A 213,709-nucleotide genomic window follows, 5' to 3' on the forward strand; every position below is an offset into this window, starting at 1 on the left:
ATCAGTGTAGCCCTTCCAAGAGAATAGAGCCTCATAGGTCCTCAGGAGAGGGGCCAAAAGTGGGACTCCAGGGTCAACACAACATGATTTTCAGATAATCTTTGTAGTCAAGATGGGGGAAGTAGCGTTCTCATTCAGGGAATAGTACCAGGCCAAGGTGGTTGCCAAGTAGAAGTATAGCATATTCCAGGGGGAGGGAGAAGACCATGGCAGGTCATACTTGAAGGAAAAATAAGATGCAGATTGAAAACATAAACCTTAGGATTTCGGTCAGAAATGTGTTCAGCACCCAGCCCAGACAACATTTTAGATAAAGGAAAAGAATGAGGGGGTAGTTGTCCCTACAAGCTGGATGGCTTCTTTTGTCTGTGACTAGATTTCAGTTAAATTCGGACTAGACTGTGCCCATAACCACTTTTTGTGGTTTTGTGCTTTAGTGGATGTATTATTTTTGTTTATTTTCTTGTAGTTTATTAGTAAAAGTTGTTTTTTGGAAATTTTCTAACCTCCCACCCCCAATTTTGTTTTGTTGTTGTTCAATCATGTCCAACTCTTTGGAACTCTGTTTGGGGCTTTCTTGGCAAACATACTGGAGTATTTCACCATCTCCTTCTCTAGCTCATTTTACAGATGAGGAAACTGAGGCAAACAGGGTTGTGACTTTCCCAAGGTCACACAGCGAGTAAGTGTTTCAGGTGGAATTTGAATTCAGGTCTTCCTGACTCCAAGCCCAGTGTTCTATCTACTGCACCATCTAGCAGTAGAGCTAAAAATAAAATGAATTTTCCCATACTATAATCAGAAGACATAAGGGAGACATGTGGATGCCTGGCACCTGGTTTTGGTAATGGAAGAAAGTGGAGAAAAGTCTGTCTCCCAGGTAAATGGCAGAGGGAGATAGGGGAGCCCCACTCCTCAATAATAATGCAGCTTCAGTAGGAGTAGCAGGTCAGCAAATATTTTGCTGTAGGAAGTAGGCGTGGCCACACCCCAGTAATTCTAGTTGCTGGTAGGATGGAAAGCTAGTGTAACATCAGCTTAGGTAAGCAGTGCAGGACCAACTACTTTCAATTACTTCTTGATGGTCGTGATTGAAAGTAAGAATGTTAGTATTTGAACTTTCACTGATTTTAATGATCTAACACTAACAGTAGAGAAGTCAGCTATCTCCTGGGGCATACATCTAGGTTGTGACTGACAACCTCCCAAGACTTAGGAAGCTTGGTGAGTATTACTCACTTCTGTTGACTCATGTTGGTATAAATGATATTGCCAGGAGGAATCTTTAAAAATGCTGCCAAGAATTATGACATCTCAAGCAAAACAAGAGCTTAGCTCAGGGGTTCTTAACCTTTTTGTGTGTTGTGGACCCTTCTGGCAGTCTAATGAAGCCTGTGAGCCCTTTCTCTGAATAATATTTTTAAATTTATAAAATACATAGAATCACAAAGGAAACCAATTATATTGAAAAGCAGTTATCTAAATATCTTCAAAGCCCAATTTCATGAATCACCTGAAATCTATCCGCGGTCTCCTTGGTGGTCGGTGAGCCCCTGATTAAGAACCGCTGCCGTAGAGGAATGAATGGTGTTTGTCATTATTGCTACTTAGTGGGTGCATAGTCTCTAGAGGAGAGAGGTAGAGCCGGGAAGTGAGTATCTGGCTACTAAGATGGTGCTTGAAAGAGGGCTTTGGATTTCTTATCTGTCGCTCAAAATGTGGGAATGATTGGCTTCTAGCCAGAGATGGAACTCTCTGCCTCTTTTCAGTTCCTTTGCTGAATCTTCGTCCATGTCATAATCCCTAAATGTGGCTTTTTTTCAAGACTTTGTTCTGGGCCCTCTTCTCTTTTCTCTCTGTATTCTCTCAGTCGGTGATCTCATTAATTCCCGTGGGTTCATGTATAATCTCTATGCAGGTGATTCCCATACATACATACGTTTGTCTCCAGCCCAAGTATCCCTTCTCCAGTTGCCTTGCACTGGGCATTTTTATCTAGATATCTCATGGACATCTCAAAGTCAATATATCCAGAGCAGAACTCATTATCTTTTCCAACCCTCCTTTATTCTCAGCATTTCTGTTACTGTCAGGAATACTATCATCCTCACAGTTACCTTGGTTTACAGTCTGTGTCACCCTCCCTACTCAAAGTCACCACATAAATCTAGTCTATCATCGGATCTTGTCCTTTTTACCTTCGCAGCATCTCAACCAACGGTCAGTCAGCAAGTATTTTTAAGGGCTTGCCATGTACAAGACACAGTACTAAGTGCTGTGTATACATGCAAGCAGAAAGAAAGATAGTCTCTGCCCTCCAGGGACTTACATTCTAATGGTGGAGGACAGCACATAAAGAGGAAGCTGAAAAGCAATGGATGGGCAGGGGGAGTGGGGATGTGGAAGAGATGAAGGTCCTCAGCATAGAGGCATCATAGAGAGAATGTTTAGAGAGTCAAGTGTGCAGCCTAGAGAGAAATGCAGACATGGTTGCCTGTACATCCTTGGTTAGCCTGGATATCCTCCTTAACATGGAGGTTCTGGGAGGAATGAGCCAATCAGAGAGAGAAACAATAGGGGTGGTGAGTACATCCTATGTGAGAAGTCTAGAGGTGAAGTAAGTTTTCCTGGTGAATAGGCCTCTATGGCATGGTAGAGAAAGTCTGAAGAGTCACTAGTAGGGCCTCTCAATGTGTCTTCTTCTTCCTACTCACACAATCACCACCCTGGTGGAGCCAAGTGTCTCATCACATCATACCTGGACTGTTGCAATAGCCTTCTAACTGATCTCCCTGCTCCAGGTTTCTTCTCATTCCATCTTGTCCTCCGCTCAGCTGCCAAAGAAACTTTGCTAAAGCACAAGTCTTATCAAGTCACCCAGAGGCCCCTTCCATGAGTTCTTGTGGTTCCTCTATTTAGCATTGAAATCTCTTCACAATCTGGCTTTTTCTTGCTACTGCCTTCTACTCAGAACATGACCTTATTTACCTATTCATTTACCTATTGTCTCCTCCATTACCAATACAAGCTCCTGGAAACAGGAACTTTTATGTTTCCACTTTTCTTCATATTCCCAGAATTTAGAGTAGTAATTGGTATGAGGCAAGTTCTCAATAAAGCTGGGTGGTTGATTGATTAGGGTATACCTAACAAAGGCTGTTTGCTTGGCTTCTTATAGATCTAATCAAAAGAGCCTTGAACTGAAAAGGAAAGAGAAAGGAAAAACCTGCCTGTGCATCTATAACAAGCTAGATTCCAGGTAGAAGAGCTATCATGAAGGAAAAAGAATGGCAGTAAAGCTGTCCCACAGTTCACAGGAGATAAATCCAAGGAAGGACCTAGAGATAAATTCCATGGCATCAGACGTCTGTGCATAAATGCACAAAGTATGGGTGACAAGAAAGTTGAATGAACTATCCTAAAATAAAGAGGCAAATTTGACAATATAGTTAACATTCTATTCCTGAGATGAGGTAGGATGGGACTCAGGACAAGAATATGGATCCGAAAGGGTCATTGAAGCACAGAGGTGGCATAGTGGAGAGAGCACTGGGCTTGGAGTCAGGAAGACCTCAGATGCTTCCTAGCCGTGGGATCCTGGGCAAGGCAGTTAACCTCTGCCAGCCTCAGTTTCCTAGACTAGAAAATGGGGATATTAATAGCACCTACCTCACAGAGTTGTTGTGAGGATAAAATGAAACAATATTTGTAAAGTGCTTAGCATAGTCCTTGGCACATAGTAGGTGTTTTATAAGTCCTTTCTCCTTCCCTTCTAACTGATCTCCCTGCTCCAGGTTTCTTCCCATTCCATCTTGTCCTCTGATTAGCTGCCAAAGAAACTTTGCTTCCTTCCTTCCCTCCTTCCCTCCTTCCCTCCTTTCTTCCTTCCTTCCTTCCTTCTTTCCTTCCTTCTTTCCTTCCTTCCTTCCTTCCTTCCTTCCTTCCTTCCTTCTTCCCTCCCTCCCTCCCTCCCCAATGAATCTGTTATTGATGTGGATATACCCTTCAAAAGCCAAACTTTTAACATATTTATGCCTTCGTAACCTGTGAAACTCTTGTCCGTATCCTCCAGTAAATCCTGCTCCAGTTCTACCTACTGTGCTTCCTTTGGATCTCTCTACACTGTGTGGATACCCAGAGAACACACATTTTATTCCCTACTTTCACTCTATGACCAATCTGCCACCTTATCAGGTCCTACCTCTTTCTGATGAAATCCTTTATACAACCTCTTCAGTGCAATTCTTCGTTAGCTGTAGATTAATGACTTCGTGGGCATCTCGAATGCCCTCTGGATGATCTGCAGCTTTGTTTCTTCAGCGAGGTGGGTGCTCCAAAATCCACAGCCATAGAGCACCATCCATAAAAGAAAGAAATTTGGGTCAGTGAGAGCACTGTGCAGTTTCCCGAATCTAAGGCAGCCCACTCTCATCCTCCTATTCGGTTCTGTGCCCTGTTTGCTATCTACCCACAGTGTCTGTTAGAGAGATATGAGATATAATGATGGACCAGTTCTGTGGCCTGTCAGTTCAGTGCATGTTGTAGTCTGAATGGTAGGCATTTTTCATGTGCTTGGTTTTTCTGGTGGAATTAGTTGTTCCACTCTTTGGAAAGATTATGAATCTCACTTAGAGATTCTGCAGAACTAATATCTTCAATATCATAGGCTTCTTTTGCCTCTGCTTGGTCTTGTCCAGATGTTCTTCCTATTTTTCTTCTAATCCTGAGGAGGAAGGGAATAAACACCTATGTAACACACCTACTACATGCCAGGCACTGTGCTAATAAGTAAGTGCTTTTACAGATATTATCTGATCTTCTTCACAGCAACCCTGGGAGGTAGGTGCTATTATAGTGCCCAATTTACAGTTGAGGGAATTGAGACAGAGATCAAATGACTTGTCTAGGGTCACATAGCTAGTAAGTATCTGAGGCCAGGTTTGAACTCAGGTCTTTCTGACAACAGGTCCAATGAGTGCTTTTTCTGTTCTATCACCAGCTGCTTCAACAACAAGCAATTTATTAAGCTGCTGCTACTACTGTGTGTCAGGCTCTATAATAAGCACTAGGGATACAAAGAAAGGTAGAAACAAAACTACCTCTTGCTTTCAAGGAACTCTCACTCTAATGGGGGAGATAATGTTCTTTTAACTACCTCCAAATGAGAGAAAGACAAGATACATGGGAGATCATCTCAGAGAGAAAACTCTAGCATTCAGGGAACTCTGGAAGGGCTTCTTGTAGAAGGTGGGCTTTCAGCTTGGACCTGAAGAAAGTCAGAGAAGCCAGAAGCTGGAGATGAGGAGGAAGGAAATTCCAGCCTGAGGATAGGCAGTGAAAGGGTATGGAGTCTGGGGATGGAGGGACTTGTTCCAGGACCAGCCAGGAGGCCAGCATCACTGCATTGTAGAGTGTGTGAGGGGAGGAAGGGGCCAGGCTATGGAGGGCTTTAAAAACAAAACAAGATTTTAGATTTGATCCTGAAAGTACTGGGGAGCTACTGGAGTTTATTGAAAGAGGGGGTGATGTGGTTAGACATGCACCTTAGGAAGATCACTTTGGTAAGCTGAGTGGAAGATGGCCTAGAGTGGGAGACTTGAGACAGGGAGATGAACCAGAAGGCTATTGCAGTAGGCCAGGTGTGGGCTCTTGAGGGACTGCACCAGGCTGGTGGCAGTGTCAGAGGAGAGAAGGGAGTATGTACTAGAGACATAGTGAAGGTAGAATCAACAGGACTTGGCCACAGATTAATGGTGAGAGGGAGTGAGGAGCTGAGAATGGCACCTCGGTTGTGGACCTGGGTGGTGGTGCCTTCAACAGTAATAGGGAAGTTCAGAAAATCTTCAAGCTTCTCACCAAAAGTTTTGTAATATTTGGCAGTACTTTGGCAGGTTCCTTCTGGCAATATAATTTGTTTCCTCCAAAAGTGGGCATATCAGCCCAACTTCTTCCAAATTCTTTCTCCTAAGTACCACCCCCCCCCGCCCTGATTTCTCTGGTTAGGGTTGTTCTAATCATGGCATAGCATTACCTGCCATTCCCATGGTGGAAGAGGTGGATAAAGAGAAACATTAATTAGAGACCAGCTACAGATGGGTTCATTGAATCAGTCCCGAAGAGTACTTACCTTCATATAAGAAGGTGATGCAATCCTTAGGATAACCTAGGGACAACATAAACGCTCGGTTGTTTCCCAGAAGTGGTAATTATGTTTGTATGAAGCCATCCATTCATGGCCAGGTCACCTTTGTGATCAACAGTATACATGAGATGGCCAAGCCAGGTTAGGCAGGCGAAGTATTTGTTGCTTTTCTCTGTATGGAGCTAGACTGTTTATCAGCCCTAATGGAGATTATACTTCGAATCATAACATCATTAGCATAAAATTCCAGCCAGCTCACTGTAACATCACATAATTCCTTGAAAAAAGAATTATTTGTTCATTATGCATGTTTTCTGAGATTACATCATAAAAATCTGAGATCTAGTAAGAGAAAACATTTTAAACAATAAAAATCAGAGGAAATTTTAGAAAAAAAACAGTGAGAGTATCTTATTAGGCTATGGAACCACAGTGCTGAGCACAATTTGACACAAAGTTTGCAGTTTGAGCACAACACTAGGGCAAAAGGCAATTCTCCTTTATGATTTTTAATAACTCTCTCCCATGGGAGAGTATCTCTCCTGAGTTTCTCCAGGGTGGTCTCCTAGGCAAGAAAGTCATCATCTCAACTAAAAAGCATTGTTCTGAGATACATTAAATGTTATGTTTATGGCTGGATATGAGTGTTGAAGTTCTTAGCTTCTATCCTTCTTACACCTGTGTGAGATATGGACTTGTATTCTGGGAAATCATGGACCTTCTCATCATAAGATGGACTAGAAGGCATGAATGGGCTGGGGAGTTGACAGTTATCTGAATGAGAAGAGGCTTCATCCCAGGGAAAGAATAAATACAAGGTGGTTGGTATGTTGAAAGCCTTGTCTTGAAAAAAGCACTTGGACATTTGCAGCCAATTCAAGCGGCATTGTTTGACTCTGAGTCTGCACTGAGCTCTGCCTGGATACACTAAATAGGGGAGAGTTCTTTCTTTTTGTTATAAAAATATACTTAGTTTTATAAAATCAACGAATAAATAAGCCTTGAAAACATTCATGACAATGGCATACGCTCAGACTCTTCTTAAGCTAGTTATCGTGGAGGCTTTGCTTTAGCTCAGTGTTGCCCATAAATAGTCTCACTGTGCCCCTGCGGCTGGGCTGGGGAGTCAGCTTCCTTTTCCAAACCCTACAGCCCAGTAGGAAGTGCTTGGCATCTTTATCCTCTGTGTGACAGTAAAAAGTGGGTAGAGACTGAGTCTAGTGGTCTCTATTCCCTTAAAGGGATGAAGAGGAGTGAGGGAGAAAATGAAAAGAATGACTCCCTTGCATCAGTTAGAATGCTGCTTCTCTTTCACCTGAACTGCAGGGATGAAGAAAGGGCAGCACTCTTTAGATTGGTCGTAGGCTATGGGGGCTAGGGTTGTACCCCTTGGTGGGGGGATAATCAGCTTCCTGGAGAAAGCAGCAGTAGAATGCAACCTCTAGAAACTTTATTCAGTGACTTGACCTCTGGGAAATTTGCCTTCCCTGCTTGGGTCATCCAACCCAAGGTGCAGGAAGCCTAGGCAGGCATTTAGAAAATTTTGTGGTTGAGAAATATTAAAGAAAAGTAGTGGCATTTCTTTGGGAAGAACAGGAAATGTAAAAGATAGAGAGATAGGAAAGTGTTCTGAGAATTGGGGGAGAATCCAGCTTTATTCTGAATTTCTAGTACTGTGAGGGCAGGAGAGTAAGAGGAGAGCTGAACTATCTTTACCCATCATGATGCCTAGCCACTGAATAGAGGGTCCAAGTAATATGATGTGATTTCTAGGGATTAGTGGCATCTTTTATGATACCATTAATTGGCATCTTTTTGTGCCTTGTACAGAAAGCTTGCCACCAATAGGATCCATTTTGGTTTTCACTGTCATGAAATTGACAATATACACGTAGAGTAAAAATACAATGGAAAAAATGGGAAATTACCCAAGGGGAGGAACCTTAGTAAGTAAAATTGGCCTCTTTGTTTTTGTTTGCATTCATAGTACATGCTTGCAAACTCATTCATTGCTACAAGAAGATATCCAAACATTTTAAGTGGAGATGATGCTATGTCAAAGTAGATTTGAGTTGATTTGAAGTAGAAATATGAATCAACTAGAACTCAGACCATTGTGAAGTGAAGAGAGGGGGAAAAGGAGACTGGAAGCAGTTTTAGAAAACAGAATCCACTAAGGCCAGATATCTAGGCAATTAGACCATTTGGAAAGAGAAAATATGGCAGAGCTGGAGGAGTAGGCATTTTTATGAGAATGTCTGGGAGTAATAGTGATATGGGATAAAGGAAGATCCTGGACTTCCAGCTGAAAACAGGAAGTAATATAAACCAGTCATAGAAATCCTAAGGGACAGTAAACTTTCAAATCTGACTTTTAAATGTTTACTTTCCTTGTAAATTCTGTATTGCAACAAGAAAAACAAGCATGAAATCATATGCTTGGCAGCTAATTTAATTTCCAGACACCATCTAGGCTATACATAGTTTACTCCTTATAGCTATCTGACAAATGGGTATCCATTCTTCTTTTTAAGGTTCATATAAAGAAGATTCTTCAAATGATGTTGGTTACCTGTAACAGTCCCTGTATAAAAAGAGACATAACTGCCTTTTATGGTCTTAAGTCATCTTTCAAATTTCTAACCTTCAAGCTAAAAAAAATAGAACTGTTACCTGGAGTGTTTGAGGAATAAATGGTGGTTAGTAGAATTTTTGAAGTTAATTCAGGGTTAACATTGAATTGACCAGAAAATCCTTTTAGTTTTGACCCTTGTTGAAAAAACCTTTGTGAAATGTATTAGTCCATTTTCCTGCCTTATTAAATATAGTATAGTGCATATAAATAGAATCTTCTAAAGTTGAGACTATTTCAGTGTCTCTGAGTCATCTTTTTGAAGATCATTTCTCATTGTACAATTCTGCAGAAACTATTAATTCATCACATTTTGGCCTAAATATATAATGATCCTGGGATATGTTTTAAAAGTTGATTTTTAAAAAAGAAAATATTTATTTTAGTATGTGTCATTGTCATTTGCCTCACTCTTCTGAAAGTGAAGCCTCAAGAGGAGGGGGGAAAAGACAAAAAATCCTGGGCTAAAAATGGAGAGTTCAGGGTGGAGCCAAGATGGTGGCTGGAAACAGGGCCTTGCCTAAAGCTCTCCCCCCAGACTGTCCAAACACCTATAAAAATGGCTCTGAACAAATTCTAGAACTGCAGAACCCATGAAATAGCCGAGGGAAGCAGGGCTCCAGCCCAGGACAGCCTGGATGGTCGCTGGGTAAGGTCTATCATACCGTGCTGGGAGCAGAGCGGAGCACAGCCCAGTGTGGGCCATGCCCAGACCAACCAGACCGGGAGCTGAACAGAACAGGCCCTAGCGCCCTGAATCAGTGAGCCGTGGCAGTTACCAGACTTCTCAACCCACAAACACCAAAGACAACAGAGAGGGTTAGTGGGGAAGAAACTTCAGGGACAGAATGAAAGGAGTTTGTGGTCACTGGAGGTGGTACAGCTCTGAGGCTGCTAACAGAGCCACACCTGCAATTGCTTCTGGCCCCAGGCCCACCTGGTGGGAGGAATTAAGTGGCAGATCAGAGCAGGAGTGCAGAGCCTGCTTAGATCTGAGTTGCAGTCCAGGTTGGCAGTTCTTGGGGGAGGAGGCGCATTGATGTGGTAGAGCTTGGTGTGTAGAAATAGCTCTGAAAACAACAGTGCAGTCCCTCAAGCTTGGGATAAAGTACTCTCTACTCTACAAGCAGTCATACCCAGACGAAAAGCTCAAGGGTCAAGCAGTTGGCTGGGAACATGAACAGGCAGCAGAAACAAACTCAGATTCAGACTCAGACTTTGGAATCTTTCTTTGGTGACAGAAGACCAAAACATACAGCCAGAAGAAGTCAACAAAGTCAAAGAGCCTATATCAAAAGCCTCCAAGAAAAACATGAACTGGTCTCAGGGCATGGAAGAGCTCAAAAAGGACTTGGAAAAGCAAGTTAGAGAAGTAGAGAAAAAATTGGGAAGAGAAATGAGAAGGATACGAGAAAACCATGAAAAACAAGTCAATGACTTGCTAAAGGAGACCCAAAATAATACTGAAGAAAATACACCTTAAAAAATAGACTAAGTCAAATGGCAAAAGAGCTCCAAAAAGCCAATGAGAAGAAGAATACCTTGAATGGCAGCATTAGCCAAATGGAAAAGGAGGCCCAAAAGACCACTGAAGAAAATACTACCTTAAAAATGAGATTGGAGCAAGTGGAAGCTAGTGACTTGATGAGAAATCAAGATATTATCAAACAGAACCAAAGGAATGAAAAAATGGAAGACAATGTGAACTATCTCATTGGAAAAACCACTGACATGGAAAATAGACCCAGGAGAGATAATTTAAAAATTATTAGACTACCTGAAAGCCATGATCAAAAAAAGAGCCCAGATATCATCTTTCAAGAAATTATCAAGGAGAACTGCCCTGATATTCTAGAACCAGAGGGTAAAATAGAAATGGAAAGAATCCACAAATCGCCTACTCAAAAAGATCCAAAAAAGAAAACTAGGAATATTGTCACCAAATTCCAGAGCTCCCAGATCAAGGAGAAAATACTGCAAGCAGCCAGAAAGAAATAATTTGAGTATTGTGGAAACACAATCAGGATAAAACAAGATCTAGCAGCTTCTACATTAAGGGACTGAAGGGCTTGGAATATGATATTCTAGAGGTCAATGGAGCTAGGATTAAAACCAAGAATTACCTACCCAGCAAAACAGAGTATCATGCTCCAAGGCAGAATATGGGCTTTCAATAAAATAGAGGACTTTCAAGATTTCTCAGTGAAAAGACCAGAGCTGAATAGAACATTTGACTTTCAAACACAAGAATCAAGAGAAGCATGAAAAGATAAACAAGAAAGAGAAATCATAAGGGACTTACTAAAGATGAACTGTTTTGTTTACATTCCTCCATGGAAAGATGATGTGTATAATTCATGAGACCTCAGTATTAGGGTAGTTGAAGGGAATATACATATATTTACATAGACAGAGGGCACAGGGTGAGTTGAATATGAAGGGATGATATCTCAAAAAATAAAATCAAATGAAGGGATGAGAGAGGAATATATTGAGAGAGGGAGAAAGGGAGAGATAGAATGGGGTAAATTATCTCGCATAAAAGTGGCAAGAAAAAGCAGTTCTGTAGGAAGGGAAGAGGGGTCAGGTGAGGGGCAATGAGTGAATCTTGCTCTCATCAGATTTGACCTGAGGAGGGAATAACATACACACTCAACTGGGTATCTTACCCCACAGGAAAGAAGGAGGTAGGAGATAAAAAAGGGGGGATGACAGAAGGGAGGGCAGATGGGGGAGGAGGTAATCAAAAGTAAACACTTTCGAAAAGGGATAGGGTCAAGGGAGAAAATTGAATAAAGGGGGGTAGGATAGGAAGGAGCAACATACAGTTAGACTTTCACAACATGAGTATTGTGGAAGGGTTTTGCGTAATGATACACATGTGGCCTATGTTGAATTGCTTGCCTTCTTAGGGAGGGTGGGTGGAAAGGGAAGAGAGGAGAGAATTTGGAACTCAAAGTTTTAAAAGTAGATGTTCAAAAAAAAAGTTTTCACATGCAACTCGAAATAAGATATACAGGCAATGGGGCATAGAAATCTATCTTGCCCTACAAGAAAGTAAGGGAAAAGGGGATGGGGGCAGGGAGTGGGGTAACAGAAGGGAGGGCTGACTGGGGAACAGGGCAATCAGAATATATACCATCTTGGAGTGGGGGGGAAAGTAGAAATGGGGAGAAAATTTGTAATTCAAACTCTTGTGGAAATCAATGCTGAAAATTAAAAACATTAAATAAATAATAATTTTAAAAAACCCAAAAAATGGAGAGTTCTAGTTAGTTGGATTAATTTAATAGAGGTTTTACTTTAGTCCAATTACTTTAACCTTTATACACAGATCTGATTTTCTAGTCTTCAAATAGTATATATTGATCTCTCTTCATAGGACTATCAGCAGTGATGGGTTAGGATTTATCAAGAGTGGCACTTGACCAATTAAATTCTTGGGGAAACTGGATCAGTGGTCCTTCTGAACCTTGTGGGCCTTCCCACATGTCCTTCCACTAAGAGTGCTCTTCAACTAAGGTCCTTGGATCCTCTACCCCCTTTTAAATCATGATTATATATAGTTGTCTTCATTTTTGTGGAAGGGTAGTACTTCAGACCCAATTTCGAACTTCAGAACTGAGTAATTGATATAGGATGGGAATATATATTTTTCAAAGTGATCTGGAATTATCCTTCTGCATCTTTTAGTGGATGGAAACCACTTTGGAATTTCTGCTTCTGTGGAACCATGCCACCGTTGCACACTTTAAATACTAAGGGTAATGCATAAAGTTCAGTGAAGTAACAAGACTGAAAATGAGTGCATGATTGAGAATTTCTTAAACCATACTTCCTCCAGTTGCTATTTCTCTCTTGTACCAAATATGTACCATGTCTTTGTCACTGGATGCTTGGCTGGTTGGGAGAGGGTTCTGTGTCATTTTTGTGATTAAGGAGAAGCAGTAGAGCAGAGTCGATTGAAATATAGTCTTGGAGTGAGGATGACATGGTCTGAACCCTGCCTGTGATACATACTGGCTGTCTTTCCCTGGGGAAATCACTTAACCTCTCAGGACTTTAGGCTGTTCCCTAAGACTAAATTGCAGAAGAGTTACCAGTCTACTTTGTTTGAGGGAATTTTCTGGACTGAAAGCTCTATACAGTGGAGAAACCACAGTCCTGGACCCCATGCCTACAACTGTTGAATGGTCCTGGAGATTATTGTTTTAATCTATTAGTAAGGAAACACCTGTGAATTATCCTCTCTGACTAGAGTTGCTGGATGTTAGTTTGAAGAACCATGATATAGAAGAACAGCATGTATTAGGGTAGGAGATCATACTACAGATAGGAGACTGAGAACTGGGAGAGAATTTATAGATCATTGTGTACGATCCCCTCATTTTGCAGTGCAGGAGACAGCTTCAGACATGGTCATATAACAGCTCATTATAGCTCACATTTACATGATACCTACTCTGTGCCAGCCTCTGGGCTAAGTGCTTTCAATCATCTTCTCTTTTGATCCTCACAACAACCCTAGGAGGTAGGAGCTATTATTACTCCCATTTTGCAGAGGTAGAAACTGAGACAGACGAAGTTTAAGTTGCCCAGGGTTACACAGCTAGTAAGTGTCTGAGGTGGGATTTGAACTCAGGTCTTCCTAACTTCAGGGCAGTTAGGTGGCTCAGCAGATAGAGTGCTGGGCCTAGAGTCAGGAAGACTTTATCTTTGTGGGGTTCAAATGTAGCCTTAGACACTTACTAACTGTGTGACCCTGAGCAAGTCATTTAACCTTGTGTGCCTCAGTTTCCTCATCTGTAAAATGAATTGGAGAAGGCAATGGCAAACCCCTTCAGTATCTCTGCCAAGAAAGCCCCAACTGAGGTCAGACATGACTGGAATGACTAAACAACAACTTCCTGACCCCAGGCCCAGGGCTTTCTCCACTGCACCACCATCCTTCCATATAGGTATTATGTGGAGGAGCGAGGCTTTGAACACAGATCCTCTCTTTAACTGTGGATCTCCATTCTCTCCCCACCATACCCCACTGCAGGGGCTTGGACTAGATGGTGCTAATGACCGCTTCCAACTCGAAGCCATATAATCTCGATTGAGGTGGAGCCTTACAAACACAGGACCTTTCTGCCTCCTAGCCCAGTGGAAAATGGGACAAGATACTGAAACACACTTGGGGCAGTTCAGTCAGTACAAACCATCTGTCCTCCCTAGGGAAGGATGTAATTAAACAGACAAACAGAAACACTGACTAGCAAAGTCAGTGATTCATTCAAAGTGGCCGAGTAGTAGCTCACATTTATATAATACTTTCCAAAGTGCTTTTCTCATGACAGTCCTAAGGAAGGTCATGCAAGTATTTCTATCCTCATTTTACTAGGGTATTGTGCCATAATGACAGTGTCTAGGCCTCTTTGCCTCATGGCCTAATAGCATCAACACTACCCTGCCTCCCACCCTGACAGTACCAGCTTTCCTGACACATGGTGGTAGTTCTAAGCACTTGCTTGTTCTATAAGCATGCCCCAGAATGTCTCAAGGTTTGCTAGTCATTGCTTATGCACCGCCCTCCCCCCCACCTCCTCACTCCAAAACCCAGTCAGGGAACATGCATGTGTATGTTGTCATGTGAGTGTGCCGTGATGACAGGCTTTCCCTAAACATTACAGAATGTTAACTTTTGGGTTGACAGTGGGATAGATGGAGAGGATCAATAATGTTCAGGCCACTGAGGATTTACTCAGTTTACTGTATAACTGCCAGAGAACAGGGCAACTTGAGCTCCAGGATAGCATTTTTATTTCCTATACTTTTAGTTTTCTCTTTTCTTAATATGATCAGTAGTCCAAAGCAGGAGCTATTTACTTTGGGCTCTTTTTCCTCTGCCCTCCACCCCCTCTCCCTACCTCACCCCAAGTCCTGACCTTCAGATGTATATGTGGGATTTTGTTTTCTGCAGGCAATCTAAGCAGGGCCCCGCCATAAGTACAAGTTAACCACCATCAGGCACAGCTGGTATAAATCAGGGTGATGCAGCTATGGCTTAGGGTTACTGGAAGAAATGTAGACATGTATAATGGAAGCAGAGGAAATCTGTATTATGGAAAGAGCAGGATAAAAAGGCGATTATCAAAGCAAGATAAACAGACTACAAGAAATAAACAGAAGGCAAACATCAGCAAAGATAGAGGTTTTCTAGAGATCTTATAATCACTTGGCAAGAGGACCATTGCACAATGTGTACATTTTTCAAGAGAAGGGAGAGATGGTTCATGGATAATCCATGGTGATCAGGATTTAGGGGGTCTAATTTGCTTACTGCTTCAGACTCTCATGCAAATGAGCTGAAGAACAGTGAACATGGCCTGGTGGCCTATGGAGAGCTGAGACCTGGTCCTTTGGAGAAGGACCTTTGGAAGGACAATGGAAGCAATATCATATAATAATGAAAGAAGATTAAAGTCAGGAGAGTCTTGGGTCCAAATTGTACTTCTAACAGTTATTAGCTGTGGGACCAAGAGGGCAAGTCATTTAACTTTTCTGAGCATTTTCTTATCCTTAAAATGACAACAAGAATATTTACAATATCTATTTTACAGAATCATTGTGAAAATCCAATAAGATAACAAGTGTAAAGTGCTTTATAAACTTTAAAGTGCTTGGACAGATTCTCCAATTTCTCATGTTTAGAATCATACATATGCCAGAAGATGTACTTTTAATGTTTTTAATACCATGAAAATTCCTAAAAATGATTAGATGCCACTTAGTTGGATGGCAGTAGAAAGGATATACTAACAGAAGTCTGATGTAGTATTAGTCCATCCTCCGTCAGTCCAGAAGCCAGTTACAACAGACTTCAGTGTCTCATATAAATATAGGTGTATAAAAGGGAAGCATGATGTGATGAAAAAAATAATAGATCTGAAGTTAGGGAACCTGGGTTTGAATCATGGGCTTTGCTACTTACTAATTGCTTGACTTTGGGCAAATCTCTGTCTGGGTCTTGGTTTCCTCATCTATAAAATGTAGGGGATAAAGTAGATGACCAAAAGGTTCCTTCCAGCTCTAAGTCTGTGATCTTTTGAAAATTTTACTCTCTTTTATGTACGAAAATCACACTAAGACCTACAATCAGTAGGGAATGTGCTTTCAGTTGCTTTTTTTCCCCTAGAACTTATGACAATTTGAATTAATCCATTTATTCTCTCTCTTTTGGTGTCCCTGGCGATGAAGGGCATATATTTGTAAAACAGCTGGCTGGAGTTAGGGGATAGAGGATGTGGTCATGGAACAGAGCAAAGCTAATTGGCTCTTGAGGGGAGAAATCAGACCCATGACCTTGGCCTCATTTGTAGTATCCTCTAACCAACTTAACCAACCTGTTAGATGAGGCCTGAATATCACAGCATAGGATGGGTGTAGGGTGGTTGGGTGGTGGGCAGAAAGCCTTGTGCTCTGTAGAACCTTTAGTATTCTTTAGCTTTTTTTCCCCAGTAACTTGGGAATCAATTCAAGTCACATTTAGATTTATACAAAGTTTAGTTATCCATAGTTACTAAATGAAGGCAAAAAAAATCACTTTATTCAACAAAACACACAATCCTTCTTCCTGGTGGAAAATTGGTGAGGATGGGGGAAAGAAAGTGATTCTAGGATGATCATTAGTAGAAAAATATAAAAGATAGTCTATTTTTTAGCAGAATTCCAAACAGGGTCAGTGCCAGATGATAACTCACTGAGAGGCAGCATGGCATAGTAGATAGGATGTTGGATTTGGAGTTAGGTGAGGACTCAGTTCAAATATGATTCCTGGCACTGGCAGTGTTACCATGGGTAAGTTACTTAACCTATACGATCTTCAGTTTTCTCATACACTCAGGGCCTCCCACATATTTGGGGCCCTAGAATGCCACCTCAGGATTGAGGAACTTCATTTTCTAAGTACTCAAAACCAGAACTCACAAGTCCAAAACAATGTGGGTTTTTTAACTAGCCCAACCAGAGTAGTTCAAAGTCAAAGGCATTTCATCAAATAGCTTAGCAAAACAAGTGATTGGATTCTCCATCCCCCTTCTCCCCAACCAGACATGCATCTTCCCACAGATGACTACACCACCAATGAAAGGACACGTAGAGGAAACATACATGACTATAGAACATTCACAGAATGTGAATGGTGAATACATATAGCCAAGCAACTTATGTGACTTAGTACAGCTCATACCTCTGAAGCTATAGAGCTAGCAAAGTCCACTGATGGGATCAGTGTCATCTGTCCTCTGCTAGGTGTCTCCACAGAGTCATTCTTTGCTGTCTGTCTCTTCTGACTTTGTACTTTTATATTCGGAAGGCAGAATTTATGATTTCAAAGAGAATCTCACATGTGCCTGAAAGGTTCGGAACCGCAGGATATAAAGAATTCTCTAGGCAGAAGGAAGGAGAACTAAAGCATGTATTTACACTCCACAGTAACAGGCCCACAAACCAGCATCCCCATTTTGATATTTTGATCAAAAGCTTCCAGGCCCAATAAGTCCGCCTCACAAGAGTAACCAGGAGGCCACAGAGAAGCATGATGGTATAAGGCAAAATCGTATACATGCTTCCCCTCTACAGTAAGAAGATGATCCACTGGCCTCCAGTCCTTATTCAGCACTCCTGGCTCCATGTGGGTCAGCTCTGCTACCGGCAGCTCAGCTTTGGCTGTAGGCATCTCTGGCTCCAACCGGAAAAGGAAAAGGGGTCTTCGAGCTGTCCTCTCCCCTCCTATAGAGTTTTCGATATCCTCAAGCGCCTCCTGAATGACCAGGGCCAATTGGTTCTTGAGTTGGCCCCTCCCCCTAGCATAGACCAGGTTAACACCCAATAGGGCGTGGCTCTGGAGTTAACACCTCCCCTCAGCCAGCCCCATGACTCATCACACAGGAAGTTCTCCCCTTCCGGGAAGAGAAGCAGCAGCAACCAGCAGGCTCAATGAGGTAAGCTGAGTCACTCAAGGAAAACAAAGGGCACTCTGGCCACAACTTTCTATTACCATTTGCTTGTCTTTAGATGTGATGGTGTGATTCAATTTCTCTACTGAGATGTGTTGGCAGAGAGGAGCTCAGCTTTGAAAAATTCCTGTCAAGCAATTTTTGTTCTTTTGGAATTCAGACCCTGACCAGCTATATCCAGCCAGCTTACTGGAAAAGTCCTTAGGCATTTGTCTGTCTTTTGTAATTCCTTCTCTCATCTCATGTGTTTTTCTCAGTCTCTTAACTGAGTTATGGTCTGAAAATTCCCTTGAGATAGGTAGATAAAACATTTATTAAACACTTGTTATGTCAGGAACTGTGATAAATGTTGGAAATGAAAAGGTAAGGAGAAAGAAAGTCAATTCTGCTCTCAAGGTATTTATTTTCTAATGGGGAAGACAACACATAAAGGGGATCTGGAAAGGGATGGAGGAAAGTACTTGTAGGAGCAAGGTAGAAAAGTAGTTCAGGGCGTGAGGAGCTAAGCTGGATTGGAAATGAGCATGACTGGGTGTATACTTCCTGAAATGGAAGATCTGGGGATGAACTCTGTTAATTTCTGTCATACCTCTGATCCCAAGATGTCATTACCAACAGTTCACTTAGCAAAACTGGGAGCTGGGTGAACCTGTGTTAAGGAGACCCTTTTCAACTCTCCACAATGCTTCTCATGTTCCATGCAAATCATAGAGGTTAGGCTGAGTAGAGAAGACTTAAACAGGTTCATGACTTTTGTTCCATCCTCAGCAACAAAAGTATTGCTTTTTTAAAATTAAAGTTGTATTTATTTAATTAACAGAACTATATTTTCCCCTCCTACCTCCCACTCTATTAACAAAAGAAAACAAATTTCTCATAACAAATAAAACATATATTGTCAAGCAAAACAAGTTCCTTCATTGGTTGTGAGATCTATCTGTCTGTCTGTCTATCTATCTATCTATCTATCTATCTATCTATCTATATATATATATATATTTCTGCACCCTGAATCTATCACCTTTCTGTCAGGAGGTTGATAGAATGCTTATTACTCTTCTTGAATTGTGGAGGGTCATTGTGTTGATCAGAGTTCTTATAACTTTCAAAGTTAATTGTCTTTACAATACTGTTGTTATTGTATAAAGTATTCTCCTGGTTCTACTGTGTGACCCTGGGAAAATCACTTTTGCTCTCAGTCTGGGTTTCCTCATCTTTAAGATAAGAATAATTAACAGCATCTACCTCCCAGGATTCTTGGGAGGATCAAGTGAGATAACATGTGTATATGAAGTGCTTAGCAAACCTGAATACTTAAATATTAGCTATGATTAATATTAACAATAATGCCTGTAGTACCTTACTTACAGGGTCATTGTTGGTTTAAATGAGATAATGTATGTAAAATGACTTACAAATTTTAAGGAGTTTTATAAATGTTAATTATTATTTAAATAGTACTTCAAAGTTTGTAAAGCACTTTTCCTGCAACCACTCTGTTTGATCAATAGTAGAAATATCTTATTATCAACATTATTCAGATGATGAAACCGAAACTTGGGAATGTGAAGTGATGGGATCATAGAGTCATAGCTCTAGAGACCTGAGAGGTCATCAAGTTCAATCCCCTCATTTCCAACTAGGTCATACAACTAGTAAATGTAAGATCATGGTTACATTAAATGTCACCATTGGAATCCAAACTCAGTTCTGTCTCCACTTTCCTTGAGTTCTTTCCACTCTGCCATCCATGTAAATCCTGAACATGCTGCACCCCAAAGACGGCATTGCATTAGATTTGACCAGAGGAGAGACCTTACTTAACCAAAATTTCATGCAAATAAGTATTGCTTCTTGTGTCTTTCCAGTGGCATCACTCTGCATCTATTTTTGGGTCCCATTTCCCATCACTGTTCACCCTCCATACTTAAGAACTACTCTGTCTTGTATAGAAGCACAGGGACTCTGAAATGTATTAATGAGGCTACTATTCAATATCTTAGCCCAGAAGTAAAATGGAAGTTTTTGTTAACCAGAGCCTAAGAAAACAGAGAACTCCCACTGTTAGCAAAAACAAAGCCACCAGCAACTTGCAGGCTCCAGTTGATGTTAGGCACTTACTCTCTCTGTCACTAGTTTATATTCCTCACGCTTGGCAATCTAGTTATCAGCCTTCCCTCCAAAGAATGCATGCTGTCTGTTCTTTACACTTGATTGGCTAGCTTTCCTCAGGGAAAGGGAATAGTGTTGCATTTGGATTCTTTCTGCATGCTCAGGGTCAACATTTCAATTTCTCTGCTTGCCAGGAGGGAGAAAGGTTAGTTTCTTTCATCCTAGAACCTTCTCCTGAGTGAAAGAAATGGAAAAAAAGTCAATTAAAAATCTAAATGGGGCAATTAGCTTTCTTCTTTTCTACTTCACCCACCCATGCAGCAAATATATGTGTGTATATGTACATCATACATATTTTTTTTACAGAGGATAATTTCTTCCTTTATGCTTATTGGAATACTTCCTTTTTGGACTACCTAATGAGGGCACTATAGAGTATGCCATTGAGATTCCTTTTCCTTTCTTTCTGTTGGCTGCTTACTTACTGTTGTCCAATAGGCTAACTCCAAACCTAATTTTTAAAGGAAAGGAAAATAGTGCATTGGTCACTTAGCTCCCAGAATTTTACAACTGATTTAGCCACTGAACAAATCATAAAGCAAGAGAATTAGTTATTTGTTCTGCCCCAAGGTAATTAAAAAAAAAAAAAACCAAAACCCAGTCTCATACTTTAATGGCTAACATATTCAGCTATGTGGAACTATGTCAAAGGAAGGGTCTTATGAGGTGAGAGCTCTCCACTGTGAATCCTCTGTATTTGGGTCCCAGAGTCACAAAGATATCAAAGTTCAGACTTGAGGAAGCATTTTCCAAGACTCAGTGGAATGCTTTAATTTTGCCATGCCACTATAACCCAGACTGTTGTTGTTCAATTGTATCCAACTCTTTATAACCCTATTTGGGGTTTTCTTGGCAGAGATACAGAAATGGTTTGCCATTTTCTTCTCCAGCTCATTTTACAGGTGAGGAAATTGAGGTAAACAGGTATGCAGCTAGTAAGTATCTGAGGCCACATTTGAACTCAGGTCTTCCTGACTTGAGGCCCAGTTCTCTATCCACGGTGCCACCTAGCTGTCTGTTAACCCAGATACAGGGACTTTTAGGAGTTGAAGAGGATGGACAAACTTGTCACATTATGTAGCTTTCCTTAGGTTTGATCATAGAACCACCTGGAGGAGAGGAAGCAATGATGAATCTTGTTTCATTCCTTCTTGCATTTTTTAATGCTAAAAATTTAAGTCCCTCAATGGAACCTCTCCTGCCACTCCTTGAACTTCTTTATGCCTCTGTTACTTCTTCAATGAGATGTAGATAATCATCTTGACAGGAGCCTTGGGAAGAATGATTCCGGACCTTAAAGTATTTAGAAAATGTCAAGCAGTAGTTAAATGGTATTTCATAAACACTGTATCTATTGGGTTGCGTTTTGACATCTGTCTGGCATCATCATCTCCAAGCTGTTGGGCCCTTTAGATGAATCAGCTTCTAAGATGCAGCAGCGTGACTTTTTACTACTGAAGGAAACCTTTAGACATGAAAGCCACTCATATGCATGATGTTGCAGACTAATGCAGAAGGTAGAGGGTTTATGGGTGAGCATATTTAAATGATTTTCAGTGATGTACGTTGTCTTTCGTAACATGGCCGTGAAGATTGCTGTCAGATTTTCTAAAGCAAAAGGAAAGCTGGTGACAGAGTGCAAAATAATCAGTCACTAGTTACGTGACCCTGGGCAAGTCATAAAATATACAAAAGGAAGAAAGATCAGCAGTCTTGTCCCTGGATGTCTGGGGTAGAAGGAATGGAAATTTTTTTAGCAAGTAGGAGTCTAGAGGAACTCACCATTGAAGTTTTATTTTACATTAGAAGCCCATATAGGCTTTTAATTAGAATACACACACACACGTATTTGTTACAAAGGTTTGTTCCCTTCACTCTTGCTCCTAGGAGTTAGGGGTGGAGGTCAAAGAACAAAAGAATTCTTGATAATTGAAAAAAAAAATTTTTTTTTAAAGTACATAGGAACAGGAGGTCTTTGAGGATGTGTGTGTTTTGGTGAGCTAAGAAGGAGCTGATCTAGCTAGAAATCAGAGAGTGAGCACCTCAAACATGCTTCACCCCTTTATAACCAGCTTAGCTTCAGGACTCTGTGTAGACCTTTGCCTTGATCACAAGGGCAGATCAGAGACTCTTCTCAGCTGCCTTTACCTCTTCACATCTGCCACCAGGTCAGGACCATGATGGTGATCTCCTTAGCTCTTATGGACTTAATTACCATCTCTATGCTGATGATGCTTAGATCTCCTTATCCTGCCCTGACCTCCTTGCTGACCTCAGATCTCATGTCTCCAACTGCCTTTCAGACATCTAGAACTGGATGTCCAGTAGACATCTTAAACTCAACATTTTCAAAACTGAACTCATTATCTTTCTCTTTAACATCCCCCCTTCCCAAATGTCAGTCTCCCGGGCTCACAACCTATGTATCATCCTTGACTTCTCACTCGCACCCACTATATCCAATCTGTTGCCAAGACCTATGATTTCACTCTTCTAACATCTCTTGAATGCATTTCTTTCTCCCCTCTGATCCTGCCACCACTCTGGTATAGGCCCTCACTTCATGCCTGGATTATTGCAATAGCTGTGGAGGGTCTGTCTGCCTCAAGTCTTTCCCTACTCCAGTCCAGCCTTCATTCAGCTGTCGCAGTGATTTTCCTAAAGCACAGGGTTTACCATTTCATCCCTACAAACCAGGAAGTGCTCACACAAAGTTCCCACTAAAACTGGGCTCAAACTTAGAGAGCACAGGTGGTCAAAGATTAAACTCTCAGCCCTTGGTTAATGGAAGTATTTTTCTCCCTTTGTGGAGTCCTTATGAAGGGTCCCTCACATGTAGCTCTCTGCTACACTCTGAGGTTTGAAGGCTAAAAGGGAATGCTTATCTCTTCTGAACTACAAATCCTAAGATGCCCTTCAGTTTTAAAGACCTATTACAGATAATATTATTGCATATTTGTTGTACTATGGAAAACCCACATCTCTTTGTGTTTGTGTGTATGGTGCTAATGTGCCTTCACTAGCATGTTTGCAGTCTGATGTTTAACCCTTCCTGAAGTTGTAATGACATTTCTAGTGAATGAATTTTTCTTTGCTTTTCACTTTTTAAAAATTTCTTTTGTAGAGGTCAAACTTTTCACTCATGGCCTCATCCTAACAGCATAAAGATATTCTATTAACCTTCCTTTACATTTTTATTGAAGGTGTCTTCAACCTAATCACTTCATCACTTCAAATTTGTTTTGTTTTTTTTAAAAAACAATCTCACCTTTGGCAATTTAGTCAGTCAGTAAACATTTATGTGGCACCTACTGTGTGCCAGGTATTGTGCTAAGTGCAGGGAACACAAAAAGAAGCAAAAGATAGTTCCTGTCCTCAAAGAAATCACAATCTAATGGTAATTGAGTATAAGATCCCATGGTAATCCCAAAGCGAACTCTAAGGACTTTTAAAGCATATTCCTGCACTTGTTGGCTATATTACATGACTAATTTTAGTGCATTCAACTCTAGGAGTTATTTTATAACTTCAGTACCTTTGGCTCCCATGACATGTTTTTCTCCTATCTACAATCTTACTCTTTAGGGTTTTCTCTTTTCTCCCCTACTCATTAAAGGCTCTCTCATAGACTATATTACTCTTCCTTTGTATTCACCCTCTCTGAGCAGTCATTCAATTTAATGATTTCAACTACCAGGGTGTATACATAGGAATCACCAAATGCAGAGTCTCATCTTCCCCTTTCATTTGGAATGTTTACATTAAGATGTCTCAATAGTTTATGAAATACAACCTGTAAGTAATTGAACTTCCTAACTTTGCTTCACAAGCAGGCAGTGCACAGAAATTCCCCAGGATTGTCAGTGGTACCACCATTCTTCCAGATCCACTAGACTCAAAGCCTTGAAATTATTTCTAATATTTCCTTCTTCTTTGGACCTCATATCCAGTTTGTCACTATATCTCATAATTGGTTTCTCCAAGATATCTTTCTTATTCACTCCTTCTTTATCCATCCCCTAGCTTGGTCCAGACCCTCATTACTTGAGTCCTGGATTATTACCCTTTCATAGATCTTCTTTCTTGTAGGCTCACCCTCCTTCAGTCCATTAGAATAACCACTAGAATAATCGTCCATTATCATTTCATCATACAAAGAAGTGGTTTATTATAATGGAGAGAAGGTGGGCTTGGGAAGATTTGAGTTCAAATCCTGTTTTTGACACCAACTGTGTGACCCAGGGCAAATCATTTAATCTCTATGTACTTCAGACAACTCCCTAGGATTTAGTCATAGATTAGTTACAGCCCCAGTGGAGGGAATTTCTTCAGCTGGAATTTGTTCTCTACTATGACGGAATCACAGGGTCTTAATTTGATTGTTTACTCATTCTTTCATCGACTAAATATTAAGTGCATTGTATTGTCACTCCCTTTCACGGGGTCCAATTCAAGAACCTTTGCCAACTGATTCCTTCATCTCATCAACTTCATTTCTTATTACTCTCATTCATGGGTCATCCTTCTAGCCAAACTGAATCTGTTTTCAACACCTATGTAGGTATACTACATTTTTCAACATACATGTAGATATTTTATGGTTATGTAGAAGTAGCTTTTAAAAAAATCCTCCATGCCTCTGCATTTACTTTCCCCTCCACCTAGGATACCCACTCTTGCTATTTTCCATCAGTCTTTCTCTGTCTATCCTCAATATCTCACCTAAAAAGTAATTGCCTCCTCTGGAAGCTTCCATAATTTAACCCTACTTGAGTATTCCTTCTCTCCTCAGTGGCTTCTTAGCACTCAGGTGTTCAGTTTGGACTGTGCATTTTAATTTATGCTTGGTGATGGGTTGCTATGTAAACATATTTCATTTGTTCACTCTGTGTTCTTTCTCTTTTGTCTGACTCCACTTAGAATTGACCACTGTCCAGATAAACAGTGTGGGTGGGGCAGCAGGAGCTCTTTGAAGAGATTTCACTAGAAGTTAGGGGGTCAGGCAAACTCTTCATTGCTGGACACAAAGACACACACCTGCCTACAAAACAACTGAGCACAGCTAACTGAAGTAACTTTTTTGTCAAGGTCAATGTTTTGTTCTTACCTAGATGACTGACTTACTACAGCTGACTTTGGAGGTGATTGTTAGTGACATTAACAAGCATTTATTAAGCATCTTTTAATGTTCCAGGCACTGTGCTAAGTGCTGGGCATACAAAAAAGAAAGAAAGAAGGAAGGAAGGAAGAAAAGAAGAAAGATCAACTTCTGTCCTGAAGGAGCTCACAATCCAATAGGGGAGACAACATGCAGAGACCTATGAGCAAATGATACAGACAGGGTAAACTAGAGATAATCGCAGAGGGAAGGCAGCAGCATTAAAAGGAACTGGGAAGGGCTTCTTGCAGAAGGAAGGATTTCAGCCCCTTCAACTTTGTTGCGATATCTTATTTTTGCCTGATTTCTGTGTCTGATAATGTTTACTGCCTCTGGCTCTTTAGCTTTATAATTTCTTCTTCCTGATGATTGAATTTGGTACGTTTGTACTACAGTTCATCCCCTTATATTTGTCCATCTAGGGAACTAATCCCATGAGCAATTGGATGACCTTGCCAGGAAGTAAGCCTTTCCTTCTAAACCTTTGATTCTTTATATCTCTCCCTGTAGAGGTCCTAATCGTCAGTGACTGAGACTGAATAAGACTAAGATGAATGGATTGATTGGTTCAGATTCTCAGGCAGTTAGACATTGTTGGGAGAACCCTCCTCTTGTGCTGGGCTATAAAAGTGAGCTGGCGGGTCTAATCAACTCATTTTAGGTTTCATTTTGCCTTTTCTTTTTTTCTTTTTGCCAGGGGAGAGTTTAGAGACATCTGTTCACCTACTCCATGGCATCCATTAAGCCATTAAGCCATTAAAGGCTGCCTTGAGCTAGAGGCACATGGAAGAATGCTGCCTCTTGCCTTTCGTTTTCCTTCCAAAGCACAGATCAGAGACCAAAGACCCAAAAGGGGACATTTTGGGTCCATGATGTGGCAGCACCTGGGGCAATGCTGAAATATCTTAGAGAAGCACATAGGATCTGTGTGTTCTCCTACATGGTCTTAAGGGGAGTTAATAAATAATGATATTCCTGAACCCCCACTTCCTATTTAGTTGAGGGGGAATTTCCTAGGCAGTATAGTCCCAGAATCTTCTCTTCTAGACTGATAAAGGAGAATGATTTCTTGAGCAGTGTTATCCTTGAGAGTTGCCCCACAAGTAATCCCAAATTTAGGAGTTTGGCTTTTATCCAGAGAGAGGGAATTTCCTGAGAAGGTTGCTTCTTGGAGTGAAAAGGGAATCACTCGTGTCCCCACCTTCATAGCTGTAGCACTAAAGCCATGACATGGGGGAGCAAAAGACCTTGGTTTTGCTCCTCAATATTGCAGTGAATCTTGATAGTGAAGGACTGATAGGAAGGGGTTTATCTTAAGTGTGTTTTTCTTCCAGGGGGAATCCAAACTATAGACTTGCATTGTGAATCTGATAAGGATCTGTTTAGGACTTTTTGGGAAAGAAGGAATCATTGTAATGTCAGGGTATTGCTCTGATGTCTACCCCAAATTCAGTTTCTTTTCTTAAAAAAATTATTTCACATGAATTTATAATTTGCCCTTCCCACTGTCCCCTGCTGAAAAAAAATAAAATCAAACACCTTTTTGTACATATTCATAGTCTAGCAAAACAAACTGCTACATCGACCCTGTCTGAAACTAACTCTCTCTCTCTCTCTCTCCCCCTCTCCCCCTCTCTCCCTCTCTCCCTCTCTCTCTCTCCCCCTCTCTCTCCCCCCTTCCCTCCCTCTCCCTCTCTCTCTCCCTCTCTCTCTCTCATTCTTTCTCTCTCTCTCTCTCTCTCTCTCTCTCTCTCTCTCTCTCTCTCGAGCATCTCTGGCAAGAAGTGGGTGGCATGTTTCATTTTTGGTCCTCTGGATTCATGGTTTATCATTGAGATTAGTGACTAGCAGCACTGAATGGTGGTTAGAATAATATGTTCTAGAATTTTTTTCAGGAATTAAAAATTGAACCCATTGGTCTATAGTTTGCAGATTCCATTCTTTTCATTAAAAAAAAAAATCATTGAGCATTGTCCTTAATTCCTGTGGCACCTCTTTCAGTACTCTAGTATATAGTTCATCTGGGCTTAATGGCTTGAATTTATCAAGAGCAGATAAGAGAAGGCAGAGCTGCTCCAATTATTGTATTCCTTTCTTCTGTGCCAAGGGGGAAAAAGCTAATGAGTTAATAAGGCAACTCCTGGGACTTTGCATCTGTACTTTTCTTCTTCCTACCTTATAACTATTTTCTATTGTATCTGGTTTAGTAGATATAAATGACAAGTTTTTGCTTTCCCCTTTCCTTTGCAGTACCATCAAAAGTTTGGGTTATGTGTATGTTTTCCATTTCAAGTTTTTAGAACAAATATATGCTTTTGAAAGGCAGGTGCTTTGTCTACTAAGCAATCCTCTGTATTGCAGTAGAGAGCTGGGTTTAGAGTCAGGAAAACCAGAGTTCAAATCTAGCCTCAGACACTATATGATGCCTGGAAATTACTTAACTTCTGTCTGTTTTCATTTCCTTGGCTGTAAAATGTAATGACAGCAAAAGGTAATGACAGCATCTCCCTCCCAGACTGGTTGTGAAGATCAGACAAGATAATATCTGTAGAGTGCTTTGCAAAACTTAAAGTGCCATGTAATTGCTGGCTATTATTGATACTAATGCCATGTACACATTAGGGACTCAGTCAGCAGTGTGGGGGAGCCAGTTCAAGCCTCCTCAAAAGAGTTCCACTAAGTTGAGATATTAAATAGTACAGTTCAAGAACATATGAAGCAGTGATCTGGAGAATACAGGACAAGTGAGACAATGTGATATAGTGAAGAGAGCCCTAAATTTAGAGTAAAAATAATCCTGGGCTTTAATCACCAAAGCTGCCACTGGTGTGACCTTAGGAAATTTACTTAACTTTTCTAGTCCTTAAATTTTCTTATCTGTAATATGAGGATACGAATATGCATATCACCTACCTACCCAAGCAGGGTTTTGCTGGAACCAGCTTGTAGAGCTGATTGTTAAATTTTCATTGTGAGTATTTATACCTGAGAAACAGGCAAATACCAATAAACATCAGGGCTTGATTTATTGTTTTGTGGATTGTCTAGACTTAAGAAAAATATGGAGAAAATGCTAATAATGAAGGTTAAATTTAAAGTGTATTATGCATACATTTTTTGGAGAGCCAGTTGTTAAACATTTACTAGCATGCTCCTGAACTCAATACCTCTTTCATTGTCATTTTTGAAATTTGAAGGAATATAATCTGTGAAAACGTGGGAAACCTTTGGATTAGAAAAGGGAGCTGATGATCATTAAGAGCCACTATGGGTTCATCAAGAGCAGATCATGTCAGGCTAATGTTTTCTTTTGATGAGGCTACTAGACCAGGGGAAAGTTGTGGGCACAGTACGTACAAATTTTATTAAAAGTTTTATTTAAAAATTTATTATAGTATTCACTTTGAGTTTCTCCTTCAATTTTGTACTCATATTCACAGATTAGATGCCCCTGAGTGTGCTGCTACTAATACTCAAAATTCTAGAGGTAACCCGGAGAGGCTGGGCTTCTTGTACTGTTGCTCACAAGTCTCCATGCCATGCTTCCTATTAACATTCAGCCAGCTGTACTTAATTAAGCCTGGGTATAGACATTTCATGCCTGCTTGGTACTTCTTGAACTTGGTCTTTGCTCATGTAAGAAGAGCCCCTGCCACACTATGCTTCCTACTTGTAACAGGGATGATCTACAGGTGTCTGCTTCTATCTGGACCAGCAGACCAAACTCTAGGGTTGGGGGCTGGGTCTAGGGAGAGAAAGATTAGTGAGGCAGCTTTTTGTAGCCCCTGAACTCTCTGCAGATTTGGCTCTATCCCTTGGTTGTGGTTAGGTCCTGTGTGACAAGTGGCCTCGGGGGTTTCATGGCACTCCCCTCATTAAGATGTTTTGGTCTTCTAAAGGAGCTAGCATAATATCTGTGAAGTACTTAGCAAAGTTCTTGGTATATAATAAATGCATCTTTTCTCTTATTTCCCCTTCCCTCCAGCTTTGTACTGTAGAACAATTATGTTGAACTCAGATGGAAACAATGAAGCATAGAGATCTCTGAAGGCACATGCTGACTTAGAAAACCACATATTAACGTTATCTATGTTTTATTGTATTTTTATTTATTTTGTTAAATAGTTCCCAATTACATTTTAATCTAGTTCTGGCAGCACTCAGGAGTGTTGCCTGCCCAAATGTGTTTGACAATCCTGCTGCAGAAGTGTGTCAGAAGTCACCTTGAGATTCTGGAGGAAGCCCTCAGCATTGTTCAGTAGGGAGGGGGCTGTTTCTCATGAGGTAGAGTGGGATCTAGAAAGTGGCTTGTACCACTAGGTATAATATTACAGTTGCCATCTTGGTTCAGGACCTGTGGAGTCTCCAGGGGTGAGGCCCATAAACAGTTTGATTTGTATCAGGAACAGTTTTCTGTCTGCCCCTACTGAGATGGTTTAAGGGACTCACTGGGTTGCTTGTGGATGAAGCATATGACTTTCCTCCAGTCATTTGTTTGCTTCCTTGTAAGACCTAAAGCCCCCCTGGGTGAGTGATCAGTTTTTCTCTGATTTAGCCCAGTGGTTGATGGAGCATAAGTTTTTGGGCCACAGTTTCATATCTTCCAGCTGGGTGTCTGCAAGCATAGTCTGAACCTAGAATAGGGATTTGCTTTTGTGACACAAGATTGTTATGTCCTGGCCCCTATGGGGAAGACAGGTTTTGTCTGGGATTAGCAGGCAATTAGCCTGTCCAGGAATTAGGGTGGGGTGGAGCAAAGTTTATTCAAGCTGGGATCAATGGAACTGGTAAATTATCTTAACATCAGAGCCAGAAGTCCAGAGGTAAGAGTTTCAGGGGCTAACCAGAACATAATCAGAATCCAAAAATAGAAAGACCAAAGCCAGAAATTCAGATGGGATGATTTTAGATTGAGCAAGGTCAGAAGAACAGCTCTGTGCAAGGGAAGCACAGAGATCCATGACTGACCATTATTATCATACAAGGAATCAGCCTGAAACAGTAGCCTTTTGCCTTGGCAACATGTTATCCTTGTTCTTTCATTACTCAGCTGAGGGCCACACAGCCATGTGCTCAGATAGGATATTGACAATGAATGACAGAGAGAAATTGAAACTACTTAACTCATACCTTGCTTCTGTTTGCTCTATCAAGGAAAATGAGCTTTAGACTGAAAAGCATAGACTAAAAAAAGGCTAAGAGGTCATTGAAACCCAAGATCAATGAGGAGACAGTAAGAGAGTACTTAGCTGCCCTCAACAAGTTCACCTTGTTTGGATACATTACATCCTAGGGAACTGGAAAAAACTTGTATATGCAAATTCTGAACCTCTATTAGTGATCTTTGAGAGAAATGGAGATCAGAGAAGTATCAGAGGGTTGGACAAGGTAAGAAGGTGAACTCTGCAAATGATGACCCAATACATTTTATACTGGTCCCTGGCAAAAATGCACTATCGATGATTAAACGGATAGTTTATGAGGACTTAAAGAAGAGGTCCTTAGAAGCCACTGTGAGTTCTAAGAAGTCATGCCAGATTAACCTGAAGGTCTATTTTTTCAAGCAGGACTATAGCCTGGAAGATCAGAGAGATTGCCTAGATAACAAATATGCCAAGATTTTGGAGGGGAACCTGACAGTCTCTTAGGTCATCTTTATTTACAAACTCACAGAGTCATTGACCTAGCTCTAGAAGGAATGTTAGAAGCCATCTAGTCCAACCCCTTCATTCTGAGGCCCAGAGAGGTTAAGTTATTTGCCCAAAGTCACCCAGATAGTAAATGTGAGAAGGTGGGACTTGAATCCAGGTCCTCTGATTCTAAGGTCTAGACAATAACCATGTAGTCAGAACCAGTGTTGATTAATGGATCAACATCAACCTAGAGGGAGTTCTCTAGTGATGAACTCTGGGACTCAGAACTCTGCCATTCAATATTTTTTGTCAAAAACTAGAATGAATTCATAGATGTCACGCTGATTAAATTTTGGTTAACTCAAGGCCAATATATTGGATGGCAGCATGACTAGCTTGGGACTGAAATGAGGATCTATGCATGCTGGAATGATGACTGATTAAAGTTAATATTAATAACAGTAATGATAACTACCATTTATATGACACTTTAAAGTTCTACAGATATTTCATTTTGTTCTCATAACACTGAGGAGGAACAGAAACACTGTCTATTTTGAAGCCTATTGAACATGTGATACCTTGCTGGAAATCCCAGAATCTTAGAGCTAGAAGCAACTTCTACAATATCCCCAAGATGCAGTCATTCAGCCTTTCCTTGATGATCCCTAGTGAAATGGAATCCATTACTTCCCAACTAAATGAGTTCAATTTTTGGAGCTCTCTATTTCAAAATTTGGCTCTTTGTTCTTGGCTCGGCCATACAGAACAAGCCTGATCGCTCTTTCACACGATGGTTCTGAAACACTCCAAGAGAGCTAGCCTGGCCAGCTAAGTCTTCAAATCTAAACATACTCAGTTCCTTCAGTGGATCTTCACATGATATGATCCTGAGACCCCTCAACATCCTTGTTTCCCTCCTCTGGACAATCTCCAGCTTATTGATGTCTTTCATCAGAACTGAACAGAAGACAATGTTCCCTACTCCTTTCTAATCTCTCTGCTGTCTAAAGTTGAATTGGTTTTTTTTGGCTTCCAAATCATGCTGTTGATTCATACTGATTTTACAGAAGACTTTTTATTTGCTCCTAGAGGTAATAGGAGCCACTGGAGCTGGTTGAATAGTAGCATGACATGATGAGGCCTGCCCTTTAGGAGGATCTCTTCAGCAGCTCAGTGGAGGGTGGATGGGAGTGGGGACAGATCTGAGGCAGATGACTAATTGGAAGGTTATTTCATTACTCCATCCAGGTGAGAGGTGAGGAGGGCCATGTGAAATGGATATTTTGAACTCAAGTGTAAGACAACATTTATCCCTGTTACATTTCATCTTATTAGATTTGTCTCATTGCTGTAATTTATTGAGATCTTTTTGCCTTCTGGGTTTGTCATCTATTTTAGCTTAGCTATCCCTTGTAGCTTTATGCCAGCTGTGAATCCGATTAGTATACTAGCTTTGCCTTCATCCAAATCACTGATAACTCCACTCCTTGAAGCACTGGTCTGCCTCTTCTCCCCCTCCCCCTCTTTCCCTCTTGCACTATCTAAGCATGTGTATTTTTAGCTATAGAGCCAAATCAGGTTCACCTGTAAATATCATCCTCCCCTGAACCAGTGTCAGCACTTCCCCGAAACAATATTGTCCCCATTCTACTTGCACACTTTGTGAAGTTAATGTGTGTGCAGGAGAAGCAATTGTCCAGGTGCCAAGAACCTAGATAGTCTAATCCCCTAGAATCAAAGCTTTAAACCAGAGTCATTACCAGGCTGAGTTATCTTCCTACTCTCCCCTGAACATAATCAGATAAAACTAGCTCTCGATTTAACTACCATCCACTCTAAACACTCAATATTAAGTACTCAAGAGATCTCCAGGTCCTCCTGACTTCTGTGGATACTCTGCTCTCATTATCTGTTTGCCAGCATCTTTGAAGCTGTTGGGTAGCTCAGTGGATAGAGGGTTGGGTCTGGAGTCAGGAAGATGTGAGTTCAAATCCCACCTGAGATACATACTAGCTGTGTGACCTTGAGTAAGTCACTCAACTTTTGTTTGCCTCAATTTCTTCAACTATAAAATGGGAATAATAATAGCACTTCCTTTCAGGGGGTTATTGTGTAGATTAAATGAGATAGCATTTGTAAAATGCTTAGCACTATACTTGGCACATAGCAGGTGTTGTCTATAACTACTGGTTATAATTACTTAGCTCTCAGCTGTCACATATTACATGTCACATGTTACAGTGGATGCTGGATGACCACTTGTCAGAGGTATTTTAGTGTCAATTTATGTTCCAGGGAAGGCTTCTATGACCTCTGAGATTTCTTCTTTTCCTTATTCTGTGTGGCTCACATCCCAGTCCTATTTAGAATAAGAGCCATTGTCCCTGAAGCAAAGAAAACAGGTTTGATTCCCCAGTAACTCCTCCCAGAACATAGGTCTAATTACTTGACTGTGCCATGTCTCAGTATATGGAGATCTGTTTAAATCATCTGTTGTTTAGCACAGTGCAAGGGATGTAGTAAATGGTTAATAACTGCTTATTGATTGACTGTCCTTATGGCTTTATCTTAGTAGCCATGCTACCACTGAGTATGCGACTTTCTGTTCTTCTTTTCATAAATAAAAATACTTGATTTTTTTGGGGGGGGGAGTAACAGTAATCAAGCCATTTATTGTTGTTTGTGGTTTGTCCTTGGTTTTTGAAGAGGGCCATGACATCAGGAAGATAATGCCATGACTTGCAAGTGAATTGGAGTTAAATGAGGGAGGGCTGTGCAAAGTCACCAGCCTCACTATCTCCTCCAGAGCCATTGGGATCCAGTGGCCATTTATATCACTCAAATGGTACCCTAATATTCTTCATCCTAAGTACTTTATATGTCAGTAATTCTTTCAGGTGGAACAGTTAGTAACTTCTATTTTTTAGGATTTTAAAAAATTTAATATTTTTAGTTTTCAGCATTGATTTCCACAAGAGTTTGAATTACAAATTTTCTCCCCATTTCTACCCCCATCACTACTCCAAGATGGCATATATTCTGATTGCCCCATTCCCCAGTCAGCCCTCCCTTCTGTCACCCCACTCCTCCTCATCCCCTTTTCCCTTGCTTTCTTGTAGGACAAGATAGATTTCCATGCCCCATTGCCTGTATATCTTGTTTCCTAGTTGCATGTAAAAACTTTTTTGTGAACATCTGCTTTTAAAACTTTGAGTTCCAAATTCTTTCCTCTCTTCCCTCTCCACCCACCCTCCCTAAGAAGGCAAGCAATTCAACATAGGCCATATGTGTATCATTGTGCAAAACCTTTCCACAATACTCATGTTGTGAAAGACTAACTATATTTTGCTCCTTCCTATCCTATCCCCCTTTATTCAATTTTCTCCCTTGATCCTGTCCCTTTTCAAAAGTGTTTGTTTTTTATTACCTCCTCCTCCCATCTGCCCTCCCCTCTGTCGTCCCCCCTTTTTTTATCTCCTTCCTCCTTCTTTCTTGTGGGGTAAGGTACCCAATTGAGTGTGTATGTCATTCCCTCCTCAGGTCAAATCTGATGAGAGCAAGATTCACTCATTGCCCCTCACCTGACCCCTCTTCCCTTCCTACAGAACTGCTTTTTCTTGCCACTTTTATGTGAGATAATTTACCCCATTCTATCTCTCCCTTTCTCCCTCTCTCAATATATTCCTCTCTCATCCTTTCATTTGATTTTATTTTTTGAGATATCATCCCTTCACATTCATGTCACCCTGTGCCCTCTGTCTATGTAAATATGTGTATATTTCCTTCAGCTACCCTAATACCGAGGTCTCATGAATTACACACATCATCCATCATCTTTCCATGGAGGAATGTAAACAAAACAGTTCAACTTTAGTAAGTCCCTTATGATTTCTCTTTCTTGTTTACCTTTTCATGCTTCTCTTCATTCTTGTATTTGAAAGTCAAATTTTCTATTCAGCTCTGGTCTTCTCACTGAGAAAGCTTGAAAGTCCTCTATTTTATTGAAAGTCCATATTTTGCCTTGTAGCATGATACTCTATTTTGCTGGGTAGGTAATTCTTGGTTTTAATCCTAGCTCCACTGACCTCCAGAATATCATATTCCAAGCCCTTCAATCCCTTAATGTAGAAGCTGCTAGATCTTGTGTTATCCTGATTGTGTTTCCACAGTACTCAAATTGTTTCTTTCTGGCTGCTTGCAGTATTTTCTCCTTGATCTGGGAGCTCTGGAATTTGGTGACAATATTCCTAGGAGTTTTCTTTTTGGGATCTTTTTCAGGAGGTGATCAGTGGATTCTTTCCATTTCTATTTTACCCTCTGGCTCTAGAATATCAGGGCAGTTTTCCTTGATAATTTCTTGAAAGATGATATCTGGGCTCTTTTTTTGACCATGGCTTTCAGGTAGTCCAATAATTTTTAAATTATCTCTCCTGGATCTATTTTCCAGGTCAGTGGTTTTTCCAATGAGATAGTTCACATTGTCTTCCATTTTTTCATTCCTTTGGTTCTGTTTTATAATATCTTGATTTCTCACAAAGTCACTAGCTTCCACTTGCTCCAATCTAATTTTTAAGGTAGTATTTTCTTCAGTGGTCTTTTGGACCCCCTTTTCCATTTGGCTAATGCTGCCTTTCAAGGCACTCTTTCTCCTCATTGGCTTTTTGGAGCTCTTTTGCCATTTGACTTAGTCTATTTTTTAAGGTGTTGTTTTCTTCAGTGTATTTTTCAGTATTTTTAAGTGTTTTTTTTTTGTTTTTTTGTTTTCTCTTCAGTATTTTTTGGGTCTCCTTTAGCAAGTCATTGACTTGTTTTTCATGGTTTTCTCACATCATTCTCATTTCTCTTCCCAATTTTTCCTCTACTTCTCTAACTTGTTTTTCCAAATCCTTTTTGAGCTCTTCCATGGCCTGAGACCAGTTCATGTTTTTCTTGGAGGCTTTTGATGTAGGCTCTTTGACTTTGTTGACTTCTTCTGGCTGTATGTTGGTCTTCTTTGTCACCAAAGAAAGATTCGAAAGTCTGAGTCTGAATCTGAGCCCATTTCTCTGCCTGTTCATGTTCCCAGCCAACTACTTGACCCTTGAGTTTTTTGTTGGGGTATGACTGCTTGTAGAGTAGAGAGTACTTTGTTCCAAGCTTGAAGGGCTACACTGTTGTTTTCAGAGCTATTTCTACACACCAAGCTCTGCCACACCAGTGCTCCTTCTCTCCCAGGAACCACCAACCTGGATGGCAACTGAGATCTAAGCAGTCTCTGCACTCCTGCTTTGATCAGCCACTTAATTCCTCCCACCAGGTGGGCCTAGGGCCAGAAGCAACTGCAGCTGTGGTTCTGTAGCTGCACCACCTCCACTGCCTTCAGGGTGGTGGCCGAACTGAGAACTCCCTTCATCCTATCCCTGAAGTTTTTCCCACTAACCTTCTCTGTTCTTTGGTGTTTGTGGGTTGAGAAGTCTGGTAACTGCCACAGCTCACTGATTCAGGGCACTAGGGCCTGTCCCACTCAGCTCCCAGTCTGGCCACACCCACGCTGGGTTCTGTTCTCTTCTGCTCCCAGCTCCATGTGGGATAGACCTACCCAGCGACCAGCCGGGCTGTCCTGTGCTGGAGCTCTGCTTCCCCCTGCTATTTTGTGGGTTATGCAGTTCTAGAATTTGTTCAGAGCCATTTTTTATAGGTGTTTGGAGGGTCCTGGGGGAGAGCCTAGGCAAGTCTCTGCTTTCCAGCCTCCATCTTGGTTCTGCCTCACAGTTAGTAACTTCTAATAGTACACTTACAACCTAACTGATAATTGAGGAAAGCTCGACACCTTGGCCTGAAGAGATCTGTTCTCTTGGCTTGCCATTTGTCAGATTTTGGTCATTTACAACATTTTCCATTATTTCTCCTTGGCAGCCTCTTCTTCATTTAAAGCAAAAACAAAAATCCCAACCCTCCTGCTCTAAGTTTGATTCTAAGTTGCCATTCTGTAAAGAAGATTTTGGTAAGCTGAGAATTTCAATTTTTTCTTCTTATAACACATACATTCACTGTTTGCCAACATATAATGATCTAATTTAGTAAAATTAGCTTGGGCCTTCCAGAAAATGGAGACAGTGCTGTCTACTACTTCAGTAGCCTACAGAATACCCTCCATCATTAACTCAGTGGCACTGGCTGCCTCTTTGCTACTCTTTGCCAGACAAAAGGAGAGGGAAGAGGAGGAGGGCAAAAAACCAAGGTGGACAGTGCTACAGCAACTCTCACGGCTGAAAACTGCTGGAGGATAAAGTCCTGCTGATGGTGGCAAGCTGAATACCGAAAGCTAATTGATAAGCCCTCAAACCCAAGAGATGAGGAGAGATACCTCACTTAGGTGGTAAAAAGATTAAGGGTTATAATTAAACAATGCTTGAATTTCCTTTAAAAAAAGAAGTTGGTTATCAGGTAATGGAGAGAAGTAGTATCATGTTTTCTTCCAGAGTTTTCAAGAAATTTCCAGGTAGACAAAAAGAAAATTAATCTTATTCCTTGAGAAAGGTTTTATTGTCTTACTTTGCAGGGGAGAATAGTACGCTGGGATAAAGAGGAACATCCTTACTGCACTCCTGCCTATGGCGTGTAGTGGAATCTCAAATTGTCACTTACTTAGGATTTTCCACATATTTGTTATTTCTTTACATTCTTAGTGACCATCTCCTACCCTGCCCTTCCTTGATGCTAAATAATTTCCCTCATGGAGCAATCATCCATTGTTGTTAGTTCTATGCTACTATCATAAACAATATATGGAACATGAAGATGAAGACTTTTTTTTTAAACTAGCTTGTTCTGTGTCCTCATAACTATTTATGCCTAATTTCACGTTGTTCTCAACAAACCGTTCATATATAACCACTGCCTTTTAAAACTTCAAGACTTAGAGCCTATAATAGACAATCTAGACCTAGAGGGACCTGTGTAAATAATTTGTATGATAACAAAATGAAAGCCAAAAATGAAGAAAAAGTCAAGTTAAAGGATCTTTGACACATACACACATTAAAAAAAAATCATAAACAGTTAGTTGCAGCTACTTGAAAACTCAGTTTGTGAAAAATATGAAAAGAGAAAGTCAGGGATCTTTTTCTCAAGAATGTTCCCAGAGACAGCAGTGAGGGATGACTGGCCTCAGGCCTCACCTTGCACATAATGACTGTGTGAATCTGGGCAAGTTACTTAACCTTTTAATTGGCCTCCCTACCTCAGGTCTCTCCCCACTTCAGTCCACCCTCTACATGGCTGCCAAAGTGATTTTCCTAAAGTGAAAGTCTGATGATGTCACTCCTCTCCTCCCAATAAACTCCGATGGTTCCCTGTTACCTCTAGGATCAAATATAAAGTCTTATTTTTAAAGGGCCCCTTCTGCCTTTCTATGATTCTTATACTTGACTCTCTTCCACCAATTCTGTAATTAAGCATCACTAGCCTATTTGTTATTCCTTGAGAACAATATTCCATTTCCTGTGCTTTTTCACTGGTTGCTCTGCCACCTCCTCATATTCTTCCTCCTCCCCTGCACCTTTTAGAATCCTGAGCTTCCTTTAAGACTTGGCCTGAATCTACCTTTTGCAAAAGGTCTTTCCTTATTGGGAAGAATTCCAGTGAAAGAGAGCCTACTGACCTCCTGAGTTCCAATCCCATTCCATTTTGGGATAAGGAATGATTATTATTGCAAAGGTTTCCTTTGCAGAAAGGCCAAATGTGCCTCTTTGCAATTCCCATCTGTTGCTCTTAGTTCTGCCCTCTGGTACTAAAAAGAACAAGTTTTCTCTCTCATCTACGTGTTATTATCTCTTTGTCTATGTGAAAACAACTATTCTGCCCTAAGTCTTCTCTTCTCCAGGCCAAACACCCTTAATTTCTTCAACCTATCTATCTAGTTCCTTCGCCACACTACTGTTTGCTGTTCTTTAGGTCTTCGGTCTATAAACTTCTCTGATTGTGCATGTCTATTATTTCAAGCGTATGCCCCTAAAACACATATTTAAAAACTGTATTCCCATGCATTGTAAAACCTATGAAAATAAAAATAAAAAAGGAAATAAGATATTTAAATCATCATTTTACCGAAACATTTTGCTCTTTTATTATAATTAATTAGCATACGATTAATAAAAGTAAAATTTTAGAGCAATACAATTGCATATGCTTTTTTTAAAAAAAATCTTGGTTTAACACTTTGTGACAGTGATTTGAAGGTCTATTTCTAAGCTCATTTTATTTCAGGACTTTGTTTTAATGACTGTCCTAGATGAAATGGTAAAGATACACTGACTAAAATTGTTTGAATGCACAAAATCAGGGAATTTGAGTTGAAAGGGACCTTAGCACCCTTCAAAGCCCACACATATGTGAAGTGAAACCTACTAAGCATCCCTCACAAATGGTCTTTGAACCTTTCCTCAAAGACTTCCCAAGAAGAGGACTTGTCAGCTCTCTAGGCAGCCCAGGCTACTTTGTTAGGCCGTTACTTGCCATGTTCTTTTTCTATCCTTCCATTCTTTGGTGCATTCTTTACTTCTGCTCTTTTCCAGAGTTCCCTTTTGGTCATAGGTTGCAGCCTGGTCCCAGTCTTCTCTTCTCAGGACTAAACATGCTTAGTTTCTTGCCCTCATACTACACTAATCCAAGGCCCTTCCCTCTTCTGGTTGTTCTCCTTCAGTTTATCTATGTCCTTAAATGGCAGCACCTGGAACTGAGTACCACCCTCTAGATGAAGTCTAACGAGGTTAGAGTACAGTACAGGATTGCCTCCCTGTTTCTGTAAACTATAGCCCTCTTAGTGCAGCCGAAGATTTCACTGGCTTTTTTTTGGCAGCCACCCCACACTGCTGATTTATAATGAGCTTGCTGTCCACTAAAAGCCCTAGATCTTTTTCGGGCTTGCTGTCTATCCATACCTTCCCCGCCTTATACTTTATGGTTATCCCCGCTGAATTTTATTTTATCAGATTCAGCTCAGTGCTCTAATCTAATCTATCTAACTTGCAGCTGGGGACTGGTCTCCCAGTTAAATTAATTAAGTGTAGCCAGAACCAGATTAAAATGTAATTGGGAAATGTTTAACAAGAGAAATAAAAACACAACACTGCATAGATAAAGCTATTTTGTAGTTTTCCAAGTCAACATACAGCTGGCAGAGATCTGTTTCTATTGAAGTTTTGTACTATTGTCCTGCCTATGGACAGCCTTTTGGATCCCTGTTATCATCCACTGTGTTTGCTGTCCCTCCCAGTTCTGTGTCATTTGCAAGTTTGATTAGCATGCCACCTATGGCTTTAGGCAAGTTTTTGATAAAGCACCTGTGATCTCTGGGGTATTCTATGGACAGGTCTCTAGCTTTATGTAAATTTGCTTTATACAAATTCAACTTTATGTAAAGAATCCTGAAAGAAATCCACATTCCAAAACAAAAAAAGAAACAAGAAACAAAAAAACCCCAAACCTGTTACTTCAGTTACTGCATCATACTGTGCTCTCTCCCTCTCTTTCTCTCTCTGTGTGCATCCGTCCCTTGTGTAGGTTCCCACACTCACCAAAAACAAAACAAAACACCCTAAAAACAAAAACAAAACAAAACAAACCCTCCAAATGAAATCAGAATTACAGAGGCAGGAGACACCCAGCACCATTCCACTGCAGTATGGGAGGCTTGGCTTGAGACCTCAGTCGCCCAGACAGGAAACCTTTGCCTGGATCCTCCTACCTGCCCTCCTGTCAGGTCCCTCTAGTCTGTCTTCTGTTTGTCAGTCCTCAGGGGATGTGTCTGTCCCTGCCCCTCCTGCGGCACTGCCTGTCCTCTCCTATTGGTGTCTGTGGATGGCCCAGGCCCCCTTGAACCACTGGTCCCTTCCCTCTACCTGCCTCCCTCCCCTCTTCTCCACATCTGCTGGCAAATTTGAATTAAGTAAAAATCGACTTAAGTATATGTCTACTGAACCGTCCACTTACATAAAGTAAGGACTGTCTGTACTGGAGACCTGCCATGCTGACATTTAATCATTAACAACTAACTGTTCTTTGAGTCCCACAATCCAATGAGTACTAAACTTATCCGACTGTCTTATTGTCTAGTATCTCTCTCCATTTTCTCCATAAGAAGTTTGAGATATTTTTATCCAAAGCTTTCCTAAGATATAAAAACTTTTATCCCCATCATTCTTCTCATCTATCAGTTTAGTCATCCTGTCCAAAAAGGGAATTGGGTTAATTTGGCACGAGCTGTTCTTGATGAAGCCAGAGGGCTCTTTGTAATCATAGCTGCTCTTTCTAGATATTCACCAACCTTCTCTTTTTATTAATCCCTTGGAAAATTATCTTAGGAATCAAAGCCAAGCTTCCTGGCCTATAGTTTATAGACTCTCTTCTCTTTCCTTTTTTTTTTTTTTTTGAAAATTAGAAAAACTTTTGTTTTTCTTCAACCTTCTGCTTTCCATGATCTTTTTTGGGTCACCAAGTGGCTTAGCACTCATTTCTGCCATGCTTTTAGCACCCAAGGATGTGGTTTATCTAGGCCAGCAACCAGGATGATTGGCATGCAAAAATATACTGTTTCGTTCTACATCTCTTAACACTCAGACGCTTTCCTTCCCAATCCTGAAAAAACTTACTGTTAAAAAAAATTGCCCCTTAGTTCCTGGAAGTGCCACCTCCAACAAAAGGCCTTTTCTGAAACTCCCAACCCCGACCTTGTTAGTACTCCCCTAACTGCCTCTTTTCCCTTCCTCTCAAATGCCACCCCTCTCTCCCATTATTTTGCATTTATTTTCTATTTATTTGTGTACTTCTTTTACCTTCTGAGAATTTGAGCTCCTTAAGGGTAAGCTTTATTTTTCTTTTATGTCTAATGATTATTAGTCTTAATGTGCTTAATAATTAGTGCTTATTAAAAGTTTCTTGATGTATCTCTCTTTGTATGTTCTCTTTCTGTTATCACTTGTCTTCCTATATTGAGAAATAAGTGACTGAATACCAAGGAAGAATCAGGACCCTTCCCTCCTGCCTTTTTAAAGAATAGTCCTATTAGAGATAATCACAGAAAGAGGGCCAAATGAGCAAAAAGTGCACCTTAGTTTGAATTCTGCTCCACAGTTTCCACTTTCTGAATTTTAGATCTTTTAGCCCATCACTGTTCATGATTATTGCACTACCATTTGCCACCCCTTATCCCTTCAGTTTTCCGGTGGGAACAGAAAACAATGTCATTTTCAGCTGCTTTAGAATTTCCCCACCTGTTGCAAAATCCACTAAGCCCAATGTCCTAAGCAGGTACGATTCATTAACAGCAGCAGAGTGGAGAAGGGTGACAGAGATGGGGTGGGGAGAGGTGAAGGGGAGCCCAGAGAGCTAGCTAGACCTGAAAAAATGAGGGTGACACACTTCAGCTCACATCCAGAAATTTTACTAGCCCCCTTTCTTCTTCCCTCCCCAAATAATACAGTACACGCTCCAGACCCTCATTAGAGACACAATTCATTAGTGTGCTATTACTACAGATCAACCTCGTGTCTGCTGTTCTTGCCCTTTGACCTAACTATGACTTCCTGGCAGAGGCTGCCAGAGCCTAATGGGGTCTGCTGGGAAACTGAGGAGTAGGAACAGGAATGTGAAGAGAGGAGGGTGCTGAGTGTGGGGCCCTAGTTAGGTCAGCTGAGGTAGGGAAGAGTTTCCTCCCTTGATTATTAAGGGATTGGGGGGATCACAGAGCCAATGGGAATAACAACCTGAAATCTCTGGATCAGCCAGTTGCTCCATTGGTTAAGGCCTATAGGAAGCACAAAAGACCTCCATTTGCATCCCAGACCTGCTCAGTCTCTTTAGATTTTTCAGTTCCACTTCAAGGTCCCTCTAAGAAAATGGCAGTATATATTTTTTCTTTTTTTTCTCCCTAGTCCCAGGGAAGGTGGAGAAGGTTGATATGACAATGGGATTATGTAACATTTAGATGACAGTCAATCCATATATTAAATATCAGTAAAGTTTAATTTTTCTTATTTTCTAAGATTAAAAAAATAAATAGAAGTTTTAAATTTTTTTCTCTGTACTCCCCCTGGGGTACAGATATCTCATTTTGGAGACCACCCCTTCCCCATGCTCTCCAATTTATCATTATCCTCCCTCCTGTGATCATTATCCTACAGACCTGTAATTAGGAAGACTTGCATTCAAATCCAACTTACTAGCTCTACAAGTCTTGACAAGCCACTTTACCTCTGTCTGTCTCAGTTTCCTCAGCTGTAAAATGGGGGTAGTACCTACTTCTCAGGGTGGTAGTGAGAATCAAATGAGACCATATATCTAAAGCACTTTGCAAACCTTAAAGTGCTATATAAATGTAAGCTATTATGATTATTAAGTGATAACAGATGGACAGTCCAGGTGTGGTTCTGGTGTCCATAAAATAATAAAAGAACCAGAGGACGACCTCCAGAATGTTGGGCGAATCCTCTATGGAGGATTTATGAGGAGAAAAGATATTGGAAGGCTGATGTCCCAAGCATCATGTCTTGCCTCCATCTCTGCTACACTCTCCCAGTTGCTTGGCCCTCATTGCCCCTCACCTGGAATACTGACTAGTGGTCCCTCTGCTGTTACTCTGAGTCTCCTCAGGGAATCAATGTATCAGTCAGAAAGTATTAAGTATCTATTGTGTGGCTAGGTACTAGATACTAAAGCAAAAATGAAACAGTCTTTGCCCATAAGAAGCTTACATTCTATGGAGAGAGAATATAATGCTATGTGTCCATTTAAATATATAAAAAGTAAATGCAGGATCACAACTACCACTTAGAATATACCAAACAATATACAAGATAAATGAATTCTTCAACTGGGAATGAGATAAGACCTCAGTCCAAACCAGAAGAAAGAGAATGAGAATGAGAAAGTCCACTCTCAAAGGTTTTTGACTTGTTTGCCTAGAGGTCAAGAAACGCCATGGGGCTGACTTCCCATACACGGTCATCTGAGACTCCAACTAGCCATTCCAAAGTATGAACCTTGCCTCTCTTGAGGCCTTCTCTTTAAGTGTCTCTGCAACCTAAGCCCTTTACTTAGATACACAGTATCTTGCTCACCCAATCAGGAGTCACATCTCCATCTAAATACAGAGCTATCTCTTTCCCACTTCAACTGGAGAAGTAGGTATTACAAAAGGGACTTCATACTCCACAAGTTGATCATCCAGCTTTTTTTTTAAAGACCTGCTTCAATTCAGTAAACATTTGTTAAATACCTACTCTTCGATAGGCATTGTGCTAAATGCTCGGGATACAAAAAGCGGAAAAGGATGATCCCTGCCCTCAAGGAGCATACAAACTAATGGAAGAAACAACTTGCAAACAAAATGTGCAAAGCAAGCTATAGACAGGATAAATTGGAAATAATTAAAAGAGAGAAAGCCCTGGAATTAAGAGGGGTTAGGGAAGGCTTCCTGTAGAAGGTGGGCTTTTAGTTGATACTTAAAAGAAGCCAGGAAGGTAGGTAGGGAAAGTATTCCAGACGTGGGGGACAACCAGAGAAAATGCCTGCAGCTGAGGGATGGCTTGTCTTGTTTGTGGAATAGCCAGAAGGCTTGTATCACTGGATAGAAGAGTACATTTTGGGGAGTAAGGTGTAAGATTCCTGGAAAGGTAGAAGGGGGCTAGGTTATAAAGGGCTTTGAATGTCGAACAGAGCATTTTGTATTGGCCAGTGGGAGTAGGGAGGTGAGATGACTGGACCTGTGGGAAACCTCCTGAGGGAGCCCATTCCTCTTGTAATTATTCTTTCCTTAACTTAAGCTTCAATTTGCCACTTTGCAGCATCTCATTACTTCCATCTTTGCCAAGCAGAAGTGATTTATTCCCTCTTCTGTGCAATAGGCACAGTGACTAGACCTGTGCTGTTATTAATTTAGGTCAGGAAACTTTACCAAAGCAAATTGACGCCTTCTCCGCAATGTATAGCCTTAGAGAGCGAGCTGTGCTGAGAGTTTAAGTGCCTTCCTTAGGGTCACTCAGCCAATCACATCTGAGTTGCTCCAGTTTAGACCCTTATCACCTCTCACCTGGACTACTGCACTAGCTCCTTAATTGATTTCCATGATTCCTCTCCAATCTAGGCTTCACATGGCTGTCAAATGAGCATTTCTAAACTAAAGTTTTGACTTCTGCTTAATAAACTTTAGTGGTTTCTTGTCTCTAGGATAAAATATAAACTCCTCTGTTTGGCATTTCACAACCTGGTTCTAACCTACCTTTCCAAGCTCATTATACATTATTCTCCTTCACCTATTTTATGATCCAGTCAAACTGGCCTTCTTGCAGTTCCTGCCATATGCTATTCTATCCTGGGTCTCTGTGGGCCTTTGTAAAGACAGTGCTCTGTACCTGGAATTCTCTTGCTTCTTACCTTGGTCTCTGGGAACCCATAGCTCAGGTGCCATTTCCTTTAAGGGGCCATTCCTGATTTCCTCCAGTTGTTAATCATCTCACCTCTTCCCCCATCATTGTATCTTTGTTTGTATCCTGTACTTACATGTTACCTCCTCCTGCAGAATTTAAACTCTTTAAAGGCTAATTTTGTCTTTGCATCCCTAGCACAATGCCTGGCACACAGTAGGTACTTAAAAATGCTGGTTGATGGATTCATTGAGTACAATTATAGGCTGCACCTACATTTTATATAAGCTGGAATTTAGGGGGAAAAATGTGATCCATATTAAGACCAATACAATAAGTGACCACATAGTCTTCCTCAGGATAGGGCCAGCTTCCTGATCTGCTCATTAGCTTTTAGGCACACACTCAGAAATTATAAGGCATATTGTAGAAACAGAGCAATAGAACAGTTGTTTAAAATCAATCTCTGGAATTCTGTGGAGAAAAATGATTTTTAAATAACCAAAATGTTATGTATCCATACCTTTTCAGAGTGGTTCTGCTTCATAGAGTAAAGTGCTTGCTACATGACGAGCTAGCTAGCGCTGCAGATAGAATACTAGACTTGGAGCCTCAAAGTCATTTCAGTCAACTCTTTGTGACCCTATTTGGGGTTTTCTTGGCAAAAATACTAGAATGGTTTGCTATTTCCTTTTCTAGCGCATTTTGTAGATCGAGAAAACCGAGGCAAACAGGGCTAAGTGACTTGCCCGAGGTCACACAGTTATTAATGTCTGAGGCCAGATTACAGTTATTAATGTCTGAGGCCAGATTTGAACTCAGAAAGACTCATCTTCCTAACTCCAGGCCCAGCACTCTATCTACTTCACCACCTAGCTGCGCCTGGAAGGCTTGGGTTCAAATTCCATTTCAGAGCCTTCCTTGCTGTGTGACTTGGAGCTAGTCACTTCACCTCATCAGCAAAATGGAGATAAACATAACCAAAGGGCACCACTCACATTGCTATTGTGAGGACTTAGAAGGACTAGTTCATATGAGCATATTTGTAATTTGGGAGAGACGGTAAACAGGGAAAAATGAATTATTAGAGTGCAGCGTGAGGAGGCTAGGGGAGGAGTTCCAAGGGACTAGAGGAGTCATCAGATTTCCTATTCAGAAAGGTTTTCCCATGCTTCGCATTCCTACTTTCATAGAGTTATAAGGTTGAGGCTGGAGGGGGCCTTAGACACCAGCACTGTGAGGTGGCCAGAGCTGTCTGGTACCGCTGAAGTGGCAATTGTTCACCATCACCACCTCTTCTCTTCTTCCCCTACCTCAGCCACCCCCAAGTGAGGTAAGGCATGGTCTGAAATTCAGTTTATACCCTGATTTATGTAATTTATGTGGGGGAGGTAGCAAGTAGCAACCTAGTATAGTAGAGAGAGGCCTGGGTTTCTATCCCGACTGCTGCTAATTCCCTGGGATCTTGGACTAGCCATTTGACTTGTCTGAGCCTTAGCTTTTTCATCTGTAACCTAAGGATGATGCTATCTCTCATTCTACCTAGGAGGGGTGGGTACTGTGAGGATCAGATGAGGCAATGGCTATAAATTATTTTTATAATCGTAAGTTTTTATTATTTCCAATGAGTGAGGGCCTGGAGGGAAATGGGGCTGAGTTGAAAGAAGGGTAGGTCTTAGGAATTCACAGTACCTAAATGGCCTTTAGTAAGAGGGGTTTTTTTTGAGTGAATTTAAGCTGATTTAAAGACAGATAACCCAGGTGGGATGAACACAAGAAGTTTGGGAAGTTGGTTTAGAGGGTACATGTGACAGGTATGACTTTCTGGCACATAGAGTTAGGGCCTGGACCTGTGATTTCATTGGAATAGATACTTCCTAGTTAAGAAAACTCCTAACCATGCAGGCCAGCACCTCTCTCTCAACTTGTAGTAGTTTTAGAGAGTTGCCTAGAATACTGAGAAGTTAAGTCCAGAGTCCCATTGCCAGAACTTGAAGCCAGGAAAACTTGAATCCAAGTCTTCTTGGCTTCAAGGACAGCTCTCTATCCACTATGCCACAATACTCTCCACTATACTGCCTCTCGCTCTGCCTCTCTATAATCATTTGACATCTCTTGGGTGGAAAACATGCTGGATTTGGAGTTTGAGGATCTGAATTCAAATTTTGGCACTGTTGCTGTCTACCTGTGTGACTTCGGGCAAATCACTTAACCTCTCAGGGCCTCAGTTTCCTCATCTGTAAAATGAGTTAGACACATAATCTAACTCTTCCGAGGTCCCTTCTAGTTCCAGATGACTTTTATTGTTTTAATTTAACTGAGGCTGAGGGCAGGGAAAGTAATAATCTTTTGTCCTGACAGCTGATCTGTCCATTATGATAATGATCAGTTCAGCCATCTCTTTCACAGAAGGGTTTTCTGTGCAGTTATTATTGACACTATGGTGTTACAGTAAAGAAAATGTAACAGATGGTGATTTAATCACAAAGCATCTCAGCACCTCCAGGGCCACTGGCAAGCCTTCTTTCCACAGTTTGTCACCCTGCCTCTTCCTCCCTGGCCCAATCCCTGCAGGCTCCCCCTCTCCACCTCTCCTCCAGTCAATTACCAGCGTGAATGGACTTGGTCATTTTTGGATGGCAGGAAGATGTCCTAGGCTGGTTCTTGCAATGACTGATACAGGACAAGGCATAGCTTTTGGCAGTGACTTAGAGAATACTAGTTTGTTTTCTCTTTTTCCCCCCACGAAGAAAAGCCTCTTGGCTCCTGTTCTAGCTACTTTACATCGTTAAATGCTTCATTGGAGTCGCTCTGATTTAATTATTCATAGAAGTCTACACAGGCAGATAATAGAACTTTTTGACTAATCCTCCTCCCCATTTACCACTCCCCCTCTCTTTGTCTCTTTTAGCCAAGGGAGGGGAAAAACACGGACACACACCCACACCCCCCTCCCCCCCCCAGACACACACACACACACACACACACACACACACACACACATGCACACACATTTCTATTTTGGCACCTGGTGACCATTGGAAACCCAGATAAACTTCAGAGGTCTGTTTTGGTGAGATAGCCTTTGGAAGGTTCGGAAGCTGGAGAAACTGTCTCATCGGGACTTTGTATGGAATTTAAGAAAGGGAGAGTAAGTTCATAAGCATAAACAGGAAAACCTTACATCACAAAGTGGCGTGGGGAGGAGTCTTTCTCTGCTCTCTCTCTCCTCCCTCTCCTCGCTCAGTTCTTTGTGGTCATGAATTGACTGCAGCAGAATCGAGCAGGAGAGAGGGGGGCAGAGAGCAGCGGGAGCAGCAGCAGGAGTGTGTGTGTGTGTGTGTGTGTGTGTGTGTGTGTGTGTGTGTGTGTGTCTGTACGTACGCCTGCCTGCCTGCCTGCGAGGGAGAAAAGTCTGCAAGAAGGTTTGCAAGAAGAGGGGGAAAAAAGAGCGACTTTTGCTTCCAAACAGGATTCATCATGCAGCGTCCGTATCCTGAAGACAAAACTGAGAATGAAATTGCTTTGGAAAGCTAAAATGGTAATTAGAACTTTCTGACGTCTTTAGAGACTTCTTTGGTGGGGAATCTCCACCACCACCACCACCGCCCCAGGCCCCCCACTTTTTATTTCCTCTAGGAGTTGTTTGGACTCCCTTGGAGTGAACCAAGCCATCCGATCCCACATTTGCGTGCAGCTTCTCGGAGGGCTATGGGCAGGAGAGTTCCAGATTCTTGACTCTCAGATTGTATGCTGCCCTTAAATGATGCTTATCTCCCCAGCAATTGTCTCGTGAGTGTGTGTGTGTGTGTGTGTGTGTGTGTGTGTAATATGTGGCCGTGAAGGGAAACTTTTCAGAAAAGGGAAAACAAAGTTAGCGGCGTCTGGGTGAATCCAGGAGGTTTTTTTTGTTTTTCCCTTTTCCCTTTCTCTGGCTCAGGACTCTTTAATATGAAACTTGGGTTTAGTCGGGGACACAGCAAATCCGGGAATCATTTCAGAAAATATTTTAGTTGCAAGTGCACGATGATGTGATGCCTTTTTCTCACTTGCCAGATCATCCGATAGAAATAAAACTTTTAACTTTTAAAATTCCAAAATCTTAAAGAAAGGTGGTGGAACAGAGTAATTCCTTTCCAATGAAATGAAAACTCTTAGCATTTTAGACACGTATTTGCTTTTGAGTTTAAATAAGTGAGACATTTTAAAAAGTGCAATCTTCCAGTGACTTTTTCCCTTTAACTTGGGGGGTGGGGGTGGGGTGGGTAGTCGTGATTGTGTGTATGTGTGAAAAAAGCTGGCTAATCCAACCCAAGTCTCTTTCTTCAGGGGGAAAAAGTTTTGTTTTTTTAAAAAACTATTTAAAATATGTGAGAGTCTAGGAAAAATAACTAAATGGAAAAGTCCGGGTATCCTGATACCACAGAAAAAGGCAGCCTGCCAAGTAAATCTCGGCATTCCCTCTATCTCAATGCGCAGTGAGTTGCTCTGATAGTTAGATTTATTTTGAACAGTTCATCTTGCTCCTCGAGTGCTGAGGGAGACACAGTTGTAAGCAGCAAAGCAGCTGGATACATTGTGGTTAGAGAGAGGAAGAAAAGCACTTTTTTTTTTCTCTCTCCCCTTTCTCTCTTTTTGTTTTTCTCCCTTCCCCGGCAGAGCTCGATTCAGGACTGGGGTGAAGAGGTAGAGGAAGGAGCTGTTTACCATGTCACCCTCAAAAGAGTCCAAATCCAACAGGCTGCCAATAAAGGAGCGCGATGGCTAGGGGTGAGTAACGCTGTCCCAGTGGAAGCTGGAGAAGCTTTGGGAACTTTGCTGCTGCCTGCGTGGATTTCCAAGTCTCTGTCTTTCTGTGAATATCATTATTTAGCAAAGGCAGACTTTCCCATAGAAAGGAAACTGACAGCAAACCAAGTTTTTTGTGTCTTTTGTTTCTACTGGACTTCAGAAAATGGGTCTGGTTTTGTGCTTGGTATTTTCAAAAGCTCCTTCCCTAGGCTTGTCAATAATTCAAAACCCCTTAGAACTCCCTTGAGATTGAAGGAAACACATTCTGGGTGGAGAACAGTGCCACAAAGTAACAAGGAAAGATAGTGGGGCTTGAAACAGGAGAGATAAGCAAACTTTGCCCACATAGCATCCCTCTGTCCCTTACCCTGCCCTTCCCCCCACAACAGAACCTTCTCACCCTCCTCCTGTATTTTCAAGCACTGTACACAGAGCGCCAAGAGAACAGACCATACATATCAAACCAGCTATCTTCAGTGAGTGACAGGCTGTCTGTAGGGATGGAAGCAAATACCTTTTCATTGCCTTCAAACTGCATATGTGGGTGGGGTGCTGGACTTTTGAGAGGTTTTGCTTTCCAGAAATAAGTTTCTTTTCTCATTGAGACTCTAAAATATGTGGTAAGTCATGTCACTTCTGTTTAGTTTTACAACTAGAAATCATTTGGTTCGTCTGGAATGGGGGTGGGGAGGGAGAGAGAGAGAGAGAGAGACAGAGAGAGAGATCTCTAGTTAGTGACAGGTTTGAGTATCACATTCTGAGAAAAGAAAGGGACCTGGGAGAAAAAAGCAAAATGATCTTACAGTAGAAAGGTGACAAGATGGACTTGATGGAAGACTGAATAGTGGGTTAAGTCCCCTGGAAAGAACAGAGTTTTGCCATGTGGATCAGGTGTAATTTTTACCTGGCCTTGTTCTTGATAAAGCCTGATATCATCACAGATTATAGGAAGGGAAGCAAACAGGGATCATTTTCTTTCAGCCCACTAGTTTTATAGATAAGCCAAGGGCCAGAGAAAGGAGGTAACTTGCCAAGGTCATGCAGATGGCAAATATCAGAGCTAAGGTTCCAACTCAAGTCTTTCGGCTCCAAATACAGTTTACTTCCCACCATGCTACACTAAATTCAAAACCTGTATTGTTTAAGTATTAAATGTGTCCTTCATGTATCTTTGTATTCTTTGGTCTTTCAGGAAGCCTCAGAATGTATTAAACAGTAATCAAGGGTGACCTGAAAAGTCTTGGGGGAAGAGAGAGCATATGAGGAATGGGAGAGGAAACAAAAATTATTCAAGGCCTCCTCTTAGGAATAGGGGAGCCATGTGGCCTTGTTCCCCCTCCCCCCAAGAAAGCCCCACACATGGGGTTTAAAAAAGGACATCTAAGAATCATTTCCTCAGCTATGTAACTGCTGACATTGATATTCTGTGCTTTTGCTCTTGCTAAAGTTGGGGACATCCCGAACACCACTTAAATTAATGGCACCACCCCTTAGGTGCCATAAGGTATTTATTAGTGACCTCTTCAAGCTTTGGTCAGCAAGTCACTGAACTTAGTAAATGAGAATTAGAGGTTCTTATCCATTTAACGGGTATCTAACCTGAGATGTCATTTTAAATTTATTTATGCACCTCATCAGCAATTCTGACAGGAAAGCAGAACTAGAATTCGGGGTAGTCATCATCTTATTGCTGGCTTTTATATGTTTTTTAAACATGGTGTGGTTTGGTCACCCTGGTTATTTCAAAACGAACCATAACTACTGAATAATCACAGCTGCCTTCAAAAAAGTCATTACATTTTCTGGTACAGGGTTATTCCTCTCTAATGACATTGTTCATCTTGCTTGGATTGCACTTTTAGTTTTTAGCCAAATACAATAGCAGTAAATGACTGAATCATGTTGCAAGAGTGGAAAGGCTAACTAGGCATTCCTCTGAACAGATGCTTGGGGGCTGTGGTTTAAATAGCTCTCTTCACTCATTTATGATTACTTCCTACTCAGTCTATTGGTTCACCTTCCCCTCTCCAGTGGTCTTACACCTCCCACCTCTAATATTGCACATTGCCTGTGAACACACACACACACACATACACAAACACAAACACACAATCCCGAGTTCACCTACCTCTGGATATGACAGCAGATTTTTGCCTAGAAGAGTGGGGAATACAGAGAAATTGCCTGAACTGATGGAAGAGAGTGTGCTTTCCCACTCGTAGTGTCTATATTTTGTTGCTACCGATGCTTAACAGTTGCTCAGGGCTTTTACAAAATCTTGTGTTCAAGGAGATCTCAGAGGTTATCCAGTCCAACCTGTATCTGACCCCAAATTCCCGCTATGACATTCTTTATAAGTGGTCATAGATACAGGATTTTGAGCTGTAAGGGATCTTAGATTATTTAGTCAATTTATAGATGAGTTAAACCATGACCCTAAGAGGTGAAATGAATTGAATGAATGAATTAAAAAGCATTTATTAAGTGCTTATTATGTGCAAGATATTTTGTTAAGAGATAAAAGGATTTTTATTTTAGATTTGGGGCTAAAAATACAAAAGTGCTTGACAGCATATTTCAGGAGTGGTGACCAAGGAAGAGGTCTTTTTTTTTAAATTTATTTTTAGTTTTCAACATTCACTTTATAAGACTTTGAGTTTTAAAACTTTTCCCCCTCCTTAGCCTTCCATCTCCCCAAGATGTCTTGCAATCTCATATAGGCCATACATGTACAATCATATTAAACATATTTCCACATTAGTCATGTTGTAAAGAAGAATTAGAAACAAAGGGTAAAACCATGAGAAAAAAGGAGAAAAAAGGAAGAATAGTATGCTTCAATCTGCATTCAGACTCCATCGTTCTTTCTCTGGATATGAATAGCATTTTCCATCATGAGTCTTTTGCAATTGTCCTAGATCATTCCATTGCTGAGAAGAGCGAAGTCTATCAAAGTTGATTATCGCACAGTGTTGCTGTAACTGTGTACAGTTACAGCAACTGAGGAAGGGATCTTCAGTTTGGGGAGATACAGGGATTGTGAGTGGAACCATAAGGCCATTGAAACCATACCCTTTCCAGGAGCAATGATTGATGTTCCTAGAGCAAGAAATAAAAGGGAGGGAATAGAGGAACAGAGTTGGAGTAGGACGTATGGCACAATGCCCATGTAGATCTTGGTTTTCTGGTGGACTACTGCTGAATGGAATTTACCCAAAATCACACAGGTTGCAAAGAACAGAGCTGGGATTTAAACCCAGGTCCTATGATTCCAAACCCAGTGTCCTTTCTATTATGTAGCACTGCCTTTAGTCTCCATAATATCTCAGAATCTGTTATCTTCTTTTCTCTTTGATGCTCCCAACACACTAATTCCCCACTTTTTGAAGCTCTGCCTTAGTTTCAGGAAATTCCAGATTTAACTAAATGTGGCCTAACCAATTGGGTCATGGTAATCAGGCTTTTAAACTTTCTTTTCTTTTTCAGTAAAATGAAGTAATTTCTTGTGCATATTAGCATTTCAAAATGGCTGAAAAGGAACTTTTAGAGTTAAATAGAAAGTGAGAGTAGGAGGAGAAACAAAGAAATGATAACTCAAAGATTCTTAACATGGTTTTTATGAACTTAAAATTTTTTTATAATTATTTCAATATAGGATATCTTAAAAGTCTTAATACTCTTTTAAAGCCCCAGAAAGACTTTTGCAACATTAGTATAATCAGTTTCCTTCATAATCCTATGTATTTTATGCATTTAAAAACATTATTCTGAAAAGGAATGCATAGGCTTCATCAGATTGCTGAAGAGGGGTCCCTGACACAAAACTGATGATTGTAAGGATAGTCACTTTTTCATTTTGGTCTTTCGCTCTCCTTTGGCTAACACAGTTCCTGGCATATAGTAGGCATTTAATAAGCATTTATTCATTGATTGAGGAGGTCTTGAGAAGAGGGAAAGAATATGTTTATTAATTTATAAGTTCTTCAAGTGTTACTTCTTTTATTTCTTTTCTATAGCATCAGGACCTCTATTACTGGGAGGGCCATACAGTAGATGTTTAAGAAATATTTTAAGAATTGAAAAAAGATTTCTGAAATGAAATGTTGACAAGGAAGCTATACCCAGAAAGCAGGGGGATGCTAAGGACTTCTAAGAGGGCACTTATGCCTTCTGAGTTGAAAATGGTGAGATACTTGGAATACAGATTGCTATTACAAGGGTGGATGGGAGCACTGATCAAAGGAAGATGATATTGACAAAGTGTTTTCTCCTTTTTTTCTTGAGATAAAAGAGCAAGTCCATCTCACCACTAAGCTGATATGACAGTTTTCCTTTCTGTGTTTTGGATGACAGATGTCTGTTTTAGTTACAAATTTGGGCACTTCATTGTGATTGGTGAAGAGATTCCTTTGGTGGACGGATTCTCTTCATTGTCTTTAAAAAGTGATTTAAGCGCAATGTTGTGTAGAAATTCAGTGTTGTTCCTGCCAAGGAGACTGACATTGTCATCCAAGGAGTCGAAATAACTGATCACATTTGTTGATTTTTTTGTACTCTACTCTCTATACAGAATTAGGATTCGATCTTAAGAAGGAAGATAGAGAATGGCACATACCCAGATGTCAAGTGACTTGTTTAATCCAAAGACATAGAGTTTTGTTTTGGGTTGTTGATGGTGTGCAGTGGAAAGAGTGCTGGATTTGGATTCTGAAGGTCTGGGTTCTAGTCTCTACTTTACTACTTACCAGTTGCCTGACCTTAGGCAAGTCACCTCATATCTCTGGGCCTCAGTTTCCTCAGCTGTAAAATGTGAGTGATGATACTCACGCTGCCTACCTCTTAGGGTTGTTGTGAAGAAAGCACTTTTTAATGCACTATAGAAACATAAGTTGCTGCTATTGTTGTTTAAGTGATCTAACACTTCTGGAAACACTGTTTGGTTGTAAAACTAACAGTGAAGGGAGATGCAGACACTCCTGGCTTCCACATCCTGCTTGGTGACAGCAAGGTTATGTTGGGCAGTCTTTTTGGCTAAACTATTGAACAATTGACCTCATTTTTCACTTACAGAAAGATAACAGAGGGGTTATTTTGCTGAGATATTACCCCTGGAAAAAGAATGAGACTGGCTATGAACCAACAATTCTGTTGAGCCAGGTGGTGTTTGGAAGAGGAAAGGATCAAAACTTTTGCATTTCTTTGTGGCCAGTATTGTTGGTTTACCTACATTGTTCATGTAGGTGGCAATAATTGAAGGAAATTTCACTATCCCCAAGAGGATGGGAACTTGAACTGTTATAGACAGAACTCCCCTTATTTTGAGTGCTAGATGTGAGATTGAGAGGACATCGCTTTTATGGATCATAATTTCTGGCAACCTATCTTACTGGTGGTTTCAGATGATCACAGATTCAAGATGAAGCAAATTGCATCAAATTCTCAGGAAGGGCAGTTCAGAGTGAAGCTATTCCAAAGGCATGATTGGTGATGCTAGGTTATCATCAGTAGGTTTGTCCATACAGATATTTGACAGGTGGTGGACCTAAGTAAAGATTGGGAACTAGATAATGAGAAAGTTAAGAGGAGCAATTATGGGTCCTGGTGTTTGTGGTAAATGTGGGTCAAACTGAGGGCTAGTTTAGGTGTAATTATGTAGGAGTGGGAATAGAAAGGTAAAACAGCCTTATGACTGTGGCTTAGAACTTCGACTCTCAAAGGACCAAACTATCTATAGGTTCTTCATAACTGAAGTGTTGGTAGCCCCTGCGCACATACTGCTTTCAAAGGTTACACAAAGAGAATAGAGATGTTCTCTCTTTTGCAGGACTCGGGGGAGGTATGGTGACTTTGGTTGGAGGGAGGATGATACTTAGAAAGGTAATTTGTTTTAAGCAAACCCCATAGTTGAAATTCCTGATGCTTAGAGAAAATTGATCTGTGCTTGGCATTATGTTTCATGAGTATCTAACTGCAGCCAACAAAGCTAAGAAGGATAGCAAACTTACTGGATGATAAGACTCAGGACCTCTATTAGCAAAAACATAAAATATAATAGGAACAAATGGAAACCCTTACACTTGGATTTAAAAAAAAGTTTCACTATAAGATGAGATAGATCTAAGGTTTTTAGTAGATTGCAAGTTCAATATCAATCAACTAAACTAAGGCAGTCTTAGGCTACATTATGAGTGAATAGAGTGATACTATCTGCCTTTATCAGACCATATCTGGAATATTGTTTTCAGTTCAGTTCTAAGAATCACGTTTTTTCAGAAGAAAGTTGATAAGCTAGACAGTGACCAGAGGATAGCAACTAGCATGATATGAAGGACCTTGAGATTGTGTGCTGTGGGGATCACTTCAAGGAACTGTGACCATTTAGCCTGGAGAGCAGAAGACTTTGAAAACATGATAGCTGTTTTGAGTATTTCATGAGTCGTTATGTAGAAGAGAGAATAAACTAAAATCAGTAGGGAGAAATTGAAAAGAGGCAAACTTATACTTGATATAAATATTTTCCCCCAGATTATAGCTACATAAAAGTGAAATGGATTGCCTCTGTAGCTAGTGGGTTCCTCTTCATTAAAAGTTTAAGAGAATGATGACCATTGTTGGGGATGTTGTAGAGTAGATTGTTGTTCAGGTATGGATTGAACAGGATGGCCAATGTGGTCCCTACCAACTCTGAAATTCTTTAATTCTGTGACATACTGAAATGATTCCTACTGATTCTTTATTATATTTCTCTCAAATCCATTTCCTCCTTTTCATTCACATTACTATCATCTTAATTAAGGTTCTCATCAACTCTCCACTGGACTATTCTAATAGACTCTTGAGCTCTAATCTGTCTTTCACACAAGTGGCAACATCGTCTTCCTACTTCCTATATGGCTCATTTTGTCACAGCTCCCTTCCTCTCACTCAAAAATCATTGGTGGCTCACTATTACCTATAAAATAAAATATAGTCTCCTTAGCCAGATATTTAAGATCTTCTATAACCTGGTTCCTACTTACTTTGCAGCCTTATTTCATCATGCTGCTATTCACATACTTCCTATTCCAGGCAAACTGGACTAATAACCATTTCTAAATCTAGCCCTGTGCTCTCCTGCCTCTGTGAATTTCCATAGGCTAGCTATCCTTTATGTCTGGAACACAAATCCTCTTCCTTCAAGACCCAACTAGAATGCCATCACCTACATGAAAGCTTCTTTGATTTCTCCCCTCCTGACCCCCAGCTTGAAGTGATACCATATTTAAATTTTCTGTGAGCAAGTTGCAACTAACTCTCTTTTGTTTCCCCACAATCTATTCTGGTGGCTAGAGGGTTGGACTTGGAATCAAGAAAACCTATACTATAATGATGATGATGTTTCATCTTTCTATTCCCAGCACATAACACACTACTTTGCACATACTGGGTGCTTAGTAAATATTTAAATTAACTAAACTTACAAAAAATTCTTAGATTTTACAAATAGTTATAGACTTCCTTTAAATAGTGACTTCTCCAGTGCTTTTAAAGTAAAGAGAAGGTTATTTATTTCTTAACATTTTCCTAGTACTAGGTTCAAAACAAGGTTTGGCAAGTATTACAATTTATTTGTTATTGGAACGCCTATGAGTTAGACTTGAGTATTATAAAAGAAGAAGCTGAGGAAACGTTAGTTTGCCGTTTGCTATTATTTTGTTAATTTAGGAAAACAGGCACTTGTGATTGTATTAATAAGTATGTTTTATTTAGCCTTAGGAAACTAAGTTTCAAAATGGGTTTTCTTAGCAAATTGTAAATACATTGAAATAGCATTCCCCTCATCCTTAAAAAAAAGATTTAGAAAGAAATTATTACTATGATGAGTTAGCTTATGAACTATGAAGGAAATAAGGATAAAATAAGTATTTTCTGAGATATAACTATTATGGTAGGGTTGTCACTGCCTTCAGAACTTTTCTGAGATTTGTATATAAAGCATATGTAACATAAAGTTGAGAACATTCACTTTAGCCACACAAATCCAGATCACATCTGACTTCAAAATATCACTGTATATCCACCCCCAGCAAATGTACTGCAACATAAGTAAAAGAAACATGTTAACTTCTTACAATATACCCTTTGCTAAACCTATGGATTGATCTGAACGTTTATTCTCTGATGACCAACCTAGCTAAGCTAAGAGAGGCCCTTTGCCAGAGGGTTGACAGCACATGACAGTTATTTTTTTAGCCACTGCAACCAGTGAGGGGCACCTGCCAAGATATGGAGGGAATTTGACCTGCTTTTGTAGAGGGAACACTCACACTGGTGAAATCATGGATCTCTTGTTGCCTTATTTTTGTGGAAATTGAAGGTGAGAAAAATTAGTCTTTTGAAACTTTAGCTGCAGGAAAGAAGAAGAGAGAAATGGGGTAAGCTGTTTTCACTTCCACTTTTGCTCTTGGTTATAATTTGCCAGGGTTCTTTTCTTGTTAGTTTTCTTTCTTTCTTATTCATCTGTCTTGCTAGTGCCTTCATTTTATAGGACTCCTAAATCACCAGGATCACACCAGTGTGTATACACACATATATATGCACATGTATGTGTAATATAAATAAAATAGTATCACTATATGCTAAAAGCTCTACTTTCCATTCAACAAACATTTATTAAACACTTTGTGAAAAGGCACTTTGTTAGGTGTTTGGGATATATAACCATAGTCCCTGTTTTCAAGAAGCTTACATTCTAGTGGGAAAATGCGGGATCTACACAGATAAATAGATACAAAGCACATAAAAGATAACAAATTACAAAATAATTTGGGAGGGAGATTATGCACTAACAATTGGGGATAGACATCACAACGGTTTTATATGGGAGATGGCCTTGTTAGCTGAGATTTAAGGGAGCTCAAGAAGTCCTAAAAAGACAGAGGTGATGTGGGAAACATTCCATATTTCTTTCCATAATCGACTCTTTTGGGGTCAGGGGTATTCTGGAAAAAGAGGAGGTGTTTTTTAAACTGATTAAATGTTTGAAAATGATGTGTGTATCTCCATCCAATTTTAAGAATAGCTCAATAAGCCCCCTATTGGTTTGGCAGAGGGGTCAAGATTTAGAGCTATTTTCTCATTCTCTGTGTGTTAGTAGAGGTCTCTGTATTGAGGATTTATTTTTGATGTAGGCCTTCCTAGGGCTTTGGTAAGAATATCTGGCTTACTGGCTGGCAAAAACATTCAGTATAAACTCCTTAAAAGTACCTCTGTGTGTGTTGCTCCATATGCTTTCTGTGGTATGTGTAAAGATTAACGTGCTTTACCCAGCAAGTGTTTATTAGGCTATTTTCCCCAAATTCACAACTTGAATCTACGAAGAGCTACATAAACTCAGCTGTTAGATACCATCACCTCAGAGCAGCAGCCTCCATGAACATTTCCTTCATTGGGCCATTGTGGAAGCGAACCATCTCTTTGCTTTCTATACATTGTCACTGAAAGGTTGAGTGGGTTTTGAAGTGAAACTCTGGTTTTCTTAAATTAGCCTCCTTCCTCATTGGGTGGCCCTTTATGGTTAAGAAGAGGTGAGTTAAATCCAAGCTGAATTCCAGTTGTGGGAGTTTCCTTAACTGGTAGCAGTGGATGTACAAGGCAGAAAGAGCACAACTTGGCTCCTCAGCTCTCAAGGGAACTTTGCAGAGGCAGTGGTTGAGAAAAGTCATCACATCTTTCCCCTCCTCCCCATTGAAACAATCAATTGGGACGTCACTGAGAGAATAAATATGGAACCCACAGATGGTGATTACAGCGTTGCATTTCAAACAACAGTTCTTGAGTTTCTGACTGTGTTGGTAGGAGCACAGGGTATTCTATGGTTGGACAGCCTGGGTGTTCTTTTTTCTCTTTCCTCCTCCCCTCCAACTTCTTTAAACTCTCTTTGACACTGTTTATACTGGCAGCTTCCAGTGCTGCCTTTGGAGGCTTTCTATGTATGCTAGCTCCAGGCCCCATATTAAAACAAAACAAAACAAAAAAAAAACCCTCCACTTAAATTCCTGGATGGTATAACTCTCTCTGCATTCACCACTGCTTCTTTCCTTCCTACCACATGCATATGCATTTGAACACATGTGCAAATACATGAACCCACAGTATCAAATCACCTTATAACAGTCTTTCCTTTAGGTTACTTTGAGGGTTTAATGTGTTTCTCTGAGGTCACATTGCCATCTCTCTTGCAGTGTTCAGAACCTCATTGTTTTAGCTCTTTCTACTTGGACTGCCCTGAATTGCCACATCCTGGTGGCTGTCCTCTGATTTACCGTATCTTCTTCAATAATAGTCTTTTGTAAAAACAAGACAAGGGAACTAAATTTGATCCCAATGCCTTAGATGTGGCTTTATTTAGGCTTGTATGTGCTGGAAGATAATGCCCTCTGCCTTTGGCTCTATACCTTCTCTTTATACAGTGTGAATTGAATTGGCTCTTCTGCATTGTGTTGGGAGTGATTTAATGATTTGCTGTCTTGAACCCTTTCAAGTCATCTTCTGTTCTCTGTTTTGCAGGGTATGACCTGTGAGGTTAACATTCTACTCTGTGTGTGTGTGTGTGTGTGTGTGTGTGTGTGTGTATTTACCCTTATACTCTGATTACCTTATGTTTTTCAACATTTAACTGCTCCAGCCATCTGTTGTCCATTCTCTGCAGTCCATCACAACAAAGTTGCCCTTAGACCTGGGTGAACTCTTCCCACAAGTTTGGCTTTTCACTGCTTCCTGTTCAAGGGTGAACAGGTCAACCATTTTTACTTTTATTTTGTTGACTTCTCGGTTTCAAATAGCTCTTTTCACCTGGAGTGGAAATGAGTCCAAGCCTAAATCCTTCTAGTTTGTGAAGCTGAAAATATTTTGTTGGTCAAAAGAAGCTTTTTAAAAAATTAGATGTGGGCCCTGAACTTGTATGGGAAGATACACACACATACCAACAGGCCAGAGTTCCTGCTAACCTTGGGCCATTCTCTTAGTGTTGACTTTTCCAAAGTTATAGCTTTGATCATCACTGGAGAGAAAATGAAGGGGAGAGGGGAGAACAGGATGTTTTATAACCATTGGTAAACCAAATTATAGTTGGGTTGCATGTCAGGTGTAGATAAAATGCCATGAGAACTGTGAAAATTGTGCATAAAAATCATGCTGTTTGAAATGGCCTCTTCAGTAGAAAATAAGATCATTGAAGTCAGGGTCTGTTTTTTTGTCTTTGTATCTTCAGTGTTTAGCACAGTCTCTGGAGATAGTACGTACTTAATAATGGAGACTCATAGGGATATTTGGAACTCCTAATAGGAATTATAGGAAGCCAAAAGCCTTTCAGTAATAAGTGAACCACAGGGAAAGGATGCTGTTTTTCGACCAAAAGGTTGATTCTCAAGGGATGTACTATTAATAAGCTAGGTGGCTCAGTGAATAGAGCACTAAGCCTGGAATCAGAAGACCTGAGTTCAAATCTTGCCTCTGACACCTACTAGCTGTGTGATTCTGGGCAAGTCACTTCATCTCTGTTTGCCTCAGTTTCCTCATCTGTCAAATGGGGATAATACTAGCACCTACCTCCCAGGGTTATTGTGAGGATAAAATGACAGTAATTATAAAGCTCGCAGCACAGTCCCTGGCACATGTAAGTGTTAGCTATTATTATCATAAAGATGATGATCATCAATAAAATCCATAGTTAATAGGGCCTGTATTACCTTATTTTATGTAGACTTTTTTGAATGATATGATGGTATGATAATGGACATATATCTTTGAAGTTATCAAGGATAGCCTGATAGAAAATTTAATTGCTTATAGAAGTGTCTGAACCACTCAGTTAAAAATTTTTAGAGTTGTACCTTTCGTCACTTTTTCCTTTGGTTGTTGTAATAGGACCAATATTTACCAGAGTTTCCTCCTCCAAATGCCCATTCCCCAACTGGTTTAAGCTAGATTTTTTCTAAAAGGTAAAAAGAACCAGAACTTGATCGGCCCCAGGGATGGATCAAGGCTCAAGATGTCCCTCCCTCCCCCATACAGTTTTCTGGTCATATAAGGCATGAAAGGTTCTACCTGTGTGGGATGGCGCCCTTACACTTGATCACTGTCCAAAGATCACCCTGCCCTACATGTCCATGTGGTGTGAAGGGGAGCTGCTTCTACATATACCAACTGCTTTTGTATCTTTGTTGGACATCTCGGCTCTGTTAAGTGTTTAGTGATGTACGAGTGCCTCATTTTGTCCCAATGTAGAACCTGAATCAACAGGATTCCCCACAACAGTTGTTAGCCTCATACGCATGATCCCATGATACATGACTGACCTTTCTTCAGCTGAACTTTCTCTAATCAAGAGTTCTCTGTATAGAAAAACATCTCGTCCAACCCATATTACATATCCAAATAGTCAAACCAGCCTTTACTTGAATAGCTCCAGTGAAGGGAAACCCATAGACTTCAGAGGTTATCCATTCTGCTCTTGGACTGCTTTCATTGTTAGGAAAACTTTCTTTCCGTCAAGCACACATTTTCAACTTCTGCTCATACTTCCTAGCTCTGCCTTATAGGTCCAAGTAGAACAAACCTAATTCCCCTTCCTTTTACAGCCCTTCCCATATTTGGAAACAGCTATTGTAAATTTCCCCCACCTGCAAGTTTTCTCTTTCATACTAAATGTTCCCATTTCCTTCAAATAAATTCTCATATTGCATGATATCAAGATCCTTCAGCATCCTGGTTGTTGTCTTGATCCCAGTTTATCAGTTAATTTCTTGTGTGGTACCCAAAACAAACCATAATACTCCAGATGTCTGACCACGGAAAATACAGTGGGATCTGTATTTTTCCATCTCTAGCCTTGGACACAATAAATTTCTGAGATGGTACTAACTTTTTTGTTTATCACATCATACTCTTGATTCATATTGAGCTTATATATAGCCCCAGATAAACTGTTTAGCCATGCCTCCTTTATCTTGTACTTGTAAAGTTACTTTCTTGAAATCTAGGTTTTTGAATATTTAAGCCATTTACATTTCTTCCAGTTATGTTCTGTCTTAATAGATTTGGTCTGTTGTTCTAGACCACAAAAATCTTTTTGGATTCTGATTGCATTATCTTACGAACTACTCTCTGCATCCACCTAGTTGTGCTAGGCTGCATCTTTCCACCATTTTAATGAGACTAGCACAATAGACTTTTTCAAATACTTTGCTAAAATCCACATAAAATATATTTACCTCAAATATTCCTCTGATCAAAAACTTATCAAAAAAGGAAATAATGGGGAGGAAGAACTGGTAGAGAGGAATTAGATGGGAGAGGAAGAAGGGTAGTTCTGGAGCCCTACTTTCATTAGGAATGGATTAAAGAGGGAACAATACATATATATCTAGAAGGGTATAAAAATCTTCTAAATTCAGAAAGAAATAAGAGGGCAAAGGGATAGGGAGAGGATAAGGGAGGGATAGGGAATAGGATAAGGGGGGTGTAGAAGGCTATGTAGATTAACAGGAATGGGATAAAGAGGAAACAATATATATTTAGAATCAAAATCTCCTAAATACAGAAAAAAATAAGAGGGCAAGGGGATAGGGTGGAGGGAGAAGATAAAGGAGAAATTCTTGCAGGGGGTAGATTAAGGAGTAGGAGGGCAAAGTAATGGGTAGAAGTAAAGTAGAGGGATAGAAATAGGGTGAGAAGGATAGTGAGGAAAATGAGGAGGAAGATATGCAAGTAATTATAGTTTAGAATGTGAATGGGATGAATTTACCCTTAAATTGGAAATTGATAGCAGATTAAAAATTTGAATTCAATAATATGTTGCTTCTAGGAAATGCTATAAAAATGAGAGATACACACAAACATAAAATAGAGGTAAGGAGTAGAATTTATTATGTAAAAAAAGCAGGGATAGTAATCATGATCTCAGACAAAATTAAAGCTAAAATCAGATTTAATCAAGAGAAAAATAGGGAAACTACACTATGTGTCAGCTATATTAATCAATAGTTTTAGACCATATAAAATAACTAGACAGTATAAAAATATGTCAAAACAGACACATGAACTATATGAATATAAACACAAAACACCTTTATGCGAACAAAGTTAGAAGTAATTGAAGTAATATTTCTTGTATATGGGTAGGTAAAGCTAATATAATAAAAATGACAATTTTACCTAATGGATCTATTTATGTAATACCATTCCAATTAAATTACTAAAAAATTAGCTTACTGAGTTGGAAAAAATAATAACAGGGTCAATATGGAAGAGTAGAGGGTCAGGAACTTCAAGGAAACTAGGGGAAAAAGACGTGAAGGAACTAGTATCAGACCTTAAACTGTATTATAAGGTGAGAGCAATGTTGAAGTATAAAAGGGATAATTTTGATTATTTTAAATTAAAAATTTCCTGTATAAGTAAAAGCTCGTAGCCAAGAATAGAGGGAATGCAGAAAATTGGGGGAAAACTCTCATAGACAATCTCCCATATGGAATGTGATTGGATCAGAATATTGTGGTGTAGGAAATGAGGAGTTGGTGGATTTAGAAAAATGTGAAAAAACTTAGACTTAAGAAGGAAGATGCTATCCACTCTCAGAGAAACAGATGACAAGTGGAAATAAGCACGATATGGTCTTATGTATATGCATTTGAGCGAATATGTGTATATATGTGTATGTTTATGGGTATCTATGTATATATGTATATGGGTGTGTGCTTAATTGTAGTCTTCTTGGGGCAGGGAGAAGAAAATCAAAAGTGCACAGCAAAAGAAAATATACAAGGAAGCAAAGAAAGATGGGCAACTTTGAAAATAATGTGTAATATTATATAGGTTTTTCTTGAAATAGAAATTTCTTGCTTTATATTGAATCTTCTCTTATGTTCTGCTATGTACATAGCAATGATTTTTTCTTATTTTGTATTTAAGTTTAAAATAAATTCAAATATAATGAAAAAAAGGAAATAATGTTAGTTTGGATGAAGCCACATTGACTATGCAACCATAGTGAATGAAATGTTAAACCCAAAATCAAAAGAGACCTGAGTTCAGATTTTGGCTCTCGTACTAGCAATGTGGCTCTGAACATTTCATCTTCCTGAGCTTCAGTTTCTGAGTCTGTGCAATTCAGTTCATATCTGTGGTACCAACTTCAAGGATTGTTCTGAGGCTCTAAGGAGATGCTATATGCAGATTTTTCTGTAATCCTTAAAGTGCTGTGTAGTTGTCAGTTATTGTTCTTATCACTACTTCCATTTTTAGATATTCACTTAATAATTTATCCTAGAATTCTGAGCAGGAATCACAGTCCAGCTTGATACTTTAGAGTTTGCAAATTATATTCTCTTTCCTTTTTTTTTAGTTGGGACATTTTTCTTTCTCTAATCCTATGGTACCTCTCTGAGTATCCTCAGTCTTTCAGAAGTCACTGATGCGGCTCAGCAGCCACACTGACCAATTTGTTCAGTACCTATGATATAATTCATTTGTCTGTGGTGGTTTGAGCTTATGGGGTAGACAGTTGCTGTATAATTATCTCTCTGATTATCTTTGATATCAACTCTTAAATCATTCATTGTTTGTGTTCTATTTTTTCTAGTCCAAAAATGATGCTGCTTCACAGAGAAAATAGAAGTTAATTGTAAGAGTTGGATATTTGTACTTTCCATTATTAGTTATCATTGTCTCAGTCAAGGCAGCTAGGTGGCACAGTGGATAGAGTGCTGGGCATGTAGTCAGGAAGACTTATCTTCCTCAGGCACTTAAATAGCCGTATGACCTTGGAGAAGTCACCTAACCCTGTTTGCCTCAGTCTCCTTATCAATAAAATGAGCTGGAGAAGGAAACGGCAAACCACTCCAGTATTTCTCCCCAGAAAACCCCAAATAAGGTCATAAAGAGTCAGACATGACTAAAAAATGGCTTAACTGGCTCAAGTACTCTGAGCTTGATGGGTTTTTCCCATCCTATCTCTTCTTTGAAATAATATAGGGGTGTGTGTGTGTGTGTATACACACATATACATATATGCATATTCACATACACACCACATTAACAATCTCTTCTTTGTCACTGATTTTCCTTTCCAGATTCAGCTTATTCTTTGCTATAACACTCCTGATGCTATTCTTGTAGGACCATGAATGCTTTTAAATTTATTTCTTGCTACCTGTTCTTTGCTTCCTTCTTTTGTTTGGTGAGGTCCTTGTACATCCACGTTAGTCTTTTTTTTCCCACATTAGTCTTTTAAAACCAACTTCTTCATTTCTTTTGAATCAGAATTGTTTCTTGCTGTGTTTTCAGAATTTCATTCTTGGGATCTTCCTAGCCCTTCTCAGCTGACTTGCCCTATAAAAATTTAGGCTATAGGATCCTATCTTTCTTTTCCTGAACACTTCAAAATCTGTTCTCCCTAAATCTAGAGTATATGTCTAGAGACTTTTCTCTCTTCTGTCACAGATTCCAAGCTTGAGTTCCCTACATAATTGATGAATAAAAATGGGTCTTAGCATGACTCTAAGGTTTACTTCTTAACCAATTTTCCATCTTAATAATAACAAACCTTAATCTTTATTTTGAAATTTCTGTGTAGAAAACTTTTCTTAGTAGGTCTGTATTCCTTTTCATTTTGGTACTATTTGTGCTGTAAGTATTTTCTCTGAATGTCCATTAGTATATAGTGAATGAATAATTTGGTCTTCTGGCTTTACTTTTGTATACCAAATTATCTTAGTTCAGCTATACAGCTGAATACTTATGTACTTATTCTATCAATTAAAAATCAATTTGCCTCCTTAACCACGAAGCTTATTCTGTCCTCTGTGTTTACTGTCTTTTACCAGAACTGAGAGGGTAGAATTCCATTGCTTTGTGGATGTCAGTCTAACCATTCTAGTTTGGGCCTGTTTTGGAACACTGGGAAAAACTATGAGTTGAAAACTGAAAGCCCTGAATCCCAAACTCTTAGTCCCAAACTGGACAGGAAATTTCTGAACAGATTCCTGATAGGGTTGAATTTAGTAATAAATCTCACCAAGAAATAACTGACATGAGAGAGGCAAGAAAGGATGCTGGGAAGTAAGGATATCATGAGGTAGGGAGATCAGGAGGTTAACGTTTGGTGTTTTTTCTTTTCCCCTGCCACCCAACTTTCTGGAGAGATCTTTAATTCTGTTATCTCTTCCCTTTTCCTTCAAATTGAAAACTGTTTCTCTTTGTCTAAATCTTCCTGCCTCCTCCCACTTGGTGACTACCTAGATTCACATATGCCTTTAAAGTCAGTGTCTCCCCACCACCATCTTCTATATTTAACAAGTGCAAGTTTGGTGGGATGCCCATGAATACGAAACCTTCCACCTTAATATCCTTGACTCTTATAGAATTATAGGAGGTACACTAGAAGTCATCTATTCCAACTCCCTCATTTTACAGGTGAGAAAACTGAGGCACAAAGAAGTGACTTAAGTGACTTACTGAAGGTCGCATTGCAAATCAGGGGCAGAACCTGGATTCAATTATCATTTATACTTTCAGTATTAATAGGAATGTGGATTATGAATGCAGAGTTTCTGTGGCTATGAATTGGATGAGAATTTTAAAAATCAACAAAATAACTCCTATTCCCCAGTTCTTTTTATGCAACATGCTACTTATTAATTCAACAAATACATTGTGGATAAAATTTTGCCTTTTTTTTCTTTTCCTCTTTCCCTTGGTCTCGGTAGGCCTTTTGTATAAAACAAAGGGGAAAGAAATAAAGAAAGGGAAAGAGACAAACAAATAAGTAGAAAAGGGGAGCAGATAGAGACAGAGGGAGGGAGGGAGAGAGCGAGCAGAATTTTCCCTTTTCCCCTGTAACCTGTAACTTCTACCAGCATCAGACCAAATTGTGGAGATGGGAAGATGAAATTTATGTCCCAAAGACAGGAAAGACTTCTCTTGTTTCAGAACTGCTGCTTTTATTGCAATATTAACACTTGGTCTGAGGCCAAATTCTGATGTGGGACTTGAACCCATGACCTAATGCCAAAGGCAAGAATGTTACCAACTGACCCACACTGACACTAATAAGATGTAGGCATTTAAAATACTTCTTTGAGTGGTCTTATTGTTACTCTCTGTATTTTCTTCTTTCAGCTTTTCTGTACAGTGTTCTTGACCTTCCTGCTAGAGCAAAGTCTCAGCTCTAAGATCTTTTTTCTCACTGTCTTTCCATTTGCTTATTACAGCTGCTTCCCTCTTGCCTTCCGCTTCTTCTGTGCAAATTCCCTTTTTGTTCCTGTTCCTTCCTCTCCCTTCCAGCAGATCGAATAGTTTCCAGAAACACTCTGGCTCTTCAGCCCCTTATCTGGCCTTCCTTCTATTCATACGTGGCCCACCCTGCTTGTCTAAGATCCCTTCCTGCTCTTCTAACCCCAACCCTCATTCCCTCTTTGCAGCAGTCCCCCAGCTGACGCATAGAACGAGTTGACCCTTGTACTCAGAAACCGAACTGAAAATGAAATCCCTTGTATTATGTTTTTAATACGTGATTTAGTCACATTGAGTGTTACAGGCAAACACTAGTGGCTCTCTCTCCAACTGCTGGCTCCCTCTGTGACAGTTACCAAAGGAGAAAGGTCTCTCGCACACTTACTTAAGTCATGGGTATAACATTCCTCCAAAAAAGAAACAATCTCGTAATCAGCTGGAAGGGTAGTTTTTAGCTAACATAGCTGGTAAACAGCTGTCTTTCACATTCAACTCATTATTTTGTTTACTTAATAGTCTCTATAGTAGCTGAAATGAATAGTAATTTCCTCCTGAAAATTTTGTGGTTGTAGTTTGGAGGAGAAGTATCTTTTAAACCAAAATTGCATTTAGTTTTGACATAGTTCATAATGCAGGATCTTGCCTTGATGCTAAATAAAGTTCTGCTACTTGTTTATTTCTCTAGACCTCAGATTTCTCATCTGAGATATTAAATGAAGGAGTTGGACTAGATGGTCTTAATTCCCTTATAATTCTAAATCTATGATCCTCTGATCCTTCTTTCCAGAGTGGGGGGTCCCCAGCCCCTAGTGCCTTCCCCCATAAATTACCTTATATTTATTTTGGTTATATTATTTATATACAAATTCTGTTCCCCTATTGAAGAATATGAGCTCCTTGAAGGCAAGCGTTGTTCAATTTTTGGTTTTGGATCCTTACCACTTTGCTTTGTACTTGGCACAAAGTAGGTGCTTAATAAATACTTGTTGATTGGTTGAGCATATAGGTAAAAACCAGCCTTTAAGTTCGATGAAATAACTTTGCAAGTATAGGATAAGGGGTTATGTGGCTAGAAAGCAATTTCTGTGGAGAAAAAAAAAATCCTGGGGGTTTTAGTGAACCACAAACCCAATATATGTCAGCAGTTCACAGCCAGAAAAGTACCAGGATCTTCCATTGTATTAACAGAAATATGATGATTAGGTCAAAGAAGGTCTATTCTTACTGTGCTCTGTTGAGATGTATGGAAGTTTAGGAGCCTGGGGCATAAAGCATTGATGGCATCACTTCTCAATATAGCTACTGGTCCTCTGGCTAGATGTCATAACTTATCAGGAGCTGGAATAACCAAGTGAATTGGCTTGATGGTGAATGGGAGGAAATGTTAAAGTGACAGTTGAAGTGGCAGAGGGCAGGGACAATCCATCTTCCCCACTGTTACATTATTAGGAAAAAAAGAAACCTTGTTGTCAAATGAGAATCCAAAATTCTGCATGTGATCTAGTTCATACTCAAGTAAGGACCATTATAATACTTATTTCTCTTTCCATAAGAACAATATAAAAATCACTTTTGCAATAACAAAAAGCATTTACATACTCTGCTACAGTCTTCCCCTTATGGTGTGGCTGTGACTCTAGTAGGCTCTGTGTCCCTAGCAGTTCCTACGAAGATGAAAAGGCACCAAATTTGAGACTGACAATAGATGGGGTGTCATTCATTTGAGAAGCACCCTATCTAGGTGTGAAAAGGCTCCTCTACAAAAACTTGGCCACAGCAACTCATGAAACCATCTTTGAATGCATAGAGAAGCATTGATGGAAGGAACACTTACACTGATGAAATTAACCATATTTTGAAGGGTTGAAATATTGTTGACATGGGGCCTTATGGTCACATAAGGGGACTTTTATCTCATGTTCCCTTCAGTAGCCCTGTAAACTAGGTAGTGAAAGGGTTATCCCTATTTTATGGAGAAGGGAAGTAAAGCACAGCTGTGAAGACAAGAATCCGGGGTGTTTTGTTTTTACTTCAAATGTAGTATTCTTTCTACTGCATAAAATCTTATTCTTTTGGGAACCAAAAATTCAAAACTTTGAGCAATTCTGATTAAACAGATCATCAGCATCAGAATGGTTCAGTAAAAAGGTGTATGCTTAGGTGCTGTTTTACAATTCTTTCTTGTCATTCCTATTGCCTCCATGATGTACATTGATGGAATGATAACAAATTTATTTACAAATTATTTTTTCAGTGTCTTTGTGATGCTTATCTCTGAGTCATTGACCAGTTTCTTAGAAGAACAGTACTCTTGGGATCAAATTTAAGCTTTGAATTTTAAAGTAGCTCTATTTGGTTTTTGCTATATATTATTGTATCGTTCACCTAGCCCCACAGATCACTTCTTTTTAAAGAAGAGAACAAATTATCCTTGTAGGGTTTATTATGTAAATGGTCTTAGACTAAATTAAACTTCTAAACCTATGTGAGAGTGGATCTGGTTGGTATTGAGAGTAACAGAAATGTGGGAAGTCTTCTGCACCTCAGGCTGGGCCTAAGAATGGCCCAGAACTGAACTGGTGTTCAGGAAGCAAAAGTTAATATGCTTGTCTGGTAGCTTTCTTTGTAGAATCACAGAATCCTAAAGTTGGAAAGTATCTTAGAGGTCATTTAGTCCAAGACTCACATGACACCTTTTACAACATCCTTGACAAGTGGTCATCCAACCTTCAAATAGACCTGCAGTGATAAGACCTTTTGAGCCCTATCTGCAAGAGGGTGATGGGCTTTTCTCGGAAAATGGAGTGACTCACGCTTTGGTGGCATTGAAGCCAGCCTGGAATGGAGAATGCTTTCCTTTCAGGCCAAGGCCATCTTCTTATGCCCATCCTGAATTAGAAGAGGCCCAGTACCAATCAGTAACTCTCCATAGTTAGAAAGCATATCTCTGGCTCATGACTGGGCAGGCACGGTAGAAGATACAGAGGGTAAGGATGTGTACCAGGTTTGTCTCTCTGGCTCTTTCTCCATAAAAAAGAATTAAAACCACAAAGAGAGAACAGTCCCCTTGAAATGAAGTTTATGGGATTGCATGGGCCTTATATTTATTCTGACAGTTGTAAAAATTCTTGCAGGCTGGCCCTTTTTTTTCTTTCTAAAATAAAAAAAGAAGTTGGCACAAGAAAATAAGAGATGTAAACCATGTGACTAAAATGCCTTGGGTTTTTTTTTCTCTGAACCAGCTTCTTTTAAATTATACCTTAGGAATGCTCAGTGTTTTTAAAACAACTGCCCACAAAAACCTCCAAATGTGTGTTCCTGTAGCTCCAAGGCTTAGATGGCATGTGTTTTCAAGGAAGAATCCAAAAGTACCACCCTTTGGAGTTAATGAACTTAGATCTTCTCTGGAGACTTTGCCCTGAGGAACTGGATTACTTGAAGGAGCTGGCAAGGAGCCAGGCAACCTTTCACCTCTACTCTACTTGTAGATTTCTGGCTATGGTTGATCGTTACCCAGAAGTACAGACTGATGTTTGGTCCCTCTCAGATCTAAAATGCAACGAGTCTAATTATTGACTTAGAGACGCAGGATTATGCCTCTATTATCTTAACATCAAAAAGCAACAATTAAGCTCTGAATGAGCTTTGTATCTTCCACTGGGCAAGTCACTTCCACCTTGCTTCCATTTCCTCAACTGTAAAATGGACATAATAAAAAGCACCTACTTCCCAGGGTTTTTGTGATGGCAAAATGAGATATTTGTAAAGTACTTGGCACAGTGCCTGGCACATAGTGGGCATTATGTAAATACTAGCTATCATTATTACCTAGCACCGCACATCTTGTTGTTGAGTTGTTTTCAGTCAAGTCCGACTTTTTGAGACCTCATTTGGGTTTTTGTTTTTGTTTTTTTGGCAAAAATACTGGAGTGGTTTTCCATTTCCTTCTCCAGCTCATTTTAAGATGAGGAAACTGAGACAAACAGGTTTAAATGACTTGCCCAGGGACACACAGACAGTAAGGGTTTGAGGCCAGATTTGAAATGAGAAAGATGAGTCTTCCTGAGTACAGGCCTGACATTCTCCAGTGTATCACCTAGCTGCTGTACATAATAGATGCTTAATAAATATTTGTTGAAGTAGAAATAAGTAGGCAATACAATATTTTCACAAGCAATTTATTCAACAAATTTATTGAATGCTGTATATGCAAAGTGTTGGGAGAGATACAAAGACTAAAATACTACATTGTTTCTGGCCTCAAAGAGCTTGTCTTTTCTTTCTAGGGAAGATCAAGCATGCTCACAAATAGCTACATCACAAAATGCCTGAGAATGATATTAAGAAATTGCTTTGAGTTCAGAAGATCACCTCCAGTTAGAATTTCACTCAGGGATTGCTTTAGGAAAGAAGTAATACTTGGACTGAACTGGACCTTGAAGGATGGGTAGTATTTGAACAGATAGTGAAGGTGGGAAGAGAATGAGCAAAAAGGCAGAGTAAAATCAATAAGCATTTACCATATGCTAGGCACAGTGCTAAGTTCTGGAAATAGAAATTAAAAACAAGAGCCAGCCCTTGCCTTCAAGGAGCCTTCAGTCTAACAGGAAAAGACAACACATAAAAGAAACATGGAAAGGGGGGTTGGGAGAAAGAAGGTATCCATTTGGGGGCACAGTGGAGAAAGAAGACCAAGAGTCAGGAACAGAGCCCAGAGAGGAGTGAAGCAGGGAGCTTTGCTGGGGATTCTGGCAGGAACTTACCAAGCGGAGGAAGGGGCTGCAGGGGTGGGGAGATACTACAGGGTGAGAAGGCTGCTGGGTTGTGATAGAGAAAGACTCCTAGAGAGTCAGCAGTGACAAGTGTGGATAAAAAGCTGTTGAGGATTAGACTAGACAGGTAGGTTTGGCCACATTTTCTTGTGACCTATGTTTGCGTTACCTTTTTTAGTTTGAAAGTCAATTTCCTTCATAGAGGAAGTATAGGAATTTTACCTGTGATTTCATTGTTAAGAGGAAGCTTCCCTTACTAATTCAGGCCAGCACTTTTCCTGCAATCTATGGAGCATGGAGAGGTTCAGTGACTTTCCCATGGCCAGAATGTGTTTGAAGCAGGATTTGAACCCCAGCTTTTCATGTTTTCCAGGACGGTTTCCCCCCACTTTGTCATACTGCTTCACTGACACAGAAAACTGAAGCAAAAAAAAAATCAGTAGTTCTGTCACTGCTGTTGTTTTGCTTTTAACCTTATACTGTCTGCTTTATGCATTATTCTTGCTCTGAACATAATTTTTAAGTATGCCTTTATTTTTATTCCTTCGCATTTTTCACAAGCCAACTCTCATTTTGGCCTTTAGCCTTCCTAAAACTATTCTTATAGTTCTGCACTACTTTCCCCCTTTGTTTTGTGTGTTTTCTTCCATCTTTTTGTATATTAATGCTGCCATTGACACTGGAAGGGTATGTCAACCACTTCCCCATGGTTCCACTAACCATCCCTATAAGAGTTCAAAGTCAAATGGCACCCCCATGACCACCATTTTTCTATTTATGTTGTCTTTCCCATTAGAATGTAAGCTTCTGTGCAAAGGTTCTCTCCCTTTAACTTTTGTATTTGTAACCCTAGTATTTAGAACAGTGCTTGGCATCTAGTAAGCACTTAATACATCTCATTCATTCATTCACTTCCCTTTTGAATTGAAGCTTAGATTTAGACATATGCCAACAATGATTTCTTTTTGTATCTGTCCTTTTTTTTCTTTCTTTGGATTGCTTCTGATTGTATTATCAGAATTTTTATTTTAAAAGCTTTCGGTTTCTCTTAAGGCTTCTTCTCTTTTAGAGGTTATAGGTTTGGGAACCTATTTGAATTTGCTTTCCTAAAATCTAGGATACATATCTGACTATGCCTGCATAACGTACTCTTTCTTGGTTATTATGAACTCTAAGGTGGCATGACCACTTTCTCCCAAGGTTCTTTCATTTCCACTTAACCATCCAATCCTTCCTTGGTCAGATTCAGTCTAGAGTGGCAATTCTTCTTTTGTTTCTTCTTGGTAGGGGAATGGAAAGAAAGGAATGAATGAGAGGGAAATTAGGAGGCAGAATCAATAGGACTTAATGACAGTTGGATAGATAGGAGAGGAAGACATTAAAGATAATATTAAGTTCTATCACCTGAATGACAGGGAGAATGGGAGTTCTATTCACAATAATTCAACCATTCAGTTCAACAGATATTAAGTATTTACTATGGGGAAAACTGAGTCAGCAAAAGGGGTTAGCTGAGGGAAGGTCAGTCAGTCATATGAGATGATCAAAGTGGTTTTAGCTTGAGGCACTAGGAGAATACTTAAAAAGAATGTCCAACATATAGTTAGAAATGCAATACTAGAGTTTGGGAGGAAGGTAGGAAAGAGAGAAGAAAGAATTATTTGCGTGGAGGTGATATTTGAAGCCAAAGCAGTAGATGAGAATGTAAATGGAGAGAATATGTATAAATTAAAGAGAAGCATATTTGTTCAATTGAGACAGAGAAAGATGGTCAATGAGATGGCAGGGGAATGAGGAGAGTGCAGCATTGCTAAAGCTGAGAGGGCAAGTTTTAATTAAGAGTGGATGCATAACTGTGTCCCATGTCACAAGTGAAGACTAAAAAAAGGAAGTTAATATTGGACAGTCCTAATCTTTTCAGTAAAGTAGAATGTGAGGTCCTCTGCCAGGAATGAAATTTCTTTCGATGAAATTTCTACAGAGATGGTATGGGACAGGTGTTGAGAAATGTGAAAGAGAGCCCATGAGAAGTTAATAAGAGGATAGTTGAACAGCAGCAAACCTCCATTTGAGGCTATTTAGCAGGAATTTAGTTCAATTTTGCAACTTTCTTCAGGAATATTTGACAGCTGGTGAATGATAGCAAAGAAAATATATGATGGGGGTGATTCAGGGTTGGAGATTTTTATGGCTGGCTCAGTAGAAAGTCAAGGGAGTGAACAATTCTCTAATTGAAATGGGTGATCCATGTTAAGTGAAAGGCAAGTGAAGCCAAAAAGGGGGCACATGAATTGGGAGCCTAGAAAGTAATAGAGACACCAGAAGTCACAATGATGTTCAAGTGTTGTTCAGTAGGTAAGGAGAATGTAGGAGAGGTAGAAGATAAGGAAGTTGTTGTGGTCAGAGAAGGGGAGCTCTAGTCCTGAGGTCCTTAAGGTGTTACAGCTCTAAGTAAGGATGAGGTCCAAGGGATTGACTGGGCCAGTGGGTGGCTAAAAGAGAATAGAGATGAAGGACACTGGAATTAAGGGGATTAAGGAGCACTAAGCAGTCCACAGGGTCAGGTGAATCATCAGTATTATTGTTTTCACAATCATTACAGTCAGTAAACAAGGAAAATTTGAGTCTTAAAGTATTATGTTGAGCGGTAACAGTGACACCCTCCATTTCCCCAAGTTTTGTGTGTTGTTCTACCAATCCAAGAGAAAATAGTTAAAACAATTTGTTTTGTCTTTGAAGCACTCATCTTCAAGAATTCTCCAACTGACCCATGTAATTTCAATGTGGAGTAGGTTGCAGGACAATCACTCCCCACTCCTTCCTTCTTTGGTCTGCTTTTTCTCCCTCTGGGAGGGCACCTGAAGCAAAGCAAAGTATGTAACAACCCATGCTTTCTGATAAAATATTCTGCCTTTCTATCAGTACACATCCCCTCTGTCTGTACCACATTGTCTATTCCATCTTGACTTGAGAAAACAACAATGCAGTAGTTCATAGAGATTATAGTGCAATATGATGGGTCCCCCAGATGGTGGGAGCAGCGTTGGGAAACAAGGGTTGTTAAGCTACAATTTGGTCTATAGTTTCTTTGAATTTATAGAAAGAAAATTTCTGTTTCCATGGACAGTCTCTATCCTTATCTCTCATAAGCACTATTCCAAAGTGCCACATTCAAGTCTATGAAATTATGTAGAAGGCTATTCATATATATTTTAATGCAAGTAATATATACCTAATCAGCCCTGTCAGCATGAATGCAGTGAGCTTTTCCCAGGAAGTACAGTGACTCACAATTTGGCAACATTGGAGCCAGACTGGAATGGAGGATGTTTCCCTATGACTCCTAGGTCACCTTCTTGTATCTGTTCTGAACTAGTAGGACCCTTTACTAATCACTAACCCTCTTTAGCCTTTTCATGAGAATAGCAATTAGAAGGTGTATCTTTGTCTGGGGATGAAGCAGGCAGAACACAAGATGTTGGAGGTTGGGGTGTATACCAGATCTGTTGCTTTAGCTCCATTCTCCATAAAGGGCAGTTAAAACCACAAAGGGAAAACAAGTCCCCTTGAAATGAAATTTATAGGGGTGTGTTAGGCAGCAATCTATCCAGAGACCATTTTCCAATTAAAATTTCATTACTGCTTTTCTTGCCATTTTTATATTCCCCTTCCCTCTCTCCCTGGGCTTATTTCGTACCCACAACATGTGACCTGACTTTCTTATCCCTCAGAGTTACAACAGAAGGAAGACACCCAGAAGCAGGGAAAAGGAGAAAGCCCTGGGAGATCTTGGTGGCATCACTTAACAGCAAAGAGCCTTTATTTTGAAGTAATGGAAAACATACTTGATAATGTATGAGCCTTTTAAAAACAATATACCAGAAGCAAGACTTAGTAAGATCAGGTAGTTCCCCAAACCTAGAGTTGAATATAAGATGACAGTTAAGCATAGCCAACATCTATAGTTCCTAGCAATAAGTGGAATCCATGCAAATGAGCACCTCCTTCCTTGGTCAAGAAGCATTTATGAAGTACTTGCTACGTTCTGGGCACTGCACTGAATGCTCGAGATACAAAGAAAAGCAAAAACATGGTCTTTGCCCTAATGAGCTCCTACTGGAGTGGGGCAAGGGGGATGTGCAGATAACCGGGCGCACGCAAGCTCTATACAGTGTAAATGGTAGGTGACCTTAAGGGAATGCACTAGCAGTGTGTGCAGGGTGGGGTGGGGGGAGGTAAGGGAGGCAGCAAGGAGAGACTTCTAGCAGAAGGTAGGATTTAAGCAGAGTCTGGAAGGAGGCCAAGGAAGCCAGGAGGCTGAAGTGGGGAAGAAGAGCATGCCCAAGGTGGCAGACAGCCAGTGAAAAGCATGGAATTGAGTGATGATGTGTCACACATGAGAAGCAAGAAGCAGGAAGTGTAACTAGAATGTAAAATAAATGTAAAGGAGTAAAATGTAAAAGGGAAAAGGGGCCAGGTTACAATGGACTTTGAAAGCAGAACAGAATATTTTCTATTTGATCCTGGAGGTGTGGTGTGTATGCCATAGTCATATATGTGCTTTAGGAAAATCACTTTAATAGCTGAGTGATGATGATAATGATAATAATAGCCAGCATTTATATAGTGCTTTAATGTTTTCAAAGTGCTCATTTTATCCTCACAACAACCTTGGGAGATCGCTTTTATTATGATCCCCATTTTATAGAGGAGGAGCCTGAGTCAGACAGAAGTTCAGTGACACAGGTCACACAGCTGGGAAGTTTTGAGGCAGAATTTGAATTTGGATTCAGTGCTCTCTCCATATCACTGCCCAGGATGGACCGGAGTAAGGAAAGCTGTGAAGCAGGGAGACTTTTACGGTAGTCGAGGCATGAGATAATGAGTGCCACCAACACTTGGGTGGGTGGCTCTGCGAGTAGAAATAAAGTGGCTTCTCTGAGGGATGTAAGAGTCAGGATCATAGATTTAGTGCTAGAATGAACATGAGAGGTCACGTGATTCTACATCTTCATTTTACAGATCAAGAAACTGAGGCCCAGAAAGGTTAAGTGATTTGTCCTACGTCATACAGGTATTAAACAGCAGGGCAAGATTTGAACCCATTTCCTTTGACTCCAAAATACAACATAATGCCCATTGCAAAATGTAAAGATTCTAACTTCCACTTCTTTTAATGTAGTCTGTTCACAATGCTCTGCTTTCCTAGCCAATTTGAATTTTTCTCTTCTACTATATTAGACTAGAGGAGCTCCTTATTATGCCCATAGAAGGAAGGATAAATGGATTTTTGTGTCATTTTCTATTGAATTCTCCCTTTTGTTTCTGTTATTGATTTATTATTTATTACTTGTATTTCCAATGCTTAACAAAAATTCAACTTATTCTTCTTCAGTTTGGGGAAAACATTAGCATAAGTTGCTTATGAATTTTTGTCTATAAGCCAGGGCAAAATTGAATTAGAATGATCTTCTCCTAACCTTCAGAATCATTCCTATAGGTGAAAATTTGCCAGAGATAAGGGTGAAATGATTACATTGCAGAAAGCTTTGAATCTAGGAGTAGAAGTAGAAGGCTGTCTACCTCCTTAGCTCCTTATGTTATTTCTGTTTGGGGTAACTTCTAGAAGCATTGTAATGGAGTGTGGGATGGGGCTAATAGGGAGGGACTCATCTTTATAACTAGAGATGGTAGCATCTATATCCATCTATCCATATGTATACATGCATGTATGTGGAAAGTGAATGCCATATGCAAAACCGTTCTAAGAGGTGTGGCAAATAAAAAGATACTGTTCCTATTCTGTAGGAGTTTAATGTGTAATAATGCTGATAAGACATAAAGAAAATAACCTTAAAAAGCAATATATGCTTATTAAATGCTTAATGGTTATAGTGGCGAGAAGATCAGAGGAGGAGAGTTTAATTCAGGCTGTAGTTCTCTTAGAAAGCTTTGCCTAGGAGTTGGCGTCTGAGCCGAACCCAGAAGGACAGAAAGGAATTGGCTATATGGAGGGAGCAGTAGGTTTTGCCTGATGAGGACCCTGTATAAAAGCATGGAGATGAGAGATTGAGCTCTGGGTGTGCTTGGAACACTCTGAATAGATCAGTTTGATGAGAATGGATAGGTTCATTCATTTAGGTGAATGGCCAGTAATAAGGTTGAAAAGGTAGGCTACAGTTAATTGTGGAAGGCTTAGAATTTTCAGTTAAGGAGTTAGTCTGCAGGCAATTAAGACATACTGAAGGTTTTTGAATAAAGCAGTGACCTTAGTCAACAAGCATTTATTAACCACTTACTATCTACTGTGCTAAATTAAGGGCTTTGCATTAGCAAAATGGTACTGAAAAAAATGGTGCTAGCCTGAAATGTAGGATGCACTGAAGGGAGGAGAGATTAGAGGTGAAGATACTAATTTTAGGAATAATTAGGAATGTACTGTATTGGACATTAAGCAATAAAGTCTTGAGCCAGGATGGGAATGGAAACAATAGGAGAAACATTTAAGAGAATGTAGGAGGATTTGGTAACTGATTAGATTTGGAGAGTAAGGAGGGAAGAGTCCAAAATGTAAAATTCTGAAGTTTTGAGTCTAGGACATTGAGAAGAGATTGGTAGCCCCATTGATGAAAATCAAGAAGAGGAGCTAGTCTTGATGGGACAGAGGCACAGCTAAATGTGATTTTAGACATGTTGAGTTTGAGGTGGTAAGAAGTTCAAGTGAAATGTATCTAATAGGCAATTGTAAATGGGAGACCAGATCTGGAAAGAGAAGAAAGGATTATAGATAAGAGTACATTGAAAATCTTGCAAGTAGAAATGAGTCATGGGAGTGAGAGAAAGTGAAGGCAGCTAAAGATGAATCCTTAAAGAAGTTTACAGTTAACCGTTGGGAAGGGGGAGGGGCCAATGAAGAAAACTAAGAATGAGAAGCAGTGCCTAGAACAAAGTGAACACCCAATAAGTGCTTGGTGATTGATTATTTGATTCATGAGAGGTTAGAGGTCAGAGGAAAAAGAGAAGGTGTGGTCAGCAATGCCAAGTTCTACCCCCAAAGTCCAGGAGAAGGAGGATTGAGGAGAAAAGCCAAAATTAGCATAGATGATTAGGAAGTCACTGGTGACTCTGGAGAGTGCTAAACTGTTTTGTTTTGGTCACATGATGGAAGTGGAAGTCAGATTATCCTAGGGATTAGGAAGTAAATGGATTGTAAGGAAATGGAGGCAGCAAATGTATGTCCCTAGAGGTGACAGGGAGGTCGAGTGAAGGATTTTTTTCAAGATAGGGGAGAACAGTGTTTCTTTGAAAATGTGCGTGTGGGGGAAGGGGCCAGTGGAGAGAGAAAGATTCGAGATGCTAGAAACAGAAGAGATTATTCAGGGAGTGAGGTCCTGGGGGGAAATGGAAAGGATGAAATCAAGAACAACAGTAAAGGGATTAACCTTTGGAAAGGAGTAGAAGGAGGTGAGGAGGAGATACTTTTAAAGGCTTGTTTGTTGTAAGAAAGGAAGATGAGAGGGTTTTTGTGGGATTTCAGTCTTTATCAGTAATTAATTAATCAAAATGATTTATGTGCCAGGCACTGTGCCAGGTGGGGGTACAAATAAAAAGAATGAATCAATCTCTAGTAATGGAGGAGACGTACACACGTAAACATACATGGAATAGAAATACAGGGAACATCTGCAAATAAATACGAAGTACTTAAGTTCACTGTCCTTTGAGAGGAAGGGCACTAACAGTTAAGGAAATCAGAAAAAGTTTCACGTAGGAGGTACTTGAACACCAACACCATTTGAAGAGATTGGTAATAGCACCTGCCTCCCAGTCTTGTTGGGAGGATAAAATTTGCGCGCACAGACACACAGACACACACACACACACACACACACACACACACACACATATAAAGCATTTTGCAAACCTTGAAGTGCTATATAAATGCAAACTATTTTTTTTCTACCACCAAAACTGTCTTTGCCTCCTGTTTCCTGGTTTCTGTCTTCATCACTCCTGAGATAATTTTCCAAAGATTATCAAGAATCTGTATTTATTGTTAAAATCCTGGTTCTCTAACTTACTACTTACGTAAACTTGTGTTAGTCATTTAACTTCATCACGAAAAGGATGACTAGATGACTTCTGAGTTTCCTTCCAGCTCCAAACTCTCTTTATGTATTTCTTCCTGAAAAAATACAATGTCATTTCCCTCCTTTTCCTTCTAGGTTTCTGCTGGCTTGGTGAGCATTACTCCATTACCCACGACTTCCTCTTTGACACACTCTGTAACCTCAGCCATGCTGGCACTTTTGGTGGATACCTTGGTGTTTCTTCTTCTTTCCCCAGCTATTACTCCTGGCTTGGCCCTTTTGCCACAATGATCACCTCACTGGAGAAGCTTATGCACATGCATGATTTCATTTATCCCTTACATATGAGATCCCAAGGCAAAAACACTAGGTTTAGAATCAGGACCTGTTTTTAAATCCCATCTCTGATAACTTCCTAAGGGTGTGAGCAAGTCATGGAATTTCCCTGGACCTCAGTCTCATCTGTAAAAAGATCAAGTTGGACAAGATGATGGATGATCATTAGATCCTAGGTACAGTGCAAAGAGTACCAGCTCAAGAGTCAGAGGACCTGAGTTCAAACCCTGCCTCCAGTGCTTACTGTAAACCTTTGTGACCTTGGGCAAGTTAATCGAACTCCCTAGATATCGGTATCTACATCTCTAAAAGGAGGCTGTTTGAGTAAGTGGCTTCTGAGGTCCCTTCCACTTCTAGATCTATGACTTTTGAAGGTCTCCCAGGTCTCTATCTCTAGTTCTGATTTCTCTTCCCCTGATATTCCTGGATTTCTCCTATTTAGTAGATGCCTTGCTATCACTAACAAAGCATGTGCCTATTTCAGTGTAAAGTGATACAGTTACTTGCATACTCTAAGGAAAGCACCAGAGAAGAAAGATGGAACTTGGGGTGTCAGGAAAGCTGAGTGTTAAGCTATTATTAGTTATTAAACTATTATTAGCCACTAAGGTTTTTCTTAGACATTTTGGCCAAGATGTTTAACCTCTCTGGGCCTTATTTTACTCATTAGTGAAATAAAGGGGTTGAACTAAATATTTTTCTAAGGTCCCTTATAGCTTTAACATTCATTGATTTTGTGATATCAATAGATTTATTATATATATGCCAAGTTTCTTATTATTCATAGTTGATGACCTACTTATCACTAAGACTCATGGCTTCAGCATGATGTAATAGGGAAGTTTGCACGTCTGGAAGTCAGAAAGCTTTTGCCACTGTCACTGTCTTTGCGTTGTTAGGCTATCCACAACATGTGCTCATTGGTCTTCCTTATGTACAAAATCAAATCATTGGTCTAAATGAGGGGTTCTTAACCTGGAGTACAAGGGATCCCTAGAGGTCCATGAACATAGATGGGAAAAAATTTACTTTATTTTTACTTTATTTTCAGTGATCTCTAACTGAAATTTAGCATTTCCTTTAATTATGGATATAGGCAATAAACATGATTCTGAGAAGGGTTCATAGATTTTACCAGAGTGGTCTATTATACTGAATCTGATCTCAGAATCTGTCTCCTGCACATATGTGTGTATGTGTATATCTATCGAAGAAGTTGGTGTTAATATAGACAGTGAATTGATTGTATGTGTGTGTATGTGTGTGTTTAACTCATTGTCCATATTTACACTAACTTCTTCCTCTGCAAAAGTAGCAGGCTTGTTCCAAGTCTTAACTATGCCATCCTTGTACTACCAAATCTACCCCCTTACTGATAATCCTCCAGTCTCTGCCACACTAACTTATTTTGTAGAGAGCAGCAATAATCATCTTAACTTTATGACTCTCTTTAGTACCTTTGAAGTTCTTCTCAGTCTTGAGCACTACTGCATGGTGCCAAGTCTATTTCCTTTTCTGTATTTTTCTACCTTTTAAATACTTTAGACCCCCATCATGTCTCACCTTAATCTTTTTATGAGGCTAAACATGAACTGGATGCTTCAACCTATTTTTATATGGTATAATTAATATCCATTCACCTTACCATCTTGCTCTTCTGGAAGCTCTCCAACTTGTCAATGTCCTTAAACCATGGTGCCCAGAACTGAGTGTATGTGACATTTGTGATCTAACCAGGGCAGGGTAAAACAGGACCTCCCTTGTTCTGTATGCTGAGTTCCTGTTAAATCACTTTAGAACTTCATTAGTATTTTTGGATGCTACCTCACACTATTGAGCTTGTTATCCATCAAAATGTATACCATTGCTTTACCAACTCTACCTCATTTTGTACTTGGATGGTTGATCTTTTCACCTCAAATTTAGGATTTTACATTGAACCCATTATTGAGCAAGCATCTGTTTAGTACCTATCATGGGCAACACACTGTGCTAAGTCCTGGAAACACAAAGCAAAACAAAAAGTAGTCCCTGCCCCCAAGAAGCTTAAATTCTACTGGGTGGATAGAACATGTTCATTCATCAATATACAAAATAACTTTAGATTTATTCTTATAAAATTTAATTTAAAATTATAGCTGGTCAAAATGTTTTTGTTTCTCAATTTTTATAACCATTGTGTTTAGCCCCATCAATTTTGTGTCACTTGTGGCTTTGATAAAATTTCTATCTGTGCTGTCATTCAAGTCACTGATAAAAAGGTACAACTGAACAATTCTAAGGGCAGAACATTGAGACATTATACTAGAAACCTTTCTTTAGGCTAACCTTGATTCATTAACCATTACTTTTTGTGTCCATTTATTTAATCAATTCTAAACCTATTTACCATCTTCTAACCCACCTATCATCTTGTCCACAAATATACTGTGAGACACTTTGTCGAATGCCTTGCTAAAATAAGAATTCTAATAATTTCTACATTTCCGGAGTCTTTTAAGGCTTATGAAATGCTTTCCTCAAAACTTTATGAAGAAACCCAGGTAAACTATCTCTACATTATTGCCCTAATCTGTCATTCTATTAATCCACAAAAGCAGGAAATGAAGTTATTCTGGATGACTCAAACCAAGATATTTGTACTCTAACTCTAAACCACACTGAATTTCTAAAGTTTTTAATAAACTGGAAAGAGAATAATTTATGATCATAATCAGGAATCTGAGTTATTTAAAGAAATATACATTATAAACTATAATAGCTTGTCATTTCTGAAGTGTTTAAGGTTCACAAAGTGCTTTTCTTCTAGTACCTCCTTCTGAGGTAGGTAAAACAATATTTTTACTCCCAATTTACAGATGAGTAGATTGATGCAGCATGCTTAATAAGTGTCTTCAGTGGGATTCAGTTAATTGCTAAACATTTTTTAAATAAACACCCATTCTGTGCTAGGAACTATGTGAAATGCTGAAGATATGAAGAAAGGCAAAAGACAATCCCTGTTCTCAAGGAGCTTGCTGTCTAATGGGTAATTCAGGCTGAGATCTCTTTGTTCCAAGTCCAATGAACTTTCTACCAAGCCATGCTTGTTGCCTCTTATATGTTGTTTAGAAAGGTTGGGAAACTTGTAATACATTTTAGATCTATCTCATCAAAAATAGCTAACATTAAAAAAGTTTCAGCATATAAAGCATTCAATTTCACTTATCTGGAAGATTTGCTTATATGTAATAGTGGATTCCTTAACAGTTCTAGATAATAAAGCAAAATTTAAATAAAATTTTGTCTCCCCCCATCCCAGCCCTATATCTAGGCATACTCCTTTCCATTTTCATTAGCTGAAGTCCCTAAATCTGTTGGCAGGCATATGTCCTTCCTACCCACACCGTGTGGCCTTGGGCCTGCCTATCTTCTAGGCAGATGTTGCTGAGCCATTTAAGTTTGGGAACTGTAGAGAAGATATGTGGTGGCCTCATGCCAGCAGGACTGAATTGGAATGAATTTTCCTGGGGTGGGAAACCAGGAGACCTGGATTTCTTTCCAGATGAGCATTTGCTTTGTCATGTGGCTGTGTATGTATTCATTTTTTTTTCCTCTCCTGGTGCAATCAGTCAATCCTGGATATGCATACAAATGCTTGCTCTGTGTCTAGGAGGTTACCTGTCCTCCACAAGTGTTAGTGAATTTGAGAAGTATTGTCTTGATTTTTCCCACTGCTAGTCATTTCTGAAGTGTTTAAGGACTACACGTCCATTTATTCTGTTCCTCCACATTCTCATTCTAATTCATGTAAAAAAATAGATCCTCACACCTCACTTCCTTATTTCCAATAGTAACAATAGCTATTCACATTATTTTCATGACTTTATGTGATTTTCAGCTTTGGTCCTATGAACAATGCAGTTGACTGTGTAAAGCTGTGCACTCTGAAGGGAAGTTCATTTTCTTGGATCCCATTAGGGCAGCAGAGCAACATCAGTTATGCAATATGTTTGTGCAGTGATATTTGTTATGTAATATAATGATCATTTACTGCCAGATGCTAAATCCATCTTAAATTTAGGAGTATTGTATCCCCCTCCAGGGACAGCGCTTTCTTTGTTTGTATCAAATAAGCAGTCAGTGATTATTAGCTTAACAATTAAGTTAAATCACATCTCTGCAAAGGGAAATGTTGCAACCTTTGTGTGTGTGTGTGTGTGTGTATTTCTGGGAATCTAAACATGCAATTACTACTGTAACATAACTATTATACCTTTCTCACAAGAGAAGTTTATGTTTTGTTTGCTTTAGACAGTTATAATTTCCCATAATTCCATGACCTCTATCTCATTAATATCAGTCTAAATATTTGCCTGTAGGCAATTCTTGTCATATGAAATGGCCACGTACAACCATTTCTCTCTAGAAATTCATCAAGCTCCTGATAACGTCAGTGGTAATAGCAGTAAGCACTAAGGACATTGATCAATGGCAGTGGGCATTCACAGTTTATGATTCATCATTATCTTAGGGACCCAGTTTGGTGTAGTGGATCAAAAGAGATCTGTGCTCACACTTTTGTTCTGACACTAGCTGTTAGTTTTATTGTAGCGATTGCACTTGGTGCCACAAGTGAGATATTACTATTATTACTATCGCACTATATTATTATAAAATATTACTGTCTTAGGGGCAGCACTTGAAAACAGTTGGCTTCAGTACAAGAGGCGTGTTTCTTTCGTTACTATTAGATGCTGGTTATTTTCGTTCTCTTTGAAACCCATGATGCACACACACTCTTCATTAATGAGCGTAGTGTATAAGAGAGTGTGAAGTTCCTCAGAGATAAAGCTCTCTCCGCTGTTTGTATGTGGGAAGGTTTTGTGGGATAGAAGGTTCATCTGTTTTTCAGCTGGCTTGAGATGGCATGTTATAGGTACCGTAGAGAGTATCTTTCTCTCCAAGTAGTTGAGGAAACCCTTATTAACTCTTGTGCAGCCTGTTCCTAGGCAGATTCTGAGAGAAGAAAGGAATTCATCATCAGGAAGATGCAAGTAAAGTGATCTTGGAGGTGAAAGGGGGACAAGATGGGCTTGAGAGATGAGCTGAGTAGGCAGTTAATTGAAAAGTAGACCGGAGAAAACAATCAATTATTCATTGCAGATCAGATGTAGCGTCCCCCAGTCTTGTTCTTGATACACTCAAACATCTTCAGAGATCATAGCATTGTAGATTTAGAGCTAGTAGAGGTCATCTAGTTCAACCTGACACAGATGAGGAAATCATCCCCATAGAGGATAAGTCAAATGCCCAAAGTTCTCATTGGTTATGGTAAGTAGCAGAGTCAGGTTTTGAACTGGGGTCTTTGTTTTCAGACACCTATTTGCTTTTTTTTTTTAAGTATGTAAAGCAAGTACAAATCATTTATTTCTTATAGGAAGAACTGACTAGAGAAACTGCTTCCTTCACTCTAATATTTGTTTGCATGCTCATTTGTCTCCTGTAATGATTCATGGCTTCAACTTATTTTTTGAAGTTGACACTTGTTTATAAACATTTTTTGAAATCTAGGTTGGATGACAAAATCTGATTTTAGATATTACCCTTATACCACATGGCTGATTCGTTAGCTTGTATATCCGTTTCCTGATACTTCCATTCATTGCAGTAAATAATACAAAAAAGTGCATATTTACTTTCTATTTGAAATTGATATAAATGCTTGAAGAGAAAAATAATAAATTTAGTCGTTGGTTGAAGGTAGTTAGTGGATTGAATAAGAAAGAAGTCTGGTTGAGATATGACTCAAGGAGGCAGAAAAGACCCAACAATTTCCAAAAAGAAGGCCTGTAGAAAGGCCATTTGATCTTGTCTCTTGGTTGAGCTGTAAGTAGTAATTTTTACAGCTAGAGCAAGTGGCAGGGAATTTTGGATGTGGGGATGGGGCAAGAGAGAAACCCCCTCTCCCCAAACATTGTGAAGTCACTGCCAAGGGGACTAGAACAAGGGCTGATCTCTGACAGGGGAAGAACTCACCTGCAATCAGGGCTACCACAGAGAGAAAACTATCTTATCCTAATTATCTTGGTAACTGGGTGCTAAGCTCAGTTGTTTCTAGCTGCTGAACTAACTTTATCCTCTAAATTTCAGTGGTCTGGGCAAAGCCCTATCATCTCTACTCTAGTTTCAGTTCTATATTTGGGTCATTTTGGTCATCCTCCACCTTTTGCTCTCTCTAGCATCATTCACTAAAAGAATGGAATTTATTATGAGGCATTTCTATTGTTGACCCAGTCCAAGGGAGGGCTTCTTTACAAGCACGAGAAGGTTCCTTAAGTGGTTTTCACCTATAATACAATCCTGCAGCATGGGCTCTGAGACAGTGCAGTATGGTGAGGCTTCACTGAATTTGTTTACTTCAATAACAAAAGCTTTGCTCGTTGTAAATTTGTAGATGTCAAGCAAAGCTTTGTGTGCAAAGCTTAGAACCTGGCATGGGAGAAAGAAGTTAGAACAGCTCCAAATGAAATCCCGACTCAACTTTTGTACTGCATCTTTCATGCAGAAAGTATTGGAAACTACTTGGCAGTCCACACTTAACACAGTAAACTTGCAATATATTTGCACTTGTATCACATAGCTGGCTGTTTAACTTGTGTATTCATTTCCTCTAATACTCACTCCCATTCTGCACAGTAAGAAGTCAAAACAAGTGCATATTCCCACTCTGTGTTTTCAAAGTGAGCAGTTGGCTGGATAGCATTTCAATCTGACAGAACAATTGAAGCAATGTAAGTTTCAGAGAAAGAGAGATCTCTTTTATGTTTAGTTTGATTCAGTGTCTGATTCTGGATTGGAAGAGAATATTTTAGGTGGTAAGGCCATAGCAGGAGACCTAAGTAACATTTAAATCTTGGTAACTAAGTACAGAATTTGGTATAAACCAGAAAGAGAGTTCATAGCAATCAAGGGTTCATTAATCTAAAGCTAAGAGGGACCTTAGATGTTTAGTCTCACCATTCCATTTTACACATGAGGAAAATGAGCTTCAGAGAGGTGAAGCCACTCATCCAAGGTCACACAGGAAGTTGTAAAGCTGCGCTTTGAACCCATGTCCTCTGACTCCCCAGTCACTTCTCTTTCCCTGCGCCATACTGTTAGTTTGGCAGATTCATTTTAGGTCCTCAGTTTCAGATCCTCTTCTATACTTCAAATTGTTCATTCAATTCAGAAGAAAGATACAGCTTTGCACATTCATAAATTTGGATCTGCTCAAAGAATATGACATTTGGTTATTTTAATTGGTTGAATTTGGAAATGTTATAACATTTATAACATAAATAAATGTTATAACAATCATAAGGATTCTAGGATTAGAATTCCTGTGGTAATGTTATCACTTAGCTTATTAAATTAGCTTGAAGTAAGCAAATGCTATACTAGTTAGTAGTCACTTGAATTGTGACCTCTATATAGAGGGTCTTCATTTAGTCTTAATCCATGTTCATTTATGTAAGGAGCACTCACTGAGCTCAGTAGAATGAACATCAACATGAATCACACGGTTAGTTTGAGAGCACCCCAGCAAACTCGACCCTCAAGAAGTGATCTAAGAAGACATCTCCCCTTGCTCCTTGCAGAGGTCAGTTTCTATTCATTTAGAACTGTACCTTTTGAATTAACATTTCCTCTCTTTTATTCTCTTTCCTTAAAGATATGTGTCAGTGTTTCCCAGTCTGCTTCTTCATCCTGTCAAGATTTATAGCTGTATCCTGCAATCAATCAGATTGTCAGTCTATCTTCATTCCTTATTCTTATTTTTTAAAATATATTTTATTTCATTAAATATTTCCCAATTGCGTGTAAAAATTTTGTAACATTCGTTTTTTAAAATTTTGAGTTCTAAATTCTCTCCCTCCAGCCCCTCCCCTCCTTGAGAAGACAAGCAATTTGATATTGATTATACATGTGAAGTTATGCAAAACATAATTCCACATTAGCTATTTTGCAAAAGAAAACAGACCAAAAAAAGAGAAAATGGAAATTTTCAGAAGTATGCTTCAATCTGCATTCAAGCCCATCAGTTCTTTCTCTGGCAGTGGCTAACATTTTTCATCGTGGGTCCTTTGGAGTCATCTTGGATAATCGTCTTGATCAGAGTAGTTAAGTCTTTCACAGTTGATCACCTTTCTGATATTTCTGTTAATGTGTACATGGTTCTCATGGTTCTGCTCACTTCAATTAGCATGAGTTCATTTAAGAGTTCCCAGGTTTTTCTGAAACCATCCTGCTCATCATTTCTTCTAGCACAATAGTATTCCATCACAATGGTATACCACAACTTGTTTAGCCATACCAACTGATGAGCATTCCCTCAATTTCCAATTCTTTGCCACCACAAAAAGAGCTGCTATCAATGCTTTTGTACAAATAGGTCATTTCCCCTCTTGTGTGACCCCCATTCTTGTTAAAAAGGAGCGGGTGAGTATCTTTAGATTGGAGCAAAGACTTGACTTGGTGAGTAGAGGAATCAAACAATAAACTTAGAAACCAAGTGAAAACAGCCAGAGGGTAATTCAGAGCTTGGTCCTGGCACCCAGACTCCTGGAATGAAACTGCCTCTGCTGCTACTTCTTCTGCTGACTTAGGGATCTTCAAGACCACCCACTCCAACCCACTCATTTTTAATGGATGAGGACACTGAGGACCAAGTTAGGGAAGAGACTTGCCCCAGGTCACAGAGCCATTAAGTGTCAAGAGTCAAGACATCCCTTCAAGACCTGGACTTCACAATTCATCTTGTGAAATGGGCTTTACCTGGGCCCATTTTAGAAACAGATTTAAAGAAGCCCTGGTGCATTATATAAACATAAAATCATACAATTCTTAGAACTAGAAGGGACTCTATGGTTGCCTTTTCTCTGAATGTTCTCCGGGTTATCAGTGTTCTTCCTAAAATGAAGAGCACAGAACTGAACACAGGTAATGATCGATCTGATCAAAATAAGGTAGAGAGAGATGGTCACTTCTAATCTCGAACACAGTACTTCTCTAATAGAGATATATTATGCTGTTTCACATTAGTTTTTTTGGGCTGCCAAATCACATTTTTTATTCATACAGACTTCACAGTCCACTAAAATCATCAGGTCATTTTCATACATTTGCTATCTATGCATATACACTTCTCCTATCTCATATTTTTGAAGTTTTTTTTTAAACACAAGTTTAAGATTATATATTTATGCCTTAGTAGATCCTATGTTATATTTTAGCCTTCTGAGCCTGATTCTGTCATTCATTTGATGTTAACTTCTCCTCCTGGCTTTGTGTCATTCACAAGTTTAAGAAAGAAAGAAAGACAGAAAGAAAGAGCGGGCATTTATTAAGTACTTCCTATGTGCCAGAGACAGTGTCACGTGCTGGGGATACAAATGCAAGCAAGTAAGACAGTCCCTGCCTTCAAGAAGCTTATATTCTAATGAGGAAGACAACAAATGAGAGTGGGAGGGGGCAGTATACTTTGAGCAGCGCAGTGTAGAGATGGCTAGGAAATGGCGTGAGGTGCTAGTCCCCAGCCAGACAAGTAAAAAGCTAACTTAGCAGAGTTAGGGGGCCAAGGACTAGAGGCTATGGTTGAATTGGGAGGTGGGGAGAAAGGCGAGATTATGATGATGTCAAGAGTATAGGAAATGTGAGGGGATGACGGAGAAGGGCCATCTGTGCCTCGAAGTCATTGCCAAAAATTGTGTTTGCATTGATAGAATTTGCAGATGAGTTGTTGGGCGGCGTGAGGGAAGGACATAGGGGAGAGAACAACAAAAGAGATCACTAGATGCTGAAGTCCAGGGAAGTAATTATTTCATTACCCTTTTAATAAAAAGGCTCTGGTTTTATGTCTTAAATGTGGATAATTGCTGATAACAATAATAACAGACTGTTTTCCTTGCTGAAAACTGAGCTATTTCTGTGATAGAGAAAAAAGAAGAGAATGTTCTCTTTATGGCATGACCAGAAATACCCATGTGGTTGATCAGGCACGTATCAAATTTTTTGAGTTTAAGGTATTAGGAAATTTCGTTCCGTTTCTCACTCTATCCCCAAAAGTAAGGGGGAAGTGAATCTATCATTCTCACTGGGCAGTTGGGAGAGTGAGCCCTATGGAGCTGTCTGTGAAATTTGAGATGTTTTGGGAAAGGCTTCCATATTTTAGGGCTATTTCTTTGTAGAGTGAGCTTCAGAATATTATGAGGGCATGCAGTAGCTCACAGATTGTGAGGTGATTTCTTTTTGGTTATTGGCTTTATTCACACTGAGTATGGTTCTTTAAAATTAATTTTTATTGAAGTCTTTTGTTTTTTTGCACAATCATAGCTTTCCCTAGTATCCTTCCTCCTCCCCCTCCCAGAGCGCCACCCCATATAACAAATAGTATGTTTTCATACAATAAAAAAGAAGAGGAAACAATCAGCACATCCAACCAACACTTTGAAAAAAGTCCTCTATTTGTCTCTAATGTTGAGTTTGTACCCAATTTATGATTTTTCCCCCTCTTCCATTGTAAACACAGTACTCTGTTCAGTTATTTCAGCTTAAGCTTTTTTAAGGTGGCCCTATTTTCACCAACTCTCCTCCCTTTACACTCAAATCCCCTACTCTCCCATTTGTTAATTCTTTTTCTGGTTTTGGAGTTTTGCTTATTAGTTCCTTTTTTCTTGCTCTTATTTGGTTATTTCTTTCCTTCTTTTTTCCCTTCTCAGTTAAATAGTCAAGTAGAATCTTCCTCTCTTTCCCAAATGAAATTTGTTTTCTTTGTTAGTATTTTTTAAATTTTACTTTCTGTACCTTTTTATTTTTTAAATATTTTTCCCCAATTGCATGTAAAAGAAATTCATTTTTTAAAATTTAGAGTTCCAAATTCTTTTCTTCCCTCCCTCCATGCTACCCCTCCTTGAGAAGGTAAGCAATTTGATATGTTATACGTGTCTGCACCTTTTTAAAGAAAACATTCTTTCCTACATTCTCTTCATTATTTATCTTCTCTTTTTTCTATTCTAGACATTTATTTTTTAGTTTATGATCCTTATACTTATTTAATCTTCTCTATATTCCTCATGAAATTAAAAATTTTGAGATATCTTTTTTGGGTTCTGTCCTCCACACAATTTCTGTTATTGCCTTATAGACATTGCCCCGGTCCTCCTTTTTGTTGTTGTTGCTATGCTTCACTCTTAGAAAAAATAGCAATTTCTATAGGTGGTAGAGAACACATTGCCCTCTTATAAGATCCTTTCACTATCTATGATTGTGCATTATATTATTGACCTGTGTCCTCCCATTTGTCATTCCAACCCCCCTTTTGTCTCAAGTATCTCATCCTGGGGTTCATTTCCTCTCATTTTTCTGGGTGTCATTTGCCCCTTGGGGCTCTAATTCCCCTTTTTTTCTGAGGCAGGATGAATAGTCCTTTTAAACTCCTACAGATAAATACCCACGGTAAAGCCCCCATCTCTCTTTATAAAATGTATTTCTTCACCCATAGGAGCATTCATCAGTGGCACCCCCAACAACTATGAAAACAGGGCTTCTTTCTTTCTCCCTTTTTCAATTATTACTTTGAGCTCCTCTCCCATTCTTCTGTAGACTTCCTTCTTCATCAGAGTTATTTTATTTTCCCTTCATTGTTAAACTTTGGCTTGATTAGAGTACATCGCTTATTCAACAGAATTGTTAAATTTAACTACTTTCCTATTTGTCCTGGAATTCATAGCCTTGGATTTTTTCTTTTTTCTTCCTGGAGCTGATCTATAGATTCTTCCAACTGGCACTTTGTTTTCTGTATTCAGAAGTTATGGGAAATTTTCTTGTATTATTTCTTACCTTATAGTGTTCAGATTTTTTGACTTGCCATGTTCTTCTAGGAGACCTATAAAGTGACTATGCATCCTAGCTTCAAGAGCATTGTATGTTTTGCTTAGGTGGAGAGCAGTGTTTCTTTTAATGATAATGCTTTTGTCTTCTCTTCCATATTGGTGTTTCAGTTTTACATATTTGTATTACCAACCAGTTATCTTTTTTTTTTTTTTGGTGAGACTTGCTACCATGGATTCAAGTTTTCCTATTCTGCCAATTAGTTCTACTGTATAGGCCATAAATTACTCTCAAAAGTCTTATTTACTCTTAAGCCATTTTGTAACAGCATGCTATGTTTCCATGCTCTCCTCAAAAAATTCACAGGGTCCTCTGCTTTATCTTTTCCTTTGTTTTGCAATATTGATTCATAGATGCTTGCACTCTCTTATTAGACCTGGAGGCCATATTTCCTTCAGCTGTTAATGTCTTCCATGATGATTTATCTGCTTATGCTCAAGGTCTTCGAGTTTTCATCCTCTTGAGATCTTTGATCATTTCATTCTCTGCTGCTCCTTCCCCACCCCCCCTCCATTTTCCCCTATTACTCACTTTCTGACTTTCTCTCTCTTTTGATGGCTGTTTCCCTGGGGGCTAGATTAATCCTCTCTGCCTCCTCCCATACTGGGCAATTCACTGCGCCAAGGTCTCTGTCCCAAGTCACTTCTGGGAGAACAGAACTGACCTTGCCTGGATGCTGGGCTCTTCCTTCTACTGTGTTCTGCCCCCTACTTCTTCCTCCTTTTCTCAGTTCTTTGGTCTAGTAGCTCAGAAAAGTCCCATGGCAGCTCTCACAGCCTGAGCAAATTTCTTCCATTTGTATTTTGGGTCTCTCTGGTACTGGGAGAAGGGAAGAGCTAAGGAGTAGAGTTGAACTCTTATAAGTCCAGACATATATTCTGCCTTGTTCCTTCTTCAGTTCTTCAGTCCTATGGCCCAGTAGCACAGAGCACCAGCACCCAGCTATCATAATCTGAGAAAATTTCTGCCATTTGGAGTTGGGATCTCCATGACACTGGGTGAGGGGAAGTATAAGCCCAGAAAAGTTTCCTCTGTTCCTCCACTAGGGCTGAACCCTGTTGCATCACAGAGTACTGCCAAAGGGCTATGCAGTCTAAGGATGTTTCTTACATTTGGAGTTAGGGCACTGGGAAGAGGGAGAGAGTATGAGATGTGGAGTTGTGTTCTTTTGCAAGCCCTAGCTTGGCTTGTGAAACATCATTGTCAGGCAAGTGATGGCCAGTGGGGGAGTAGTGCTGAGTGAACACTCCTTAGAGATTAGGAAATATTGACCATTTCTGTTCACCAACTTTTTACCTTGTTTGAGTTTTTATGGAACCAAACGATGGAAACAACTGAAATCACCTTATGTCTGCCACATAATTTCTATTTTAGAGAGGTTTGAGAGGTTGCGAGGATCAGAGAAAATGTTTAGTTTGCCATCCTGTTGGTCATGTGACACCAGTACCGAGTATTATTGAGTTGTAGTCTCTCATATAGCACTACCACCTGCCAGTCTTTTCAGACTGAGATTGGCCAGGCTTTGAAATGGAATGGATTCAGGAAAGCTGGGATAGTTTGAATTCATAAGGTGAAGACCATAGACATTTTGTATTTTTTAAAATTGTTTTTATTTCATTAAATATTTCCCCATTATATATTAAAATTTTTAACAATCATTTAAAAAATTTTTGAGTTCCAAATTCTCTCCCTCCCGTCCTGCTCTCCCCTCCTTGAGAAGGCAAGCAATTATACAGCACATTTTGTATTAATAGTGAAATGGATGTATGGCTAGGAAAAGGATAAAGGATGAAGTTGTGGTTTGGTAAGACCACTTTGGCTGCTAAAACATGTATAATGACATGTGTAGTTATTTTAGCAAACATGATAGCAGTATTTTAATATGGAACTGGAAATGGGGAACTCTAAACCATGTATTGTCTTATACCTCCTGACTTCTGAGAGGCAAGGAGGAAGCTTGTGATGTAATTTACAAATTAGAAAATTGAGGCACAAAGTTTCAGTTGCTTCACAGAATCATGTAACTTGAACAGCAATCTAGTTCAACTCATACCGTAACAAGAAGCCCTCTTCCAACATACCTGATAAATGGTCATCAGTTAGTCTCCAGACATTTATTAAACACTTAGCAGACACCAGAACCTGTGCTAAGTGCTGGAAATACAAATACAAACAAAAAGACAGTCCCTGCCTGCAAGAACTTAATATTCTAATGAGGGAAGACAAATATAAAAGGAAACTAAAGGTGCTGTAAGGTGGGAGAGGGATTACCTATAAGCAGAGTTGGCAGAGAAGGACCCAGAGAGTCAAGCCCAAAGCTGGCTTGGGCACTTTCCTTAAAATGGAGGTTCTGGGAGGAACCAACCAATCAGAGGAAGGATCCATGGGAACCTTTGAAGAACTCTAAGAAGGGAGGACTCACCACCTCCTAAAGTAGCTGAGTTGTGCAGTGGATAGAGCACTGGGCTTGGAGTTAGAAAGACTTGAATTAAAATCTGAGCATAGACACTCCCTAGCTACGTGACTGGGCAAGTTACAACCTCTCTTTACCTCAGTTTCCCTATATGTAAAATGAGGATGATCATAACATCAACTTCTTAGTGTTGTTATGAGGATCAAGTGAGACAATATCTGTCAAATGCTTAGGCACTTAATAAATGCTTGTTTTCTTCCTTCCCCATTCTATTGCTGGCCAGCTTTCGTAGTTAGTTAAGAAGTTTTTATGCATAAGCCAGCATAACTTTGCTTCTTTCCAACTTTTCCTCATTGCTCCTAGTCTTGCCTTCTAGCACCAAACAGAACAAGCCCACTTTTTTCCCACATGGCATCCCTTCAAAAACTTGAAGACTGATATCATCCCCACCCTACTACAATTTACAAAAAGGTCTTCTCTGCTGCCAGTCTTAGCATCCTCATTTCCTTCAGCTGATCCTCATGAAATGATTTTTTAAAAAATTATTTAGTATTTTATTTTATGGAATAATTTTAAGTCCCTTTACATAGAACTGTCTTCAGTTTACAAAAAATCACTACAATCTTTTTTCTTTTTTTGGCAAATAAACTACTTCCTAGTCATGGCTCCTCCATCCTATACTTGTGAAGGTGTCTTTTTGAACCCAAGTGGCAGATTTCCTCTATGTCATGTAAGAAGTCAGCAATAAACATGGAAATTGAACTCAGGATTTATCACGCTGCATGTTCTGGCTACCCTAGTCATTGAATAAAGTGACTTTTTCCTCTTTAATCAGCAATCTCTTTCTACAACGTCCTTTTCATTCTTGAATCAGTAGCATGGAAATCAGGGAAGCCTTTTGAAACCTTGGCAATTGTCACAATGAAGGAGATGGGGATCTGGGTCAGACAAGTATGGATGAGTTTGCTACATATTGATGATAAAATAAGAAATCAGAGTCAATACCTAGAGGTATTCATGGGCAGTGCTAGATAACAAAATTCCCTGTTCTAGGGGACTTGCAGACTCTGGGAACCCCCTGGAGACCAGAGCCTAATTTCTAATAGAGAGCTTTGATACGGGATCCTCAACAGGAGAATACACAGTTCTGTATATTTTTATTACAGATTCTATGACATCTTCCATGAAAACATTTGTGCTAACAGGAGAAACTTGATTGAATTCCATTTTACTATTGGCAGCATTGTGCATTCTTGAAAGTGATACTGCTTTAAAGGTCACAATCCATTGGCCATCCATGTACTATAGTGGGTTTCCCTGTAAGGATACAAGTGTGGTGACAAATTGAACATCCAGTGGGCAAAGAGAGCAAATGTTCCATCGATAGGAATAGGATTGCAGCAGGGCTTTCTGTAAAAACTGTAAGTGGCCCCTATGCCTCGTCATACTTACATGCTAGCTGATGGCTTGCTTATGTGGCCAGTATGGGAGTCTCCTTTTTGGTTCCAAACTAAGAATTACCACAATGGACTCCATTTTGTACTGATACATCATGCTTCCAGATGTCTTCTCCTGGTGCTTATCCTTTCCTTGACGTTGACTCTTTCCCCATTGGTGATAACTATAGAACCAGAGCTCCAGAGCTGGAAGGGACCTGAGAGGCCTTTGAATCCAACTCCTTCATTTTATAGATGAGGCAGCAGAAGCACAGAGAGGTTAAGTGACTTTCCCCAGGTTACATAGTGAGTAACTGAGGTAGAATTTGAACTCAGATCTTCCTGACTCCAAATCCAGTGCCCTGTCCGTTCTACTCCACTCCTTTGCTAATCAGCTAGCATTTATATAGAGCTTTTGTTTTTCCAAATTGCTTATCAGATTTGATCATCTGCAATACCTGCTGAACTATATACTGTCATTATGTCAAACCCATCTTGGACCCCACTCATGGTAGCACAGTGCTATCGATAGAAGAGGTACCAAACAACAATGTTGAATTTCAACGCCCTAAACTGTGTGTGTGTGTGTGTGTGTGTGTGTGTGTGTGTGCGCGCGCGTGTGTGTGTGTGTGTCCTGGATTTATGCATACAGGCTTTGCCATCATCTCATTAAGTGCCACTTTGCATTCTTCTTTCTCTGGAGGTGAGTAATGCCTTTGGAGGGAAAGGGAGATTTAAACTTTATAAAAGATGCTTAAGTGATGCAGTGGGATGATCAGGCTTTAGTTTGGCAGTGACCTTAAGGGTTCTTGGATACCTAATGTTTCTTTCAGACTTTTCTCCATTCTGGGCTAAAGAGACTTGGAAATTCACATGTTGTGGAGATGGTGATAATGGAATCCAGTACTTTTTTATATAGCTTTTAAAAATGTTAGGCTTGAATGTTAGGCTATTTAAGTAGTCATGCCCCAGATAGCACTCATTATTGGCTTGGCTTGGCCTGACCAATGTCTGGTTTTTTTTTCTTTAGCTGATATTTGTATAGAACTTTAATATTTACAAAGCACTTTACAAATATCTCATTTGATTTGCACACAAACCCTGGGAGCTAGGTTCTATTATTATCCCTGTTTTGCAGATAAGGAAAGTGAGGCAGATCGCAGTTAAGTACCATGTCCAAGGTCTCACAGCTATTAAGGGTCTGAGTCAAGATTTTAACTCAGTGGAAGCCTGCTGGGCCCATAACCCAGAGGCTTATGGGTTGAAACTATCCTCTGCTAATTTTGGGGCACAGTGGATAGTGCTCTGGGCCTGGAATCAGGACTCATCCAGTTCAAATCTGACCTCAGACACTTACTAGCTGCATGACCCTGGGCAAGTTGCTTCACCCTGTTTGCCTCAATTAAATGTCAAACCACTGTAGTATCTTTGCCAAGAAGACCCCAAATGGGCTTATGAAGAGTTGGACATGACTGAGAAACTACTGAACAACAACAACTTCCTGTGTAGGTCCAGCATCCTAACCACTGTTTTACCTGCCTTCCTTAATAAAGGGAGAAAGAACTAGACTGGAATTTAGGGGTCTCCCCTTATAAATGGTAATCAGAGAAAGCTTATTGAGTTTCCTCTTAAAATATCAAGTACAGTTTCTTTTTGATTAGGGGAAGTCATTGTTGGATTATAGAAATAGGAGATTTTTTTTTTCTGATTATGAGTGTCTTTTTCCAGGCCATGCTGGAGAGCTGAAATATGGTGCAGTTCTTATCTCTCCTCCTCCTTCCCTGTCACTCATACCAATGTTCAAATAGATAATAAGAGGAATACTAGTGCTTTAGCCATTTACCTTGGAAGATTTAGATATATTCTTTTATAAGAAGCTGGATTTGAGTGGCTGAAAAATGGTCAAGAAACAAACGTGTAGTTCTTTTGTGGCCTTCATATCAGGATCATGTCAGCAAAGCAATGGTCTCTGATTAAATCCAGATTGAGCTGTTTCCTGTCATACGGTAACCCATGGGGCAAGCTCAGCCCACAATGTCTTACTCTGTAAGTCTGTTATTAAAAACTGGCCTGCCAAGGACTTTTCCCCTCCTTCCCTTTTAAACTTCAGGGTAGAGTTGTTGAAATATTACAAATAAAAACAGGCTCTAAAGGTCCCTTAAAATGGTTTATAGTAGTTCAATATTTTGCTGACAAAATTAAAAATTTGAACTTCCAGATTTTGTTTTTGCCAGTCTGGCCATAGACACATTAGAATTAAAGGACATTCTGTGTGTTTTCTCTCAATTAATTGTACTTGAATATCAAAACTTGCAGCAGTAAGACGATAGTTATAGTTTTTTAAAATATGTATTGTATTTGAGTGCTGGGAGATAGTTGTTCATCTTCAAAATGTTGCTCTTTCTCTGTTAATAACTAAGGGAATCAAAGGCTGGGCTTGTCCAAAGAAATGAAAAATATGGAAATATATTGACATTCCCACACACTTTATCAGTCTTTGTAAAAAATTCTTCTAGGCACCAGAGTGATTATTATTATTCTACTATTTATCGTGGTGACAATGATGCCAATTCTTTGCATTTATATAAAATGATTTTCAACTCCAAACCTCAAAGGACTTTACATTCTATTTTCTTATATAAGCACTATTGTTCCCCATTTACAGATAAAGAAACTGAGGAACAAAAGAGGTTAAAGGAACTTGCCCAGAGTCAGGCATGCAAATGAATATTTTTTGGGGTAAAAGGAGAAATGAAAGGAAGTGACTGGGATTAATGAGTAAAATAATTCCACTCTTCAGGGAGAACCTTTGCTTCCTGCCAAGTCCACTTTCTGGCAGAGAAAGGGACCCACTTCATCATGTTCTTTGACAAGCATTTTTCCCCCTCTGTTTGAGTCTTTTGGCCGCATTTATTTCCACTGAAAAAAGTCTTTTTAAATAGTCATTAAATTCACGAATGGAGGATTTAGTTTGAGATTGGAATTTAAACATTTGGCTTAAACCAGTGACATCAAAGCAGAAGATGATCTGGCAATTTGGGGGGCCCTGAAATTATAACAGGATAAGGGGCAGGTTTTGAATAGGACTTTGAAAATCTCTAAAAGCTCAGCCATTTCTCTTATTAGTGGTTAACATTGGAGTTTACTCTTGTTGAGAACTACCTACGGCAGCTGAGTGTTATCCATCCTGGTAACTGTTTTGGTCAGGCGTTTGAAGTGGAAGAATAGAAAACATAAACCATCTACTTTGGAACTGAAAGATGATGAAAGACTATCACCCCAGTTCAAAAAGGAGTGTGCATGTATGTCTGTGTCTGCGTGTGTATGTGTGTATGTATGTGTATGTATGTATATAAGTTAAAGCCAAAAATGAAAGCTGCTTTTTAGAATAGACTGGCCCCTCTTAAAATTAAAAAAAAAGAAAATGAAGAAAGAGCATTTATATGCAGTATATTGATTCACTGCGTAATTTAAAAAATTGTTCTATATTTGATGTATATCATCATTACCATTTAATAACATTTTAAGGCCAAAAAGGCTAAGTTAGGTCATGCTTTGACTCCTTTTGGTGTCAAGAGGTTTCCATAAGCCATAAAGAATGTCCAGCATTTGCTCTAACCACAAAATCACACTAAGGAAAGCACTTTAAAAAAATGAGATCAGGAAAGAAAACCAACTTTGATGTTATAAATCCTGCTGTCAGGATTTTAGTGTTGTTTAATCACTGTAGTTGGGCATCATGATGCCAACTTATAGTGACTACTACCAGGTGCCACAATTCCTATAAAATCAGCTAGTTTTCTCATAATTGCTTCAATTCTAAGAAGCCTAATAGAGAGAATGTACGGAATTTTAGTGGCCAACATTTCCTTGATAACAGACTCCGTTCTCCCTTTTCTTTGCCCCTTACCCTTGATTTGCATACGCTAGCATACTTTGACTTAAGAAAATTCAAATTAGAAATTCATCTTCCAACCCAGAAACCTATGAAATGATTCCTGACTTTGTACCAGGGTTGCCTGCTTTGGGAAAGCATTCATCACAGGATTACATTGAAGGAGGCAGTTTTCTGAGTGCTAGTCAAAAATAATTCAGTTTTTGAAAATTTTATCTAAATGTAAGTTGCAGAACATTCATGTAAAGGAAGGCACACAGACTCTGTGTGTGTGTGTATGTGTATATACATATATATATATGTGTGTGTGTGTGTGTGTGTGTGTGTGTGTGTGTGTGTGTGTGTGTGTGTACACACACATATTTGCCTGATATTCTCTGCCTTCCTCTGCTATATATTCTTTTCTTTTTAAGTTGTACATAGTAGAGATTAGTCTGTTAAAATCTATGCCCTCAGTCCTTAGGTGCTCATCTGTTTGTCTTTATAGAGTAAACCTATTGATATGACTTGCTTCTATTGCTTTATTTTCTTTGAATTTACATATTCCTAGAAAAGAGGACTCACACCCTCATGTCTTTCTTTTTTAACTCTCTCGGAGCTAAGCCCAGTGCTGTCCACCCAATGAGTGAGAGTAGCATGTGCTGATTAACTGAAAATACCTAATTCTAATGTGCTTTGAGACCCATGGATGAAAAGATCTCAATTCAAGGCTCCAAATGATTTTAGGATACTCAGCATTCATTGTTGGGAAAGGATAGGACTAGAGTCTTCTTCGAGGAAGATAGCTGAAATGAAGCTGTCTCCAAGAATGACTTTTGCCAACATTCCATGTGAGCATGTCATTGGAAGAACCGGCAGGAAAGGAGATACTAGATGGCATTTGGCAATCATAGCCAGGGAATGGCAGTCAGTCAGGTTCCTAGAAATCCTTCAAAAGCCACCCTGACAAAACATGTCGGCAACCCAGCCCAACATGAAAAGAGACAGGTAAAATAGCCAATGGCCTGGCTCTGAAGAAATACCTGTAATACTAGGAAGGGGTAAAGAGAGGCAGAAAGGCAAAAGGAAGCAGACTGCAGAGACACACCAAGGGTTCCTTTGCATGAAACTATTGCATGTTAGTTGACTATGGCCTTAGGCAAAATCACACGACATCTCCAGGCTTCAGATTCTAATATGTAAAACAAGAGGGTTAGAATACGTTATTTCTAAGTCTCTTTTATCTCTGACTTCTCGGATCCTAAAAAAAAAAAACAATAACATCATTCCAGTTGTTTTACTGGAAAGAGTTCTGGACTTACGATACCATACTAGCACTTATGAGCTGCATGTCCATGAACACATGTCTCTGCACCTCAAATTTCCCTTCTAGAAAATGAAGATAATAATGCCTTCCCTCATGGAGTTGTGTTGAAGATCATATGAAATAGAGTACACAGAATGTTCTGTAAAATTTAGAACACTGTATCAATGTAAGTTATTAATATTTTATTTTTTAGGAGATGCAGGACAGGAGAGTAGAAGCATCACTGGATCTAGAGTAAGGACACCTGAATTCTAATTCTGGCTCCAACTCAGATAGCTGGGTAGTTTTAGGCAAGTCAGTTTAACTTTCTGAATCTTAGTTTGCTCATCTGTAAAATGAGGATAATTTTGTACTGCTTACCTTTCAGGGGTGTCATGATGGAAACAAATTCTTTGCAAACCTGAAAGTTTTATATACATATACATATACATATACATATACATATACATATACATATACATATACATATACATGCACACATATCTATTTATAGCTATACATACATGTACATATGTATATGTGTGTATACATACATATACACACAGATGACATCATTATTAACTGACATAATCCTGAATGATTTCAGTGTTTTTAGCTTTATTCTGAGGACTATTTCTTCAATACATCTTCTTTGATTCATTGTATAGGTTGAAGGGGACCAATTGCCTCCTGGACATACAGTCAGCCAGTATGAGACATGTAAAATCAGGACCATAAAAGCTGGTACCTTGGAGAAACTCGTGGAGAACCTATTGACAGCTTTTGGAGACAATGACTTTACCTATATCAGCATCTTCCTGTCAACTTATAGGGGTTTTGCCTCCACTAAAGAAGTACTGGAGCTGCTCCTGGACAGGTAAGACTTCAGGGGTTTAAAGCTATTGGCACAACGAAGATAGATACAATGAATGCTGAACTCCCTCCTCCATGAGTACAAGTGTGTGATGAAGCATTAATCAGTAGGAAGGCCCTTTGGAGGGAATGGTGGTGTAAAGAACTGAGTAGCCTAAGAAAACTGCCTCATAAGAGATCCATATAGAGGTTTAAAGTGGACCTTTTGTTCTTCTAGTTTTTTCTTTTCCCAAAAATTTTCAATATTTTCATGATTGTATAGAACTATTATTATTAATCACTATTATTATAATTATAGTTACTGCTACAATTCAGGCCATAACATCAACTTTATTTTTTAAATTAAATTTTATTTTAAGTTTCAAATTCACTCCTTCCCCCTCCCCAACCCACTGAGAAGGCAAGAAAAATGAAACCTGTTAGATATATGTATAAGCCAGGAATACAAATGTCCATATTAGCTATGTCACCACCACCCCCCCCCCCCAAAAAAAAAAAGGAAAAGAAAGAAAATGTGTTTCAATCTTCATGCTCAGTCCATCAGCTCTCAATCTGGAGGTGGATAACATGTTTCATCATGAGTCTTTTGGATTTATGGCTGTTGAATGTGTTAATCAGAGTTCCCTAAGTCTTTCAAAGTTGCTTTTAAAAAAATATATATCATTTATCATATAAATTTTTCTCCTAGTTCTCACTTTATTGCATCAGTTCATACAAGTCTTCTCACGTTTTTCTGAAACCTTCCCCTTTATAATTTCTTATAGTATAATAGTATTCCATTGCCTTCATATACCATGACTTCAGTCATTCCCAATTGATGGGTACTTCTTGGATTCCAATTCTTTGCCACTATGAGAAGAATTGTTATAAATATCTTTGTACATATGAATTTTCCCCGCTTCTTTCTTTGATCTCTTTGAAGTATAGACTTAGTAGTGATATGGCTGGGTCAAAGGGAGCATACAGCTTAATAGCTTTTGGGTATAGTTCCAAATTGTCTTCCAAAGTGTCCAGACACATTCACCACCAGTACATTAAAAAGCCTATTTTCTCACAACCCTTCCAGCACTTGTAAATTTCATTTTTGGATCAACTTTGCCAATCTGAAGCATGTGAGGTAGTGCCTCATTTAATTTGCATTTTTCTATTTATTAGTGATTAAGAGTATTATTTCTTATGGTTATTGATAGCTTGGATTTCTTCCTTTGATAATTGCTTATTTATATCCTTTGTTTATAAATTGGAGAATGGTTTCTATTTTTAAAAATTTAAATCAGTTCCATATATATCTTAGAAATCAAACTTTAACCAGAGAAACTTGCCTCAAGATTTTTTCTGCTAGTTTCCTTCTTCTCTTCTAATTTTAGCTACATTGGTTTTGTTTGTGCAAAACCTTTTTAATTTTATGTAATCAAAATAGTCTATTTTGCTTCCTATGAATCTGTCTCTTATTTGGTCATGAACTCTTTCCCTGTTCACAAATCTGACAGATGTTTTCTTCTGTGCCCCTCCAATTTCCTTATGATGTCACCCTTAGGTCCATTTGGAGCTTATCTCGGAATATGTTTCTATACTACTTTCTGGTTGTCTCAGCAGTTTTTGTTGAGTAGTGAGTTCTTGGTCCAATAGCTGGGGTCTTGGGGTTATCAAATGGTAGCTTACTGTGCTCATTTCCTCCTATTTGTTGTGTACTTGCAGGTAGTTTAAGTAGGTGCTTTACTGGTGGCTAAAGAATAAATAGATATCTACAGGGAAAATCATTAGCAGTTTAGAATCCTCCAGATGTAAATGGTATTGCTGATATCTATTAAGCAGCCACAGCCTATCAGGCACTTTGTAGAATTCACATATAAAATTGTCCTTGCCCTTTTGTGCTTCAGGTTCTGAGGTAGTGTGAACCACCTGTCCTAGTGTCTGTACATTTCACATTAGGTAAACAAATCATTTTAATGATTTTTCCTTTAAGTTTTCCCCTCCATTCAACTCTATTTGTATTTCTTTCTATAGAAGACATCCAAGTTTGTAGGAAAATAAGAATTCTCATTCAACCCTTGAAGCATGAGATTTCCTGCATACCAGAGGCTTTTCATGGCCCAGTCCCAATACAGCAAATTTCTTTGGATGAGGACTATTGAAACTAATAAATTTCCCCAAGGTGTTATCTCCATCACTTGTGTGCAATTCATCAGATTCTATACAATTCAATTCACTAAACGTTTGTCAATATTATTCTGTGTAAGGCCCTTTGTTGGATGCTGCTAGGGTACAAAATTAAAAACAAAATGGTCCTTGACCTCCATGAGGTTGCATTCTACTGGGGGCAATACATCACGTGCACAAGTAAGTAAATACCAAATGCTAGGAAATGTGCTAATGATTGGAAGAATCAGGAAAGGTATCCTAAAGGAGGTGGCTGCTGATCTGTGCTGCACATCTGTGCCCATCTGTGGCTTCTAGTGTCTCTATATTGTCTAAACTGCAATTTCATTGGCATAGAGAACTCTGGTGGAGGCAACTCCATCTGCTCATGCAGAATAGCAACTCTTCTGCAGCTCAGAGTTTTACATAGTTGGGATGCTGAGAGGTCAAGCAATTTGCTTGCAGTCACACAGCCAGCATGTGTCAGAGACCATATTGAAACCCAGATCTTCCTGTTTCTTAGCATGTTGGTGCAGAAAACTCCCAGGATCATCTCTTCTTCATAGTTCATTGTTTGGACTGGGACATGTCGCACTGTCTCTTAGACAGGTAGGCAGGAGAGATCCGGCATTGTCTTTCCTAAGAGAAGTTTGTAAAGTTGAAGGATGCATTGATGGAATGGGAGGACAAGCATTTTTTTTCTCCCTCTCTTGTGTCTGCACATTTTATACTTGCAAAGTAAATTTATGCAGCTGATGAAGAAAAGAAGTTGGGGATCTGGAGGAAAAGGAAAAACATCACCTACAAATCTATATTTTTATTTTGGATCTGGTGATGTCTTATTCACTGGCTACATTAACAATAGGCCACAGCTGTCTGTAGTCAATAGACTAATACACATGTTCCAGCTGTTCATAATAAGTAAGGCTAGCAGTACACGGGAACTGGTTTGTTTAGTCTGTGACTCACAGCCATGTAACTTGTATTTACTTTTTTTTTTTTCTAAAAGGGGTTTCTTAATGGCAAAAGTAGGTTTTTTAGTTAAAAATATGAAATTGGCAATTTTCAAAGTTATTAAAGTCTTAAGAATAAGATATATATGTGTGTATATATATATATGTATGAAATTGGAAATGCAATTTTAAGAAAAATTTGGAATCTCAATTAATGATTGTGGGGGATGTGTATTCTTCCTAGAGCTAATACACTGTCTGAGCAGATGAATACAGAGAGCCACATTCTTCATGCTGCTTCACTTGTAAGGACATGCTGAACCTCTCCACGAGGGAAGGTCAGACCTTGGCAGAAGATTTAATTTTCCTTAAGTTCTTTGAAGTTCAGATTTGCCTGTATTTTCTCTTACAGGACAAATCTTTAACTTATCTCTGAAATGAATCCAGCCACCTAGTCTTTATTGAGTACTCAGCAGTATGCCCAGCACTGTGGTAGGCACCATAGAAGGCATGAAAGAAGTATAAGAAATGTGCCAGTCTTTAGGGAGCTTGGAATTTTGTTGAGGAGACAAGATTTACATGAATCAATTAGAAAACAATGTAAGACAGTATACAATCAAAACCTAAATTATATAGTACAATTTAAAACAGTGGTTCCCAATCTATCATCAGAGACTCTGGGATGGAGAGAGAGAGAGAGAGAGAGAGAGAGAGAGAGAGAGAGAGAGGGAGAGAGAGAGGAGGTGGGAGGGAGACAGAGAGAGGGGGAGAGAGAGTCAGTCAGCATGTGTGTGTATGTGTGTGTGGGGGGCGGCACACAGAGTTATTGCAAGTGGTCTATGAATCCATATGCTTGTTAGGTATGGCCATTTAGAGAGAGAGTCAGTCAGTGCGTGCGCGTGTGTGTGTGGGCACACAGAATTATTGCAAGTGGTCTATAAATCCATATGCATGTTAGGTATGGCCATTTAGAAGACTTAATAAATAATGTCTTGCATATATTACTATTTTAAAGCACATATAAATGATATGATTAATTTAATTTCAAAGCACTACTGAATTCACAGTAGCCTTTTGTCATTACATCATTTCTCAGCCAGTGGATATTAATAGTAAAATTGCTAACATGTGGGGGAGTCTAAAATTTTTTTGATGCTAAAAGGGGTTCCTCATACTAAAAAAGATTATGAACTGTTGGTCTGGAAGAATTGTCGGTGTGCAGAGGAGAGCTGTCATTGATTTTTTTTTCTCCTGTAGAAATAACATTGGCTTATGTGTACACATCAGAAAATATCTATTTCTCTCTAGCTACATTTCCCACCCACACCTGAGGCTTTATGGGCAGAGTTTAATTGTTCTCTTGAATTTGACCAGTATGTGGATTTTGAGAAATACTGAGAACTTAAATGAGGTCCTTGGATTTTTAAAATATCTCTATAATTAGGTCTTAGGAAATTAAGGTGCAAACTAGCCTTCCCCAAGCATGTATTTGAAATCCAGTTTCCCTGACAGCAAATCATTGTTGACTTGTTATGGATCCCTGCATGTAAATCTCTTTTACTTCCTTTGATTTCTCTGCAGTAGCTGATTTACCTTTTGTGAAAGGAACAATGCAAAGTTATTCTAGCCTTAACCAGTCCGGAGGGGATTGAAGGCAGATGCTGCTACACTTGTACCTCTCACTCTTCAATTATAATAACAAGAGAAATCTCCATGCTTACTTGAAGTCAAGGTCAAGCTTCGATTTTAAGCATTCGCAGCAGATGGCTTATCTCACAGAGAATTTGAATTTGACTCCCAGGCTGCCTTTTTCTCTTCTGATAGCTTCTCTTTGCTAGGAGTATTGGGAATTGATTAGTGAACAGTGAGTGAGGTCACTTGATTTTGGGAGTTGAGGGAAGAGGAGGAAACCCATGTTTTTGTTATCTTAGACGGATTCACAAATCACAGGGAGCTCTGTTTCCTGTGCAGAATTCTCTTCATGGATCAGAGTTAATTTTAGACCTTACTGGCTTCCTTTTAGCCTAAGAGGAAGCTCTTGTGTTATGGGTTAGCTTTTTTCCTCCTTTCATTTTCCTTAACTTGAAACATTTTAAATCTATTCTCCTACTGTCCTGTGACCTCAATAAGATAGCTGGACACCCTTGGTTATTCAAAGCTTTAAATGAAGAAATAAAGGGATTTTTGAGCAATGGGCAGACACAAGTATCATTTAAGTAAATAACTTGATACAGTTCTCAGCCTAGGCTAAGGCAACTCTAAAAATTACATTGTAGCTAGCTATTCTTCAGGCTGTTGTTTCTCAGTGCTTTTCCTTTCTTTGTTTCTTTCTATGCATTCATCATCATGGGGCAGTTTCCTAATGTCAAAAGTGATCAGATACAGTAAGAGGAAAATACACATCTCTGGATGAAAACCAGGAAACTTTGCAAAACTACTTATATCACTCAGTCTCCAATTTGGAAAACACTGATTTATGCCCTGAATTACCCTCCTAATTTCAAAGGGATTCCTAATTCTGAGCCCGGGTGTTATTAGCAGGATGAGGAAGGTAATGTATTCCCTGGTGTGAGGCCACTAGTTATGGTAATGACTTGTTCTAAATATAACCTCAGAATTTGCAGAGCAGACTGTTTTTGTGGGGGCAGTGTATTTAACACCACCCATTGTATGCAAGACAGGAAGAAGTGCCCTTCTAGTTTTTAAATAGTACTTTCCATTTATTAGACACATGGTTTGCTGGGCAATGAATGGAATCCAGATTTCCTGTTTCCAAGTTGAAAATGGTAGAGGGTAAAAGGTAAAATGTTTAAGGTGCATCCTTTTTCAGTGAAGGTACAGCCTTCAAGTGGGTTAAGAAGATCATTAACCATCTTTTTTCTGCTGCCTTTAATGTTCCTCCATGGTATCTATGACTCATGAGATGTACTAGGAAGCCCCAGGCAACTATGGGTGAGTTACTTGCTCATTAATTAAGCCAAAGCAACCAGTAAGAGACTATTCCATGAAACTGACCATTTGACACATGGTAGGGTTGAGACTTTGGGGACCAAGTGTTCAGCATAAGTAATTGTCTTTACTCTCTTCCATAAGCACAGACTAATTCTAATGAACCCCTAATTCAAGCCAGTTAGTTCACAAATAAGAGTGGTTGATCACAAGGTAGAACCAGATACAGGCACATGAATGGTTTTAGACAAACGAGTCACTGGTATGAAGTTGGGGATACACAAGCAACCCCTTTCACAGTATTTTGTTGAATTAAATTGCATTAATATTTCTATAAAAATTAGTTTGTTTTCTGGAAAAGAAACCAATTTTGCTAAACACAATGGTCCTGAAGAAGAAATTGGGCCTTGATTGAAGCTAGACACTAGTTGTGAGCTAGAGGAAGTTACTTTTGTTTCCACAGACTGTCTGTTAAAGGCACCAAAAATAATGTTTCCTTTTCCTTTAGGAATTTTAGTTTATTTTACAGGGAAATTCATTTTCTGACATCCTGTCTGCTGTTAGCTACAATCTCATGTCATCAATAGAAATTAAATTTTTTTAAATCAAAACTTCCTTTCTTTGAGGGCTCTGAATAGTAGTAAAACTATTAGGAATATAATTTTTAAATATACATTTAAAAGATATTTACATTTCTTACTTTCTTTTTCAGACCTATGATTTAATCACATAGGAAATGTTCTGTGTACTAGGTGCAGATAGGCAGCACATCTAGAACTTAGAATTTTAGAGAGTTGCTTAGGGGCATTGAGAAGTCAAGTGACTTGCCTAGCATCACACAACCAGAATGTGTCAGAAGTCTGACTTGGATTCAGGTCCTTGTGACCTGACATCCAAGGCCAGCCCTCTATTTCCCCCCATCATATTGTCTCTCCATTGAGTCTTCTTTAGAAGGAAGATCTGGCCCACACTTGTTTTTCCCATAGAATGCACTCCAGTTCAGTTTTTTAAAAAATGAATTTAAGCAAATAAAGTCTTCATGTTATTCTGGAATTTGAATAAGTTCTTATATGATAACATTTTGTAGCAAGAAACTTCAGTGCCCATAATATAACCTTGCTGCTTTTCCTTTTAGTAGATATCGTGGTTGCTTAGGTCTCCATTCTTGTTTGTCCGCAGTCATAGTTGAAACATGAGTGGTAGAGGAGAGCACTCTGGGGAGCAGCTTATAGAGACTAATATTTGATATGTTCTCCCTTTAGGACAGAAGGTTTCAAAATATGATTACTGGAGATCTGCAAGGCCACCTTTCATGGGCTTGCCTCTTTTGGTTTCTTCCATGAGTCAATTCTATATTTCTACCGAACAGAAAACAGACATCAAATCATTAGTGTTTCATTTGACAAAGCACTTTTATTTTATATCTGGTGAATCTTTTCTCTCTAGCGCCTAAAAGAAGGTCTTGAATATAGTAGGTACTTAATAAATACTGGATGAATTGAATTAAATACAGTGGCAAAGGGACATAAGTTGATAGTTCCTTCATGGGCTCTTTTGTCCCCACCATACTGGTGAGTGTATAACAAAAGTTGAGAATTACTGCTCTATGAATCCAAGATGCTCATCCCATGTAACCTAATGGAGACAACTCACAGGAAATCTTAGTACCACCCCCATTTCCTTCCAAGTTTGTGACTCTAACATAGTAGATATCCTGGCAAGGTGAAAATTCCTTGGAAAACCAGGAGCTTTTCTAAAGTTTTTTTTTTCCCCATGCTTATCATAAAGGATAAATTTAAATAGCATTTCCTGCCTGCGCACTGATGATCCTTAGACAAGAAGGAACTGATGGATGATGTACATGTGGTGGTAAAAATTATTTTTTTAAAGTTGGGCTTTAGCTACAGAGTCAGTTTAAAAAGTGAAACTAAATAGATTTTTTTGAAGAAGACTCATGAATTAGCAGAAATGATGGGGAAATTATAAGAGTTACGTGTAGATTTTGAAATGTCTCTAACACAGATGAGGATTCAAATTTTAAGAGGGAATAGATATCAGCAAGGTTTCTTGCTTTTACTACCCTGACTTTGACAGGACAGGGAAAAGTAATTGTTTTACACATGAAATGATTGAAGACATAAAGAGCCTTGCAGTAATTCACACTTCATTTAACTGTCAGTTTCAGTCTAACAGTCTATTAGGGGCAGTATGTTCAACATGAGACAGGAAGGTAAGATTCATCGCTCAGGAGAGGGTCTCCTAAAGTTTGGTACACATGGACTCAGCCTTCCTCAGTCAGGGTGCTGAGGAACAAGGCACATGAGCATTCTCCATGTTCTTAGCTCAAATAGCAAGTTTTTGGGGGGCCCTGAGAGAGATCAAATATCAACTCAACTCAGGAAAACAGGACTAAATCAAAGGTCCAAGTTTATCCACTGCATGCTAAAGCTGAGCTTTTTCCTCCATGCAACCACATGGCATTACTGTGCATTAACCAGAAATGTTTAATCTGCTATTTTAAAGTTAGGTAAGATTAAGACTGAAAGGAAATCATGAAGGAAAATAATAAAAATTATTTTTTATGAATGGAAATAATAAATGAAGGAAAATAATAAAATTCCCTTCTGCGCTGATTTAGTTGTCTTTTGCAAATGTTGATCTATTTCTGCCCAGTAGGCTAGATTCCTGCCTGGGAATTCTCAATGGAAACATTTGGTAAGTGCATAGGCCTGTCTTTATGGTAGAGGGAGTGTAGCAGCAGAGAAGTGATGCTCCTATATTATACTCAGCAAAAGCTTAAGGGACCCTATTAAATATCTTAGCATCCAATAATAAATATTCCTTCTTTTTTAAAAAAAGGAATAAATGCAAGACTGAAGACATCAAAACTGTTTGTTTCTATGAATCATTTTGGGGGTGCAGAGTAATATTGGGGGTGGAGAATACTTGAGGCGAGAATGGCCAAGAGTGGACCTGAGGGATAGAGGGTAAAGGTCTTGGTTAGATGGAAGCCTTTCCAATTTAAAAGGACCTTTTGGCATATAGTCAACTGCTGTGGCCTTCCAGGATTTAGGCTCACCACCATGCCACCTTGTGGGGGATCACAATAGGATTTTAATGGGATGTAGAAACATACTGAAAAATAAAGTTTAAAAAGTGTATATTTGATAATCAAAATGGTTGTTTATAAGAGAGAGGTGAAATTTCATTCTTGATAGTAAAGGATAGGGAGAAGTAGAAAGATTCTTTAGCTAAAAGAAGACTATTGTATGCTACCTTCTCACTTATGCTCTGTTTACAAAATTTTAAGAACAAACTTAGTTAATTTTTACTACTCTCCAGAATTTAGGTTATTTGTAAAGCACTTTGAACTGAAAGGGGTCTGGCTGCTTTTAAAACTTATTTTTTGATGTTTCTAATCACAATGTTCTTATTTAATTTTTTCATTCTTATGACATATTTAAGCAAATTCGGGTCTTGAGTGTAGCATTGGACTAACTGCCCTTTGTTATTCAGTCTTGTCCAACTCTCCATGATCCCATTTATGATTTCCTTGGCAGAGATAGTGGTTTGCCATTTCCTTCTCCAGCTCCTTTTACAGACGAGGAACTGAGGCAAACATGTTAAGTGACTTGCGCAGGACTACATAGCTAGTATATGCCCAATGATGGATTTGAACCCATGAAGAGGAATCTTCCTGACTCTAGGCCCCAAACTCTATCTGCTGTGCCACCTAGCCACCCCTTAGACTTCTCTAGCTCTAATGAATAAAACTTTTTGACCTTTGGTTTCTCTATTGAGGTTGCCAGTAAGAGGGCCAGTTAGTGCCAGTTTTGATGGTTTTGTGTTAAGTCCAGGTTGTTGTTGTTTTTAAACGTGGGAGAGGAAAACAATAGTATATAGTGTAAACCAACAGGACATAATAATACTAACCTATTAGATATGCAGACAAATGCCACAAACTAGAAAGTGATTCCTCTTTACAAATAGAGAAGATGGAGATAAAGAAACTTGGAATGATTGCCTCAAGACCCCCTTGTAAAATGAACAGCAGTGCCCTTACTCCTAGTGCAGAGCCAAACTGTTAGTCCTAGGAAATCTCAAGTCTTAAAATTTATTCTTTAAAACTCTACAGACATCCCACAATTGTGCTCACACGTGGCACATGAATGCACACACAATATGTGGTACACACACACACACACACACACACAAAGTTTCTTTTACTTTTGCCTGTTTTTGCAGCAGCAATTTTAGAATGTTAGCAAGTAAAGTGTTTGGGATTAAAAACTGGAAATGAAAAGGAGGGTTTACAAAGAAGTCCAGGAGCTATAAGAATGCACAAAGTAGGCCAGAGGAAGAGAAACAGATGACAGGGATCTGGAGCGTAAACTGTGAAATCCTATACCAAGAATGATAGTGATCATGCTTAAGAAATGACTTTGAATTTGGATGTGAAATGGGATGAGATGGAGAGGGGATAGGAGAAAGAGTCCTTTTCTTTTTCCTTTGGCTAAATGTTAAACTATTAGTTCAGCTTTTTTTGGTCTTCATTTTAAAGGGTGGGGCTGTGAGTGTTGCTGAGGTGAAAGTACGGTTCTAATTATTAATGGAAATTAAACAGTATTTTGTAGCTATTAAATACAATAGGGAATCTTGGCTCTGCAAATGCACAGAATTTGTTGGTTGCTGTTTAAGTGTTGGTCACTAAGGCTGTTTCAATAATATGGAAATACACAGATGTTACAAAGCTAAAATAGACTCTGTAATGCTCTGCCTGTAGGCTAGGGGGGCAGCTAGCTATGTGACTATGGTCCTTCACATCTCTGGAGGTACCTGAGAAACTGTCTAATCTAACCCCTACTTGAAAAAGAATTCCCTCTACAGCTTTCCAACAATTGAACATTCAGCTTCTTTTTGAACTCCTCTCTTAGGTCTTGTCTAAAATTCTATGGTCCATTGACCACACCTTCCCCCTCAGTCTTTCCAGGCCTTTACTTGTTTAATAACAGTCTCCTCTAGGGAGGTCACAGAAAGCTCAATCCCCAGCCTGGAATCTCCTTTTCTTTCTTCTGTCACCTTGTCTTCTCTCTCTAAGTAACCACAGGTGCTGCAGGTAGCCATGTTCTTCAGGAGGGAGGCTTGGTGCCATGACACATTCCCCAGGCATATCTGAGTGGTGATATCTGACCTGGAGAACAGTCTTAATCAATTAATAAGAAAAATAGCATTTAGATAGTACTTTATAATAATAATATCATGAGATTTGTGTTTTTATTATTCATTTATTATAATAATAATATTTAGTTGTACAATATGTGGTACCTGAGAGTCTGAAGACCTGGCTCGAGTCCTCTTTCTATCAGTAACTGGCTCTGTGGCCCCAGGATATCACCTGACCTCTCTGGTCCTCAGTTTCCTCATGTATAAAACAAAGGAATCGGGCTACGTGGCTTCTGAGGTGCCTTCTGCCACCACCTTCTGTGCTCATTATATATCATGTGATGCTCACAATAACCTTGGCATTTAGGTACTATTATTATTCCCTTTTACAGATGAACAAAGTGAATCCTAGATGTTAGGTGACTCACCCAGGGTCACGGAGCTAACCCGCAAATGTCTGAGGCAAGGTTTGAACTCAGGTATTCCTGGCTCCAAGTCCCATGTGCTACCCACTAGACTACCTCACTGTCTTTAATGGGTAGGCTCCCTTCCCTCTTTTTTTGTTTTTATTTTTTAAATCTTATTACCGATCCTTAGGTTAAAGTCCCCATTTTCACCAAAGAATGTGCTGGCCGTACCAGACATCTACAGACAATTTCACCCACATGACCCCTGTTGAGTGAAGGTTGTGTTTCCCTTTAAAGTTGTTTTTTTTTCAAGCTTAGTTAAAATGATGGTTTTCGTAGGTCAGAGTTTCTTGGTCCAACTAAGCTTACCAAAAGTACAACTTCATAAATCATTGGCTTCTAGTGGGATTTTGCTATTCTTCTCACAGTCTCTGCCTTCCTAATAATTCCCATACCAGACACACAAACACAGACACACACAGAGCTTCTCTCACTACCTTGTCCTTGTTCCCAGCTGCTTTATTAGACCTTAGAAGAGCCTGTGGAGGCCTGCTGCATTCACCCCCCTAATCCTGCCTCCTTCATTCCTTAGAACTTCTTAGGGGGAAAAGCCCCTGTGCAGGGAGGCTCTCACTGAAGCACAGAATTCCAGAGCTGAAAGGAACCTTACTCCCTCTAGGAGACTTGCATTTGTTTTTTAGACTGGGTCTCCCTGTTTCCTTCAGGCTAGAAATGTAGCAGCCACATACATTCTCAGCACCAACACAGATGTGCCATGAATTCTGATCTGCTTCATTTCTAACTTGTTGGTTTGCCCCTCCACAGGAGCTGTATTTCCCCTACTCTGCTATGATGCTGGATTCAGTGGTGCTAGACTCAGTGTGCATACCCTCCGTGCCTAGCCCGTTGAGGCCCAGAGCTCGAGCTGTCAGCCACAGGTTGTCCAATTGTAGGGATTACTACCCCATCCCATACTTTGTATGATTTTTGAACAACTAACTTCTCCACAATTAATATACATTTTATTTATCTCACATTGGCCCCAATAAAATCAGCCCATTTCTTTCTGAGTCACAATTTTATGCTTCCCCATCAGAAATCAGTTAAACATTACCACCCCTTCCATTATTATTATGGTCCAGTAAATAATTACTCAGAACTAAATTTTGCAACTTCTTAGTAGAAATTTGACATCCTGGGTGGCAATAGGGCATGGTAGAGAAAGCACTGGAGTGAGAGCCAGGAAAATTGGGTTCTTTTTCTCCAACTTGGCTGTGTGACCATGGGCAATCACTTGACCTCTCTGAGCTTTGTTGCCTTCTCTGTAAACTGAGGGGGTTCAAAATGATTTCTAAGGTCCCATTCAGCTTCAATTTTCTTTGCTTCTGTCTTTCTTGTGTCTCATTGGTTAACAACTTTAATAACATTCTTTCCACTTACTGGATAATTATATACAAAGCCAGAATTTCAGAGAATTTATATTTTTATTGGAATTTTATGACTTTAAGGTGCCCAGTTTGTGACTCATAAACCTTTTTAAGAAGTTGGAGCTTCGATGTTTACTTCTGGGGGAAGTTTGGAATGGATTTTTTGGGGGGAGGTCATTTTGACTGTTCTATTCTATAAAACAAACCCAGTTTATTTACCACACTAGCTTAAATGAACTGAATTTGACTTTGAGTTTGTGGGGAATCTATGAGTAGGCCCAGAAAAGCATCAAAGAAACTCTGATTCACCTGAAAACACTGCCAGGGTATGACTCCAAGGTGGCCTGAGCTCAGAATTCAGAACTCCTGAACTCGTTTGCCAGATTTCATATGATTTGATTTGAGAACTTCTGCCACTTCCAGAGAATATTAGTTTGTTTCCATCTGGGAGATATTGTTATCATTCATCTGTGAAATTCTTTGAGAGTAAAAAGACATTTATAGTGATAGAAATAATGTGCAGGTAACTGAGAGTGGAACTCTGGAAGACTCAAACTTCAAGGTGCTTCCCACTTTTCACCTTTTCCCTGCTCATAAGATTTCCCTTAAAATCTTGGCTCTGTGCTTCTAACTTTCTCTGCCTGCATAGACTGTGTTATTAATATTGCCAGTACATCTGTGTAGTTTAGCCTAATGAGCATCTGGTCTAGAAGTCACAAGTCTGGGGTTTGAATCCTGGTTCTGACAACTGTTGACCTGTGTAACATAAGACAAATCACTCAATTCCTCTGAGCTTCAGTTGCTTATGCAATGAGAAGAGTGTGGATTTGGGGGTTAGAGAGCTTGGATTTGAATTTTTCCTTTGCCACTTAGTACCTACATGACCTTAAGTGTGTCATAGTCAATCTGAACCTCTATTTGTTCATATGTAAAGTGGATGGATTTTACACCTCAATTCTCTTCCAGCTCTAAATTTGTAATGACATGATCTGGAAAATGATTGCTTTGGGGGAGCAAATGAGATAAGATCAGGAAAACTAATGCTGTGAGGAACAAATGGGACAACACAAATATTAAAGCACCATATATGTATTAGCTATCATTATATTTACCCAACCCATCTCTCAGGACTCCTAGGACTAATGTCAGTTCAACAAGCATTTATTCAGTGGCTACTGTGTGGCAAATCACTGAGGCAATGGGAATGCAAAGACAAAAATAAAATAATCCTTGCCCTCAAGAAGCTTGCATGTATCAGGATATGCACAATATATAAAAATAATTTTGAGGGGGCATTAGAAGCTGGGGGTATCATTTAAGTCTTCATACAAATAATAAGTAGCAGAGTAGGGATTTGAACACCAATTCTTCTGTCCAGTGCTTTATCCTATAGACAAAGTAGCTCCCCAAGTTGGTGTTTGAACAGAGAATAGGACAGAGTTCTAGTGAAGTCAGGGAGCTGGAAAACTTGGAAGCTCTTGCTCCAAATACCTCTTCCAAGAAAAGTGTTTGGAGCAATTACATAATGTATTGATTTTTCTGATAGCTGTTTTTCCATTTATTTCTACTATGGCTAACTCCATCGAGGGGCTAAGGCCCCTTTGTCAGAAGCCCTCACTCTAAAGAAAAATCTAAAATATATATACCCAACTCTGTTACTTGAAGAAAAATCGAATTATTTAATTGATATAATTCATGAGTTATAATAATTAGATAAAAAATTTACTAAGGATTAGATAGACAACATCACAGCTTAATGTAGCAATCACATTTTCCCTCCATAAAGCCTATTTGGAGACAACTTAGGGACATTCTTCACAATGATAGTGGTCAAAGATAGATTCCCCAAGCACAACTGTATATACCTACTTGGCAAAATCATTTCCTAGTCCCTACTTTGCCCACATGGAGGAGAATAAACCTTCCTCTAATGGGTTCTTTTGCCCATGAGATACACCTGGAAGTCCTGAAAGTCCACCACATAACAGCTGCAGAAATGAACAAAGAGGATGAGCTAGGGTGTGTAGCCATGGAAAATGTCTCTGGGAGGCCAATAAGGCCAGAAGGCTGATGATCCCTAGAGACAAATAGGTGGATTAAGGGAGTCTGGGGGCTAGAACTGGACCCAGAAGTCTGTACTGGGACATAGCAATCTGAGGTGGAGCCAGATGGACAGGCATTAAATCAAGCCAGAAGGGAGACTTTTATTTAATAAAAGATTTTATATCCTAGCAACAAGAGACCATAAGGCTATTGGAGCCTTAACATTATTAAATGGAAGAGAGAAGAATGCTTATTGTTTATAGATAATTAGAAACCAGTGATAGAAGCCTTATTATAAAGGCCTTGGGACAGATTATGAGGATGTCTAACTTTATAAAATTTCCAAATTCATCTTAGATAGGATGAGAATCTGAACTAACATCGTAACTACATGAAGGATTAGATAATTTAAAGAAGCTGAAGGACTTAGAATTAATTTATCCAATGCTGTCTCTTATGAATAAAAGTTAAATACTTGTAAGTATAATATTCTTACATTTAAAAGGAACATTGACCATCTTAGGAGTACATTTTGGGTGATATTTAATATACAAAATTTGGAATTTCTAATTTTTGCTAAGGGAATTCATAGCCAAGTGGAAGCAGAAAGTTAAATTATTATTGAGTGAATTTGGCCTAGATTTATCCTGCTTGATCCCAAGACAAGTATCTGCTTTGGGGCTTTAATGGTCCAGATAGTCTAGTTTTGTGGCCCAATTCACCAAGTACTGACTCGGCTCACAGCCTCTAGTGTGGTACATTTGCCCCGTGGGGGTATTAATGGCCTTACAGTTGTGTCATTGACATTATCGCCTCCATCATCATTGCCTTTATTATGCACACTACCACCCAGGACACAGAGAAAAGTCGTGCCACCTGCTCCTTAGGAGCTTATATTTACATACGTACTAGCTATATGACCCTGGGCAAGTCACCCAACCTCTGTCTGCCTCAGTTTCCTCCACTGTAAAGTGAAGATAGTTTTAGCACCTACCTCACAGGGTTGTTGTGAGGATCAAATGAAATAATATTTGTAAAAGCACAGTGCCTGATATATAGTAAACACTTAATAAATGGTGGTTCCCTTTCCCTTTATACTCCAAAGAAATCAAACTAAAGCAGTTTGGTGTGTCCAGAATGACTTTATTTGGGACTCATTCAAGATGGTAGAGTGGTGGCTAAGGAAACTGTTGCTGTTTTCCCTTGAACATCTTGGGACTTATAGGGCTCTCAATTCTAATGTCCCACAGCAGAGGTGTCAAGCACATTGAGGCACTGAGCCAGATTAAAATGTAGTTGGGCAACATTTAATAAAATAAATACAAATATACTCGAATATAGTTAATGTTAATATGTGGTTTTCTACATCAATATGTGCTAACAGGGATCCTTATATAAGTTTTGGCACCCCCCAAGTTCTATTTATGTTTGACACCACTGCCCTACAGCATGCCTCAAAAGGCTTAATAAGAAATCTTATGTCTTAGAATCATCATGTGCTTCTTTTGCTAGGAGGAAAAGAACAGCTGTCTTCTTAGGTACCTTCATTTGCTGAAGGAAATAATGTGGTTTTTGTTTTTTTTTAAAATAGAACTCAGTTGATTTTTTTTATATCACCTGTACTTCCCTCTGTCTGCTTCCCCCTTCATCCTTCCAGTGAACCATACCTTACAAGAAAGATTTTTTTAAAAGGAAGGAGGGAAAAAAAAGGAAGAGAAAAATCATGAGAACTAATCAACACATTGAAAAAAAATCTGCCACTGTTTGCATTGACATTGTCTTCATCATCATTGTTCACAGATACATACCACTGTACCCCTGAACACTGATTTCTACAAAGCGACGGGGGTGGTGTCTTCTTAGATACCTCCTTTAGAACCAAAGCTTGTTCTTTATAACTTCCCAATATTCAGATTTTATTCAGTTTTGTTATTTTTATGTGGTTTAGTTATTATGTATATTGTTTTCTTGGTTCTGCGTATTATACTTTGTATCCAGTTATATAAGTCTCTGCAGACTTCTTTGTATTCATCACGCTCATTATTTCTTATAGTACAATAACATTTCCTTACATCCATATGCCACAAAAATGCAGTGTTTAAAAAACAAATAAATAAATAAAATAGCTCAGGATGTAATTGTGTCCGTAATACCATTAAGGTAAAACAACAAAATTGAGGTAATCACATATTCTGTTATATAATTCAGATATGTTTCTCGAAACAGTTTTAAGTATAATGAGGTTTTCACAGCAACCAACTATTATTATTAAACTACTTAGATGTTTATACATGGATCCATAGTTCTACACAACAAGTCATAGTTCAATATCCTTTAGCAATTTTTTCCAAGCATACCTGTCATTCTGTTACACAAATTGGGTTGAGTTCTTTTCTGGTGCCAGTTGAATGTGTTGATTTTGTCATACAGGTATGGCAACCTGAAGAGCCCAAACTGTGAAGAAGACAGAAGCCAAAATTCATCAGAATGCAAGACAGTGCTCAGGAAGTAAGTATGGTGCACTTAAGACTGATATAGTGAACTTTCAGCCAGGAATGGAATGTCACCACGTCACCACAGCTAGTTTTTTCTCCTTGAAACTATAGTGTGATTTTATTTTTGGCTATACCTAATGATGTAAACCAGAATGTCTGTTGTAACTGGATAAGGGTTCATCTTGGGGATAAAAGTATAAAGTCATGGACTGGGCATTAGCAAGTATTCACTTCCTCTATCTGTGATCTGGGGCTGGGATGGGGAAATCAGGTAGCTTTTAAATGAATTGGGTCTTGCAGTAAAACTTCATTATTTTGGGGGGGGTTCTTAAAATGTGCAGATCATTGGGTTTATCTGTATTCAGATGTGAGAGTCTTGATGCATTCCAAAGCCATAAATCGGTTTTGGATTGTATGCACTTTGGGATTAGCTGTGCCACTGCCTTGCTTCCTTTAGCGTGGATTATTAAGGAATTACTGTGTGTTATTAAGGAAAATCTTGGACAGTTGCCTTACAGTTTTCTTATTTGTAGAAGTGCCTTTCCTCCATTTCCCCTCTTGTGCTAGAATGGGGAAGCTTGATGTCTGAGGATAACTTTAAATTTCTGAGATGGCAGATACCACACTGACATGTTTACAAATATAAACCCCTTATATATCACAAACTACTTCCCTCAACCCCCAGCTTTCCAAGAACAACAAATTTGTACATTTTATAATACTAGTCTATAAGTTACTAGAATGTATAATTTATGAAATCAGGGGCTTTATCTTATAGACACTTTATATCTTCCTTAGAGTCTAGCCCAGTGTATAGTACACAGTAGATGCTTTGTAAGTTTTGTTGAATGGATGATGGTAATAAAGTGGAGATAAACCCCACAAGGCTTTAGAGACTGAAGATGATGAAAGCTTGTTCCTTAACCTAGAGTCTGAGTTCTCTTCTGTGCTTTAACACCAGAGTTATCAAAAAACTCTGTCTTAATGAGCTTAGCTCCACCTTGAAACTAAGGTTTGTAGAAATTTAAGACACTTTTTCTTCTCTGTAGAAATACTGTGAACACTGAGATATTGGCTAAGCAAGGGTAGAAGATTCCTTCAAAATGGTTCCAGCCATAGGAATCCATATATCCAGATGACTTAGGCTTATGTACTATCCAGAGTGATAATTTATTCAGATAGCCAGGTATCAGGATAGCAGTGTTAAGAAAAATGCCCAGAGATTTTCAGTCTTCTCCTGTTTATTTTAAGTGCAAATAGGTTTCTGAAAGAAACATTTAAGAAAATGGACTATGTGGTATGGCCAAAGTCATATTCATTATTTTTAATGCCGCATCATAAAACTTCATTCAACTTCATTGTATCCCAGGAAAATTGACCATCAGCTCCAGAGTGAACTGCTAGGTTATAAAGTACTTCATATTTTAGAGCAAGTTGAGCCATTAACTAATAGTCCTACAATAGCACCTGTATGAGGTCCACATTATCCAAGGGCTTTGTTCCTTTCCCAAAACCTCACAATGAGTCATTGGTAGGAAGTTGGAGATGTTTTTATGCCTTGCTGTAGTTTGAGCTGCTTTTCTAAAAGTGTCTTATGGAAGTATGTTGCTTACAGATAATTCCTTTATATTCTAAAACAAGTTAAGTCTCCTTCTAACCTGACCCATTTGTTCTGCTATCTCCATTTCCAGCTCCTTTATCTGGCCTTCTTTTATTACTCCATCTTGCCTCACCCTCATATGCTGCCCTTCTCAGATTCCTTTTGTTTCTGGGGTAGTTAGCCAGTTATATATCCCTCAGACAAGAAATGTAGGAACGTGTACGCACCCACTAGTATCTGAGGTGTTTTGAGATTTTGTGTCCCTGGCCTCTGCTGTCCCTTACGCAGCAGCAAGTGAAGGCCTCTCATTAGGGGTGACAGTGCTAGGTCTAAAAGTCATGCACACAATATTTACCTTTTATAGTCACAACACGTACTATTTTTAAAAAAATTAGAGTGCTTCTATTCAGAAATAGCTTTTATTTCTATGTCACTGAACCTCAATGACTTATTAGAACAGTCAGTTAAGATTACAAACTGTGGTAAAATGTTGAAGATATTCAGAAGGTGCTAATGCAGCATCAAGAGTGGGAGCTGAGAAATCTGGACCACAAACAAGTTGTGTGCCATCAAATGGATCATTTAACTTCTCCGTGCCTCAGTTTATCTAACTTTAACATCTTTAACATCAGGGAGTTTGACTGGATAGTTTCTGAAGTCCCTGGTGGCCTGATTCTGTCTGCTTACATCCTTAACATGTGGCTAGGTAGTAATCCGTTAAGTTCCTTCTCCCCTTTCTTTTATAAAGTTATGCATCATATAGTTCAGAAGGTGGCCTACAGAAGCAGCAAAGGCCTTCTAGCAACGAGGATAAGGCATTTGTTGAAAATTAAGCCTTTTTTCTAGGCTGGTTTCATTTTCCTTCTTACACTATTCTATCTGTGTCTCTCCTGTAGTGTCTTTTCTTGTGAATGGACTCTGTAACCATTTAGCTTAAAACACAAATATAATCTCCTCAGCTTGGCATTTAAAGCCCTCCAAAAATCTGGCCTCAGACTGCTTTTCCAGATTTATTTCACAGTTCTTCTCTTTTTTGAACTCTATGTCCCTATGGTCCAGTCAAACTGGCCACTTGCTCTTCCATGAACTTGACATGCAGTCTTCCACCACCATGCCTTAGTATAGGCTCAGCTCAGGAGCCATTTCCTATAGAAAGCCTTCCCTCATCCCCCTGTTTTATTTTTTATTTTTTTTTATCCCCCTAACTGTTGATGCTCTCTCCTTCCTTGTGTATGGGTGTATGGGGTGTATTGGTATTCAGGGAGGATTAGCACCTTTTCTGTGAGGGCTCGCCAAGCCCTTTTCAGGGCTGTTCATCCACCTTTGGCATCCACCTGGCACTTAACTCTCACCTGTGGTTCCAAGAAGCTGTAGCATGTGCAGTGGCCACAACCAGGTAAAATCATCTCTGCAGATGGACTCAACCAGGTTGAAGGTAACCAATGGGCCATAAACCTGTATGTGAGTCTGGGGATGTCCACCCCAAGCATGTGAAGACTTCCCCCAGTGGAATGGGGAGATGAGAACAATTTGTTCCAACAGGCATGAAGGCAACTGAATCAGGGGCTTAGAGCTTGGTCAGACACAGAAGACTCCAAGGTCATCCACTGCATCTGGGGTCATCGCCAGACATCCTGACTTTTGTCTTGCCACTGGACTTTGATGACTCTGGAAGAGAGTGAGGCTCAATTCACCCCTGTGATGTCATTGGTCCTCTTGGAAAGTGAAGGACAATGACAGTAGTGCTGTCTCCTTCCTCAAATTATCTTGAAATGACTTATCTGTTTAGATACTGTATTATCCCTCCCACACCCATTAGAATGTCAACTCCTTGAGGGACTATTTTTCTGTTTGTTTTTTGTCTTTATATTCCTACATCTAACACAATGCCTTAAGCATTCTAGGGATTTAATAAATGTTTGTTGAATTAAATTTGAAGACAAGCTGAAAGTAGACAGGTTCTTTGCCTTGCTCATCAGTGATCGTGATACCATAATTGATTGTGGCTGTCACATACACAGAGCAAATGAAGATTTTTGTCCCATGGTAAGCAAGGGCAACATTCCCATTGTTTTCATGTGGATATAAATCCATACTCTTGGGATTTCAGGTGGGGAACAGACAGCAGGATTCAATGAAATCTTAAGGAGTAAAACATCCTGTTTGAGGTTAGATGTCTCCAGAAGAGCAGACCAGAAAAATAAACACTGAATTGGGCTTGACTATAAGCAGAAAAATGTCTAACTTTGGGGTGTTTTTCTAGCATTTGCTTTTAAAGCATAGAGCAAGTGTTGTACCATATAAAGGCTTGTTTGCTTTTGATGTACAAAATATTCTACCTACAGGACCTTATTAATTCTCGTAACATATCTCTGAAGTCCTTAGTACAGCTGTTACCATTAGTTTCTTACAGATGAGGAAGCTGAGTATCAGGCATCTAAAGTGAGTTTCCTGAGGTCCGGAACTAATTAGTAGGAGAGCCAGGACTTGAAAATAGGTCTTGTGACTCCAGTTTTTCTACTTGAAAATTGCCACTCAGTTAGAAAGTTAATGCTTCTCTTCTAAACATGGACCTCTCTGTAAGAGTATGCTGGATAGGAAGTTAAAAGGAGAAGGAACAGATGTGATCCCGTAGAAGCTTACCACTGCACAGAAGCAGCATTCAAGATGAAAGATTGCTTTCTTATGTCTTAGATGAAAACGAACTAATTCATTTTAAATATTTAAAGCTATATCAAAAAGCCTCGCAAAGATTTGTAATTTTAGTCCATTTATTCTCCTTTTGGGGATATATGCTGTATCAGAAAGCTTTAAAATGATCTGGCTAGAGCAAGAATCCTCAAATGCTAAAGAAATCAACTTCCAGGCCTTTGGGATACTAGGTTCTATGCCAGATATTGGACTCTGGTCTTGAGCAGCCAAGGGATTGGATATCTACAGGGTTGAAGTCCCTCTGTCTTAATTTCTATCTAAACCTTACCATTCTCTGTTATAGGAACTTCTCCCCAGAGTTACCATTTCAATTTTACAAACATTTATTAAGTCCCTTCAATGTATACACTTAGCACTAGGCTAAGTTCTGGGGACACAAAGAAAGGCAAAAGCCAGTCCTTACTCTCAAGGAGTTCGTGGTCCAATGGTGGGGAAGTGAAGGACAACATGTAAACATTATCTGTATGTATGTATATATATACAGATTGGATATGGGGCCGGGGCGGGGGTGGTGGTAAGAAAGAGTGAGGAATGGAGGAAGATACCAAGATGTAAATCTTGGCAGTAATAAGGCAGATAGAAAAGTGGGAGGGTTTTGAGGAAAAGATCACATTTTAAACATGTTGAGTTTAAAATGCCCATGAGACTTCCAGATTAAGATGTCCAATAGGCAGTTGCAAGATCAGGTCAGCAGAGAGGTTGGGACAAAACAGAGAGAACTGAGAATCATCAGAATAGAGTTGATAATTGAGTGCATGGTAACTGATGAAATCACTGATTATTGAAATATCATAGAGGAATAAGAAAAGAAGGGCCAGGACAAAGCTCTTGAAAAAATTTATCGTTGTAGATGCGTGTAGGATAGTGTGTCATGTAAATCTAGAGAGAAGAGAGATCTGGCATTTAAGAAATAGGAGATTCCACCTTTCCAAGGTTTCTTTAGATTATTTAGATACCTGGCTTGGTGTCCAAAGGGCTCAGTTCTGAAGGGAGCAGGGAGAGGAAGGAGGAAAAGGGAGAGGGAAGGAAGGAGGAAAGAGAGAGGATCGAAAAGAGAGAGGCGTACTGTGGTAGCCATTTCCTTCTCCAGCTCATTTTACAGATGAGGCAAATAGGATTAAGTGACTTGCCCAGGGTCACACAATTAGTAAATGTTTGAAGTTGGATTTGAACTCCGGATGATGAGTCTTAGAAGGGTCTATAAGTTTCATCAGACTGCCCAAGGGGTTGGTGACACAAAAGGAAAGGGAAACTTGCTTCTGTTCTCTGTCCATATAACCCCTGCACCTCTCTCATTGATTTCTAAATTGGGACATTGCCCAAAGGTCACAAGTAAGTCATAACTGTTGCTATCCCCCTAATTCTACTGTCTTCTACTATTGTGATACTACCACAGAGGAGAAAGAAGTAAGAGAAGAGAGATTGGTGGCCAAGATCATAGAACTATTGAGTTGCAGAGTACCTCAGAAGCTGCCACATAATTCAATTCCACCTCACCTTCCAAAACATGAGCCTCCTTTAGAATATTCTTGATAAGCAATTATCATCTTTTTTTGTTTCAGCTCTTCTCAGTTTTCTGTTTCTAGTAGCTACCTTGCAGATCCTTTTTAAATTTGGAGATGAGCTTTCATTTGTTGTCCACAGGTCCATTATGTTTCCATCAGCTATGACCCATCATGTTTGCGGGTGCAGTATCTGTATTGACAAAAAGGTCATTAGAAACTAGACAGATTCTTCTGCTTATTTCTCCCTAGAACATTGCTTCTGTATTCCAAGCATATTATTTTCCCAAGACCTTTACTGTAGCTAAAATGCCACAAGACATTATTAATTAGTTCATTTCGTGTCTATTCTAGATATTTTTCAAAGCAAATTGCTAAATTCTGATATTCTAAAATGACGGAACAGCACTCTTGGACAGAACCCTTCCATTCTGTCATGTGGAATATTTTATCACATAAAATAAGGTATTAGTTTTCCTTCTTGGTTTTGTATCTTTTGCTTTTCTAGTCTTTGCCCTGTGATATTAGCCAGGTAGCAAAGGAATCCTTCCCTAGTCCTCACAGTCCACTGAATTCAGGAATAAAAAAGATGTGGGTATTTTTGACTAGGAGGCCCTAAAATACATTGCTTTGGGTTTTGTTTCATTTAGCTTAAAGGGACTCAGGAAATTATGCTTTCTTTTTTTTTTTTTCCTCTTTATGGACTATTCTACTGTTGAAACAACTTCAGTTTCTTTATTTCTTACTGAATTTTCTTTGGAGAACTGTTTGGTTTTCTCCTTCAGCCTTCTGGATAGTAATGCTTCAAACTGTTGTTGTACCCATTTTTGCCCCTCCCTTCCCTACACATTCAAGTAATGCAAATTTCATTCTTTTAATCTTTAGTGAGGTATTCTAACTATCGACACCAGATTTCCAGCACTGATGCGGGGTCATAGAAATAGTAGTAACCCAAAACATTGGAAAGAGTTTAAAGGAATGTCAGATGAGTTAAAGAAAGTTGGCTGTGATTCTTTAAGGCCTGGGAAACTTGCAGTGGAAAGTATTTAAAAACCCTCCTGGAAAAGTTGCAATCAACTTAGATTCCAGTAAATTCACCTCCATTAAAAGGGCAGCTGCAAAGAATCTGTCCAAGTGTGGCAGGCATGTGAGAATTGAGAGCAAAGTAAAGGCTGAGGACTTTCACTCACTTTTGGATGCACAGAGGGAGCAAAATAGGAATGTGTTTTTTAGTTTTAAAATAGAAACAAGCAGAATTTTGAAATAAAGGAACAGAAAATAGTGGAGAAGATCTAAGTTCATGCTAGTTTTAAAAATATGCTTGTTGGATTAAGAAAAGAACATGAAATGATGGTGTTTGAATTGAGCACTAAAAGGAGTAAAGCTTCCAGAGAAAATGTCCTTTTTTTCCCAGAATAAGAGAGAAATTTGTAACAAAATGATTAGATGATATTCAAGAAGGAAAAATAGATTTCTGAGTACCTTTCTGAGTTATCTGGTAAACTGGGTAAAATAGAAGAGATGACTCTGTTCTACATACAAGAGAATATATATGTGTATGTATATGTATATATATATATATATATATATATATATATATATATATATACACACACACATATACATATATATGTAGCTTTGTAGATAATTTCAAAAAGTCATTTGGAGTCCCTCACGCCCAGCAGTCTTCTGCACATTTGTTCAGGCTCTAGTGAACATGCCTCAGATAGTACAGTCAGAACTCAGGAATAGAGTTTGAAGGCATGTCGGTGATCCTGTGGCCCAAACCCTTCATTTGCCCAACTTCATGTTGCTAATTGGAAGGAAAAGAACTCAATCTGCTGTTCTTTCCACTATATCACACTTACCAAAACATCACAACAATGTTGTGGGTAATATTTAAGATATTTACTTAGGCTCCTTATTGATTGCAGTTCGGAGTTCTTTTTAGCCAGGCTTAATTTATTGCAAACCTGTGCTAAATTACTTGGCTGTTCCTCTTCTAGTTAATGAATACCATGAACAAAGTTCCCAAACAGCTGGTATAAATGTGGAAGTTAAATTCGTTTCCTGAGGAAGGAGATGGGTTAAAGGATATGAGGAAAGGAACAGGAACACTAAATTGAGTTTGACCAAATGGTTTGGCCAATCAAACTCGATGCCCATTTCCTGTCCCTGATGCCTATGTAACATCTGTTATTACTAACAAAAACTCCATTTTAAGAATGAAAAGTTAGACGATATTTTACCAGGTACCTCTCTATGATATAAGCACCTCAGGTGCAGCCTGTGCAGGATGAAAAAGTGATGGATTGCAGAAAAGCAAATGGTGTGAGAAATAGTTCTTCCTCATTGAAAAGACCCTCCCCCCTCCCTGAAGAGTACAATTTTTAATTTATCTTGAATGTTCAAGATGGGTGCACCCTGTCCACATCCTCACTTTCCATGCTTGCTTCCCAGTTCTGAGGTAATTATGTTGTAACAGAAAGATTAATAGATTTGAAGTTAGAAGAACAAGGTTTGAAGTCCTGGCTTCAATGAGCAAAGCAAGGCCACAAGCATTCATTAAAGGCTTACCATGTTCCAGGTGCTATGCTTAGCACTGAGGTTACAAAGGAAAGCAAAAAGAAGGACAATCCTTGTTTTCATGGTGCTTACATTCTAATGGGGGAAGATCACACAAAAGGGAACTGAAAAGCAGGAGTGGGAGAGGGAAAGGATGAAGGCACCCATAAGGGAAGACATAATATCGAAGTCAGGAAAGTCAGAAGTACACCTACGAGGGAAATAAAGATTGACTGACCTGGGCCTCTTTCCAAAATGGAAGCCCCATGAAAAATTCATCAGTGGAAGAAGGAGGCTAGTTATGGTGGATGATTGTTCCAGGATGAGGAGGCCTCAGATTCTGAGGAAGGCTCCTAGCTTTTTAGTTGTGTGACTTTGGGCAAGCCTTCTAACTTCTTTGAGCCTCAGTTTCTTCATTTGTAAAATGAACATCTTAACAATTGTAATACCTCACAGGGTTGTCAAGTTGGAAAATACTCTCCAATTCAATTTAATTCAACTTAATAAATTCTTATTAAGTGCTTTAATATTTCTGCCTTTCTGTATTGGACTGTGAGTTTAATGCCCTAATCCATGGTCAATTTTTGTGTAGGTACCATCTACGGCTGAAAAGGTATATTCCTTTCTATCCCTATTCAATTTTCTCCAGAGGTCTACTATATCTAACTTTAAGTGCTTAACTCTACAAGGTACTATGCTAGGTACAAAGAATACAAAAATGAAAAACACCATGGTACTATATTATCTCAAATGAGACAGTATTTATAAACCACTTAGCACAGTCCCTGGCACATAATAGGCTTTTAATAAATGTCCTTCCCTTCCGTACTTCTCTTCAAACAGTTTGCAGTTTAGTAGAGTGATAAGGCAGATAAATGACTATTAGGAAATGAGTAAGCATAGGTGAAGTCAGAATGGACGTAGAGAGTATAGGAGGGTGACATGATTTTTACAGTAACTGGAGAGACAAAGATAGTATTATGAAAGAAGTGGTGCCTGAGCTGAGCTTTGAAGGCCAGACTAGTGAGTAAATTTTGATAATAGGAGGAGTAGAAAAACAGGGTTTGAAGTTTGACCAGAATGGTCATATGGTATATAATAATGGCATGTGGTATTTACAGAATCATGAGAGTAGGAGGGGGTAACAAAATCAGGTGACCATTGGTTAGTTCAGTTTTCCTAGAGTGTGAAGTATGGCCATATAAAGTGAGTCTGTAAAAAATAATCTGGAACCAAATTATAGTGTCATAAATAAATGCCACAATTAGGTGGTTCAGTCAATAGAGTGCTTGGCGTGAAATCAGCAAGACCTGAGTTCAATTCCAGCCTCAGATACTTACTAGCTGTGTGACTCTAGGCAAGTAATTTAACCTATTTGCTTCAGTTTCATCATCTGTAAAATAAATTGGAGAAAGAAATGGCAAACCATTACAGTATCTTTGCCAAGAAAACCCCCACAGGGGTCCCAAAGAATCAGACACAACTGAAATGACTAAACAACAAATAAATGCCAGGAGAGAGTTCATATTTTATCCTACCACCAGCAGTAGGGAGTCACTGAGGTTTTTAAGCAGGGGTGTGACATGGTCAAATCTGTACAATAGGAGGATGGATTTGGCAGTGGTGTGAAGGAAGGACCATCTGGTTCACTTTCTGAGACCATAAAACATGTCAGTATTTAAAGATTCACATTATTTCTTCCAGCTCTAATTTCTATGATCCTGTCTGTGTCTTCCCATAAAATCTACATAGGAGGCATACTCCACATTCTGGGAAGTCTTCCTCTAATTCTCTTGATATTGTATGGATCACAGTGAGACACATTAACTCTCCAGAGGTCATCTGTCACTCTTGTTGCATGACTTGCCCACTTTCTTTTCCAGTGATAGGTACATCTTTCTGATGGTATCCTTTATTCTGCTTCTCTTATGCAGTTATTCATTAATTTATTTCTCCAGGTTACCTAAAACTTTAATCCTCTGGAGGCTGTGGTGTGGTATTACCTGCAGCTTTATAGCTTCAACAGAAGAATATTGTTATTAAAAAGATAGGCTTTTGTTTCAGGGGGAAACTTGGGGTTATTAAAAATTAGTCAGTCAATAAGCACTTATTAAATACTTATCATGCGCCAGCCATAGTGCTAAAGCAGTATGCAGTTTCCTTAATGTGATCCAGTCCATACTTCTTCTTCTGTTCAGTAAGTAGGCCAAAATCATTGCCAAAGCTCCATGTCCTTCCAAATATATTTATTAATTGAATTAGCTCTATGGGTTATCTATCCATCTGCATATGATATTCTAGTCCAGAGATGCCCGACACATGGCCCAGTGTCCCACAGGTGGCCCATAATGCTCCCCAGTGTAGCCAGAACCAGATTACAATGTAATTGGGAAATATTTAACAAAGTAAATAAAAATATAATACAACATAGGTAATGTTAATATGTGGTTTTCTAAGTCAAGATATGGGTTCAGGGATCCTTATGTATGGCTTAGTGGTCCCCATTTTTACTTGAGTTTGACACCACTGATCTAGTCAATAGTCATTCTTTAGCCACTTGGTTTCTCTAGTATGGATAGTTAGACTACTCTTAAATTAGCTTCCAGGGTTTGATACAATCAGCAAAATGGCACCTGTAAACAGGAACATTTGAAGGATCTTGCTTTAATAATGAAGAATCTCTCTTACAATTGGAGCCTATGCTGTATATACCCTCTGTGATGCTAGCCAACACCTTTGGTGAACCTACCTTTCCCTGTTCTATACCTTGCTCTCTAACTTGGTTAAAGTACAAAGATCTTCCCCTATATCACTTGTGTCTTAGAGGACTTCTCTCCTAGCCATTCATCAAACATTTAGGGATATGCTTCTCACTAGGGAAGTTTTATAGCTTGTCAAAGATAATGCTTTCAGAGAGACAGCATGGCATACAGGATAGAGCTCTGTTCTTGGAATTCCCAGGACACAAATCCTGCCTTTGACACTTATTGGTTGTGTGACCATGGTCAAGTCACATTGTCTCTCTGAGCCTCAAATTCTTCATCTACAAATTGGGAATAATAATGCCTGTGGTGCCTTCTTTATAGTGTTGATGTAAAGCTGAAATGAGATAATGTACATGAAACATTTTGCATTTGTGCACAGAATAATAGCTTGTTATTATTAAAGAAAAGGGAGATACTAGCCACCTTCTACCACAATGGATTAAAATACATCACTATCTTAATGCTTAGAAATCACTATTTCCTGCTTATAGGTCATTAAAGTATCATAAAATACCCTGGAATTTATAATACAATCTGGCGACCCTGTATTACCACATGGCATTTAATGTAGATATTCTTCAAATATACATATATGTATGTGTATGTGCATATGATGGTCTGTTTGTACTGGCAAGAAGCTACTTTTCGCATATTTATCATATCTTGTATCCAGGCTGTCCCAAAAAATTTCAGTGCAGTTTTAAGCTTAAGTAACTTTAGAATTATAATGTTATAAATGTATAAAAACAGCATTTTAGAAAGTTATTTAAAGTTTTAAAACATTAATGTTTCTTATTAAAATTCAACTGCTAACTCCTATCCTGTGCCATATACATGGTTCTATCAGATTTTTAAACTTTGTTAAAACTTTCATCAGCTGCTGCTCAGTGATTGAAAGGTTTGCATTTGTAATCCTAGCCTTAACATCATCCAAAGAAGGAGATTTTGATGTATAAACAACATTTTTGACATGAGCCCACAAGAAAAAAATCTAATGGAGACAGATCTGGCGACTGAGGTGGCCATGCAAGGGCATCTCTCCTACTGGACTGAGAAAATTCTATCTAGGAACTATGGTAACATTCAGTGCATCACAAAGTATCCTACCTGGTGAAATTGAAATAGAAAGTGTATTATTCAAAATTCACAAAACTAAACATGAAAGAAATTTAAATAAACTTTCAAATGATTTTTGTAAGTTTGTAGCATTTATACTCTTGAAGTTATTATAGCTTAAAACTACATGAAAACTTTTGGGCCACCCGCTATGTCCTGCCCTCTGTGTATGATGCTGATGTTACTTATCTCCATCAAAGTTCTATTCTGAGACCTCATTGGACACCAAGAAGGTTCCCTGAGTTCTTGAGAGCTATGTGGTGGAGCACAGCCTCAGACAGATCCACCAGACTGGAAATACTTAGAATTTGGTCCTGGCAACACACTTTATCTGTTTTCTGAGAACCACCTTAGCGAAGCTTGGAGAGGCTTAGCGGCAGAACGTTTGCCACCAGGTGATGAATTTTCTCACCCAGAGACATTAATAAAACTGCCTGCTAAGGATACTGTAATCTATGTTAGTAGAGGGACACTTGCTAGTGATGTGCCAACTTAATTGTGATCTAGATTTGAGTTGTTTTTCCAGCTTTGGTAAAGAAAAGATTGTCATCGCTTCACCAGAACCTTCTCACCTAGCCCCCTCCTTTTGTTCCTAGGACATAAGTATAAGATGATTTAGTAGCTAGTTAATTGTTGTTGTATTGATTGATTTAGTTAATCCAAAATACTCGAAAAGAGAATCTGAGGGGCTTGTCCAAGGTCATAGACTAGTAATCAGCAGAGACGGTGCTTGAATCCAGACCCTCTAATTTCCAAATCTTGTACTCTTTCTGATACTGTTATCTTTCCTCTTTCCTTCAAGGAGCCAAATTATTTTTATGAATACCTTCTGATTTGTCCTCATAAGTGGCCGATGTGAACTTGATGGAGACAGAGATAATAACTCTCATTTTATACATGGAGAAGCCAGTGATAGTGACTTTAACTTTGCTAAAATAGTCTAGTTAATTTGATATTGCAGATATAGAAATAGACTAAAACTCGGTTCTTCTTTCCTTCAGGCTGCCCTGTTGCTGTGTATTAGCAGAGCCAAGAATCCTTCCCAGGATAGTAGCTAAGTTGTTTGCACAAGGCCTTTTTGTCCTAAAGTTGATACTCTCAAACCAGGATTCCTTTTGGATGTTACACTAATTATAAACACCAACATCCCAAATGCACATGAATTAGAGTTTCAGGGTGGAACTAGGAAAGATTATAGGGAAAAAAGACTGATCCTCCTTCTTCCTGTTGTGACAGAAAGATTCTGTGATGTTGCCTTCTTTACTGAGATATTGAAAGTCTCCTGTTCATATTTGCTTCTTGGTCTAGCAAATGCAGGGAGTTTCTTCCCAGGGACATCAAACTTAAAGCTTCTCTGAGCTTTGGGCACTCATCCAGCTTTTTCCAGAAAGCTTTCCTCCCCAGCAATACTGATAAACACTCAGCTGATAGGAGGTCAATGGGTTACACTGTTGTCTGTGTTATTTATTGTATAAGGTTTTTTTTGGGGGGGGGGTGCCGTTGGGCAGCAAGGAAGGTAAGTGTGTTTCCTTGCCCCTTCTTTCTCATTCCCCCTTTGAGGGGAATTCCTTATGCTAGCAATATGCAGGTCTGGGGTGTGGTGAACTTCTAAACACAATGCCGAGAGACCTGGCTGAGTTCAACTCTGCTTCTGATCATACCAAGATGTGGGAAGGGAAGGTCGTTGTAACAAAGAGTAAGATAGGAGGGTTTGTTAGCAGAACCGCAGGTAGAGAAATACAAAGTAAACCCTGCTGCAGTCAGTCCTAGCTATCTGTACAAAACCCCTTTTTAGAGACTCTGGCCTTCTTCTGAAATAAGGGAGACAGCATTACTGTTGGGTTTTGGAGACATTTCTCCGTTCATGCTGTGCTTCTCTCCAGATTCTGAATGTTACATGTTTTGACAAAACCTGGGAAAATTTGGGAAAGGGAAAACAAATGAAAGGGAGCAGTGAGATGATCTCCTCCTACAGTTGTTATTCCTTTTGGAGCTTACTTTCTGAAAGGACGCTGATTTTTGGCTTCCCCCTACCTATTTTCCTGCGTGTAAAATGAGGAGAATTCTTGTTCCTAGAAATATTGAGAGGTGTTCTGGGAAGTAAGAAGGCATTGTGATTAATTAATTAGCTCATTTATTCCCTTTTGAAATTTGTAAACATGTCCTCTGGGAGGACAAACAGGGCCAAAGTTGATGCAGACAGTGCTATAGTCTAATTTCCTGCTTTCCACAGCCCTCTATGGGTCTGCACTCACAGACCATCGGAACAGGCAAAAGACAACAACAAAACTGCGCACACACTCCCCCTCCCCATTCTCCCTGAAAAGGAAGTGTTTAAAAGGCTGCTTCATGATGTTCTTCTTCAACTGTGGATATGTAATTTTGTCTAAGAATGGGAAAAAAAAATACTTGTCTCGCAACTATATCTTAGACCTCTTTAAGGAGTAGTGATTTCATTTTTTTCATATTTTTAATAAAATCCAGAACCACTAATTTTCTATAGGGAAATGAAATATTTATTGTTTTTAATTTAACCTAGAATAGAGATGCAGGGGACACAATAATCTTTATGATTTCTAATTTGAAATTTTAATTCGATGTTATTATACAGTCTTGAGATTTACATATACACACATCTTATGTATATATGGAAACACATGTATGTACATATGTCTCTGTATATATCTGTATAAATAGATATGTATATGTGTGTGTGTGTCTGTGTCTGTGTATATATACAGATATATACACACACACATACATAGTATACTATAGTTTTCCAAAGTGTCCTAATGTCTGCCTTGGGAGTGAGGAATTAACAAAATCATCATTCCTCTGTTTATTGTTAAATTCCAAGCTTAAATGTGAGCTTATTTAAATCAAGATTCTTGATATGAATTCAGGACTTATGTAATGTAAACAAATCTTGAAATCTTAAAAGGTTCATTCATTTATAGATAATAATGACCTATTAATCAAAATAAAGCATTTTAAAGAAACATGATCACTTGAACAGTAAGCATAGTAGATGATGAACTTGCTAGTTTCTTAGTTCTTTTTTTTGCTGAGGAAGTAGCTGTAGAGATATGTCAAGCGAATATTGATTACCTTGTGTGCGCTCCCATCATCTTCCATTATACTCATCATTATCACTAAATATTATTTAGTCCATGGTGGGTAAGCCCAGTTTTTTAATGATGATGCTGATGACAACAGCATTTACATAATCCTTTAAGGTTTGTGAATTACTTTACAAAATTTATTTCATTTTATACTCATGACAACACTGGGAGGTAGAAGATATTATCCCCATTTTATAGATGAGGAAACCAAGTCAGACAAGGTTAAGTGACTTGTCCAGGGTCACACAGCTACTAAGAGCCAGATGCTGATTTGAATTTAGTCCTTCTTAACTGGAAGTCTAGAATTCAATCCTCTGCACCACCTAGCTGCCTACCAGAGATCTATAACCTATATAGATACAGTTATACCCCCCATGTATATTATACAGCATTTCTTGTTCAGCTTGCTATTGGATCAGCAAGTCTTTGTGATGAGAAGCAGATTTGGATAGTAGTACATGAAATTAAGTGTGAAGAATGTCTTTCTAATATGCAATTTGAGTTTAAGACCTTTGAGTATGCACAGTGTTAATGAATACAAGGTCAGGTTATCATACCACTTAGGACTATTGATTTTGCTGTGTTCCGTGGTCAAAGACAATACCTTCAATCTCAGACATATGTTCCCTCAGTCATAAAGAAATTGAAGTCCAAGAGTGTGAATTAGAATTTAATAGAGCAAACTAGAATAAATTAGAGCAAATTCATTAATACAATGGAAAACCAAATCATAGTGCACGTTCTGCTGATTGATGGTAGATTGGGTGACATCTTTGATTGATTGTGAGTTGTGTGTAAGGAGCAGAGAGAAGGCCAGTTCAGCTGTATCACAAGTGCAGGAGGGGAAGTACTGTCTGCTAAGGATGGAGAGAGAGCTTGGGCCAGGTTGTGTTGGTCTTTAAAAGTTAAATAGAGGCATTTACATTTAATCCTAGAGATAATTAGAAGCCACTAGATCTGATTGAGTAGATGATCAGATCTATGTTCAAGAAAAATTACTTTGGTAGAAATGTGTAGGGTGGACTTGAATGGGGATAGGCTTGAGGCAGGGAGACCTGTCAGGAATCTCTTGGAATAATCTGGGCCCTGGTGATCAGGGTCTGAACTAAGATGGCAGCTGTGTATGAAGAGAGAAGGGGTAGGATTTGAGAGGTGGTGTGAAGGTAGAAACAACAAAATTTGGTAAAATGTCCATTTCATAGATTTTGTGGTCACTATTTTAAGAGATTAAGAACTGGAAAATCTATTACCCAGCACATGCATCACCCAGGCCTGAGTTTCAGCTTTTTATTTTCAGCTTTCAAAGGAGGTGAGGAGAGATAATTTTTTCTTTCTTTCTTCTCAGTGCAATTGCCTCCATCTTGAGGGCATGGCTGGACCAATGTGCTGAAGACTTCCGAGAACCACCTCATTACACTTGCTTGCAGAAGCTGCTGGACTATCTTAAACGGACCATGCCTGGCTCTGACCCTGAAAGAAGAGCACAAAACCTTCTGGAGCAATTCCAGAAACAGAAAGTTGAAACTGATAGTAAGTTTCTCTACTTAGGAGTGAAAAATACTTGTACCATATTCTTAGACCTGCTTGGTCTAGTGGATAGAATACGAGACTTGAAGTCAGAAGACCTGGGTTCAAATCCTGTCTCTGACTTGCCTTCTGATTGTGGACAAGTCACTTGAGCTCTTTGAGACATAATTTCTTTATCTGTAAAATAAGGATAGTAAATACTTTAGCTCCAAGAATTGTTTTGAGGCTCAAATGGGATAAAGCATAAAAAAAGTATTTTGCCAACTTTAAAGTACTGTGTAAATGCCAGTTTTTATTATTACTGGAGAGAATGTTTTTATGATGTTCTGTAGAAGCAAGGCAATTCTATTCTTTAAAGAAAGGCACAGCACATGCAGAATTATTAGAAGCATGCTGTGTTGCCCAAAGGAACAATTACCCCCAACGGGTATTGAAAATGTAATCATAGAGTAACAGAATATTAGAACTGAAAGAGTTTTAGCAACCACCTTGTTCAAACCCCTCATTTTATGGCTGAGGAAGCTAAGACCCAGAGAGATAAAACCATGTTCTAGGTAAGGTAGGTTTCTTAGAGGTTTGGGGGGCCAACTTGTTTAGATTCTGGTTAAATTCGTGTGTATGGGTGTTATTAATTGCATGTCCATTTTCTCGTGCACTAAATGATTGTTCAGGCCTACCATACACTCGACCACGTACACCAGGTAATTATTTTGAAAATCCTAGTGCTACCCATAACCTTACATCTCAAATAATAACGTCCACATCACAGAGATGCTTTAAGAGTTTCCAGCAAGCAAAGGGTTAAACTATGATCAGTAGCTCTCCTCTCAGAAGCGTGGAAATGGGGTTTCTCCCTCTCTCAACATGGAAATAGTCTCATTCTTTTAGCTTGGAAAGCATCGCTGTGATCTGCTCTCTGCCAGCACCAATTACAGTCCTGGCCTCCAGGCTTTGTCGTTTCGCATCTTCTCCAACTGCGGTATCAAAGGAAATGAATGTGGTTGTTTTTTCCTATTTGAGAGCTGATTGCCTCCATCCGAGGACACAGGACAGGCCTATAGCCCTGGTCCCATATTGGTCCAACCAGTTGTGAGCCCACAGTAACTCAGAGAGGGTCCGGTATGCAGTTCCCAGCTGACTCGTCTGCTTTCTGCTTATAAAGTTTCCTTTGGCCTACAAGCCCACTTTCTAGTTTATTGCAGCCACTGCTGCTGAGGCTACTGACCAACTTGGAGCTCCTAAAGTGTATTTCCTGAAAGCAGTGGCCGAGTTTGTCAGGGGAGGGACAGGAAGTAGTGATCAGGGAAGCTCAGCAGCTACAAAAAAATCTGACCTTATGCATCACTACCTGTCGGATATTCCGTGTTGGGGGCAAAGGTAGCAGGGGAAGGGACGAGAGAGGCGGGGTGGACCTTATTAAGAGGTCAGTTGCCAAATACCATAGTGGGGATGACTTCATCTGTTTAGAATGTTTGAATGCTAGGGCCCCTCATATAAAAGCCAGAATCCAGGCTCCCTTTGGGGCCTCCCCATTTTGTCTTTTTGTTGGAGTAGAGAACACCATACCAGACCACAGCTCGGCTCATTGGTGCTGCTGCTGGCTCCAGGCCTAATTGGGGTACCAATGGGATCAGTCATTCATTGTTTCCAACCAGGGCCCTGGAAGGCAGAGTTAATTTGGCATGGCTTAGGGGACATACAGAGGTCAGGGATAGTTCCTGACTTTGGAAAGAGTTTAGGCAATACCCAGGAATGCACTTTCTTGGGTTTGATCAGGAAAGCCTAAACCAAAAATATCTCTAAACTCTGTGTTTTATTAGGTGCAAGGATCCTAATTGAAAAGTTGTTTCAAGAGCCAGAATCCAGGGTAAAGGCTTTGTGTTCGCCTTTCCCCCCAAAGGCTATGAGTTTTTTGTGGGTTCTATTGGAGATTGATCTTCCCATTCTGTGGGGAGGGAGAGAAGCTTAAAAATGCAAAAATTTACAACCTCCTGCCCAAATAGCCCTTACAAGGTCTGGAGGCCCAGAGTTTATAGAGACCCCCAGGGACTGCTGGCAGATCACACAATGGAGGCTGCTGTTAGCGGATGATCCACTGAGGGATATTTGCAGATTGTTTATCAGACACCTTTAAGACTTCAGGAGTAAGCCATTTGTTAGACATGACCATCAGTCCATTTAAATCATTCCTGTGGTGGTGGCCTGTGAGGTGATTGCAAAAAAAAAAAAAAAAGAAGAGACAGAGAGAGATGAAGAGAGAGACAGAGACAGAGACATACACACACACTGAGAGAGAGAGAGAGAGAGAGAGAGAGAGAGAGAGAGAGAGAGAGAGAGAGAGAGAGAGAAGAGAAGAGGAAGAAGAAGAAGAAGAAGAAGAAGAAGAAGAAGAAGAAGAAGAAGAAGAAGAAGAAGAAGAATGAAGGCAAAGTCAGGACTAGAGAGACAGCCCCATCTGCTTTCTCCTTTGTCTTTCTCCTTCTCTTCTATAAATAGTGCCTGAAAAGGGGTTTAGATTTGTCCTCCCCTTCCATTTGATGAGGACTCCCTCCTTCGGGCCTGCCCTGCCCCTGCCTAGACCACTGCAGGAGCCTTCTCGCTGGCTTCTGTATCCAGCCCTTCCCTTCTCTGACCCATCCCCCACACAGCTCTAAATCGACGTTCCTCAAGCGAGTGTCTCAAGGTCACTTCTCTGTTCAAGGAGCATTAGTGCCGCCGGCAGTGGGCAGAGCCCTGGGTCTGGAGTCAGGTAGGCCTCAGTTCAGATGAGGCCTCAGAAACCTACTAACTGTGTGACCCTAAACAAGTCACTTAACTTCTTTCTGCCTCAGTTTGCTCAGCTATAAAATGAGGATTGCAATAGAACCTACATCCTAGGGTGGTTGTGAGGATCTGATGAGATGTTTATAAAGTACTTAGCAAACTGTGCCTGACACATAGTAGGCACTTAATGAAAAAATGCTTTTTTTTTCTCCTTCCCTTCCTCCTGTTTATACTTAGCAGGCAGCAATACATTCCCACTAAAGTTATTGACATTTTTTGTTCTTCAGAGATTATGGTATTCCCAGATTCATAGCCATAGTATAGCACTATTGGTAAATTGGCTTTCTCTGTCAGGAAACGGCTTGGAAATTACTAAAAGTGTTTCACAATTCCCCAAACAGACCCCTTTCTTATTCCTGCTTAATTATGATCCCTGAAGTTTAATTCAAGGACATTTGCATCACTGGACTGATCTAACTGGACTGATGGATTCATGTAACAACAGTTAACTGGCCAGCTGTAGTTTTTCCTATATAGATTATACACAAATTTCTTTTGAGTTGTCATATATCTTATTGAGGAGACTCTAATATTCCAGTGCTTCAAGCAGTCTGTATAATTATCATTCACAAACAGAAACAGCTAAAGAATCTCACCATCTGTAGCAGGAGCTCTTAATCTGGGGTCCCCTTTGGGGTCTGTGGGTAGATTTAAGAGGGTCCATGAATTTGGATGTGAAAAAAAATGAAATCTTTATTTTCACTAGCCTCTAAGTAAACTTTAGCATTTCTTCAATTATGAATGTAGCCAACAAACCATTGTTTTGACAAGGGGTCGAAAGACTTCACCAGCCTGCCAGAGGGGTCTCTGACACACAAAAAGATTAAGAACCCCTGGTCTATAGGGAGGGAACCTACAAAGATATTGAGGGTATTAGATCTCTGGAGTCATAGGGAGTCACTGCACTGATAAGAAAGTCTTTCAAAGTTGTTTTTACAATGTTGCAATCATTGCATAAATTGTTCTGTGGTTTCTGTTTGCTTCATTCTGCACTAGTTCATACAAATCTTCATAGATTTCTTTAAATCCATTCCTTTTCTTAATCCTTATTTTATAGGAAGAAGCTGGACTAATCTTTCTTTGTAGGAAAAATCTATAGATGGCAAGATCTATGTGTAGGTAGTTATAAGCTACTGACTTAAATATAAATTTTATTTCATGGACAGATGGATTTCATAATGCTCTCACCTTCAGTCTGGAAGAAGAAGAGGAGCTAGAGGGTGGTGGATCGAGTGAATTCACTTTGTTCCCAGAAGACCTGGTAGCAGAACAGCTGACCTACATGGATGCAGTATGTACTATCATTGTGCCGTAGGCAGATCAAAAATTTGCTGTAGTTTGAGGGAGGATGAAATGGTTAATGAGATTTGTTCTCAGTATAATTGTAAGCTGTGTCTATCTATAGAAAGCAAAGCAGTTTTATGGTTAATTCAAGGAAAAAGTTATTTTTTCCCCTGAATGATCTAAAATTTTATAAGAATGTGTGTATGTGTATGTGTATATGAGGATTATAAAGAGGTCAGAGCATGAAGTGAGCTAGAATAAAGTCACTTATTCCTTATGTAATTATGTCTCATAGTTCATTTTTATAACAGCATAGCTGATATTTTTGTCATCCCATAGATAATTGATTCACTGAAATTTCAGGTCCCACTGTAGTTAGAATTATTTCAGAAATGTGATGAAGACTGTTAAAATGTTGGTTTATTTTTACTTTCTACCACTCTTGAGTCAGTGGGAAAAAACTGGTGATCTTTTTAGTGTTCCCCAAACTGTGCTCCCAGGCTGCTTCTCCTTAGTGCTAATGGGATTCTGATACTATAAAGGAATTAGATCTACTATAATTGTCTAAACAGTATGTTGGTATGGACAAAAATATGGGATTCTCCATTGTCTATAATGATCACATTCACTTTGGAAGTAAGGAAAACAGGTGACCATGATGGTAAAGGATCTTTAGGATTGGTTAAAGAAGCTGGGGATGCTTATCCTGGCCAAGAGAAGTCTTTTAGGATGGCTGTCTTCAAGCATTTTAAAAGTTGTCATGTGTAAAGGGGATTAGGCTTGTTTTGCTTGGACCTATTAGTGCAAAAGGAGAAGAAATGGGTAGAGTTTTTGAAGAGACAGATTTCAGTCCTTTGGAAATTCCAGATGTGGAATATGCTTTCTCAGGAGAAAGTGAGTTTCCCTTCATTCAAGGTCTTCAATTTAAAGTTGAACTACCACTTGTTGGTTCTATTGCAAAAGGGATTCATATTCATATGTGAGTAGGACAATGATTCTTTAAATCCCTTCCAGGTCTGTGATTTTTTTTGATTCTGTGAACCCTGGAATGCCTTGTAGTGTGTGAATAGGGGTTCCATGATACAATTTTCTGGCTATCAATATTTTTCCTTTAAAATATTAAACATGAATATAAAAATACTTTGCAGGAATTTTCCAGTGTGAAAATTGGCTTACTCTCTTTTGTTTTGCTACAGAATTTCCTGGCTCTCCCCCTTTATCTCAGAGGTATTCATTTCAACAAATACTTTTTAATCACTTTTCTAGGCACTGGGCATAGAAATGGAAAAAAATGACACAATCCCCATCTTAGCTTAATGGAGAGGATATGACATGTCTATACATCAGTGTGGTCTATAATAGGACCCAGGACACATCAAATAGTGTGCTCCAGGGAAACTTGAGGAGCAAATGCTTTCTTTCAGCTTGGGAGATCAGAGAATGCTTCACGGAGAGGGTAGCTCCTGACCTGGGCCTTGAAAGATAAAAAGCATTGCGATGGGCTGAGACAGGGAAGGAGCACATTGTGGGCATGTGGCGTTTGTGAAAGTGGGAGGGCACAGGGTGAGCTTGGGGAAATTGTCTGGTTTGGCTGGAACTAGAATGTGGAGGGAGTATTATGAAAGGAGGCTGGAAGGATAGGCTGGAGCCGGGTTTTTAGAAGTCCTTTAATGTTAAGCAAAGACGATCACTTGCGTTTACATACATAGTGCTTCTTAATTTTCAAAGCACTTTACATGCATTATCTATTTTGATGCTGTGACATCAGTGCTACTTTCAGTATTATCCCCATTTTGCACTTGATGAAGTGGAGGCTCAGAAAGCTTGTGACATGTTTCCAGGGCTACAGAGCTGGTGTCACAGCCAGAAGCCCAGGTCTTCCACAGCTCCAGCTCTGGTGTTCTTTTTGTTACACCCCTTTCCCTGTGGATGAGGAGTGGCCCGCATCTGTGCGTTAGATATTGTCTGGGCAGCTGTGTGAAAGATGGATTAGAGAGGGGAGTGAACGGCAGCAGGTCACAGTTAGGAGGCTGTTCTGGTAGTTCAGGCGAGAGGCTCTAGAGATGTAAACTAGAGTAGTTTAATAAGGTTTAATAAAGAGGAAGGTACATATTTGAGAGAGATTGTGGACATGTAGTTGAGAGTATGAATGGGGTCTGACCACAAAGGAAGAGTCAGAAATCAACAAGGGCACCATGGCACAGTAGGGAGAACGCTTAGTTTGGAATCAGAGGATTTGGGTTTGAATCCCAGCTCTGCCTCTCACTACCTGTGTGGCCTCGGTTCCCTCATCTGTAAAATGAAGAGATTCCACTGCGAGCTCCGAGGTCCTTCCTAACTCTCTCAGTGTAGGATCCTCAGCCCGCGTGACTGTAGGAATGGGGTACCATAGTCAGAGATAGGAAGGAAGGTGATTCCATTTTGAATACTCTGAGAGATAGGACCTGGCTTCAAGTTTAGGCTTTGACATTTATTAGCTGTGGGTCTGAGGGCAAGTTCCTTAAACTGTTTGAGCTTAAGGGACTTCATGTGCAAAGGGGGGATGACCATATTTGCATCACTTACCTCATGTGGTTATGCTAATTATTTCTAATGTAAACTTTTATTGATATCATTTGCTTTGACATAACCTATATTTCCTGCTCTGTCCCTTCCCCTATTCTCTTTTCAAATGCTTTAAACCTAACAACATTTATATAAATGGACCGTGTGCAATTGTGATGGGTCTAACCATTCTGTAGTCAAGTTAGTTCAGGAAATGCAGATTTAATGAGTGTGCTGATAAAAGACACCCTAAATAACTATAGGTTAATTCTCCTAGGCCATTGGCCTGACACACAATCCTATAGTCATCTTATAATAGATTGGTGTAAAATTTAACAACTCATAGCTACAGTGAGATCGCCTAACTGAGGATTTATTGTTTGTACAATAACTTTAGTAAGAGGGGCAGCGTGGCATCATGGGCAGAGATTTAGCCTTGGAGTCAAGGAGACCTAGGTTGGAGCCCTATCTCAGATTCACACAGGCCATATGTTCCTTCACAAGTTGGGGACTGAGACTGGAAATTATACAACAGCAGCTATCTGCAGTGGTAGAAAGAAATTCTTGGGGAATTCCTTACGTCTATGAAATCAGAGGTACACACACACGTGCGTGCGCGTGCACACACATGCACACACATATACACACACAGACGGAGGGAGGTAAAGTTTACTAATTGTGCCCCAGAAGATGGCATCAAGAGGTCTGGTCCTCAGACCATTCATTTTTCTCCCTTTGCTCTATGACCCGTGTATGAGGCCTTTTAGCTTGTTTTTACTTTATTTTCTTCCATCTGAAAATAATGGCAATGAGTGACACTTTGGCTTTTATAGGGAGATGTACTATCGTTGACAAAGTTTTAAATGGTTGACATAGGCCTTATCAGAAACATGGGATCAAAAGTAGGCAGGGCACGCTGTGGCTGTTGTTTTGAGGTGGTAGAATCGGTGGAAGGAAGCTCAGAAACCATCACGTCCACAGTGAATGAATTGCCTCATAATATCCCCTTAAAGTAGTTGTCTACCTTGTGTTCCAACACTTTCAGGGATGGAGAATTTCCTATCTTACAAGGCAATCCCTTTGATTTTTAGACAGCTCCCATTGTTAACACATTCTTCTTTACTGCCTCCCTTGTAATGGCTACCCACTGGCACCAGTCCTTCCCTCTGGGACTCAGCAAAACACTTCTACTTCCTCTTCCACTCTTTTCAAGTATCTGAAGACCACAATTCTATCTCTCCCCCCAAGCCTTTTCTCCTCTAAGCTAAATAGCTAGTCATTAGTCCCATCCTGCTAAGTCTCAGTGATATCCATGAGATCTTGTTCAATTCTCTGGGTGTTAAAATGTCAAGTTCACATTCTTTATTGCCTATAGCTGGGTAAGTCACTCAACCCCTCAGTGCCCCCAGACAACTGTCTGAGACTATAAGTTATAGATCAGTTGCTCAGCTACGTTAGAAGGAGTTTCTTCATAAGGAGTTCCTTCTACTGATAAAATCACAGGTCTAGGCTAAAAAAATTAGGATAGTTTATTAACAGATAGACACAGGAAAACATAAACACTGACCCTGTTATTCTTCCCTGTTATTTTTTTCTGTGAATTATTCTCCAAGAATCTTCAACCACTTCCCTTGATCAGTAGTCCAAAGTCCTAGAAGAGCTTGCCTAGCAGGTAGACAATATTAAGGTATTTTAAGTTCAGTCAACTTATTTTCTATCCTTGGTTTATGTCTGCCATTCTATGAGATATATTAAGAATACCAGCATGTGTATTAATTATTTCTTTCCATCTATTCAAGTGAATATAATAAAGCTAGTCAAGCAAAAAGGGTTTATTTGTTCATTCATAAAATACCAATTTACAGATGACCCTGATGACGTGTTTTAACATATGAAAAAGTCTCCGTTGTCTTTAACATCAATTCTTCTCTTGTTCTAGGAACTATTCAAGAAAGTAGTACCACATCACTGCCTGGGCTGTATTTGGTCTCAAAGGGATAAGAAGGAAAACAAACATTTGGCTCCCACCATCCGGGCCACCATCTCTCAGTTTAATACTCTTACCAAATGCGTCGTCAGCACCATCTTGGGAGGCAAAGAACTCAAAACTCAGCATCGGGCCAGAATCATCGAGAAGTGGATTAACATTGCTCATGTAATGCGTTTGCTTTTGTTAATCTTATTTATTCTCTCTAGTGATCCTAGAGTTCTATTTCATGTTCTAGCTGTTGGGCTTCAAAGGAAGTTTAAATATGGAAAAGGGATACGGTTATGTTTATTCACACTAACATAAGACATAAAGTTATTATTTTTGACTAGAATGGGGGATGTCCTTTGGGACTGTTTCCTTTCACAAGCTCCCACACTACAACTCCCTCAGGGCAGGAGAAAACATCCAGTTCCTTTTGTATCCGCCTGTGGGATGAGCATAGTACTCTGCATGCAGGGCTCGGTAGTTATTTACTGATTCTTTGATGGCCGCTTCTCCCTTCAGTCCTAAAATTCTTTCCCAGACCTGTGACCATTAGTTCTTCCGTAACTTGAGAGGTACCATTGGCCCACCAATATAAAAGAGGCCTTTGACATCATTCAGCTGATCCCTCACACTTCCCAGATGAGGAGATTGATGCTCAAGGACAGAAGGTGACTTGTCCATCCATGGTTAGTTACACAGCCAGTAAAAGGTCACAGCCAAGATGCAAACCCAGGTCTCCTGCTTTTTTACATCTTAGCGTTCTGCCTCTCCTAGGTAGCTGGGTCTAGAACTTGGGTTTCCAGACTCTCAGGCCAATGTTCTTTTCACTTCCTTTTTCAAAGGAGAGATACATTGGTGCGTATGTATGTATGTATACATACATGTGTATATACATATGTACATACATATGTGTGCATACATACATATAAACACACACATATATTATTTTTCTTACCCTTTCCATAGTAGATCTGAATGTTGGGAATCTAGGCTTAACTCTAGAAAACAGCATAGTTCTGTGGATAGAGCCCTGCCATGGGCATTACAGGTCTCGGATTCTAGTTTTGAAACTATTAGCCACATGCAGTGTGACCTTTAATTTTCTATGTTCTACTTCTTTGTCCTTTTACTTTCCATTAAATGGGACCAATATTACTTATATATTCATTCAGTCTAATGATACTTTATACATGTATACACATGTAGCATTTTGTGAACCTTAAAATGCTATGAATATTGGTTATGATCAGTAGTAGTGGTGTTGATGCCTAGACCTGTGATTGTTTTTGGTGTAGGGGACTCCCAACCTGGAAACTCCCTCCACCAATCCAGACTGACAATTTTTTTGCAACTTATAGTTGTAAAACTAACAATCTTAGTTCCTGGGGATACTGAGAAGGTAATTATTTGCCCATGGCCACATAGCCAAGGAGTTTCAGAGGCAGAATTTGAACCCAGATTTTCCTAATTCCAAGGCCTACCACGTTATCTGCTGTGTCATTCTGCTTCTCAACTATAATAATTAAGAGCTATTTATTAATACCAACTATGCACGAAGAGGATATGGATATAAAAGGTAAAAGCTTCAAGGTCCTCCTCAAACCCCTCCAGGAACTCAAAATATTTGAGAAGAGTTACAAAATATATACATATAATTGAAATTCAGAAGAATTTATAAGAAGTACATATGATACAGTGTGTCCAAGGAAGGAGTTGAGGGGAGGGAGAAGAGATTGCTGTGGGCTTTTTAGGAAAGAATTCATGAACAAATTTGGCTCAAGTAGAGCCTTCAAGAATGGTTAGGGCTTGAACTTGCCTAGAGGTGAGTTTGGGGGATAAGAATGTGGCTTGGCCGGGGGGGGGGGGGGGGGGGGGGGGGGGGGGGGGGGGGGGGGGGGGGGGGGTGGGGGGGGTGGGGGGGGTGGAAGGATCTGAATTTAAATGATTATCAAAAACTGTTATATAAACATAGATAAGATTATACTGGCTATTGTATTGCTAAGACAAGACACATTTTTCTTTCTATTGCATTAATGCTTTTGTTTAACAGCCATTTGTGGAGAGCACTATCTGGCTTCTCTCATTCTCTTCTTACCTTTGAATAAAAGGAGCAAGAACATCAGGTGCCTTGAACATCTGATTGATTTTTGAATCTCTACATGTTTCTGAACCACAGAATTTTCTGTGCGTGAACAATTGGGCAAGTGCAGTTAGAAATAGTTTCTTGTGCAGAGTTTGCATTTCTCCCAGTCTCTCCTGGACACCCCAGCAAATAGAAGCTTCAAAGCTCTGAGACTCGATTTTCTTCAGTTTCTTAGAACAACGAAAAAATATGTTCTAACTAATTCCATATTTCATAGGAGCTTTGCTTCAGAGTTGGGAAAGGCCTTAGAGATCTTTCTTCATTTTACAGCTGAGGAAACTGAGTCCCAGAGTTGGCCTGCTTTGCCCGAGGTTACACAGGCAGTAAGGGGCACAACTGGGATTTGAACAGAAGCTCTAACTCTAAATCCATCTTTCTTTCTGTTGTGTCATGTGACAGTCTTCTACAATGTTTCCTCTGAGTAGCAAATTGACAGACCCTAAATAAGATATTCTGACAAGTGACTCTAAGATCTATAGCAAGAACGTGATAACTAGGTGCATGTTATACTCTGCGATTAAATAATGACTTATTGCAATTAAAAATTTTTTTAAATATGCAGTTTAGTGATTGTAAAATAGAAACATAAGGCAATTTGAAATATTTCAGATACCATAATTTTTTTTTTTAAAAAGATAAATATGCTCTCAAAGCTCTTGTCTCCTAAAGTTGTCCATGTTGTGTCCTTAGAGAGTGTTTAGAGTAACCTCTTGAAAGCATGGAATTCAAAGTTGCTTCTATGCTCAATTTTGTTTTCTTTTTCCTATATATCATTTATATAAGCCCCCCCCCCCCTTTTTTTGTCTATTGTAGGGATATTTGGAAGAAAGCAAATCATTTTAGAAGCAAGAAAAAGCATTCTGGCCAAACATGATGGCCTTTACTTAGGTCTATCTGAATCCTACCTTTCTACTTTTTGTTGTCACTTACCCCGGAATATTCTTCCCTTTTCTAGAAATATGGCCAGGTGCCTCCTTGTCCCCTTTGCTTAAGTGAAGGCTCTTTTAGTAATACTTTCCATATGTTTATTACAATTTGGACACAATAGCTGGGCCCAAGTTCCTCTATTGCAAGTTTTTTAATTCTTAGAGCATGACTCTTGGGGGCTGAACCTTCGTTGAACTATACGCATGGGGCTAGGCTTCTGGCATGATGATCTAGTGCATTTTTCTAAGAGAGGAACATTAAGATATTTATAGAGAAAAAACATGAGTGGCTCTTATGAATTGCAGAGGTATTGGTTCTAAAGACAATGTTGGTTGGGGGCATAGCGTTGTTAGTTTGTCTGACATGGTTTTAAAAAGCCAAATTATAGAGAGACTGGCTTTCCTACCTTAGCATCAGTGTCAAACCCCTTCACTGATGTGACCCTCTGAGCAGGACAGGAGTAGGATCAGTCAGCTAGGGTGGTGCATAGCACTTTCTATGAAGGCTTCTATCTATGAAGTCAAGCCTTTGCTCACACAGAATACTGCTTTGCCTGAAAAGGGCTGTATGATGCACATAGGGCATTGTCTTTTCGCAGAAGATACCAGACCAGTCTGTCCATGACAATATCTGCCCTCTATGGGCTGAGATTGGGGTGCTCTATGACAAGAGATGTGTGGCCTTCCTTGATGATTTGCCTCTGAGAAGCATATGTCTCCACTAATAAAGTTCTTGCAAGAAGTCTGTGGTTCCTGAGATCTTTTTTCAAACTGCCAGTGCTATAGGCTTCACATGAAAATTCAGGTTTCTTGAGGGCTACCCTGCCCTCTTATGCAGAATATAACATTCACCTTCTGTATAGTTTTTGTTTTGTTTTAAAATACTGCCAAAAGTGAATTTTAAAACCTAGGTTATTTTTGAAGCTCTGAAGTATAAAAGTGTTTTTGAATGTTTATGACAGTGGGACAAGCCAATTTTAAACAAAATGAATGTCTTTAAAACATACACATGCACACACACAGAGATGCACATAGACACACACATACATTTTCCCCTCTTGGCCTAAAACATGAAAGTCTAGGTTCGGCTTGTGGTAAAGTTTTACTGCCAAGTTATATATGTACACTGCTGTACATGCACAAGCGTTTGTTATGAGATGGGTGATTCCATCTGAACTTTCTGTAGATACTGCCCTATTAAATGTGACTGGCAGCAATCACCTTAAGCATGGTGCGTTCACTTTTTTGAGTCAACTCAACAAGCATTTATTAAACACCAATGCTAGTCCCTGTGCTAAGCACTGGGGATACAAAGAAAGGCAAAAAACAGGCCCTGCTCTCAAGGAACTCAGTCTAACGGGATAGACTGAGGTAGACTAATGGGGTATACTTTTTAACAAGTATACACAAACAGGATATATACAGAATAAATTGGTGATAATCTTAGAGGGAAGGCAATAAGAATATTAAGAATGGCTGGAAAGGCTTCTTATATAATATGGCACTTTAGCTAAGACCTGAAGGATGTCAGAGAAACCAGGAGGTGTGTTTTTAGTTTGGGGGAGTGTATTTTAAGTCCATCTGAACATTTCCATTAGAGTCAAAACACACCAAAAATACATACATACGTATATATATACACACACATATATATATGTGTATATATATATATATGTATGTAATGCAATATATATGCATACATACACACAGAGGGAGAGAGAGAGAGGGAGAGAGAGGGAGGGAGAGAGAGAGAAAGAGAGAGAAACTACTATGCCCAAAACCATAAAGTATTTTAGGGTTGGAGGAGGAAGTGAGGACCCTCCCCCACTCTTTTGATGTTGGGTATTTATACAGCTGCCTATTTAGTGGTGAGAATTCATAACAGCTGGGACAACTAAGGAAACCACTGACCTACCGTAATATTGATATTTAAATGTCTTTTATTTCTTAATCACTCCCTTTGCAGGAATGTAGGATCCTGAAGAATTTTTCCTCCTTGAGAGCCATCGTTTCAGCCCTGCAATCTAATTCAATTTATCGGTTAAAAAAGACTTGGGCTGCCGTTCCAAAGTAAGTTCCCAGGTGTCTCTTCTAATTTTTTCTTTTTTTGGCTGAGAAATAATTGAATAAAAACATATTTAGCAAGCTAAATATATCTCCATGGATACCTATCTCTAAAGTCCATTTTAGGTTAGGGAGAGAAAAACATTTGAGGTGTTACTTGTGTGGTAAGCAGGAGGGTACATTTTATAGAATTCAAGTCAGCAAACCTTAAGACCCAAATGTATGTAAAACTGGAGTAGTAGGTATTAGGGGCTGGAGAAAGAAAGTTGAAAAATGATACAGGCTCTGCCCCATGGAGCTTATGCTTTAACAGATGTATATGGCATGTATAGAAATAAGAAATTACCGGACCTGCACTTTACCAGAATGTTTTGCGTGAAGGACAGCTTAGAAAGGTGAGAGATTAGAAGCAGAGAGGCCAGTTGGGAGACTGTTCCATTACTTCAAATCTGAAGGGTAAAGACCTGAATGAAGGCAATAGCCGTGCACATAGGAGAGGAGGGTGTGAATTCAAGATATGCATGTAGCAGAATCCAGATTCTATTGGGTGTCCATCCAAATGCACATTGAAATTTGGGTAATAGTAATAAGCCTTTCAAAGTTGTCTTTTCTCTTTTGTAATTTTTAAAAAATGCTACAATGAATCTTTTCTTTCTTCTTTTTTCTGATATTCCTGTCACTCATCCCCCTCTCCTTCCCAAGACCTCACCTATTAAATAAACCTCCACTTTGTAATAAATATAGTCAAACAAAATAAATCTGTTGATGCTGTCCAAAAATGTATCTCTAATTCTGCCCCCAAAGTCCTTCACCTCTCTTTCATGTGGTAACATGCTTCATTGTTGGTCTTCTGGATTAGCAAATGGTTGGTTGATTAGAGTTCTTAAGTCTTTCAAAGTTGTTGTCGTTCCCAGTCTTGTCTACCTCTTCATGACCCCATGGACCAGACAGTCTATGGGAAAGATAATGGAGTGGTTTCTTCTCTAGTATTAGGCAAACAGAGTTAACTGACTTGCCCAGGGTCACATAGCTAGTTAAGTATCTGAGGTCAGATTTGAACTCTTCCAGAGTCCTGGTACAGTGCTCCATCTACTGAGCCATCTGGCTGCCCATGTGTATATTTCTCCTTCCACCTATATCTCTTCTTTCTCCCAAACTAGATATCATAGAGAATAACTACAAAGTAGTGAAATCAGTAATGTCCAGGGAGCCCAGTACCTCACAGGAGACAAAAATCCAAGAAAAGAAAAAATCCAGTAAAACTCATTTCTTTAAATGCCTCTAAAAGGCGCAAAGTATCAACAAGGGAACTAGAGATCTTAATTCAATGAGGCAAATTTGGTTGCGTTAGTATCACTGAGAATCGCTGGGATGAGACAGACTCTACTATACTTCTGGAAAGGTCTGCCTAATTGAAAAGGAATTGGCAAGTTACAAGGAATAGTAGAGTAGCACTGTCTATTAAGAGAGTATACTTATGTAAGGAAAGCTAGGAACCAGATGGAGGAAGGATGGTGAAGAGCATTTAGGCGGAAGTCAGTAGAGGCAAAACATAAGTAGTATCACCACCAGAGTGTCCTATCGGCTGCCTAGATATAGAGAGATAGTCAAAGGTTCAGGAAGCAGATCTGTAGTGATGGGAGTCTTTCATGATCTAAGCATCTGCTGGAGGACTCTTTTTGATGAAAACAGAGCAGCTGATCATTTTTTTTTTAAAAGTTTGGGTTAAGTATAATTTCCTTCTTCAAAAGGTGAAGGAAGTGATAGGGGAAATGCTATTCTAGACCTAAATTCTCCCTAATAAAGAGGAACTGGTTGATGAAGTAGAAGTAATGGAGCCTTGGGGGGGAAGTAACCACTCTATTTTAGCATTTGGAACAGAGAAGGGGAGGGGGAAAGCCACACTTTGATGTGCACACTAGCTTTGGGGAGAGGACATTTCAGAGGGCTCAGATAAAGGATTGGGAGGAAGGTTCCCTGAACCAAAATTAAACAGGTGAAGTCACACAGTAGGAGGAATGGTAAGACCTCAGGAATGAAAATTCTCATGAAGTAAACCCAGTGGTGAGGAAAAAAGGGAAATGCTGATGGAGATGGATGTGAATGCAAAGGAATTTTACCAATGAATTTAAGGTTCTGAAAGATCTATGAAGAAGGTAGAAGCAAGGCCAGGTAATAGAGGAGAAATATAAAATGATGGCATGGTCCCTTTAAAAATAGCGTTAAATCTCAGAATGAACTGAAGTTGACAGAGTATGGTCACAACAATATAAAGGTTTTCTTTTGTTTTTACCCTATACAAGAAAATAGGAGTATAAAAGAAAAAATGGGGCTATTCCTTGGGATGAATGGGTTCTTGATAATGAACAGAAGAGTCAGCATGGTGTAATTGGCAAAAGGCTGGAAGTTAGGAAGACCTGGGATGAAATCTTGCCCTTTTCTTACCCGAAATGACCATGGACCAAAGAAACTGACCCTCAGTTTCCTTATCAGTAAAATGAGGATAATACTATATAGTAGCAATTTCATAGCTTTGCTGTGAGGCCCAAATTTTATGTATGTGTAGTATGTGTTTATATGCGTGTGTATGTATATACGTACACATGCATATATAAAAATGTAGAATATAAGTCTTTCCCTACAAGAATTTTGCAAGCCATGACATACTACACAAATGCCAACAATTATAGTCATTGTGATTATTATTTTTAATTAGTGAGAGAGAAGACAGAACTACTAAATTCTCATCTAGGAGTTCAATTTTTTTGTGCCAACAAGAATGTTCTTTGGACTGGGAAGGATAGAACAAAGATGAGTAATCACATTTTGAACCCAAGATGAGTAGGGAGATAGAAAATTCTTTGCCCTGATGCAGATATATTAGAACCCAGGGTCTGTTTTCCTGTCTTTGTGGACAAGATGCAGAAATGTGGGCTAGATTATGGCATCTGAAGGTCTGTTACATGGAAGAGAGGTTAGGCTTGTTCTTGGCCCCAAAGGGCAAAACTCAGAGCAGTAAGTACAAGTTGCAAAGAAGAAGATTTAAGTTTGTTCTAAGGAGAAACTTAATTGAATTGATTAAAATATTGCAATACTGTGCCTTTTGGTTCTTTTTCATTAGAGGTTTTTCCAGCAAAAACTGCATCACTGTCTGTTGGTGATGTCACCCATGGGATTCTTGGTCAGATATGGGTTGGGCTTCATGGCCCCCAGGCACATTATATATGGGTATAAATAGGCCCCGGTACATTACCTACAATGAATGACTTGCACACCTTTAGGAAGACATCATCAAGCATTTATTTTACCAGAAAGGAGTAAAGCTATTTGTGTAATGAGAGTGAGAAATAGTGACAGGTATATTAATTGTTGTGCCAGTATCCACAAGATAGGAAAAACACCTGGAGCAAGGCCTGAAGCATGTTGGACAGATCTTCTGTGGAGGACTTATAGAACATGGACAAGAATCCTCCAGGGTAAGAAAGTACAGTTTAGTTGTGATCTATACCAGCATAGTGAGTGTCCACTCTGATGAAATCATGGCACCAGTGAAAACACTGAGCTTACTGATCACTGATAACCCAGACTGTATTTCAGAGTAGAAAGGAACCTCAGCGGCAATCTCATCCGATTCTTGCATAATAGCGCTATTGTAGCATTCTTAAGGTTTGCAGAGTGGGTCCTAAGGTAGGTGCTGTTATCATTCCCATTTTAGGCTAGAGGAGGTTAAATGACTCGCCCAGGGTCACACAGCTATTTTGTTTCTGAGGTCGGTTTGAACTCAAGTCTTCCTGATTCCAGGCTCCAGTGTTCTACCCACTGCGCCACTTAGTTGCCTCCACAAAAGAATAAAAGAGAATCCTTCCTACAACATGTCTAACAAGCAGTCAGGCATCTAGCCATTGTATGAAGACTTCCAGTGAGGTGGAAACAAACATTTCCCCAAGCAGCCCGTTCCATTTTTGAGCAGGTTTAATTTTGAGGAAGTTTTTCCTTACAGGCATAAATTTGTTTCTTTCAACTTCCATCTATTGTTCCTAGTTCTGCTCTCTGAGACCAAGCAGAAGAAGTGTAATCCTTCTTTATCATGTCAGGTCTTCAAATACTTGAAAACAATTTTCATATTCCTGTAAGTCTTCTCCAAGTTAAACATTTTCAGTTTCATTTTTTTTAAGTCTTACATTTTATTTCTAATGAATAAACATTTTTTTTTGTCCCTCTCATCCACTCATCCCCAATTTAAAAGGCAAAGAAAAGATGAAAACTAAACCGTTATATTGTGTATTCAAGTAAAAAAAAATCCCCATGTTGTCCATGTCCAAAAATGCTATGTCTCCTTTTGCATATTGGATCCAACCTCTTTCTCAAGAAGTGGGTAGCAACTCAGTCAGTTTCTTCAACCTAATCTCATATGACAAGGATTTAAGGACCTTCCCCAAACTGGTTGCCTTCTTTTATATGTTCTCTAGTTTATCAATGCGCTTTGTATAATGTGGCTCCCAGAACTGAACAAAATATTCTAGATGTGGTCTGACTAAGGCATCTGTGAGCTTTTTGATTTGTAGCAGTAGACATTGGTAAAATTCAGTGACAAATGTGGCATACTTTGCAATATCAGTGAAGTGGCCCCACATTGAAACACAGCCATTTGGGAGGCATTCAGTCAGGTGATGAGAAGCATGTCTCCCTTTGTTAAATATTTGTCACAATTACCATGGGAAGTCTAAGCAGCCAACCAAAGATGACACAGGGAAATATTTCATTCTCTTTTCTGTAAGGTTTGGAGCGCAGAGTGCCAACATGTCATAAAATTAGTAGACTTTGTGCCTTGGTCACCACACAGAACTCTCCATCCTGTTAGCAGGCTCTTAGTTTTAAAGAAAAACTTGAGCTGCTGTCTCTGCCTAGCCTAAGTATGCATATGTTTCAATATAGCTATTATCAGAATGTTGGTGCTAGATTTGAAAGCCAGTTTCTTAGGCTCATGTTTCGTTTTGATTTTCCTTGAGATTGTTAACTCCCTGGGGCAACTGGGTGGCACAGTGAATAGAGCACTGGCCCTGAAGTCAAGACTACCTGAGCTCAAATCCAGCCTCAGACATTTACTAGCTGTGTGTCTCTGGGCAAGTCACTTAACCCCAATTGCCTCCCCCTACTCTCCCCTCCCCCCCAAAAAGATTAATTCCCTGAAGAGTTGACCATGGTACAATTTTTTCAACTTGATTCAAACTTTTTGGGAAACCTGGAAGATCTGAAACTAGAGGAACTAGGTTCAAACACCAACTCTGATACTACTATTTTTTGGGCAAATCTCTATCCTTTATGAGCCTCAGCTTCCCCGTCTGTAAGTGAGGGAGTTGGACTGGATGATTTCAAGATTATCTTCCAGTTCTCTACCTGTGATACTAGGATTGTGAGAGAGTATCCTTCTCTCTTTACAGAGAACCATGTCCACCCCCCCTCTCCCTGCCAAATACCCTGAAATTCTGTGGTCTTACTAAACTTAGACCTTAGAATATCTTGTCCTGTAGGTGGCACAGTGGATAGTGCACTGGGGCCTGGAATCAGGAAGACTTGAGTTCAAATCCAGCCTGAGACTAGCTATGATCCTGGGCAAGTCACTTAACCTCTGTTTGCCTTAGTTTCTCCAACTGTAAAATGGAGATAATCATGGCATTTACCTCTCAGTTTTGTTGTTAGGATCAAATAGGATAATATTTTTAAAGCACTTGGCACAGTGCCTGGCATGTAGTAGGCGCTTAATAAATGCTTGTTAACAACAATATGGATTTCTTTTTAGCCGGGGTTACTGAGGAAAGTCAAGATAACATGTCAGCCTTTTGTTCATTGTGTGCTAAGTTTTTTTCTTTCTAAATTTCTATCTCTAGGGACAGAATGTTGATGTTTGAAGAACTTTCAGATATCTTCTCAGACCATAATAATCATTTGACCAGTCGGGAACTGCTAATGAAGGTAAGCCACTGTGTAGGAATGCTGGGTGTGATTATTACAATTGCTGGACTAAATTCATTGGGGGAACAATTTCCATGCCCTTTGAAGCCTTCAGTCGACAGGGGGAGGGACTGAGGTGACTGCATCCAGAGGCCACACTCCTGCCTTCTTATGTAGAAACATGGTAGGAAAAATTCAAAGGCTAATTGGGAGCTGTCCTTCCTCAATTTAACGCTTAGATAAACAGATTGTAAAACCTGCTGCCTGCATATACCTTTTTAGCAAATTCCCCGGGCACATACTAAGTGCTGGCCTCCTGTTGGGGAAGAGATGTTAGAATTCTTCCTCAGCAAAGTCTTCCCACAGGGTGACAAGACTGCAGTTCCATGAGGAATTGCACAATCACCCAGTCAGTAACATTTCTTAAACCAGCTGTTCTATGCTGAGAATTTGTAGAGAATTAGAAAAGGATTACAAGAGAATTAGAAGCCACAGGCCTCAAGGAACTTACAGTCAAGCCCTTAGCCTATGTTTTGCACAGATGCGAATACTGGAAGGATTTGAGATTTCCTGAATAAGGAACTCACAGCTTGGGAACTCCCTCCACCAGTGTGTATCATATACACTTCTCTCATGTGGTAAATGAGTCACAGGGGAGTCGACCAGAGAGCCTTGCCCAAGGCCACAGAATTCAAGAGTGTAAAAAGTAGGATTTGAACCTGAGCTTTCTTGATCCCAAGGCCAGCACTCACTCTGCCAGCTACTGCATCTGCGATGTCTGGTATGTATTAGTGCTAAAGAAATATAGACTGGAATACAAAACCACTGAAGAACTTTTGTGTAGAGCAGCATGCGTGAATAAAGATCAATAAGAATCAGTGACTGCTGAAGTGACACTGAGGAGAAGAGTGGATCCAGTCCAGTAACCTTAGTGGTTTATATATATTAGAAGGTGTCAGATTGACATACACCAGAGCACTTTTGCAGTGGTTTCTGTAATTGGTCATCGAATCGCAGAACTAGAAAGATGGGAGGGAGCTCATTAGCCATCTAGTCCAACCAAAACCCAAAGGGAGTCCGTGCTATAGCACACTTGACAGGCGTTCATTCAGTCTCTCCTTGAAGACCACCAGTAAGGGAGGACCCTCAAGTTCCCAAGGCAGCCCACTTTCCTTTTGGATCATTCTCATTGTCAGGAAGTTTTTCCTGATATCAGACCTATTTTTTTTTCTTTCTAGCTTCTAGCCAAGGAAGTTCTTGGTTCTTTCCTTTTAAGGCCAAACATCATGGCCTCTGACCTTCTAACTTCTCTTAGCTCAAGTGGAGTCACTTCACCTGCTTTCTGGCAGTCCTCATTTTTCTAGGGAGCAGATGTTAGGAGCAGGCAGTTCATGCTGATGTCTGAGTCTGGATTTGGCCCACCTGATTAACAGCACACAAGACACTGCTTGCTGAGATTGAGTTACATCTCTGCCTCACATCCCCCTGGATTTGCAGACTTTAAACGCAAATCCATCTGGTTGGAAAGGGATGGCTTAGCAGTGTCAATGTCAGTATTAACAAAATGAGACTAACTGGAGCCATCGATTCAAATCCCCACAGTGCTGAGTCATCTTTCCAAGGTAGATAAATTGAGTACCGTGCAATTGTCTTTAGGAAGAATTTTGGCTGAAACTCTAGTAGCAAAACTATATCTTAACATTAACTAGCCTATAAGCCATTCTTTTTTTTTAAATTTTTTTTTCCTTTTTTTGCAGAGGGGAAGGCAGGGCAATTGGGGTTAAGTGACTTGCCCAAGGTCACACAGCTAGTAAGTGTGTCAAGTGTCTGAGGTTGGATTTGAACTGAGGTCCTCCTGACTCCAGGGTCGGTGCTCTAACTCGCTGCGCCACCTAGCTGCCCCCATAAGCCATTATTAAACATAGATGTTTAACCCCAACACTTTTGGTCAAATTTCTAAAACTTGACTGAAATACCAAAGAAGCTAAAAACTGAGCTTAGAATGTACTTTCTGTGTTCATTGCTTTTCCACTTAAACAAATTCTAAAACCATTTATTCAAAACCTACTGTGCTCAGTAGGCATTGAGAGAGAGAGAGTGCAGGTGAGACATAGCCCCTGCCTTTAAACCTCCAGCACAGTCGATGTGCTACATTGGCTTTTATGTGTATTTATTTTATCTCCCAGAATAGACTCTGAGACAGCAAGGTGACTTGGTGGATAGAGAGCTTGCCTTAGTGCCAGGAAGAGCTGGATTCAAGTTCCCCTTGAACTCTATGATTCTGGGAAATCACTTCCTCTCTCATGGTCCCAGGCTGTAAGTGGCAGGGAAGGTGCTGACCTGCATTAATAGGGGGAGTGTAATCACTGGGCACTCCCTACACCAATAAAATCATCTCAGGCATCTTGCTTAGAGATTTGAGTAGCATGCTGGCTTTCATTCATTTATTCATCAATCAGTCAATTAATTTACAAACATTTATTTACAATTATTTTTTTATAAATTTTATATATTCTATATTATTTTAAATTTTTATAAATAAAAGTATCAACTATGTGGCAGACACTGTGCAAGGTGCGGAGGCTACAAAGACAAAGATGAAACCATTCCTACCCTGAAGGAGCTTACACTCTACAGGGTCCCCCATATACCATATGTAGGCTTACAAGCGCAGAACAAATTTTAAAATAAATACAAGGTAATGAGAGAGGGTTAGAAGTTGAGGGGAATCAGGAAAGGCCTCATATAAGAGCTGGTATTTGAAATGAACATTGAAGGAAGACAGGGATTACAGGAAGTAGAGTTGAGGAGGGAGGCGTGACAGACAGCTGGTATAGATGCTGCAGCCCAAGCATGAATGAAGGCCTGCTCTAGGGTGGTGCAAATGATTATAAAAAGGAAGAATTAGATGTAAGGAATGTTGAGGAGCTTTTTAAAAACACTTTTTCAATGAATAAGCATTTATTTTCTGTCCCCTCATCTCCATTAAGAACAAACAAATAAAACTCTTATAAAAATATACATAAACAAAAATATGTCTGCATTGGACATGTCCAAAAATGCATGTTCATCAGCTCTCTGTCAGGCACTGGGTAACTCGATGCTCTGGAATCTCAGTTCTTATCGCACTGGTCAGAATTCTTAAGTCGTTCAAAGTTGTCTTTACAATGCTGTGATTTTTGTATCAATTGTTATTCTGGTTGTGCTGAATTTTGCTCTGTGTCAATTTGAACATGTCTTGCCAGATTTCTCTAAAACTGTGACTTGTGTCATTTCTTATGGCACAATAATATTCCATTACATTCATATACCATAATTCCTCAATTGATGGGAACCCACTTAGTTCTTTGCCACAACAAAAAGAACTGCTTTATAATTTTTTTTGTATATATGAATCCTTTGAGGAACATTTTGCAAAAAGAATATTCAAGACTTAGAAATTAAATGGATGTGGGTGGAGATGAAAGAAATGGGAAGGTTAAAGATAATTCCAAGGACTTGGGTCCTTGAGGATGTTGGGGGGGGCAGGAAATTAGAGTGAACAAGAAAGAAGTTCAGGCCTTCAATAGAATTTTAGAAAAAGTAGATATGATAGACTTCTGGCAATTATTGAAGAGAAATAGAAAGGAGTATACGTATTTCTCATTTGTGTATGGTACCCTAATGAAATATGATCCTTTCTTAGGACATAAATGCTTTGCAAACAAAGAAAAACAGAACTATTATGCACATCCTTTACTGACCACAATGCAATAAAAATTATATAAAATGAAGAGCCACTGAAAAAAGTACTGAAAAATCAATTGGAGACTAAATAACTTAACAAATCACCACATATAATTTCTAAAAAATACTAATAAACCCTAGCAAGAAGAGATAGAGAAATTCCATGTATAACAGCTACAGAATGTGTAAAATACTTTGGTATCTGCCGGCCAAGATATACACAAGAACTATATCAATGCAATTGCAAACCACTGTTTACAGAAATAAAGACCAAAATAATTAGAAAAATATTAATTGCTCATGGGTAGGTTGAATCAATTAATTAAAATGACAATTCTACCTATTTTTGACAACATTACCTAATTTACTTTGTTAATGCCACAACCAAAACACCAAATGATTCCTTTACAGAACTAGAAAATATAATGAGTTCATATGGAGGCAAAAAACATAAAGAATTTAAGGAGAAATTATAAAAAGAACTGCGAATGAAGGGGCCTAGCAGTGCCAGTTCTCAAACAATACTAAAAATCAGTAATTCTCAAAAACAATTGGGTTAAAAGATAGATATATCAGAGGAACAGATTAACTACTAAATACACCAAAGCAAATGTATCTAGTAACTCTAGTATTTGATAAATACAAAAAATCCCAGCTCCTATGATAAGAACTTTTTGACAAAAACTTCTGGGAAAGTTGGATGTCAGTTTGGAAGAAATTATATTTTAAACAACACCTCTCGTCTTATACCAAGCTAAGCTCTAGTGAATACATGACCTAAATGTTAAAAGGTCACATCATAAACAAATTAGAGAAAAGTATAAAAAAATGACCTGTCAGATCTATGGATAGAAGTTCATATGCAAATTAAAATAATTCTGTGGTAACACCTCATGCCTATTAGATTGGCTATTTGGACAGAAAAGGAAAATGACCAGCATTGGAGGGAATATAGGAAAAAAAATGAGGCATTAATGCACTGTTGGTAGAATTGTGAACCGATTCAACCATTCTGTAGAGCAATTTGAAACTGTGCTGAAAGGGCTATACATACATACATACTCTCCCAACCAGCAATATCACTACTAAAGAGATTATCACCCAAAGAGATTAAAAAAATAAAAAGGAAAAGGACCTATATGTATAAAAATATTTATAGCAGCCCTTTTATGGTGGCAAAGAATTGGAAACTGAGGGGATGCCCATCAATTGGAGAATGGCTGAACAAATTGTGATTATGATGGAATACTGTTGTGCTAGAAGAAAAGTTCATGATCAAACAAGGGATAGAATGGATCACAGAAGATAAAGTGGATAATTTTGATTATGTAAAATTTTAAAAGTTTTTGCCCAAACAAATCTACTAAAGCTGAGATTTAAAAGGGCATTGGATTTGGAGGTAGAAGATCTGGCTTCAAACCCTGGATCTGCTGCTTACTACCATAAGAGCCCAGGTAAATGACTCCTTAACTTCTTTTACCTGAGTTTCCTCGTCTAAAAAAAATGAGGGATTTAGAATGAATTATATTCAAAATCCCTTCCATCTGAAAGTGGAAGTGGATGAAGTTATTGAAGAAAAGAGAGTATAGAAAAGAAGGAGACTTGAGGTACACCTAATATTTAGAGAATGAGAGATGAGGATGAAGGATGAAGAGAAGCCAGTGGTGATTAAAGGCTGAGCAGAGAAATAGAAAAAGATCCAGAGTAGTACAGTTGCATAAAACCAAGAGATTAGAGTTCCAAGAAAGATGGTAGATTTAATGCTTTAGCAACTGAAGTACCAAGGGAATCAATACTTGACAGAACTAGGCAAAACAACACAATTCATTGGTCAGAATAAAAGTTCAAGAATATTAAGAGAAATAATGAGAATAAGAATGCAGGAGATATAGAATTACCAGACCTCAAACTGTATTATAAAGCTGTTTTAATTATACATGTATATGTGTGTATGCATATATATATACACACATATACACACATATGTATATATAAATATATATGAATTATAAAACAACTTGGACCTGATTTAAAAAAAAACAGCAAAGCAGAAGAATATAACAGGATCAGTAAGAATCATAAACTATCAAATAGTATCCTAGTGTTTGATAAGCTCAAGAGCCTAGGGATGGAATTCCAGTTCCTAGGGATAGGATTCCAGTTTTGACAAGAACTACTAGAAAACCTGGAAAGCAATTTGGTAGAAATTAGGTTTAGACCAACATCTTGTAACATATACCACAATGAGTGCAAAATGGATATATGACTATAAAGGGCTTGATATAAATTAGAATAGAACCATAGGGAGAACCTTTTAGTAATTCTTAACGAAAAAGGGGGTAGAGGAGTCATATAAGACAAAAGAGATCATTTCAATTATATAAAGTTCAGAAGTTTTTGTATGAATAAAATGAAGCTAAAATAAAAAGAAACTATAGAGTAGGAAAATATTTACATCAAATACTGTTGATAAAAGTCTGACATCCAGAATGCACAGGAAATTGAAACAACTACGTAACACTAAGAGCTGTGGTTATCACACAAGTAGTCAAAGGACTTGAGTTGTAAAAGGAAAAAATACAAAATATTCATGACTGAATAAAAACATCCTCCACATCAATAGTAGTAAGAGAAATGCAAATTAAAACAACCCCAAGGTTTCTCCTAACACCCTGTATATTAGCAAAAGGTAACAAAAACAAAAATTGAAAACTAGAAATAGCTACTGTTGGAGGGCCTATGGAAGAAAGTAATATGCAACTGGTGGAGCTATAAATTGGTCCAACTGTTCTGGAAATCAGTTTGGAATTCTGTAGGAAAAGTAACTAAACTATCCATACCTTTTGTATCAATGACCTCATTAATGGATATGCTCCCTAAGAAAGTAAAAGACACACATACATCACACATATACACACAGAGGTCTAATATATAACAAAATACTTATAGCAGCTTTGGAGTAACAAAGAACTGGAAATAAAATGGTTGTCCATTTATTAGGAGAGATGCTGAAAAAAAAAACCAATTATTACAAATGAACTGTAATAGAATATTATTGTTCAGTAAGAAATGACAAGTATGAGGAATTGAGAAACATAGCAAGATTGGTATGAATTGTTAATGAATGAAATACATAAAACTAAAAGAAAAATCTATACTCAATGACTATAAAAGTATAGTAGATAACAATATAGATGAAAAAAGATCATTAAAAAGAAACCAAACTCTGAGTAATTGGAAAGCCAGTGAGTATTATAGAAAACACAATGAAACATCCAGAAAAGAAATGGGACCACTAGGCGAGAAAAGTGTCTACACTGCCAGATGTAGTTACTGAATGAATATTTTAAATTATTTTTCTTTGTCTGAGTTCATCCTGGATGGGAAGAAATTATTTGTTTTTTTTTGTTTCGTAAATGTTAAAAAGGCAAAAATCATCAATAAAATATGTTTGTTTTTGTTTTAGAAGGGAGACAGTGTCAGGGTAATCAGCAATTCCAGATGCTAAAAAAAAAAATAAAGTAAGATGAGGACCAAGAAAAGACCTTTAGATTTTATGATTGAGGTAGCCTTCAAGAGAGAAGTTTTTTAAAAAGGTGGTAGGGAAAACTATATTATAAGAAATTAAATAATTTAATACTTAAAATCTGATTAAAATGAAAAACTCTAGTCTATTTAGGGCTTTACTGGGCAATTAATTCTTATTTCCTTTGAACCTAATTTTTTTCCCCTAAAACAGGCATTCAGAAATTTAGGCAAATTCAGAAATTTTAAGTACGTTAATAAATTTATTCACCATGCCTTGTAAACAATACAAAGACTCAGAAAAAGTCCATGGCCCTGAAGGTTTGGGTTTTCTTTTTGGCCCGGACCTAGGATTTTATTGATATAGGGAAATCCAAGTGAGGAAACTCCCTCTTACCAAAGTGAAGTAGAAGTAGAAGTCTTGGAGACTTTACTGAGAGGCTGTGACTTTTCCAGGACCCTACATCTAGATGAATCAGAGGCAAATTTCACCTCATAGACCCCTGGCTCAGAAGCCATCTCTCTAGCCATTTATTCGGTCATGCTGCCTCCTACTATGTGTTTGATTATACTTGATAAAAATATTGGATGTCAACATATATTAAGTATATGGAAAGAAATTGACCCAAGGAAATGATATTTCTCACCCTGCCCCCCCCCCCATTCATTCCTACATGAACAAAAGAGTAGAAGAACTGGGAAGAGCAGAATGACTGGCCAAATGGCCAGTTGGTCAGTGTTCTTGAGACTCTAGTTCAGTCCGGCGAATTATCAACTAGGAATGAGTTAATGCCCAACATGATCCGTCAACAAGGCTGACTCACTGGGGAAGAAAAAAATGTTCTTTCAGTAGTGTTGTAGGAAAAAAGTCTTATGCCATGGTAATATTATAGATTCAGGGAAATGCTGACTAAGAAAGAATTGAAATCAGGCAGTGGAGGTTTTAAAACTCTTGGATTGTGAAATATGCCTCCCATTCATACAGTTCCTGGGAAACAAGAACTTAACAGGACCCCAAAACCACAAAGCTAAAAAACCATTTATAGTCAGTCAGCAAACCTGAGGTTAGTCATTTTGTGTAGATATTATTACAACAAAAGGGAGGGAGGAAGGGGGGATGTTTTTCCTTATGTAACTGGTACAATAGGTTGATTTGTAACAGTGTCCAGTCTGAAAGTCAGCTTGGGAAGTTTGGCTTGGGGTGGGGAGGAGAGAAGAGGAGGAGGGAGAAGGGGGAAGCTAAAGTCAGAAGGCTCTGGATTTGTGGATCAATTCTATGAGGCTGGACTTCCTCAGGAAACTTCCAGTAACTCTGAGTTTCATTTAGCCAAGAAATACTGCAGAAAGAGTCCCTTTTCTTTCACAGAATGATGGTACATCCATTCACTGCCAAGATCAAGAAATCACAAAATGTGCAGAAGAAATCAGTCTTCCTCTCCAGGACATGTGTTCGTTCTGACTGAGTGAAATAGGGGGTCTAAGAGAAGCCTTTCCATTTTGTGGCGTTGTCTGCCTTGCAGAGCCTCCTCATAGTTTACACAAAGATCAGGGGTAAAAACAATCACATGTTTATCTCAGTACAGTTTAAAGAGATCTTCAGACACTTTCCCTGATATCAAATGTGTGGGGTGCAAAGCCTTTCATATGAAAAGAGATGCCCTGTCATTTCCTGGCCATGACATCCTCAGTGTTACCCTTTTGTTTGTTCCTTAGGAAGGCACCTCAAAGTTTGCAAATTTGGATAGCAGTGTGAAAGAAAACCAGAAGAGGACCCAAAGACGGCTTCAGCTGCAGAAGGACATGGTAGGTGCTGCTGCTGTTCTGTCTGAGCACCCAAAGGAGCCTGCAGCCACCTAGGCAGGGATCAAGCTATTAATAACCCTGCTGCCTCACATTTGTTTAGTACTTTGTATTTGGAAAAAATGCACTTGTATGTATGTGTTATTTGACCCTCAACTATCCTTTGAAGTAGCCAAGGCAGGAACTGGCATCGCTATTGGATATATGATTCTGCAGGGACAGAGAGATGTGATTCATGCAGTAGCACAGGACAGTATCACTAGAGGTGGAGAAATCTTTGAAATGAGCAGTTAGTTTAGGGTTCAGCATATGTTCCATGCTGTTCTCCCTTTCCTTCCTTCTTCCCTTGACAGTTGGAGCCTCCTGCCTGCCCCCTCTCTCATATGAGCCTTGATAACCCAGGGCTTCCTGTCAGAATAGGATGGACAAAGGATGCAGCCAGCCCCCTTTGCTCTTGGTAACCCCAATACTGGTTATTCCGGAAGGAAGGTTCATGATCTGGAGATCTGGTCCTTGCCCTCTACAGACTTGTTCCTTCATTGTCTGTCTCAAAGTAATTTTCCAGCTCTTCTTTTGGAATCTGATTATAGACTGAATCTCCCCCCAACTCCTCCCCTTCCAAATCCTCAAGTTACTTAATTATATATATATTATATATTATATAATATATATATTACATATATAATATATATTATATATAAGTCTTAATTATAGCTCCTTTATTAAAATTGAAAAGTAGTTTGCATCTTTAATTTTATTTTCAGCTTTTCTCTTGGCCAAAAAAAAAGAGGGAGATGGATCTTGTAGAGGAGATGAAGTTGGAAAGATCAGGGGTGGGGGGGGCGGGGTAGATTAGAGTCTGGACGTCTGGAGTCTGTTTGGCACGAACATTCTCATTCTGACTTTCCGAGTGGAGGAGGGTTCCCTCCCTGCTCTCCTCCTTCCTTTGGAAAGCTGGAAATAAATCAGACTCATCATACTCACTGTAACATAAAACTTGTAAGATATTCAAAATGTTTTGCTCATTTTTGGTTGTTTAAACGATAAATTAAAAATAACTGTTAGAAAGAATTGACTCATTCTGGTTCTGGATAAAGGTTTCTACACATCACAGGCAAGGGCAAATGACAGAATACAATAGTGACTGAAGGGCAAGGAAACTTCATGAGTTGACTTTGCCAGAGGTTGCTGTTGGCCTTATGTTCAGGTACCTGGCAAAGGTTTCTTCTTAGATTTTTCCCTGACTATGATTTCCCCATCTGTTTTTAGTCCCTTCAGGCCCTCTGGAGGAACTTAGGATAGAATGTCTCTTATTTTTTCAGTCCCAAAGGATATACCTTGATTGCTTTTTTAAGCATCCTTTTCTGTGTATGTTTCTCTTCTTGACATGTAAGCAGATCTTTCAGTCAGATATACCTTGATATCATATTATAAATGTGGGGGCCAGTGTATCCAAACCTGTTCCATGACCAAAGCCATTCAAAACCAAAGGGATAATCAACATATTTTGAAAGCTGGTTGAGAGTTATACAGATGTCCCAATTTTCTCTGAATTGAAATAAGACAAGCAAACCAAATAGAGGGCAGTTACAAGGTATTCAGGCGTGGACAGCTTTGCTTTGATGACTTCAAAAGGCAGATCAGTCGATGAACTTACTTGGGTCTCCTTAGTTCAAGTCAGATCTAATCATAATTTTAGGTAGGTATAAATCCATAAATCCAGACCTGGGTGAGGCCCGTCAGGTCATTCACAGATAGATGTAGCATAGGAGAAAAATCAATAGCTTAGGACCTCACACCAGTATTGTGGTGGCCAAAGGAAGGAAGGACAATATAACCATTTCTGTTCTAATTGCTATTCAGGGAGTCATGCAGGGAACTGTGCCCTACCTTGGTACCTTCTTGACTGATTTGACTATGCTGGACACTGCTCTTCAGGACTACATCGAGGTGAGTTTTCTGTGATTTCTGAGAATATTCCTTTCTTCTCTGCCATTCTCGTTGTGTGTGGTCCAGCTGATATAAAAGCTCCTTGTGGGTGGGGGCTGTCTTGCTTTTGTACTTGTATCCTCAGAAGCTAGCACAATCCTTGCCTATGTAGATGCTTAGCAAATGCTTGTTGATTAATTGATTATAATCTACCCTGAACCCTGGAGAGGTTCCTTAAACCACTTTGACCAAGGGTCAGACCTCTGGTACCTTCCATGCTGCCTGCCTTGAGTGCACATCTGCCCTTCTGTTGCCTCTTTACTAGGGAACGGGAAAAAGGTAAAACTCAAGCAGGTCATTTTTTGCTACCTGTTAGTTGTGCAAATGAAAGTTTAGTTGAGGAAAGAAGTTACAGAATCACAGAATTGGAAGGGATCTCAGTGGCCTTCTTGTCTATTCCAAAACCAAACTAGAATCCCCTCTACAACACACCAGACAGATGGTCAGCTGGCCTTTGAGGATATACAGTGAAGGGGAATTTCGCCCCTCTGGAGGCAGCCCATCGATTGGATGACTGAGCGTCAGGGGAAGTTTTCTTTGCATCAAGTCTCAATTTGCTTCTTTTTAACTTCCATGTGTTGTTCCTCTTTCTGCCCTCTCTGGCCAAGCAGAACCAGAATAACACCTTCCACATTACATAACTTCAGATACTTGAGGACAGATATCAGCTTATGTGTTGCAAGATTTAGAGCCAAATATTTTTCCCACCAAATTTTCAACCCATTTTCTTGTGTACACTTACCCCTGGTAAATTTCTTCTGACTTAGAGACTGAAGCATTAAGAAAAATAATTAGAAAAGTGATGGAAGAAAATCATGAAAGGAAGGTGACTTTTTTGATTCAACAAATAGAGGGAATTATTAGATTCAAACAAAATAGATGTGTGCAACTATATTAAAATAAACTTCTGGACAGCATAAGTATTATAATCAAAATAAAAATAGATTGGGAAAAATATTTATGACAAATATCTGAACTGAGCTATTTATGTCCCCTTCTACATTTTCTCCTTTCAAGCTATTTTAATCAATCCTCATTTGAAATTACTTCTAGGGTCCTGATTGCCCTCCATGACAGTGCGAGCCCCTGGAGAGAAAAGACTAGTTTTTGCCTTTCTTTGTATCCCAAGCACTTAGCACAGTACTTGGCACATACTAGGGGCATAATAAATGCTTATTGACAGGGGAGGGGTATGATAGCTTTCAAGTTGAAATTGTTGAGTAAAATGGAAGTTAAATAAACTAATGATGCCTCCCTACCTCAAGATCTAGTGCACTTCTAGTTAAGAAGATTTAGATTAAAATCCGGCCTCAAATACTTAACGTATGACTAATCAAATTGCCCTCATTGGGATTGTTTCCTCTTCTCTAAAATGAAGTAGTTGGATGCAGTGGCCTCCTCTGAGGTCTCTTTCAGCTTTAAATCTGTGATTCTGTGATCCCTTGGTACCATAGGGAATCAGAGATCTGAGTTTTTCCCATATTCTTCTTTTTCTTTTCTTTTCTTCCTTGTTAGAAGTAACCACAATTTAGCATGAAACCAGACCTGTGTGTGACATGGGCTTTGTGGCCCAGCTCATCGATTTTGTGAACTGCGGAGTCTCTGCCTCTTTGAGATGACATGTTTCCAGGCCCCAGCTTCCTTTACGTACACCTTGGGAACTCCCTTCTCTTCCAGTTTTAGAAGTGATATATGTGAGGGGTTGAGAGGGTAAACTTCAACCTCCAGAGAACAGGAATCTTGCCAGGCTGAGGGGAGGAGGAAATTGAAACTGATACTTAACTTTGCCTTTTGGGAGAAATATTTCCTTTTTTGATAATCATTGAGAACTTAATTCCCTGTGTGAGTCCATGGCCCACTGTCGTTACTGCTGTGGTCGGGAGAAAAATCTAGTAAGAGTCTGGGGAAAGAAGAATTTGTCTGAGCTTTTCTTTCTGCCAACCTCCTTTGAAAGAGCATCTGGGTCTGGCCTCTGGCCTCTTTTCTGTTCATGTTTTAGTTGTGGTCTCTCCATCTGCCAGGACCTTCCCCTGCCCTCCCCTTAATGACCTCGCGTATCCTTTGTACATTCTTATCTGTCTGTGTTGTCTCCCCAATAGGACCTAAGCTCTGCAAGGGCAGAGATTCTTTCGTTGTTGTCCTTGTTTTGGTAATATATATGTATATAGTAGGTAATTAATGCATTCTTGCTGATTTCTTTATTGGTTGGTTGGGCTCTTTGCTTTCATTTTCTTCCCACTCCAGTCCATCTTCCACTCAGCTGAAAAGTAATCTTCCTAAAGTGTAGGTCTGATGATGTCACCCAACCTCTCCCACTCAGTAGACTCCAGTGACTCCCCCTTACCTCCTGGATCAAACAAAATATCCTCCATTTGGTGTTCAAAGCCCTTTGTAATCTACTGACCGCCCCCCCCCCCACCTTTGTAGTCTTCTTTCTTACACCTTATACCCCACCACAGATTCTACAATCCAATGGCACTGGCCTCCTTCCGGTTCCTTAATATACGATGCTCTGTCCCTCAGCTCTGGGCATTTTCTCTGCCCGTTTCCCATTCTTGGAATGCTCTCCCTCCCCAACTCAACCTCAGGCTTTCCTGGCTTCCTTCAAATCCTAGCTAAGCTCCCACCTTCCACAGGAAGCTTTTCCCAATTCCTCTTAATTCTATTCAGTGCCTTCCCTCTGTGGATTATTTCCAATTTATCTTGTACACAGTGTGTTTATACATAATTGTTTGCATGTTGTCTCCCACATTAGATTGTATCCTTGAGAATAGGGGTTGTCTTTTGCCTTTCTCTGTATCCATGCACTTAGCATCATACCTAGCGCATAATAGGTGCTTAATGTTTATTGACAGACTGCCTGATAGCCATCCTAGGATGGCTCCTGAGAGGGAGGTGCAGGGGAGAGGGAGGGCACATATCAGTGCCATGAACTGGATTTAACAGCCACAGTGACAACAATTCTACATCCATTAATTATTCTGAGCATTTTCCCCCTCTAAGAGCAACCCTCGCTTAGTAGAGTGACGTAGAACACTCTTGTTTGTACAGTTGCTTTATTGGTCACTGCTTTTTTTTTTCTTTTTTTCAGGGGGGACTGATCAACTTTGAGAAAAGGAGAAGAGTAAGTATCACTTATGCTTCAGAGAATTTCCATTTTAATTCTGAACGCTTTGACAGTCCAGAAAGGGATGAGGGCCAGATAAGGTGTGTGTTTGATTGGTTTGGGGGTTTCCTCATTTATTTATTTCAACTCTTCTTGTAGCAAGGGAGGCCATTGTGGAGTGGGGACCATACTGGATTTGAAGTTGAAAACCTGGCTACCTATTATCTGTGTGACCTTAGGCAACTCCCCTAGCCTCTCTAGATCTCAGTGCCTTCATCTGTAAAACTGAGGGGGTTGGGCTAGGTTGCCCCTGAGGAACATTCCACCTTGAAATTTTGTGTTCCTCAGGTCCCATGAGGGAATTCATCCTGTAAGGAGAAGGGACACTGGCTCTACAGCCGCATCAAATTATGGAAGGGAATGATCATCTCCTGTTTGTTTGGGCAGGGCAGGATAGCTCCCTTCATGCCTACATTTGTTGTTGTTGTTGAGTTGTTTTGGTCATGTTGTAACTCATGTCCGTCATGTCTGACTCTCCCTGACCCCGCTTAAGGTTTTCTTGGCAGAGACACTGGAGTGGTTTGCCTTTTCCTTCTCCGGCTCATTTTGGAGAGAAAGACAGACAAAAACAGGGTTAAGTGACTTGCCCAGGGTCACGTACCTACTAAAGTGTCAGGCCAGATGTGAATTCAGGAAGACGAGTCTTCCAGACTCCAGGCCTGGCACTCTATCCACCGTGTAGATGTCCTGGCCTACCCTGTCATTTCTGCCCAAATGCACGTATCCCAGTGCCTGCACTTCCTCCACATGACTACCTACTGAAATTCTCCCTTTTCATCCAAGCCCAGTTAAGGTGCCTTCTTGGAGCCTTTCCTGATCTCCACATGTAAGACCCCCCCTTGCCTGACAGAGGAGCTTTTATATTTCTTCTTCTTTAGTATCTCCTTTGCTCCCCATACTACCTCCCATCTTGTATTAAAGTCGTGTGCATGTCTTTTCTCCTGTTAGATTGAGCTGTTGTTTCACAGTTTTGTATTGCCCCTCCCCTCCCCCCCAGCACTTTGCACAATCAGCTGTCCTTAGTAAGAACTTCAGAAATATTCGTTTGATTGGGCAATGAATGGAGGAAAGGAATGTTATTGCATGAGCTCCTGGGAGTTGTTTCTTACGTGTGGCCTGCAAGCAGAGGAAAGGGTATCTAGCAGCGAGGTTATTTGGACATAATGTTATTGAAGACAGATCCTTCCTTATGAACTATACAAAGAGAAGTTAAGCTGATCATTAAAAAATTGCTGTCTCGTGTGTTTAAATGTCTTGCTGAGCCTGACAAGGAAGTTGTAGGAGAAGTAGAATGAATCGGTAATGAACTGGGTTTAGCTTTCTTTCCAGGAAGTCAGTCAACAGGCATTTATTAAACACTTACTGTGTAAATGCAGGCCCTGTACTAATCGCTGCCCTTAGAGAGCTTACATTTTAATGGGATAGACACCATGCAAAAAATTGTACATACAAGATAACAGGACACACAGAAAGGAATATCAGAAGAATGGTACTAGTAATGAGGGCAACTGAGAAAGGCCTCTTGGAGGAGGCTGGAATTGAGCTGAGTCCTGGAGGAAGCCTGGAGGAGGGAGAGCCTTCTAGGCATAGGTGCACAGAATGAGAAGGCATAGAACTGGCAAGTGGAGGTCTTAAGTGCAGACCAGTAATTACGCCAGAGTTTCTGGATCATAGAGTTCACAGATGGGAGTAATGTAAGAAACTGGAAAGGCAGGAAAGGACCAATTTGTAAAAGGCTTTAGAAGCCAAACAGAGAATTTTACATTTGACCCTGAAAGCTATAGGGAACTAGTGGAATTTATTGAGTGCTTGTGACAAGGGGGTAACATGGAGACATCTCTGCTTTAGAAAGATCACTTTGGCAGATGGAGGTGGACTGGAGTGGGGAGAGACTCGAGGGAGGGAGACCCACCAACAATATTATTGAAGTAGTATGGATATGAGGTGATGAGGGCTTATCCTTGAGTGATATTTGGCCAAATAGTGTTGAGAAAATAGACATAACAAGACTTAGCACCACATTATATATGTGAAGTGAGTGCAGGTGAGAGTCAGAGATGACACGCAGGTTGTGAACCTGAGTGACTGGGAGGATGGTGGTGGTGGTGTTGCAGTTTCATGATGTGTTGTGGCGGCACCATCAAAGACTTCAGAGTCAGACCACCTCTAATTCAAATATAGGCATTTTTGAGATTGACGCCTCCCATGAAGCAGGCTAAATTCCAAGAGGAACCAGCAACTTCAGAGAAAGCAAGATGGATCTTTATAGGGTAAAGATGCAATTACGTAACAGAAATTATGAATATTAAAAAGGCAGGAGGGGTTTGTTAAGGGATTAGGTAATAAGGGAGGGGTCCCTTCTCTGGTTCAGTGGTCAGACATTCTGGTTGTGCTGCCCTCTGATTGGCTAGCTATCATTGTCCTATCTGGTCAAGATGGATAGTGCTCCTGTCTTGGGTTAAATGGATGATGTGGTTGTGGTTGAATACAAGAACACACCTGCTCAAAATGTGAATTGGATCTGGGGCAGTGGCTGTATTGAGTCTGGGGGTCTGTGGTGTGGTTGATTTAACCATCCAATCTGGCTTTAACCAGATGGTTAAATAAGGACATGCCTGCTGTTCAGTGGGGCCCATAAGGAAGTTAAAATATTGGGGCTGTGGGCAACTTTATTAGGATTCTATCAGTGGTGTTGACTGTAATGGGGATGTTAGGAAGAGGGGAAGGTTTGGAAAGGGGGGAGGGGGAAGACAATGAGTTCTGTTTGGAACATGTTGAGCTTGAGATAGTCACAGCACATCAAGTTAGAGATATCTAAGAGGCAGCAGGTGTTAGGAAACTGAAGCTCAGGAAGAGTTTTCAGTCTTTGCTAATATGATCAATAAAGAAAAGGGTCAGAGAAAGAAATCCCAGGTGTCCATTTCTAAGGTTCACACCTTTGGGACTTTGTCTTCCAGATCTTGGTGATTAGGCTCCAGTGCTGTATAATGCACTGTGCTAGGCCCTGGAGGAGATTCAAAGTTTAAATGAAGGAAGGGGAGAGGCACTTAGACCACATATGGAATATTACATACAGTTTTGGCTGATGTATTTTAGAAAGAACATCTATAAGTTGGAACAAAGGCTGAGAAGGATCACCATAATACATAATATTGCATGATAAATACATTAGAAGGGCACAAAAGAGCATTATGTAAGAAGCTAGATCATAATTGATGGGTGAGATAAGGGAAAGTTTCATGGAGGAGGTGAAATCTGAATTGAGTTTCAAAGGATAGGCAAGAATTTGTCAACAAGAGGGCCCTGGAGGACCATCAGGCATAGGACACAGCATGAGCAAAGACATGGAAGTTAAAGAGCCTCACGTGCTCAGGGGACAGAGAAGAGTCCTGTTTGACTGGATCATAGGGAACATAGTGTGGAAGGGGGAAATAGGAAATAAACTTGGAAGGGCAGAGCCATGCTAGATCATGGGGTCCTTTAAATTTGAGGCAGAGGAAGGTGAAACTTTCCTTAGGAGCCAAGAGTGAGCCACTGAAGATTTTTGAATGGGAGAGCAATAATACCATATCTGTGCATGTAGGAAGGATGATTTCTGGCAGCAGTATGGAGAAAAAAGGCAGGAAAGTAAAAGTGGGAAGATTCATTAGGAGGCTAATGTAGTAGTCCCTGCAGGTAATAATAATGACCTAGGTTGGGGGCAGTGAAAAAAGAGAGGAGGAGAAGGATGCCAAAGACATTGTGGATAAGGTGGAACAAACAGGACTTGGTAACTGGCTAGATAGGAGAAGTCAGGGAAAGGAGGGAAAGTCAGGAACACAGCAGGAAAGGAGGGGGTGAAAGGCCGTGGCAAAGACATTAATACTGAAATCACAGGGGCAGGAGGGGGGCTTTTGTGAGTTGAGGCAGAGGAGGAAGCAGACTTGGGTTGGAACATGCTGAGGTCAAGGAACAAATCCATAATTCTTCTAGGTGCCATCCTTAGACAACTGGGATATGTGATACCCAAGGCAGATTATGATTCCAAGCAATGGTGAGAGGAGCATCTGGTTTCTAGAGGGATAGATAGCCAGTAGTTAGGGTTAAGCAAGAGTCACTTCATTTTGCTAGCTTGAGGACTAGATTTGGTGGTGATCTAACTGTACAGATGAAAAAATACTTTGTGACCCATTGGCATTCTTTTCCTTGGAAATGCTGTCATACTTTTGACCTTTGTGATTTAGAGTCAAAAGAGACCTTTGGGATAACTTTAGTGCCTTCATTTTTTACTGGGTAAACTGAGGGCCCCCTCCCCTGCCCCCCAGCCAAGGTATGGGATCAGGCTAGTTCTTATCAGAGCCAAGATTAGAATAAGGCCCCTCACTTCATTGTATTTTTTGGCTGTGCTACAATGGCAGGGGAAGTTTTGTCTAGGGATAGAAACAGCTGGACTGAGAGTCCAGACACTGAGAATTTGCATGGGTTTTTTTATTATTGTCTTGTTCTCAAGGTTTGAAAAACTCTGTCCCACTCTCCAGTTTCCTCATCTTTGCCCTTAATCTTCAGAGTAGCTTTGGTTGGATGTTTCTCCAGCTTCAAAACTAAGGAATTTTTAAAATCTAGGCAGTTTGGTAATAGGTTAAAACTCATCATTTTTTTTTATTCCAAATAAAGAAGTGTATGTAATATAATATAATAAAGAATTTTTGACCCATTCACATAGTTGATGTGGACTTTAAAAAGACTTAGTTAAATGATTTACTAGAGCAGTAAAAGTCCAAGAAAAATTAGTTGACTGCAATTTCAGGGACTCTTGGACATTCAAAACTATGTCCCGATGCCCAGCACTTCCAAGATGCCTTTGTAGTTGCAAGATGTCATGTGAGTTGAGTCCTAAGACTACTGAGATAGTAGTGAGGGACATAGACACTCCCTGATTTTGGTGTCCTGTATCTGCAGATCCAACTCCCAGGAAATCCCCAGCCCAAAGATTATCCCTTATGTCCTAAGAAATGAAAATGGAGATAGAAAAAACAAAACCTCTGCCTCTTTAGGCATTGATAAGACTGAAAGTTGCCCTGCTGACAGTGTTCTAACCTGACTACTGTTTTCAAGGAAATCATTGAAGATTATCATGCATTCTAAGGCATGCACAGACTTTCAGGACTGGAGTTCAGTGTTTAAGGGTAACTCAGCTATTCTACTTCTAAGGAAAAACAAGATTTGAGTTAACCCTATGTACGTAGGAGCTTTTTAGAATTCAACGTTATTTATTCTTTGCCTGACATGTCATGTTATTGATATGCCATTGATAGGTTTCCATGTTTGAAGAGCTCAGTTTGGCCTTTTTATTCATATCACCTATTTGTCGATCTGTTACCCTTTAGGAGTTTGAAGTCATTGCTCAGATCAAGCTCCTCCAGTCAGCCTGCAACAGCTATTGTATGACCTCTGACCAAAAGTTCATCCAGTGGTTCCAGAGACAACGACTCTTAACGGAGGAGGAAAGGTGAAGTGGACATTTTTGTTGTTGTTAAGTTGTTTTCAGTGGTGTCCGACTTTTCATGGCCTCATTTGGGGTTTTCTTGCCAAAGAGACTGGAGTGGCCTGCCATTTCCTTTTCCAGCTCATATTACAGATGAGGAAACAGAGTCAGATAGGGTTAAGTGACTTGCCCAGGGTCACCCACTTAGTAAGTGTCTGAGACCAGATTTTAATTTGGAAAGATGTTTTCTTGACTCCAGGTCTGTCACTCTATCCACTGTACCACCTACCTGCCCTGCACCACCTGTTTGCTCCATTTTGGGGGCTTCTTGTTCATCTAGAGATATGGAGAAGTGATGTAGAGTAATAAGTAGATAGATGCTAGCTGTGGAGTCCAAGAGAGTTCGAATCTTGTCTCAGATATTTACTAGCTTTGTGAATCTAGTGAAGTAATCTTCATCTCTATATGGAGACACTAATTATTTATCTTTAATGAGTAATGCATTCAGAGTACGATATCACTAGATAGCAATACTGTAAAACTTCATCAGTTCTCACTTTATTATTTTGCATTGTGTGATGATTCAAATGTGAACTATGTTGAAGTTTGTGGGACCTGTCTTTGGAAAAGGAGGGACTAATAAGGAATTTTATGTTATAATAATAATAGCTAGGAGACATGTTGCAAAGGTAGAATCTATGGGATTAGGCAACAGAATGAATATGGCAGATGAGGGAGAGTGAAGAGTCAAGAATGCATCTAAGTTATGTGTGTGGGTAAGTGGGAAGGTGGTGGTGCCCTCACCAGTAATGACGAGTTTAGAGGGGCATTAGCAGGAAAATGAGTTCAGTTTGGGACATGTTGCGTTTAAGATGTCTACAGGACGTGTGTTTTGGTATCCATAGGCGTTTGGAGATACAAGACTAGAGGAAAGGAGAAAGTTTGGGGCTAGATCAATAAATCTAAGAATTATCTAGAGACAGACTTTAACTGAATCCGTGGCAGCTAGATGGCACAGCGGATAGAGTGCTAGACATAGAGTCAGGAAGACCTGGATTCAAATCCAGCCTCAATCACTTACTAGCTCTGTGGCCCTGGGCAAGTCACTCAAACTCTGTTTGCCTCAGTTTCCTTAACTGTTAAAGAGATAATAACAATACCTACCTCGAAGGGTTATTGTGTGGATCAAATGAGATCATGTTTATAAAGCAACCTTTAAGCTTAGTACAGTGCCTGACACGTAGAAGGCACTGTGTAAATGCTCATTCCTTACCCCTATCCTCCTTGGAGCTGATGAGATAATAAAAGGGAGAAGAAGAGGACAGAAAAGATTCAGGGCAGAGCCTTGGGGGATACTTACAGTTATCCGGTGGGACCTGGATGGGTCCAAGGAGACTGAGAAGCCTATTTCATTTTTGGAAATTTCTGATTCTTGGAAAGTTTTCCTACATGGAGCTGAAATTTCCTTTCCTTTAATTTCCATCCATTGTTCCTAGTTGTACCTTCTGGGGCCAAGCAGAAAAAGTCTAATTCCTCTATTTAAGAATGTAGATAGAGATATTCCTAACTCTCTTCCCCAAACTAAAACATCCCCAGTTCTTTACCCAGATCCTCCTGGTCTTGAGGCCCCTCGCCCTCTTGGTCACCCACATCGATGCTTTCCTATTTATTCTTGTTTCTAAAATGCCCTGCCCTGAATTGTATGCAGTACCCTAGATGGGATAACAGTGATGGGGCAGTTATCTCCTGTGACTTAAATACTGCTCTTCTCCTCCTATAACCTACATTGAGATCTGTGTTTCCACATCCTAGAGTCAACCTTTATACTGCATAAGTAAATCTTCTGTTTTAAGGGAATGAACTTTGAATATCCCCAAAATGAGCAGGCATAAGAGAGATATCTTAGAAAATGCAGGCACTATATTTTCTAACTTGGACCATTGAGATTCCTCGACATTTGTGAGAGAATGACCCTGGATTGTTCTTGTAAGCCCGAATCTTCTCATGGAAGATCCATTTCTTTACCCATATCCATTCAAACTTGCTTTACAATTAAGAAGTTATTTAACTTAAAATTCCCTGTATTTATAGCTATGCCCTCTCTTGTGAGATCGAAGCTGCTGCGGACACCAGTGCCACCTCACCAAAGCCTAGGAAGAGTATGGTGAAGAGACTTAGCCTGTGAGTATCAGAGAGAGCCTCATTTCCCAGAGTGGTGGGGTGGACAGTTGGGGTTCATTTTGTTTGTTTGTTGTTTTGGTCAGTGCACATTAAAGGTTGGGAGATAATATTGGTCATTAACATATCTGAAGCTTTTCTGAAAGAAGTATACCTGATATCTGAGCAGAAGCTGACATCAAAAAATGGTGAAGAATAATTAGCCCATTTATTTTGTAAATGATGTGAGGCCACCATTGCTTAGTCTAGGAAAGATCTGGATTATCATTCTCATCAGAAGAAAACCTTGAAAGGTCCTAGACCAAGTCCCTACTGGGAAATTCAAGACTGATGAAATGCGAGCATGTTTGTGAAATTCAAGCACATTCTCTTTTACTGATTGACAGTAATGAGTCTAAATGAAGACAAAAGAGACAAATCTTTAGAGTTTTTCCGAAGAAACAAATTCTTAAGAGTTGGCAATTAAAATAAGGGATAAACAGATTTTAATTACTGATCTTTACTACTGGCAAACGTGTCCTTAGTAGTAATTAATACACACACACACACACACACTTGGGGCACCTGGAGGAGCACCACTTAGGCAACATTGGATTGCCGTGCCTCTGTGGGGTAGTAAAACAGGTAGGTTAGAGCACTTTTTACTGCCTCTCTACAGCTTACAAATAAAATCTGTGAACCTTGAAAGAAAGGATTGCTCCAGTTTCCTTCTTAGATAACACGAGGGACCTGACTGGGCATAGTCAGCTGATTAGAGAGATTAATACAAAAGCAATCTGACTCTTCGAAAGATAATGTACTGTGTCATGATGTAGGTGCATGATACTGGAATGTGGGCCCTGCCTGGTGGCCATGTCTGTTATTTGGCTAATCACAAAGAACTGGAGCCTCAGTAAAGGAAGTAATCAGCTAGGTGGCTCAGTGGATAGAGCGCTAAATCTGGAGTCAGAAAGATCTGAATTCAAATGCAGCCTCAAACAGTAGCTGGGTGACCCTGAGTACGTTGTATAACTGCTGTGTGCCTCAGTTTCCTCATCTGTAAAATAGAGATAACAGTGGCACTTGCCTCCCAAGATTGTTATGACGATCGAATGAGGTGATATTTATAAAGTGCATTGCAAACCTTAAAGTGCTCTATAAATACTAGCTAGATATTAAAGAAAAAGTCCTAGGCTCTGCTAGGCTTACTACATTTTCTATATAGTTTCTTTTCTTTTCTGACTGTTGTATTTATTTTCATGCTTACGTCCCTCCCAGGGCTATTGGGAGGATCAAATGAGAGAATAATTGTAAAAGTTCCTGGCACGTAGTAAGCGCTATGTAAAAGTTAGTTATTACCATCATCATCACCTCACCATCATCACCTCACCATCATCACCATCACCTTCACCATCATCATCATCACCATCATCATCATCACTATCATCACTCTTACTATTAGAAATGCTTCCACTCTTTCCCCTCCAATCACCAGATAGCCACTCATCATGGAACCCTTCCCACCTGAGAGTTTCTCTGATACTGTTGTAAAATGAGGGGTTGGATTAGGTGCTTCTAAGGTCCCTTCTGGCTCAGACTTCCTAGAATTCTATTGTAGCCCTGCTGTGTGAGGTGTGCTGATCCACCAGTGAATGGTAGCAAAGGGCTACACTGTAATGCAAAGAATAATAGCTCACATGCATTTATTACCTTTTCCACAAGAGCTCTCAGAGGTCACTAGTACAAATATTATTAGCATCACTCTACAGATAAAGGAGTTGACTCTCAGAGATGTTAAATGCCTTGTCCAAGGTCATGCAACTCGTAAACATCAGTAGGCATTTAACTCTAGTTTCCTGACTCCAAAATATAGCATATTAATATGAACTTTTATTAGTATTAATCTCATTTTGAAATTTTTTTATCTTGTTCAATGGAGTTTAGACAAATAGCCCATAATCATTTATTAAGTGCTTACTGTGTGCCAGTCACTTTGCTAAATGCTGGGAATGCAAATACATGCAAAAAGATGGTCCCTGCCTTCAAGAAACTTAAATTCTTGTGGAAGAAGACAGGACATGACAGGAAGTTGAAAACTGGAAGGAGGTGGTGTTTGTTTGGATGGAGGGAGAAGGTACCTAGCACGGATCATTCTGGATTGCAGCCTGGTGAGAAATGCAAAAAAAAAATAAAGAGATGGTTCCCTGGGTGCCCTCCTTAAATGGACATTCTGGGAGGAGCCCTCCAATTAGAGGGAGGGGCCCCAGGATCTGTGGGTACTTCTGAAGTATGAATTCTAAGGATGGAGAGTTTTCTGAGGCATGATAGAGGAGTCTGGCCTGCCTCCTGGTGAGAAATGAGAAGTTCAGCTATAAATGGTTCTGTGACAAATCACCCACCTGCTATTCTTCTGTTGCATTCAGTATTCTGTGGATTATTGCCAAGGTGGATAAAGTAATTGCTTTTTGTAGTTGAATAATATTTGGATGTGAGCTGCTCTTCTAAGGCTCACTGAATGCATCCCCAGTACAGCTCCTGTAGCAGACAGAATTATGGGAATGACATATACCTCATCCTGTGTTAATTTCATTTCTTTTGCTAAGTCTCTGTATTTGGAAAGCTTTTAGTTACATGCATGTTGGAGATTGTGAGTTTTTCATACGGTGACATCTATGAGAAATGTGGTTCTTAGGTGTTGCTGGATCAGTGGTGATGCTTCCAGAGGCTGATCTTTCTCAGTGACAGATGTATACTTAGGGAGCAGGAAGAGCACCACTCAGGCAATGTTCCATTGACATGCCCCTGTGGAGTGGAACTGTGGTAGTGGCAACAGTTTGGTCTGGGATATTGCTTTAGTTCCTATGCATTTAACTAGTTGGGTTCTCAAGGGCATTCTGAGATCTGTGTTTGTAGTATAGTTATTTGTTGTATGCTGGGCTATGAAAGATTGGGAATTTCTGACGATAATCTTAGCCCCCAGGTCATGTCTTGCTAGGTTTTTGGCACATTCATACACTGTAATGATGTGTCACACAATTTTTATCATCTCTGTTTGCATCATGGTGGTTGTTCTTATTTTGTTCCCATCTTTTCTGATGAAACTCAGAAATTGTCTGAGGATGTCACTCTTTTGCTTTTATTCTTTCCTATTTAATATTCTGCAGATTGTTTAACAGGTGGTAAATGACTGCCTTTTGCAATTGAATAAGAACATTGAGATAGATGTTCATGTTCTATGGATGTATTGAAAGTATCTTTGGGACACCTCCAGGAGCAGATGAGACAGTAGGAATGATAAGTACTTTATTCTGTTCCCAAATGGTTTGAATTTCTTCCCCTAGACCTCTGCTTTGAAACATTTTGATTCCATGTAATTTGGAGATTATGAGCTTTCAATACTGAAACATCTATTAAAAGCATTGTCATTAAATTTTTATGGGTCATTATTGTAGGCAATAGGCTTTTTTTTTGCAGTGACGCCCAATTCAATCCAATTTATTTGTTGAATTCTCAAAAATATTTTTGGATTTATGTTTACAGTATATTGATATAGCATCTGTTTACAAATGATGGTGCTCTTCTAATGGAAATCCTAGATCCTTGATTATGTGTAGATTTCTGGTAGATGCTAAACTTTTATAACCTTAGGTGATCCATTGATTGAGTTTCCACCACATTATTGCTAAGTCTGCAATCAGTCACAGATGTTGATTCACCATCATAAATGTTTGTGCTTCTAGAAACAAATTGGCCTGATGCCACCGTTTGTTTGATGCATCTTTGTCCACGTGGTACTCGTTGAATTCACGTGGATATCACTCATGGACTTCTGCTTATTGCACTATTGGGTCAGCTATTTCATAGACTTTTTCCAGAGATAAACTACTTTCAGTTATATTTGACAAATCCAGGAGGTATATATCTGCAATCGGCTTTTTATTATTACTTTGTGAAATGAGGTCTATTTATTTGAAAAGTATTCCTGTAAATTTTCAACCTGTTTATTCTCAGTAGTAGCAGCAGCAGCGACAGCAGCAGTAGTTGTATTGCCATTGTTATGTTAAACACCGAAATTCTAAGTCACTTTATTCTGAATGAAAATTGTAGAGTGGTATGAGCATTAAAAGTCAGAGAACTTGGGTAGAAATGCTGGCTCTGCTACTTCTTACAAGTATGACCTTGGGCAAGTCCCTTGAGATCTTTGGGATTCAGTTTTGTCATCTGTAAAATGAGTCTTGGACTAGATGATCTCTAAATGTATGTCTAAATCCATGATCCTGTGATCTGGTAAATAAAGGGTATTCTCCCAGGGCTGGGCTGAGAAATGAAGGACAGGCACAAACACCTACATGAGAAATGGTGCCTAGCACAATGTCCTGCACATAGTAGGCACTGAGTAAATATGTGTTCAATGAATGAATGAATGAAACTCAGCTGGTCTCAGTGGAATTAGGAGTTGGTACCTAGGGACTTCATAGACAATACAATGTTAGGTCTGGCAGGTTGCTTAGAGAAGGAGATGATATCATCTCTTACCTCACCGAGTTGAATGTATATGTGTTCATGCGTGTTTGGACAACTTCACCTTTCCTATAGGTTCACAAGATTATATGATCCTATTAACATTTTTTATAAGCCTACAACTTGCCTCCCCTTTAATGTGCCTCAGAAAAACTGGGAGAAATGGAAAGCCTGTGAATCCTTCTGTGGAAGAGTCAGAGTGCTTATTTTGGAGGCATAATTCACCTTTCCATAGAGGATGAAGTCTTTGGAGACTCCAGTGATTCTTATTTAAAAATTCAGTATGAATTTAACAAATATTGAATAACATGAGCATTTCTATAAACAGTGTAGAATGGAAAGAATCTCTATTATGCATAGTTTGCTTTCCTTTTTAAGTACACAGAAATTCAACATGTAATTTTTAAAGCTCTCCTACTTATGTGTAATTTCTTTTGACCTTCTGTTATTTTTGGGGTAGGAGGGGGAAGGGAGAACCCAAGACCATCTTTCCTCCCATTCACCCTTCCCCATAAAAAAAAATAAAAAAGAAAAACAGAACTGTTTAATTAATTCCCAAATTGGCCATCTCCAAAATGTATGCCTCATTCTGCATATTGAATCTATCATTGCTCAGCCTGGAGGCGGGCAGCACACTGCATCGCAGCTCATCTGGAGTCTTGGTTGGTCATTCCATTGGTCTGGATTAAGCCTCTCAAATGCCTTTTCCTTTGTATTATTGTTTTTCTATAAATTGTTCTGCTTTTGCCCATTTTACCCTGCATCAGGTTTTCCAAAGTTTTCCTGAGACCATCCCGTTTGTAATTTCTTGTTGCCCAATAATATTTCATTGCATTTATATACCATTTTCCAATTGAAAGATGCCTCCTTGGTTTCTAGTTCTTTGCTCCAACAAATTGCTAGTTCTTTGCCGCCATAAATATTTTGTACATGTGGGTCCTTTTCCTCTTCCTTTGATCTTTTTGGGATATAGGCCTAGGATCAGTATCACTGGACCAAAGGGTATATATACATCGTTGAAAGATTTTCTAATTCTTAAAAAATGGCACGGGCACCACCAGTCCTCACTTAAAGCACCTCAAAACCAGGTGCTTTCTGTTCTTCCAGTCTTCCTCCCTTCTACTCTTCTCCACACACTTTACAATTGAGCTTCACTCACCTACTTGCAGTTCCTCAAAGATAACCCTCCCATCTCCCATGTCCATGCCTTTGCATGGAATGCTCTGTCTCTTGATTTTCTGGCTTGTAAGACTCAGCCTGCCTTCTTTAAGAGGCCTTTCCCAGTCTTCCCAGTTCATAATGCCTTCCGTGATCTCTTAATATATCCTGGGTGTTTTCATGTTTGTCCTCCCTCCTCCATTAGAATGTGAACTCCTTGAGGATGGGAACTGTTTGTGCCTTGATTTGTATTCTTAGTGCTTAGTACAGCGTGTGGCACAGAGTAAGTGCTTAATAAATACTTGTTGACAGACATGTATATGCTTTTTCATGTTCTAACATGGTTTTAATTTCTTTCACTGAGTCTCTATATTTTGAAAGCTTTTCATTCTATGTAAATTAGAGATTATGAGTTTTCAGGATGGCTGAAAACTTTCAGTATGGTTTTTTCTATTTTGGTATTTCTAGAAGGTTTCTCCTGGTGATTCATGGATCTGGCTCTTGTGTGAATGTTTATAATATGATGGTGTCTGCACTTTGTGTCTGGCATGAATTTTGATTTTAGGTGTAGCTACTCTCCATGTATCCCTGCAGGATTTGGAGGCCCATGAAAGGAGGTGCCCCTGCAGGGGATATGGAAAACGTATTCCTGGGAGATGGGTGTGGGGAGAAAGGGGACTTTGAAGTTTTGCCTCTAAGGCCAAGAATTTATACTTGTGGCCTTTCTTTAATATAAAACATGCATACCCTCTTGGCTATTTCATCTAGAGCAATGGTATTCTTCCCATTTATTCTGGCAGTGTTTATTTAACAGTGGGAAGTAGACAGAGAAAGAGGTATATGAGGACAAAAGTCCTTCTGAAGAGGTCCCTGGCTTGAAAAAATTTGAGAACCACTGATCTGGAAAAATACCAAATCTGTTCCTTCCCCAAGCTGAAAATAATATAGCCTAAGGCATTTATTTACTGAATTTTTGCATAGACTCTACAGCAAATCCTTTCATACACCAAGAGTATCAGACCACACAAGATTAAGACAACATCAGGGACCTAAGATCCAAGGAACCAACAAATCCTATTTATTCACTATTGGGTTTCGTCTTTGTAACAGTCCCAATCCCAGTATTTTTTTCTTTCTTTCTTTCTTTCCCCAGTCTGTTTTTGGGCTCAGAGGTGATCAACAGCAGCACACCGACCAAAGAGCAGCCTAAATCAACTCCTAGTGGGAGCTCCGGAGAAAGCATGGACTCAGTCAGCGTGTCATCATGCGAGTCAAACCCCTCAGAAGCTGAGGAGGGCTGTATCACGCCTGTGGACACACCGGATGAGCCACAGAAAAAGGTATCTCCCTTCCTGCCATTTCTAACCAGATGTGACATTTGCTATAGGAGGAATGTCCGTTGTCAGCTTCACTATCTGGCAAAGCCGAGACTTTTCAAAGGCGCCAGGGAAGGAGTACACTTTGAAGAAGGGGTGAAAGCAGAGAGGGTTCAACTTCGCCTCACAGTCAAGTCTATCTAAACTTTTCCTTAAAGCAATAAATCTGAAGGCAGCCAACAGGTGTATTTGGTCATGTTACCTTGGAAATGTTGCTACATGTTTTTGGCTAAAGGCACTATATAGATGAAGGAACCTTTCAAGCCAGGGCCCTTTAACATGAATTACTCTAGGAAATGTTTAGAAAGGGTTTGCTTGGAGAAAGAGAATCAGAGAGAGGTCAAAGTGAAGCATCATATTACAATTTTCAGGACTTCAAATGTCCCAATAGTTGTAAGGGTCAATTAAGGAGCTCAAATTGCATTTCATACCTTGGTTCTCTTTCTCTTGGGTTGCATAATGGCTACAAAGAGTGAACTGAATAAAATTGGGCTTATTTTATAGAAGCAAAGAATCCCAGAGTTGGAAGGGACATCGTCACAGGGAAAAAATGAATTCTACCTTAAAAATCTTAACCAATGGTCATCCAGCCTGTAACTGAAGGCCTCCAGTAAGGGATATTTGCCTCCTTGTGTCTAGGTTTAAAACTGGAGGCTAGCTTACCACTTGTCAGGGACAACATAGACACGATTCATTATTGGGATGGAGGCTGAACTAGAAGACCTGATGTTCTTTCCAAATCTGTAAATCTCTGATTCTGTTCTCACATTGGAGGCAGTGAGGTGGCTCAGTGGATAGAATGCTGGGCCTGGCGTCAGGGAGACCTGAGTCCAAATCTGGCTTCCTACATTCACTAGCTATGTGAGCCTAAGGAAGTCATTTAACCTCAGTTTGCCTAATCCACTGGAGAAGGAAACAGCAAACCAAAATCCTTGCCAAGAAAATCCCCTAAAGAGTCATGAAGAGTCAGACATGACTGAACAACAATTCTCAGATCATCTTGGAGTCGGAAAAGTCCCCAGGGGTTATTTAGTTACACCCGTGGTGAATAGAAACTCCCTATACAAGTCATTATCTATCTAGAATCCCCTTGGAGACCTTCAGTGAAGTGTAACACACCACTTGTTGAAGAAACCCATTCTGTTTTTGTTCAATACCTAGACAATGCCGTGAAATAACATCAGAAGAGCTAATCATTCCATAATCATCACTGACTTCTGACCTAGTCAAACTACATCTGGAGTATGGCATTCAGCAATCTAGATCGAGTCTAACCAATGTATTTTTTATCCACATGGGCCTAGTGTCAGTAATTGACTCTCTCCACATCTACAGTTGGTTGACTGGGAGACAATATCTTGTAACAATATAAATAGAACTACAAAATCAGGTTTCTGGGCCTATTGATCCTAGGTCTGTTATTATGTTATGTTTCTAGAAGCTTGGACATTACTTTTCTGAAGAACTATGGGAAATTCGACGCCTCTGGGAAGAACAATGAAAAGCCTGTTGTAGCCTGCTTATATAACTTGATATAATGAATTTTCCCTTAATATTTTACATGATTCTTCAAAAATTCCTGACTTGAAACTCAATGGGTCTATCCTGAATGCAATGTTATCTGTCTACTTTGTATATATTCATTAATCTTTAAAGTTTTTGTACTTCATCTACCTTACTTGGCTTCGAGTGTTGGATACTTGTAGTCAGAATGACCTCAGTTCAATCTCTTGAGATACTTGTTAGCTGTTGTCTCTCCCTTACAGCTAAACAATAAAAAAACATGTTTTTATTCAAGTAAATAAAAGCAGAATAATGTATTATTTCTTTAGCAACTCTGGTTCCATCGCTTTGACAGAACCATAGACTTAAATTAGGAAAGTACTCATCTTAGATGCTATCTAGCTGTCTCCCAAACCTGCTCCTTTCCTTCCCCTGACTTCTCTATAATTTGTCAGTGGCACCATCATCTTCCCAGGCACCTAGATGTGAAATCTTAAAATCATCTTTGCCTCTTCATTCTTCCTCAACACCTACATCTCAATAGTTGCCAAGTCTTATCAATTCCACCTGTATAACATCTCCATTCATACTGCCCACACTACTTCAGTACCTTAGTGAAGTCTAAACCTTTAGCCTGACTCCTGGTAGTAGCCCTCTGAATGGGTTTTTCTGCTTCCAATTCCCCCTGTCTTCCAATCTATCCAATCAGTAGCTGCTAAAATAATCTTTCTAATTTGTAGATCTGATTACATCACTCATGTCATCAGGAACCTCAGTGGTTCTCCATGACCTAGGGGATAAAATTGCAAACAATGTAACCCATCATTTAACATGAGTCACAATCTGGCATCAGTCTATCCTTCAAGCCTTATTTCATTCTATTACCCTTGGTGCGCCTCTACATTCTACCTAAACTGCTGGCTTTCCCCCCATTCTTGTTCTACGGTCTCCTACCTCTTCCATTCATACTGTCCTAGAATGTATTTTGTCCTCATCTCTGGCAGTTAAAATCATTCTTTTCTACCAAAGCTCAGGTGAGTTTTCGTACCTTCCCTGTAGCCTTCTGTAATTCCCCCCTTCTTTTTCTACCATCATTTTCCACCTCATCCTTACTTATATACATTTTGGAGTCCCTCTAATAGTCTGTTAGCTCCTTTAGGGTAGAGACCTGGCTATTTTTCATATTTGCCTCACCAGAATCTAGCACAGTGCCTTTCATATAGTAGACACTTAATAAACATTTGCGAAATTAAATTGAACTCCTATCCAAAGACTGGATCTCATTTCCAACATTTCTAATGAGTGCTCATATAACCTTCATTTGAAGAATGCCATTGGTAAGAAACCTACAGTCTCAAGGCAGAGGTCTCAAGGCAGATCATCCCACTATTGGCCATTTCTTTTTTTTTTTTTGGAGGGGGGAAGGCAGGGCAATTGGGGTTAAGTAACTTGCCCAAGGTCACATAGCTAGTAAGTGTGTCAAGTGTCTAAGGCTGCATTTGAACTCAGGTCCTCCTGACTTCAGGGCCAGTGCTCTACTCACTGTACCACCTAGCTGCCCTTTGGCCATTTCTAATTGTTGAATACTTTCTCCTTGTGTTGATCCAAACTCTGCTTTCTTGCACATTCCACTCATTCTTTTTAGTTCAATTTTTGGAGGCTAAGCTGGACAAGTTCATTCTCTCTTCCACTTGATAGCTCTTCAAATATTTGAAGATCGCTATCATGTCTTTCCCTAAGTCTTCTCTTCTGCAGGCCATACATGCCCATTTTCCTTAACTTAGCCTTACAAGGCATGGGTTTGAACGCTTTACCCATCCTTCTTGTACTTCTTTGGACACAAGAATACTTGATCCCCTTATGTCCGGAGCTCTTTATTCCAAGAAGCCTTCATTGCTATTTATTCAGCTACCATTTGGGGAATATTCATTATGTACCTACCTACTGTGTTAGGTGCTGTGATGAATACAAAGAAGATAAAAACATCCTTTCTGCCTTCATGGAGCATACTGTCAAATACATTTGTAATTCACACTTACAGATTCATTCTAGATCTTGCTATTTAGTAATTTGTTTATAACTCTGAAGTTCATTTGTTGAATTTCCAATGAGGGTTTAGAACTTACTAGACAGCGATTAGTCTGATAAGAGCTTAGAATCAAAGCTTAGAGTCTAGGTCTAGTCACTTACCATGATCCCAGCATCTAAGATCTAGTTGAATTACAAAGTTTTTTGTAGTAGGAAAGCAGCTTCGTTGGAGTCAGCTCCTAGAAGTTAGTGGTCGTCAAATATCATTGTCTTGTGTAGGTTACCCAAAGGCAATAACTCTAATAAAGATCATTTAGTGGTATGTGAACCAACTGACTGTGATCAGTTACAGAGAAGAAAGGCACATTCAAGTGATGTTAGAAAAATGGGAGGAGGAGAAGGAAGAAAAGGAAAAGAAAGGATCCACAGAACTGGACGGTTGAAAGGGAAAAACTTAAAATTTCATGTGTTGTGTTTTTGTCTAACACTAAAATCCTAAACACATAGATGAACTTATAGGGAAATGAACAAGTTAAGAGGAAGGAAAAAGGAAGATAAGGGAGTAATAAACAATAGGAAAGCTTGGAATCTGGTCCATCTTCTAACACAAGTGTTAGCTATATGACTTTGGGCAAGCCATTGATTCTTTCTGGGTCTTACTTTCCCCATCTCCAAAGGGGATAAGGACCAGACCTGGGATTTCATTGATATAGCTAGATGAACTTCCTTCTCCTGCAACATAGAGTCTTGTGGAGTTCCCTAGAGCACAAAGAAGTTAAGTGAATTGCTTAAAGTCACAAAGCCAGAACACAGGAGAGGCCAGACTTGACTTCAGGTCTTCTTGGCTCCAAGGATAGCTCTGTGTCCTCTATGTCATGCTGCCTCTTGTCTCTAAAATACGAACAATGAAACATGCCTCAGTATTATCGAGAGGACACAACAGTCAAAGTTTGGCACAGATGCAAGCTACTGTTTACTTTAGCCTCCAATTTGTAGTTGCTGGAGATCTTGTAGATTTGAAGATTTAACCTCCCTCCCCATAGATCACAATCTTTATTGAGGCATATCACATGACTGATAAATGTAATACATTCTGCTATCTTATGAAGGAGGGAAAAGATTGTGAAACTAAGTGCTACTCTTAGAAAACAAAGACTGGTTCAGGGTGTGTTCTCTTCTGATTCTGTTGGGAACTGAACCACTTTATCTGAAAACTAGTTGGCTGTAAGGATGAATATGGCAGCACACCTCATTTGCCATTTGTTTTACCTGGAGAATTTGGAGACACCAAGACATGGCTTTATAAACTATTGAAAATGATAAAAAAAAAAGCCTTTTTGTTTGTGAATGTATATTACACACACACACACGCATGTTAATACAAGAGTTAAAGAATAAAGAACTAGGACAGATCATAAAAATCAATTGCATTGTCCCTAAGTAGTGAAATAAAAAGTGTGTTTGATTGTGAAAGAAAGCAGGATGGTTATATAGATGAGAAATTAGAAAAACAATCAACTGAAAGCCAAGCTCCTGGCTACAGCAACAGTCCTACGAAGATCTATATCTCTGTTTGTGTCTGTGTATGTCTTTATCTATATCTGGCTATATCTGAGAGCTATTATTACTTGGAAGATCCAGGGCTGGCCTCCATTAGGTAAACCTGAGCTCAAGCCCCATCCCTAGCGCACTGATACCTCATGGCCATGTGACCCTGGCTAAGTCACTTATACTCTTAGAACACCCTAACAGTTCTCTAAGACTTCTCTAAATTGTAAAACAGTTGCTTGTCTGCATTGGTAGAGAGAAATCACAGGTGTGGTCAACAATTTTATATCTTTATCTCTGTATAAGAAACTGTTCATCTCACAGTGAAAAAAACGTGAAAACTCACCTTGAGATACTTGGTGTGTTTGTATTGGCGTAGAACAAAGAGTGTTAATAACAAAATAGTCTGTGCATCACCCAGAAGCCATCATAGGAAGGACAGCTCTCTTTCTGAAGAGGATGGAGGAGGCATGGTTAACATCAACAATTTACATTGCTCCCTGATGGTAAAACTGATGGATTATTCATACTTTGGTTACTACCCAGCCTGTCTGACCACAGTTTAACAACACTAGAATTTGCAAAGATTACTATCCAGAAGAAAATTTACAAATAGACCCAGCATCAAATTCACATGTGGATTAAAATGGACTCTGATTCCTATTTGCTTCACCGTGGCCAGGATTACATTTGTTAAAGGAGGCCAGTCCAACTCTCCACTAACATCCCACTTCAGTGCCTTCTCTTGTTTGGACTTTCTAAGGTTGTGCCAGTGGAGTGTAAACCATGATAGGTCCAACCAAGCTGGAAAAATTTCAGGGACAAGACTGAAGTAGATTGGATATTTGTCATCTGAGGATCAGCGTAACTAAATTCAGAGAGGTTTGCTACCAGGATAGCTGCAGAATGATGGATTTTTTGACCACAGCACTTCTTCAAGCTTGTCTACCAAATCATACATGGGTTTCAACTTTGATTAGTAGAGGGAGGACCTGACCAACATAATCACAGATCTGGATGTATCACAATAAGTCAGTCTTATGGCTAAAGCCAGCCCAATTTGCTGCGAATAGTTTATTATAGCAATTCAAGATTAAGTAACTCATAAAATCATCCCAAGGTCATTATAATGGAGCAATGGGCTAATGACAAGTTCAGAGAATAGATGGTAACTTGTAAGGCAGCTAGGTGGCACAGTAGATAGAGCCATTGGACCTGGAATCAGGAAGACCTGAGTTCAAATCCAGCCTTACCTAATGTATCACCATAGGTAAGTGATATAATTTATGTCTTTGTCAGTTTCTTCATCTGTAGGATGGGGATGATAATAGCACGTAGTTCCCAGGGTAATTGTGAGGATCAGATAAGATAATATGTATTAAAGCATTGTGTAAACCTTAAAGCACTTTACATATGCTAGTTTTTAAATACTAATATTATTAACAGCAATAAATCACTGAGTGGATTATATTATAAGCAAAATCATCCTGCTAAGATTATACATCTACAGACCAATATACAAATACAGTGTTAAGAGTATTCCAGAAAGCAATACAGCATTATTGGGATACAGCTACAATAACCGATCAGTGACTCCCATCCAACATGCAAGACAACAAATAAAGCAGTAGAACTTATTGATACAGTTGTCTCACTTAAGTAGAAATGCTGCAAAAACTCATAGAAGGAAGACATGTAGTAAATTTCCATTTGTCTGTATCCAAATGACCAAAAGCTAAACAACAAGATTTTTTGGACCCATTATACATTCTCATTGTTTTGAGAAAAATGCAAATAATAAGTAAAAGAGAACTGATTAATATTGTTAATCTTTTAAAAATAATTTCCAGATTATCTTATAGAGTCATTATGGATGAGCCTATAGCAAAGTAGCTACAAGACTGTACAATGAGAATTAATATTCAGAGTGATTCATGGTCTGAGGCACTGTATGAGGCAGACCTTGTTAGGCTTTCTGAATCATTAAATGAGGACTAAATGAATTTCAGTACTATCCAAGTCCACAGTAGATGTGACTAAATGAGTAAGGGGTGTAGCAGCCATGCAGTGGCTAAAGGAAGATAACATTTCAGCTGGAAAAAACTGTAATCCCCTGACAATTTCCTGATGGTTTTTTCTGTTCCCTTCAATGTGTAACATGACCTCCTCTGTGCTCATCTCCCACTATTTGGGCATCTTTTCCCCACAGTTCTTGCCCAGACCTTATTTACTTCCACAAAATATTTGGTTTGACTCCAGCCTGCAATTCTGGGTATACTTTGAGATCATGGCTTGCAACCTTGATGAAACATCAGAGTAGAACTTTAGTAGAGAACCTATTATGGACACTCATTCATTTAACACACATTTATTAGCTAATTATTTGCATTATATATGTGCCAGGCATTGAGGATACAAAGACAAAAATTAATTGTCCTGTATCCTTGAGGAGCTTGTATTCTGTTATAACAGAATTTGGAGTGTAGAAAGTCAACATTCTATAGAGTGCTTTACAGTTTATAAAGCACTTTCCCTCAACAATCCCATGAATTTGGTAGGAAAAGTGTTTGTATTTTACAAATAAGGAAACTGAGTCAAAGAGAATGTTGTGACTTGTTTAAGATCACATGTCTAGTATCAGAATCATAATTCGAAGTCAAACCTTCTTATGTCAAGTTCAGTGCCCAATAGTGTTATTATGATTCATTATCATTGTCTTAGTGCGATCATATTTTAATGACAATATAGGGTTCTATTTTTAAAGGAGAAAATAACATTATTGTGATTGAAAGCTGTATATTAAGCACTGACTTTATTCAGGACACTATGATGAATGTTATGGAGATAAGATGTAGTCCTTGCCTGCAAATATGACAAAGAAAATTAGGTAGTTAAGATATGAAATAAAAAGTGGAATTCTTTAAGTTCAAGGTAATTAATATGAAGTTGGTTATAGAGAGGGTTGAACTAAATAGTTTTAAGATAGCTTTCTAGTGCTGTCTGTGAGTGTCTGACTTGAGTCCAAAATTTGCTATTTCTTGTCTTTGGTGCCATCTGCTGGTTATTCTCTGGAAGAGTAGCTGGAAACTCCTGAAATGAGTCCTAAAGGCAGAAGAGGCCTAGGAGATCATCTCTTAATCATACCATCTGCCAGTCCAGAAGGAGCTTAGAGGTCCTCAGATCCATGCTGCTTGAGCAGAAATCTTATCTCTGCCAGAATGATCTGAGAGAAGTCTGTCCAAGCAATGAGCACAGGGTTGGAAGTCTTTCAGGGGGTTCTTACTGAAGAATAAAGTCAGTCATAGATTCTAGTCTGACTCCCTCATTTTACAGATGGAAGGAAAATCTTGCCATACTAGGTAGGACACAATTCACAGATGTGGAATAATTAGTCCAAGAACAAAGATGCTGACATTCCTTCTAAAACCGGGGTTTCCTCTACCAGAAAAGAAGCTATGTATGGGGTATGAGGTATAATATGGTTATGTGTCTGTCCCTTCTCTCCTCTGGGAGCAGTGAAAAGCTTCTGCTCAAGGTTCTCATTTTCCTTTTTAGCTCTCCGAATCCTCCTCGTCTTGCTCCTCTATCCATTCTATGGATACAACTTCCTCAGGGTTGTCATCTTTCACGAACCCCCTTTCCTCCCCGCCGGGCACCAACAACAACCCGAAGAACCACAAACGCTCCATCTCAGTCACATCCATTACCTCCACGGTGCTGTCTCCAGTTTACAATCAACAAAATGAAGACACCTGCATCATCCGGATCAGCATAGAGGACAGCAATGGCAACATGTACAAGAGCATCATGGTAAATGCTTTAGCCCTTTCACCCAGGCAGATGAGTGCTCGGGCTGACTGTGTGTGTGTGTGCGTGTGTGTGTGTGCGCGCGTGTGTGTGTGCGCGCGTGTGTGTGTGTGCGTGTGTGTGTGTGTGCGTGTGTGTGTGTGTGTGTGTGTAAGAGGGGTCAGAAAAGGCTTCTCTGGATTCTAGATCTAGAAGATGGGATGTTAGTTTGGACTTGAAGGTAGCCAGGGTAGCCAATAGGTGGAGATGAGGAAGGAGAGCCTTCTAGTTACAGAGGACAGCCAAAGAATGCCTGATGAGAGAGTGTCTGGTTCATGGAACAGCAAAGAGGACAGTGTCACTGCATTGAAGAGTACCTCATGGGGAGTAAGGTACATGAAGGCTAGAAAGATATGAGGGGCATAGGTTATGAAGGGCTTTGAATGCCAAACAGAGGATTTTGTATTTTATCCTGGAGGCGATAGGGAGCCATTGGAGTTTACTGAGTAGAAGGGTGATGTGGTCAGATCTTCACCTTAGGAAAATCAGTTTGGTGGCTAAACGGAAGGTGGATTGGGTCAGGGAGAGACTTGAGGCAGGCTGACCCACCAGCAGGCTATTGCTGTAGTCTGAGGGTGAGATGATGAGGGCCTGCTCCCAAGTGATGGCTGCATCAGAGGAGAGAAGCAGGGGTGTCCCAGAGATGGTGCAAAGGTAAAATCCACAGGCGTCGGCAGCAGACTGGATATGGGGGATGAGAGATAGTGAGGAGCTGAAGCTATCTTCTGGAGTCGAAGCCTGAGGGATTGGAAGGATGGTTTTACCCTAGATTTGTCACTCTGACAGAACTCCAGGATAGCCTGAACCTGGCTTTATTCCAGAAGCTAGCTGTGTAGAAGTGACTTTCATATTTTCTGTAAAATCTATTAGTTGATCAAAAAGCAATTTTAAGTGCCTACTATGTGCCAGGTACTGTGCTAAGTATTGGGGATACAAAGACCCCTTGTACTCAATGAGTGGTATTCTAATAGGGACAGCTAGCATGCTAAGCCTCGAGGCAGGAAGAAATAAGTTCAAATCCAACCTCCAGCACTGACTAGTGCTGTGACCCTGGGCAAGCCGTTTAAACTCCACCTCTGTTTCCTTAACTCAGAAATGGGGATAATAATAGTACCTACTTCTTAGGGTTGTTGTGAGGATCAAATAAAATAACATTTGTGGAGAACTTAGTGCAGAGTACCTGGCACATAGTAGGAACTTACTACTTGTTCACTTTCCTTTTCCCCTTTCCCTAATAGGAAAAACATTATATATAATATATACATATTATGTGTACATGTATATGTGCACGTGCGCGTGCGCACACACACACACACATATACAAAATGAATTTTAGGAGGGAGGGCACTAGTGTCTGAAGGGATCAGGAAATCATTCCTACCTATCTATGACCATCTTCCCTGTAGCATCTAGATGAAAAAAGGAGGAGGGCAGTGCCTAGAAAGCAGTCCTTTGATGTCTTGTCTGCTTTCCTATTGTTACTTGCATCGAAACTCCATAGAAATTCTCTAAAGATTTAGTTCTCTTCTAAAGTGAGTAGGGAGGGAGAAAATCTCTGCTTGGAAGCACCACCAGGCTGTTGTGGAAGGCAAGGTGACAAGTTAATTTCTTGAGCCTTAGAAAGAAAAGAAAGAATCTGATAGAGAGCTGAGAGGCAATAAAGTGTCCTCCAGAATTCAACCCCAACTTGGTTCCTTACCTGTAACCAATAAGAGCACCAGTCCCTGCCCCTCACCCCAGACTCCCTACCTTAGATCATAGGAGCCACCTCCAATAACTTGAAACTTCCAGACAGCTGGAAGAAAGGTGGAGAAGAGGGCATCCCCCCATCTCATCGCTGAAGGAGGAGAGGAGGTAACATTCATTTCTTGGTTCTGTGGAACTCTGAATACATTCCCACCCCGCCACCTGAAACACTGTTGCACATGGTGGTTAGATTCAGTGTTATATGCTATTGGTACAGTTACACACACACACACACACACACACATCTGCGCGCTAGCATGTGTATGCGTGTGTGTGTGTGTGTGTATAATGTCCAGTACATTATGAGTTAAATAGGGCTTCTGTAGGCTGGTCTGAGAACCTACGCACTTTGTATAGCATTGTTTCTAGGAAACAGCTTCTAAAGAAAAGCATTTACTAACAGATTTGGGGCACATAGCCCATTAATAAGTTGGAAATTGCTTTTATAAGTTGCTCCACAAAAGGATAAGTACCTGGAGAAAGTTCCCTCCTCTCTTACCCTGATATTGTACATGCCAGGGGAAGTTAGAGCTTATAAATTCTTCAGTTAAGAAACTGAAGGTCTCTTGGCTTACCCTTAGATAAGAAATTTGCATTTGGCTGACTAAATCCATCAGCAGCTCACAGTAATCCTTCATGAAATGCCTTTCATGCCTGTCATGCCTGGCTGTGTGCAGGTAGCTCAGACTGTCTGCTCCATTTGTGGGAGCATTTCATCCAGGCTGACAGGAAACAGATCTTCCTCTTTCAGACTTAGGACGTGCACCTATTTTCCCCTTGCAAATTCATATCACAGATGTCTCAGGGACAGGAAGATAAGCCAGGCCATTGCTATCTGTTTTCAAGAGGCTGATTTTAATAAATTGAGCTTCAGAACTTTGTTCAGAACCTGTTGCTTCATCAGGCATGCCGTAGGATAGGAGTAAAGCTGAGAAACCTTTAATGTTCAGGAAAAAATGTGTTTCCTGTTGTGCTGGTGTCTTCAGATTCATTGATGCCCCTGAACAGAAAGCAACAAACAAACAAAAATAAAACCGCTTACTGCGGATGGATGGGCGACTTGCTTGTAAGTAGCAGGAAGTGAACATTCCAGTGGCTGTTATTCTAGAACAGATGGAATAGATGTGATTTAGCATTCCCTCTGTTGAAAATGGTCTCATTCATCGCATCCAAAATGTCCCAAACTCAGGAAAACAGCATTAAATATTGTTGCTCCAACGCATTACTATCTGGATCTCAGTGCTCATAGAAGAGAGAGCAGTACAGAAGGAGAGCTGGGATTCTGGAGTGGGGTCCTTAGTTTCGTTGCTCAACTTTTGGAAACTACAGGAAGTCAGCCTTACCCTTCTCATCTCCGATATTCCAAACATAGGTGATAGCAATTGTCGCAACAGCCGTGCTCCCAGGCAGGGATCCCTATACTGGCATTTTCCAGATTCATGAGTCAGTGAGTAGGTCCTTGTGGAGGGAGAGTGCCTCTGTTCCACGAGTAGAAAATAGGGTCTTAAGGAACAGTCCCCTTCAACTTCCCTTTCAGTGCAATGACACTCTGCACAAAGTGGCCCTTGCTACAAACCATGGAGAGCTTTTGCTGTATAAAAAGTCCATTGGGTAGTTACTTAGTCATTTGGTCACTGCTCTATGCAGTGACTGCTCACTGCCAGCGGCAGCATGTTTGAGTACGAAGCATGGTGATGCTAATGTAATCACTACCAGGCGGCTAGGTTGTGCAGTGCCTAGTATCTGGAAGACCTGAGTTCAAACCCGGGCTCAGTCACTTACTGCGTGACCTGCTTGCCTCAGTGTTCTCAACAGTAAAATGGGAATAATAGAAACCACCTCTCGAGGTTGTTGTGAGGATCAAATGAGATAATTTCTGTAAGGCGTTTAACAAGGCTCCTGGCATACAGGAGGCGCTATATAAATGCTAACTATTATCACTGTTATTGTTGGGTGCGCCTCATATTTGTATGGTGTTTGAGCCTAAGAACAACGCTGTGCCGTAGAGACTCCTGGCATTGTGATCCCCCTCTTACAGGGGAGAAAATGGAGACTCGGTATGGTGCTGAAGGTCATGTGGGCTGTGCATGGCAGCGCCCAGGCCAGGATCCAGATCCTCTCATTCTTTGTCCTTTATCAGCAGTCGCTGTCAAAAACTTCCTCCAGTACGAACACACTTCCCTTCCCCCCACCCCCACCCCAGCAGTGTGGTCTGCGTAGGTTCTAAGTAACGGGAGATGGGAAGTCCCAGAGTCATTTCAGAGGCCACTGCCCTCACAGAAGATCACAGCAACAACACGCATCTTTCCAGCACTTAGCACAGTGCCTGGCACAGAGCAGGCGCTTAATAAGTGTTCACTGAGTGACTCACTGACGGTGCTGAGTTTGTTAGGCTTTGGAATACCATATTAATGGGCCATAGGGGACAAAGTTTTCATGAAACATGGAACTTAACATTTTTTTCAAATCTTTTTCCAGTTGACAAGCCAGGATAAAACTCCAGCTGTTATCCAGAGAGCCATGCTAAAACACAACCTCGATTCGGACCCGGCAGAGGATTATGAGCTTGTCCAGGTCATCTCAGAGGACAAAGGTGAGGTGAAACTGCTCCGGGCATCTCCAGCCATAGGATCTCAGGCGCACAAAATGTTAGCGTTGGAAGGGACCTTGGAGGTCATCAAGCTAACCCTTTGCTTTATGGAAAGTGAGGCTTGCAGATGTCAAATGGCAGTCACACTGACCTTGGCAATGGGGGAGCCAGGACTGAGGTCCAAGTTTTCTGCTGCTCTCTACTTCTCTTCAAAATTGGGGTACAGGGAATGGACACGGTAAATTAAATAGATTGGAGCATTCTTATATTTATATTTTATATTAGCCTTACTCTGGAGCTAAGAATAGGAAACAGGGTGGAATCTTTCATGGGACTGGAAAAAATAATAGCTTTTTTGAAAAAAAGGCTTTTCTCAAGAGCCTCTGCAGGAGGAGTTTCATAATGCATGCAGCAGAGTTCCAGCTTTTTTTTTACAAACTTGCCTTAGTTGCCCAAAGGCCCGTTTCCTCTTCTGGTGAGCTCTCTTTACCTAAGCAGTGTGTTCCTGAAAAGTTGTCTGCAAACTGAATGAAGATTTGCAAGTGGAATTTTCCCTTTGCCTCACATGATATTTTCAGAGAAAACCTTTATCTTCATTTGTGATTGATCTTCGGGTACCAGTAACTCCTACTCTTAACACTTGAACTTGAAATTTCTTTTCCTCCGAATCCCAAAGAAAGAGTACTCAGTGTAATCCTTCAGTGCATTGGGTTGCTCCTTACTCAGAGGAATCCTTCTCGGGAGTATTACACATCCAAGATGGCTTCTGGAGTTCCTCAAAATTCTGAGATAGTCATTCTGGGAAGCTAACCTCTCCTCCACCTAATAGGACTTGGTGTGTTTTTTAAAAAGATTTTTGTTGAAATCTTTTGTTTTTAATATCTCTCAGATTTTCCATTGTATCTCTTCTTCCCAACTCCCAGAGAAATATCGCTTATAACAAATAATTTTTAATTTATGATTCACTTACTTTGGAAAGTGAAAGCCAGTGCATGATAGAACTATAGGGAAGCCTTGTCTATAGAATTCAGTGCCACAAATAAATAATCATGCGTATTAGAAGTAAGAGTGCTCTTAGGGAACATCCAGTAAAGCATTCTTAAAGTATGGTCTGGGGACCCCTGAAGGTCTTTGAGACTCTTTCAGCGGGTCTGGGAGGTAAAAACAATGTTAAGAATAATACTAATATGATTTAATTTCTAAATAAAATAAATATTGATAGATATAACCCACATACACAAGAGCTCTTGGTGGGAGGGGTCCTCAGTAATTTTTAAGAGTATAAAGGGATCCTAAAGCCAAAATGTTTGAGAACTATTGTTGCTGTACTACACTCCCATTGTACAGATGAGAAAACTGAGATCAGAAAAGTAAAGTGATTTGTCCGAGGAACTGCAGCTAATTAGTGGTGCTGAGGCTTGTAGTCCAGGGTTCTTTCCCCTAAACCAAATATAGGAGAGGAGATCACTCCAAACAACCTCGATCTCACACTCACTGTGGATTAACCAATTCCATGCCACCATGCCAGAACTGTGATTACAGTTGGGATCTCCTGTTACTGTTTTTCCTGTTTGGGACAATCATCCCCCTAAGTCCTATACGCTTTTAAAATCAATGTGCATGCAGATTAGTTTTGTAGTGAGACTTTCATTACACTCCTAGAGGCAATTGGCACAAGTCATTAGATATTACAAAGTCACGACTGGGAGTCATTGAGCCTGGTCTGGCTTTTATTAATGATCTTTGCATAATAGCATGCAGGGCGTTGAGTGAGGCAAGAGTCAGACCATAAGGAAATAGTGGTTCCCTTTTGCTTCATTTCATGGGATATTTGGAAGTTGGTTGGCTTTGGAAAATATGGATCCAGTTCTGGTTTGAATGGATTGACTAGGTGTTTTGAGAAGATTATTTTGTTCTCACTATGGATTCCTTGTCTTTTGGGAGGAAAGACAGTGCAGGGGAAGTTAATAGGTCTGAGTTCTAGTCTTGATGCTACCATTATCTAGGGTTTAACAAGTTACTTTACCCCTCTGAGCCTCAGTTTTCTTTATCTCTATGATAATGGGGTGGCAGGGTGGGGGAAGGAACTGTACAAGTTTATTTAGTTCATAGGATCTAGAGCTAAAAGGGACCTGAGAAAGCATCTAATCCGTGATTCAGTCTGGAACATAATATATGAGTTCAAGTCAGGATTGGTGCCCTCCATTCTGGGTTTTGTTCTGGATTGGTTCAAATCTCTGGACCGAAGGTCATGTCCCAGGCTTTGCATGTTTCACATACCCATTCAGTTCAACAAGCATTTTTAAAATTTCTGCCCTACATTCTGTTGGGAGATGTGGTAGGCATACACAGCATTTAACTAGGAAAAGAAAGTCTAGTTTAAGGAGGAAGAGCGCACTAATAATGCGGGGTGGGATCAGATTCTTGTAGGTGGGATGAGCCTTGAAGGAAGCTGTGTTCTAATAGGTGGAGGTAAGGAAGGCCACATGGGGTAGTCTGTACAAAAGCTTGAGAGCGGAAGATTGGGATCCTCAGCTTGGGGAAGGCAAGTTTATTTTGACTGGGACAGATTGTGCCTGAAGGGGAATACTGTGAAATAAGTTTAGAAAGTGGGTCTGGCGTAAGAACATGAAGGAAGGTCTTTAAGTTCCCAATTGAAGAGTTTGTATTTTTGTCTAGAGGCAAAGTTGGAAAACTTTGAGCAGGCCCTTGACGTGGTCAGTCCTTTGGTTTGGCAGCTATGCAGCTGGCAGAGGGTAGATTGGGAAGAGGAGAGGCTTGAAAGAGGGAGACGAATTAGAGAGGCCATTTCAAGAATCCAAGTGGCAATGACATGGAGAGAAGGAGACGCATTAAAGGGATACCTTGGCAATAGCATCACTGGGATTTGACAGCTGATGGAATTTGGGGGCTGGCGGGGATAGAGGTGACTGAAAAGTTGAGGGATGAGAATGAGGTCAATGCTAGCCTAAAATATGCACTTACTTCTTTCTGTTTCTTCTCTTTTTCCAGAATTAGTCATTCCAGACACTGCAAATGTCTTTTATGCTATGAATAGTCAGGTGAACTTTGACTTCATCCTAAGGAAAAAAAACACCATGGATGAACAGGTGAAACTGCGTAGTCGAACCAGCCTGACCCTGCCCAGGACAGCAAAGAGAGGCTGCTGGAGCAACAGACACAGCAAAATCACCCTCTGAGCCGCCGCAGGGCAGGCTCACAGTGTGCCGGAGCAGGGAATGGGACCGAGGAGGTTGGCAAAAGGACTTCAACTACCACCCAGTATTAGGGAGCCTTCATCTAGTCAGCAAATATTTATTGAGCATCTGGTGTGTGTCTGGCACTGCGCAAGACACCTTGGGGACATCCAGGATCAGTTAGATATGAAAAGGATGAACTACTACCGCAGTGTTCCTCCTTGACCAACTCGTGACTAGAATGCAAAGTTACCCACATATAGAAATATGTATGCGTCTTTGTGTATGTGTGTATAGAAACATAAACATATTTTATATATATGTATATGTATATATAAAAGGAACTTTATGGGATATTCTGGACTATGGGAGAAAATTTGCACATTGGTCTAGGACGATATGGTCATTTTTTTGGGGGGGAAAAAAGAAGGAACTGAGGACATACATAGCCTTACACCTTCCAATTAAATGGAATCAAATCCTAGGAATACTAATTTTCCTTTGTGCCAGTATTTACTTATAACATGAACTTCAAATTTTATTTTTCTAAGAGGAGAAAAACCTCTAAAAATCAAGTGCCACCAGAAACAAACAAATGCAGGACGAGAAAAGCCACTATCCGCTGCATGAAAGACCGATTTGGAAAGGGTCTGGAGAAGCTGGTGCCCCACGGCATCTGCCTGCACATGCCACACTCTATCAGCCTGGGCTGGGGAATAGAGAAGGAGGCTGGGTTTCCCCCCAGCAAAAAAATGAAGTGAGAAGCTCACTTGGAAAGAGGGCTAGATTTTGGAGCTGGAGGACCTGAGTCTAAATCCCAGCTCTGCCACTTACTACCTGTGTGACCTTGGGCAAGTCACTTACCTCCTCTGGGTCTCAGTTTTCTCATCTGTAAAATGAGGAAGTTGAACTCAATGACCTCTAAGGTCCCTTCCAGCTCTTAATCTATGATCTTCCTTGGTCCATTCACTCAACAAATTGCTTTTCTGGAGGGGGAAGAGAGAAAACTCATTTTATCATCATCAAATTTCTCCAACCAACATTTTTTTTTTGGCACCCATTCAGGACCAGGATATTCACTTTAGTTTCCCCTTCTAAAACATTCAGAAAGTGGGTCATGCTTGTTTTTGCACAAACACTCATATTTTTGGTTACTTACCAGCCAGGCAAGGAAGTGAAAAAGACGCCCTACATGTGCGGACTCTGGCCTTGTCTGAATGCCACTGGTCATTGCCCCTTCAGATAAATGCCTTTTGCATGTACAGCTGCGTATCACGCCAGTCCTCTGCCATCAGAATTGCTGTTCCTCCTCATTCTGTGCAATTATTCCTCAGGTGTAGAACTCTTTTGAGATTGACTTAGATCGGTGGCTTGGAGTCGGTGAAGGAATTGATTCCTGAGCATCGCTTGACCCTTTGGCTGCCTTTGAAGATGGTGCCTGTTTATTGTAGCAGTGCCCAGTTTTACTTTATTATTAACTTTTGTAGCATCACTGTGCCTAGCCCACAGCCTCCCCAGGGCAGGGTGGGGGACAGCCTTGTGGGGTCAGGGGGTGCATGCCAACTAAAATGTTTCTTAACAAGGTACAGTCTCCAAACAGAATAAAGAAGTTAATGTTGCATATGGACCCCCATAGCTGCTATTATTCTGTCTCCCTTGGAAGTGAAATTTTTATTGCCAACTACACCATTTTCCTCCAGAGTCTGAGATGTGGTGAAAGTCATTTTAGGGGTTTGAACTAAAAGCCATATATGTCTGATATTGACACATAAGAAGCACTTACAGAATGTCATCCTTTTAAAAAACTTTTTTTCCTCAGAATATTAATCTGCATTCCAAAAATTAAAAATAAAGATGAAGTGAACCAAGATTATAAAAGAGATTATATACATAAATTTCTCTGTGCCAACTCTGTAATGCGACTATGAAAAGTTGTGTCTCATTTATGTTCTGTGAACAGCCATAATAAATCAAGCTTGGGGTCCTGGAAAGGTCTGGGGAGCCATAATACATGGACAAACAAAAGAAATGCCTTACATCTTGCTCAGACGTTTCCAGGGATGGTGAATTTTGCACTGTAAAGATGCCCAACTTCGCACTTCTTCATGCCCATTATCAGGTCCATCCTCAGTTTGACAAGAGGAGGGAAAGAGTGGCAGGTGATGTGACTGTGGGCCCCGCAGTGTAACCAACATATGACATGGATTGACACTGGAGCCTTAGCCTGTTTTTCAGGCTGTCAGTCCAGAAATGACATGTGAGAATGTGTGGTTGAATGCCCCAGCAGAGCACAATGTGTTTGCTTGTATATACTGTATATGTAGAGATTAGATTTATATACTGCACTGTATAAAACCTGTATTTTTCATTTTTAAAAATGATGAAAATGCCCAGTGGGATAAAATAGCCTCATTTATTTAATGCCATATTTTAAATACCATGTTTGTTCCTAATGGACAGCTTGTATGTGCTTTTAGCTGCTTGCACTCTTCTCCTTTGGCATCTCTGTCATCTGTTTACCTTCTGGTTAAACTAATAAACTGGTTTGGGAATAGGAGGCATGTGCTACCTAAACCCCAAGGGACTGTATCACGAATATCACTCATCTCTTTCTTGTCTCCCATAGCACAAGGAGGAGCTTGAATACTCCCAGAAAAGTAGAGCTTACTACCTCATGGATCAGCACATGACACTTGGGCGCAGATCTCATTTAAAAAAAATATCGAGCCCATCATGAAATCTAGGATCATTTCACGAACTTCTAATGCTGACTCTCAAATGAAGTTAAATTTTTTTTAAGAAGATACATTTGTCCAGTGTATCCAGTGTGGTCATTTTATAGATGTGGTTGAACTTCAAGGGATGTATAATACTTGAATATTATTCCATCCCTCTGCTGTCAGTCTGCTTTCACTTACTCCACTCTGCCCATGCTTACAGGATGCAGAGAAATAAGGTCTCATTACATCATTATTATTCCTGTTTCATTAAGAAGTAATGCCAAGGGCTACACTCCATTTGATTCAACAAACGTTTTCAGTATACTGTGTGTAAGAGACCCTGTGCTGGTGGTTGAGGAGGATGTGAAGATCAAGAGATGGTCTCTGTCATCAAAGATCTTACAGTTTAGTAGGAAGGAATAAGATGTTTACTTTGATAATTTGGGGGATCTGGGACTTCACTGATACGAATACTCCAGGGCTTCATCTTGCAACACAAACATGCACGTCTGTCCTACGACACTTCATAAATGCTTGTTGAGTAAAGGTTTATTACCCCCGTCCATGTGAATTACGCTTCAGACACTCTTGACAACTCTCTCCCTCTTCTAAACACACTGCACTCTCATGTCCCCATGCCTTTGCTTGGGCAGTATATTCTCTGTCCTTGGAATGCATTCCTTCCTCTCTTTCCTCACCTGGTGAGTTCCTACTCACACAAACAACACGCCACCTGGGTTGAAGTCTCTCCTATGCATCTCCCCATTCTCCTACCTTTGAATCTCCAAGACTTCACATGGAAGTTTCATTTCCTCCTACTATTAGTGCTCATCACATGATGGATGTTAGCATTATGTCTGTTGGTGTTTTTCCCTCTCTTCTATACTGTAATCTCCTAGAAGGTAAGGACCATACATTAATTAAACTTTATATCTTCTCCCCAGGCCTTAGCACAGTGTTCTGCACACAATAACAAGTACTGAATGTAGTGTTTGTTGCATTTTCGTGCTATACAAATGTGAGTTATCTTCTATAGACTTTGCAGAGATAATCTTTTCTTTTTCCACCACTGCCCATTCAAAAAAAATAGTTTCAGTTTGTAGTTCCAAATTCTTATGTAAGCACTAACCAGAAAGGGTGCCAATAGATCAAGCCTGGGGTGGGAAAAGCAGACAGTGAGGAATTTCAATCTATTGTTGCATACAAAGCTCCAGCCCCAGAACCCAAGGCTTTCAGAATATTGTTAGAAATTGTTTAGACCAAGCCAACTGACTCCCCACCACCCTTCCATCCCACAGGGACCTCTTTCTGATCCCCATTGGTGGGCTAGTCAGCACAGCTTGCTCTAACAATCATGGTTTGGAATCTGTAGCCTAATCAGTCAGACTGGGCTGGTAGCTATTGGCTATGAGTTGTGAGATCTATGCTGCTGGTGAGGACAGACTGATGACAGTGACTGGTGCTACATGCCACCTGATATTTGGAGTGAAATGTGGAGAGAGAGAGAGAGAGAGAGAGAGAGAGAGAGAGAGCGCGCACGTACAGACCATTCGGATCTAGATTTGGAATGACTTTAGCAAGGAAATGGGAAGCTGGACAGAGCCCCTCCCCAAATCACTGGAGAGAGTTTCTTGTCCAATGAAGAGAGGGGACTGTTACCTTCTTGCACTGAGTGTCCAAGCAGCCCAGATGGGAAACCTTGGAAGATAGCATTTTAGAGAAGTGCTGAAAAATACTCCAGGAAAATCCAGACTTGTTTGTGCCTTTGGGAAAGAATGACTAATGAAACTGGAAGAAATCAGATTCTTTCTCCTCCCCTCCCTTCCCCGCACCACACCAGCAAATTCATTCTGTATCAGCTGCCCGAAGAAGACTGATTGCGCACACAACACGGGAATAGCACATCGGTGGTGACTGATAACATTTTCCTTTGCCAGCTACAAATATTTCAAATAATCCAGACAGCCTCAAGCATTCATCCAGCATTGGGCAGCATGTGCAGGGCAAGCCCAGAGGGCTTTCCGATTCATTGGCCCTTGATCCATTCGGTCCCTCTGTTCCCACTGTTATCAGCCCAGTTTACGGCCTTATCTAATATCCCCCTAACTTGCCTCCTTGTTTCTAGCATCTCCAATCTCTAGAATACCCTTCGCAGAGCTGCCAAAAATCATCTTCCTAATGTTTAGACCTGATCATGACACTTCCTTGCTGAGTAAACCAGTGGCTCCCTATTACTTATAGGATAAAATGGCCTATGATAGTAATATGACTGAAGAAGCATGGGATAGTGAATAGAGAACTAACTTCGGGGTCTGGAAGACTTGAGTTCAAGTCACACAACTGACAAGCCTTGGCTATGTGATGCTGGCCAAGTCATCTGAACGTTCAATGTTCCAGAGAGGTGTTGAGGACTACAAGGCGCAGAACAGAGCAGGTGCCGATCTACCTTGGCAGAAATTTCCTTACCGAGACTTTCTCATACCAATGAAATCTGGAATATGTACAAATAAATATATGTATGTGTATACATGTACGTGGCTACGTAGTATGTGTGTGTATATACATACATATATCCACTGCGCCACCTAGCAGCTCAAGGCTTGCATAGCACTTTTTATAATTTAATTTGATCATCATGACAATTCTATAAGGTAGAGACTATTATTATCTCCCCCTTTTACAGATAAGGAAAGTGAAGCTCAGAGAAACTGTTGCTTGCTCAGTTGCCTAGTTAATAAGAACCTGGAGGCAAGGTTCAAACCCAGGGCTCACTGGCTCCGGCCCGGTGCTCTATTCACCATTTCCTTCTGCCTCTCTGTATAGGAATATAAAGGTGAAATTAAACAGTCCCTGCCCTCAAGGAGTTTACAATATGATTGGGGTAGGAGGAGGAGAGATGTACACATACAGAGACTGCAAAAGTACTTTTTAACACCAAACATATAGGAGTCTTAAGTTAGATTTCTTTGCTATTCCCGCCAACTTATTTTATAGCACTCAGTCACTGCCACTGAGAGTTTAAACTAAAAAGAATGGTCTTTTCTGGAAGCTCCTATGTTAATCCCCCTTGGGCCCAGCCTTTTGTTGGCTTCTAACTCTCCTTTTTTTCTGGTCAATGACATACTCTGCTCTTTCCAGGAGGACTTACTAGATAGTCTGAAGTTTCCCCCTCCTGCTTAGCTTCTTAGAGGCCAGTCTAGGAGACTCCCTCCTTGACTACCGCTCTCTGAATTTCCCATCTTGGATCTTAAATGCTCCTCTCCACAATCTGTTCCCCGTTTCCTTCATTCCTGGGCTTTGCTCAGCGCCAACCCTCTTCTCTCTCTAAGAGCTCTTTTGGTCTTTCTTGAGAGTCTCCCCAACTCTGGCCCCAAGGGCATCACCTTCCATTATCTGCTCCAGTCCCAGTGGTACTTACTCTGGGTTAGCTAACCGGGGATACTGACCATTTATCACAGCACAACATCCTCTTCCCTTCTTGCTGCTCTCATCTAAGTTTCAAAATCAACTCCTACTGGTTTCTAGCAGACTTTAAAGATGCTTAAGATTTCATATTTACATTTGAACCCTCCAGTGCCCTGTCTGGAATGTCTCTTCCCAGATTCACAATCCATTTGGGGGGAGCCAGCATTTTAACAGCTCATTTTCTAATCTTCCCTGCAGGAAGCAGGATCAAAATGAAAAAGTATCTTCCTTAATCCACTCCCTAAAACTCAAGTTCTTCATAGCAACTCAATCAGCTTCAGTCTTCACACTCTGGAAAAAGGAAGCAATTCAAAGATGAAGTCTGTGTTGCAACATGGGACTCCCTACAAAGGCGCAGTTTTCTCTCATTGTGGGAAGTTTGCCAACTGATAATGACATCATAGGGAAGGGAGAGATAAATGCACAGACAGTGATGTTGTTTGGAAGCCTTCATCCTTTTTTTTAAATAAGTTTATTTATTTTTCGTTTTCAGCATTCACTTCCATAAATTTTAAATTTTCTCCCTCTTTCTGTCTTCCCTCCCCCCTCCCCAAGATGGCATGCAATCTGATATAGGCTGCACATATACATTCCTATTAAACATATTTTCACATTAGTCATGTTGTATGGAAGAATTAGAATGAATGGGAGGAATCATGAGAAAGAAAAACAAAACAAAACAAAAAGTCTGGGAAGCCTTCATTCTTGAGGAAGCCAAGTGAAAATGATGATCATAGGGAGGGTGAGAATCTACCCAGTCTGAGAAAAAAAATGGTCTTCTAGAAGGCGGATTCTTTACCTTTTCCATTTTTTAATAAAAAAGAGCACAGTTTTGTGCTGTGAGTAGGACATCTGGAATTCTAGGCAAAGAGTACAGTAAGAATGACCCATAAATATTTATGGGTATACTTTACTCTCTGTGGGACCTAATCTGTTGAGGATCTTCAGATAAAATGTAAGAGCAGGAGCCAAGGATCAGTCAGTCTCAGGGCACTCTTCAGAAGAATGGTAGGGCAGGAAGGAAACTTGGTCCTTTCCTGTGCCTAAATAGCTGAATTATCCTACATACGTCTTATGCTTAAATACATTGAGGAGTAGCCATTCTGCCTAAGAAAACATTCTTCATTTCTATGTTTAGCCAGTCTGTTGATGATCTCCTCCTGATATCAAACTCAGATGGAGTTTAAGCACCCATGACTTGGAATCTTGCCTTAGACACGTACCAGTTGTTTGATCCTGAGAAAGTCACTTCAACTTTTCTGAGCCTTAACTTCCTTATCTGTAAAATGGACATAATAATAGTAACTGCTTCACATTATTTTGGGAGGATCACATGAGATAATGTCTGGAAAGCACTTCAAATGATATAACTATGGGAGGAGGAGGAGGAAGAGGAAGATGATAGTGATGATGAAGAACCATTATCCAAGAAATCATTTTAAAAGTATTATACCTAGGAACTATTGTCCCTACCTTAGCTTTTCTATGCTTTTCTTATTTTTAAACTTCTTAATCATTTTCACAGTTTTCCCTGCATGAACTGTCAGAATTCTCTACTCTTCATCTACAGCATGACCCCAGTTGGATGTAATGCTTTGATGAAGATCTGACCACATAACAGACTGAAATGGCAGGATTAATGTGAATAAGAATTTGTCTCTCTCATAACTCCTCAATCAAAACTCCCCTGGGGATAGCAATTATCTCTCTAGAATAATACAAAAGCCAACACTTTGCTAGTCTAAGATGAAGAGGTTCATAATTTTAATTGTTTCCAAGGCACCAGCTCCCAATTTTCTGAGCATTTTTTTCCATCTGACTAATTCAACAAACATTTATAGACTAGCTCCTACTCACTCTCAACTTGGAATTTTGGTATTATCTGAATAACCTTATTCTAATTCTTTGTTGTTTTATTTTTATAAAGTTGAGAGAGCCCTCAGAGTTCAATCCATGCCTGAGCAGGAATCAGCCCTATAAAACTTCTCCCTTCCACTTGAAGCCTTCCAGTGAAGATGAACTCACTCAACACCTTTCCCCACCCTACCAAGGCAGCTCACTCCATTCTCAATAGCTACAATCATTAAGACTTTTCTTGTATTGAGTCGACATGTGCCTTCCTTTTCCTTCCATCCATTGTCCCACTTCCATCTTCTGGGCTAAACAATCCTCATCCTTCTTCCACATAATAATCCTTCAAATATTTGCAAATTGCTAACACATCCCTCACAGTCTTTTCTTCTTTATTTCTTTCAACCAATGAACACAGAACATAATTTCCAGTTCTGTCCAGTTCCTGCTTTCAGGTCTAAGTTTATTTGTTTATCTTGGTTGTTGGTTTCTGTTACGTTTATTTGCTGTGCTATCTTATATAACTATTATGTCACTGTCTTTGTTTCTCTTTCTTTAAAATAGGTATCACTATCTATACTTTCCTCCCTACTTCATATCCTTCTTTGGAGATGACCACAGAAAGACTTGGGAAAGCGCTTGAAATGAAGTTAAAAGCTTGGGGAGATGAAGATTTGTATCATGCAGTTGCTAGTTGTGGGGGTCTGCTAAAACTCTGAGTTTAAAAGACCCTCCAATATCCAGCCATATAAGTTCTTAAAAATCAGCACTTTTATTATAAACCTCTGCATTAACCATCAAAACAGAAATGAAGGGTCATTATATCCAGCAGTTGTCCTTTTTTGCCCCTAAGAAAAAGATCTTTGATTATGGGAGAGTAAGTTGTCTTCTGCTGCTCAGAGTTATTTTGACTTACAGTGCAAAAGTGATAACCTTTATTTGTTATTTAGAGGTCTTTCTGCATTCTTGGGGCCCTTCTGATGTGTGTGTGAGGGATAATGACTCCCCATTAACACTAATCCAACTCTGCTACAATCTTACAGGGATTTCAGTGTCAAGATTCTTCAGAAACAGTGAGAACACACAAAAAGCATGTGGCAGTTGGTTGCCCATGGTCCTGGTTACTTCTAGGTATCAAAGTTACCGTATTCTCCAATTTGCTTCTGGAAAGAAATCCTGGCAGAACTGACTTCTGATCAATAGGGTTTGAAAAATCAATGAACACCCACATATTTTTGGCCTACATTTATTTAGTTAATTAAAAAGAGCTCCAGGAAAGTGAATAAATAGTTCATGATTTTTTTGCCCCCAACCTTCACCAACAGTTACACATCCATGTGAAGGTACATACATGTACACTACAACACACAGGCAGTGTGAAGACATTATTCTTTAATGGCAGTCATATATGAACATTGTCTAGGAAAATGGGAGCACCGTAGAGGGTAGATAGTAATGTATTTGTTCTGTCTTTTGATGTATCGGGCATTTAAAAAAATAACAGTGCTGATCACCAGCTCAAAAGACCCCTGTTTCTGTATGACAGAAGTCTTTAGTAACAATAAGGAGTGTCCAGACTATGTTTGCCCTTCTGAGGTTGGGAGGGTGGGCACAGCAACTGGAGACCATGGGCCTCATCCTCTGCTGTTCAAGATGTCACTTTTAAAAGTTGAATGTTGTGAGCCTGAGGCTAGGATGGAGGCAGGAAGGATGGTGAGCAAAGCTTGAGAAGGTGGTCAAGGGATTATTGAGAGGATCCATTTTGAAGATTTCTCCATAGTGACCCCTCCTCCATCCCCGAAGTTACTGCTGCTGTTCACAAGGTTCTTCTGTTTCCTTTGTGAAGAAGCCAAGGCAGAGGGAAAATAGCTTGATTCACAGTAGAACAGTTCTACTCTAAAGTTCTAGAACTTAAGGTCATTGTCTTGCAAGAATGGAAATTTACAACACTATCAGACCGGCTGACAGGGAATATTAATAAACACAAGTAATGCTTGCTTCATATTTGAAGCAAACCAAAAAACACAGAACAATCACTCCCACTTAAATCCACCCATTCCCCACCCCCCATGCACCCAAATCACTCACCCTACAGACACCCACCTCAATTTACATACACACACATAAAGTACAAAATATCCAAATATTATATCCAAAAACTGTCCTAGGAAATCAATTAAAGCTTTCCCTCCCCCCCAATCCTGTTACTTCATGTTCTTACAAAATAGAGAGAATACAACTAGGCAGCTAAGTCTGAGCAGGGTAAATGGGAATCCAATAGGATTTCTTGGCTTCTGATTTTTAAAAACTATTTTATTTCATTTTTAGCATTTGGCTGCTTCTCCAAGTGAAAGAACATTAACACTTACCTAAGCAAGGACAGACCCAAGCCTTACTCTTAAACACAATGAAAGGTAAATTGTCCTTTGGTCCTGTGGCTGCCACTGTACCAAGAACATTAAGCGTGGTGGGTGCCATGTTTTCTATAGACTGAGTTTCTATAAAAGACCCCTCCTCCCCCCGAAAAGGTTAAATGGAAAATGTTGGCAGCTACTGTCCAACCCGTGCAGTGTAAAAAACCAGGGTCTACACTGCCGGGAAACTATTTCAGAAGGCACTTTTTTTGGCCCTGGGTCCTAGAATTTAAGCTTATGCCAACAGTTAGTTTACAGAGTTATGGAATGTTGGAACTGAGAAGGGTCTTAGTGATCATTTAGTTCTGTCCTCTTATTTCTCATATAAGGTCAGTAAGAGAAAGAAGGAGGAAATGGTCTTAGTGGAGATTTCACTTAATATGGCATGAGGCTTCCCGAGAAATGGCCCAGGATCTTCCTATGTCATGAGCCAACAGCTTCCCAGTTTGTCTGTGATGTCAACTTAATGTCCCTAGCTGTTACTTCTTGTTTGTGTCTGTGA

At 39.7% G+C, this 213,709-nt stretch overlaps 1 protein-coding gene across 2 annotated transcripts; it reads left to right on the forward strand.

The window, feature by feature from the left end:
- Window positions 1-48,448: 48,448 nt before the first annotated feature.
- RGL1 (ral guanine nucleotide dissociation stimulator like 1) lies at window positions 48,449-205,353 on the forward strand. 2 transcript variants are annotated; one of them, XM_036755958.1, is made up of 19 exons: window positions 48,449-48,685; window positions 49,804-49,914; window positions 81,206-81,220; window positions 103,017-103,225; window positions 120,733-120,810; window positions 137,525-137,709; window positions 141,696-141,820; window positions 146,297-146,512; window positions 151,368-151,471; window positions 157,354-157,438; window positions 166,382-166,471; window positions 168,332-168,418; window positions 171,549-171,581; window positions 176,990-177,111; window positions 179,179-179,268; window positions 186,077-186,263; window positions 194,934-195,188; window positions 199,449-199,563; window positions 202,573-205,353. In XM_036755958.1, the coding sequence occupies exons 1-19, from the start codon at window positions 48,659-48,661 to the stop codon at window positions 202,758-202,760; spliced, it is 2,322 nt and encodes a 773-aa protein (XP_036611853.1). In that variant the 5' UTR covers window positions 48,449-48,658; the 3' UTR covers window positions 202,761-205,353. The 2 variants fall into 2 exon arrangements, with proteins under 2 accessions (XP_036611853.1, XP_036611854.1); XM_036755959.1 differs by lacking the exon at window positions 81,206-81,220.
- Window positions 205,354-213,709: the final 8,356 nt, after the last annotated feature.

This window comes from Trichosurus vulpecula, chromosome 4 (genome assembly GCF_011100635.1).
Source record: "Trichosurus vulpecula isolate mTriVul1 chromosome 4, mTriVul1.pri, whole genome shotgun sequence".
Lineage (NCBI taxonomy): Eukaryota > Metazoa > Chordata > Mammalia > Diprotodontia > Phalangeridae > Trichosurus > Trichosurus vulpecula.

Excerpts from the sequence above, each read along its gene's own strand:
- RGL1 (XM_036755958.1), top strand. The coding sequence starts at position 48,659 with ATGAAATTGCTTTGGAAAGCTAAAATG. Across the intron at positions 146,513-151,367 it reads AGTGGATTAACATTGCTCAT|GAATGTAGGATCCTGAAGAA; the intron begins GTAATGCGTTTG and ends CTCCCTTTGCAG. Across the intron at positions 157,439-166,381 it reads GTCGGGAACTGCTAATGAAG|GAAGGCACCTCAAAGTTTGC; the intron begins GTAAGCCACTGT and ends TTTGTTCCTTAG.